This window comes from Galleria mellonella, unplaced genomic scaffold (genome assembly GCF_026898425.1).
Source record: "Galleria mellonella isolate WM207_F2 unplaced genomic scaffold, CSIRO_AGI_GalMel_v1 utg64, whole genome shotgun sequence".
NCBI classification, from domain to species: Eukaryota; Metazoa; Arthropoda; class Insecta; order Lepidoptera; family Pyralidae; genus Galleria; species Galleria mellonella.
This window is the reverse complement of record NW_026442133.1, coordinates 5335294-5623651: the sequence shown is the minus strand read 5'-3', so window position 1 is coordinate 5623651 and position 288358 is coordinate 5335294. Positions and strand designations below refer to the sequence as shown.

Genomic DNA, 288358 nt, shown 5'->3' with positions numbered 1-288358 from the left:
AATTCATTGGTTTATATAGTGGCGAACGGTTTTAAGTTTACCAATTTTACCGTTATTCTTTATTATGAATAAGTACGCGTACTTTGTTTAGCCGCGTTTATGACTGATTTGCTTGCACGAAGTTCGAGTGCGACGTAAGGAAGTTATTTGGCTCGGCACGTTTGACACTGACACTGAAATATGAGGGCAATTTTCGAGCTGCCGAATATACGAAGTGTTAGGTGAATTCACAGTCAATCCTTCTGTTTGTCGATCATACCCACCAGGGATCCGGGTGAAATTGAAAATGTTATTTTATTCAGACCCATTGGCTATTTTTAGAGCTTGAAGTTTGACAACTCATGTTAGTTTTGTAATAGTTGGATTTGACAATCTTGGCGATATAGTAGTTAACGCACTATTTCAATTCCAATGCTTTTGAGTTGAAACCCCGAGCAATACAAATACAGAATTTAACAGTATCTCTGTATGTACTCGTATATCGATTTGTATACTAGTTATCTAGTACCCATAATATGTCCAATAACATTTATTATTTATTTATAAAATTTAATGCACAAATATATAAATAATGATGGATGTGCACTGTTAGTTAGTCAGAACTAACAGAGATTTATCTCTATTGTACGGTGCATTCTTGATTTTATTAAACTTTGATAAATTTGAATAACATAAATAGTTTCTTTCAATAATTATTTAGAGCAATAATGCGTATTATTTAAGTGCAAATGGAGAGGTTATAATCTATCTATATGAATTCCGTGAGTTTCGTAATTAATTCTGAACAATAAGAGTAATGGCGCAGATTATTCTCTAATAGCGAGCTCATATTACTACAATTAAATTGTCAATATATACGGAGCCAATAACAGATATGCAACTGTTCTGTAGCTATGTGTATTCTCATAAACAGGCAATATGCTGTATGATACGAGTATTTTACTGTTCCAGAATCAATTCTGCAAAATGATAATTTTATTCATAGAGTTCGCGCTACAATCGTATCGCTTACTTTGTCCGTGATTTGGTTTTGAAATATTTCATGAAACAATCCTTGTGCACATATTGCTAATACCTACCCAACTTAGTTCCATGGTTACGTGAGTTAACAAGGTTAGTTTAGTACATAATACGACAAGTTTGCAGTTTTGATGGTGCTGTGTAATTATTATTATTGCATATTGTTAAGTGTTCAGTGTGTGTGTGTAATGTAATAAATTAATCAGGTCCATGTGTAATTATGAATACGAACACTTTTGAATGGATTAATGAATATGTATACTTTTTTTTATTTACAACATATAAGATATAGGTTTCCTGGATCCTTTTTATTATCCTATTCAGCTTCATAATATAATTTATTAATATTTGCATCCGATTGCTCTGAACATTTTGTTATTTTGAGTCCTTCTATACCTTAATCTTCTTTCTTTCTTCTTTTCCATTTCTTCTCTCTTTTTCATCAAAGAGACGTCTATTTGGTTTGATGTGTCAAGAATTGATGCTTTTAATTTACTTGCTTCGAAACGTTAGAAATGCGGGCAGTGGGGTAATGTTGCAGACTTTCATTATTCATATTAACAATACATTAATGAGAAAACAGTTGAAAATAAAAAAAAGTAGATGCACATCACAATTTTGAATGCTAAGACTACGTACATATAAACACTGACATCACTGGGTCGTCGATACAAATCCTAAATGCCAGTCAGAAACAATTTATTTTTTTTCGATGGGAGGTGCAGAGCAAGGTAGAAAAGTCATTGATATCACGCTTGGATGTTTTGTTTAACATATGGGTGACCCCAGTTGTCCATCTCATGTTCATTAGCTTCTTCTCCTATTTATATATATTACTTTTATACTTTATTGTATTATTGTTATATGGTGCATAATTTGGCAATGTTTGTTGCACTGAAGTCCATTCTCAGGTTGAAATTATTCTTACTGTTTCATTTCATCATCATTTTTATTCGTTATAAAAGGATATTTCTCCAAGTCTGTATCTACATAAAATGATAAATAGTTTTCTCAGGTTACTGAAAGATTAAAGAAAGCACTAAAGAAAATTAGCGAGAAAATATGCTGGCATAGTGAGTCAGTAGGATTTATCTTTACCCTTCAAATATTTTATGAAATGCATCAAAAAAGTAGCAAATGGAGTTCGTTATGTTTTTATATAAAATCCCTACGACTCAGACCCGACTGAGCTTACCTCAATTTTTAAAAGTTATTGTCCAATAAAATGTTGTACAAGAGGCAAATTTAATGCTAGTCATTTTCTACCAGTCGCCTTCATAATAGGGACGAAAAATAAATTCTTTTATACTATAATTATTTACCTCTACGTGCTGTAAAAATCTATATTATATGACTAGTATATTGATAATTTATAATATTATAATAATTATTTAAACTGTACAACTAACGGATTAACATTCTGCAAGAGTTAAATGTCTATTTTGTCAAATATATTTCCAATAATAATTTCTATATGAATATTTCAGAGGTATAACGTACATTTCATATAAAATTGAAAATGACGAGGGCTTCAAAATGACAATGAATCATAAGGTATTCATGGGATTATCCGGAGTTGGACTGACGCAGCTGTAGTCTTCCGATAAATTGCAATAAACATAACGTTTTTTCCAGAACGACAAACATTTTTCTGCAAAAACTTTAATACTTAATTATATAATAAATATGATATTAGTGTCTTTTTTATATAACTTACAAATTCAATGAGATAGACATAATGAGTTGAAGTATTGAATGAGGATTTTAAGTTAACCAAGGTTTCTAAGGTCTCTTCTGATTCTTGTACTTTGCATTATAATATATCTGTTGTAGAACCTAAGCAATCTGATGAAGGTGTCAAGAGACTCCGGAACCATCGTGTGACATATGAGAAGAATTATGAACATTTGTAAAACAAAAGGTGTATATAAAGATAAAGGCTTTCGATACTCGGCTCTTTATGTTTACCCCGAAAAGGATTTTCGTGAATATAAATAGACTTAGAATGGAAAACGAACTAACTGTTCTACTAGACAGAAAGTGGGAACCGTTGCTCACGGAGGGAAGGGATTGTTCGTAACCGTTCGTTGCGGTTTAACAGCTTCAATGCTAGCAATGTATACTATAAGGTCGACCTTAATGCGGTTTCTGGTTAATTTATGTGGATTTCTTTACGATGGTTTAGTTGACTTACTTTCATTCTCACTTATCATCTTTCACTGGTAACTCGCTAAAATATTATGCATAGCACAAGCGGACATATATCCTGTCAGGTTGATCTCCCTGGAAATCATCGTGGTTATTTTTTTGTTCAATTCACCAGGATGGACCAATTAACCTGCTTTCATCTTCACCTATCGTTACCCACTCGTGCCCGGCCAGTGTATGTCGAAACCGTAGGCGGGCTACCATTTCAAATTACATTTATTGAAAAAAATAATGCTGGAAATATACTTTATCGGTTTGACTTCCACGCTGTTCTTTCTGAAAGCATTCTGATTAATTCTTGAATTCGTCACGATGGATTAACTGACCTGTTTTCATGCTTATATATCATTCCTCACTGGTGCGCCTGGTAGCGAATACTCATAGCGCAGTCGGGTAACGATTCTATTATTATGACATATAAAAACTGTAGCTCATACATATGAACATGGGCGTCATAGAATACTGTAATGCCAGAGGCATTATATTGAGACTGTCTCTGGCACTATAATATATCAGTGTCAGAAGAGGAAAAATCTCTTCATTCTCATGTAGCTGGAAGTTCAAGGTAGGTTGAACTATTAAGGAAATTAATTAGTGAACATAACCCAAACCGCTAAGGACAGAAATTTTAAATTTAGACCGGGTCTTAATTTCACATTGTAGACATCGTTTACTCGAAATCCAGTCCTTAAAGGGTAGAGACGGCAAGGTTTATATAAGAAATAATATTTGTTTCGTCCATTTTACTTCTACATAGTAAATGAAACACAGTGTTCAGTGTTCAGTGTTTTTCATTGATCTGGTCCGATTCTTTAAAGCAATACAGTAAATAGATAGATAGATACTCTTTATTGTTTCCTCTAAAAGATTACAATAGTAAACTTATTAGAGATATAAACAATTACAAGAAATTTTTCTTTTAAACTTTGTTACTTTTGGCAAAATTTAGAAGTGTCTGTGTAAAATCAGAATATATGATGAACGTAAAACATTATAAGGGACTGGCACAATCTTGAAATAATAATAATTAAATATGGTCATAACTATAATCTCTTACGAATTACTTGGTAATAATACAATTATTAAAATGAAAATAAGAAATCAGTATACAATTGACGTCGATATCGTGTAATAAAAACACAAAAAGTTACGATCGTATTGGGAATATTCTTGACACTATTTAAAAAAAAAATACATTTATCATAATCTACAGTAACGCTCGAAAATTGAGTTAAATTTGATTCAAAAATAACATCCTACATATATTTATGATTAATAAGTTGAAATATGAAAAGCTTCGTTTATATTGCCTAAGTTATATCGCCTTCAATCCCAATATAATGATTCGTCCCATTTTTCCCAAGTGACCTTATTTAACGTTGTCCCATTTGACTTGCTTTTGAACAACAAGTCCCATCAGTTAGAGGCAGATCTCGTCTCGTGAATATAAAATAGATGCCTATATATAAGTAGGTAGAAGTAAAGAATGTGTTCGAGGCGCACGCCCATGACTAATGGCGGCCATTTCTCAAGTAGCTCCTTATGAACTGTAGTATATCCATGTCGAACAAAATTTCACTTGTTACTCTTGTTAATAGAAACTTGGGACGGGATCGTCCAACAATGGACTCTGTTCGCCTAATAACGAATATTATCGTAACTTGATACACAAAGTTTATAATTGTTTGAAATTGTATATTATAAATGTAATATATAGATATTATGTTTATATTGGATGATATATTTATTATTTTAATAAACTAAGTGTTATCTTGCGGTAGGAAAACTAAATAATTTATATTCACAGAATATATTTTTACAAGTAAAATTAAAAAATATATTTTACGGGTTACAAAGGATGTGATGCATGGGTACTAAATAATAGAACATAGATAACATGTCTGTATGATTTGTGTCTCAATATTTAGACAAAGGTACATGTTGACACATTGATGATATCAGTCGTTAACTGTCCACTGTTAAGCAGAAGGACTGGCAACAGCAGTTTGGCTGTCAAACTTTGGTTTTAAGAGGTACGCTAATGCACATCTCTTGACCGCTATCGTAGCCATTTCTTACGACACCTACTGGAACAGAAGGGATGGCCCATTCTATGCCGGAACTACACGGCCACATGTTGACATATTACCTATAGTAAATTAGTGATAATACAATTTTTTTAAAAATAACAAAGTAATATTTCTGTTCTAAGTCTTTATGATTTCTATTTTTACTAAACGTATTTTTGTTTTATAGTGAAATTAGTGCAATAGACGCATCTTAATTTATACGAAGGCATTGACTTGTTTCTAGTTCGGAGTCAGTAACTGACTCAAAATAGACCAGCTCTAATAAATTAATCCTGAACACTACAGCGCAATCTAGTTCTAAAGTAAGTTTACACTAAAGTTACTAAATAGATGACAAATTAATGAATGAAAACTATTGCTCTTCTCAAAGCATACACAAAATACGTACACATAACAGCATTACAAGAAGCAAGGTAAAGAGCAGTAATTAGGTTTTGCCACAACATGTCTACATTGTAATAAAAGGTAGGCGAAGTATTTTTTCAAAATTTTAATCGGTGTGTATCGTGTAGGTGTACGGTACACAGTTGATATAGAAATAAAACATTGTTAAATTATTGTCTACCTCCGTATATAGTTGGGGTATTACGCAAACACCCGTCAATAGATTTTTTATGTTTCACTAATGTATTGTGTAAGGGTCTAGAATTGAATTAGCATCATCATCATGTTTGCTAACATAGGAGTAGAGCAGACTTTCGGGCATTGTTCTTTATACTTAGTGTGTAAAAGGGGGGAAAATATTCGTAACAAGACCAACACTATCTATTGTCAAGTAGAAGTTGCGATTCAGAACAACAAAAAAAAGTTGATATAAAATTTATATTGAGAATTATTTATGTCTTTATTTACATTTATGGACTAGTTTGGAATTTAGAAGTTTTCATTTTTGAGTATGGTTCACGACTGTATTGCAAGCAGCTCAATATTATTATTATTATTTAAATTTTACTAAAATTCTCATCTCCCCTTTTAAGGAGAGGAGATGGCAACTAATCCCCGGCAGAAGCACAGTCGGCCGGGGTTCAGGGCCCCAGGGAGAGAAACCGGCGTACAATGCGGGCAGAATCTAAGAGCACCGCTTTCTGCATCTTTCCCGGAAGTGAGCCGCCTCGGAATTCCAACCGTCTGAGATGTTGTTCCAGACTGGTTGGGATAAGACCGTTCACCGACATAACGATTGGGATGATTTCGGTAGATGCCACTCCCCACATTTCGGTCACCTCGTGAGCCAGGTCGAGATATTTTCTCTTCTTCTCGGTTTCGGCTTTCATGAGGTTCTCGTCATGCGGTATGGTGACATCCACCAAAAAAACCCTCGAGAGTGCCTACCGCCTACCGCCAGTTGTATACGCGCCCCAGCGACCCCCGAGCAGCGACCCTATCCTGTTTTCCTTATTTGTGCTCGCCATCTTTATTATTAATATTATTATTATTATAAAACAAAATATTGATACTCAAAAATCACACTTCAATTAAAATCATAAGAGCCTAGACTAAAAATTAATTAAAATTTGCAAAAATTTTTACGTTTAAGTTTTTTTTTTATACAACTTAGAATGGCAAACAAGCTGACGGATCACCTGATGGAAAGTGGTAACCATCGCCTATAAGTTCTAGAGATAATTTTAATTTCTAAATAACTAACAACGTCGTCTATTGTTTTGTAGTTTTTTTACTACAGTGTTTTTTTCTCTTATTTTATTAATATCTATTATGTACACGCGAACGTAGTCGCGAGCACAGCTAGTTTTCAAATATTATCAAAATTTAATACCGACTCGTATCACAAGTAGAGTCTGTAAGTACAGATGAATTTAACATGACCACAGTAATAATTTCATAGTTTTAGAAGTTATATCGTATCGTAATTTCGCATACATGGGAAAGTTTTAACTAGGTTTTGCATTTTAATGTGTCACGGGATCCATGTGGCGATATTCCTTTAATGTAACATGGCTTATGTGCTTGCATGTACTTTCTAAACTAGGCTTTCTATACTAGGTATATTAGACTACTGAATATATAATACATTTTCAATATCAGTAAAATATATTACTGATCTAGGTGTTATTATTCGGAATTCATAATGACTGGTTATTTGATTAGCATTATTTTGTTTAATTCCGCTACCATCAGCATTTATGCGACTGCTCATACACGAAGATTGACTACCATTTTTATTACCAGAAATTCTATAACCTTCTTTATTAGCCATGAATCTCCGTGAAATATATGTCGCAAAACGTGCGTGGACGGAATGGCAGTTGGAGATTGAATAATTCCAATCAATTAATTATCGGTAAAGTATTTCAAATTCTATTAACGCATATTTTGCTTAACTGTGAAAGTTTATAACAATATTTGATTGTTTGTTAGAATGAAATTTAATACACGAATATACACGATTGTGATATCGTGTGATTATGTGAAGGTGTGGGATTATTTTATCATAATTTACGCGAGTACAGAAGCAGAATATAGCTAGAAAGTATTGGAATAGAAAGCCCAATATTTAGATTTTGTTTATTATTTATCTTAAAGAAGTGTTAATGAACAGAAGTTCTAAGAATCAATATTTTCGGTTTTCTTACTTATATATTTATTTATAATATATTAGTTTTTACTTGCCACTTCGTCTGCGTGACTGGAAAATGTCTATCTACTAACTTGGATAAAAAGTAGTTCATATTCTTCACCATCCATCCATATAGGACGTGTATACCAAATTTTATAGTGACTGATTAAGCCTTTAAGGCGCTATAAAGCAATAAACAAACATACTCACTTTCATATTTATGATATTAGTAAGGATAAGGATTTATTGACTTAGTACCTATAGTAAAACTAGGTATTTTCATCTTTTTATTCAAAACGTTCTTCTCAAAACGTCGTGGTCACTAAGTACGTAAGATGCTGATGTTATTCACTTTATGATATCTCATCATTTCTCTCTACTGGTCTACTTATTCTCTCTATTAATATATTCGTGGATTGGAGAATTTTCTACGGATTTGAGATAGTCGGTTCATCGCATGACAGTAGTCCACATAAGTATTATCCTTTTTGTAAATTGTAAAGGGTCTTTTTTTTTAATGGGTTATAATGGAATGGTAACTCCACGGTGCGTTATCGGTATATGCTGGTGGGGTTATAAGTTAATAATAGTTATGAAGAAGCTCTATGCTAATTCACAGTTCTATAAGATTGATGATGAAGTATGATACCGGAACATATGTATATAGGATACAGACAGACAGACAACCAAAAATTATAAAAATATTTTGGTTTCTATTGCTTATTAAGATCCCTTACAATTTTTCTTAAATATTTCGTTGTAGTCTAGTGGTATTATATCTAGACTATTAGATCGTAAAGGTGATGAGTTTGCATCTGATTAATATCAAACACAATGTTAAATTAATTTCCTTTTAACTATCCAGTGAAGGAAAACGCCGATAATAAATCAAAATAATCCGAGTGATAGCTGTATGCCCACCTCCAGCCATGTTGGATTCCAATACACTCGGCGTTTGTGTTATGTTTATCACAATAACATCTAATAGTCAACAAGGGATAGTTACCCCTTTAGGGATTAAAGTTATGAACAAATATTTTTTCTATTTTAATATATTAAATTAAATATTGTAAATGATTAAGTAAATAATTAGTCAAATATATCGTGAAGGTCCCTTTCATCATAGGAAACTGGAGCGTGATTAAGTGCTTACTAATTTAGTTACGTTAACAGTCTAGTTTGTACCTACTAGATTGAAGTGCTTTGAAAGCTGATGACACAAGACGTGGGCATATTATACGGAGAGCATAGGTAATGGACTGTTTACGGAGTGTTAACTCTTACCAGCGATGGCTGTTTCACGATAACTATTTACTACATGAATTGTTATGTGATTATGCGATTAGGTATTTATTGATTTGGTTGTTGTTGAATTGATTCACCAATACTTACTATAAAATAAATTAGCTATATCTGCAAATTTGTTTGCATTATTGGAACATATTAATTGAAGAGGATAAGAAATTATGTAATGAGTATATACTTTAAAATTGTGAGGATTAAGATGTTTTGAAAGACAGGAGTTTCAATAAAAAAAAATAGGAGCATATAATACCAATCTTTATATTCTGATGTTCTTTTGTTATTTTGTTATACGTATTTTACAAGGTTAACAGTTAAAGGATTTTTTTAAAAACAGGGGGCAAATGTACGTGCAGCTCACCTGATGGTAAGTGACTACCGTCGCCCATGACCATTTGCAACACCAAAGGCAAAAATGGAAAGGTAAGTAACTCCTCATAGACTATTGATTTATACTGTCTGGAAAGTGAGGGACGATAGGTGAGGATGAAATCAGATCAGTTTGGCCCAACTCGTGACTAATTTATTAACTACTATGGATCGTAAAGCAGACCGTGTGAAGATTAAGTTGCTGGCAATTAACAATGAGACCACTACAAATAATCCTCTTCCCGCCATTATGACGGTACTTTGACGGTATTACTTTTATTACTTTTGTATATAAATATTAATTATCAAGTATGCCAAGACGGATAGAAATATACGGATAGAAATCTGTATCATTTCTATTTCTATAATTTTATATAAAATATAAAATTATAGGAATAGAAATAGGCTTATAATTTGGTAATTTTTTTGTAAAAATATGCTTTTTATTGTGTGGTCTTAAGGATCAGAAATCATTAAAAAAGAAACATTCGATACCATAATTATGTGTTTGATTGCTTTTATACACATCTTTTGTAAAAATTTCTATTTCTATTTAGGTATATGTATTTTATTTTATTTAGATCGAAATACTAATTCTCATTTAGTGTATATAAATCAAAATTTTTTTTTAGTTTGTTAATGGCTGATAAATCTGTAAGTTGTATACAAGTTCGGCGAGAGACAAAATTTAATAGTTCTCGTATCTATTCAGTTCGAAAGGAAAATGGTAGGCCGCAGTCTCCCCAGAGGGTGAACATTTTGACCGTAATCAGCCTAATGGACAAACCCTGTGTCCGATCCTCACAAGAGGTCCATTCAACTGACACTTTAACATCCTTATTTCGTCTATTTACTCTTATTTAGTCGTTTAGTAGAATGACGTCACCGATTGAACATAACTACTAATCTTTTTTTCTGAGAAAATGTCCTATCTACGTAATGAAATTAAAGAAAAAGCTTTTCATTTAATATGTTCTCCTTTCAACTGATCTACTAATAGTATTAAAGTTTGTTATATAATATTCAGCGAGTCAATGGATGCAGGTGGTCTAGAACCGCCCATTACGGTAGACTGTGGGGGAGGTCTATATTCAATAGTGGACAGATATCGGCTGATGATATGAATATAAAAATATAATATTTTGTAATAAAGGGATGAAATTATATTATTATCATATTTGATTATTTTGGGAAAGCTTTGATTTAGGTTTTAGGTAGTATTCTAACTTATTGTGATAGTTGTGTTTGTTTCCTTTTCTTTTATTGCTTTCAACGATAAACTTGACAACAAGAGCTTGACCAGAAATCGGCCATTTAAAAGACCTGAAAATGTTAATAGTAATACATTAATTATTTGTACTTTAATAACAAGAAAATATAGACTAAAATACATATTTTAATAATATCTCTATAATTAGTATTTAAAATGTTTATATCAAACAAAAAAAAAGTACGAAGTTACAGTTAGTTAAAAAGTTACACTAAAAGTATTGTTATAACTATGCTTACTGACTTAAGTTCAATATTACCTTCAACAAATTATTATATTATTCACCTGGTAAGTTATACGGTGTGCCTTTCGAGTTGTAAAATTGACTGATTCCTGTTCATCCTCGTAACTCTAGAGAAGTTATTTCGGAGTTTACGACGCTTCGGCACAATCTGTAGAATTTACTGAGACAAGAGCGAGAAAGAATTTTATTATTACCTTTAATGAACTATATTGAAAGTTCAGTGTTCCAATTAGTAGAATAATAAGTAAAATATAATTTTCCTATCTTTTAAAATACAATAATACCCATTACGATTTAAACGCTGGTAATATCTATTATATACTAGCTCAAATTATATTTAAAATCTATAATATTATGTCTATCCTTTTGAACATTTTTATAACATACTTAATTGAAATAAAGTAAAAACTTTAAATACGTATATAATATATTTTTATTGAGGTCAAAGTTTTTAAAATTTTGATTTATTTCTGTATCTATCTGTAAAACTTTTGACTTTTAACACCTATTTGTAATATAGTATTATTGTATGTTAAATGATAATAAATACTGTGCCATTTACCACTAAGTCATCATTGTAATATAAAAACTCCATAAATTGAGGTTGAGGTAAACGTATTAGAGAAATAGTAAATCGTAATCAGTAGGAGTATAATAAAATTTTGTAAAGAGCTCATAAAAATTAAGTTTTTCGTAATGTTTTCATAAATAATTTATAGATCAATTAATTTATTTTGTTGACACGTTTAGTCCTAACTTAAAAACTACATAGTTAATATAATCAGGTTCTCTTGGTGTAAAAGCGAAAGTATGTAAAGATGTTTATTACACAATCACGCTTAAACAGTGCACACTTTAAATATTGATTATATAATTGTTTGCCTATATATATATATATATATATATATATATATTATATATAATATAATAGGATATATTTTAAACCAATTTACGCGGGCGATGCCGTTAGATACAGTTAGTAAATTGTAAACAGTTCTACTTCTTTGATAGATAATGATTGTTATTTACGTATTGCAAATTATAAGTGCGTTTTGCTCAGATTTTAATGTGAGATTTTTTATAACATGGGGCAAACGAGTATGCGGCTCACCTGATGGTAAGTGACTACGCCGCCCATGGTCACCCACAACACTAAAGGCATTCCAGGTATACTGCCGGCTTTTTAACAAGGAATATGTTCGGTTCGGAAATACTGCTGCTGGAAGTTGATTCCAAAGAGTGGAAAAAAATGCCTTGAAAGACGCACGGTAGAAGACCGCCACTCGTCCATATGGTTGGAATGAAACTTTAGTTTGTGGAGTGTTGTACGGTGGTGAAAATCAATCCGAACAGTTTCTTAGAGCACTCCTTGATAAATTCGGTAAAAGATGCACAGAGATGCAACATCTCTATGCAGTTTCAGTAAGTCGGATAATAGGACGTTGATCATCAATAATTCAATTATTAAATGGGTAGGTACAAAGTATTTTTTTATTATTTCATAATAAAATACATGTAGGAGATCTATGAATAATAATTTCACTACTAAAATTTTTAAGAATTTTCTCAATGTATACCTATTGTTATTGTGCCTTTATATATATTATCCTATTTCTCAGATGAATTACTATTCCTTTTTCTATGTTGACAGTTAGATACGTATCTCAGCCAGTTAATTTTGAAATAGAAACAATGTTCTTTGTTTACATAGACCGTAATATATGAGACGCAGCGAGGTTATTGGCCCGGTACGTGTTGGCTCCGTATGCAGCTTCGTTAATGTCAACCTCAGTATAATATCTCGGCTATGCAGGTGGGCTGATCTGCGCTACAAACGAGGTGGTTGACGAGATAACAGCGCTCCTGTAAGTACCGCCATTGTTGTACTGCAAAACCCAGTGGCATTATCTTCTATGAACGCTTCGCTTCAACCTATCATCCTGATGGATACCTACCCCTCCGAACAAAACTCGTAATTATTTCAATTCTCACTAAGTAGATTTTTAAGTATCTACTTATAAATTTTATACTATTATTATTGGACTTTTATTTCGTATTGTTCTATAACATGTAGGCTTTATTTTGTTTATAAGGAATCATCAAGATAACATTGCTAGGATTTTTTTTTTAAATAATACGTGTATCTTTTTTAGTATACTCGTAATGATAGCTATTTAACACTTAATCAACATTGCATTTTCTAAATATAATCACAGATAGTGTAATCAGTGTTCAATTTAAATATTATTAATATAATAAAATTATAACTAGACGGTGTCTGTACATGAAGATATTTAAAAAAAAAAGAATCTTAATAAAACTAATAAAAGCAAAAACAAATATTTTTCGATATTTTGTTTCTGTGTGTTTGTTTTGGTATCACACAAAAACTATTATACCAAATCGAATGTAATTTTCAATATTGTGTTTCTGAAGATCTAAGTTAAAAACTGGTGTACGTTTTAGCTTGATACACTATCTAGAAGTGGTCTATTTTAATAGCTTTTCTATTACTGAAATCCACGCGTTTCATACGCGAATTTCAGAAACAACGTAGTAGATAAAGAGTTAGTAATAAATAAATATTTTATAGTATTGTTTCTTCTCCCGATATAGAATGGCCTACCCCTTCCTTTCCTGTGGGTGTCGTAAAAGGCGATTAAGGGAACTTAATGGTCGAGAGATCGGCAGCAGAATCTCTCTTTAAACATCACCAAAGGCTAATTGCGGTTGTCGATCCGCCTGCCAATACGAGTTATGTGATGGCGGTGGACGGTGCTGCGACAAAAAATGGCCACGACTTCTTTCAATTGAAATTGTATTTCAATTTAATAATGCTTTTATGACCATAATGAACATTTGTCATTAGGTGAGTATAGGTATATATATATATTTATTAAATTTCAATTAATTCAAACTGGATTAGGGAACTAATTCATAGAAAGGAAGAGTTAGTTATCCTTTCCTATCCTATCGGATCAAACTTTACTTAATACTTGGTATTATTATCTACCAAATATATAGCAGTCTCTAATCTAAAATCTTTTCAAGGTGATTTATTTTTTTGATCTCTTCAATCTGTAACAATTTGTTAATAGATTGTATTTTCTGTACACATTATTTATATTTTATTACGAGTATTTGTAACGTGTTCAGTTGTTGTACGCTATTATTAATATCATCTAATACATATTATATTGATAAGCAAATACCAACATTTTTCGTATTATATCATAAAGCTTACAATTGCGTGGACATTTCTGTCGATTCGTGCCGTTGACTGTTGATCTTCGTATGCTTGACAAGTGGGTTTGCCCTTTTTACCTAATTCAATTTGCAGGGCATTACCTTTATGAAAACGGAATTGGACAGGAAAAATGGGTAGGTATCCTAACGACATTAATGTGTTTGGTATATGAGTCGTCATCACATTAATTAATTTATACTAACAAGTGTAACGACCTATTTGTAACGGTTAATTTATTAAATGGTTAAATAGAGATGGCATAGTACTGATTATTTCAATTACTAGTTATTTCCCGTGGTTTTATCTGCGTGAATATGTTTGTATATCACCTTGTGTTAAGTTAATGATTAAAAATTATATATTATATAGATTAAAAATTATAATAAATATTAAAGATAAGTAATATTTTAAATTTCATTTAAATTCATTTAGCTCTTTAAGTATGATTGAGTAATTAACATACGAACATTTAAATATTTGTATATATAATAAACTTTCACATTTATAAAATTTGTAAAATAAATATGTAGAATTTAATGAGTTCTATGCAGGATAATTGAAAATAATAAATAATAATAAATGTATATTTTGTACCTACTAACTATAATTAGCAGTTTCGTTCGTATGAATTAAAATAAAAAGCATATATTAGAAAATGTTATTAATAACATTACGCATATTATATTATAAATAATTTAAATTGTGTCTCGCCCACTTGGAATATTACCTATTTATTTTTGTCAAATACTTATTATGTGTTGTGTTCATTATCATATTTTTTCAATCCCGTCTTGTCGTATCTTATACGTGCTTCTATTCTATTTGAATCGTGTCTTTTTTGACAATGTCACTTTTCGGGCTATCGCCTTTGGTCTCGATATGTTAATATTGACATCTGAATTGACAGTGTACACAGGTCCACTTCTTTGATCATGCACAATAATTATAGCTGATATATTCGGAACTCATTGGCGTTGTCGATGTTCCCGATGTTCAAATGAACCCATTCATAGTTATAAAAATCTTATATAAATAAAGGACATTAATTTATAAATACACTTGAAAGGGGGAAATACATTCATACTATTATTTTCTTGTTAAATTACAATTAATATAATTATAACTATCATCATTACATCGTCATATCAGCAATTAACTGTTCATTGCTGAATGTTGGCTTTCCCTTTGGTAGGTTTTGCTAGTAGTTGCCACAGTTGGCAGATGTGTTGGCAACTACAGTTAGGCTTTGTTGATGTTTTAAGAGGGACATTGTTGTCGATCCTTTGACCATTAAGTTTCTCCAGTTGTCTCTTACGACATCCACTAGAGAGGAAGGAGTGGTCCATTTTATGTCGGAAACACACGACTACATAATAATTATGTAGAATGCAATTTAAATTATTACCTAATATCATTATATATATATACTAGCTGACCCCGTAAACGTTGTTTCACCACTTATTGCGCAATATAAAAATCGCGATTAAAAGACAGGGGTTGATCGTAAAATGATGAAAATTTAAAGTTGTGTGTATTTTCAATGCTAAATCATAATAAAATAAAAATGGAAAAATTTGTTAAAAAAATAAAAAAAAAAAATTTGGGGAGGGTCACTCTTATCATTGAGGGGTATGAAAAATAGATGTTGACCGATTCTCAGACCTACCCAATATGCACACAAAATTTCTTAAAAATCGGTAAAGCCGTTTCGAAGGAGTTTGGTAACAAACACCGTGATACGAGAATTTAATATATAAGATATATATATATATATATATATATATATATATATATATATATATATATATATATATATATATATATATATATATATATATATATATATATATATAATTGTTTGTATAATTCAATTTTTTTTCTAGTTGTTAGATTTTGTATGACAAATTATTAAAGTACTATATTTTTAGGATACATAATTAAAAATGAAATATACTATCTATTTTATTAACTAGAAGTAAAAATCAACTAGAAGTAAAATATTTTTAGTGTGCCCCATATTCTCGCATAAAATTTTGCTTTTACCGTTATAAATATATAACATATTAAATTATTTATATACGAATGACGTGGCATTGATTTGCAGACGAGATACGGGCATAAAGTCCTTTTCATGTGAATGTGACACAATTCATTCAGCAATTTTGCTGTCACATTTTCCTCTCTGAATTTGTGATTAATAACGTGAGTGAAACGGAGCGCTGTGCTAACTTCTGTGTTATATAATCAACTATAATATGAAGACATATGTATTATAGTACTGCATTATATTATAGCTAAACTGTTAACTAGTACGCGATAGCAGTAATAAATGGACATAATTATGATACTTAATTATTAATCTGATAATAGAATTGGATAATGTATCAAAGTATTTTAGCTGTAGTCAAAGTAGATCTGTCGAATCATTTATAAGTAATATAGTATGGTCTTTTTATGTATAATAATTAAAAGGCAACCCCGCTTGTGCTATTGGTTTGCACTGTCCAGTTAGTAATAATCAATCGAATACATCATACGAATTCAAATTTGTCAGAAATTAACCATGATGGTTTACAAGAGAAACCGCATTGAGACTGGCCTGATAGGGTATATTTGTAGAAATGGAAATATATTTTATTTCTATATATAGCAATAGCTAGTGAAAATTGAAAAAAGAAGAAAAAATAAACTGATTATTATTATTATTGATAGTAATATGCCGTTGTGTATTAGATGGTATCAGAATCAGACGATGGAGTTTGCATGGGGATTACTATCTAAATACGAGCATAGAATTTTGTTTGAGAAGATTTTTCGGTTTAAAGAAATTTTATTTCAAATATAATAAAAGCACTTCTGCTAGCAGATATGTATTATTATTTAACAAATACTTTTAATTTCCTTTTAAAACTATATATTTAATTGAACAGTTTTTTTTCTATACATAATTACAATGTTGGACTAGCTGTCTAATACGTAATCAGTTAATTAGATATATTTTGTGCGCAGAACTATGGAGCAGTGTGTCCAATATTGTGTTCATTCGACTAAAAGCACTTGATCTCATAAAACGAGTAGTACCTACCTATCTCCCTAATAGGTATTTGTTTAGGTTTATTTCGCTTAATTTATTTTGAGTAACATTGTGATCCCTTCTCTCCACTACTACGAGGTTCATCTACAAGAAACTTTTTAGACAGCAGACAGATTTCATTTCCACTTTATTGTCTTACAAATGTTTAACAAAATACTCTAAGAGGAAGTTTCAATTACGAATTTAAGAGATTGAAAACATTGGGATCATGACTTGGTGTAATGGTCAGTCGGTATTTTTTTCTTCCTCTCCCTTTCTGGTAGGGAGATAAAATGAAATACAATGTCCCGGAGCAATAGATCGCTAGGAATGGTATTGAAGGATCATACTGTTGATATTTTTATTGATATTCGTGGGTGTATATTTAGATAGGACTTTGACATAAAAAATCATAATAATCTGTTCAAATAATATTTAATTGTATTATGTAGAAATATCGCCGGTAGGTATGGTAGTAGGGATATTAAATGTTTCTGCGGCTATGCCTGGGTGAATTAGTATATAAAGTATACTATGTTTAAGTTACAATATAACCTAACCTTCAAGAAAAGAGTATATTCCTTTTCAAAAGGCCGGCAGCACACCTGCAATGCCGCTGGTGTTGTGGGTGATCATGGGCGGTGGTAGTCATTTACCATCAGGTGAGCCGCATGCTTGTTTGCCCCCTGTGTTGTAAAAAAAAACCTACTCGTGTTCGAAATTACATTCAAGTTTGTTCAGTAGTTTTTGCGTGGAAGAATAACATCCATCCATTCATCCATCCATTCATCCATTCATTCATCCATTCATGCATCTTAACAAAGTTTTGCATTTATAATGTTAATAGGACTAGAGATCCACTCTGGCTTGATACTCGCTGATAGTCCAGCTTTTTATAGATGAAAATATTTTTAAAATATTTTTTGAGTTTATTCATTACAAATGTAAAACCAAATACTTTTTCTTTATATTGATAACTTAGGTACGCTAAGTAGATGGTTATAGCTTATTAGTTGTATATTAGCTCTAATATTTATTTTATATAAAATTAAGGACTTTATCTAGACGAATTTTGTTGCCTATAATCTTGCCTTGTTAGAACAATATAATAAATTAGGTGAACATTATTTAGGTAACAAGAAAACAATGAAAAATTAACATTAACTACAATTATACCTACTGTTTATTATATATATTTATATTATGAGTAATTCTTATCTTCATCTTATATAGTCTTTTCAAGTTTAAAATGACGATGTTGAAGTTGAAGACAAATCACAAATAAACATATATGACATAGGTATCTATGTCATAATCATGTGCTATTATTTTTTTATTAATAACACATCTGAACAGTTAGTTGGAAAAACCGTTATTTTTTAATTGTAGTTTTAACTATAGCCTGGCTTTTTTAATGTGTGCAAATGGGACGGTAACCCTGTCTACGCTATCGGTGCGCTGACGGGGTATCAGTGATAAATGATTAAGGCAGGTCAATCGGTCCATCGTGAAGATCTCGTCAAGAATTAACCACGATGGTTTCCAGGGGGAACCGCATGGAGGTCGACCTGATAGGGTATATTGCCAGCAATGATGCTGTTAGACCATTATAACAATTTCTTTTCCCCCGCATATAGGTTGTTATTATAACCAACATATTTGAAAAGTTAATTGAAAAAACTGTTATCTTTAAATTATAGTTTTAATCATAGACTAGTTAGGTTCTAAGGAATAAATAATAGACCAGTTTTTAGTTTTATCAATCGATAATGTGACCCACTTAACCTCTGCTCCAAACAAAATAGACGCAGTCACACGTATTACAATTATTTAAATACTTGTAACTTGTCATATTTATTATTCGATAAAGCCCTTGGATTTTTTAATAATGCCACTGTGACAAAATACTAAAGTTGACATATTTATTGTTGTCCGTGACGTATTAATAGTTTCCACTCCAGTTTTACTGGAGTTATACCAAAATACAAACTAATAACAGAAGCTCTTACGATAAAGTACACAGTGGCTTTCCGAATATTCTATTACGATAATATTATCAAGGTATGGTTTCCAAACAATACCTACCTACCTAGAGGGAAATTAGAAACGCAAATTCTGTGTGCAAAGCCCCTAGTTTTGTGTGATTTACGATGTTTACTCAAGCGACGGCGTGTTTAATAACCTACTGAAATGTATGTACGTATGTAAATGTGCGCAAAGTACCCAATTTACATAGGTAGGTACCCGAGATGAGAGGGATAGATGTGTTGTTTGCAATTGATCGGGTGTAAGGATATAATATAAGTATATGATAAGTACAGGTAACGTATCTATATGTATTAATATCTAGGTACTTTGAAATTGCAATAAGAAAATAGTTAGGTAATCCGAATTTCATATAAAATTTCCGTAGTATCGTATTTATGTACACAAACAAAAGATGAAGTATGACTAACATATAAAGTAGAATAATCAAGCGACTTTTTTGTATAATAAAGGTGCAATTAAAATTATATAAGTATGTACGAATGAATGTGTTAATAACGTTAGCTATTCGGCTGACACCTATTATTGTTTTTTTTAAAGTCGGTTACCACTTTCCACCAGGTGAGCGGTCAGTTTATTTGTTATTCTCAATAGAATAAACTGCTAACCGAAGCAAATTGGGAAAAGCCACGATTGAAATAACGAAGACCAGTGATGATTACATAAGTATACTAACTATATAAAGTGTGTATTACCATTTAAATTGTTTCCAATAATGAAATAAACAATTTCAAGTAATATAACGTATTATTTTGTTAATTCTGAACTGATTAAAAGGTTGGTTGTATGAAAATTGTCATATGCGAGTCGATATATAATCAACTGATTTAAAAAAGAAGGAGGCTATCAATTGTTTTTTTTTTAAGTTTGTTACTTAACACATTTTTAGTTGCAAAGCGATTTGGAATTTTTTTTTTATTTGACAAAATATACTTGCAGGTTGGTCGCATAGAAATTTTATCAAAGTTGGTTTAGTAGTTTAGTATTTAAATCAAAACATATAGTTTTGCCATAATTAAGGTCGGTGTTATTGTGGAACAATATTTTAAATATTTTTTATAAGTAGTCATACCACACTTGATCACACATTTCCAAGCGAATACAGGAACAGTTAAATTGATTGAATATGCACAATCGAAGTGAGGAAGTTCTTTCCTTAATGGTTTCACACGCTATGCCGGCTCATTATTATTGTCATTTTAGGTGTAATTGTCCACTTCTAACCATAGGTCTCGCTGTGGATTGGACCATAAAAAGCAACCCAGAGTCACCTACAGCCATTGACTCCCTACAACATGTTTGAGGTCGTTGCTCTATCTATTTTCATTATTTATACTTCTACTTTTTCACTACACTAAAAGGACCCAAGTTTATAAACGCGAAAATACATATTAGATATACAGGCAAGAAATCCATTGAAATGTTAATATTTGCAGCGACCTTACAACCTCGTCTCTTGTGTGTTACTGAAAAAATATGCAAAAAACTATCCGAAATCTTATGTGGGCCCCATCCATCATATTACGGGACAAGGGCGAAAGCTTGTCGACCCTAATCGAACTATAAACATATGAAATCATATATTATACACATGTATTACCTATATGTAGGTTATATTTTACATTAGACCCTTACTTGATTTTTGTGACAATATATTATCACAGAGTAGAGTTCCTTAGACTGTAATATTTATTATTCTTTCCAAAATAATATTGTTGCGCAAGGATATGATAAATAATTTATTAAATAAAGCTAAGTAAGTGTACTGCCGTATGGTCCTGGCATAGACTAGGCTATTCCTTCTTTTCCTGTGGGTATCGTAAGAGGCGACAAAGAGAACTTAATGGCCGAGGGATGGGAGCAGCGTCCCTATCAAAACATTACCAAAGCCTGACTGCGGTTGCCGACAAGCATGTCAAGCGTGGCAACTACTGACAAAAACTCCCAATAGGGCTTGTCATAAGTTCAGCAGTGATGACTGATATGATGAGCTCTAAACTAAACTTAACAACATAAAAGTAGATAATACATTTCTAAGTATTTTATGTGCAACATATACATGATATTTTAATTTAATTAGCCTAATACCTATTAATTGGGTTATATACAACAATATTAGGTCACTATGATATTAAGTTCATAATACAAAGATTAACTATTCAGTTTGCAATCATGTTGAAATTTGTTCGCTATTATATTAATTGGAAATGTCTAACGTAATTATTGACGGTGCATAATATTACAAAAGCTGATTAATAATACTACCACAAAAGTATTTTAAAATCGTCACTATGGAACACTAAAATGTATCGAAGTGATTATGATTAACTATATAAAAGCATGCTAGTTATATATAATAATTATAATAATTACGCATAATAATTATGCATAACTTAGAAGACAGAATGTATTTGTGCTCTCTTGTTGATTAATGGATTCGAGGGAAGTTACATTAATTTGTGCCGCGGTAGTAGAGTGTTTCTTAAAAATGCATAAAAAAATTCGCTTAGTGAAGTCAAAGGTTGTTTATAATGCAATCCATTTTATGATAGACTGGATTTGTTTAGTCAGAAATACGAGGTTTGTCCGGAAAGTACGTATAAAAGTTTTTAAAAATTTTATTTTACAATTATTCAGGTAAATCAATTTTATCCCCTTCAAAGTACTCCCCCTGTGACATAATGCACTTGTGCCAACGCCGTTTCCACTGTGAGTCCTCTGGTTGTAGGTTTCTCAGCTGCCCCGTCGTAGTTTTTTTATCTCATTTATGTCCCCCAAATGCCGCCCCCGAAACCAATTTGGTTTTTGGGAAAAAAAAGTCACACGGGGCCAAATCCGGCGAATAGGGGGGTGTTCGCTTAGTGAATTTTTACTCAAAAACTCACGGACAACAAGAGAGGTGTGGGCAGGGGCATTGTTTATAATCTCGCGCAATCCATTTTATGATAGAGAATTTTCCATCAACTGGATTTCGTGTGAAGTGGAAGGACGTCCTGAACGTGGGTCATCTTGAACGCTAATCTTTTTAGATACGGTTGGTAGTCATCCCCATAAACTGTTCTGAGATCGACAAAAATTTCACGGCCATTCTTGCCGAGTTTCGAGAGAAACTTGATTACGACGCGCTGCTCTTCAACGGAAGCGGGCTCCATGCCGACGGGGTTTCGTTAATATAAATTACAACATGACCGCACGGCGGTCAGACCAGAACTGAAGCATTGTTAGGGACATAAGGAAGGGGTCCTGCGCTTACCTGGCCTCCCCAGCATTCCAGAACACTTTTATACGAACTTTCCGGACAGACCTCGTATAGATATTTAGTTTTACTTGCTTCGGTGGCAAATAAATATAAATTAAACATGACCTACTTTTCGGTGTTCGAGTTGAAATTTTGGATATCATACAAAATTTCAACCACGTATGGTAATATAATAAAGCGGAAGAGTTTGTTTGTTTGAACGTGTTAATCTCTGGAACAGTCGGATTTAAAAAAAGCTTAATGTTAATTCATTATAAATTACACTTAAGTGTTAAATTTGCATTGTAATTCTGTTGATAAATTCAATATTATAGGGTATTATTACGTATACTACGGTATCTTCAAGCTGTCTTCAATACTATAATGGTGGCAAACCATGTACCAAATTTAAATTTGGTAAAAGACCTTTGGTAAAAGTTGCTGTGCCCCCTACTGCCATCTACTATGTATATTTTCTTTATTAGGTTAAAAATTATTTTATCTGTGAAGTTGAAACAAAATACATTTTTTTTATACAACTTAGAATGGCAAACAAGCTGACGGCCCACCTGATGGAAAGTAGTAACCGTCGCCTATATATATATATATATATATATATATATATATTTATAGGATTTTTATACTAGTATTTTAAGATTACAATTCAAGAATGTTTGTAAACAAGTATTTAAATAAAGATTGTGACATTTTACTTTCTCTGTTCCACGATAATAGACATATACATATATATAAAGTATATATAATAATATAAAAATAAAGTATCTATTTAACCAATACTGCATTATAAACTTAACTTTGTGTAATACTCGTATCTTTTTAGTTATCAACTAGTTTACCACATACCGACATATTGATAAAAACGTTCTATTTTGCAACTCCTTGAAATGGAGTTATCTATAAGATTGCTATCTAAATTGGTTTGTTTGAACACAATAAGGTTTGTCAGGGGTTGGAACGTGTGTTTTATCAATCTTTCGATTACTATGCTCTCTAGAAAGCTCGACCACGCCTAATAGCACGCAAACCTTTTTACACTTAAAATAGAATGGATATTTTTACGAGCTATACTATAATTTGGTGTGGGTGTATAGATGATAATACATATAATTTCTTTTCAATTTTAATGGTTTATATTGAAAGCATAGTTTTAAACATCTAGATAAAGTATCTCTTTTGAAATACATTAACGACAATGGTTCAACATTTCTTTTTTTTATTTACGTGGTGATTTGGAATGTATAAAATTCTATTAATTTTGTAATTGGTGACTTTTAAAATACAAATCAAAAAGTATGGTAATGATATAATTATTTTATTAATATTATAATTTTAGAATTTCGTACGGAATGAAAAAATGACACGACAATCAATATTTTATCTGATCGTTTTTGGGTCATTTTTGGTTATTTAATACTCCATCTAGAGATATATGATCAATATACGAATAGTAACGTTGCGAAAGAATATATCATTTTTTAATATGACTTGAAATAATCAATAAGCTGATTTTGATGAAAAGTGACAAATATATCCTTTAGTCTTAAACTGTATATGGAGATAGGTAACTATTTATAAATAGCGTATTAAAAGCAAAAAAAAAAAAACACCAGTTTTTAAGTTAGATTTTAGGGACATGACTGTGAGAACCGGATTCAATTTGGTACAGTAGTTCTAGTGTGACATTGGAAAAAAGATATCCATAGACAGTCACACTGACAGATAGATAAAAATTATAGTATTATATTAATAATATTATATATATAAATAATAATTTCAGACTCTATTGCTCTTATTAAGATCACTCATAATATTTTTTTAAGTATCTTCCATATATAGAATTGTTCAGTTACAATTTTGTTATATTAATAAGATTAACTAGACAGTTTTATAGACTAAGGTGAGGATCGCATTAATTTCTGTTTTTTATATAACATAAACTAGACTACGCAAACGTTTAAAAGTCGATAGGTTAAATTGTTTTTTATTTGTTTTTGTTCCAATTTAGAATTATCTTGCAAATTGGTATTAAATTCATAAAAAAATACAGGCTAATCGTAGTCACGTAATTTAAATTTGTTAAGTTTTTAAAAGTTTCTTATAAACCTCCCGGACTTTATATAATACCTATTATTACCTACGCAGTTGTTTACTGCTATGCCCCATAATTCACCTTTCAATTTTTTTGGTCTAAATTGGACATTTGTGCTGGAATAAGAATACATTACGTCATAAAAGGCGAATTGAGTAATGCAAGGGAACAAAAATTTTAAATAGAGCTCTATACCAAGTCACTTGGGTCCTGTGATAATATAATTAGCCTCTTTCGATCTTTTCATGCGAGCCTAGTAGTGAGACTTTAAAAGGTTGATGATAATCAAGATGCGAGCCAACCTGATATGTCTACACTGATATTATAAAAAGGAAAAATTGTTTGTTTGTAATGGATAAATTCAAAAACTACTTAACCGATTTTAATAATTCTTTCTCCTATCAGCATATTCGCTGATTATGTATCATACAAACAGAGGCTATATATCATTAAAAAAAAAACTAGAAATCTTTATGAAAATTATAACCCAAGGTATTAAAAATTTATCAATAAATTTCATTACTTGGCGTACGCTGTAAAAATTATTGATGATTGTCTACAAAAACCTCTAAATTTAACTATTATAGTTAAGTAAAAATAACTGTTTTTTATTCAAATTAGTCACTAAAAATACGGATAGAATTGAACGTAAATGACATGTGTATCATGGCAATTTTTATTCAACTAAATAGTTTTATAATCAAGATTAAATATGTACATGCAAAATCCTGTTAAAATTATCGAAATTATATCTTTCGCTTAAAAGTTATGATGGGTATAAAAACAATAAAAGAAAGATATAAGAGAAGAATGCCTTACGCATAATATTATTACCTTCTATTGATCTAAGTTAAGTACCAATTTATTTTAAAGTCGGAGCAGATTGCTATTTTTAAATGTAAGACAAATCGGTGGTTATAAATAATATGAAAAATGCGATATCTTAAGATAAGTAATTTCAATTAGCAATAAGGTTAATTAAAATTAATAGGATCTATATTGTTTAAACTCATAATTCTGCGTTTAATCTTGCTGCCAATCTAACTCATTCACGAAGGAGAAGGAGATACGTAAGTCTGAAGCACCGGCATTTGAGATGGGTATCATTCTTAAAGTTAATTTGAAGTGTTGGGTCTCGGAAACTGTAAAGTTATTTAATATACCAACATAGTTCTGATCCTAATTAGTAATAGCCGTCCTTAGATTTATAACATATGGGTAGACAGTATCTCTCTACAAATGCTTCGAGAAAACAGACCAAAATTTTCTTATGTGTGGCTAATGTATTGTGTAGGAATCTGGAATAGACTAGGATATATATCACACTATTATTTATACGAGTAAAGCAATGAGACATTGATTTTTATATTTAAAAGCTGATTCAAAGGCGCCATTTATTCAAATTTAGCTCTAATTTTTACATTCCAGTTTGATATTACTGTAAAATCTTTATTCGAAATACCAATATTAACTATCAGAAGGAGACTTTGTACAAAAGTCGTGTGCTTGGGCATCTTTGCCAATTCGTGTTTCTACTGTGAATCAGTTGTATTTGTATGGCCGTTTTTCAGTTTGAAGGGTAGGATATGGTATTGAATTCACAGGGTACATAGAAATAACACCTGAAACCTCAGAAATGGTAACGCATGAAAGGTATCATGGGCGAAACAGTAAACTCTGTTATGTCTATGGTACTGCTCATGTCTATAGGCGACGGTTATCAGTTTCCATCAAGTGGGCCTTCAGCTTGTTTGTCATTCTAAGTTGCATAAATAAATAAAAAATATTTGTAATCGATTTAGATCAAATTTATCATAAATTTGTAACGTAAAAAAAATATTCGTACTTACGAATTGTGAAAAGTGGCTGTTGTCTACAACTTCGTAAGTATATACTAATAATAAAAAATTCAGTTCTCTTTTTACCTACTAATTTGTACACGCATAGGAAGTTGTAGATACTGTTAACTTTAGAAATAGTACCTCAGAATCGTCCCCAGTATGTACATGAATAAAGATATAAAACGTTGTAGTTACTTCTTGCAATATTGAAATAAAAATGCTTGTATTATAAAAAACGCGTCAACCAATACATTTAGGATATTTTACACTCGTATATACTTTTTACACTTTTATATTTTTTATTTTATCAGCAGTATTCTTACCAGTATGTATGTGCATTAAAGGCAATTGCCTTAATTAACAAATCAAAAAACAAAAAATCCATATGGTCTACATTCGCATATGATAATTTTTAAATTTAACAACATTATGTTCAGAGTGTAATAAATTTGTTGTGTAATATTTGTTGTAATATTGAGAATGTTGTTCACTTAATATTATTTTATATATAATATCTTCTATAAGTTGACGACAACTTGGAGCATATAACAGTTGTTTCCTCAGCTTCTTAGTAAACAATACTATTAATATCTACTTACGTGCAAGCGATCTGTTTACTCTAGAGTATAATAATATTATTTTATAAACTTACGTGTTTTTTTTCCGTTTAAGTAAAGAAAACAAGTCGTTTCGTGCTGATATTTTGGAACAACTTCTATAGTCTTTATTGTGTATTTTATATAAGTCGTGACCGCGACTTCATCCTTATGATGGCAATTAAATGTACCAGGACATAGCCTTCTTAATGCCAATTACTATGTGAACAATAGATTTCATAATGAAGAGATAACAGCATATGTTCTATTTAAATATTATAAAGAGGAACGTTTCATATTCGGATATTTATTTAAACAAAAAATAAAATTGGATAAACATACGAATCATATTCTGAAATAAGACATTTATAATTATTTTTGTACATATACACGTAAGTCGTAGAATGCAGCTAATATATAATGCAGGTAATAATATTAGCGAAAATACAGCCGGTATGTTTATTAACTGAAAGTTATTAATTATTTTAGTACTACTGGAACAATTCGATCGTCGATTGACAGTGCACCGAGCTCCATATATCTTGTCACATGTCGAAGTGACAGTTCGATTGTTAAACGGATAGTGACCATAATGTCGATATATCCGCTGGGACAGCGTTAATTCAGTTTTAGCCATGATCTGCCTTAATTGATGGATTATTCTGCCTATACGCAGAAACAACGTAGTATTGTCGATCAACTCTTGATTGACCGCAAATTTCAATCGTATCAACCTGCCTTGTACAGGCACATCCCTTTAATAGCTGTTTTCGCTCAGCAGCTGACTGATAAATGTATTATGTAATCCAATACTCACCAGTTTAACAGTCCATACTAGTTTAGTGATGCAAGCAGGGGTTATTTTGAGTTATTGCAATTTCCTACAGTCAGTATCAAAAATTTAAAACATAAATTTCATTTTTTATATGACTACCATTATATATATATATATATTTGCTTTGCCTATTCTCTACTTTGTTACATTTTCGTATCGTTATTTTTGCACATAATTATAACAAAAAATATACGTTTTTAAAAAGTTTAAATCATCATTATAATCGGCCTACTGCTGTCACGGCTAGATGTTCCATAGTGAACATTAGTTGGCTGCACTCATTGACAAACCCTGACAAAGGCTACGGAGTCTTTCTCGGGCTTAGATTATATAGATAGAGCAAAAAGTGTCAAAAACAGGTTAACATTTATTAAGCCAACCAAAACGGTCAACATGTAGAATTCCAGTTTATAAACCTTTTATTTTTTTATTTTTATTCTAATTTTTACATAGACAAATAATAATGAAATTAAAATAAAAGCTACTCGAATTAAAGCAGGGAGCCTTGCTTTGCATCGTAAAAGCGGATATCCTGCGTAGGTTCTAATATGTAGAGGGTAAATCTAATAAATACAGAAATGAAAAAGGAATTTCCTAGCATACTGTAGGAGTAGGTAATTAATATACATGTAAATACACTAAAGACGCCTGTAATGACGAAATTTGTCTAAAGTGTAGTAGTAGTAGTAGTTTTTTTAAGTAGTTAGTTTAATAATTAAATAATAAAGTTTTTTTTTATACAACTTAGAATGGCAAACAAGCGGACGGCCCACCAGATGGAAAGTGGTAACCGTTGCCTATAGACATGAGCGGTACCATGAACATAACATAGTATACTGCTTCGCCCATGATACCTCCCATGCGTTGCCATTCCTGAGGACTCAGATGTTATTCCTCTGTAGCCTGTAAATTCACGCCATATCCCACCCTTCAAATCGAAACACAGCCATGCAAACACAACTGCTTCACGATAGAAACACGAATGGGACAGAGGTACCCAAGTAACCGACTTTTGTACAAAGTTTCCCTCTAGTAATATTTCTGGATATTTATAAAGAGTTTAATAAGATTAACTAAAAAAAGATGAAAATGAACATTATTCAGAATTTACAATGTTAGATGATTTTATTTGGATTAGGAAGATTTATTTGTAGGTTGTAAGAGATTGCTTTAAGCGATAAGATCGCCTTTTGTATATACGCATTTTGTGTAAATATTCCTTGTATACATCTCTTTTGTGCGCAATAAAGACTTTATTATCATTGTTATAATTATTTTTAACTTTAACAAAATTATTATTATTATTATTTTAGGCTAAACTAATTTGAGATTGTCATTGATATCGACTAAAGAATATAACAATAAATCTTGGAATGGTAAACAAGACATTAAAAGAACTCCTGTATTGTCATTAAGATGCAAGTCAAAGCTATTATGTACGCTGTAATTTCACTGCCATATCCCATCATGGCCATCTGGTCCAGGTATAGAATGGGCCACCTCTTTTTTTCCCGTGGGTGTCATAAGAGGCGAGTAAGGGAATTTAATCGTCGAGGGATGGGCAGTAGCGTGCCTCTTAAAACATCACCAAAGCTAAAAGCTTTGGTGATGTTTTAAGAGGCTTTATTAGAGGAATAATTGCCATGTTTGGCTGCACGGGCAGGGCATGCCAAACATGGCAATTAATCGCAAAACTCTTCTTATGGGGAAGACTTATGTTCGGCAGTGGACAATTAACAGCTGATATAATAGTACGGTACCTTTCCTGCACTGGATTACCCAAATTAAATTATTTTCTCTCTAACTACACTGGGTTGGCTGGAAGAGATCTCTTTCAGAGATAAGTCCTCCCTTGCTAACAAGTTGTTAAACTAATCGTCGCATGTATTGTTTAAGCGCAATAAAGAATATATAATAAAAAATATCCCACCATTAAGATTCTTAGTAATAATTTGAGTTATAGTCCTTGTGACATTTAAAATTGCTTATTTAATAATGTGGAGTTGCATATGTCTATTAAAACGAACAAGGCGGATTCGACTAAGTGCGACTGAGTATAAGCCGCCTCGGGCTACGCCCCACATGGTTCTAATGTAAACACGCCACTGCTATTTTATATCTTTGTTTTAATCAACTTTAAAATTCCACTACACTTATCAATAGAATTTTATGTGAATATACATGAGTATATGCAGTCATTCAGACTGATGGCATTATGAGTATATTAGGCACCATAAACGTAATTGACAATGTCATCATTTTGATGATATATTAAGAGTGTTTCCTTTTCATTCTGCAAAATTTTTAACAATTGAAATAAGTTTAATTTCAATGAATGAATGAAAACTCTTTATTGTTTCCTTCAAAGAATGACTCCGATTATAAATATTCATAATTAGTACACAAACAAAATTAACTTACAAGATAAAGAGGCAATAAGTAATAATTTCTATATGTGTATAATTAAAAATTGAACATAAGTTTTAAAAACAAGTTTAATATTTTTCAAATTTGTTTTTTTTTTAATATCCAACAAAGGTAGACTTTTTACAAGCGTTATTTGCATGGGTACTTTGTTGTGAAGCTGCAGTACTTGCATGGATATGCTTAAAGGTTGGGATATGACAATGACATTACAGGGTATGGAGGCATAACGCCATAGTCCTCAGGAATGGCAACGCATGAGAAGTATCGTGACATCACAATGCATTCAATGATATTCATGGCCTTGTTTATGTCTATAGGTGGCAGTTACCATATTCTATTAAGTAGGCCGACAGCGTTTGCCTTTCTATGTTAATTATCACAAAAATATATTCACATTTATTTATACCTACGTTACGGGGCGTAGAATTAAAAAAGCAACGCTGAAAAAGAGAAAAAGATAAAGATTTCCTTAATTAGAAGCCAAGGTGAAGATAACTCGCTTACGGCCAAATCGTCAGTTCGTTGCGTGACTAGGCCGCGATTTATGACTTAATAGCAAAGTCTGCGCGTTAAGTAGGCCTTAGATAAGCTGCTTCTAAGTGATTGTCGGAGCTCACAACAATCGTAATTACTCGAAACTACTATCTGCATCAGCCGCACGCGATCTCTTTCATCGTCCTACTTGAGTTGTGTTAATTGCTTCCAAACAGTATTCCGCAGATTGCTACTCAGAATTGTCGTTATATTAAGCGAGGATTATAAATAGACGAGTGTAAAGTGGTTTGCTATTTCATATATTAAAATATACATTTATTATATTCAGGCTTTAAGGAATATAATTGATATCTACTCAGATTAGAGATCTGAGTTAACAATTAATTTTGTATTATTTAAAATTACTATAAAAACGTATTTTTCTTAAATAATATATATATACGTATATACAGTATTTCAGGGAGCGATATTTCTCGTATAATATTATTCATATTTAATTTATAACCTGCCTGTCACTTATTCATGGTTATATTTACCATTTCTACGTAGATGACTTGCAAATTTATAAGCAAGTCAGTGTTGAAAATTTAAATTACATCATAACCAACATCAATAACAATCTACGTAGTGTGAGTTTATGGTTTTTGTAACATATACCAGTTAATTTTTCAAGTCAAGCTATAAATTTGGGTGTAGTGATTGATAAATTTTAGTGTAGTCTATGTAAAATATAGGTTTCACATTGAGCTATGCTCTGCAAGTTGTTTATCTTCGTCATCATTATTGTCATATCAGCTATCAATATAGGCTATCTTCATAAATTGATGGGACTATTTTTTATAGAAATTTACCTTTGGGGGCATTTTGTCAGTAGTTACCACGCTTAACAAGCAGATTGGCAACCGCAGTTTGGCTTTTGTGATATGAGAAATGCTGCTGCGACTATCCCTCGTACATTAAGTTCCTACGGTAAAGGAAGGAGTGGCGTTGAGACTATACGGTGTATTGTTTTATCTTAGTTGCTTATTACTCGTATAAATAGTTTTAAATTTTGTTGGCACCTACGGTGAACAGTATAAGAGGAGCCGAAAAAAATTCAATTAAAAGTTAGGTCACCCTTGTAGTTTATTATTATTATCACCATTATAATGGCCTCTCTAGATACATGTCTCTGAATACATGTCTTGTTTTCAAAACTATCATTTTATAATTTCGTTTCAGTAATAGAATAACTCGTTCTATTTAGATATTTTTTGTATGATACTTAGAATGGTAAATAAGTTGATGGCTCACCTGATAGTATGGTCATCTATAAACGTTAATATCACCATGGATATTGCGGAATACACCTTATTATCATGAGGATTACCTCACGCGTTGACTGTGATTCTTGAGGATTATTGGACTATTATTATGTGACTGATAAAATACCAGCAACAGCAAAGTACTTTTCTGAAGCCTTAAACGAACTTTCTTAGTTTGAGATGTAGTAGATGTAGTTAGAAAATAAATTAAAATAAAATTTAAAAAATCCACTGATATAATATAATTAACTTAGGATTAGCATCAAACATTTGTTTCAAATATTGTTGAACACTTCAGAAATAATTGCACGTATACCTAAATTGGAACAATAAATTAATAAAAAAATCGAGGTACTTAGTGATGATGACCAAAATGTTTCAAGTTGGAACGTCTAATGAACGATTGTATGAACATACTTGTACAATCGAATACAGGTTATTTCGTAATCGCTACTAATATTATATATTTCTTGGTTCTTCAGAGGATCTATGGGGTATATCTGTTAAAATACTGGATAGTATAATGGAAATTATTGCGCCCTCTCTTGCTTTTATTTTCAATAAATGTATAGATGAAGGTAAATTTCCTAACATAATGAAAATTAGTAAAATCATACCGCTTTTTAATCTGGAGATAGGAGTGACCCAATAAATTATAGACCTATATCCATACTCCCAGCACTCAGTAAAATTTTTGAAAAAATAATCCTTATGCAACTTGTCAGTTATTTCAATTTAAATAATTTAATCCACAATAGTCAATTCGGTTTTTCCAAAGGTCGTTCAACTACAGACGCAGGTGCAGAGTTGCTTAGACACGTATTTGCTGCATGGGAAACTAAAATGGATGTGATAGGTGTTTTTTGTGACCTTTCTAAGGCTTTTGATTGCGTTGATCATAATACATTGCTAAAAAAACTTGCTTTTTATGGCGTCAAAGACAATGCTTTAAATTTAATAAAATCTTATCTATCTGATAGAATACAGAAAGTGAAGATTAGCAACGCTACGTCTGACGGGTCACTTGTGCAAATGGGTGTACCTCAAGGATCTATTCTCGGTCCATTTTTATTCCTAGTTTACATTAATGATCTCCCATATGCCATGCAGGATAGATGCGGCATAGTATTGTTTGCAGACGATACTTCATTGATTTTTAAAGTTAATAGAATGACTAATAATTATGACGATGTAAATAGTGCTTTGCGGCGTCTCCTGCACTGGTTTACAACTAACAATCTTATGTTAAACGCTAAAAAAACAAAATGTGTTAATTTCTCTCTATCTAAAAGTTTTAATACTAATTGCAATATTAAATTAAATGACGAATCTCTCGAATTTATAGAATCTACTGTCTTTCTAGGAATCACACTAGATAGTAAAACACAATGGGGTGCACAAATTCAAAGCCTTGCAGCGAAACTAAGTTCAGCAGCTTTTGCCGTGCGTAAAGTTAGACAGTACACTGATACTGATACTGCTAGATTAGTCTATTTTAGTTATTTTCATAGTTTACTCTCTTATGGAATATTACTATGGGGAAAAGCGGCAGATATTAAGAATATATTCATATTACAAAAACGTGCCGTTCGAGCGATCTACTGTATGAAGAGTCGTGACTCATTAAGAGAGAAATTCAAAGAGGCAAATATTCTCACCGTTGCTTCTCAATTTATATATTCAAATATTCTATATGTTCATAAAAATCTTGACTTATTTCCAAAAAACAGCAATATTCATAATATTAATACTAGATTTAAAGACAAACTTGCTGTCCCCAAGTATCGTTTAGAAAAAGTTAATAGGTCTTTTATGGGAATAGGTATAAAAATTTACAATAAGATACCAAAGGATATGTTGGAATTACCCTTAAATAAATTCAAAACATCTGTTAAATCATATTTACTGAGCAAAGCCTATTACTCACTAAACGATTACTTGAATGACGAGTGTGCATGGCAATAGTTGTTCATGCACTGAATTTTCATTTAATGTTAGACATAGACACCTATATAAATATACATTGTAAATAAACTGGCTTTAAAAAAAAAAGTAATTCAATTGAGTTTCTTGCCAGTTCTTCTCAATTGGATCTATATACCGAACTGGACGGTAGGGTAAATATAAAATTATAATGTACAAATTTGACGTTCATAAGCGGCTAAAATGTCCTACATGAATAAATGATTTTTGAATTTGAATTTGAATTTGTAACACTATAAGCGATAATAATATTATATTGCTCTCAACTTAAATGGTTTTATTTGTCTGTACAGATATAAGCCACACAGCCACGTTTTCTTTGGCTCGGAATATATAGAAAGCAAATTTCAATATCTCTAGGATCGCTATGATCGTCATTTAAAACTCACTCCCTTGTTCCTGACACTCCCTATATTAAAGCAGTTTCATGTATTTTTACTCTACAAGATCCATATCTGTGTATAATTTAACTTACTGTTATGCATGCATATTTTTAAGATAACAAGAGTAAGGACTATATTATTTATTCTTATACATAATAATATATTATTTTCTACGCTCAATCACTTTCGAGTGTCTCATTTGTTTGCAAATAGCGTCAATAGTATATTTTATTGGTAAAAAAAATAATAAATATTAGTTTATGAAGTTCTGAGAGCACATTGTATTTGTTATATATACGTAGGGTATATATAAGTCATTCAGTTTGCAACTATTTTTATCTCAATGTAGACAAGACTTTCCGTACACAATGACAGACTATTTTTACCTTCTTAATAGGGGACAAAAATACTCGTAATTCTAATAAGAATAGTTTTTAGTAAGGTTTTAGTTGAAGATAAATAATTGGGGTACTTATACTGATAGCTAGTAAGAGCTAACATTTTGTTATGATGATGCTTATATTATATATAATAGCTAATCATTTTTTTAATATTTGGTTTAATAAGTAAACAACCTTGGTATAACATGACATTTAGTTTTGATGGACTGGTTTTATTCAAATATGTTATATGAGATGAGCTTAAGATATGCTTGAGATGAGCATTTAAGATATTGCTACGCAAGAAACAATAAATTAGAATTGGTTATACCCAGTAAAAGTGAGTAATTTTTAAGAGATCGATACCAGAGTAATTTTATAGTTTTAGTTTTATAATCAGTACGAATTGCTTACACATTATTGGAAACTTTTTAGTTGAGATATAATAAATTCACTTGGTAAATACTTCTATTGTACACTAAATAAGTAATATTATTTTACTTATTATTTTTTTGCGTGATTAATGTTGGCTTTTTAAAGAACATTTTTTAGTTTATCAGTTTTGATTATTTGAATCTGAAAGAAGATAAATCTCACCGTTTCATATTAGAGCAGCAAAAAATTTATATATTGTAAAAAAAAAAGCAGTACACAATAGGTATGTCCTCTTGGTGTTAGTCGAATAATAAAATAATGGCGTCCATTGTTCATTTTCCGCTCGCGCATCACCCCTACGGTGGCTAGAGATTGCCAGATTGGGATTTTTTTCACATTTTTGGGTAAACATTTTCTGTTCGTGAAATTTTGGCGAAATGAAATTGTTGGAGAAATTTTCGGGAAAAAGTGAAATGGGCTTGGAGAAATTTGGGTATTTTTTTTTTCAGTATTGGTATTAAAACGTATATAAAATACATAAATGAAGGAAGCAAAATCGAAGATGGGATAACACAAAGAAGCTAAAAAAGGCTTCGATTCATGACAAAATTTAGTGGAAATCGTACCAATTTCGAGAAAAAATATTAGACATTTAGGTAATAACCAAAAATCGCATCTAGCAACCCTGGTCAGAAAAGAGCTACAATAACATTTGTAGTTGCGTTCTGTGGAATAGTCGTGGAAAATTAATTTGTGCCTTTAAAAAGATACAAATTTCTGATTAATTAAGTGAGTTTATGAGTTTATTGGGTGTATTATAAAATAATACGATATATATAGATATAATAATTTAACAATGGAAAAAATAAAGATGTGTCTATTTGTAAGATATGATCACTTATTCTCATATAATAAATGTAATTACATATATAAGTACGAATATATATATAATGAAAGGGGAGAACAATAAGTATTGGTTACGAGATTAACAAAGTCACTTGTACAGTATCTACATTTACATTTGCTATAAACTTTTAAGGAAGACCCATTGTCACAGACGACAGTCAGAATATAATTTGGTGGGTCCAATTAGTGAGTTACATAGACTACTGACTACATTTCTCTTCTTATTTCTATACTTTCAGTCGGGATGAACAATTGTGTGCAAATTAGCAGTGACAACCCGCAGCGTAGGACCGGGTCCAGACTCTACACACGATTTTGAAGTTTAGAAAACTTACTGTAGTTGTTTAATCACAGAATTATGAATAATACTCGTACTATTTATTTTTATTTCATTACAATGTATTTATTTTTTATAAGTTATAACATGTTATAAGACAATAAGAATATTAATTTTATTTACTGTAAACGGCGGTGACCTTTTATTTGAAGTAATAATAATGGGATCAATCCAGAACACTCAAACTCTAGCCAATTTAGAAAAGTTCATTTTCTAAATTACCCGGATTGGGAATTGAACCCGAGATATATGTTGAAAATATGCTTACTCTGTATTATACATAATATACTCGTGATGCAACTACATTTTAGTTCAAAATTCTTATTTAAAAATCATAATTGGACTACGACGATGTTCTTGGAATTTGTCTCTTTATATTGGTCTATATGCTTGTTAATTCTGTTTCATAATTTTTCCTTTATTTTACTAAATAGAAGTTCTCGGTATATTTAATTTTTTTGTTAGGTAGATTATTTTTCATTTTATGATATAAATAATATATTTTCAAATTTAATTTTTACCCAAACCAAAACTTTATAATTTCATCATTCAAATAATAAATATTTTTGCGAAGAACTAAGAAATTAAACGGAATCACTTTGCTTGTTATATTTGACCGTCTGTATGTAAACTGGAATATTAATAGCCTCTGCAAATAGTTGAGACCTTTATAATGAACTTCTATTAAATTCACCACAGTTTTTCAACTTTAATTCTCTATATATACTTTTTACTAAATTTATTTTGTGTTAACGGCATGTCGTTTACCGCACTTTCACATAAAAAATGCATTAATATAATATTTTGATTCATTTGTTGTATATATGTATAAACGATAAATAAAAGGTTATCGCATTAACAAGCAGTTTTATAATTCATCGCCCAGGATTGGTCCCCAAAGCCATCAGTCCTAAAATAACAAAAGTCGTAAAGCTTGGAGCTTATGTTAATTGCATGAATTTGAAATCGTTACTTAATACTTCTCATTTCTAAGTATAATTAAAATTCTAAAAGTGGTCCATATTAAAAAAAATTATGATATCCATCTAGTTTATGAAAGAAGAAATTTTCAATTTAAATTTTTGTTACTATTTAGCAGCACCAGACAGCAGCAACAGCTCATTGAGGCTAATTATTTATAACAAAGGCGTCTAGAGACTTTTGTCACCTTCACATGAGTAGTTACATTAGTATAGTGTAGTAGCATTAGAAAAAACTATTGAAAAAAGGTGACTGTAATTACATACCACATCAGCCTACTGTAGGGTACGGATTTCTCGCTATAAGAGGATAATATTGCCATTATTATCACGCAGGCCAGGCAGTTTAGTATAGGATTTCATTTCGAGTTTTCCTTCTCTTGCAAATAATACACGTAATATTATATACACACATACGTATAATATATAATCAAATAGCTATTTGTATCGTGTCGTAAAATAGAAAAAAGTAAGCGTATACAATTTTTATCATCATAATATTGTTGATCTACAAATGTTGTTACAGAGAATTAATCTAGAAATCTAGAGATTAATCGAAAAATTATTGAGAAGAATCGACTATCAAAAAATTCATTATTTTAATCAAATATGTAAACTTTGCCATAAATTATTTAGAAATGACATAAAGTTAATACATTAGGTAGCAAAATAAACAATATGTTGTAAATTAATTTGTTATAAACATTATAACCCTTATTCGCACGATTGTTGTTTTACTGCCACCTGCGAGTACACGCGATCTGAGAGGGGTAGGTATGTACGAGTGGGTAGGTGTAGGGTAATATTTGACATCTTTATTATAAACAAGTCAAGTGTGGCAGCTATTACATTTTCCTGTCTACTTTTTTATATTTGCGCGGCACTTGTGATACTCGTAATGAGTTCCAAGAACAACCAACTCTTCTAACAATATTTTTTTTTAAATTTACACGTAGAATAATCGTAGTAAATAATCATGATAGAAACTCATGTCTCCATTTTTGTTCATTCATGAAAATTATTGAATAAAGTACGTAAAGTAAGTAGTACATGATAACGCCGATAATACTTCACACGTTGTTCTTTCTGAGAACCAAGATGTTGAGTTTCCGTTCCCTGTAATTTTAATTGCCATATCTCTTTCCCATAACTCTTTAAATTCACAGCCGTACAAGCATAGTGGCTTAACAATAGAAACAAGAGTGGGACAGAGGTAGTCATGCAGGTGGGTTTATACATATAATTCATCATCATTTCAGCCTATATCTATCCACTACTGGATATAGGCCTTTCCCGACGTCTTCTAACATGTGCTATTTTTCGCTTGTCGCACTGGAGGCCACACATTATTGGACCTTTTTATTGGGGACTTTATGTTCATAAGTTACCACGCTGTGTAAGCAGATTGCTGACTGGAATTTTTGGAATGAATTTTGAGTGGTTTTTAGAGGAGTTTAGGGGAAGTGATAGAATGTCACTATGCAGGTGGACGTAGATGGACGTGGTCTCTGGAGGCACGTACCCCTATTCATCAGAAGGATAAACCCATTGAAGAATATAATTGTTATACTGTTGGTTAAATGAATAATAATCACTAACGTATAACATATCTATATATTTCATATATATATCATATTTACAACATATCTTTTTTTATACAATTTAGAATGGCAAACAAGCTGACGGCCCACCTGATGGAAAGTGGTAACTGTCGCCTATAGACATGAGTAGTACCATGGACATAACAGAGTATACTGTTTCGCCCATGATACCCCCCATGCGTTGCCATACCTGAGGACTCAGGTGTTATTCCTCTGTACCCAGTAAATTCACGCTATATCTCATCCTTCAAACCGAAACACAGCCATGCAAACACAACTGCTTCACGGTTGAAACACGAATGGGACAGAGGTACCCAAGCAATCGACATTTGTACAAAGTCTCCCTATTTAAGCATATCCTTTTGATCAGTGGATGAAATCTTTAATTATATATAGCAGTGACCGGGTTTACGCGCATTGAATATTAATGTTCTCGAAATAGAGACAGGGGAGGTCCAAGGTTCTAATTAACTCTTTGATAAGCTGTCCATTCCTTGTTTAAGCTTTTGTCATGGTAAATTTTACATTAATACGGAACATGAATAATAAATTCAAGTTAAAGACGATTCAGCTCGATATTAGCATCAAAGTCGATGCATACTGATGGTGGCCATTGCATTACAGTAATGTTTTAGATGATACCTACGATTTCACTTTGAGACAGTCAATATAGAATGTAAGTAAAGCTATGAATATGGATTTTCTAAATAGTTGTTATCAGAAATGCTAAATTCACTAGTTTATGTATACCAATCTCTGCTGTATGAAATAAAAATTAAAGGGCAACGTCTATCAACTTGTTACTTCTCATACGCGCGGTAACTAAAAGGATCTCTACATACCTTTATACTGTAGGAGGAAATGAATTGTTAGTATTGGAATTTAACAGCCCCCTTATAAAGAGTTATATTCTATCAGGTCGACCTCCACGCGGTCTCCCCTGGAAAACACTATGGTTAATTATTGATGAATTAGTTACGATGACCAATTGACCTGGTTCATCCACACCATATGATACAGTATATAGTTTCTTTTTTTTTATGAGTGAAAATGAAATAGTATTAAGGATTATCAAGGATTATCTATCATCTTTGACTGGCCATTGTATACCGATATCGAAGGCGGGGGTCACTATTTTATTTTCACTCATAAAAAAAAGGGAATTATATATGTTACTGTCATTTTTGGAACATAAGAGCGTTCATACTGAAGTCTAGGGCAATATAGAAATTACCTAACAATTTTGTAGATACCATTTTTAGAATGGAGCCTTAGAAAAGGTCACACCCTTTTTTAAAGAAAGGTAATTTAATTAAAAATAATTGATCAAGTGCTATGTAAATTTGTGAGTTTATTTTAAATTTAAATATTGGACTATTAAGAATGTAATATCATTAACCATGTTGAGACGAGCTAGTATCGCGTTCCACAGTTTTATAATCAATCATAATCCTATCATCGTCGTTTATTCAGAATATTGCCTCTCCGAATTTTAATGAGCTTGAAAATTCTCTTTGAAAGTAGTAACTTTATTTATTCACTTAGGTTACATAATTCAATTTATTTTCTAGGATGGCAATTAAGTGGATCGGTTTGACCGTTACGTTAAGATAAATAAATAATTTGCAACAAAATATTTATAGTAATTGTAGATGGCGTTGAATTTGAAGAATTAGACTCGGTTAATTTTATAACTAGTTATGTTTGTAGGTTATTACTGATTTATAGAAATAGCATTAACTTAAATAAATATAAAATAATTCTTAATCAATGTCTTTAAAATATAGTTTTAAACCGTATTATATATATTGTATATTAGTGAGCCGACCCGGTTTTGTATTGGTAGACATTTATTTTTTAAACATTTTGGAGTAAATATAGAGTAAATGTACCTTTACGCAGGATATAAATAGCTTTTTTTTGTCAAATGACCATCTACTTCTGTGCTATTCATAAATGTGCACGTCTATCACATCACACGTCTGGTACACTTCCCTTCGCCCATCCCATCTCGCCACGTTGCCCGCTGCGCTCCGTGAAGCCACAGCGGCCACGTCGCGACGGCGCGGCGATGCGGCTGCGTTTATTTTTCTATGACATAACTTTTATATTTATGAACCTATTGAAGCAAAACAGATACTAAATGTAAAATGGAGCAAACTGCAACACACTAGTGAAAACTGTATTCAAATCAGTTAAGCCATTTCTGATATTAGCGTGCACAGATGTACAGATAAACAGATTTTTTTAAAATCATTGTTATTGCGATTATAAAGCCCCCTATTATCGTTTTTCTTATATATCTTTCATGTACAGACAGCGACTAGTTACGATTTTATTACACGTATTGATCTAGCAAATAGCAGAACGATTTCACGAATGACGTAATATTTTTGACGGACTCTAAAGGGAAACTCAATTCGACTACATTTTCTGTGTGTGAATTATTCGATAACTATGCCAACTAAGAACAGTTATTAATGATTCTTTTTTAAATCAAAGAAATTAATTTTTTTAGGGTGGCTCCGTAAAATAACATTAAATTGTTAAATATTTTTATACCTATTTCACTCAGAAAAATGGGAGTTCGAAGAATTTCCTTCCATTAATAACCAGCGCATGGAAATTGGTCAAAGGGAACCACAAAATGAAATTAACCTTTATAATTTAGTGATGACAGCGCCTATAATTCTGTTCATACAATGTCCTTGGAATATAATCCATTATGGATAGCGCAAGCCGCTAGCGTGTGAACTCCAATTCCCAAGAAAGCTTTCTGAGTGCCAGCTTCAGAGATGTCTACGTCGTGTATAAGATTTTAGAACTGGCTCATATTTCGAATGAATATAGTGCACGTATGTATGTAAGTATAAATTTTTTAGAATGTTATTCTTTTTTCCATTGTTTATTATTTTTATTTATCGATAAGATTAATGAGTGCCACACAATCATACCAAACTGGTCCTCAAGTTAGGATATTATGAGGAACCAGACATAGGACAATTTGGTACTCAATTGAGAACACCCAAAACCGAGCCAATTTAGGAAAATTCGTTTTCTAAATTGGTCCGACTAGGAGTCGAATTCCAGAACTCATTTACGCAGAGTAACGTTTCTAACACTACATTATCATCATCATCAATTGTGGCAGTAGTTGCCATGCTTGGTAGGCGGATTGGCAACCGTAGTTAGGCTTTGTTGATATTTAAAGAGAGACGTAGCTGCCCATTCTTTGACCATTAAGTTTCCTTAGGCGCCTCTTACGACCTACGGAAAAGAAAGGGTGGACCTTTCTATGCCAGAACCACACATGAATATAGTCTTTAATAAGTACTTAGATAAAATAGATTTCAAAATACATATGTTTTTTTTTCCATTTTAGTGAACCAGTTTTACACAATACTGCTCCTGCTACGTATTTATTTTTAGCATCCACTTTATAGTTATAGGAAACTTTATAGTTTCCTTTACCGTAAACTTTCCTGTCATAAAACCTCGTACATCATCCCAATAAAGACGTATTTTACGGTTAGTTAAGAAACGTTCAGACAAAGTGACGGTGTATAAGAAATTACATATTACAATGGTCCAGACCCTGTTTAGAAACTGCATGGACACAAATAAACGTATCTTTTGATTAAACATTAAACTAGTGATTTTTACATTACATAATTACTCGTAACTTAAGGTGAATTTCCGTGTGGTCCCGGCATAGAATAGGCCACACATTTCTTTCTTATGGATATCGCAAAATGACGACTAAGGGAGGGCGAGGAATGGGCAGCAGCGGCCCTCTTAAAACATCTCCAAAGCCTAACTGCGGTTACCAATTTACCTGCCAAGCGTGGAAACTACAGGCAAAACACCTCAAGAGGGAGGCTTATGTACAACAGTGGACAGTTAAAAGCTGATATGATGATCATGATGATCTTGTGGTTATAAACCCTACTAATATTACAAATGTATTGTATTGTATTGTAAAATCTTTGTTGTACATAATTCATATTGAATACATTAAATGATTTAATATACAATGGCGGCCTTATCTCATAAAGAAATCTTTTACAGTCAACCTTTGAGAAGTTGAAAGAAAACTGTAGAATGTATAAGGTTAATAACCGTATAATTAAAGATAAACTATGTGAATGTGAATATTGTAAAGAAGTTTCCATGTTTCACTGGTTATTTGATTAGAATAAACAGTAATAAATAACCAGTGATACGGACTTCCGCAAGATAACACCTACTTTAGTAAACTGTATCTATGTTTGTTACTCAATCATCTACGGTTGAATGGATTTGATGATATTTCGTATACGGATGGGTTATATCCTAATTTAACTATGTTTTATTCTTAAAGATGAATACAGACTATTATTATTATTATTATATGTTATTATTAAGAGTCGAGAGTAAATAGAATAAAAAATAAATAAATAAGTATTTTGAATAACTAATTTCTTCTGCAAAAAGGAAACGTTTTACTAGTATTTATGTACACGGCACATTGCCAGTTGTAAAAACATTTACAAATAAATGAGCTTTATTTGAGGATATTTTTGTAATTGCATTGTATTTACAAATAACCTTAATAACATTCCGTAAAGGGACGGAATTTAACATTTATATTCCGTCGAAATTGTTATTTTAGGCACAACAAAAGATATTTACAATTTAACGAAGTTACACCAGCAAATCTGTAAATACAGTAAAATATTTAAGCAAACCGCTCATTTGTAATTTGGAAATTCATTCTTGCAAATGAAAATCTCTAAAGGGGCCGATGAGAAACTTTACAACTACTTTCGTAATTGCGCCAAAAGTTGGGAAATGAAAAGACCCCGGGGTTGGCGAGTTAAGACGACGGAGTCAATAACAAGCAGGAAGAGATATAAGATATATATATATCTAGATATAATTATGTACGATTTTAATAATAGACTGTAACATTCAAGAGACGAAGTCCAATACTAACAAAGCAATTGAGTATAAAATTATTCGACGCCTTTCAGTATACAAAAGACCGCAAAAAAGGAGAGAAAATGTTTGGAGGTTGGGTCGGAAACATATTGAGTTTAGCAGAGTCCGCTAATGATTGGAGGAGGAGGAGGTGATATAGAATAATTAAAGGGATTTATGTAGGATAATAGGAAATGCCATGATCAGGAATGAGCGAAGTGTATGAGTTCAAGTATTGTATTAGAATTTACATTTTTTAATTATTCCTGTCTAGCTATGCTCTCAGTATCCACGTATCTGGGATCTATATTAATTGATCACGATAAAAAGTAATCTATATATATCGTCTATGTCAAATTCTACGCATATATCTATTTTCAAAACAGTTATGATGCCAAGAGGTAACAAGGGAATTTACTTTCACTTATATAATATAATGATCCTCTGAAAATTATTTTTATAGTTAATTTAACATGAATGTATAACATCAAGTGTGGTCGTGTGGTCACGGCATAGAATAGGCTACCCCTTCCTTATCTGTGAGTGTCGTAAGAGGCGATTAAGAGAACATAATAGTTGAGGCATGCATGGGCAGCAGCGTCCCTCTTAAAACGTCATCGAAGTATAACTGCAGTTGCCAACTCGCCCGCCAAGCGTGGTAATTACTAATAAAACCCCCCTATTTGGGGAGGCCTATGTTCAGCAGTCGACAGTTACCGTTACAGTGATATAATAATAATAATAAAGTAACATAAAATAAATACATTATTATTATTGTAAATAAGTTTTGCACAACAAAATAATATATATAATTAAAAAATATATAAATATATTAATAATTATAAATATATGTTATAATTAATACCTACGCTAAACTATGCCTTCAATCATCTTTACTTCCTTGTATGAGTTCCAATTTCACCTTACCTACTGAAACAGCAGCAAATTCACAATTACTTTCTAGGCAGCGGCGCTTTATTGCAACTACCTACTCATTTACATTGAACAATATATTCTGTACTAGCTCGTCTCACCACTTGCTTCCCATTCGCAACCCTCATCAGATGTGGTACCAATTAATTTACCTTGTCTAACATAGAGATTTATCGTATTTGCCAGCTGTATTTCGCGGCTTTGCCTGTGTAAATTGGAATAAAAATAATCTATATATTAATACAGGTTATGATTGTTCTGTATACAAAATTTAATTCAAATCGGTTTACCTCATTTGTTTTCTCACGTCCCCCTGGGGTAGAACGGGGAATACTGTTTGTCTCGAACAGGATTCCCTGTTCTACCCCAGTTCTTACCCCTCTAAGCTTTTATCTTCTTTCCGCCGCACATAAATATGTACGGATAATTGTTTTTTTTTTTTATAACACAGGGGGCTGGACTAGTGTAGTCCGACGGCCCTCTAGTTGTTATGCCGTCTAACTCATTCTGCGCGGTCTTTGCCTGCCGGCTGAGACCCCATGGGGGGAGCCCCAGCACCACGCCAGCGTATGAAAGAGTCAGACTGTAACTGAATCGGCTTCACCTTGTTCTGCACGGGCGCGAGAAACGAGTTTGCGTACTGTTTAAGCATATACTAAATACTCTTCTACTGAACTAACTCTTCTGTTAAACTTATAAACTAATATAATATATTCTATATGGTAATTCATGTTTATATTACGCGATGTTTATAGAAAGGCTTTACATGTCGATCAAATGACCCGTCAAGTCGTTTATCATTTTTTTTTATACAACTTAGAATGGCAAACAAGATGACGGCCCACCTGATGGAAAGTGGTAACCGTCGCCTATAGACATGAGCAGTACCATGGACATAACAGACTATACTGTTTCGCCCACGATACCCCTCATGCATTCCTGAGGACTTAGGTGTTATTCGTCTGTACCCAGTAAATTCATGCCATATCCCACCCTTCAAACCGAAACACAGCCATGCAAACACAACTGCTTCACGGTTGAAATACGAATGGGACAGAGGTACCCAAGCAAACGACTTTTGTACAAAGTCTCCCTCTGGTAAAGAGTGGTATAGAGGAGCTAAATTATTAATATTGTTATTCATAACAATACAAACATTCAGGCAAAAATCTAACCATCTAATTAAAAAGTGTGAAAGGTCTTATTGATGTATTTTTTTTACTTTTGCTTTTAATCCTTAATTTGAAAGAAAGCGACAAAACATTCTAACGATTACTTTTCTAGTGGAGTAATATCTCAAATTAATTTAGCAAAACTAAATGAAACCACTCACAATCTATTTTTCTGATCACGTCTAAGCTTGTAGGTACATTAGCTAAGAACGTGCATTACTGAATTTTTTGAAATTTACTGAAAAAACAGTAGTATCTATGCTACTATCTATATTTTTACCTTTATTTGTTACATCTATAAAAGTATGTTAGTTTTGAATTTTAAAAAAATTAAGCATTCTTTATTCTTTTTTCATATAATTAGATTGAATATAAAGATGGCTGGATCATCCGTCAAACTCGTGAACAAGTAACTGCTTGACCAAAAGTACTTTGACTCATTCCAGTTTCTTTCATTTTTCAGTCATTGAAAGTATTCACATTTTTTTATAACTGGTATACTTAACTTTTGTTTAAAAAAAAGCAACAGCCCATTTTTTTCATCTGAAATTGCATTCCAAACTGGGTGGTAGATTCATGGAAAAAATACTGTTCAAAAGTACTTATAATTAAGTTTGCTTAAATAAAAAATATTTTATTATTTTACAAAATAAATTGGTAATATTGCGGTACTGTGAATGAAGTTATATCTCATTGATTTCGTCTAGGTTGCATATTTACCGATTTTTGATATTTGATGGAATCGAAAAGTAATAGGTTTTTTTTATACAACCTAGAATGGCAAACAAGCTGACGGCCCAGCTAATGGAAAGTGGTAACCGTCGCCTATAGACATGAGTAGTACCATGGACATAACAGAGTATACTGTTTCGCCCATGATACCCCCCATGCGTTGCCATTCCTGAGGTAGAGCTTACGTACGTGTATTGATTGATTTGATTTTATTCTAATATATACAGTCTATTGGTTATGACTATTTCTATGGCAACTTTGTTCAAATGACAATAAGATTCAGATTTCATTTATAACTAGGTTTTTGTCTGCTATTTCATGTGCGTGGATTTCAGACGCATGAAATTCAATCAAATGTATTATATTACTTCTAGATGGCGTATCAAGATGAACAAAGAACACAGAACAAAAAAGAAGCAATAGCTGGAAATTAGTAGATACATATAGGTTAAAAAATAACACAACTTTTTTTTTTTTTTTTTTTTTTACAACACAGGGGGCAAACGAGCATGCGGCTCACCTGATGGTAAGTGACTACCGCCGCCCATGATCACCCACAACACCAGCGGCATTGCAGGTGTGCTGCCGGCCTTTTAAAAAGGAATATACTCTTTTCTTGAAGGTTGTCTATGTTTTGTTTATTGTTGTATATGTTGTCGTATCGGTTCGGAAATACTGCTGCTGGAAGTTGATTCCAAAGAATGGTTGTGCGTGGAAGAAAGTGCCTTGAAAAACGCACGGTGGAAGACCGCCACTCGTCCAGATGATTGGGATGAAACTTTAGTTTGTGGCGGGTTGTACGGTGGTGAAAATCAGCAGCAGGTATCAATCCGAACAATTCCTCAGAACACTCCCCATGATAAATTCGGTAGAAGATGCACAGAGACGCAACATCTCTGCGCAGTTTCAATGGGTCAAGTCGGACAGTAAGGCGTTGACTATCGATAATTCGAGCCGCCCGACTTTGAATGCGGTCTAACGGAAGGAGTTGGTACTGTGGCGCTCCTGCCCACAGGTGAGAACAGTATTCCATATGCGGCCTGACTTGGGCTTTATATAATTTCAGGCGGTGTTCTGGCATGAAATATCGTCTCACTCTATTGAGCACTCCTAACTTTTTGGAAGCTATCTTAGCCTTCTCCTCCAGATGACCGCAAAACTGGACGTCGCAAGATATATCAACGCCCAGAATTCCTAGACTTGACTTTTTATCAAGGGAAGTGCCCTGAAAGTGAGGAGATACGACAAACGGCGTCTTTTTTGCGGTAAACATACTTACTGTTACTGTTCATAAATTGAGTAATTAAATAATGTTTTTAGAACATTTACGACTATAATTAGAGAAGTAGAAATAAAACAAAGATTTGTTCCATATTGAAATATTATATTCCCCACATACTACAATTTGTTTTATTCGTTCGTTGGTTAAGTCCATTTTCATATGAAACTCTCGTGATTCGTTTTACTTTCTTGTCATATATAATATTATATATATAATCATCAATTACAACAGATCGAATATTGTCAACTTATCGGAATTAATGGAATCGCTGGCTAGATGGTGTGGTATATGTTTTTACAAGCTGTATCCCATGGATTTATATACGTGGGTCAGACACAAAGTATCCAGTACATAAAGTATAAACTATATATATTAATTTAGGATATAACTTACCCGTGTACCAAATGTGATTCAAATCCTTTCAAAAGCTTTTACGTGAAAGAGTAACAAACATCCATCCATCCTTACAAACTTTTGCATTTATAATATTAATACAACAAGAATTCGAGATTTTCTTCTCTTGTATCATTATATTATATATTAGAAATTATATCAAGATTTAAGTAAAATTATTTTGAGGTATAAAATATTAAATATATTATTATTATATCTTACTAAATAAAATAATAAAATTATAACTAGATGATGTTTGTGTATGGGAGAAATTTAAGAAAAAATCAGATGAAGGTTCTTAATATAACTGATAGAAGTTACAACAAATTTTAGAAATTTTGTTTGTCTGTTTGTATTTTTATTCTGGCATCATACTAAAATTACTCTACAAAATTGGATGCGGTTTTCATTGTTGTATATCTGAAGCTCTAATTTAAAATCTGGTATACCATATATTTATTTTGATATGCCATTTAAAATTGGTCCATTATTTTAGATGCTTTCCTCCTGAAATCCAAGCGTGTGAAGTAGTGGACTAAGCTAACTTGTAATTTTGATATATATCAACATAATGTTTACTGTAAGTCATTATAATATAAATAAACAGAAATGTATTTATAAAGGGCTTTTGTAATATCGACCTTCGGATAATATCGCGATAACTAAAGTAAGCAATTTGCGTAAATTGTGAAATGATTAGAAGAGAATTTTAACAAATTACTGCTTAGATAAATTCTAAATAATTTAACATTGTTATTCCTTGTAAATTGTATAGTTAGGTTCTGGAATAACATGGATTCGCATAACTATTATTCTTTTTTGTAACTAAAATTTAAATGCGTAGCTATTATAGAAATCTCTCCTAAGATCTATAAGATCAAAAAGGATCATTCAAGTGTTGGCTAACTGTTTTTAATTGTTGGTCTCTTATACCGGCATTCTATATTTTACCCCAAGTTTTTATCACAATACAAGTCGTTGTTTGACGACATTTGTACGCAAAGGGTAGTCTTGACATCTAAACAAGCAAAACCAATATTGTATACATGTATCGCATTTTTCAATATGTATTTATAATACTGTGTCTTTAATTTATTTATTTTAGTTAATCTATAAAAGCTTATTAGTTAGTAAGCGTCGCTCCCCTTATGAGGAAAATACGGCCTGCTACTATCTCATTTTTTTTACGTTGATTAACAACACATAGTTTGAATTGTATTGTAAAAGCCGTTTACTATCCACTGCCGGAGATAGGTCTCTCCTATCTCCTATAAAGGGATTTTTGCCAATAGTTGTCACACTTGGCAAACGGGTTGGCAGCCGCAGGTAGGCTTTAGTGCTGTTTAAGAGACACGCTGCTGCCCATTCGTCGATCATTAAATTACCATAGTCGCCTCTTACGACACTTACGGGAAAGTTAGGGTTGGCCCATTCTATGCCAGGACCACGCGGCGCACATAGGCGCACATAGTCTGAATAGGTGGGTATAAAACAAATATTTGTAGTTATTTATAATACGAGTGTAACGTAGGTGAGTAGAATAAGAGATAATAATTTTAAATGTGTTTAAATAAGGAACAAACCATTCTGTTTTATTCGTAATATACATTCTGGAGGTATTATGTAAAATCAGAAATTTATTTTGAAAAGGAATCGACGTAAGTTAGGTACTTTTGTGACTATCTTCAAACATAAGTACAATACAATATATAAAACCTTCCTTTTTCTTTATTTTACAACGATAATTATAGAGGAGGAAAATAAAAGAAGCAATTACTGATAAGACGTAATTAGACTAAATGTAAATAGTAACAATTTGTTAGTATTCCATAAGATCGATAATAAGTCCGTGTTAATAGTGAGTTAGGCATTAACAATAGATTAGGTATATTATTATATACCTAACCTATTGTTAATGCCTAAAATGCTATCTTGGTAAAATTGTTTTCGGTTATCTAAAGGAAATTTTATAAATCAATAATGAATATCGAGTAGCTGCGAGTAACTTTGATCGAAATATAGTCTAGGTAAAGACATAAGAACTAAAATATGAACCACTTAGCTGAATATTAAATACAAAGGAATCTAAAATTTAAAGATTTATTTACATGTATAACTAAAAATCGATGCAAATGATGAATCGTAATTTTATTTACTAAAAAAAGGAATTTTGTGTGTGTTATATATACGTAAACGTTAACAATGTCAACAAAAACGACCAGGATTTTGGACCTTCAATTGGTCATTTAGCTGGTAATGTGAATCGAAGCTGAAATAATGAATTTATGAATGAACTAGTTTTTATTAGTTATAGTTGTTTGTATGTGGTATTATTATAGGAGTACAATATAATTAAACAAATAGAACAGTGTTCTACGCGCGCCGTAGTACTGAAAAAAAAATAACCGCTCAGCATTTTGATGCAACATAATTGTTTTTACGGAGTGAAAATATTTTAGTCTTTGTTGTAAGCATGTGTAAAAGAAATTTTTCTTTGGTTTTGGAAGGATGTATTATCGCTGAAGTGTAGTATAACATTTTCCTATTTATATTACAAAGGTGGCAAACAAACATACGGCCCTTTTAATGGTAAACGGTCACTGTAGTCTATGGATGCCTGCAACATTAGCGATGTCTCATGTGCGTTGCTGACCTTAAAAAAAACTTAATACACCCTTTTTGAAGAACCTCATACTGTAGCGTCAAGGAAAAACTTCGACATGGAGCTCATTCCACAGCCTCAGCGATTGTAGGAGGAAAATACTCTGAAATCACATTGTACGCCACCATTTTTTCCTTCTAAAAAGAGTATTATTCAGTCAGTTCAAATTTCTTTGAGCAATAGAAATAATAATGCTAAGGATCAAACAATCGATGTCGAACATTTACTTGATGAAGTAAGTTGTACAGTTCATATGTCAGGAGATTCCGTTTTTACACAGGGGAATAGTTGAGATCGGGAAGGGAGCTGCGCTAATTCTCACATCTTCATCATATGTCAGTAAGCTTAAAAATATTCGCTTTTTTAACTATTACGATTGTGGTGAACGTAACACTCGAAATGTCCACATTTCACCGAGCATGTTTGAATCAAACGTGCCAGCAAGAGACCATTTTCATTTTAATTATTTCGAATGTTAACAATGTTTTAGACGCTTCTCTAAATGCCTCTTTAAATAAATCAGTTTAACTTTATATCTTCTATCTAATCTATAAATGTAATAAAATCATTAAATGTATTTGTGCTTTAAAAATTAATAAAAATATGGGCATTATACTTATCGAGGCCAAAAATATTTTTTTGTCGGTTTGTCTATGTGTTTAGGCACGCTAATCTCAGAAAGAACATAACTAAAATAAATAAGGTTTTCACAGATTTATTGTCGCAAACTTACTGTAACATTTAGTGTTTGTTTCATTTTAATTAGTATACATATGTAGGTACGTGCTATTTTAGAATCGTGCTAAAATTTTAGATTAATATCGCTCTTACTGAATGTCCAAGTGGGCCGAGTCGTGGGTGCTGCTAGTTTAGATATATGGTTCTACGAACTTATCGGGCTTTTATTATGTACTCGTATTTATATTTTAATGAATAAAACAGATATTGTTACATATAGAAAGCTCGACAAAGAAACAGGTTGGTAGTATACGATTACCGACATTAATTAGGATGAATCGCGTTACGGTGTGTAAGAAATATCTATTACATTTACAAAGAGAATAAAATTTTCATGATATTTACACAGACATATAAATAAAGAAGATTATAATTTTTTCATCATATTTTATTACAATATTCCTATTATATTATTACATTTATATCTGTTGGAAACTATTTGGACATTTCTTATGTTCCTTACTTTTTATCATATCTATATACATCTATAGTTATATATATATATATATATATATATATATATATATATATATATATATATAAAATAGAATATATATATATATATATATACTCTATTTTGCTATCATTTTCTTTGGACCGCAGATAATATTCTCAATATATGTATGTAGTAAAAGTTTTGATTACATTTGCTAGTTTTAATCTCGTTATAAATCCAAACAAACATATGATATTTCTAAACTCACAATTTATTATTGATTTCCATATAATTTTGAGGTTATGCTATGAGACATACCTAAATTTAAAGACTTATTAGAGATTAGATAATCTTACTTATAATATATAATACTTATAATAAATCTGTAGAGAGGTCAATTCTGTACGTGAAATATATTTCCAAAATAACTATCAGGGGGTGATTAGTGATCGATACTGATGTCAAAAATGCAATCATTAAAATTTTTGTCTGTTTGTCTGATGTTCGTTATAGAAACAAAAACTACTCGACGGATTTTAACGAAACTTGGTACAATTATTCTTCATACTCCTGGGCAGGTTATAGTATACTTTTCATCAAGCTACGATCAATAGGAGCAGAGCAGTGAAGGGAAATGTTAAAAATGACCACCCGTGCGATACCGGGACGGGCCGCGAGTTTAAAATAAAGAAGAATTAGGTTGCGTTTAAATAGCTAATCTTTTCCATATTATCGAATACACTACCGCCACTACAAAACTTAAATTGTTCACACGAACTTGCATCTTTGAGAAATATTTTTTTTACGGTATATAGCACGAACTTGTCACCAAAGAGGCCGTGTCTCAAAGGAATTTATACGAATACAATTTGAAGTGGTTCACACGAACAAATTTGTCTCTCATATTCGAGATGCGTGCACGTACAGTCATTTCTGTGGCTTGAGTCATCGAATGTAAATAGTAGTAGTGTGAACAACTTTCTTGTATATGGTTAAATCATGAATCGTAAAAAAAGAATTAAATAGTTGGCATCTGAACGTAGACTATTAGGTATAGATGTTTTTAAAATTCTTTATAGGACGTCACTATATATATACATACATAATATGTACGTGATTATCTAACATGATGTATTAGGAGAGTAAATATATGGAGACATTATGAAATGTTCAATGACAAATGACAGGTTCCCGATATTGTCGCGGAAAAGGTAAAAGCGTCTCCATATAATTGCATATATTGTATATTATCCTATTATACCGCTGTATAATACGATAATATAGAATATATAATTTTAACGTCACTACGTTAAAATTATACGCTACGGTAAAATTGTAAAAGCTCCTTATCTAATTAAAGATTCTTCTGGTTAACGAAATATTCGTAATTTATGTTCGAACTGAAATTGGTTTATCGGTTGTAGCTGCTTATGCCCATAGGGGATACCGCGCTGTTGCAGCCAGCTTTTTGTGTCAGATTTTAATAAGCTTTGGGCTTTAGCGGCGTATTCAGGCTCGGAAAAGATAAATAACTTTAATGCTATTATCCCTATTATTGCTTATTTGATCTTTTGCGTAGGCGTCGTGATAAAGTAGTATTGATAAAGGGACAAATGTTTTTGGCAACAAGTTTGTAGGATGGAAAATTCATATGTATCTATTTATATAATATTCGTATTAAATGAAATATCATTTGTTCTGTGAATTATTACAGAATGAGATTGTGCCTCAACATACACTAGTTAGTTTGACATGAAAAAAATAAATTAATACTCGGAAGTAATTATGTATATGGAATAAATATTTCATTCTGTTCTAAGAAATATAGATGAAACAAATAGTAATTTTGTTTAAGGTAATTTTGGGATAAATGCCGGAATATATGTTCGGAGTTCTTTAGTATATCAGATAATTTAAAAAAACACATTTTGTATGTTTAATCTATTAAATTTTTTTAAAACAATAATACATACGTAATATAATATTAACAATATTAAGGTTATATAAGAATTCTTTACTTATAGATTTCAGTTTTGCGATTCACTAGATAACATTTTGTTAACAGCAAACTTTATTATATTGGTAACCAAGACAAATACACAAATAAAATAGCCTTGCCTTTTTCAATATTTGGTGGTAAAATATGATACTAGTATTTCAGTAAACTTATTTGAAAAATAATAAATTTACATAATAATATTATAACACGTAACACCCCTTGTATTGCAAGCATTTATAGACTACAGTGTCCGTTTATCATCAGACAGGCTTGTTTGCTGCCTTTGTAGTATAAACAATAAAAAAAAGTTATTCTCCCGGTACAAATAACGAAGAAGAACCCGAGTCTTCCTCGAAAATAGTTATACATCAGACACCACCAATATTTTGGTATGTACACTAGTACATTTTATTACAAATTATTTTTATTTGACTTTAATTAAACTTCCTTTTTGTATAACTAAGTTCCGTAAAAAAAGATTTATCACGTAATTCTATTTTGTAATTTTTTCAGTATTAATTACTTGAATCACGATAGCACTTTATTTTTGTATATTTTAAAATTATGAACAATTTCTGCCGAAAAAAATAATATAAAAATTCATAAAAGTAGTTATTCACAAAGGACTTTACAGACTTTTAAAATCTGTTATTTTATTAATCTATAACCCAATTTATGACCAATAAGAGTTCTACCAATCTTAGCGCTTGCCTGCATAAAGTATATTTAATACAAAGACAAACAGTACTCTATTGTTAAACCCTTGGAACATTATATTTGACAATGGATGAATATTTACGAATACAAATTATTTTGTTCAATATAATTTATTTCCCCACCGATGGACATCAAAGGGAAACTTATAAATGTTCCTTTAAATGTCACTTTCAATAGCCCTATTATTTGTTGCTTTGAATTTTTGGATGTTTCATTATCAATTTAAATTTCCATTGACCTAAATAAATATTATCTCTTAGTAATCATTATTATTCTTTTGCGAATATAGTAGATGTTAATAATATTAATTTGAAAAGTTTAACCTTTCAATAGTTCAAAATGTTAAATACGAATAAAGTTATAATATTATAAAACATATCAGTCAATAAAAAATCTGAATAGAATAGGCGTACAATAATAATTTTTATAAAGTAAAATTCCAATGAATTGTAGTTTATCGCGTAACTAAATGGACTGGTGCAACTGCCAGTTTAATTAACAAAATTCCTGCAAGCGTGGATTACGATAATCTCTTTGTGCATAATAGAAATTATAAAACCAGTAATTTACCTAATTTTGAACACGTATCTACAAACACCAGTGAATTTGTAAATACAAGGAATAAAATATTTAAAATTAATACAGAATTGCGCTACATAATTTAAAATAAACGATATATGTAAAATGAATGTTAAATTTCGTTCGAAATCATTTCAGTTTAACAAATTAAAAAATATACTTATATTCTCAAGCACTGGTGAAAAAGCACTTTTAAACATAAACAAATCATAGTGCCTACTCGCTGCAGTTCGTAAAAGTTAAATATGAACCGGTTTTTGTAAACACAACGAATTGGCGTTATGTTGTCGCAGAACAAAGTTGCAACGTTTAAATTCGAGCAATTAAAATTTGTTGAGGGGTAACTCTGAAATTATGCATGGAGCGAAAGCAGTAGCCTCCCGGTTGGTTTGGCTCGACGATTAATATTAATGAACAGTGACACGCCATTCAGCAAGTGCCTACCCGTCGACAGTGTTTCTTTTGATTGTAAATTCTGATATTCCTTTGTGAACTTGTTGCATTTTGAACAGTCAGACAGCGTTAATTTCATATAGATTATAACTTATATTTATAAAAATATATACTCGCAGCTATATCAGCAAGTCGTTTGTTGATAGTTGATATTGTCGTGAACATTATATTCGACATGTCCAAATTTCGTCCACCGTATTAAAATAAATTGGGATTTAGATACTGTCATGTCTCAAATTCGTTTTGTTTATGATTGGTATTTTTAGTTCTAGATAGATTCGATTTTTTTGACACTACCCCTATTTATAAATGACTTTGTCATTTATAAATCAGGTGGTGTCACATAAATATTAAAATTAATTTATTATAAGTAATAAATTAATTTAAATAGATTCATCAATATCATCATCGTATCAGTGGTTAACTGTCCACTGCTAAACATAGATCTTCACCTATAAGGGGCTTTGTCGGTAGTTGCTATGCTTGGTAAGCGGGTTGGCAATCATAGTTAGGTTTTAGAGACGTTTTAAGAGGGATTCTGCTGCCCATCCCTCGCCCTCCCTTAGTCGCCTCTTACAAAACCCATGGAAAAGAAAGGGGTGGCCTATTCTATGTCAGGACCACACGGACAATCAATATATTTGATGCTGATGTTTTAAGAGAGACGTTACTGTCTTCGATCATTAAGTGAAAAAGTTTATACTGTTTACATCGAAAGCGAAAAATTATATCTTTGGTTGTTCCATCTAAGTTCCTAGTTATTTTTGTTTAATGAATAATCATTAAAGTAATAATATTAGTATAAGAACATGACAGTTAAATATTATGATATTAAACGTAACCGGATGAAAATATATGGGTGTATACACAGAAAGAAGTTCTATTATTATATATCACAAAATTTGAAAGTGAGTTCATTTTAAAGTAATTTTCATTTGTTATTTAAACTTATAGTAGAGTACATAGAGGTTCGTTTCGTAGGTACTATCCTTAATTTAAGTTCATTTTTAATTCCGAATTGTTATTTTATAGAAATTTAGTAAGTTGCGACTTCAAATTTATAAGTTAATTTTTTTAATACCTATTTTACTACTACTATTTTAATACCTATTTGTATACCTATTTTTTTGTTATTATAGCCGAAAATCTTATCGCTGACTTCTGTAGGTATTAGTTTTTTTTAATTAAATTAAGTTTAAATAAAGGAGCGAAAATATAATGCAGCTGGGTTGCCTAGCAACAAATGGATGCCATTATGTTTAATTAAGTATAGCATGAATGAATGAATTTTTGTTGTGGATTACATATATAAAACTTTTACATGAACTATGAGTAATAGACAACTGACAATAAAAAGAAATAACTGTATATTTAAATACTACGAAAGTATATTTTTTATTTACGCACATCATTATCATTTATTGGTATTGGTTGCTTGCCTTTAGACATACGCCTCCTTTTACTTCTTCTCTTTATTTTGTCTACCTCTGCCTCCTTCAAAACTTGATTGCCAAACAATGATTCATTCATTCACTCCATTTATTTATATCACGTAAGGTGTTCTGCTCTATCTGCATTTAAAATTTCTGGCCTTTTCACACACATCTATAATTTCTATTATTCTTCTTAGATTTAATATTTTTTCTTCTGTTCCCTTCTGATATCAAACACGCTTCTCATTACAGCATGCTGGATTTTTTTTTATTTTGACTATTTGTAAGAGCACAAGTCTGAGAACCATATGTCAGGACTGGTAAATATGATATTTTCGTCCTGGCATTTTGTGAATCAGAATAGACATTCTGATGAAAACAAACGTTTTTATTGTGCGGGAATTCAAACTCATGACCTTCGGAAGGGAAGCAGTGTTAAATCATTAGAACACCAAAACTGACGATTAAAAAATATTACAGATAAGTATTATATATTGAGGTAGTATTCTACATAGTTTCTTGTAAGAGATATTCTAGAAATAATTTACAAGCAACTTTTGGTATTTAAATATTTATTATATTATCTGACATTTTCCTAGTCTGTAAAGAAAAATATTATTCAGTTTTTGCTAATTAAAAGAAAAAGCTGCAGGAAAGAAAAAGCTACTAAGTACACAGGAGGGTTAAGATAGCAAAGGTCTTTTACGGAGTACATTTCTATGAAAGCGGTTGTTTTAAAATAAATTACAATATTTGTAATTCAATGAGCTATTATACATTGTAAGCATTTACTACAATACAGTGGTTAGTTAATATTGAATAATATTATTTATTTTTAAGTAGCTAATATAAATGTTATTTTATCATTAGGAAAACCCATTAAGGTCGCGTTGCTAGGGCACAGATCCCCCTAATATAGGGATATTTTTTTAACGAATGGTATATGATAGAATGGTGTTTATGCTAATGGTATTATATAGTAGTGGGCCATCAGTGAAGAATGGAACAATGAGGATGAAGACAGATCAGTTAGTCCTTGTGGAATTAATTAATCATAAATCAATGATAATTCTCTCTCCCTATAAGGTTACTACTTTCATAGACTAGGTGACTAATTATAAAGTTCTATATTGAGTTTTCTTTTTCAGAATTAAAATAAAAAAAGTAATGTAAATGACTTAGCAGTATATTAGTAGTAGAGTCGTAGAGTAATATGTCTCTTCAGTTTCCGATGGTTGTGAATTATAAATACGTTCAATAAAACCACTTTCTTGAGCGAGTTTTATATATATACCTATATATGTACGAGTATAGACAGATAATAATGTATAGAACATGTAATATATAGTTGTATTTGTCGGGAAATTTTCTAAGCAATTAAAAAAAGAATTTAAGTAGTTGTACTATACTCACTGTTAAGGTCTGTTTGGTTCTAGATGGCGCTGTTTGATATGGTCAGTTATCATGTGATTTTAATTTTATAATTGTTTTTTAAGTCAGTCTATAAAATGAGTAGAAATAAAATATTTTTGATATTGATTTACATCTTAAAATTACAATTTAACAACAAATATCATATTGTAATTAGTGTGTCGTCTTACATAAATATATGAGATGTGAGCAAAAGCGAGCAGAAAGATGATGGATTAAACAAAACAACGTCAAACTACGAAAGGTACAAAACGAAAAGCCACATAAACGAAAAGAAATACAAGGGGAAGAGAAAGATAAAGCAAAATGGGGATCGCCGGGGTGAGCGCTAAGCATGGAAAATAATGCCTTCCAAGGAAATTACCGCAAAGCTAAGGCGACTGTGCCGACTCGTAGAAAAGGAGGGAGTGTGTGGGCTAAGTGCCTTTTTTCCAAGTTATTTGACGTGTCTTTTTCTCTTCAGCACATGGTCTGACGCGAGCGCCACAAAAAATACCCCGCGATACAAGCTCGTTCTATCGTTAGCAAAAAATGTAATCACTTTTCGTAACATTGGGACTTCAGAAGAATAATGATATATATATATATATATATATATATATATATATGTATTCATTTTATAATATTATTTTTCTTTGAAACAAATTGGTGTTTTTCTTCTATGAATATAAAATATTAATATTAGAATATTGAATTCAAAATTTAGGTACGTAGTGTTTAGATAACTAGATACTCGTAGTTGTAAGAATACAATGAAAAAGTTCATATATTAGATTTAATATTTTACGTCGATAGTTGTAGATGGATGGAATAGTACCTACATACTTATGAAAAGCAATATTGATGGTCTATGAAATGTTAATATACAATGATACAAGTTTTTTTTTTATTTTTATATTGTTTTGTTTTTATGTTGTTTAGTTCTATTACTTATACTGTGATATGAATAAGATTTCTAGAGTTCACTACCGAACTAAGTTGTACATGCAGTATAAGTAAAACTATATATGTACCCACATAAAACGTACATTACATATAGGAAAGTGCCTACGGATTTAATTGAATTCATGCAGTGCAGTGAGCGTTGTATGTATTAAACTTAATTTTATATATTCGTTGATAGATGTAATTCATTTAGATGAATGTGAAAAGTAAAATGTGGGTAAGCACTACTAATATTTACTACTAATACGCCGGATAGTTCCGGAATAGAATGAGCAAATCCTTCTTTTCTAGTAGGTGTCGTAAGAGGCGACTAAGGGAAATTAATAGTCAATTGGCAGTAGCATCCTTCTTAAAACATCGCCAAAGCCTATAAATAAAAATTATATATATATATATATATATATATATATATATATATATAAAAATTATATATATATATATATATAATTTTAGTACTATCAAATTGAACAGAGTTTATACTATAGATACTAGTATAAATAGTAATATACCTTAATACTTTTTTGCAAGTAATTATTATACTATATATATTGAAAATACCTAAACACATAAAAATATATTATATATACTCATGGATAATGTTATTTGATTTATACAGGAATTAAACCCACAACCACCGAAAAGTGAGGTAGTGTGTTTAACCAAGCTCATCATATTTTATGTATTTCAATATTCTGTCAGTAACGTTGCAACAGGTGAAAATTTACGTGATATATTTATATGCACATAATTCAGTAATCATACAAATAGAAATAAGATACCACATGAATAGAACTAGCATACTTAAATAATATTTGTATACAAAATGAGCGTGCTTTTTTATTGTTTAGCGGCAAACGAGCACACGGTTTACTGATGGAAAGCGGTTTACGGTTACGTTCACCCATGAGTACTTGCAACACGAGGGGAGTTGCCTGTGCGTTGCCGGCTTATTAAATGTTTGTGGGCATGCTCTTTCTAAAAACCCCATATTTTAATGTAAGGTTAAAATTTGAAAAGGGAACCCATTTCATAAAGCAAATATACAAGAAAGAAATTAACAGGATGCACGCTCAATGGTAGTACCCAAAGAAATGACACTTGTGGAGGTATTGGTCTGAGTAAGGGAATGAAATACCATGTAGTTAAGCGGGAATTACACGAAGCAAACAAATATATTTTGCTCCGCAAAAATTAATTAAAAACATAACTCCCTACCAAAATAGAACTATTTAAAAAATATTGCAAGTGGTACTAGGAATGACGTAAAGACTAACGATATCCTATACATCCAAATCTGTTCAAGCATTTAAAAGTTAATTTATTTTATACTTTATTGCACCATTTATAAAATAATAAGAAGTTATGGAGGATCTTATACACGTACTTCTATATGAAACCTGAAAATATTATACACATGTTTTAAATAGCCACATTTTATACAACTCACATGCTTGAATAAGAAAAGTAACAGCATTCGATAAATGCAATGTAACTTCCAATATGAATACATTTTTATGTAGTTTGAATTAGAGTACCTATTAGTTTTTCGAAAATTGTAGAAAAGTATATGTATATTTTAGTCAAATTAACAATTAAGAGTCTCGTTTGGTTTTAAAACCACTTCGAAAGTACTCGGCTTTAACTCGTTCTTCTAATATTACTCGCTGTTAATTGCTTTATTTCCGGTTTCAACCGTAATGTACTATTAGAACCCGTCACCACACAGACATAGGTTCGTATAATTTAATAGAATAAGGGTTGTTTAATCGAAATGATGATAATTTGTGAGGAACGTTTTTAGGGATCCTCGTCATTAAAATGTTCCTCTCTCTCTCTCTCATTTCATTCGATACTATAATTTAACTCCTTTGCTGTACATTCTTTTCTCCGTTCTTTTCATTTCATTCATTCGTTCTTTTCATATTGTATCTTATTACATAGACAGACAAGACTGACTGTCGATGGTTTTCTTACATGACAAACGTCTTTTGCGTCGCCTCTTTTATAAATCGTACCTACAAGGTACATAAACTATTTTGTGTGGGGGAGAGGGATTGTTAATTATGGGCATTAATGGTACTGCTAGTGATATTCTTTATCAGGTCGACCTCTATGTGATTCTCTCTCTGTGAGCCACCGTAGTTGATTCCAGCTAATATCATGTTCTAAACGTTAAGCTAAAGTTATTGTGTTACGTTATTAAGATTTACTAATATTCTAAATTTGAAAGTAAGGAATGTTAAAGTTAATGATTGGATCAATTAATTGTCATCAAATTTGAAATACCGTACTATGTAGGATGAAAAAGAAAGGATTTAGATCGGAAAGGATTTTAACATGCCCTGGTTTCGCGAAGTCGCAAGTAAAAGCTAGTTAGAAATAAATACAAACAGTAAAATATTGAAGCTTTTTATTTACAAAATTACCAACATATAATATCACTTTGGGAATTTGCAGGTTTATTTGCATAACGCGATAAATATACATGCTTACACGTTACTACCCAATAAAAACAATAATGATTACAATTCCTTTTCGATTTATTATAAACTGACTATTTTTAGGTAGAAAACAACTGTTATTATGCAGATATATGGAAGTACAGTAAAATGTAATATGCAGTAATTAATTAACAATAATTCTAGAAAATTAAATAACGCGTAATAAAAGTGATATGATAAACAGTACAGACATATTTTATAAAATTTTTACAAATATTCATATTTTTCTGGATACTATAACTAAAATGTTAACTATTAAGCTCCTTAGACAGGTGGCAGATTAATCTATTGATAGATACGGTTTCGTTAGCATTCGTATGATAAAGAATGAAACGGCGAACATCGCAGTCTCGTGCTATCTCATGCATGCGATAACATTTACGTACCTACCTACAGTGCTTCAAGTGGGGTAAATAAATGCCGAGACATGAATATAGAAGTACATTTATTTACAAAGTATCTACAATTAGGCACAGAGATCCCAAATTAACAATTCGTATCGCTATGGAATCTTCACGATATTTATTACGAGTAGCTTGCAGTAGTCGCAGTAAATTTATTCTTCTTCGTTTGAAAGATATTCCAATCGTTATCGGTTGTAAACAGAAACTGTCGTATAACGAGTCTTTCACCTCTTATACGCGCTGAGAAGCCAGAATCCAGAAACTTCTTGACATTTCAGGATGAGTCATCGTAAATATGATAATAAAATATTCTCCAAATTAATTTATAAATCCAGATACTACTTCTATTTGGATTATGTGTTTTTTTTTGTATTTAAGGTATTCCGTCTGCGCTATTATTTGATATGGGTGACGAGTTGCTTGTAGTAGCGGTAACATAAACGAAGTTTCCAGAACAATCCTTTTAGATGTTATGAAGGTGTACCTTAATAATAGATTAGGTTGCCACTTGTCTAGGGAGGTCAGGTATGGTACTCGTAAGCCTTTTATTTAAATAATAATTCGATGTTGTAGTAAATTACGAGTATAATATTTATTAGTTTGAAATTGATAAAATAAAGTATTTATATTATGGAAAAATATATTATAATGTAATACATTTTTAAACAATGGAATCATTATTTCATTAGATACGTAAAATCGGCGAATCGATACGATATAAATTTTGTAATATCTATTAAAAATGTTTATAGAATTTCCAGATATCATATCAAAAGGATTAAAAACTGTTTTGAGATTGAAGTAGTATTTATATAATGAAAATGTTTTTAACGTTTGCAAAAATATTCATTATCAACATATAAATGCCTCTATGACATTCTGTTATTAGATAAAATTCGGAAAAATAAATCTTTTAATAACTTTCAAAGAGTCCACAAATATTTTTTTAAATATTTTCCTCATATTGGTACAATTCGTGTATTTCTTTGTATTAATTTTGTTGTATTGGATTATTTTGTATTTTTCGTTCATATTTATATTTTGTAAGTTTTGACTTACAAAATTTTTCTATTTTTGATTTATTTATGCTTACTCTTTAATAAGCTTCAAGTAAAATAATTATGACAGTTATATTAAAATATAAAAATTACATAAATATATAATATTATGAAAGAAAGCTGGGTTCATTATTGAAACCTTTTTTAGGCGCCGAGGTTTCAGTTACTTACCCATCAAATAATAACATTTTAATTAGCATGATATTAAAGGCCTATTAATTTCATTTTCCAGTATTTACTCAGTGTTTCGCTTCATAAATACAAACAAGATAATACGAAGATATTATGTAATTCTGCAAGAAACTGAATTTTGTATTTTATTTGGCATTTAACTATTACTACAAAGCGTAATTTACATTTATTGTCACAGGTGTGAGAAGAAATCGACAAAAATAATATTTTTATTGAGTTAATTACATATTTATTACGTTTACAATATAAATATGCCACTTAAACTTTATTTACAACAATATTTTATACAAATTATAGCAATACTAAGATATTAACAATCAATGAGTTAGTACTATCTTTACAAAGATCAAATAGATATGTTTCAGACTTTACGCAAAAATAATAATTATTATAATATAAGATCACAAAGTTTGAGTACGTTGTATCAATACAGGACATGGTGATGATCTAACGGACATATCAAGAAATATAATTAGCTTAACAAGTTTCAAGAAGACCCATAAATAAAGCATAATATATAGTTCTTCTGAAAAATAAAATATATTTCCATTTAATCTTAATTAGTAAAAATAACAGTCTATAGGCGATTCGTTGAAACTAGATAATAACTATTTAGGTACTAGCAATAGAGTTAATACCGAACTCTTATATGTATAATTACATATGTTGATGTTTTGTTTTTAACTGTGAACATCACAGACTAGACAATTAATAATTTGCAAAATAACTGACTAAAAATGAATTTGCAAACATTCTAATAGAATTTTGCTTGGTCTTTTTAAAAGAAAATGTTATTGTTAATAAATACGTTTTAAATGCACCTCGTCACAAATTGAAGTGTGGATGCAAAGTGTCATCATTAAAGGTATATTAGACAAACACTAGCCTTTATTTACTTTAAATATTTTACCGTTCGTCAACAAGAATCAAAGAAACGGCGATTCAAATTGTCAATGGAAGACAAAATAAAAAATTACACGAGTAATGATCAATTCCCAATAATTTTTTAAATTATGGGAAATAACTTTTTTAAAATATAGTTTAATATTTGCACATGTATAAAATTGTCTTATTATTTATGATCTATTTACAATAAATTTCTAACTACCTACTCTTATAACGTTGTTGTAAGACCCTCCCATAGAGACTAACCATAATGCGTGATAAAATTATTTACTCATATACTTAGTCATGTAGATATATAAATAATAAAATCGTTAGAATTCACCATTGTGCTTGGAAATATATACTTAAGTGTAATTGTAATTCAACGCATTTAGTTTATGCGACTTTAAATCTTTACTATACCTAATAATGTACTTAGTCCATTTTCTGAAATTCCCTTTGATTTTGTCAGTAGTAGCATTAGAAGATAAATTGTTGTAGAACTACCCGTTATATTGTCGAAATAATTTGCTAAATAAACTTGTGGAATCTTGAATAACTAGTTGAGAAGTTCATATATAAAACAGGTACATATTAAGAATGATAGAGTAATATTATAGTAAGGTAAAGAAAAAAAATGCTGATCTAACTTTAACTTTGGCAATTGACATTCTATTTCGTTTTATTTGATGTATAGTTTCAGTGTGGTTTTAATTATTTTTTGCGTTGCTTGTTCATTAGAGATCGTACCCTCTTCAGGTTGGTCATCGTGACGTCATCATTTGGCTGGAGCTGCAAAGCTCTCCTGTAGGACGTCGCCGCCGCTGCATACTTGCCATTTAGATGAAGAATTGCACCGAGATTGGAATGGTATTCAGCAATCTGTAGACAAGGATATTGGCTGTTATATTGGCTTTTAATGGGAGGTATTTTATTATTAAGACAGTCAAGTTCATATTAAAGCGACATTCCTGAAACGAAACCTATGTCTAATACTAAAAGTATAAATTAATAGTTATGCGAAAATATTATGTTATGTTAGTATCATGGTAAAGTACTATACTTATAGCCCGCAAAGGTAGAGGTATTGAATCTGACCGATTTACTCTAAATTTTCGATTAACTCATTGGTCATAGGATTAATTAAAAGGCCGTTAAAATATAGTTTTAAAGTTAGTAAGTTGATAAATTTAGTGCTCTTTTTTAAATGACTCAATCGAGCTGATAGCCTACCTCATATAAAGTGATGACCAATTACTTAAAAACATAAACTATATTATAACCTACTAAGGTGTAAAGCGAGTGGTGTATTGTATTTTGTTCTTATAGAACACACGCCATATGCGCTTCAGCATAGAATGGACCACCCTATCATTTTCCGTGAGTGTCGCAAGAGGCGACTAAGGGAGGGCGAGGGATGGGCAGCAGTGTCCCTCTTAAAACATCTTTAAAAGCCTAACTGTGGTTACACGCCTGACAAGCGTGGCAACTACTGGCAAAACTCCCCTTATGGGAAAGACTTATGTCCAGCAGTGGACAGTTAACGACTGAAATAATAATAAAAAAGTAGACTTTTACGAAATAACGAAATAACGAGAATGACACACCATATTTTTATTTCTTCACCACACAAAAGCACTATGAATATCTCAGAATACCTTGTGACTTTCTTAATATAGTTTATGTTTATGCCTTTTTAGTTGTTTAAAAGGTACATTTTAGAAATAGGCTTTATATATTCCATTATGCAGACTCATACTATAATTCAATTATTATCGAACTAGATAGTATGTTGTTGATTACTGTAAACAGCAAAGAGCAGTCGAAAAAGTGATAAGTTTATTATTTTATTCAGAAATTGTAATGTATTAGAACAATTTGTACTCTCCTCTAGAATACCGAATGAACCTTGATAGAAATCAATTGAATAATACTCGTATTTCATTAAATTATAACTTCAGTCGCTTTATGTAATATTATCTTTGGATCGGCTTTTCTTTTCAATGAAAGACGTGATTGTGAGATTGTAGCGCTCTCGATTTAAATTATAATGCTTTAACATTTTCCTTTGTCTACCAAAATGTGTGCATGCATTTCTATTAAGAATCATTGATTCCATTGAGGTTTATGTTTAAAAATACTTGAATTTAAATATCAAAGGCTTTAATAATAAGGCTTTAAGAATAGTATTTCGTAACAGCGACAAAAAAAAATGGATACCTTGTAATGATTCTATCACAGCTTAATGTACCAAAGATATTTCTTTCTCTGTCTCTCTCTCTTTTTTTATGCGTGTTTGTGAAAAAGAGAAAATGTGGATTTAAATTTTAAATAGAATATTTTATTTATATTAGATTTAAAGACTTATTTCGATTTTGGGAAAGTTTGCAAAGATATTTATACTCGTATCTTTGTTTTACCTTTTATATAGAAACATCATAACACATTATTGTTTTATGTCAGAAATAATATGTAAAATGTGTTTGACCATTATCGCTTTCCATCAGGTGAGATTATGATCAATCACGGGACCCTTCCAATAGTAAAAATATAAAAATAGATGGAGTAAGAATCTAATGTATTATAATACTTTTCGTCCTAAAAAATACTTTTTAATTTAAACATGGTGTATGTAGCTACTTATACTTGGGATTGATTTTTATACTTAGATACTTTTGTATGCTTAATTTTATTTTTATATTTGTACGGTCGTCGATGTGAATTTTCGGAACAAAGTTCTTATACTTGCTCACTACTCATACTCAATCGCCTTTCAACGCCTGTCACGAAATATAACATCTTGACAGCATACGCAGAGTTTCGTAACATATTGCAAATTATATAGGGAACGTGTATAAAATATGACATGGATATCTAAGACACAGGAGGATAATATTGCGATAGGTGCCATACAATCTCACCAAGGCGCAAAACAAGTTCGGGTGGGATGGTGTCGCGACTGGGTAATAAAATTTCAAGAAGGGCCCTGTCAACGTATTTACGACATTGTCATAGGTGACGAAGAGAAACTGATTTTGTATCGTATCTTAAGTAATAGAAGGTCTCATTTCACAGTTTTCGTCAAATTGCCCTGTTGGTGGTTATTGAAGATTGCATTGTTTGATAGCTAAATCCATCGGTCTTCACGTCATGCTTCAAATGTATTGCTCAAGTATATCACTTCAGCGGAGCGGCAACGCTGCAAGTCTTGTAAATCTTGGACAGAAGACATAGTTTGCGCACTCTTTTTTCAATTTGTTCAGTGGATGAGTATTTAAATATCTCATGTGATCGTTTTTTTTAATCTGACTTACTATTATTAGCTGCTCAGTTGAAAAATGGATCTTAAGGTCGAATATCAATGTCTTAATTTTTTTAAATTTTCAAATTCATAATTGTTTCATTTGAAAATAATTATCACTTGTTTCGTGTTTCGGAAAGCATTTACGAGTATTGTCGTTGTCTAGTAAGTCGTTGTCAGAGGTTTTCATACATATGGTATACAGGGTGTAAGGAACAGGTTGGCAAAAACTGAAACAGGGAATTCAGATCATTATTCTGAACTGAAAACCAGTGGAAATTATTTACAGAAAACTTTAAATTTTTTCTTGTTTATTTTTTCATTTTAAATCGTGTATTTTATAATATTATAGTATAATATAAAGAATTAATATTTTATAGTGAAATACTATGAAATAAAAAAAAACAGCAATGTAATTTACGTATTAACATCCCACCGTGAAGCGTGGATACATCTGTGTAAGGTCAACGTCACAAGCGTACGTAAATTATCTACGAAGTGCCATTAACCGGTCGATACCTACGTATCATGCGTCGTGTGGATCGTAAAATTTTAAATACATTGCGCGGTATGAAAACTAAAAAAATAATTATATGACTGTGGTGCATTTACGGTGGGAAAATAATCTGCTATCTTATTCAGACCATTCATCTGGATAAGCTGTTTTCATTTTGGCTAACCTGTCTAACCTAAAGCAGTCTGTAACTTTTGATATCAGAGAGTACACAAGAGCTGTATTACATAAAATATCCTATGTGCTAAGTTAGGATCTAACCTGCTAGTGTGTCAAATTTCATTAAATTGTGTTCAGTAGTCATTAGCGTGAAAGAGTAACAGATATTTATTTGTCCATCCTTACAAAATTTTGCATTTATAATATTAATAAGATTACATAGTTTGACAGTTAAATCAATTAACTTTTACCTCAGGCTTCAACTGTACGGCTCGTGCGTACCACTTCTCAGCAGAGCGACAACGCCGAGCGTCACGTAAAGCTCGGGCTGCAGACACAGCACGAGCGCTATCCATCGGCGCTAGTTGTGCTGCGGTAACAAGTTGCTCTGCTGACTCCAGGAGACGCCGTTGTGATCTCAGAAAAAGACCTGGTGTAATACATGTAAATGTACTTCGTAAATCACATCCTAAAACTTTTATAATTACCTAAATTTTTTACTACGAGCTATTAGGAATGAAAAATAGGCTAATATGACATTTGAAAAAAAAATAGTAATCATTGCTTACACAAATAAAATATACTATGTACAACATAGAATATACTGTATTGCTTACTGGCATTTCTTGCTTTGTCTATTTTGATTATTAAATCGGTATGTCGATCAGTAACTATATTATTTAGAGATATGTTTTTATGATAGGCGTCGGTGATAATCAAAAAAGATATCACAATTACTAAAAAATTTTCACAAAATATATTTTTTTGTACAATCTACTTCAATTCATTGTTGTGTTCGTTTTTACTACTGTGACACATTATTTATTTAAGCTTAGTTATACATACATATATGTCTGTGTCCCAAATTTAGTTATATCAAAGTATATTTAAACTCATGAACAAAATTATAAGTGTTGCTGGACAAAGTTTTAAGTAAATAACAATTCGGTCAACAAATATTTTATATTTATAAAGCATCCAATATAAAAACGAAAATATATTAAGTAAACTGAAGCACAAAATAAATAGGTGATTCAAATCACCAACGTGCCTGTGTATTTTTTCTGACGAAACGTGATTAGAATGGCGTAGTAAATTTACTGATATAATTTGTCAATTTAAGTCGATGTAATATAAAGTTGATTTGAAATAGAGTTATCTATAGATAGTAATATTGTTGTAAAAAATTCGTAAGCATATGCAAAACTTGTTCATTTTACATTCCAGCTTTTTATCTAACAAGAAAATAGTAACATGTTGCCCCAATTACGCTTTAGCACTACTTATTTTGCATTGCCATTAAATGTTTTTAAAGAACTATACAAAATTATCACTAAGTATATGGTTGCTTGTAGTAGAAATATTGCACTAACCCACGACCTAGGTTAACTCTGGTGCATTTATTAGTAGCTACACCACACTAATGCATTTCTCGTGTAACGGCCTTCAGCATAATAGTGCATTCTTTGCGCTCATGCTTGTTTTTTTTTAGGTATATCAGCTTTGCAAGCTCCAAGGAAATAAATTTCATTTCATTACCTTTTTATCAGGATAACATTTTTAGGATTATCTATGTGCAAGTATACAGGAAACAAAATAGTGTTGAGAATGCATATTTTCTTTCCAGGAACATTATTATTATGTATTTAAGCAAAAAGGTTAAAATTGTATAAATTTGTTTTAGCAAAAATATTTGTAAAAAATGAATGGAAAGTTATAGTACGAGTAACGAGTAACTAACAAAATTTATCGAGGGGAAATTTGCAGGTGTAGGCATAGCTTGCCTGTGGGCTGCGTGACCGAGGGCGGGTCGCATAATCGTTTGCAATAAAACAATTGAACGCGAACTGTATTTTGACGAGAGCTCTGGCGTCCGTGTAATTTATTGATCACCAAGATACTGTTATTAATGAATGTTCTAAGAGTTAAAATGTTTGCAAAAAATAGGATTTGATGTAGTTAATCTAAATAAATTATAAATACCTGAAGTGATCTTGTTTTTAAATTATCTAATGATGAAATCTCAATAAGAATTTATCAATTATATTAATATATATAAAATAAGAGAATGCCATCGGGCATTAAGTTTGCGCTGTAGACATATTTGAATGTGTACAAAAGCATAAATAAATAAAATATAAACTATATTATATTTTAGATATTATTATAGGACTAGATCTATAAACGTATCTGTTTTGTTAATTTAAAATATAAAGTGTTATACTCATTACCACCTTTGGTTTAATAAATTAATGCAATGAACTCAGTAATTCACAGTATACAGAGTCAAAACATTTATATTCTCTATAATACACGCGTAGCAAGTTTGACGTTCTTTATAAAAAAAAATACCTATTATATAGATAAACACTTCAGACGTTCACAAGTGTTTAACGTTGCTAATTAAGAGCAGAACATTAAGGAATACGAGTATAATGTAGTTTTGTCTATAATTTGTATCTCCATGTAATAATAATATTTTGATTCAACAGACAGTGGTTATAATTCACATGCATGTATTAGACCGAATATCTGTTTAAGGCTGGCAGCTTGCTAGGCGTTCGTAACTAGTAAATGCATCAAAATGTCAAAAGCACAATATAAATGCGGGTTTAGTGTTTCATCGTCCGTGGTATTGGTAGACTGTCCAATTTATCAAGATTATAAATGATGAAGTGAAAGTGATATGCTACATGTATTAATAAATCTACGGTTCTTACCGAATTGATCTCGTACTGATGGATCATTGGGTGCTAAGGTTAAAGCTTTTTTGAACCACATTTCCGCTTCGATGATTCGGCTGGCCTGCAACAATATAAAATTTTAATCGAAGACCTTACCAGAGTAGTTTAAGAGAACGAGTTTAAATAGATATGATTTTGCACAAATCGTCTGTAAATGTTTCATTTATTCTACTACTAACTAATTTTTATCATGCGCTGAGATTTATTGGGTAATGTGTTGAAATGATTTTTTTATGTAACTTAGAATGAAAGAAAGCTGACGGACCATCTGATGAAAAGTGGTAACACACAGTATATTTACCATCCATGATACTCTTTGCGCGTTGTCATTCTAGACGATTAAGATGTTATGGTTCTGTAAATATATGTATAATAAAATCGGAAATGAAATTACGGGAGAATTTAATTATCATATGCCATTTTTCAAATCCAAACATAGCCATGCAAACATAAATGCAAGACAGAAACACGAATACGACAAAGGTACTGAAGCAGACGATTTTTATACAAAATCTCTCTCTGGTAAAATTTATTATGATTTGAAAATAGGTAAGTTACAACACTATATGAATCAGGATTTTCATCTCACAAGGGTTAACAATGCATGAATGGCACTTCTGATATGTTGTTATAGGTTTTCGTAGATAGTTATCACCAAGCTATATTTTTGATTGCTGTCTTTTTTATAGATAATAAAAAAAAAAGACAAAAATAGGACTTTTGTGTATTCGGATTTGTTCATTCAATTTTTTTTTCGATATAGGCATCACAATGCTGACACTAAGAATATTTTCTTATTACTTCACTCGGCAGAACAGTGATAAATATACCGTGTAAATGTACTTTTGCTTGAGGTTTAATCTCCAGATAAAAGACTTCGTTGCGTAACATAGGAGTACAACATATACTGAACGCCGTTAATGGCATTTTTTCCGCCATACTCCGCGATCGTATACGGCTCACATTTTTTCTGATATCGCAGGAAAACCATATGGGACGTTATATAAGAGAACAAGAAAAATAAAAATAGATATGATACGGTCGACGTGTAAGCGTCAGTGGCAAATGTACGGGGCGGAGGAATGTTTCGACGTCTTTGTTATGGTTCGCCGAAGTTATCGCAGATAAAGCACACAATACTGTTATATACATATTGGATACAAAAATCAGGAATATAATACGAAGATAACAACCAATCGTTACTTGTTTTTTAATAGTACCTACTATATCTACAGTTAATTCAGTATAAGTTTAGAGTAACTAGAGATTCTACCATTACTATATAATTAATAGGAAATTTTATGATTATTTTAGCAAGGATTCTTATTTTATTACCCAATTGTTTTATAAATTATACTCGTATTTTATTATCTTTATTAGGGTATACTTAAATAAGCAACTAAATTAATGTTAAGAATATTAATTTTCTTGGACATAGAATATTGTAGTCTAAGGCCCACTACATACACGTTAATTTAATTGAAATAAAGCTTATACTCACCAATTTTGTATATTATTACTTACATTTCTGGCGACAATTTGAGCTAAAGTAACATGTGATGCAGCGTTATGTGGCGCGACAGCTAATGCTGAGAGAATGCTGTGTTCAGCCTGTGGCCATTGCTGTAACTGGACGTAGATTTCTCCAGCCATAGATAATACGTTCTATAACAAAGCATGAATATCAAGTTATTATTTAGTAATTTTAAACTTTCGCGATGTTTACACTTATTTTTAATACATAATCGGGACTTAACGTCATGAAAAAGCTTCTACAGGTAAATAGTACATACATACCTGCTTTTTTATTGCCGTCGTTTCGACGTGGTTTGGACTACGTCAAGGTCACGACAGGACTGAAGCAGGTATGTAGGTACTACGAGTATTTACTTATAAAAGCTTTTTCATCGCGTTAAATTCAGATTGTGTATTTAAAATAACTTAATTTTTATTCTTACTAATAGAATCAGTCTGAAAGTGCGTTTATTACCTCTTAATGACTTATCGCGTCAACTAATCGTCATGAAATTTAATAGTAATCGTAGTATTTTTCATAGAGTAACAGATATGGTACTTTTTATCTCGATTAAATAATATATTATGGTCATATAGACAAAGCCCCTTGGCTTCGTATATTACGGTTAATAATTGATATTTAATTCTGATGGATGAAAAATATATTTTAACAGTGAATATGGAATGTATGTAGAAATAATTAGAGCTAGAATATTTCATACATAAACGTTGTTATTGTTTACATACAGTATATAAAATATAATACGTTATAGGAGGATTAAAATATAATATTTATATTACTTCCACACATTTTATTTAACCTAATTTTATTTGTTTAGAAAAAATTCAAGTTTTCTTAAGAACGTAAAAATATTTACTTTCACTTACATGTCGCGTCCACCCTACGATTGGTGTATTAGTGTTGGGCAGCATTTGCAAAGCTTCTTTATACGCTGACAGCGCTTTATGCCAATGCCCTCGTTGAGAGTGGAGAGCTGCGAGTTGTACCAGCGCAGAGACTCTTGCTGCTTCATGCTCTCTTCTGTCGCGTACTCGGACACCTTCGGCCCGCGAACCAGCGCGCAGTGCGCTCGCCGCCTCTGCTAGTCTTCCATCAGCCATTAGTGATGTGCCCAGATTTACGTACGCCACTAAAAGTATATTAAATAGTATTATTCTTCCTCTTTAACTCATACTTTTAATAGCTAAGTTTAGTTATATTTTTAACTGTGAAAAAGAGTGTAATTATTTATGTCGGGTTTATTTACTTTATAAATTCGAGGATGCTCGACTAGTTTCTAAAACAATAGAAGTAAAGACGACATAAATAGTTACAATATAGTATAACTCATGATAGTTTTTGTACGAAAAGAGCTTGTTTGTTATCTTGTGGCGCTTTCCAACCACTGTATTTCTATGGCTAAGCTGTTGTGCTTGCAAGGCTAGGGTGAGATATTGTAGTAAATCACAGGACACGGGGGCTTGACATCTTCTAGGCTTGAGAGGTATTACGCTCATTATAGTATAATGTCCTTGATGCTGTTCTAGTCAATAAGTGATAATTACCACTTTCCATCAGGTGGGCCATCAGCAAATTTACACCCCAATTGGCATAATATAAAATAATCCGCGGAATTAAATGTTAGTTTTAATATTTGTAATTAAACTTAGTAACAGTACTTACGGGCCATTGATGGTCTAAAATAAATAGCTCTCTCAAAACTTTTGATAGCTTCTCCGTATCGCCTTTGGTTTTGAAGTAAAATGCCTCTGAAACAAAGAAAACCACAACTTGAGTTTAGTATTATCAATTTTCTTACTCTTGAGGGATAATTTTATTATATTTCGTGAAATTATTTTTCTAACTGTGACCTGCTGCTTTGTTAGCGTAAATTTTATTATGTCTATTTAATAGACTGAGTGATCTAAAGATGTAGAATAGTGGCTCTCACAAGATGTAAATTAAAAATATTTTTTATACATCAAATAGATGAAAACTAAAGTTTATCTGAACATGAAAAAAATGCCATAGACTATCTTTTTTTTGTCATTGGTTTTTTAATAGAAAAACAATTATTGTTTGTTTACTAGGAATCTATTTTGGGCGAAACATAGACGTAGTATAACGTACTTATGTACTTTATAATGTAAGAGGTGAAACGTATAAAAGTTGGTTTAATTATGTTTAGTACTAGATAAAAATATCATTTCACTTAATATGCAAATTCGTTAAGGTAATTTAAAGAGATATAAACAGTTATAAGAAAATTTTAAAACATAGTTAGATGTGAATCGCTTTGTATACGCTTATGGTAATTTTAATATATATATATTTAGAAAATTAGGCCCTATAATCATTGAGAGTGTCTTAACTCTTAATTTCTTCATATACTATCTGTTAAACAAGAAATACGTACGTTCAGTCATTACAGTTTTATTAACGACATGGTTAGTCTAGGGCAACTAGAAAGATTTATCGACGACAATCCTCTCCGATTGTTTTAAATTCTACATGTATGTATGATGTCGATAGCAGCTGACTAAGGTATTGTATGTATGCCGTAAAAAGACCATAAGACCACCGAATATGGACCTATCAAAACACCTGCCATAATTGTCAAAAAAGGTCATCTAGTACATAATTATTTCATTCGTCGTTCCATTGCCTCTTTTTTTTTTAATAATTACGAACCTTTTTATTGTTAATAGTTTTGCATGTACACATTATATTTTAACTTTTAACTGCAAGTATGCTCAAATTGATTTACGTACAGTCTAGATAGGAATGTTCGACTAGTTTTGGTATTATCCAGCCCTTTAATCAAGTTAATCCAGACTGCAAGAATATTGCAGTTTAAGTAAAATTACGAACATTATTAAATTGAGTATTACAACTGTACAGTGCAGATAACTATAATCATCCCAAATGAATGATTTAAATATAATATTTAAATATAACCAATTACCAGAATAAAACAGCCTATGTTCTCCATTTCCATATATTACATGTATACTAGATTTTATAGTGACCAGTCAAACCGTTAAGATGCTAAGAGATAACAAACAAACTCTTAGATTTATTATATTTGTAAAGACTAGTAAGAATTAAGTCAGCGATAAATTTTTCCACATACGTTACGTTACGTAATTTAGGCAATTTAATATTGCGTCTGGAATTTGTATTGGATTTATTATCGGAAAGTACATAAATTGGCTTGATTAAATATGAAAATACAAATTAAAATAAATATGAAACAAACAGGGTCATAATAATGAACGTATAAAGATAAACACAGTTTGGTTTGTTATGTATGCTTAATAACATGCATATAATAAAACTGCCTTTATTATATTATTCGATTATATCATTATACCATACTAATGTATAGTATTATATTATATTATTTGTGTCTCTGTTTGAACGTGTTTAATCTTTGCTACGACCTCTTTGGATTTGACGGCTCATTTCTTAAGGAAGGTTATATAGGCTATTCAATATCACAATACGACCACGAGCGAAACCGCAAAGTACAGCTAGTCAATGTATATTCCTTTTTCGTAATATACCTATATAGTGATATAGTATAAATAACATGATAATATGAGGAGGTATAGTAATTTTGTTTCATTCGCAATGAAAACGATTTGCAAATGCAAAATAATGACATTATTTAGAGTAGATAATTACTGATATAATGAAGCGGAAGTGTTTGCGTTTGTTTGCTAATTTCTGAAACTACCAGTCGAATTTAAAAAGATGTTTTTGCATTTGACAGCTCATTTCTTGAGAAAAAAATAATACAATTAGTGATGAAGCCGCGAGGTATAACAAGTATAAATTAAAAATAAAATCAAGTTTTAAACAATACCCATAATCATAATTTCAAATAGACTTGTACTTACAATTGTTTAATAGAATGTGGCCCAGTTATTAATGTTATATTGACATAATCAATTCAATATGTAACCAAGTACACCTAGATTGGATAAAATGTTAAACTGAATATAGAATTTAGATTCAATATTTTCTCTTGGATAATCTAAAGTTCAAAGCTTTGTATTACTTAAGTGGGTGTAGGTATATTTGAAATAAACCTGTGTAATATCTGTAAAGGATATAAATTGTAGGTACGCTAAGAAATATAGATAGCCTCTGTCAAAGTAGGCACTCCTTATCTCAAATACAGTATTACAAGCCTTTGAGGATATTTATCATGTTTTGCTTTGAAATTGTGGCTTTTTATGTTGAATAATAAATTCAGTTGCTTTAAATATATTTGCAATATTTTCAACCGTATTACAGATGTAAATATTTGTGTGTTTTTTATTTATAAATGTGGTTGAATTCATTTTACTAAAATTTGTGGTTCATATATGGATTGTTTAAGATTAATTTTTCATATTAATTTGCACGAGTAAAGTCGCGAGTTATGTATATTGTATTTGAAATTAGATGTAATTTGTTAAAGACTAACTGAAATTATGATGTAAAAAGTAGAAAAGAGTATACAGATGTTCGCTAGCTCGGCGTGTATTACTGAAATGGTGATTTTTATATTTGAACCCACCAGTGGTTCAAGAGTTATTATTTTTTTATAGTAGCTGATCATTATTTATACAAGTATTTATACTTTGATCAGCTACTATAAAAAAATAAATAGTAAACATTATTAAAGCTTTCTTTTTATTATATTTAAAATTACAAACAAGTTGATATCCCACGTATAAGAAATTGGAAATCGCAGCCTTTAGACAGACATGGGCATCACAGAATTCATTGTGATGCCCATAGAAATCATGTGTTACTATTCCTAAGGACTATGCTGTTATGCCTTCGTGTCCTGTAATTTCACTGCCATATTCTACTCTTCAAGCCGAATTATAGCCATGTAAGCACAGTTGCTTCACGGCAGAAACATCAACAGGACGGAGGTGCGCATGCAGACGACTGTTGTACTTTCCTTAATTTCCCTTCGATATGCCGCCTTATGAAAATTGGCAAACGTATATAAAAGGAAATCTAAGCTAAATGAGCTCAGATTATATAGATAGAGTGTCTTCATAGAAATACTTTTAGAAAAGCGGGTCAACTTTTTGATACAATTTTTCGTGATAAATAGTTATGAGTGATTCCTTTATAACTCTATATTTCTTTTGTCTTATAAATTCTGCATCTTTTTAATACGTAAACACTCATTTTATTCAATAAATAATATGTCAAGATACATTTTATGCGTAACTATAATATATAGAACACTAATAAAAAAAATGAGTCAGTTAATTTGACAATTAGCTGACAAAAAGTTGACCCGTTTTTGAGGCTCGATGCTCTATCTATATAAGATTATCAAATACATCTATATATATTAAGTTGCAAATTACGTCGATGCTTGCGTGAATTAAATAATGTAAATAATTTTACCTAATATATCGTAAATATATTTGACTGAAATTTGGTAAACATATTTTATCTAAATTCATTCAGTTATTGAATTGTGATCGAGTAATGAACATCCAAACATCTTTACAAACTTTATTATAATAAATGAGAAAGATTCCTAAAAATATTACATGTAATATCTTTAGGCAACTTTCGGAAAAAAAGATTCATCATAGTTATATAAGAATAATAGAACCTTACAACGTACATTGCAGCCAGTATTACGGATATAATATAGTTAGGTACTTAATAGTAGATATACACAAACTTTGTTTATTTCCCTTGCAATCGATCAATCTTTGTATGCATGATCTTTCTATGGAAGAACGAAACTATACTTCTGACATTTCATTTTATCATTAATACTGATATAGGTTTAGGCCGGCCAACTAACAATTCCTCGTATCCAATTATTTATAAAATAGAATTATTTCATCCGTGTTAGGAGATATTCGCGGTTAACCGTCGATTAGCGAATTAGGATAGATCGATGGTTGGTTGCTTTTGAATTAATATCAGAACGACTGTTCCACTCAACATTCCACATAATAATTCTAACGTTCAATTGCTTTCAGAATATATTAGTACGCGAGCTTTGTACAAAATGTCACATCTCCTAACGTTGTATCTATGTTAACGTCATTGATCAAGTTGGTACAATCGTCTACGGTGACGAAATAATTTATGTTGCTGAATTTTGTATTAATAAAATAGATTGTAGATAATTAAGTAATAAATTATTTAGTCTTTTAGCTATAAAACATAATAGGCTCAATTAAAAGCAATCATTTTCTACTTAGATTTTGATATTAATTATTAGGAATTTGAAGTTATTTTATCTTCTTATCTTTTTAATATAGAGTAGTTAAGTAGAATAAAAAAAAAAATATGTATAGGTAAGTTTACTTTGCTGTTCGATTCCTGCATAGAATGAGCCACCCTTTTCTTTCCAGGGAGTGTCTAGAGGAACTTAATGGACAAGAGATGGGCAGTAGCGTGTCTCCTAAAACATCACAGAAGTCCAATTACGGTTACCAAGCAGACTTTTAAAACATAATTAAAGGCTAACTGCGGTTGCCAATCCGTCTGTCTAGCATGACAAATACTGCAACCCTCCCCCCCTCCCCTTAGCGGAAGGCCTATGATCAGCAGTGGATTACGCTAATGATGATTAAACTTACATAAGGTGAGTTGATATGTATTTTATGAGTTCATTTTACGGATAAACTTACTATTAAATATCGTTGTATTTGAAAATTTTTACCCAAATCTCAGCATATCAGTTTTCTGTGAGTAAAAAATATCAAAATATCATTGAGCGATATATGATATGATAATTTTTACCGCAATCTTAATCTATGCAATTCGTATCGCAAACGTCCATAGACTACGGTATAACTTATTTGCCGTCCCACTGTTTCTCTACGAAGAGGTAAACCGCAGATGGAATATTTGTCATTAATTTTGTGTTAATTTTCTTTTGTTCCCGTCTGTACCTGTAGATGCGGTGGCAGAGCAATATTGTCCGCATGAATAATGCAGGCTCTACAACGAGGCGGGCTCAACGCTGGCCCAGCGTACACTAATGAGAGCCATCCAACTCGGCAGGGCTATTATACCACCCTCTATAGCAATAATTTGTTAGTAATTCCCTTCTAATTATTGTGGTATTTTTTGTACGAGTAGAATTTTAAGTGTAGTACACAATATAGATAGGATTCTGTTTCTATATAAATATAATGCTATTATTTTATCATAAATCTGAAAATTTGTAATATTTGGTTGTTAAGTTAGTTGTTCACGCTGATAGATTTTAATAAAATTTAAACATTGTGGATTAATACGGGTACTCAGAATTCGGCATATTAGATACATAGTAAGAAATTCTGAGCTTTATGAATCCTTATTAATATTATTAATTTTAAAGTGATTTTACAAAAGCTGTTTGCTTGGGCACCTCTATTCCATTCGTGTTTCAACCGTGAATCAGTTGTGTTTGCATGGCTATGTGTTCGGTTTGAAGAGCGGGATATGGCAGTGAATTTACAGGGTATAGGGGAATAATACTCAGGTATTATTCCCCTATAGTCCTCAGGAATAGCAACGCATGGGGAGTATCATTGGCGAAACAGTAGGTATACTCATTTATGTCCATGGTACTGCTCATGTGTACGTGCGACGGTTATCACTTTCCGTCACGTGGGCTGTTAGCTTGTTTACCATTCTAAGTTGCACAAAAAAGTTTTGTTTGTTTGTTATCTTATACCGTCTAACCGGCTTAACTGATCCTTAAGAAATATGGCGTATATATACTATATAGAATCGAGATGAATACAGACTACTTTTTTCGTAGTTAGTGAACATATTTTGGTTATATATGGATATATATAGTAGATAAAGATGCAGTTAAAAGCTTGTATATTTATATAAAATGTCAGTCTAGTTAATAATAAATATGCAAAAAAAAATAAGAACTGACAAATGAATGTACTGACAAAAAATAACTAAGCATAATTTATTTTGAAAAGTACGACTTACGTCATCAAAAAAGGAAGAGCTATTAATATTTTTTCTTATCTAAATTGAAGTCTCAAGTGGAAGCTTAAGTATTTCGTTAAAATACTTTAAATAAATTGAAATAAGAATTTGTTAAATCGATGCCTAATTTAAAATAATAATAATTCTGAACAGTCACAACTCGTGTACTTTTAGATATATCAACTCTTGTTAATACTTAAGTATTTGCATGTACACAAGATACAACCAAGTAGTAGTAAATCCTTTACCAAGAATTATCTTTTAAGTAGGTACGACTTTGTGGAAGTGAGATGGTAATCACTGTATTAAAACTATGGTTGGTCTTTGAAAGCGGTAGCTTCAGATTCTACTGGGACTAATTCATCATCATCTATAGAATAGTTCTTAAGAACAAACTTTATAATGTGCTAATAGATCAGAAATTCTCAAAGATGTTTTTGGTGAATGTATGTATTATATTGAATGACGAGAAGCTTGTGAACCTAAGACGGTTGGCGTTCCAGAGTAGTTTTGTTCTGGGACAGATGTAGAAAGCTGTGCTCTTAGATACTGCTTGCATACAAGGTACTATTCACTTTCCACTTTTCACTGAAATCTAACCGAATATAGTTCTGCCAGAAGTCACTTAACCATCTTTCCTCCTGTAGGGCAGTTGTGATTGTTAGAAATAATAATAATAAATTTCAGTTAATTTACGACTTGATAGTAGGTAAACCTACAACTATGTACATAGTTACTGATATTACCTGTCGAGGTTTTTCCAAGAGATTACAGCATGGGATTCAAAGAAGAAATAAAGAGGTTTCTTCAGGGTCGGCAAAGCGTATGTAATACCCCTGGTATGTATGAAACGGCTTACCATTAAGTTGGTCGTATATTTGTTTGTCACTTCAGTGGTATAAAAAAAAATTACTAATAATGACCTAGTCTTCTGGGCAAGCATCAGAGGATTATTCAACCTATTTCTATACATATTCAGGATACCATTGCCATTTTCGTGTATTATGTATAAAAGCAAAACCGACTTTTGCGCTGAACATTGCCAAAACCTCTGTGTGGGCGTCAAAGTCTCGACGATGTTGGTCGAGGCACTATGAAAAGGCAGGAGTTGCAGCAGCATACTAAACTTATTATTAAATTTGACCTGGCGATGACTAGTTAACTAGTGTACTTAGGTAGATGCACTCTTTTTACAGGAATACTAGTGACCATTATAGATGGTATATATAATGGGCACCAACTTATACCTACCTCAAATATTTGAACTGGTTTTTCTTCACATTGTATAATAACCTGGGTAAAGTATAATAACTCCAATATAGCGATTAAGTTTCTCAGTGCATTGACAGAGAGCCAGCAATACCATGCCGAGTTTAAATAGTCGATAATTGTCAATTACAGTTAGGTCTTTGAACATGTTTTAAGAACAACGCTAATGTCCATATCTCGTCCTCCCTTAGTCGCCTCACACGACACCCACGGGAAAGGATTGGGTGACCTATTCTATGCCGATACCACCAGGCAATTCAATTTCCGTTATGAAATAATTTAAAAGTATTCTTTTAAGTTTCATTCATTTTTATTCATTCACATTACATTTTATTTTTCTGATAGAAGTTGAAAATTATTGTACATATAAAAGTAATTTTATAAGTATACGTTCAATTACACAAAGAGAGATATTTTTATCTTAAAAATCTTTTATATCTTGATGATATTTTATTACAAAACGCAGTAAGATCTTTTAACAACGAATTTAAAAATAGGTTTTCAATTCGTGTTGTAAGTACGTATTTTTATTAATAAAGAAAATTAAATTATTACCTATAAATATCTACTCAGCTAAACTTTGCGAGATTTTGATTAAATTACTGCCAGAAATAGCTCAGAGCAGTTTAGGATGATGAAAATGAAATGGCTGTCGTTATATCCATTTTACTGAAAACATTTGCTATCTAGGTACTGGCTGAAAATGGTTTTGTTGTTTAAGGAAACTTGACCTTATTTCTTAAGATGTAAAGATGTGGTTTTGTTATTTTACTGAGCAATGATCACTTAAGATTCAGTACCTTTACTAACTTTAGATAATATCAATCAGCCTCATTTTAGAAATAAGTACTATGTAGCCATACATTTTAGGGAGATTAAATTGTGTAAAAGTTCGATAAATGTTTGATAATAGCGAAGTTAGTAATAAATAAGTTTCAGATTCAAGGGCAGATATTTAATATTGAATCCCTGTTTATTACTCGCAGTTGCGAATCTCGTAATGGACCTTATGAAACAGGATAAGTCGTCTGTTTGGGTATCTCTATCCCATTAATGTTTCTGTCGCAAGGCAATTGTGATTGCATGGCTTTGTTTTGGTTTGAATGGTGCGATATGGCAGTGAATTTACTTACAGGTTTCGAAGACAATATCTTAGTTCTCTTTATGGTAACGCATAAAGAGTACCATGAGCTTCAGTAGTTACCACTTTACTTAAAGTAAGCCATCGGCTTATTTGTCATACATATATATATATATATGTGTGTGTGTGTCTGTGTGTGTGTGTATAGTTTGTTGTAAAGATAAAAAGGATATAAAAATATATTTATGATAAGTATTATTAAGAAAGAAGGATGGCACCATTGTAACTATCTTTTCTTATTTGTTACAAACACCTAAATATAATTAATGTTATACCTATATGCTTTTATACAGGGAATCAATAGATACTGGAGGTTCAAGGCCGTTTTTATGGCGGTCTGTGGGTGGAGGTCTTTGTTCAGCAGTGGATTGTGAATAGCTGAAATGAATACTGTTAGTCAGCATATTGATTTTCTAGAACCGAAAAACACGTATATTATTTTTATATAAATATCTACTATATACGTATAGTAAATTATTCGATCAGCAGACTTGTTTGCCAACGTCGTTGCATAAAAATCATACTTTTCCAGCTGCTTGATGTCTATGAATTCTAAACAATATTGTACATCAATTGATCAATGTTTCTCTAAAATAGCAACTTAGAGATAATTTCTATTACAACCATTTGTGTAGGGGAGGGGATTGTTGGTAACGAAGAATAGCAGCCCTATTGGTAGCAATATGGTACTCGTACCTCCTTATACCAATAACGTAGGCATGATTATGAATCCATTTTCATCATTTAAAATAAGTACAACTTGGGCAGAGTTCTTTAGACTATACTATAGCTGTGATTCGTAGATATATTGTAAGCTAAAGCACTAAATCGTAACTGGCTTATCAAGAACAAGGCTAGTTTAATGCTGCTCTAATTGAATCTATTGTAAGACAAAGACGGTTGTCTTCAATTTCCAACCAACGTAAAAAGGGAGAGGGTTCTAGAAATAACTATGTTATTATTAGCAACCCGCCTTAGCTCTGTGCGGGTTGATAGACAAAATATAAATTAGTACTTAGACCAATAGACGATAATAGCAATAATAAGTATAGGAATGTTAATTCAAACTACGATTTTTTTTCATTTTTACATACGTCGTAACTCCTAAATTAAAAAACCGATCAATTTTGACTATGAAGCTATTTAGTTGGATAGAGATTAATATCGCGATACGATTAACATCATCTTTCGATTCTATCCGTAATTTTCGTAGGGATTTTTATTTTTTTTAAATAATATTATAGCCTATATAACTAGTGGATAATGTATCTTTCTATGAGTGAAAGAATTATTTTATCCACTACAGACAAAGAAATAACTCTTTACTTTTTTGTAATATTAGTGTAAATGTAGATATTTCGTTTCTTTCTTTTTCTATTAATGATATAAATATAAAATAAATTACACCTAAATACACAATAATGTGTTGATTATTATAATAATCGCAATCTTATTTTTTCCTTTTTCATTTGTCCAGTTGTTAAACTGTAAGGCAATTATTATCATTAGTAAAGTCATGTTAATAATTAATATAGACAAAAACAAAGAAAAAATAATGAACCTCGATTATTTTGAAACTAAAAATAAGTTAATTTAGTTCTCTACCTATATCGATGGTACTATATGGCAGCGTAAATTTACCACTAATAAACTAATTTTCGCAGCATTACAACAATAATATTTTAATTACCACGAAGTCCAACGCTGACATTACTGACGATGTAATTTTTGTTTAATTTGTCACGTTCGAGCTGCGACGTAAATGTACCCTAGATAAATTGTAAGTAATTTATGCAGCGAGTGCTCACGAAACGGCTCGGATGCCTCTGCCGGCGTACACGAAGTCACGCGATACCGACATTCCGCGATTAAACCGAGGTGACAAATTGTGAATTGAATTAATGTACACTACCCTTCGTAAGCTATAACTTTACACGTAACACACATAATTAAATTATTAAATAGATAGGCGTAAAATGTCAAGATAGTTGGCACACGTTTTAAATGTAACCGGATCCGAGATAGCCACATTACGTGATTCGTTCAGGGAATGCATTTATCTTTTTCATGTTTCCACAACTTCGGTTGTTTTAATTTTATATTCGGTAGGTAGGTATGTAGATTTATTTGACGTTAAGTACTAGATAAGTTGTAGCAGATAAGTTAAATTAAAACGGGAAACCCTTTTCCATTTAACTTTCACATTTTCTAAACTCTTTTACAGTCAAAAAGGTAGCCATTATGTAATGAAAAGTTAGCAATGGTACTGTTAGGTATTTAATTCCGTTAATAGTGTCTTTTTGATAAATAAATGACTAATATATTTAATTTTTTGTCTTATTTTTTTTGTAATGAGAGAGGATATCTGTATATTGATATTGTTTAGCGTCCACTGTAATAAGTATTCAGTTATCAATGTTTATATCATATATTCAAGTTATAAAATTTAACAATTAATAGATCTACGATATTAAAGTACATTAAAAAATATTTGTAATAAAAGATGTTTGTGATTGAAGTAAGAGTACAGTACAGTACAGTACAGTACAGTTATGATAAATTGAAAATATTTCAATATATATTATATTATAATATATCCAGGATATTAAAAAATAGTACACCATATTGATAATTTAAACATGATTTCAATTAAAAAAATGAGGAAATATCTTAATGTGAAAATATTTATAAATATAATATACATTTGGATTATCCAAATGTATTTAAATTGAAGAGCTTTAAATCAGCATCCAGCACTTTAATCAACGGATATTGCATTTGCATGTGTACGTCCAGAGCAAAATCGTTTTACAAAACAAGTAGGTATGCAAATAGCAATAGCAAGCGTTGTCGTGGGCCAGGCGAGAATGTTAAATATGTGTGTGTGAGCAAACACAAGTTTAATCTACGCCTTATCGCTTTTCTCGGGTAGGGCTGGCATCATACCTATTTCATCATAATAATTTTAACTCGCAAACATATTTGGTTTTCTTTTGAAATGAATCTGTTATCTATTTTATGCCCTAGAAATTTTCTAGGGCATTTCGGCGCCCGGAATTCTGGTATTACATTAATCACGTTACCGCCAAACTTTACATTTATTTTTTAATTAAAGCTAAGTGTTTTATTTTATTGCAATAAAAAAGAAGTAATATCAATAAATTAATATGAAAATTAACTGAAATTGCATTTAATAAAAAAATCACAATAGGCGACGATGTTGCATTACACAATATAATTATACAGTTAATTCTAATTAGGAAACGTTTTTTTTTTACTAAATCGGTTAAAAAGTATCCAGTTGCTATATGATGGTGCTATATTTATATTATATAGCAGCCCTACAGTATTGCAGTATTACGTTGCCTCGCCAAGTTTCAAATTGTTGAGATACTAGTAGGTACATTATTTCCCCTTGTCAATACAGCTAGTGCAGATTTCATTGCACAATAATATCGTAAACAGTACTCTGAAAACAATTTCTTAGTACAAAAATAAAATATATTTTGTATGTTATGGTATGGATTTATTTCTGTAACATTGTAGTTAAATGGTATGGAATCTTAAGTGAAAACTTATAACATGTTCAATATTTTATATCTACTTTTGTAAAAAAATAATATATTTGTATATTTGCGATACTTAAACTTATAATATTATTAATCTAATTATAATAAATAAAGACTGTCTATGGTATTTTCGAAGTCTTCAATTTACTATATCTTGGTAAATGTAAGTAGGAGAGTTTAAAAGTATCAAAAATCGGCGTGTATGCTTGAGATAACGTATGACAGTACGTAAGACAAAGAGATATGTATGTGTAAGGATAATGATCTTTGACACTCGTTACTATATTTTCCACTATATCTAAACGAAACTAATGTGAAAAAAAGGAAGATATAATTATTTTAGTTATTAATTATTGTAATTGTAATTAAGCAAACAAATTGAGAGTGCGTAATAGATTGGAAGTATTTATTTTTTATTTAATCTAGAATGGCAAACAAGCTTTAATTCAACATGATAGAAAATGATAACCTTCGTTTATAGCCCTGAGTACATGGACACCATAAAATATACAAAAATATCCAAATACATGTTACTCATGCGTTGTCTTTTCTGAGAATTTCTTTATACCTTTATGTAGAAATTAATAATGGGTGTCTATCTCATTCTACTAATAAAATTCAAATATAATATAATATTATACCAAAGTATAACAATGCCACCAGACTCGTTTGATCACTGAATCGTTTGAACTGATACAAATGGGATAGTGGTACCCATGTAGAGGACTTTTAGGGTAAATAAAAAGTGGCAACCATTGTTTATGAATACTTGCAGCATGAGAAAGTTTGGTAGCGTGTTGCCGTCACGTCCTTTTATGAATCTGTACAAGCGTTATATAACAATACATTATCAAGGAATATTCAAAATTAATTAAATTATAAACACAGAGTTAATTCTATTGTGTTTAACATAAAATACACGCTCATCACGGCCGGTTGTAAGGATTCCAAGCACAGTGTATTCTCACCTCCCCTACACAAATTCTCCGGCGACATGTACGTGCTCAAGTGATTTCTTGCGCCAGAATTAGAATAATCTAATCTTTGCCTGAAATCACAGCTTGATCCTCATTATGTTTCCTTCTTGGCTCTGATTTTATGTAATAGAACATTGTCTCCGACATTACAAGAAGTAACTCAAGGATTATGATGTTTGAAGATTTAATGGACTAAGAGTGATTTGTTTTGAAACAATGTGTCAATGTAAAATAGCTAAACAATGGTTGAAAAAACTGACATGCCAACAATGTGAGTGCTGAGGAAAACCTGGGCTAACCTATTATGAGTAAATAGTCTTTATTCTACATATTAGGGATGAGTCGGGAGGCTCTGGAATCAGCGTGCATTCGTGATACGAGTTGTAAAACTGGATGAAGCAAGAGATGTATGTAAGGGCATAAGATTCTTTTTGAAACTTAACGTGAAGATGAATAAATTATAAGTAAATGTGATATTAAAATATCAAGATTGTTATGATATGAAAAAAATATTCAGATGAAAATTCTATATTACTCGTATATCTAAATAAATAGCTCTTACTACATAGCTTGTCCTTCCTATTGAATGTGAGTGTGCCATGAAAATGAAAGGTCAGATTTTTGTGACTGAATTCACTCTAACGACCTTTACATTAATCAAATTTTAATTTTATTACTAAATTTTATACTGTTTTTGTTTTCTTAGATAAATTTGGTAGAATTTTAGTTATCGTGTCGTTGCATAATTTGGATAGAAAATAAACTTGGTAGGTTTTTGGATATTATCATGTCATTTTTAATATGTGGCCTCGCTAACAAAAAAGTCTTTTCTCTGAGGATATTTTCAAAATCGGAATCCAAACAAAGTATTAGATTATGGGTTTCTTTTTTACTTTTCGATAGTCAGTAAATGGAAACTCACTTTTACATAATTATATAAAAAATTAGGCATTTACAGAATCATAATTTTACGTGCAAATAAATACGCAGAAATTTCACATTCGAGTTATAGAAATTCTAAGAAAACATTCCAGAGTAGAGTAGTCCAGAATACAAATTCCCGAAATAAGTTATTTTTTATATTACCTCGAGGTGTTGCTTATGAGATTCCATTACTGAACACAGAATGTAGCGAACTTCATATTGAACTTAATGTAAACCGATATTGTGCTCCTGCTGAATTTATGCGGAGCGTAAGCTACCTATTAAAGATTATATCGGGGCACGCGCGTAATACATGGGCCCTAATAGAATAAGGAGATGCGAACAATGTAGGCCTATTCAGTTTTCACGTGTAACGCGCGCTTGGCTATCATCACGTAGGTAGGTACAGGGTTATCCGGTAACTAAATGGCAGCTACACACAGCCATGCAATATGAAATGCCCGACAAAATCATTTCGGTAGACATTTTGTTTGTTTTAGATTAATTTATGTTGGAAAATAAGTTGATTACCGAAAAAAGCTTTAATTTATACGTCTTTTATATATACGTCATCTAGAAGTGGTCCATTTGTTTGGTTTTCCTATTTCTGAAAATCAAGCATACAAAAAGCGAGTTACTAATAAACATGAAGCATGTGAAGCTAAGTGAAGTGTGTTATTAAATTAATTTTTGATATATTTTGTATTATGACGAGAAAAACAAACATCATTAAAATGAGTTCCGTAGTTTATATCTCAAGTTACGAGGACAACGAGTGGAACCCTTCCACGATTATGCACGTTCCGTTGCCCAGAGCTTTCATTTCTATGCTGTGTCGGATTTTAATTCATTTAGTATCTATTTACATAGATTTAAAGTTGCAATATTCCTACTGGTATATATAAACAGAAATAAATTAATTAATAATAACAATATTATTAAAGAGTGTGAATAGAAGAAAATATTTATTTTCCTCTATACTATCGTTATATTATTGAATATTATGGAATACAAATAAATATGAAACGTTAGTTGATTTTAATGAGTGTTTCTAAAAGCAAAAAAAAAAAAAAAAAAAAAAAAAAGCGTCCGTAGCCCCAAAACTAATTAAGAATATGTTTTTCTTTAATTTTGTTTGTAATTAAAAAGTTTAACTACTTCACTTTAATTTGAAAATAAAGTTATTATTATCAGAGTATACGACATTTTACATTGTCATTAGGTGCCGACAATTTTAATTAAAATTTTATGACGCTGGATAAATTGTATAAAAATATGAGTAGATATTGTCCTAAAATGGACATATGGAATAGACATATGTATATATGATAATATATTAAAATTGTAACTAAGCGATATCTGCACATGGGAGATATTTTAGTAAAAAAATATATAAAGGGTTTTAATAAGAGCATTAGAGGCTAATACAATAATATTTAGAAATTTTGTCTATTTTATTTGGAATCATGCAGAAACTACTGCACCAAATTTGATACGGTTTTCGCAGTTGTATTTCAAAACATCTGACTTAAAAACTGGTAAATTATGTTGACAGGATATATAGAAATAGTTTATTTTGTTGATTTTCCTACTTTGAAAGCTACTTGTATGAATTAGCAAGAATAAAAGGTAGTTTATCATAAATAGTATACACAAATTAAATGTATGTGTGTATGTAAACATGATTATATGATGAATGAAAAAGAAAGAAAAATTTCAAATTCATTAAAAAATAATGTCTATAAATATCATCTAAATTATTAAATAGAAACCCAATGAAGCATAATAAAAAACGTTTTGGTTGCATAGAGAGACGGACAAATTGACTTATACCACATTTTAATATGAATGATATGATATACCAGAGGGAGACTTTGTACAAAAGACGATTGCTTGGGTACCTCTGTCCCATTCGTATTTCTACCGTAAAGCGACGATTACCACTTTCCAACAGGTGGGCCGTCAGCTTGTTTGCCATTCTAAGTTGTATAAAAAAAAATTGTATACTAAATTTCATGTAAAACTATGATTGAGTAATAAACATCCAAATACTTTTACAAATTTTCATACAACACTATATTAGAAACATAATAATTGTTGTAGCGAGTGAATCGCTACTCCAACGTTAGCTCATTAGGTTTAAAGTTCCGCTGGCAGCTACAAATAATACTGCAAAACGTTCAGACAATATTGAAATTCTGTGTGTTACATTTTTGTTCTCTAGCTGTACTGTATCAGGCGGCTTCATTTACGTGCATTAGTATATTAAGTATCCTATATTCTGATTTAGGATATAATATATCCTTGTACCAAATTTTATGCAAAATTTCTACAGTAGCTTTTGTGTGAAAATTTAACAAAGATCCATCTTACAATTTTTTACATTTATAATAGTAATACGATTAGAAATCTGTGTCAATAGTTTTTGGTGTATTGACTATAAATGTGATAAAACAATATTAACTAATATTTTTCCGTGGCTTTATTTATCCTTATTATCTTCTTAACGTATTCTAATAATAATGGTAAATCAACGGGACGGGTAATAAGTGACGATCCTCTATAATCAAGTGTAGTGTAGGACTAGATGGAATAATGGTCTCGTTGTATTGGTCTATGTTGTGTTGGTTTATGTTGCAAGCAATGGATGCGAGTGTCTCATATCCATTCTTTATGGAGATAATGTTCTCCTAAAAGATAGTAAATTGTTGAAATAATGCTGATAATCCTAATACTTCTTTTAAATATAAATCTACAATAAAATTTAAATAAACAAACAAACACAATTGCCCTCTTATTTCTGAACTCTTACTTTGAAGGTAGGTATACGTATTATGTATGTTATAATAAATACTAATTCGCTGCAATTTCGCCGCTGCAAACTCGTAATCTTCCACTTTTGTAGGCAATACGAGAAATTCTTTCTCGGTGGTTACCTACGTCGTAAGAGGGAACTACATTAAACATTTTATATTTACTATTCCATATTCTACTCCGTTACTTAGGATACATTGTATAATAATATAGATTTCAGAGCTATTAGTTCAATGTGATTATATCTATGTGAATAATTAATAGAAATTTTGCTGAGAGTTGCGACTATAGCATATGTAGTATTAGATTTTTCTATATACGTATTGCGGAGGATTAAAGTATAATAAAGATGAGGATGGGCGAATATATATCTCTATATATCCTTACTTCTCGAAGAAAGTATTTTATTTTATTATTCTTATTTTGTAATATTTGGTTAGTAATTGATAGTTTGAAAAACTGATTTTATATGAATACATATGATCCGTTTATTTTAACAAAAGATATAAAATGTTACATTTTAAAAATCGAACATATTGTTTATGCTGTGTCAGATGATTATAATGTAACGGTCATAATTACTAGCATCTCAACGTAAGCCCCGGGAATATAGAATTTCCTTATTGATTTTTTGGCGCCATCAAAATGGAGGAGACTTTCAATTGTATATATTTTTTTTTATCTCTGTAATTGCTTCACTAATTCTCAACTAATGTTCACAATTACTGTTGTAGTAATTACGTTTGTATAATAAGGTTTACTTTCGTGTTGATTATAATATTTCGCCATTTTTTCGCGAAGCAAATTCTTTTGTATCATTATAATATCACATAAAACAATAAGAAATTCTCGGAATCCAATCAATTCCGGTTTCGCTTTGTTTTCACAACCCAACACAACAATGTTAATTTAATTATAATAGCAAGTTATTCACTAACTTTTCCCCCAACTTTTTCACATTTGACACAACCCGTCATGGGCAATCATTGAGAGCAGTTTAGCGATTTTCCTCTCATCCATATATAAATGATGATATTATATGTCATCATAAGGAGATAACAAAGAAAACAGCAAAACTACTTATTTCAATTAAAAACTAAACTAATTTTATAAAAAATTCTATAGGACCAATCTATATTAGATATTCTTTCAGATAAATACATAATTTTTAAATCGGTTTATAAGTGACGAAGTCATGAGGTAGGTAATAAAAAAAGTACAATTGACTTAAAAACCTTTTTTAAGTCGTTTAAAAATAACACTTTATTATGTTCTACTAGCCAATACGAATTGGCTAGTTACAGATTTGAAGGGGCCTGGCTTGGAGGTTAAACCCGTATATCGACAAATCTCGGGTTCCTACGGTGCGACTGACATTGATTAGCGATCCTGCACCCCGCCACCATATTTCCGGCAAATGGCACTGGAAGACCGTCGACAGCCGGAAGTGATAATCAGATAAATTTATATAGACTTTTAATAGTGCTTTTGAAGACTAGATTGTAATTTTATAGTTTCAATAACATTTATTTGATAGATACAAAAATAACTCTGTTTTAAAAGGCCTTTGAAAAGGGAGTTTTTCTGTTTTTTCTTCTATGAATTTTACGTAATATTTAATTATAAATATATCAATTATAATTAATTAAATTGATAGTACTCATGTGTTAAATCTATTTTAATTTTAACGTAATAAAAGCTATAAAACAGAGAAAAAAAAGTTATTCTAAAAAAAAACAATACAACATTAATATAATATATAATGGGGAAGGCCTATTTTCTGCAGTGGACAGTTAACAGCTGGTATAATATTAAAAGTCCCAGCATAGATTAGGCCATCCCTCCCCTTCATGCGGGTGTAGTAAGAGACGACTAAAGGAACTTAATGGTAGAGTGATCGGTAGCAGCGTCCCTCTTAAAATATTTCTAAAACACTAACTGGGGTTGCCAACCCGCCTGCCAAGCATGGCAACTACTGTCAGAATTACCCTTATGGCGAAGGTTTATGTTCAGCAGTGGTAAGGTAATGAAATGATGATGATGATGATATATTTGTAGCGTTTCTGTTCTGTAAAACCTATCTTTACTCAAGTTACTAATCAAGATCACGAGTTCATATCTGATCGATATCAATTACTGTGTCAATTTAAATTTCCAACTCATCCTCTGACGATGGAAAACCCTGATAAGAAATTAAACTAAGCCGAATGATAATGTTAGGCTCGTTTTCTGCCATATTGGATTCTAATGTGCTCGGCGAAATGGCGAACGTGGCGAGTGTTTTGTTTATCATAACGGTGCTAGTCGACATATGATTCTGACTATCCCTTTAAGATTTATAATCGTATATTCTTTTAAACCGACTTCAAAAAGGTGGAGATTTTCAATTTGGTTGTATTTTTTATTTTATGCTTGTTACCTCATAACTCTGTCAGTTGAAAATCTATTTGGAAAATTCTTTTTTATCTGAAAGTATATATTACCTATAGTTTAGTTCCATACGAATTTTATCAAAAGCGGATTAAGTTAAATTTTTGCTTCAAAATAACTGATTTTGCCACAATTGAAATCGGAGTTTTTGTGGAATATAATTTAATCATTATTATATTTATAATTGCTTTTCAATTACTTTTATATTAGTTGTCATAGTTATTTTAAGCTTTCAAAGTTATTAGTATTAAGAGAAGCAATTAAATTACATAGTAAAAAGTGTCGTCCTAACGATCATTAAAATTGTCAGAATTAATATAAAAAAAATACGTACCTATATAAAATTTCCTAGGAATATTTTGTTTCAAATACGATACTGATAACGATGTGCCTCTCTTAAGTAAATTCGATATTCCAATACTAGTAACAAATATAAAAACTTTTTCAGTGGGCGTGTAATGAAGAAGTTTCAGCAGTTTTAATGTTGAGATTTTTGCTACAACAATTTTTATGAAGTCTTTTTGTAAAGTTTTCGATGCACTTTCAAAAGATTAAAACAGTGATATACTTTCAACACGGATTTAAACTTATTTATAGCACTTTCAGTTCTGTGAATTGTATAATATTCTTTTTTTTATGTATATTCCTAAATTATATCTCAAAATAGCATAAAACTTACTCACTGTTTGCGTTATCTGTTTCTCCTTTTACTTTTTCTAAGTTACGAAACGAATTTTGATACGAGTTGTATTGTCATTTAGATAGTTTTTACGGAAATTTTGTATGTACTTTGGTGTACGTTTTGTACAAGTAGATAATTGCAACCGTGTGAATGTGGACTCGGGATAGGTCGCTAGTTATTCAATGCTTAAAACCATATATATATATATATATATATAAAATAAGAATGTGTTACATAAAAAACATACTTCAATTACAGCAAAAACAGTCACTTTGATTTAAAAATAAATTACTAAGCTATTGATAAACTTTCTAACAAACATAAAAAATACAACCGAATTAAGAACCTCCTTTTTTGAAGTCGGTTGAAAAATATGCTCACGGGAGTAATCCTATTATCCAGCCAATTATGTGAATGCATTAGGACTGTAACTAAGACTGTGATTAAATATATATTAACTTGTAAACTTGTCGAGTTTCGCAGAATGGCAATAAATTATTTAGAAAGTGTCTAGTAATTAAATTTTATTAGGTTTTGTATATTGTGATTACTAAGCGAACGAATTGGGAAACTGTCAAGCTCCCCTAGTTGGTAATTGTAATAAATAAGTAAATATTATAAACTTATTCACAATCAATACAATATAAATGTGAAAGAATTTATTTGTTTATTATCTTTTAGCGGCTTTAGTAATAATTGTCATGTAATTTGGTATACACCTACCTGTTTGTGATAGATAAGTAAATAAGCTATTTTTTACAGTCATCAGACATCGGACGTGGTGGTGAATTTACTACATGTCTTTGTTTAAGTTGCCTATTTGGTCCTGGCATAGAATGAGCCACCCCTTCCTTTATGAGAGATGGGCAGCAGCGTCTCTCTTAAAATATAACCAAAAGCATATCTGCGATTGTCAATTCGCCTGCCAAGCGTGGTAACTACTAACAAAACACCCTTATGCAAGGAAGCCTATGTTCGACAGTGGGCAGTTAATAGATGAATAGGGAAAGGGCTTTGTTAAGTACATATTTATTTACAAAAAAATCTTTTAAAATTACAATTACTTTACAAACTTTATGATTTAGAAACAAAGAAGAACAAGACATGAAAGGCTGACAAAACAGAAATATAAAGCAAAAGTAGATGTAGGTACCGGGGAATACTAGACTAACTTACTATGATCAGATAAACCGTGTCAAGAGTCTCCGGAACTAGCGTGCATGCATGAGACGAGTTATGAAATTGCATGAACCGAAACATACATGTAAGCAAATGCCTATGGTTTTGGCACTCTGTTCCCTCTGCTTATTTTGTATGTAAACTTACGTGGAAATAAATAGATCAATATTGACATACATTCTATATATATAATATATAGAGTATACTCATATATCACACTAATACTGAATGCGTAGTGTTTACTCACTCATTAATATTGAAGTGCAAAATTATGTTCAAACAAATTTTGAATGATCAATAGACTAATTAATACTTCACAAATCTGCGTCATCTGTATTTATAAATTCCATTATTTACTAATAGTTTGAATTAGAGTTGATTTGGTATTGACAATTACTTCTTTATTGCCTAATAATATTTGTACAAATGGCCAATTTTATTGTTGTATGATATTCTGTACCAGCTAATCACTTTTTTTAAAGGATGATAATGGAATGGTAACGCCGTCTACGCTAACGGTATACGCTGGCGGGGTACCAGTGAGCAATGACAGATGAGAATGAAAAGGCAAGTCTACCTGGAATTCAGCACGATAGTTTCCAGGGTGGACCACGTGGAGATCAAGCTGCCAGTGTATTGCTAGCAATGGAACTGGTAGTCCGCATTACTAACAACCCCCCACCAGCTAATCATTAGGTAAAAAAAGTGATTAAGAGGCACTGGTGGCGAAATACTTGTAACTTATATAATTAAAAACAACGAAATAACTTTACATATCATATAGAAAATGCGCCTATTCATATAAATTAACATAATAATATATATTGTATGCAATAACATTATAAATACATACAAATATAATATGTTAACGTAATGATAGTAATTGATTATATAGCTCATAATTAATTTGTAGTTTATCTTCAATAATATTCAACAAAATTGTGTCCAACTGGTTGTTTATTACATTTTCATGATTAAATTATTATAATAATGTGAACGCTTAGCTAAAATGCAAAAATGAGACACCAAAAATAATATATAAGAATCAACATGGGCAAAGGTATAAATTTTACTTTTGAAAAGTAACATCAATGATGTCATATTCATTGTTCAAATTCGTTCACACGTTCAAAAATGGATATACGTTATACTTTTCTTCATAATTAAAATTGGCATGGTAGGAAATTTAATAGTATAAATGAAAATATATATATTTTCATTTATACTTTGTGCTTGCAAAAATTCTTTTAAAATTTGTGTAGATTTTTTTGGATATTTCAAATATGATCATTGGTAGAACTCGATTGTAGATAATACATTAATTATTGTATTAGGTTTGAGGTATAAGATTCAATGTATAAACAGTAATCAAGTAGCTTAAAGAATATCATGGATACCATAACATTCTGTGTTTGGTGTTATTCAGTTCTTTTTTGTGCATTTTCAGTACATTTTTTATGTAACTTTAAATGACAAAAAAATCTTTATTATTTTATATAAATAAATTGTAATATTTTTTTTAATGGATGATAATGGAATGATAACCCCACCCGCGCTATCGGTATACACCGGCGGGGCACCAGTGAAGGATGGTAGGTGAGAATGAAGTAGGTCAGTTAGCCCATCGTGACGAATTCAACAAGAATTGTTCACGATGGTTTCCAGGGGAACCACGTGGGAGTCGACCTAATAAGGTATATTGCTAGCAATGGGGCTGTCAAACTCCATTTCTAACAATCCTTTTCCTCCTAAATGGTAATATTAGACCAATATTATCTTTTTTATATGGAGATTTATTTATTTTTGTCCATCTAATATATTTCTTAACATAGGAAACTCTTAAACAGAGAGAATATATTGCCATCAGTGGGATGCTGTTAGGTTTTAATGGCATTGACATATTTCATATTAACTAAAATATTTTGCACCGACATTTCTAATATGTCGGTATTCGAGCCATTTAAATAGTAATGGTATGTTTTAACATGACCCATAAAGCATGTAAAGCCAAATATTCTATTGTTAGCTTCACTACTTGTATAGTTACGAACACGTGTAGAATCCGTATTATCCGATTATCATCTGAGTATTTGTAGAATTTTTTGAGCAACAAAATGCCTGTTTTTTTTTCTATCTCTTTTCCTGATTGCTGAGTCACGGCCTCGTCTCAAACTGGGTTTCATTATTTTCCTCAATACGACTTACGTGGTTTCTTGTAGATTTTATGTTGGATATTTGTGACTCAATCACGCTTAAGCGGCTAAACGTATTTGAATGAAATATGGTACATAGATAGATCCACATGCCGGATGGCATATATAGAATATCGGTGGTTTACAGCGTGTAATAAGATTATATAGCAAGTTTTTTTTTTCTTGTGTATTATAGTTTTTTCTTAGGCATCTCTTATGATATTAAGGGATGGTCTCGTGTGGATACCAAATTAATTGTGTGACAATAAGTTCAAATATCTTACTAATATATTAAAATAATAATTAGACGATATCTGTACATGGAAGATATTTATGAAAAATTTATATGAGGGGTCTTAATAAGATCAATATGCAAGAATAATTTGTAAAAATTTTGTCTGTATCTGTCTGTTTGTTTGTCTCTCTGTATGTCTGCTTCTTCCGGCGTCATGCGAAACTACTACATCACATTGAATACTGTTTTATTCTTAAAGGATTACAGTTTTAGCCCTGAACTGGTGTATGTTTTATCTTGATATGACGATTCGAGGTCTATTAATTAGTATTTCTACTTTTGACGTTCATGCATACGAAGTAGCGAGTACAGACCCAGTTTTTAATGTAATGTGTCTACGAAACATCTTATTGTCTATCGGTGTATATGTTCGCGATTGAGATTGAAGTGTTTTTTTTTACGAAACAGAACGAAGTTGTTTATATTGTACTATGGTTTTGCGCTTCGCTCTCGTTCAATCCCTGTTTGAGCGATAGAACAATAAACGGTACGGACTTACACTGCGTTCCATTAATTTCCAATACTCCAAATCTAAACTAGACAGTTTAGATTTGAAGTATTGTTAGTGTCACATACACATTTATTCTACTTAAATAATATTGGATAGCAAATTTATCATGAAATCTATGCATGTTAGTTATCAGCTATCCGCCCCTATGGGTATCCACTGACCAAAGTTTTAATCATAAAAACTTCCTTAATTCATAAAAACGTCAAATCTCTCATACACCTATTTTAGCTATTGAACTGTTCTGTCTTTTTCTTTCGTGTGAAATTCCCATTTTGAAAGAAAGCGACAAAACAGTGTAATAGTTAAAGTAGATTTGTAGAAGGTTTTAGTTTAAAAGAATAAATAGGTAATTATGTAGTTTACATAATAAGGTATTGTAAAGTTTTTTAAGACTCTTACTATCAATGGTTTACAGTTTCGTTTGGTTAAATATAGGGAATGGTGTCTTGCTTTATCAATATTTAACTAGCTTTCTACTCGTTTTCATATGCGTGTATTTCAAATGTTGGAAAAACCAATGAAATAGATTATTTCTAGATGGCGCATCAAGATAAAATATATACAAGATTTTAAGTTGGACCTTCAAGAATACGACTGTAAAAATCGCATTTAACTTAATGCAGTTATTTTTGTGTGATGCCGGAACAAATATACATACAATATTGTTTTGTCATCTATTACTCTATTCATCATATGTCTTTAACTGCCCACTGCTGAACATAAGTCTTCTCTTTACGGGGTTTTACCAGTAGGTGCCACGTTAGGCAACAAGCAGATTGGTAAATGCAGTTAGGCCTTGGATATGTTTTAAGAGGGATACTGCTTCCTGTGTATCGGCCTCCCTTAGTCGCCTCTTATGACACCTACGCGAAAGGAACGGCTCGACTATTCTTTGTTGTATTATTTATTTTTATTATTGAAACCTCTCACATTAATTTTTTTAAACATCTCCTATGTACAGATGTCGTCTAGTTACTATTTTATTATATTAGTAAGAGTAAGATTATCAGAATCTCATTTAATATTACTTAAGATCTTTGGATGTCTTTTTATTTACATATTATTCAGTCGTGTTTCCAAATTTAAATGAAATTTGGTACACGGATAGGTTATATTATAGCTTATCACATGTATATACGCGTAAAATATCTCATGGGTTATGTTACAATATAACAAGAAATAAATAAACATACCTACTATATCAATCAGTATAATCAGTACCCTGTCTTTTGTTACTTTTTAGTAACTTAACGGTTTAACCAATGCTATGAAATTTGGTATACATGTATTATATGGGATAAAAAAGATATAGGCTAAAAGTAATAACTTTATTAATGAACATATTCCGATTGCGTAGATGAAGTCAACGGTAAAAGGTAGTATAATTAGATTTAATTTTTTCTTCAAAACTGAATAATAAAATGTTTACTTAAGCATATAAAGAATAGAAGAAGTAAATAGACTTTTATATACCCTACTTTTCAGTAAAAATATTTAAAATAGGTTTAGTGGTATTGAATTATGAAAAAAAAAATCGTGAATAGAATGTATAAAGTTTCCTAATAATATACAGGTACATAATTAGATAAAGTAATAATCTTTTTCTGAACGCACAGTAGATAATATTTGTAGTAAAAGTAAAAAGTGACAGTTTAATCGTAAAAAAAGGCTATAAACCTCAAAATGTACAATAGAAAAGTATCTTTTACGTGAACAAATTTCTACCAAAATTAAAGTTTGCTTCCAAGCGCAGGCATTCATATTGAATATTGCGGTGCACAAAACGGGGCCCGTTGTCCGTGAAATCTCATCAAGTCGAGTGCCCCGTTCCATCTGCGCTCCGGTCTCTTCCAGTAATTATATTATGATCGTAGGGGGTTGACGTTAATTTGTGAAACTGCTCGGAAACCCAACGCTTAGGTGGCAGGACAGGAGTAGCGCACGCGATTAATTCAAGAAGTGGAATCCTACGTGAATTAATGGGATCGTCCGTCGCGTTGTGCCTATTGATCGGCCCGATGTCTGGGCGGGGACAATCGTATTGTTGTACGTACCAGGTAGAAAATTCTGTTTTGTATTTCTTATCTGAACTCGTAGCTATCTGTTATTTAAAAACATTGAAATTGTGTTGTGATAATTATTGTTTAACTATTGACATCACGCGGCTTTTCTCGCGTGAATTATGTTAAAAGGATATTCTATTCTTCCAGTCCTTAATTCATCTTTATTAATTTTCAGAATTATGTACGAAAGATGTTAAATGAGATACATAAAATACTTGTGGACAAGATTATTTAGTTATATAATATCTATTTATTAAGGAATTTTAATGAAAGTTCGTATATTGTGAGAGTTCTAAATTGCTGTAAATTTTAGGATAATGATAATAATACCTTTAAAACATTTTATTAGCTTACTAAATCAATATAGTTGTAATCTATGTAGGAAAAACCATGAACAAAAGAGGGAGATTTTGTACAAAACTCGTTTGCTTGGGCTCCTCTGTCCCATTCGTGTTTCTACCGTGAAGTAGTTGTGTTTGCATGGCTGTGTTTCGGTTTGAAGGGTGAGATATGGCAGTGAATTTACAGGATACAGAGAAATAACACCTGAGTCCTCAGGAATGACAACGTATGGGGGGTATCACGGGCGAAACAGTATAGCCGTTAGTTTGTTTGCTATTCTAAGTTGCATAAAAAAAAGCTACTAAAAACTTATAAATTCATTCTAATATTGTAAATGTGAAAGTTATTTTGTTTGTTACCTTATAGTGATTAACGTATTTACCACTTATTACAATATTTGGTTTACATGTATTATATGGGATGGAGAAGGATACAGGCTACTCTTATCTCGATCAGTAAACTTGATTCACACGGAACAAGTCGCAAGTAAAAGCTAGTAATATAATAAAACGCATATTTATTAATATTCAAGGGTTGAAATAAAAATTGGGCATTTTCATTATGCATATGAAAGTATCTACTATACCCATATTTTCGATAAAATTTTTCATTATGTTTGACTTTGGAATTTGTTTTATTTTTAATATACTGCCTTTATATCATAAAAATGCTATTCTCATGCTTATAATAAAATTGAAAATTTTTTGCAGCGTATATTTATGTAGAAAGGCTTGAAGGCCATTAGTTCGAAACACGCTGACAAAAACATTTGTGTTTTAAAGTAAATTTCTAACGGATTCTCAGTAAAGGAAATCATTACTAATAAACTAAATAGATCCTAGTACATCGATTCCAGTGATGGTGATAGGACCTGCCTTTGTATTGTTATAAGGTGGGCAAAGTGTAAGCATCGAGTGTTAGTGTAAGCACGTTCACCACAACGGCAACACGACTTTGATTTTTTTGTTTATGTAAGATTTAATACAGAGAGTAGAAATCCCGAGATTCTGTTTGTAAATGGACATTTGAATTTTAAAGCAAAAGGTGTTCAGAAAATTTTCAGGCAACGACGTACGAGTATGTTAGTTATAATCTATGCAATCCAGCACCGAGAGTCATACAGCGCTAGAATTTCTTTATACATAGTTTATTTATCATGCTTTATCCAGTTATTTTTCACAAAGAAGCTTAATATAAGTAATGCGGTACTGAATACCATACTTGATGCTGAAATATTATTAGTGAGAGGCGGTTGATTTTTTATTTAACTACTGACTAGCAGTAACAGAAGCGAATGATGACTAGGGCGGGTAGCGTTCTTTAGTGTCAGAGTGTTTTTAGTTTCCAGATGCCTTTCGAAACGCGAAGTGAAGGAGGACAAGGAAGAAGATTCTAATTCATCTTTATTTTTATGTGTAATTAAGTTTTTTTTTTCATTTCTTTTTACAATCGATAGGTTTATTCACATGTTGGTACCCTATTAAGTTTGATTAAAGTCATTATTTCTTTTGAACAACAAAGTTATGCTTGATGCAAAGCAAATCTACTTCAAGACAGATGATTTTACATTCTAAATCGAGATATACAAATTAAATTAAGTACCAAAATTCTAGGGTGCGTTTTATTCAATTGGAGCTTTAAGAAGAATGCTAGCTGTGTGTGAAGCATACGCGAAAAACCATGGTCTGGTATATAATTCTAGCAAAAGTGTAATTATGACATTTGTATCTGGACATAAAAAACCGAAGTATGTGCTTCCTATATCACTTAATGGAAATGTACTTGACGTGGTAACTGATTTTAAATATCTCGGTCATATTATTGCAAATACTTTAAAAGATGACCTGGATATAGAACGAGAAAGAAGAGCATTGGCAGTTAGAAGTAACATGTTGGCCCGCAGGTTTACTAGATGTACAAAACAAGTAAAAATAACCCTGTTTAAAGCTTTTTGTCAGGTGTTCTACACAAGTAGCTTGTGGGTCAACTATAGTCAAAAAACTTACAATGCTCTTCGAGTTCAATATAATAATGCCTTCAGGGCACTGTTGGGGCTACCTAGTCACTGTAGTGCGTCACACATGTTTGCACGGGAGCGTACAGATGATTTTTACGCAATACGACGCAAACGAATTGTTTCGCTGTTGGGTAGGGTGCGTGTTAGCTCAAACAGTGTCCTGAAGACAATTGCTGATAAAATGGACTGTCCTATCCTAAAATATTGGGTGGGACAGGTTATCAATGTAAGAGCGTTATGAACGCTCATTTACTAACATAGGTTAAGTCAATTTGTAATTAACAAAATGGGCCTTATGTAGTCTAATTAAATAAATATTATTATTATTATTTATTAATTAAAAAAAAGTAGGTACTGAGATTATTACTAATCAATATTTTTTTAAAGGTATTTATAGCTTAGTTGAGGTAATTTTATTACGATTAGTCTTTGTTTTATTTGCTAAGTAAAATCTATCTATTAATTAAATTAGTAATGAATTTAAAAAAATCAAAAGATTTGCCCGGATTTCAACGTTGAAGACGATTTACGATTTGCAGATTGAATTCCAGTATTCATCAGGGTGAGTTAAATATAAATATATTATTTATTATGGACTGAGCTAGATAGGACGTCAATACATACTTATTCTTGTACAATTCATGTAAATTTTCATATTTGAATTTTCTATAAAAAGTATCACTTTTCGTAGAAATGATTTTCATAGAGTGGTCTCATTTATTTCTTTAGGTATCTGACAAAATTATATTACTATTATCATACATTTTTATTTTTTACAATATTTTCTTTTTCCGTTGTCCCTAATAGGGATTGGACCTTTTGCCCTTTTAGTCCCTTGGGAGAGACACGCCGAATATTATTTCTCCCTACACTAAGGGTAAACTCGGACCTTTTGAATGTATTATTAAACTTTTGTTGTTACCAGGATTAGAATAATATGGGCTCCGGATCAAATCTTCGTCTCCTTCGCTGTTTGTATTGTGTCGTAAAAGATTTATATGTCCTTTCGATTCAATTGATGAGGAGGGAACAATTTTAAAAACATCGAATGTTGAAAGATTGGTATAAATATTTTTTAGTTTTTATACAGAACTTAATTTTTATACTTAACTTTTATTTGGGATAATTTAAATGGGAAAAGAAAGACTATTAAATAATCATTAAATAGTACAAAGTTGACAACAACAAAATCAAGCGTGTGCTTTAGGCATAAAATGGCTTTTATGTATAAAAAAAATAACAACTGCAACTGTAAATAATTTGATTGGTTGTTTTCACAGTGGCAACAACACAATTCTATATCTGGACACTGAAGACGACCGAAGTTTTACAATAAAACGTGGTTATGACACAATTACAAAGCTGCAAATGAGTCTTTTCAATTCTTAGAGGTGCTTTGGGAGAATATAATATATAACACCTATTTTTTTCTTTCTAAACTATAGTTATGCAGTAGTTAAGATATTTCATTACATGCGAAAGTTTGTAAAGATGTAAGGATGAAATGTTTTTTACTCTTTCACGCAAGAACTATTGAACAGATTTGAATAAAGTTTAATACATGGACAGATTACGAGTATATCCTAACTTAATAAAATTTGTTTAGTTTATATAAAAGGGTACATTTAGGTTTCTTTAGGGCAGGAAACGCGCACGTGACACTCCTAGCGTTACAATCGTTCATAGGCTACAGTGACCGTTTACCATCAAATAGGCTGTATGCTTGTTTGTTACCTTTGTAGTATCAAAAATATACAGTAATATATTTTTAATTAAATGAAATACATATTTTCATTTTACTATATTACAGCTTTAGCTTTTTACAATATTTAGGCAACAATGGATACAAAAGATCGACTACAAAACAGTTTCTACTTGAATAAATACTTTCTTATCCATATAATTTATTGTAGCAAATATTTCTATATCTACGAGCCAAACCAATTATTTTGATTTGACTAACTGTAAATATATAATGGAGGACAAAAGGCCGGGCCATTCACGATGCTACAAGCTGTGTTTAGAAGACTTGTACTATGCAAACTCGGCGGACGTCCGTTGTCCTACAAAATGTGCTTATAAACCGTTGTAAGACAAAGGACTGTGCAAACATTGTCTATTTGTATTGTTTCATTGTTATAGATGATCAATGACTACATGCAATGGTTAAAGATTAGCTACAGTAATTGTTTCTCGTATATGTTATCATCTATATGATATTAGCCGTCTACTGTCCACTGCTCAACATACACCTCCCTCAAAAGAGGGGTTTTGTCAGTAGTTGCTTTGCTTGGCAGGCGGATTGGTAACCGCAGTTAGGCTTTGGTGATATTTTAAGAGGCTTCCCTCTTCTCTGATATTTTAAGAGGGAAGCCGCTGCCAATCATTCCACTATAAGTTCTCTTAGTCGCTTTACACGACATTTCGTACGACACTCACGGGATAGGAAGGGGTGGCCTATTTTATGCTGGGACCAAACATATAAGCATATGTTATATGTAAAAATCTAGCAATCCGGCCCGGTTTCGCATGGGTAGATATCATTTTTGAAAATAATGTATAACCTATGTTACTCGCTGATAATATAGCTTTCTCTAAAAATTTTTAAAACTGTTGAGTAGTTATTGTGTTTATTTATTACAAACAAACAATCAAATGTTTCCAAATAATATTAGTATAGATTTGAAAGAAACATATATTGAAACAATGGCTTAAACTTTGTATAATGTAAGTAGGTAAATTGGTACACGGATCAATCACGGATTATTAAAGAAACTAATTTCTATTTATTATTCATAAAAATAGCTTTCGTGTGGTCCTAGAATAGATCCCTCCCTTTCCATTCCTGTGGGTGTCCTAAACGGCGACTAAGGGAGAGCGAGGGATGGGCAGCAGCGTTTCTCTTAAAACATCTCCAAAGCCTAATTGCGGTTACTAATCCGCCTGCGAAGCCTGGTAACTACTAGCAAAACCCCCCAAGGGGGAGGTTTATGTTCAGCAGTGGATAGTTTAAGGCTAATATGGTTGTGATGATGATTCATAAAAAATATATTCTCTTTAACCCAATTTCTTAGAAATTTATTTAATTTGCAAAACTAGTAAAACTGATTTTTAAAAAATAATATATTCTCTTTAGCCTAACTTTTTAGAAATTTATTTAATTTGCAAAACTAGAAAAAAATATTTTAAAAAGTATTGCGTAATGTTTTCAATTTCCAGGAAAATATGGAAAATTATTACATTATGATTATATTTACATTGTTCACGAAAATTTTAATATAGACGAAACTATTTGTAGGTATCGTCATAAAACGACAGTTTATTCTGGAATGGTGTCAGCAATATATTACTAAATGAGAGGAACTGATGCGAGGTCAACCTTTGTCATCATAAAGCACTTAATGATCACAATACACATTAGGTTGGTCGTAAACTCTGGATGAGGTATACTTACAAGTTATAATGAACATCGGCCATGTTGGGTCTATGTTTGAGCGCTTTCTCGAAGGCAACTTCCGCTTCCGCTGTCCGCCCTTGAGCGGTCAGTACACTGCCCAGGTTTCCATATGCTGTGAAATAAAAAAGTAAATTAAATCTTGTTTTCTAGCTCAAAGATATATCTGATATCTTTAAATCAGTATGGAATTAAATACATGGTGGGTATACGGGGAGAACAAAAAGATAGGTGGCTATTCAAGTAGCAACCTCATACAGACAAACACAGTGTCGGAAGATACCCCACAAGAGGATGTAGGTGGCTCATATGTGACTTTTTCTTATAGGATCCTACGGGGCAAAACTAAGGGTTGAAATTATGATACTTAGTTTTAGTTGTAAATTGATTGTACTTATTATTTTAAGAAGTTTTTATTATTATAATATTAGGATTATTTTATTGAATTTTTATATTTTTATATATTGCATAAAACAAATTGGCCAAGAGCGTATAGGACATAAAAAAAAAATTGGAGTTTGTATGTTTGTTAAGTCTTGCGTTATGAGGAACATTTGGATCGCGGAAAATAAAATTTCAGTAAATTACATTGAAAAAGAAAAAATAAAAAAGCAAGGAAAATGCCTATTTATATGGACCATGGATAACATAGTAAAATCTGAGATATGGACATGTGAGTATCATGTTACGTATTCTATGTGTTTTAATAAGAAGAGTAGGGGGAAATAATTGTTAGTGACGGGTACTAGTGGCCCCTTTGCTAGTACATCCTTTCAGGTCAATTTCTAGATGGTTCACTTTGGAAATCAACGTTGGTAATTCTTGAAGAATTCGACACGGTGGGCCAATTGACCCGCTTTCATTCTCATTTATCACTCCTCACTGATGTCCTGCCAGCATTTACCGATAGCGTAGACGAGGAAAATAAATGAAGTAAATTTCATCATCGCTCAATAAAAAAAATATATACACCGATTTTTGTGGATTTGCTGAAAGCATCCAAGTACTTATTAAGTTTCTGAAGGCACGAACAGTATGCTCTACTTCAGAAATAATTATAAAAAGTATCTCTTAGATATACAGAAACAACTATGTCAGCTTACTTGTACCGCACTTCACCGATATATTATAGATTTATATTTTCTTTTTACCATATCACTTATGTATTTATCTATATAATCACGTGTCTCATATATCTTTTATATTATATACTAACATAACACTAATATATGTGTTATTGTTGCTTGTTATTTAATTTCATTGTTGCGCACAGCACTCTTTGTATAGACTTTTACTGAAGACCAGCGTCCGTGAACCGTAAAAACTCCCGACACATGCTGAGAGCTTTTTTAGTAACTAGAATTTGTGTTTTATTGTCAGCTATTGTAATGTCTACGTAGGTCACTAAAACAAAATATTTTTTTTCTTTCTTTAAATTCTGACAGACATAATGATAGATGAGTAATGCCATATTTTATGAATATTATAAAAAAAATAAGGTAATTTTGTTACTTTTTGGCATCCGACAGTTTAATATTAGGTATACCAGACAAAGTTCAAACAAAGCTATGACCAATATAACGCACTACGTCGTCTAATTCTATTTTTTGAACTCGCTAGCTATAACGACTCTATCAATAAAATCGTTTATATTATGTCTAAGGGGCCAGGTACTATATGATCCTTAATAAGATACCCACTATTTTTTATCCCGGTCAATGAATATATCTCAGTAACGCTGACGAAGTCGCGGATTAAAGCTAGTGTAATAATATAGCTTCGACATTTTGTCAAGCAAAGTTGATTACTGTTTACATGTTAACGTAATCCTCGAGCTTTGATAAGATAATGTTGACTAGCATACGTCAAATAAATTGAATATTTATGTGGTGGGTGGGGTAAGCTGAAAATCAGAGCCTTAGATGTTCTGAGTTTTCGGTCACATCGATCTTTTATCGTATTATAATACATTATTAGGTAGATATATTAACAGATTTTGTAAGTACATGCTCGTATTTAGCTAATTACAATATGCGGCGTATATCACTTGGAATTTACTAGTATACGTACACTACTAAGTATAGTACTTTATAGCTTAATTGATATATAATGTACATTGAATTTGACTTCTATTGTTAATATTTATTGTTATAAAGAAATATCCTAGACATACAATCAGAAGCTAACAAAAAAATAAAATACTCGCAACAAAATTATTCACTAAGGAATACTACAATATTTATCCAATAAGTAAAATATGCCGAGATAATATAAATTCAATAAAAAATAACATTTACTCTCATAATTTAATATTTTCGATATGTATTTGACTATTTTTTCGTGTTGTTTTACGATTGTTTTTTAATTTTTAATAGTTTTGTATGGAGAAAGTAAGAGTTTGTATATTGATATCGGTATCTCAAGGACAAGATTAAAATTTCTAATTTAAGGTACTGTCTATAAAAAAGCGACCTTATTAATTTATGATTACCCAGCTTTATAAATGATGAGATTTTTCTAATTATTCATATAATAATATGTTACCTACTTATAAAACCTTGTTACTGCTATAAGTTTTTATCATGAGGTGCTATGACTGTATTCCCAGGTTAGTTTGAATCTTCTACAGTATTACTAGTTTCAAAAGACTGTTTTATAAATTTCACATCGTAATGCTGCAGGTATGTACTCATATAAGAATTTTCACATTATTTTAGATATTTATAGATCCATAAATACTGAGTTTAGAATTTTAAAATATTTCACAGAGCTTCCAGTTAATTATGTGTATTTCACATATTATATTTCAATAACAAAACTAAACTCGTCCACATAATTTTTGTGTATTAAGCAATAGCAGATATTCATTGAAGTATTAAGGTGCTGCTATAAATATGTAAATAATGTACGTGTGAACAAAACCACCTGGAATACAGTTCTATAATACAGAACGGCCTTTGTTTTAGTTTTATATCCTTTAAGTAGCCAAGAAATTGGGGCAGATTTAGATATAAAGTATAATTTAAAATATTAATATATAAAATATTTTAGATAAAAAGCCACAGATACATATTAGAAATGTTAAAGAAAGTTTGTTTTTTTGTTACTCCTTGGCGCCTGTTCGACCAATCGTCATGAAATTGCATGTAACAAATTCTTCTTATTTAGTTTCTTCAATACCGGTCAATCAAAATGTCCCGATCGCGCGGATTAAGACGAGGGTAAAAATACTTGATAGTAGATGGATAAATATATGTTTTTTACTCTTTCATACAAAACCAATTGAACGGATTTGAATGAAATTTGGTACATGAGGTTATATCCTAATTTTTGGGCTATATACATTATAAACTGATTCACGCGGGTAAAGCCAAGGGATAGAGCAAAATATAATTACAATTAGTTACACTAATCAATTTGTAATAAGTAGATATTTTAAAATAATTCCGATATTAGTATTTTACTTTCAGTATTTTTTTAGTCGAGGAAAAACTTTTTTATACAAAATTACTTTTTAATATTATTTGTATTCTGCTATCAAAATATTTACCAACGAATTTTCTAAAGTGAAATATTTTTTCGCTCCTGCGAGATCTATTTTTACCTAATACTTTGAATACGACTTTCTTTAAATCAAGTATTCATATGTAGCCTGAATTTCAAGTCAGTCTTAAATATCTTTAAAAGTGAAAAGCTTCTGACGTGACCTTAGAGCATTGAACTTTGCGAGGGCGTATCATTGTACAGACCAGTCACAAGCAAATAAAAAATCGATTAATTTTTATTAATTTCAGCTTAGATTAGATTATCAAATACAACAAAGAATCCTGACTAGATCAATCTGTTAGTGTATGGCGCTACTAATGCGCAGTTTCATGTAGCGTGGAAAAACACTTAGTAAGCCGGCATAGTGTGATCAATCGTTAAGAGTAAATATTTCTCTTTTCGATTGATCATATTCATCGACCATATTGTCTCTGTGTTCGCATTGAATAGTATGGTCACAAGTCGTGCTATAATAGAAAAAGTAAAATCTTTTATAATGTTACAACGAATGAGATTATTTTTGTTTCTATTGAGATTATATTTCATATCTATATGAAAGTGAAATAAGCTCTACATTAAAGCTCTAAATTAACTTACCGTCGAAAAATATAATAAATACAAATTTAATGAAAAAATATAATAATATTTTAAACAATTTGTAAAAGTAATTAAAGATTGACAGTTCTAATATTGTTAATTTTTATTTAGTCATAACCAAAAATAATAAATATGGTATTTTATGTATTTGCTACGTGATGTAATATATATGAGTACAGCAGTAGATAGGGCATACTGTTGATGATAAGAAGTTTATTTTTTAATAAATTACTTATAAGATATAAGTAAATCTGTCAAGTCGATTTTTTTTCAATCATACATTAAAATATTATCTTCATATTTCTATTTCAAATGTTTTTAAAATCAAAATTAGATAATTTTGTCTTGAAATGACTTTAAAGACACAGTAGACCTCTCATATATTGTCTTAGGTTAATAAAACATTAACAAATTATAAACGTTTATTTTTCGAACACATTTTAATAATTGTTGATTTTTGAAAAATAGTTTATTATTTGCGGCTATATTTTTTTTCTATCGACTAGGTCATTTTAATTTTCCATAAAAAAACAGTGTTATTTTTCATTGATATACAAATCAGTGAAAACCTTTAAGTTACCTATCTAAAAGTTTTTAGTACCTGTATACAATATAAAATTTGCTCATTACCTTAACATGTTATAATAAATAAATAAATAAATAAAGAATTTGAATAGAAGGTCAAATATATTTAAATACTTAATAATTATTCCTCGTATCGATATATAATTTTTAAAAACGTTTTAATATAGTATATTTTATCAATAGCTGTTAGATATGGTATGGTATGTGGAATAATAAAGTAATAAGTTAAAGAAGTAGTAGGTATATATTAACAATTAAAGGTATAAATAATATATATCACAGTTATGCACTTTGTTCGCATTTTAAAAAGATATTAAAATACATTCTTACTATGGCTTATTTATGAAATTAATTTCGTGATGCAGATAGTTATGTTCATTACTCAGATCTTAGTGATTAATTTGCTCAGAAGAAATTAAAAATAAAAGAAGTTATTTACCGTTATATTTTTTTATACTATGAAGGTAGCAAACAAGCAGACTGATAGTTAACAGTCATTGTAGTTAATGGACGCTTACAATACCAAGAATTTCATGTGTGATGCCAAACCTTGACAAATTTTTAATAAACCCTTTTGGAAGAACTCTTAGTTATTTCTAATGTTCCTAATTATTTCTTAGTTCATACCACAGCCTGAACATCGCAGGAGGAAACTAATCTAATACCACATTGTACACGACCATTTAGGTTTATAGAAATGCATGAGAATGAACTTCTGTCAGTTTCACATTTCTGTTTTTTTTTTATATGTTTGGAATTATTATTATAAACTAGTTGAAGTCAGAGGCTTATGATAAGTCGATAATAATTAGCGTGCTATAGAAAGACCTGTGATCAGTTTTACTGCATGATAGGATTTGCAATATATGTAGATAGCTATAGAAAAACTAGTGATAATAAAATCCGCGTAATCTGCAAGCTGAAGTGGCAATTGGTCGGTCATTCAGTTCGAGCAACCGATAACCAGTGAGATGAAATGTTTTCGAGCAACGACCCCGTACAGGCAGGTATTGGAGCGACCCCTCGCGTGATTAAAAGTATTTCAGAGAATCGTTGGGTACATGTGCCTAAAGCAGGGTCGTACTTTGTGGCGAAATAACATTATAAAGGCTTATGTTCAACATTGGACGAAGAGTAGGTTTTAAATGATGACGATGATGAGCAGTAAAAAACATTCAAATATCATGTAAGGGTGTACTTTTACGTTTAAAGTATTAGTAAAATGTATGTCGTAGGTGGGAAATTCTATTTTTCATTCGTCACGCTCGATGTATAAAGCGAGTATAAAGCTTTTATTATAACAACCGGGCGCCCCGCCGCGCGACATAACGAACGCGAACACCGCCCGACACTTCGCATTGTTGTCCTCAGATGAAAATTAACTCTTTCATCGTATTTGTTTCATTAATATTTTAAACAGCTTTTCCTATGGCTAAATATATATAGCAGGAATATATTATTAGTATATAGGCCCCTACTAAATTATGAAGCTGAAGAAAGACTAAAATAATTATATTTTTGAGATTACGCCCTTTTCAATTTTCAATTTTAAACAGATTTTTATTTTTATTTTTTGCAATCGATAGAGTGTGCTTTCATGTTGTTACCCGTTTAAGTTAATAATGTTAATAAACTTGTAAGCTACCTTTTTTTTTCACGGAACTAAAAACTGCATGTTGCGTGTGAAGAACGACCTTGTTAAAATGAAATTTCCTACCGCGAGAGAGTAAAAGTTCACTCTTGTGTCATAAGTTCACGACACGTATCAAGGCTTATATCCTGCAATAAAGAAAAAAAGATCTAAAATTATATAGTAAGTGAGAAATAAAACGAGGGCAAATTATTTATTTGACTTGCTTCACACGAATGAGGAAATACGAAATTCGCGTATGCGTTCTTACTTTTACAAATATAAATTGAACACATTTTATAATTTTATTACAATATTTCAACGCGGGAGTAGTTGTTATAATTCTGTATATAGAAATGGTAGATTAATTAAAACATTTAGAGTTTTTAGTTGTAGCTTATAAGTTGTTTATACAGTTTTTGTTTAATTATAAATAAATAATGCCGTGTGGGCCTGGCACAGAATAGGGTACCCATTCTTTTTTCGTGGCTGTCATAAAAGGCGATTAAGGAAACTTGATGGTCGAGGGATGTGCAGCAGCGTCCTTCTTAAAACATCACCAAAGTCTAACTGTGATTGCCAACCCATCTGCCAAGCATGGCAACTACTGGTAAAATCCCTCTTATAGAGAAGATCTATGTTTAACAATGAACAGTTAACGGTATATGATGAAGAAGAAAAATGGATGGGGAAGAAAGGTTCCTGGATGGCGACCCCGTACAGGCAAACGCAGTGTAGGACGACCCCCACTAGATGGAGTGACGACCTGAAATGCATTGCAGGGAGTCAGGGGATGCAAGTGGATCGTCCTTTATGGCAGTTTATGGGGGAGGCTTATGTCCAGCAGTGGACGAATAATGGCTGATAATAAATGGATGATAATGAATAAATAAATAGATAAAATATTCACAAAAAGTATAAATTTATATACAGAGTGTCATATCATAGTTTGAAGCGACTGCAGTTTATACTCACATCATCTATGTCATACGCTACATGCTTCATTTTTTTCAAATTACTCATTCAGCAACTATTATAATATTTTTATAAAAAAAATTCAATTAATAATACAAGTTATTGACAATTAATCTCCAATTTAACAAATCGGAGAGTAATTAAAAACAAATTAATTATGTTTTTAAATCTAAGTGATATTAAAATTAATTAAAAGTAAATTACTTTGTAATAAATTTTACTAGAGTAAATATTCATATTTGTTTTTTTAGCAATAGTCGCTTCTACAGAAAAGAAGTTAATAACTAAATGGGGAAAAAATAGAAAATGACCTGGAAGTACAACTTTTGTAATATATTTCAATGAAATGAAAATATAATTTTTATTTTAAATAAAATAATAATTTTATATTTTAAATAATAATTTCGTGTTTAAGTTTTAGTTTCTTGTTTTTTATTAGATGAAGTTAATTACATAAATTTAAGCTATATTTAATAGTTACAAAGTTTATAAATAAATAAAACTTTAAATAAATAAACAAATTTATTTAATTCAAAGCAGCATATTTATAAAATCCACATAATAATATGTAAAGGAAGAATAAAACAATGTTTCCTTAGAAGCTCCACTTTTAACACTAGAATATAAAATTTAAAGTGTCACACATGACGTGACAGATATGAATAAAATAACAGTAATTATTATTTTACTGTTAGATATTGATATGGTAGGTACTGTTCACTTAGTTACTATCGTATCAAACTCGCAACGCCGAAGATCGCTTCAACTACAATATATAGCTTTCCTAACAGTCCGTTAAGAGTGGTTTTCGGAATTGGATGCGAATAGCTTAGTCGATTAAATTCGATTCGAGAGACCCTCGTTCGAGGCTGAACATCATAAGCGTTAATGCGGCCGTAAAATGTAGGAGGGAATATCAGAATATCGCGGACAATATATTTTTGATCAAATGAATTAAATTCCATTCGATATAATATGATTGAGATTTTGATATGTTCATGCATGTGAAATATTCATGAATTGGAAAATTGAATCTTCTTAACCTTATTATTTATTTTATGGGATGGATATTTCTTTTCATTCGATTGTCTAAGAAATGTTTTTAATTTTTCACCTGTGAATATGTTTCTTTACTGTTTACATCACTGTTTTCCGAACATAATATGTACAATTTGCGGTTTATTATTTACAAAATTTTAAAACTTTTTTTTATTGACAAGTGCATCACTTGAGAACGGCTAGAGAGAGAGAGAAATAGATTTGTGATATTACATTGAATAGTGGCCTTTTTGCGTCGCTGAGGTACATACATAATGTTTTTATGGAAACTATGATTTCTTTGGTTCTTTTTCTAATATTGTATGTATGTGTGACTGAAAATTATTTAAGAAAGGTTTATTATTATTATTATTCGGCTATTTTTAAAAAGACCGATTAAGATTTTCAAGGAAAAAATAGGTAATTTATTTTCGACAGGATAATATCTATCGAGTCAGTTTGTTTCTAATAAACTTTACTTGTATATTGTTTCTGCCTACAATGTAAAGGAGGTGGTGTGAAAAAAGGTACAATTCCACATGTATGAAACTTTCATAGGAAAAGGGAATATTTCGACAGCATTATCATTTTTATATCGGTACTAAGAAGTAGTTTGAAGTTAAAGTAAATATTTGCGATAAGGGAATTGAAAAGTTTTTCCTAAAAGTTTGTAGGTTAACAAGCTACAAGAAACGATCCACGAACGTGGAAATTTTGTTTGTCCATTGAAAAGTAGGGTAAGGGAAAGCAAATTCCCAGCGGCACACGAGGGCTTATGCTAACAAAGGATATTATCAAATAAAAGCAATGAAGTCAACCTGAAAGTATTTTCACAGTACTGTAAAAAACTTTGGTCTCAGAGCAACAAGGGCACATAGTTTATCATTTAAATTAATACTAATTAAATAATATTTTCTGTATGATTTCAATTTATAATATTTACCCAAAAATAAGAAGTTAAAATCCATATGAATCTTTTTATAAAAAGATTTTCGCGTTTATCTTTATATTAAACTAGTTAGATTTGCAAAACATTAAAAACTCCGCTATTTTTTAAGATAGATAGATAGACACTCTTGATTGTTTCCTCCAAAAGATTACAATAGTAAACTTATTATAAATATAAACAATTACAAGAAATAATCACAATGAGAAAACAATGGGCGACCTTATCACTAAATCGATCTCTTTCAGGCAACCTTTGGATGGAGAGGAGTAATTATAAACAGTTTGATTGGAAGCATGATGAAATTCTATTAAGATATCTCTACTTCTTCTGTTACAACAAAAAACTGTTAAAACAATTCCATATAAGTAATTATATGGAATTGTTTTATCAAAATTTTTTCCGTACGATTTTTATTTATTTTTTTAATATTTTTTTGTGCAAACTTTGTATTACACAATAAAATTACACAATAAAAAATGATTTAGCCAAATAGGTGCAGTCATTCAGATGTGATGCGCTTACATAATTTAAGCAACAGATTTTTTATTTATACAGATTTGTATTTGCATATCAGTGTATAAGTAACCGAGTAAGAATGTGAGTAAATATATTAATGTTCTATTTTTCTATAGAATGTTGTAAAAGCCGATTAAGAGAACACAACATAACACACCGGTGTAGGAGAAGAAAATTTGAAATAAAACTTTATACAAAGTTGCCTGAGTAGTACAGTAAAAGTCGGCTATATCCTTCTTTTATGGACAGACACCTATGCCAGAAGTGAGATACTAATATTAAGATGTTAAGAATTCTTACACTTAATTATTGGCATTCTCTGAAGGACATTTTGTCTCTTGGAAACTCCACGGCTATAAAATTACAGTTGTGTCAGCTTATATACTAATAGGACGGATAAAGAGATTTATTTTATTACATATCGGTGAACATGTTAAAACTGTCAAGAACAGACAAACGCAAATTTCTGCACAATATATACTGGAGTCGGGACTAACTCACTGGATTGAATTCCATAAACTACGGCTTTTGACGATGGAACGCTACTACATTCCGCGGTTGTCAAGGAATTCATTGAGATTACCAATTGGGTTAACTACTAGAACTTATATTGTGTTTCAATCAAGAAGACGGGCTCAAATTGTCAAGTATTTGGAATTGGAAAATATGAAATCAACCGATCAAAGTAAAATACCTAATTACATCATTAATTTGTTTTGTCGTGGTGGCTTTCGAGTGAGTTCCGGTAGTGTTGTCCCTGACGAAAATAAACGACGAAGGAAGAGGGTAAACAAATATGTTTGCCCTTAAGTTATACTCGTATTTCATAAGTTATGTCGTGACCATGACTCTTACAACGGGATCAAAATATCGGTGTTTTTAAAAAAATAAATAATTGAAATAACAATCCGTCAGTTATTCATAAAATAACGAAAGAGAGTTTATTTCTTTGTTTGCTTGTTACTTTATAACGCCTTGATAGCTTAACCAATCATTATGAAATTTAGTATATACGGGATGGAGAATATAGGTTACTTTTTATTCCGGTCAGTAAACATATATGCACTGATACACATCAGTGTATTTAAGTACTATCGTCAAACTGCCTATATATGTATATAATATAATAAGTTGAAACATGGAACCAAAAATATGTTCCAAAAAAACAGTCAGCCCATTATTAACTGATATGTGATTTTTTAAAACAAAACAAACCGTGTAATTTATTGGTGTTGTAAGTAACGGCCATAATATTTTGTTATTCTTATTCATCACAATCGTATCGTATCGTATGTTCTATGTGTAATTTATAATGCAAATTTACTCAGACAAGAAAAAAATAGGACTTTTTGCCGGAGCATTTGTAAAAAGACACTCCCTCTAGAAGTTATTAATTTATAGAAAAGTATTAAAAGCCTTTTTTTATTTTACAAAAAAATATGGTTTTTTTCTAAATCATAATAACTATTTTTGGAATACAAATTGTAATAAAGCAAAACGTTCAACATATTATATATATATTATTCGAATAGGTGATAAGTATGCAATCGCCAGAAGAGCCCAGTAATAACCTTCCTTTTAACATTTCCACGTGTGTTTATTGCAAGTGCTCGCCTGTAAAAAGACGTTTACATAAAACAGTAACAGGGTACTTTCCTTAAATAGCGCACATCAAAAAAGAAAATAAAAATCTTATCCCATTTACGATCGGCACCATTAGCTGTAAGGAAAACATAGAAAGAAAAAATATATAAGAGACATGACGTTACTTAGGCGTTCCGGTGATTGGAATATCGGACTGAAAGCTTTTTTGTGTACACTTACACAGGTAATAAGCAAAATATTGCCTTTAGCTGCGTGTACGTCTACGTGTATAATATTATCCAGCCATGTTTACATAGTATTTAATCAAAGAGATTCGTATATATTTTAAATTGTGACACGTATGACATGTGATATAATTATATTTAGATAATTTATTTTACTTTTCCGTTTATATTCATAACTATTTATTTTCGTAACTTTGTTTTCATAGTCGGGATTTATTTATTGACTGGGATAAAAAGTAGTCTATGTCCTTTTCCAAAACACATATAGTGTTACTAATATGTGTGTCAAGTTTAATAACGATAGAATGAATCGTCAAAGCATGAAGATGTAAAAAACAAATGAATAAACGTTCATATTTATAATACAAATTAATAAGGATAATAAGTTCTTTTAATTTTACTACTGTTTACTTTTATACTTCCTTTTATTTTGTTATTTATATATTATGTTTTTTATATATAAAAATATTGAAAGGAAAACGCTATGAGTATATGAACATTATGAAATAGCAGTCAGGTTAGTCAGTAAGTTAGGTTTCATGTACATCACTTGGATTGAATATATATATATATATATATATATATATATATATATATATATATATATATATATATATATATATATATATATATATATATATATATATATATATATATATATATATATATATATATATATATATATATATATATATATATATATATATATATATATATATATATATATATATATATATATATATATATATATATATATATATTTTTAATGAACATATAAATTAATTTTATTCAAATAATCATTCGCGCATAATAACTATCATTTTACTTTCGATAGGCTAACAAGCATTTGAAGAAAAAAACGTATGTAGAATAAGACAAAAAATATTTCCTGTCTTGCTCATGCTTCCATGTTTTGCTTATAATGGAGTCTCGTTCCAACTATTATAATCGCATGTAATATCTATTATGGCAGGTATCTTTATTCTATTACAAGAATTATTATATATACGAGTAATCCTCTAATTTCCTACTGGGAAAAGTGAATATATTCCAACAGTAAAAAAGTTCACCGTCGTATTTTTAATTTAACCTAGATATTTGATATTTGAATTTTTTATGAAAGGGTAGAAACTAGCCTAGGCTTAAGCGGCGTGCTACAATGACATAATGAACAATGAACTTTGTGTAGTTCTGAGAGAAAGCTATGGTTGTCATATAAATCTCGGAACCAATTTAATCAAAAAGAAAAGTAGGAGGAGTAGGAAGAAAAATAAATAAAATAATTTCTCTCCAAATCAATGTGAGCAGATTAAATGTTGGTGAATGTGACAAAAAAAAAAACTTTATCATGAGAAACTTGACTGCTTGGCTTCAGTTGCTAGTATTAATATAATTATTTATAATAGACTATATTTACGAAGAATAGTAATTTAATGCTTATGTCGTGAGTGACAAGTTCACTTTATATTATAGAGAAGCGTATGTGTGCGTGTATCAAAAATGGTATTATTATTTAAAATATTTAATATATAATATTATATTATAAATAATAAATTGCCTTTTTAAGACGCGTGCGCGGGACGCGCGTTTGTGTGTTTGTGTGTGTGTAAAATAGAAAAAATCCAATAAAAATTATATTTTAATAAATGTTAATCTTTGTTAATTAAGTTAATGTTAATGTTGTTGGCGTAAATTTACTGGGTACAGAGGAATAATACCTGAGTTCTCAGGAATGGCAACGCATGGGGGGTATTATGGGTGAAACAGTATACTCTGTTATGTCCATGGTAATGTATGGTACTGTCATGTCTATAGGCGGTTACCTATAGACGGTTACCACTTTTTATCAGGTGGGCCGTCAGCTTGTTTGCCATTCTAAGTTGTATAAAAAAAGGATATGCAAATAATTTTTTCTGATTGTTTTGTGAAGAAAATTTAATTAAAATCATTTCAACTATTTGATCATGATTGAGTAAACAAATATCTTTACAAACTTTCAAATACTTAAATAATTTTTGTACTGTGCTATTGTAATAAAAGAAAGTTTATTGGTACATTACCTCTTGACACTTTAATGACTAAACCAAAAGTTATGTTTAGTGTACACATAGTATTTGGGATGGAAAAGGACATAGGCTATTTTTAACTTGATGAATGACCATATCCAAGTCACGCAGATAAAGTTGTGTGAAAACTAATTTATTACGTAGTAACTATTATCTGCAACTTTGCACACGTATTTCTTTTTTAAGGTGAAATTTTTAAAAATACTTTCTTAGTGGATACAAAATAACTACGTTACAAAATAAATCTACGTTCTAAACTTTAGTTTTCCAGAGTAAGTAGTTTTGGCTGTGCGTTATATATTATTAGGATAGTAAGAGAATTATCACTCGTTATCTACCCATTGCTAAATATAAGCTTTCATAGATTGCCATAAAGAACGGAAACATTCCTTAATGGCAGTTTACCATTGGGGAGATTTCGTCAGTAGTTACCACGCTTGGCAGGCGAATAGGCAAGCGCAGTTTAGCTTTTGGTGATGTTTTAAGAGGGACGCTGTTGCCTATCCTTTGACCATTAAGTTTCCTTAGTCGCCTCTTACGACATCCACGAGAAAGGAAGTGGTGGCCATTTCTGTGCTAGGATAGATAATGTTAGAATATAATAACGGAACTTTTCTAGATTACAGCAAGATGTATTAGTTTAATATTACTTGCAAATAATGGGGTATTTACCTGCCTAGACAACATGCCCTTACGGCGGGAAGGGATTGTAAGTAATGGGCAGGTTAGTCTCCATTACTATCAATATATCCTATCAGGTCGACCTCCACGCGGTTCCCCCTGGTTAATTTCGTTATTATTGTAATTAATTATCATGTCACATAGGCTAACTGACTTACCTTTTCATCCTTACCTATTACCTCTCATTGGTACCCCGCCAGTGTATACCGATAGCGCAGGTGAGGTTACCTTGCCATTTTCACCCATTAATATAGAACACGTCCTTACGTAATAGTTTGTTTTTATATATTATTAGGGAATATGATTTAAATATAACCCAAACAAATGATAAAATATTAACCTTGGCATAATATATCCGGTAAGACACTAAGCAATGCGAAGATTAGTCTATGCCTTTGTTGTTTGCTTTGAATGGAAAGAAAAAAATGATACATGACGTATTTCTTATGAGATGTATAATATCTTTGCCACAAGGCTTAATTATTATTAATAGTAAACTTAAAAAAAAATTATGCTATATAAAATATATAGAAAAAAATAAGATTAATTAATATATAATTATTATATAAATTAATAAGTTTTACATATGTATATAATATTTAAGTCCATTTAAGGTACATTTACACTATTTTTTATATAATTATATGTAGGTTTATTCGGGAATATAAAATATATCCAGTTGAAATCTCTGGGGTAAGACACTTCACAAATGCCATTATGCACGAGTAATAATTGGATTGTTTTGGATACCTACGTCCCTAAAATGAATTAAAAGACCTTTTCGTAATTTCGAATATAACTGGAACAATAACTGGATAAATCATACCTTTTCTCGTTACAAGATATTGTATTAGATATAAAACATATATTTTAGAATATACTTATTTGTGAATAAAAATAATTCAGTTAGTTTAATAAAAGTATAGACATTTATCTATAAATCAGACTAAACGAAGAGTAGTGTTAAACGATGATATTGTAATAAAAAAAGAAGTCATTGGTGTTAAAGTCCTTACTAATATTACAAATAAAATGAAGGATGAAGTCTCAGGTAAAAAAATTGTGAAAATGAGGAAAAAGTATTATACTTTATCTTCACTTATTATAAAAAAGAGGAAAAATTAAATGGCCTGGTTTTGTATGATGTTATTGACTGATTGAAGGTTACGATTCACTAATTCAATCGTAGCTTATAGTATTTGTTACATCGTGTAGATTACTAAAAACCAATCTTGAAACAGTCTTTTTCTGAAGCTCGAGGAATTAATTCGTTTTAGAAGATAATCCCGTGGCATTGGGTATACTGTTTTGATTTTATCTATGTAAGCCATGGCTTTAGTTGTGTTATTACTTGAGTTTTTATTTTAAATTATAAAGAGAGTATTATAAAATACCACAACATCTAATATACAATAATATAAGGTGTATTATTATGAACAATTACATTTAGATATTACAAATCATCATCCCAGTCCCACCAACATAACCATCAGGTGGGCTGTCAGCTTGTTTGCCATTCTAAGTTGTATAAAAAATCAATTATTTTCAGAGAAGATAAGTATAATTATATCTTATATAAGTATACTATTACATTTAGAGGTTTACAATTTAGAACACTTTGTTTTAGTTGACTTCTTTTTAGCTATGTACATAATAGACAAAATTTATAAAACAAGAATACATCCTATCGAAGACAAAAATAATCATCAATATCAATACAAAATCAGCAAAAATAATGTGTAACAAAAATAGGGGAAAAAAAATAATATTGCTTAAAATAAAGAATTTCCTTATATCGTAATAGGGTGAAAGCAGAATAACCCCAGAAGTGTATTTATTTTGTAATAAAGTGACTTTAGCATTAGTAATATTATTTTTATTTGTAAAGCTGACCCGCTGACTATTGGCGACTCTTCCGAGTGTCTAACTAAGTTTCGACACCTAAGTAACCGTGCGACAAGTTTTGCAACTAAGATAATGGTGTTAATCTCTCAAGAGTCGCCGTTCGAAGACTTTGGTATCGAACTCAAAGATGGAGTTGATAAAACCTCTGGGCTTAACCAACTACAATAAAGTAACTGAGTTACTGGAAGTAGATATCCTGCTCTCTTGATTAGTATTCTTTGTGTTAAGACAAAAGCATTAAAGTTCACCTTTCAAGACTGAAACTGTTTTATTCAAGGTTTTATTTTGTAGAAATTGCATTATTTTACAAGTAGACCTGTACTTAAGCTCTCAACTACTTAGGAGCAATTTGCTTTTGTCTAAATAAAATTGAAAAAATATATAAAAAATCTTAATAATCCTATTAAGTACCTATAGATACCATTAATGAAAAGTTGTTGCTATCTATCTATATAACATTTTGTAACTAATTTGGTAAAACATAAAAAGTTCTATATTAATACCTATTGAAATAATAATAAAATAAAAAGATGATTAGTAGACCTAAATATAGTTAATTATCACACATTAATACTACCATCTTCTCTCAAACAATAGAGCTTATAGTATTGATACAGACAACACCAGTATAATTTTTTTTTTATATTTTATTCTTTTTAGTGTGTGACACGTAAAAAACAAAATATAAAAAATGGAAACTGAATGCAATGTAATTTTTGGGCGTAGTGTAATTTTTTGTGTATGTACCCAATGTACAAAGAAAAATGTTTAATTTAATACAATGTTACATTTTAATACAGATATTGTTATACTAGTTTTTAATCGCGACATCGTCTTCGTGACAAGGATAATCTTGATTGACTGAGATAAAGTGTAACCTATGTCCTTCTCCATCTTAATAACTATGTTTTTTTTTATTACTATTATTTCAGCTGTTAACTGTCTACTGCTGGACATAAGCCTTCCCCATAAGAGGAGGTTTGCCAGTAGTTGCTACGCTTGGCAGACGGTTTGGCAACCACAGTTAGGCTTTTAGAGATGTTTTAAGAGGGACGCTGCTACCCATCCTTCGCCCTATGTATAATAACTATTGAGTTCGATAAATCATCAACTGTTTCCTCTTAAATCCCCTAGGAAACAAACTCACTTTTACATTTACGAGTATAAGTAAGTGAGAATTTGGATTAGATAATTTACATATAAATACAAATCTATAGATACATAACACCTTTTATCTTATGTTGAGAGGAGTCGAAATAAAATGGTCGTAATAAAATTTATTCTCTTTTTATTTTTATAGTTTCTAATTAATGTTTGATGATTGGTGTTATACCGTTTACCGCCAAGATCATGTATGTGATTGGACTGAACTTTAATGCACCTTTAACTTATTGATTATTGATAAGACGTCTTTAAAATCTATTTCATTACCCATTAAGTAGGTAGATAAAGTGTTAATCCCTGAAGTCCCGCGATAGATCAACTATCGTCGCAAAAGGTGTATTCGATAAAGCCGAGGCTTTAGCCGATTAGGTCGCCGCACCGTTCCTGTCCCAGCGAAATCGTGTAATGGGGAGCTTCGTGATTGGCTTGTTTCGTATACGCGGAGACAAATTGGATCGAGTTAGCCTCTAGGTCGTGTTAGTCGAAGGTAAAATGAAATGAACACAAATCCTAGCGGCGTCAGTTGTATTGTTTTATCTTCTATTGGTACTTTTGAGCGTGTACATGTTTTAAAGCTTTTACTAGGCTATATCAATAAATATTTATCGGCTAGTACAGTAAATATTTCGACGAAAGCGGATTAATTTGTTTTTAAAACAAGCGTTTTGCTGATCCTATAAAATTATATTAACTGTTAACTTTTTTCACACAAAATGTCGTTCTTTTCAATTTTATTATATATCCTACCTACGAGTATTAATAATCTTATGTTTAGTACCTATAAAAAACAGTTTTTTTAATGAAAATATGGAATTGTAGACCTGCTTATGCTAATAATATACAATGGCAGGGTACTATTTATAAAAAAAATAGGATTGTTAGAAATGAAGATTAACATCTCCATTTGTCATTGGAGAAACACACACACACACACATATATATATATATATATATATATATATATATATATGTGTGTGTGTGTGTGTGTGTGTGTGTGTGTGTGTGTGTGTGTGTGCGTGCGTGCGTGCGTGCGTGCGTGCGTGCGTGCGTGCGTGCGCGCGCGCGCGTGCGTGCGCGCGCGCGTGCGTGCGTGCGCGTGCGTGCGTGCGTGCGTGCGCGTGCGCGCGCGCGCGCGCGCGCGCGCGCGCGCGCGCGCGCGCGCGCGCGCGCGCGCGCGCGCGCGCGCGCGCGCGCGCGCGCGCGCGCGCGCGCGCGCGCGCGCGCGCGCGCGCGCGCGCGCGCGCGCGCGCGCGCGCGCGCGCGCGCGCGCGCGCGCGCGCGCGCGCGCGCGCGCGCGCGCGCGCGCGCGCGCGCGCGCGCGCGCGCGCGCGCGCGCGCGCGCGCGCGCGCGCGCGCGCGCGCGCGCGCGCGCGCGCGCGCGCGCGCGCGCGCGCGCGCGCGCGCGCGCGCGCGCGCGCGCGCGCGCGCGCGCGCGCGCGCGCGCGCGCGCGCGCGCGGCGCGCGCGCGCGCGCGCGCGCGCGCGCGCGCGCGCGCGCGCGCGCGCGCGCGCGCGCGCGCGCGCGCGCGCGCGTGCGCGCGCGCGCGCGCGCGCGTGCGTGCGCGCGCGCGTGCGTGCGTGCGTGCGTGCGTGCGTGCGTGCGTGCGTGCGCGTGCGCGCGTGCGTGCGTGCGTGCGTGCGTGCGTGCGTGCGTGCGTGCGTGCGTGCGTGCGTGCGTGCGTGCGTGCGTGCGCGCGCGTGCGTGCGTGCGTGCGTGCGTGTGTGTGTGTTTCTTATCAATAGGTTTATCGAAGATTCACTAAAATTGGTTCACAGTTGTCGAACACTTCCCGTATTTTCAATATAGAGAATTCATTCGAATTATGAACGCTTTTGTTATTTGAATAAATGAAATGAATTAATTGAATGAAATATCAAAATGAGTCGTTGATCATAACATTAATATTTGATTGAGAAAGTTTCAAAGTCAAAAACGGTGTTAGTGACGGGATGCTAGTTAGCCATTTCATAAACACGCAACCCTTGTCTGTATTAATCCTCCTGTCATTATAAACTATGAATACCTAGTCCAAAATTTTGCTAGTTTATTGCTATGATGACCACTTCGGGATTTGTGCTAAGATAGCTATCTACGTACATTATTTAATTTATTATAATAAACAGTGTAATAATTTCATCATTATTTTACCACCACCATATTTATTACCTTATGTAATTTTCATCATCTCAGCATTATCATTTATATTCAGCGGATAAAGTAATTTATATTAAGTATACATTGAAATACAATAATAAATTATACTTAATTACGTATTACATTGGATAAATTAGGTAGAATATGGGATCTGTCTAATTACGTACGTAATTAACGTCAATTGTAGTAAGCTTTGAACTTACTATTAAAATGTCTTAATTATATAATACAACAAAAATATAAAATATTATACAAAGTAATGATTTTTTCTTTAATTAATATTTTTCTTTTATTTAAGTAGTTTTTTTTATATAATAAACTATTGTTTATTTTATCATATTCGTGAGGTTACGTTATAAAGTATTCGATACTAGGATTAAAATATGACGACCCGAGTACTAATATAAGTAATTTCGAAATTCGGGACCCAAATTTCATGCGTAAAACCTAATATTCGTACATTTGTATTGTAAATGTTTTTGTAAATTTGCAATATTTATTACTATATTTTATATATTATTTATAACATAATAAACAATATACATATAAATCAAATTCTTATATATATCATAGCATTTCGTGGTTCGTAACGTCGTAAGTCTTTTGTGATTTACTTGATGTTGTAATTTAGTTTGAAATACGGAAAAACCTTTTAGTATGAACTCTATTCCTTTTGACAGAGAATTCAAGACAGAATAACGGTAGAATCTATGATATTTATGTTGATATTGTTATAAGGACTTTTAATTATTATATAAGTAAGTGTACATATGGTGGATTTATCATTTAGCGGCCTTCTTTACAACTCATTTTTGTCATTTTTGAATAGATAACATAACAAGATGTTAGACTATTTGTTTTGAAATTAGTAGAAATTATAAATAAAAAAAAAACGCGATTAAAATATCCAGTATTAGTTTAGAGAAAATATGATGGCATGAGGAAATATGTTCAAGTTTCGAAATCGGGCCTGTAAATACATAAAAATTTATATAACTTTTATATTTATTATATTTAGGTAATACTATTATTATTTTTATATATTAAGAAAATAAACTATATAAAAAAGATAAAAATCATGTAGAACTCTCATTTAAAATGTTTCCTATTATAGCAAGTTTTTATAACTTTTAATTTGTCAAATGTTATATTAGTATGATAAATATGAAATTATTTATTTATAAACTTCATAACCTCTCGAATTACCAACTAGATATTGAACAAAAGTACCAAAATGCTTAGAATGTGTTCCTATTTTTAATAGTTTCAAACTGTGATTTATCATTTGTATAAAACATTCAAGTTGTACCTCGAATTCATTAAACTTTTGGACCCTTCTGTATTTAATATTCACTTTTATCATGTATATAAATAATACCTATTTCAATTTTGTTTTAGTTCGTGGAATTTTATTAAATTGTTGTTACGAATTCAATTATAAGAACATAACATTAATTTTATGAACAAAAAAAAAACATTTATTTGACACTTTTCTGCCACTCACTAAATAACTGTGACATTGTTGTCGATTCTGAGGTATCATTACCCTAAACCTATGTTTAAAATTATTATTTTAATTTCTTGGCTTAAACTACTCGTACTGTATATTGGTATTTATCAATTCAAATTTATTTAATAATATGAAGAAGTTTATATTGATCCTTAGGTCAATAATTTTTTTGTAATATCAAATTGAAATTTTTATTTAGTGAATGGTGTTTCAAAGCCGACTCCATTGTTACTTATTGGATGCTTTTGTAATTTACAGTAGTACGATACAATATAGTAAGATTTACCATCACGATGTTATCGTGGACGTGTACGGAAATTTAAAAGCGTCTTCATACAATTGTGTATACACTTTGCTGTGTTGTATCTATATAGTGACGATAAAATTTTACGATATCGTGCCGTGCTACGGTAAATTATAAAAACACCCATTGAGTACTGATGTATGTATGTAATTAGGTAACATTAGGGTAAAGAAAATACATTAGGGAAAATAGGTAATTAACGTGTTAAATTTATCGGCCTCTATTTTGCAAAGGTAATCACAGGGTAAGCTCATTTGGCACAGTTGAAGTCAATTGACTGAATAATTTAATACAGAATCCGTTGTTTTTAGGTCACATGACATTCTCGGCCCATACCACTGTTTAAATAAATTATGGAGAAGTATTTATTCCGTAATGTTATTTTTTTTTCACGAAAAATAGGATGCCAAAGTATAATAAGTGTACAATCTAAACGTAATGTTGCTCTAGTAAACTAATAAACACGTTATTTAGTCAGTTGATGTTAAATACTGATCTTATTTATATAAGAGTTGTAACTATATGACGTCTGAACGTGGGAGTAATTTATGAAAAATTAATATGAGGGGCTTTAATAAGACTATTACGAATAGATGCCAGAACAATAAGTTTTAGTCCATCCGTATGTTCGTTCCGGCATCATGCAAAAACTACTGTACCAAATTGTATGTGGTTTTCACAGCTGTTTCTGAACGTTTAAAAACTGTTGTACACTTTATCTTGATTATTTTACTTTTATTTCTATAATTGTGATAATTATTTTACAATAATGTTTATGATTAATTATTAAATCTATTTATGTAGATAAAATTTATATGAATTTATATGACATATGTTTGAGAAATACCCATCACTGATTAATTACAAAATTCCTAGAGCGGTATAGTATCATCATTTCCCTTATCTTTCTTTATAGTTATATACTTGGGATTAGTGTAATTATTATAATAAAAGGGGATTGATGTAAAGAAAGAGGATGAATGAAGAAAAGGTGGATGTACTGTGTGAAAGGTGATATGCATAAAAGAGGAATAAGCCCGAAAATTACAGCTGACAAACGACAACTTAGGGATTTGTAGATGAAGAAGAAATAATGAGCCGACCCTAAATAATTGTGAAAAGGCAAGACAATGATGACGATATATTTGGAGTCAGTGTAATTATTATGCTTTTTTTGGTGTAATTATCTCAGTATTCACTCCCTTTTTAATTACATATTTCATACAGTTTATCCATTTTTGTTTAAGTCACTATCTCTACGATCCTCATATTGAATATGTTCAATTCCGATACATTTTTTACAACATTCACTTATTTCTGTACATTATACGTTAATACTAAGACAAAAGATTATTTTTCAAATTCTCTATTACCGGTATTTATTTTTTTTTCGAATATAAAAGTTCTTAATCTTATCCATTCTTATCACATAAACTTATTTATCTAACCAAATGCTACAACTGCAACTTTTTTTAATACAATTTAGAATGGCGAACAAGGTGACGGTTCACTTGATGGGAAGTGGTAATCATCGCCTACAGACATGAGCAGTGCCATGGACATAACAGAATATACTGTTTCGCTCATGATACCTCCCATGCGTTGCAATTCCTGAGAACTAAGGTGTTATGCCTCTGTACCCTGTAAATTTACTGCCATATGTCATCCTTCAAACCGAAATAGCCATGCAAACACAACTGCTTCACGGTAGAAATACGAATGGGACATAGGTGCCCAAGCAAACAACTTTTGTACAAAGTCTCCCTCTGGTTAATAATAAATATACCTCGCGAGCTAAGCTAGATTGCTTTTTCTAGAGTGTTTTAATATAAATATACATGTTTTTTATAGTGGTACTGTTTTAGTTAATTACCAGTCTCATTTATAACATAAATCAAATTTAAGCATGTTTATTATAATATACAACAGTTTATTATACTGCTTTTGAAAGAAAAATAACCAAATAACAATGCGTTATTCTGTAGTGTATTAAAGTGTCCACACAGCAACACCAATTTTCAAATATATTGAAATATGGCGAGGGGAAGAATAGTGGGATGCCAAAAGCTGTTGCCAAGATATGTACAATAGTGTAATAGGACGTAGTTCACTACGAACACTTGATTTGTGATTTATAACCATGCCGGAAATTGGCTGCCATTTTCATATATTTTGTGGTGCGTTTGAGTTTTGATCAGTATACTGAACTCACATAAAGTACGAGTAATGGGCTATAATCTGCGTAGAATTGGCGACTGAACAGATCATATTATATATTACGTACCTAGTTAATAATTTAGTAGGGTCGAGTGGGAATTGGCGGGTTATTGACGTAAGTTCATAAAATTTGCCGTTCTCATCTCGGCGAATTCGTTTCGTTGGTGTGTATCATATTTTACTGAACAGAATTATAAGACGTGCTTTGATTATTTTCATACTGATGGATTACGGGAATGAATCATTATTTTTATCTGTTGGTTTTTTACATCGTATGATATATATATTTATATTTTTTTATTTATTTTTTCTCTATGAATTTGTAAATATATATAATCATTTGTAAATTATGTAAATGTTTGTTTTCTTTTTGGCGCTACTACTGCTCACTTATTACTACCTACACTACTGTGTTAGGTTGACTGGAAAAAAAATCTTTTAGAGATAAGTTCGTCTTTGCTTACTATATATATATATATATATATATATATATATATATATATATATATATATATATATCATTATAATAGTACGTTACTTGTGTAAAATTAGCTTAAGCTTTTATAATTTAATGCGGCTTGTTGTATTAGCCGTTAACTGTCCACTGCTGAACATAGCTTTTTCCAAGGGGGTTTTACCACGTAGTTGCTACGCTTGGCAAGCAAGTTGGTAACCTTTTTTTGTCTTTTGGTGATGTTTAAAGAGGGACGCTGCTGTCATCCCTTCACCATATGCTCCCTTAGTGAAAGGAAAGGGTGGCTTATTCTATTTAATTTAATACGCCTTTATACAGCATATTATGGAAACTTCTATAATATACTATTATAGAAATTTCTATGTCTCATACTATAACATTTACGATTATTACGTAACGTCGATATTATTATTAATACTCAATGAAAAATTTAAATTTAAAGAAGCATATTATGTATATCATCAGTTAGACTACAGACTTGGTATAACGTACTACGTACTAAGTTGAATAGTACAGTTTCAATAACATATAATATATAATAACATAACCTCTGTCCTATTCGTGTTTCAACCGTGAAGCAGTTGTGTTTGCATAGCTGTGTTTCTGGGTTGAATTTACTGGGTACAGAGGAATAACACCTGAATCCTCAAGAATGGCAACACATGGGGGTGTCATGGGAGAAACAGTATACTCTGTTATGTCCATGGCACTGCTCATGTCTATAGGCAACGGTTACCACTTTCCATCAGGTGGGCCGTCACCTTGTTTGCCATTCTAAGTTGTATAAAAAAAAAAATATATCGATCAGTATATCTAGTATTACTTTATGACTATAGTATTTAATCCTCGTGAGAAAATAACTTACGACGCAGCTGTCGACTTGGCCGGCCTCAATATTTTACAAGTGATTTCGGATATCGTAAAAATACAAGAAGTTCTAAAAGAAACTTTTAAAAAGCGACTCGGGCCTCTTATTTTTTCCTTACAAACCCATCGCCAAAAAGTTGGATAGTTTTACATCGGGGACCCTTCGATAAAGTGTCATAATTTACGTGAAATATTGTTTTTTCTGGTAAGGGAAGCATATTTTGTTATCTTATTTGTGGTATCTGAATAAGTCATAAGTTTCTCTTCAGATAGTATATTTTTACCAAATCCAAGTAGGGACCTGTTGATAGTGTATAAGTATATTTATATTTACTCTAATATTTTAATTTATAAATAGTTTACAATTCTAACGATTTCTTGTACTTTTTAAACTATGTAGTTTGTAGTTTGGTTCAAGCATAGTTTTTATGTCAGTTATTTAATTAATCAGCTAATGAACTTATATTAATATAAAAACTTTTATTTATAAACACGAGGACTTGTGTGGAAGAAGCGAATTTATAATAATTATATTTATTACTTTTAAATAAGATGTAAGTACTTGTATAATATGAAATACCTAAGAAGTAATAATTAAATATATACATGGTATAAGAAATACAAAATAAAATATTTAATATAAAGTTGGTTCTTGAAATTTCTATGAAGTTACATCATATTATGTATAAAGTCAATTAGTTATTTACCACGGCCTCGCCTACGCTGAACTCCATAGTTCTCGTTTCCATGGTAATTTCAATAAATAATTTCTAAGTGGATTTATTGATTATAAATTATTTGAAAATTCTAATAATCTTCATAATTTTATAACATTTACGTACGTTACAATTGATATATTGACATATATAAACATATTTATTATAGTGATTATTTAATCCATCATGGCAATACAAGGGAAGAATTTTCTAAAATATTTATACACAAATAGTCCCAAAAAATAGAAGTAATATAATATTCGGGATTGAGTCCAACATTCGCCGTATGAAGAGAGGCAAAATGAGAACCATCAGACGAAACTTTTCTCTTTGCGCGAAAGTTTGTGATGTGAACAGAAACCCGAGGCGGGCTCCCTCGGGACGTCGTACATGCATGTTTAATGGCATCCTAGAAAGGTCAAGAGTCTGACTGTAGAGGTAGTGAATACATTACAAGATCCCCTGTGGATACATTCTCCGAGGTAGGCAGTCGTGCCGTGACAACCTCTTTTCCAACTTTGAGGAACTAACACGCCGCGGACAGGTAGTTTGTAGCTGTCTCTCAAACAAATTAATTGTGTCTTAGTTTTGAGCAGTAACGAGGGAGTAACTCAAACAAACTTTTGTGCAAGGTACGGAATGAGAGTGCCAAGGCAACAGCTTCAAATGTTGTGGCGTGAATTCGCAAAATTTTAATGCCCCGTTGACTGACGATAACACGAAGCTTTGTGCGAAATTGAAAACTTTTCTTGGTCCTTCTAGAGAGTTGTAATTTTATTTTGTAATGTTTCAAATATAATGTCCTTTAGTCACGTAAATATTTAAAGTAATGCTTTACTACGTATTTCGAGTGCCGTAGCTAAATCACAAACATATAATACGAAACCTTACAATTTCATCACGTTTGTCTGTTTACGAGGCACAGCATTTCTTTCAACTTTTTTAAGGTTTTTTTATTTAAATCTTATATAAGTAGATGTAAACCAAATACAGTCATAAGTTAATATTTTTTTCTTTATTAATTTAAAATTTAAACACGAATAGATTAAATAAATCAAAGATTATTCAAAATGTAATGTTATTGAACATTTTTTTATTCCTGATGTATCAAAATTGTAAAGAAATACGTTTAAACAAAACTTTAAAACTATTAACAAAGTATTTAATAATTTAAATAAAATAATATAAGTAGCTTTCAGTATAAAGTACAATGCAAAATATATCAGATTCTACATTAATAACTTAAAAAGATAGCAACCCAGTTAAATCACGGCTGCGGAACTATGGGGACATGCTCTTGGCCTTTTTTTGTTACCAGTAACCGGCTTAGCTTGTCTGGATAAAATTGGAGTTTTTATTGTACTTTCATTGTATTCATTTTTCCAATTTAATTTGCTGTAATTGTAATAGCTCAACCCTTCTAAAGGTTTTTTTTTTATAATTAATTTTTGTTTACCTCAACGAATGTACTTAAATGTATTAATAAAAAATTGTTTATTTACAAAACAATAATTACTTTTTTTACGGAATTCTGTAGAATTTAGATATATACGGATTTTTTTTTATATTCAGCATGTGTGTGTACATATGTCAAGTGTCAAGTTCAGTGAAATTATATAATATTTTTTACTATGATAACTAAACAATTTTTTTTAAAAGAACCTATGTGGAACGTTGAAAATATTAATTTTATTTCTTTATATTTTCCAAACAAACTCTGCGGTCAGTAAAGTTACTCAGTTTCCTGAATACTATCGCTAAATTTTGGCTTGCTATATCACCTTATTATAACTGGTATATAATATAATAACCTATAAAAAATATAAAATTGTCTTACCTTTTGGTGGATTGATATAAAGAGCACTGCGGAACAAACTCTCTTCATCACGCCAATCGAGATTTCTCCGCATGGTATTCCCACACATCGCAGATAAAACAATTAGTAAGGCCAACATAAACATACGACTCCGTGTTTCATTTCGATTCCAATGGCGCGTCAAGGCACCAGATCCCAGTCCGAGCAGCAAACAAAAACCAACACTGGGAATGTAAAGAACACGCTCCGCAACCACAAAGCCAACGTAAAACAGAACATTAGTAGCAGGCACGAATGGCAGAACCATAAATGCCATGAACATTAACATCGCAACTTGGGGACTGCGATAAATGTGTCTTTGTGCGATATTAGGCGTCTTATATTTTATATTCGCGATTGGGCAAACGCAACTAGAATTGTGCATCATTGTATTATTGTTGTTAACAGCACGACATGCGCTCGTGTGCTCATCAGTCAGCGAATGTTTACAGCCCGTACATGGACACAATAGCTTTTTAGATGACACATTCTCTTTGTGTGGCGTATAGTAGCTTTTTCTTTCAACGCAGTCCTGTCCTTTGTTATATTGTTTGCTATTATAATTCCACTTGTGCCTTATCTTACAATTCTGTTTTTTATAATATTTCACTTCCTTTAGGGGTTTGTCTTGGCATTTTTTAAATTCATTCACTATAGCCTTCCATGTAACTTTTGACATAACAAGATAGAAAATGATGGTCGATACGTTTCGTGTATCAAAAATGGATGAAATTCTTGGTATAGATTCCATAGACCAATCAAAACTTAGATGAAAAGGGTATAAAAGGAGGAAGAAGTTAAAAACTGGGAGATAAGAAAATGTATAAATTCTTGTTAGCATAGAGGGATCGCGAGACGCAGGATTGTCGGCTGCAGCAAAAGGCGACGGTGCTCCAGCAATCCGCAATCGCCAATATAATAAAGCTATTCCCCCGGTTCCCAACAAGCAGATGCTGCGCCAGCGATTCTGAAACAAACAAAACAACATTATTTATGACATGCTAAAGTATTAGACACTTTTATATTCTTCTTATTAGAGAAAAAATCAGTATTATGATGTATAATAATTCATTATATTTATACATTTGGAAAACTAGAACGTACTACTAGCATACTAGCATACTATATGGAACTATTTATATGGGTGAGGTGTATACCTCCTACTCGTATGTGTGGATTAGATTTTTATTATGACTATAGCTTTATACAATATTTTTTAATTATTAACGAAAATAAGTTTATGAATAATGGCATGAAGAAAATGGATTAATAGTTATGACGAAATACTTTTGAGAGTTTTTCTATGATTAAAAAAATATAAAACAAACAAGACAAGATGATGACAAGACAAAAATATGTTACAAAGTGTTCGCTACAAATTAGTTTTTTTCCTCATTCCTTTCCTTATGTATATATGTATATGTATATACTAAGTAAACAATTTACAAAATCATCACCGGAAACATAAAATCTGGAAACTGTAAATTTTACTCAGATGTTCTTCATGCAATGTAGCACGAAATAAGATTTTTTTTTGTAAATTCCTACGGAAACAGGAAATAAAGGGTTCCGCGAGGGCGATGTTGCCGACTTTCAATGTTTCCGTGGTCATACAACAAAATTTGATGGTGAACCTACCATGTCGAGAGTCGCAATTTTGTTTCATTTTTTTGTAATAATTATTTTTAAGAATTTTTATTTGTGGCTCTTGCTATTTTGGGTGGCCATATAATATTTTTTATTTATCTTGCAATAATTTAACCAGAGGAAGACTTTGTACAAAAGTCGATTGCTTGGGTACCTCTGTCCCATTCGTGTTTCTACCGTGAAGCAGTTGTGTTTACATGGCTGTGTTTCGGTTTGAAGGGTGGGATATGGCGTGAATTTACTGGGTACAGAGGAATAACACCTGAGTTCTCAGCAATGGCAACGCATGGGGGGTATCATGGGCGAAACAGTATACTTTTTTATGTCCATAGTACTGCTCATGTCTATAGGCGACGGTTACCACTTTCCATCAGGTGGGCCGTCAGCTTGTTTGCCATTCTAAGTTGTATAAAAAAAAACACTTTTAATAAAAATAAAAAAAATATATATATAATCGGTTTATAATTAGCAAAATTATAGCTGTGAAACTGAAGATAAAGAAAAATACAGAAATTTTAAAAGTGTATTTTTAATGAATTGCATTATATAGTTAATAATTTTACATGATAAAAATTATAAATAAACTATGCTTACGACTAAAATATGCTTACGACTGTAATTACTAATGGAATAGTCAGAGTATTCGTGACTAATGTCGTTTAAGTAAAAATCAACACATCCACTTTTCCATGTGCATATTAGAAAAAATGTTAAAATATAAAAACTCTAAACAATAATATTTCACAAACAGTAAAACAGAAAAAGTCTGGGCACTAAGCATTTTGTTTATTTTATTCAAATTCTTTTAACTTCTTATTGATTGATTACCCTGAAGAAATATTTCATTAATATCTGTCAAAAAATTTGTTGCAATATTTCAGAACCGTGATACTTTTGTGGCGTTTCGATATTCATTATACCTTATTCGTATATGTTTTATTTGTGTTTTCAATCACTTGTTAAGTAGGTAGTTGTAAAATGGATTTTGTATTTAAACCGATTACATATTCTGGGAATACACACATCGTTTTTATTATTGTTGTTGATAGCTTGACTGGTTCATCGACCTTTTTATAATTTTTGTATTTTAAACGTCATTGTTGTTATGATACTGAGGATTTATAAGTACACTATGTTACACTATGTTAGTAGTGTATATGTATTGTATATATAACAAAGCAATCACACCAAACGTCTGGTTTTTAAGCTAGGATACCCTGTGTCAATTTAGAAAACGTTGTTGGCTCAACCGGGAATCAAACCCGGGAACTTATTAAGCAAAACTATGTATGCTACATAAATGGAAGAAAAACTCATGAACAAAATACAGTATTGTAAAGACTACTCATGCAAATAACATCCTGCTTTGCGCATAAGTAATCGTTTCCTTTCTATTCATAATACAAATGAATAAAACTATGAGACCGTAAATAAATGAGGGTCTTGTATCTAAAGCTGTAATAATTTTAATTCATAGTGAAGGCGGCTCGATAAAATTGATTTAAAAGGGGTGAGCGGTGGTAAGACGTCCCTTTAGATTATTAAATTACTGATGCCACCTATAAGCGGGAACCCTCTTTCACTACATGATTAATATGAAAATACGATCAGTTAGGTATTCTAATCTACTTAAAGTGGTGTTATTATGAAAGTTTTCACGGTTATTTACTGGTTTACGGGTTCGATGTATGCGAGTGCGGTCTGCGCCGTGGCGGCTTGTTAGTTGCGGGGAGCTCGAGGAAAAGATTTATGAAGGTTGCCTCGTCCCCTGTTCGACCTGCCTGACCCAGGGGAAACCCCTGCGCAAAACTAACGATGCCGTTTCCGATTTCCAGCACAATTTACACGAGACCGCGTGAAGCAAAACGGAAATCTCGGAGAAACTTAGATGAACATCAAATTAATCAATTGGAATGAGGAAAGAGTGTTGAATAATACAACGGATCTTTTTCGCACCTACCTGAGTTAGTGTGTGCACTATATGCCTATCGTTCAGACAATAAATTTGGTTTGTACCTAAATGATTACTGTATTGTGTAATGTGTAATGAATAATAATAATTAAATATGACGTAAAGATGAAAATGGACTGAATAGAAAATGGATATGCTAATAATACATTGTATATCATATTATTCCATGAAATATGATATCATGTCAATTTATTTGCGTTTATAAAGGTATAATGTATATTGAAACTTTTTTCTATATGTGTATGTAAAATATAGGTATGTATAACATACCTATATACATAAGTATAGGTATGTTACATATGAAATAATTTATATTTGGTTTGCTATAAACTTTTTATATTTGTATTATGTATACAAATATAAAAAGTTTATAGCAAACCAATTAAGCACAGCAATTAAGGTAATTACTATGATAATTTTTAAATTATAAACAGAGACATTTTAATATTTACTTTTTAAATTACCGTAAGCCTATGTACACGTATTCATTTTCAATCTGAAAACCTCGATCTTATGATATAATTTTGGTAACTTTAATCTCTGCGAAAAATAAGCATATTCACTTACAGAGTTATTTTACAATCGTATTCTGTAATAGTTTAGGGTATAAAGACAAAAAATTGATAATTTGTTCATTTTTATTTCCCTCACTCACTTGTTTATTTCGTTATTTATCTTCATAAATTAAGAATTTTCAATCACTGCTGTGGACACCACTTGTACTCTACCTCAACTAAACACATCTTGTATCTACCTCAAAGGAGTGCACGGTATATGAGAAACATAAACGTTAAAACTTTTTAAATAAATTTTCTCAAAAACTATTAGTTTTAAGGAAAAACGTAATGATATGTTTTTTGTAGGCAATTTTATTAGCTACAAATTTGATAACCACATTTTTTTTTCAATAACTGTGACCCTTAACGAGATATTCGCGAAAAACTGTTTTTTGTGACCTTTGACCCCGAGTAACATTTTTAGCGGCACACGAATCAATGAGGACTTTTAGGATTTTGTTTAGAACCACAAAAGGAAGGTTCATGCAAAAATCCAGCTTTCCCTTAATTGTTCCATAGTACAACGTCTTTACTCTCTGTACTATGAGGTAAATATAGTTTTGGCAGTCTAATTTTGGAAGACATTTCACTATGATTTTAATTTTCCAGCGTAAAATGTGTATAAATCTGATATAAATTAATACAAAAATGTGTACGTAAATTTTTATTTATTTAAACTTTATTGACCACAATGATTATTGAATACAATGGAGTACAAAAAGCGGACTTAATGCTATAAGCATTTTCTACCACTCAATCTTTAGGATGCTTAAAACAATAAATATATACAATATTATAGTTTCTATTGGAAGACTTTCGTATTAGAAAGTCGAGTGTCAATGCTGCATTGTTACCCAGGCATCTGACGACTCCTGACAAACTCAGAATTTATCCATATTAATCTTTCTGTCATTTCACAAACCAAATTCATAAAAAACTTCCGCTATTGTTGTATAAGAAAGTCGATCCAATCTGTTTATTCATTTTACTGGCTGTGCTTGTGACGTTCCCGCGGCGATTTTTATTATTTTTCCATGGGAATAATGTTACCATATATAGATAGTTAGATAGTATAACAATAGACATTTTTTTTTATTTAACTTAGAATGGCAAATAAGCAGACGGCCAACTTGATGGAAAGTCACAAAGACATTTTATCGTAATAAAATTAGTTATTTAGGGTACTAAATTATCATAAATTTTCATTCAAATTCGTTTAATATTTTCTAATGTACATAAAAATAGTCTAGTTACATTTTTGTTATATTTTATACGTAGATAGATACTTTTTATTGTTTCCTCCAAAAGATTATAATAGTAAACTAAACAATTACAAGAATTAATCACAATGAGAAAACAATGGACGACCTTATCGCTAAAAGCGATCTCTTCCAGGCTACCTTTGATTTCAAACCTGAAAATTTACAGTAAAATTATTATATTTTATAAGTATAGATTATACGCAAACAATAGTTTTCTTATTAAATCTGGATACAAACACCTTCAATACTTCATTACGTCTGAGTCAACTATTTAATATCTATAATATAAGAAAATAAAATTATAGCTCTAGATACTAAATATATAGAAATACGAATCTAAATATAAAAACCTTTTCTTCGTTTTAATTAAAAATAAGATCCTCAATTTGTTACATTTGGATGGTTCACAATGTGAATATACGTGCGGAGAGATTACCCTCATTTGTTTGCCGCGGAGGGATAAACACGTTTATCTCACCTACTCGTACCTAGCCTTGTATCTCTATTTTATAGTAGTATCTACTAATCTTAAGCGTACATGCAGTATATTTCAGTAAATGATTTTTTTTAGTTGAGTTACTGAAATTACTGAAGTTATTGAAATTATATATATATATATATATATATATATATATATATATATATATATATATATATATATATATATATATATATATATATATATATATATAATATAAAGTTATTGTTACCTGATAAATATATTAGATACAGTTAACTAATATGATGTCTTTTGCCTGTAATACAGCCCGCGAAAAATATATATAATAAACCTAACTCTTTATAATTAATTGAAATACAAAATGTAGCTTCAATTCTACTTTCAAACAGTCCAGTAGAATTTAGTAGTGAGAAATGTAACGAGACGTGCTCCTTAAACATTCATCTATGCAATTTTAATTCATCCATTTCGTCAGTGTTCAAGTCAAAGCAAATATCTTAATTAAATAAGCGAGCTAGACGTCAGAGGGTTTTTATCTGGAAAATTTACTGGCTGACTGACATTACCAACCTCGCCTCGCAAATACCGGGCCTCAGTCTGCTTGAAAAACCCACAGCCTTAAGCAGCTACAATTTTGCATTTCAGTCTAATAATGCGGAGAAACTTTATATGAGAATGACATGAGTTATACTTCTCATGTATTGTTCTTTGATATTAGCGTAGGCGTCTTAATTAATTAGTATCTAACTGTATTATTGTATTTAACAATAACTCCAAGGTTATCTACCTTTAAGTTATTGTTAAATACAATAATTAATTATTTTCACCTGTAGGTTATTCATTATTTCCGTCTTTAACTGTTCACTACTGTACTTAAGCCTCTCCCTTAAGGAGTTTCGCCAGTAGTTGCCACGCTTGACAGGCGGGTTGGCAACCGCAGTTAGGATTTAAAGATATTTTAAGAGGGTCACTGCTGTCCACCCCTCGCCCTCCCTTCTTCGATTCTTACGACACCGATGGGTAAGGAAGGGGTGGCCTATTATATGCCGGGACCACACGGCAAAATAAGTAATGTAGGTTATTTATTTAATAGTTTAAATATCAATTGAAGATCTTTTATTTTCTCAGATGCATTTGTGAGTCAAGTAAAATGATATACCAGAGGGAGACTTTATACAAATGTCGATTGCTTGGGTACCTCTGTCCCATTCGTGTTTCAACTGTGAAGCAGTTGTGTTTACATGGCTGTGTTTCGGTTTGAAAGATGGGATATGGCGTGAATTTACAGGGTACAGAGGAATAACACCTGAGTCCTCAGGAATGGCAACGCATGGGGGGTATCATGGGCGAAACAGTATACTCTGTTATGTCCATGGTACTGCTCATGTCTATAGGCGACGGTTACCACTTTCTATCAGGTGGGCCGTCAGCTTGTTTGCCATTCTAAGCTGTATAAAAAAAAATACAAATTTCATAATTTTGATAAAGGAAGACAGGAAATATGTAAGAACGAAGGTTTTCGGCCTTTCTGTTTAATTTTCTGACATAGATAAACATTATTATTGAACTCAAATTATAGTATTTAAATATACTTACTCATAATGGTCATTATGAGACACTAAAACAGTTTTATTCTCCCACCAATTCAGAACGCGGTTTTTACTAAGAAGAATAAACAGATATTCGGCTTTTATTGTTTTCAAATAACTTTAGAATTTAGGGACTTTACAGATAAATTCTATATAGGGTGAAAGAGAACATAAGTTGAAAAATGCCACGATAGAAAACAAAAACAAAAAAACAATCTGTTATACTAACACGCCATGTCCAGTCAGTATGGGAGACTAACTTTACATCGCTTTCCGATCCATACTTTCCATTTTCTTAAAAGGATGCTCATGATTTTTATTTCAGATAGTATATATACTTATACAAAATTAAATAGAAATAGATAATTTGTACTATTAGACAGTAAATCCATTTAAAATCCGACAAATTAAAATAAACACAAGCATTTCTTAATGTCGATTTTACTGATGTTATGGTTACATACATTTAAATGTAAGAAATGGAAAATATTAAAACTCGGAGAAAGAGTTTCATAGCATTGTTAAGAAAAGTTACTAGTATTGAGTTTAAGATAATAATAAATTGCGTTTGAGTTTAACATGGTAGAAAGTCCGATTGCAAAGTGGCAATATGTCTTTCGATTGAGAATGTTTATGTGAACTGATGTTTATTTAAGCTTAAATTGCATTTTTCTATTCCTTATACCATAATTAATACAATATTATAAAGTAAATTGGAAATTTATTATTTTCTACAATGTACTGATTTGATTTATATATTCCATTATAGCGATACAAACGAGAGAAAAACCGCCGGGCTGATATTTTTAATAAAAACTTAATATTTACTCGTATAGTATAAATATTGTATCGTATAAGTCTGTAATTAATAAAATCTGTTTAAAACTAGTGAAATAAAAGCATAATATATCTACAAATAAAAAATCCGATATATTAGAAACCTCTTTCTTTTGGAAATTTATAAATGTCAGAAATTCCAAAGTATTTGCTGCCTACATATACTATAATAATATTCACTTCCTGTATATACGCATCTAGTATTACTTAATTCACGGATCTCACTGAATTTTAATCTACGTTCATTAAATAATCTTACATAATAAACCAAGAAAAAGGTTTCAAAGACGGAATATTTTACAAACATGTTTCCACTGGGATACCTTGCCTATAAACCCATAAACTCACCGACGTAGGCGACGGTGCCGAGGGGTCCATTAACTTTAATGCCCTCATAACTACATGACGAAATCTCTACAACAGGAAAAAGCTTTCTTAATTCCGACCACTGTTAGGTGTTTGAAACAAAAATGTCATAATATTTTTACGCCGCACTAATAAAAAGGTTATCAAGCAGTTCTTTGGGGTCCTAAAAGCGTTATTAATGTCGTATTTGTATTTCATACGCTATAGTTCTATCTTTTTTGAGCTTATATATATGTGCCTGTGTGTCTATAAAGACGAGTAATGACTATTGAGCTTGGGTGCGTTTAACTTATGTACTAAAATGGTATAATTTTGGAAATGAACATTGCAAACATAATATAATCTTGTACAGTTGTATGACAATACATATATTATGGATGTTTAGCGTAGTAACAGAGTTACCCACTCATTTATAAAAAAAACGTCTAATCTCTTATAAACCTATTTTATCTATTGAACTGTTTTTTCTCTTTCTTTTACACAAAATTATAAATTGGTAACAAAGTGATAAAACAGTGTAACAGTTAAAATAGGTTTGTAGAAGGTTTTAGATTTCATGAATAAGGGAGCAAAAATATACAGTATAGGTGACAGGTAATAGGTAACCCTGTTCGATACCACATACTTGCAGATTAACAGACGTTATATACATATTTATAAAATAGTGATAGCTATACATAACGGAGTTATTTTATGAAGTTTAACAAAGTATGTCATCACATTTTTTTTATCCCCAGGATGTTACAGTGGGCGATTAAAAAAACAAAACACCATACATTTTTATTTTATTTATTTATTTTAATACTTTATTGTACACATTAGTTAGATAAATATGACAGAGGTAAACAAAAGTACAAAGGCGAGCTTAACTCTGATAGAGTTTTCTTCCAGCAAACCCAAAGTGGAAAGGAGCATCAATGTCAGCGGATACAGCAGTGTACAATTTTTAAACAGGCTACATTAAATGAATTACATTATATTTTATCGTACAAATACACATATACATATACATAAATATATACCTACATCCATGCATATACATACACATACATACACATACATACACATACATACACATATACATACAATATACCTACATATATAGATAAATAAATATATGTTCATAGAGATAGAAGATGCTCTTTAAGTCTACTCTTAAAAATATTAAGGGATTGACTCTCACGGATAGACATGGGAAGAGAATTCCATAATCTAGCAGAATGGACGGTAAAAGATCCACTATAGCGCGTAGATGAGTGTGAAGGGAGTTTGAGGATAAGAGATTTCGTCGACCGGGAGGACACGTCATGAGGAACTAGAAAATCGAAACGTTCACGAAGATAAGTGGGAAAAGAAGGGTTATAAAGAACGGAATACAAAAACGACATTATATGAAAGTCTCGACGCCTTCGAATTGGCAGCCAATTCAATTTTGTTCTATAGGCGGAGACATGATCATATTTACGCAGACCATATATCTGTGCCTCTAGTGAGAAAAGGTTCAATTCAAAATGGCCACTTTTCAGGAGAGCCAAAAAACTATTTTAAATAAAGAAAAAAAATTCTGCTGCTTTTATTATTTGCTAATTGAACAAGTCAATGATTGCATTTATAGTAATTTTTTCTCCTCTTTCTTATGCAATTGTCGGTTTTTGTGTAAAACCTATAGTTTTAAAAATAATTCTATTATACCTAATCACACTTAACAAAAATATTAAAATTATCATGTGAAAATAGTTTTAAGTTGAATTAAAACTATTTTATTGAAGTATTGAAGAAAAACAATATTTTACGCTATAAAAAAATAATCGCTATTAAATGGTGTAAAAGGGTTCAAATCGAACTGATTCATTTTACACAAAAATAAATTCATATTTAAAGGGTGGTTCTAAGTATCTTGTCATTTTTGGCACTATTTTTGTAAAATATTGTAGTTTTATTTCTAATTATGACTTTTTTACCACAAATATTTTGTTAATTGTAGCCTTTTACATGTTTACTATCTCTATTGTTTTTAAAGATATCGTTACGATTCTTATACCATTCGAAAGAGAAAAATTTGTTTATTTAAAGTAGCCTAAAAAAGAAAAAGGCTATAACTTGAGTTATACCCTTTCTCACTAGAGGCACAGATATAAAGCGTATGCACAAATTCTGCAATCTCTCTAATTTGTTCAAAAGCTCTCAGTTGCATCAAGGTAGGATATGTCGGCATAATCAAGGAGAGGTAACAGTAGAGCTTGAGCCAAAGTAAGCCTTGTCTTAAATGGTAGGAATTTTTGCAGTCGTTTAAAAGAATGAAATGAAAAACACAACTTTCTGCTCACCCCATTAATATGTTCATTCCAGGATAAATTGCAATCAATTATAACACCTAGGTTTTTTGCTTTCTTGGCATATGCAGTTAACTCATTTTCATAGTAAATAGGAGGCAAAGCATCATGATCAAGCATTTTATAATTACGATGACCACCTATAATGAGAGCTTGGGATTTTCGCGGGTTAACTAGAAGCCCAAAGGATCTAGCCCTTTCTGATACTTTAAGGAGCTGAAAATTCATATCGTCAATTGCTTCAGATATGTCGCAAAGATTAAAATGAAAATATAATTGCAAATCGTCTGCGTAGAGATGGTAGGAAGAAAAAATTACATGAGTTATAGCATTGATAAATGTAGAGAAAAGAAGAGGAGATAATACGCCGCCTTGAGGGACTCCTGCAGTAACCGCACACCAATCCGAGGTATCCTCACCATGGCGAACACACTGCAGTCGACCCCGAAGATAAGAGTTAAACCAATTGATTACAGGTGGAGATATGTTAAGAGATGAAAGGATATTTAAAAGAATATCATAATCTACAGAGTTAAAGGCACTGCTAAAGTCAAGGGGAACAAGGAGTGTGAGGGAGTGGTTGTCCATAGCCCGGCGTATGTCGTCAGTGACTTTAACAAGAGCACGGACTGTACTGTGACCAGGGCGGAAACCAGATTGCAAAGGACTTAGCAGATTATTACTAGACAGATAAACGGACAATTGTTTATGAACTATTTGCTCTAATAACTTTGATAAAGTGGGTAGAATCGAGATAGGTCTATAATCAGAGAGAGTAGATGGATTAGATGTTTTAGGGTCAGGAATGATGTAGGCTTTCTTCCAAAGTTCTGGAAAAGAACATGTATCAAGAGAAAAATTTATTATATGTGTAATAATTGATACAAGTTCATCCATAATAGGGTGCAACATTTGTGTGCCTACTCCGTCAGCACCTGACGCTTTGGAAGAAATGGTAAGGAGGTGCCTCTTAACATCACACTCTGTAATCAAGCTGAAAGAGAAGGAATCGCACTCAGGTCTGGGCATTTTTGATAATTGTTCTAAAGTATTAGGTTTGACATTATCGTCAAGATGTGTGGGTAATTTACAGAAATGGTTATTAATATCATTAAGATTAAACGAAATGGAGGATTCATCATTAGCCTTACCAATCCCGAGTGACTTTAAGAATTTCCACATTTGATCAGGACTGCGACCATTCAAGGAGTTATATATGTTTAGCATCCCTACACATTCTACTACAGCGATTGCGTAAATTTTTGTAAGTAATTAAATTACATTCCGTCGGAGACCTTCTATACTTTCTCTTGGCTCTATCACGTTTAGCCATAAAAGTTTTTATTGTTTCATCTAACCAAGGAGCTGGAAGATGTTTAACTCTAATACGTCGCAGAGGAGCATGAACATCGTAGAGGTGAATTAAGATACTGTTTAAGGCTGCAACTTTACCATTAATATCAGGACAATCTAAGACAGGGGACCAATCGATTTTCCTTGCATCGGAACTAAGTAGGTTTAAATCAATACTCTTGAAATTACGCAGAAAAAGAAATTTAGAATGACGTTTGGGCATACGTAGTTTATAGGAAACGAAAATCAGATCATGGTAGGAAAATGGGGAAGGTGTTTGTCCAAAGGTGTCCACATTATCGGGATTAGTAACAATAATAAGGTCAAGCAAGGATGGGGAGCTATGTGGGGCATGGTGAGTAGCTGATAACGGAAGTAAATGCAGATTCACAGATGAGATAATAGAGCGAAGTTTATGGGATCGATGATCATCCTTAATTAAACAAGTATTAAAGTCACCAAGAATGATGGTATGGTCATACAGAGTTGATAGGTTTTCAAAGTTGCTTTCAAAAGACGAAAAATAGTCAATGTGACAGGAAGGACTATAATACACGCCGAGAAGTAATTTTGAGTAATGACAGTTAATTTCGATAAAGAGGTATTCGGCAGATTGTGAATAAATACTAGGAGACTGTTCAATAATTTTATATGAGATATCCATCCGTAGATAAATAGCCACTCCACCACCACCAGCTCCCACCCTATCATTTCGAATAAGTCTGAAGCCAGGCAAGGAAAACTGAGTGGATAGCAAGGGAGGCTTCAGAAAAGATTCAGAAATAAGTACTGCATCAACGATCTTAGAGTCAAAAGCGGACAAAAGATCGTCATAGTGAGCAGGGACACTCTGGGCATTAATATGCACTATATTCAGGTTATTTTTACAGTTAGAAGACATTAAGTTGGTTAGCTGATCATGGAGAGAAGTTGAAACATCGTGAGCAAAAGCACTGGCATAACTTATATCAGAAGAGGACTTAGATGAGCAGGAAAAAAAGTCATCATCAATGAAAGATGTTGACATATTATCAAATAAGTAAATATATAAATATGTATAATATATAATAAAATATTATATTTATAATTAAAATATTATAAAATAAGACAAAATGTAACCAAAATAGCATAACTACATCATATATCTACTCGTAATTCAGAAATAAGATTATCCATCTTAAAGAAATATCAGTTTTTGGAAAACAAATGGACAATCCAAATAATTTTTAAATAATTTTAGAAGTTATATACAGCCTGCTGCTCTTTTAAGCTGACCTCACACTGACAGTAATACCGTATTTGATATAACGTTACGCAAATCGTATTAATTTGAATATATAGATAATAAGAGTAAATCTTGTATTTGATAATTTTTTTATAAAGGCTAGTCAAAGTGACCACGCTCCACCTGATACTAAGCAGATAATGTGTTTCAAAAGGGGAAGATAATTACAGCAAGTTACACTATGTTAATGGTTGTCATCAACTCAATATTTCCATAAATTCACGAAGAAAAAAAAAGAAATAAAAAATTTACTAAAGATGAAATTTAAAAAAGTTGCATAGAAATCTCGGGAAAACGATGCATAGAAATTCACGCGACAAATTACCTCCCTGTGCATAATTGGTTAAGAGTGCAGTCTCCATAGTACGTCTTGAGCAACGTTGAAAGTAAATAAGTTACCTTCCACGAATAAATTCCATATCGTTCATAACCAGGTACCTGGTAAAATTCGAGTCACGTCCGTACGGCTGCAAATAATATTATGAGAGAAATCGTGTCTGGTGGGAGCACAACTTTATCGGTCTTCCGTCTTCGATGTAGATAGCTGTTATATTTCTATTAGTTATGATCACAAAAGTTTAATACCATATTGGCTTCGGGTTTTAATGCGTTAGTTAACTGCTACTACCTATATAAAAATAGTGTTATGAGTTACCTTACGAGTGTAGTGGGTACATTCTAACATTGTTGAGTAGGTATCTTATATATATATTCGTATAGGTGGGTAAATGTAATAAAGTTGTAGGAAAGATGAGTTCGAATATTTAATTATTAGTTGTATCCCACGGCATCGCCTGCGTGATTTAGTACATGAGTTAAGTTAGGATAGAAATTACCCGTGTACCAAATTTCATTCAAATACCATCAGCAGTTTTTGAGTGAAAGAGTAACCAACATCCGTCTGTATATTAATCTATACATCCATTCATTCATCTTTACAAACTTTTACATTTATTATATTAGTAGAATTTATTAGAAGTCCTATTACATAATAAAAGCAAATTCAGAAATTAAAACTTTTTTCATGAAGCAACTGTGTTTCTGTGCCTGTGTTTTCATTTTAAATAATGTATTTTGTATTCTGTAACAGTCATGGTGCTGTTTATTTATTTCTATAGGCAACGATAACAACTTCTATCAGGTGGGTTCGATGTTTCACAAAAAAATGTAGCTATCAAGATTGATAACTTTATGTCCTTAAGTTAGGTATAATCATCAGATTCTTTATAATTTTTAATTACTTAATCTACTATAAAATGTTCTTGTGTAAATGGGAAATCATTTAGGATCAGCAAAACGGGTGTATCTCCTTTAATACTGTAGGCGTTTATAAGCTACGCTAATAGGATACCATCATGCGGATCATAATTCTGATTAAAAATTGGACTCCGTATTAAGTATTTGTTTTACATGTTTACGGATATTTTTTTAAAAAACTAATAATACTTAATAGATTTGTTAAAAAAATAACATGTGATTTTTTAACAAATCAATTTTATAGGAAATTAATATTTGAAATCGATAACCAATGATAAAGAAACTGCGCTAACACATAACACGTTACTAGTCCGGAAATATGACAGTGACGTTTGTATGATGTTGGTCTTATAAGTTGTGACTACATTTTTTTGTAGTATTTTTGTTTTTATTCAACCTTTGAGGCATTAAAATTATTAATCTTTATGTGACACTCTTGTGTGAGTTTAACATTATGTCAAGTATGCACTGGTATGATACATAGTTTCATATTTGGTTGAAGTTTTAACAATAATAATAATTTATTTGCCAGAAACGTAGTTACATAATAAGATATTACAATTTGTTTTTTATTGTTCAGTTATTTAATTTTTTTGTGTTATTTCAGGTTCGAATATTATAAAGCCAAATTAGACGCCGTTCCGTTGATGGTAAAGCGTAACGTTACCGAGTAGATGGTAAATATATTCTTACTTTTTGTATATAACTTTGAGTGTTTGGCAATTTTAGATATTAAATATGTATTATTGTTAAGTTGTGTAAAGGGATCTAGGCGAATATACATGCCTGAACGTCTCTTTTTTTTTTTTGGTAATTGTAGTTATTCCTTTGTACAAGTAACTAGTCATAAATTCAATCATAACTTTTAAACTGGTAGGAATCTGGTAATAAACTAGAATACAATATTTATCACCTAGCTAATACCATGAGACAAGGTACTTTTTTTTACCAGAATTTCTAGTATTTTTATTGAAAAACTAGTGTTTTATTGAATTCTGAATCTCGACGTCTTAGAAAGGCACTGGGACTGAAATATACGTGGTTAAAATGCGAGCACTGCTGCGAAGAATCTATGGAATGCTACTAGCAGACTGCGAAATATGGTAGACATGAAAATGTGTTAATTCCAAGAAATAAAGAATGAAAAAAAAAAATTGTATACATAAGAAATTTGGAAAGATAGAAATTAAGAAATACTGATACTATAGAAAATTTCAGAGGAATTTGGTTGCACGCAAGTTACAAATTTAAAGAAGAAATATTGGTAGTTGCTATATTCTTTCTATTTACCCAGAAAGGACTCGGTAAGGATAGGTACAATGTATAAATAGATACAAATTTTAAATTTATGAAACAGAAAGTATTTAAAATTATTATAATGTTATGATATCTTCATAAATAATTGGTTTAGGGTGGAAACAATGGTCTGTTTCAGGATTCTGTAATTAATTGTAAAGTTTTTATCAGTGTTATGTTTATGATAGTTATTGAATCCATTCTCATTTTTTTATAATCTGTAAACTCAATTTTTTAAAAAAGTTACAGTTAAATTGTTTAAAAAAGTTACAGTTAAGTTTCTTACCCGTTTTTATTTGAAGTAATTGCATTTTAAATGTAGGAGGGGCTAGATTTATAATAATTAATTTTTCAAAAAAAAAAATACTAAATTGTGGCAAAACCAGTTATAAAAAAAATTTAATTAATTTAGAACTGACGGAGTTATAAGACAACCGAATTGATAACTTCCTATTTCGAAGTTGGTTTAAAATTACAAAAATCATTTGTATAAAAATTGCTTTTTATGTTTATTATTACTGACGAATAGGTATTATAACAGAAAACATAATCATAAAAACTCTCGAATAAATTGAAACAAAAACTCTCTTGTATTACAAGTAAATATTACGAAAAGGATTAGGATGTCTAGACATTAGAATCTAATGGAAAACAGTTTCGAAATAATAGTTATCTGTATTTCTAGATTTGCAAAATATTAAAATTATCCTAGTATATTTCAAAAGAATGAATTTGTATGGTATAAAATTTAAGTTTAATTTGGCACATTTAATAAATAATTGTTTTGTCAGAGGAAAATTTCGTACAAAATTTGTTTGTTTGGATACTCCCACTCATCTTCCTGTCGTGATGCAACAGTGGTTGTATAGCTGATGTTTGCTTTTAAGAGTGGGAAATGACATTTACAGAGTTCTTAGAAATGGCATGAGAGGTACAATGCGCATCATTGTCTATTCTATGTCTACGGTGCTGTTCATATGTAGATATGAACGAGGCGAGAGTTACCACTTTCTATCAGGTGGACTGTTAGCTGTATAGACTCTACATTTTCGAGTAATATACTTTTTAAAGTATTTTTTTATATAAAAATGATTAAGTTGAAGAAATATATGGTCGACTTTAATAAATCACATACTGAATTTTCGCAAGATGATATGCCAAATAGGTTTATTATTGAACTTTGTTTACAAACTAATTTATGAAGTAACTATTGATTTTTTTTCAGTTCTGTATTATATTATTATCGTACAAATAGTTATCAATTAAATAGGTCTAAGTTTACAAATTTAAGATAATAATAGCATAAATAATAGATTTTGAAATCATCTTGCAAGGAAAAGGTAGTCGTTACTTCATATACATTCAAATATCTCTTCTATAATCGGTATTGGGCGCTCTTAACTCGCCCTCTCTTCAGAATATCGCCATTTTGGTCGATGTACTTTTGTTGAGGACGCTCTTGACTGACTAGCCCGGCTACATTTTCCTTATGAATCTGTCTACGTAATCGATCTTATATCAATCCTCTGGACATGACTGAACCGCCATAATATTAGTTTTTTGTTTCAATGGCAACGTCCCATTTCTTCATTAAAATAAGTTATGAGAATTAAGATAAAAATATTGATGAAAACTGCATTCGTTTCGGAACTTTTATTTACCATGAATTTTCTTCCAAAATATGGAAGCTAAACAACATAAAAATTTGTTGTTAAAATAATTAATGATATTTTGTCAAAATATATAAATTTAGTTATGACAAATAAAGTTTTTTTAATCTACTTAACATAATTTTTATATATGAGCATGTTCGTTGTATGCACGAAATTTTGATACGAAATTTCGGAATTAGGTGTCATGGTAGACTCACAGTTTACATGATTATTGTATTATTTATATAGTGTTATATATATAATCTGTAATTATTTGCAATTAAATATTGATAACAATCAACCAAAATGAGCTATCTCATTCACATAATCAACAAATACGGTTTACTAAAAACTGCAGATACCAAATCCCCCGTACATATGTCATCGATTCCTGTGTAACAAATACTGTTTTTATATTAGCAAGAATGGATAAAAAGTAGAATAAAATGTTTTATATACTAACCAGAAATGTCTGTTTAAAAATCTTTCATTAAATCTATTAAAGTATTAATTTCCAATATTTGCAATACACTTTCAATACAACGAAAAACATGATATTCTATAGGTACCTACTAGTTTTAGCTGTAACCAGCAACAAGCTAACCGAGCTTACGTGTATTTTGATAAAATAAATCCTATATATTATTTAGGATGTCGTCAATCTGTGTATTACATTTTATTCAAATCCGTTTACTAATTTTAAAATGATTGAGCAACATTTTTATTTTCAATATTGGTAGGATTACTAATACAATATTTTAAGATTTTATTTTATATATATTTATTTATAGCATATTTTACAAAAAAACAGCAATTTTCATTGAAATAAAATAAATACAACATCCAACATCGGAGTTTGCCTTATTATGACAAAAGTTACTAAAATAGAAAACAGAAAAAACAATACGGTCCAATTGAAAACATGTTTTAATTATTTTAGAACAGGCTAAAAACAGATAATTTAAATGATTCTGATTACTTAATTCTATAAGTTATAAATATACCTATTTATAGGATGTAAACACATTAAGGAATAACCACAGTGGAGTGATGTGCATTCGCGCAGTAAGTTTGCGGTAAGTCTACGAATGATAATGTAAGATATATACTCGTATAGGTACAGCAACGCTAATTTCCCTTCGAATTACAAGATTTAATATCCCTAATTTAATTTCCTGTTTAAATCATGACTATTTTACGAATGTGTTATATGTATCCAATATCTCATGTTTCAACTAAACCACATTTTCAGACCTTTGTTTGCAATTATAATTTACATTTTACATGCGCCGATTATTAACATTATATATATTCTAAATAGGTTTAGGTTGTGACGGGTGAGGTTTTTTCGAGAGGTAAGAAGATCTAAATGTTTGTACTTACGTAGCTATCTATTACTTTTGTAATTATTCAAAACTGATTATATTATTTGTGACAACAAGATTTTGTCGAGTTCTGAGAAAATATTAGTACCATAAATTATAACATACTAGATAAAGCTTATTGCTTGTTGGATGGAGACTACAATAAACAATTGCGTATATTCACAGAAATTTATTTATTATTGCTGCTACTTATTAGCGCCTCAAAGTACGTGTTTATTGTATAAAATATCCTTAGTAGTTAGAAAAAAACTAAGTTCAATTTTATACGCGTCCTAATTTTTCCTTTTAAAATAATTATAATTTGGTTATCAGAAAACATAATTTTACTATGTATATTGCCAAAAAAACGAATGTATCTCTTTACCTTAGCGGGTCACGAATATCTACATTCTTTCGTGGTTCTATTTACTCAGTAGTATGGTTCAGCGTATTACGTCCGCTCGGTAAATAACGGTAAACCGAGTATTTACTGTGACAGTCAATGTCAATAGAATGTTCGCTTTGTACCGACTCGGAGAGCAAACAAAGGTAATCCCCACCGCGCATCCACGAGACGTCACATATACTTTTGCAAGACACTTCACAAGAAGATGTCTCACAAGCCAAAAATGGAGCATTGATTGTAGATTATTTTTCAATCTCCTATGTTGAATGTTGTTTGCGACAATGGAATTTATGTAGCAATAAAAAAGTAGACACGGACGCGTTCGGCGTGCACAGCCAATTTTCAAATCCCAGAAGATTTATATTGACAGATTCTTTGTTACAACCAAAATCAATGTGGTTCTTGATCACAGAACACTAAAGTTGGATTGATCAGATCGAGATTGAATTAGATTTCTATATCTGTTTTGATAAAGCGGTGATCCTGTAGTAATTGAACAATAAAGTAGTGGAACTATATAGCAAATGTGTAACGATGATTTTAGAAATGACATTAAAATTTTCTTTGTACAAATTGGAATTGCAAACAACCTGATGATTTATCTCATGAAAAGTTGCAATTAACATCTATAACGGGAAAGGGATTGTTAATAATGGAGACTAAGGACCCCATTGCTAGCAATATATCCGACCAGGTCGACTTTCACATGGTCCCCACTGAAAACCATCGTGCTGAAAAGCAGGCCCTCTAGACGGGTAGCGGGCGAGTTCGTCGATGGAGTCAATGTCACTGGCGGGTCCGTGGGATGGAATGAGATAGCAACGTCAGATATTTCATTCCATTTTACGGACTTATTGATGGTGCCAATTCCATCGACGAATTCGTTTGCCACATATTATATCTACCATTCCATCATCATCTATTAAAAAAAAGCGTCGTCTACAAACATGAACAGCAGCGCCGTGGACGTTATAGATAGCATTGTTATGTTTATGGTATCCCTCATATGTTGCCATACCTCAGGTTATCGCAAATATTAGGTACAGTTGTCTTTAATTTATTTCAACTGACTTCGAGCTATTTCGATTATTCTTATTGTACCTAATTAATTGTTTTTATATTCATGTTTGTCTCCAACTAAATTTATCACAATGTTTTGTGAAATCCGAGTACAATAAAATATTTATAAGTATATTCTAGATGCTATAAAGTTACAAGCTTTTAATTATAATAAGAGTAATAAAACAGATACAATTCTATTAATTTATATTTACGCCTTCATAATAGTCTTATTTTAAATAAAAATTCAATTGATTATTAAATATATCTATAGTTATTTCTCAAATATTTAAGGTTCATTGTTGAGAGTTCACATTTCAATTTCTACTATGAAGTTTATTTAATTAAGATTTTTAAATGATAATTTGATCTATTTAATATTTTTGAAGAAAATGTATGAAAATTTAAAAATAATAAAATGTCTTCCAAGCGATATGAAATGGATATCAATGAGGCGTGAGTGTGAATTTGTTCCATAAAAACTTAACAAAATGTAGGTCAAACGATTTAACAGAAATGAGTTCACGTTCAGTTTATAAAGAAAGAATGTGATGTCTATAATATATCCAAGTAAAATATAGTTACTACGCGCAATATAACCACTTGAACTTTCGTGTGTAGAACTCATAAAATTATCACAAAGTTACGGGGAAACTTGAAAACAAGCTGTTAGTAAATTGATCCCTAAACAGCTGGCGAGTTTATAGAAGTGTGGAGGGCCATATTAAAATTTAATTTAGAGACTTTTTGTGAGCCTTAGTCGTTAAAGTTTGATATGACAGTCTATTGTCAGTGTTTAAATAAAATAAAATCTTTTTTTATATCAATGGGTATTTCCATTATTTGGTACTTGTTTTTTGCCCGCTACTTCGTATGCGTGGACTTCAAAAGTCGTAAAACCAGTAAAATAGAAGGCTTCTAGATGGCGTCTCAAAATAAATCATACCAGATTTTTAGATTAACTTTTAGAAAAAACTGTGAAAATTGCATCCAAATTGATCCAGTAATTTTTGCGAGATATTAGAACATATAGACTAGATTGACTAAATTTCTAAAAAATATTGTTTTGGCATCTATTGATCTTATAAGATCCCTCATATATTTATTTCTAAAATATCACCCGTATATAGATGTCATCTAGTTACAATTGTATCGTATTAGTAAGATAAGATGAGCTTCTTCATGGCTCTACCAATTGCTTTGATCCTTCGCCATGCGCATTCAGGTCTTATCCTGTTTTTGTTATCTTGGTCTCCATTCCGCGATTTTGTGTAACCAACAATCATCATCTTGTCTGTTCATATACCTATTCTAACGATTTTTATTTCAGCTTGGACATCGAATATTAGGGAAATATTTTTGAGCCGTTTATGGATTGCTAGGTTTAGGATGTGTTCAATGTGTAAATTTAAATAAATAGAATTATATAATCGGGTTGGCAAATATGAAAGTTCAAATAGTTTTGCTACATCTTGATAAAATAAATTGTACGCTATCATTGCATACTTGTTTTTGGGACAATAAACGTAACACGGGAAAAAATGTTGCATTTTAGTTCTCAACAAAACACTGATCGTATTCAAACATGCACCTAAGCTGTACACGATTTATGCTACATTTATGTATAATTTTCCGTTATAGATTGTAAGCTGAGCTAAACTTTCATAGCCAGTGGCTATACATCAATTAGGATATACAAAATCTACTAAGATTGAATGTGTGCGAATTGGAATATGCACCAATAATTTCTAACTCGAAGGATAACAGAATATACTACATAGAGATAACACGTTGACGAAACAGTCATGAGGTCGAATAATCTTCCATATAACAGAATGCTTAACATATAATAATATATTTTTAAATACAATTTAGTATAAATTTTTATAAAATTATTCCTTTATTTTGGATAGTAATATAGTATTTCTCGTATTATAGAAAATATTTTTAAACGGATAAGTAATAATAATAACAAGTAAACTAGGGGTAATCAATGTAATAATAGAGATCTATTTGGACAATAAAAATCAGAAATGATGAGGATAATTATGTTACCATTACTGGCGACTTACTTGAAAAGTACCTACGAGTAGTACCCATCGCCAATAAATATCAAAAACATCATGACTTTCAATTTTAAATTATATTAACAATGACTTTTGAATATAGTTGCGATAGACGTTCTATCTAGAGAAGGATTATTATATAATCTTAGGCACAAGTTAGTTGATTTGAATTATTTAGTTTAATTCTAATTTTTAAGTTCTAATAAATATATATGGGTGACTACCAACACTCGAAGATTGACCGCCACTATTACTATCAGAAGTTTCACAATCTTCCATATTATCCATCAATCACCGACTGCCATTTTGCTCGTGCACGTTTTGCATATTTCCAGTTTTTATAAATTTGTCTTGCAAAAAGTATTAGAAATATAGTAAAATGGACTAAACGAAGTATCAGCAAACAGGCTACCGTTGCTCGCAGTTGTCTTATAAATTTACGTTAAGCTTGTAGAAAAGTGGAGGAAAAAGTCTTCTTTGCATTTCCGACCAAACCAAGTGCTTTTTATTTACTATGCAAGCAAAGACAACAACACAAGTTGCCTTAATCCTGACACATTTTGTGTTTTCTTTAGCTTAGTGGGTAGCATGGTAATTTGTATTGTACTAGGTGAAGTTAGTTTTAGCAAAGTTAACATTATATTATTTGTTAGTAAAACGTAAAAGACAGATTTGATTAACTCATTTATTTGTATTCTGTAATGTTATAGTAGATGTTTGCTGACATAATATTATACATTTTTTATAAAACAAGTATTGTTGCTTTTATTGTTCAAGTTTGATTCATGGATTATTTAATACAATGTCAGTTATACATTTTAATGCAATTTATATTTATATAAAATTATATAGTATAACTGCCTTTATATGTAAAAAATAGTGTACTGATATTCTTCCTCTTGGCCTTAGATTTAAAGCTGGCTACAGCCAGAATCAATATTTTTGCTGTTCTTATTGCACTTTGTCTGATTTTTTGCATCATCATACAAAACATTGGTACGATGTTCTCGTTCACATAGTATACTCGTAGTATTTTTAGTAGTAATTTATATTATCTAGTCATTTCAAAGTAAACATATAACGCTTATAGAACGGAGAATATTATATTGTTTTATTTAAATACTGAGTTAGTAGAAAAAAATATACTTAATTAACTCATATTTTATTTAAAGTTAGAAAATGTTTTATATTTGATTTATCTTGTGAAATTTTTTAAAAAGCTGAAAAAGCTTAATAAGCTGTATTAAGAACATTGTTACAAAGATCGTCCGAATTAATTTATTTTAGGATACGGGTAGGGTATGAATATATCTTAATTTAACATATACTTAAGATATTTTATATACTGATTGATGTGACAAACTTACGGAAAGTAGCTAGTTTAGAAATGTCATTGTTTCTTTTATTTTCTACCAACTGAATCCTACAGCTTTGCGTGCTTGAATCATTATGTAAAATAACTTATGTATTAAAGTTAAGATATACTATATCAGTAGGTATACCAAATATTATTCAAATCTGCTCAGTATTCCAAACATCACTACAAAGTTTAACATTTATAATATTAATAAGATAATGCAACACAATTATTTCAATTAAACTTAAATTTCTGTGAAAAAACATGTGTGCTGACTCCCAAAGAATGATTGCCAGTAGTACTATTTGGTGTAGTTAAAACAGTTGCTCGTATTGAGAATGGAACATTTAATTGGCTATTAGGTATTGTTAATAGCAAGTTTCTGCTTCACAAAATGTGTCATCATGTTATCTATTGTTGGATTTCATTTAATTACTCCTACAAATTTTGGTATAGTTACAACAAACTTCTGTCTGAATGTTATATATGTTGTAGTCATGTTTACGTTGTTACATTTTAGTTAAACTTATATAACATAAACGTTTCTATAAAATATTGTACCTATATTTGTATTCTTTATCAATTAAAAAAATATTAACTTACTCAATTTGATTTAATTCATTGCGATCGTAGAGACATTTGGTAATTTTTTAAAACCCCAATAACGTAAAACAATTATAAGCAATAAGAAATTACTTTTTGTTGGACAAAATTAACAAATTTGAAAAAAATGCTTTAATGTTACAAAAGCTATCGCTAGCTCTAAATTATTTTGAAAACAACACTTATTGAGACTAATATAGGGCTAAAATTTATACCATTTATTTGAGACATTTATTTCGGAAAATCAATAATCGTATATTTATTTATAACAATACAAATATAAAGAGAACACCGCTATACCAGTTTTTTATCTAGTTATTCCGGGCATAAAATTATATTAATATTAAACAAAGTCTATAGTAATTTAACATCGTTGGATGAACTGAACTCATTATTATGCCTAATTATAATACCCGGGGCGAGATCTCGTTAACGTTGGCACGTAATAAAAATAAACTGCGGACCAGCAATAACCTGTCTGGAAGTGTCACATAAACAAGAGTAATGGACACACTACGGTCCACGATCCACGAACCATAGACCGCAAGCGACAGCTACGCATCGCACAAAGTATTAAAATTGCTATGGTACTGTATTCAATTCAAGGTATATATGAGTATTATGGATAAAGTAATTTATAGAAAATGTTGATTGACATGTATGGTAATGTAGGAAGGGGGGGGGGCCCTTCCCACATTACTGAAGTTTGCAATAACAAAAAAATTTAAATAATTACAATTTATAAAGATATACATGTGAATTAAAAAAAAAATGAAATCGTTCTGCTTCTAACTACCTTTTTGAGAATTTATACAAAACCTCCAAAAACAAACTTAGTTATGCGGTCAGGATTTTAGTCACAGGTGTGCCTTATGTAATATGCCTTAATAAGAATAACAGTAGTAATAATTATTAGGTATCTATTTCATATAAACTATAAGATAATTTTATCTCATATATTACTTACACATTCAAATAACAATCTAATATACACATGATAGGTGAGGATAAAGCAGGTTAGTTAGCCCACCGTGACGAATCTAACAATAAATCAATCACGATGGTTTCCAGGGGGAACCACGAGGAGGTCGACCTGACAGGGTATATTGCTAGCAATGAGACTAGTAGTCCGAATTACTAACAATCGCTTCTCCCCCCAGTAAAGCCAGTTGTAAATTGACAAAATATTACTAACGTGTAATAAATGTAGTCGATTTGAGCATTTCTTTTTTGAAGTCAATTTATAAGTGTAGTTTGTTCAGATGATTTGGAGGTAGGGGAGGATAGGGGGTTTAAAGAAAAACTAAGTAACTACACTAACTATTAATTTATTTATGTTGACAGTAAGTTGTTTACTCTATAATTAAGTTGGCTACTTAATTAAATAGAATATGACATATACCTATGTACATATATGACGATTTCGATGATATAGCGATTTAACATATTCGCTCAAATTCAGATTGTCGCGCGTTTGACTCCCGCGCAATATCAATATTAGTATTTATAACTATGTATGGTTGTATTGGCCTAGATGTTTTCTGTCTATACTAATGTTATTAAAAGGAAAGATTTGATTTTTTGTTTGTTTGTAAAGCATAATCTTAAAAGCTATTCAACCAAATTTATTTTCTTAACTTATAGAAAGTTACATTATTAGCGAGTAACATAGGCTATATATTAATAATTTTTTGTTAAATAATGTATAACCTATGTCAATCGCATATTTACAAACAAATTAACGATCCCTATAAACAATAAAATAAAGTATCTCAAAGTATCAAAAATTTGCCTATTAGAGCTAATATAAAATATCAATCAATCAATCATTTTATTTTTTTATCAATAGGTACACAATATATGTACATATGATGTAACTGTAAAATACAATTTGACCCTTTATTATCGACCTTATAGGCATATAAAATATAATTCAGTTCAAACTAACTAGTGAAAATTATGTAATTAATAGTTATTCTCTATTTTGTTTATTGTTAGTCAAGGGTGTTCTTCTCTAGAAATCTGTCTGATTCTAGAATAAGAGCATACCTACAGGTATGTGTCCCCGGCCTCCCGAGCCGCTGCAGTGTCCCAGTCCTTTCCGCAACTGCAGTGTTCGCTTCTTTCCTTTCCCACATAAGTCCCTTATTCTTCTCATTTACCAATTTCCTTTACACATTCCCAAGGTTCCCTTCCTTTTTTCCTTAATCCTTTCCTCCATACAGCAGGTGACAGAAACTACCAACAAATACATTCCCAAAGAGGGTTGACGTCAGGCAGGTGGCCGGTCGTAAAACTAAAAACCAAATCTTTTTGTATTATGGATAAAACCATATTATGCCGACCCCAAATAATAATTGGGATAAGAATAGGAAGATGAAGAATAACTAATTCTTAATGCATGAAAGGTAACTACCAAATTGGGCACTCACATATGTTACTTTCATTTAAATTTAAATACAAATTTATTTTTCTATCGATTTACCCATACGAAGCCAATATGTATGGTATGTATTAAAAAAAGTATCGTTAGTTGATTAAGCATGTTGTTTGTTAGTCATAATAGCATAGACCTGTATCACATGACCCACATATGTGTGCAAGCCTGCAAGTAACAATAGTTTTTTTACTACCAATTTATTTTAAGCACTATCACGCCATAATAATGAACTTTGATGTTTTTTACTTAATTAAATTTTTAATTAATTTGAAATTTGAAATCTCGCGAAATACATTTCAGAGGTCAACTTATTTAAAAAATGTTATGTTGTCACATATTAATATTGTCATAATTAAAGTAGTTTTAGTAGTTAGAGCAGGCATTCGAATTGTGACGCTATCACAATTGTCTGCGCTATCCCTATAAGCTGGCGGGGTATCAGTGATAGATGATGATGATGAAGGCAGGCTAGTCGATCTATCGTGAAGAATTCTACAAGAATTAATCACGATGGCTTCTAGGGGGAGTCGCGTGGAGGTTGACCTAATAGCGTATATTGCTAGCAATGAGGTTGTTAGAACCTATTACTAACAGTCCCTTTCCCCTCGCTCTAAATTACTTGGATTACAAAGTCAGCGATGAAAGTTTTCAGCGAAAAAGTTGACTTTTAAGAAGACTTGAAAGAGTAGGTACATAGATAATTCATTATAGATATTTTTATTGAGTGACCTGCCCCCGCTTTGCACGATTACGAATTTCATATACGAACCTTCTGTAATAAATTATCTACATGTTAGTGAAACTCATATCAAAACTGTATAAAAAAACTGTATTTTGCATAGTAGAAAGACAATTTCTTTAAACAAAAATTGATATGACGTAAATAGCATATTTTATTTATTTAATGACTATAAGATTTTTTTTTTTATACAACTTAGAATGGCAAACAAGTTGACGGCCCACCTGATGGAAAGTGGTAACCGTCGCCTATAGACATGAGCTGTACCATGGACATAACAGAGTATACTGTTTCGCCCATGATACCCCCATGCGTTGCCATTCCTGAGGACTCAGGTGTTATTCCTCTGTACCCAGTAAATTTACGCCATATCCCACCCTTCAAACCGAAATACAGCCATGCAAACACAACTGCTTCACGGTTGAAACACGAATGGGACAGAGGTACCCAAGCAATCGACTTTTGTACAAAGTCTCCCTCTGATAGTAGGTATTATAAGAGAAAAAGTATAAAATTAGGTGACTAAACAAATAAAACTACAACATGATATTTATAGCAAGTATTATTAACTTTGACAAATTCACCAAATGTGCCTTCCGTAATTGTTAAACACGACACTATTCCAAGTTTTCGCTATTCCGTGTTTGAGCAATTCCGTCTAAAATACGAGGTCATTGTTGGTAGCACCGACGGCGTCGGAGACTGAAGGGCGGTGGCATGGGAGGGGCGGCACCAGATGTGGTGCGGGGAGGGAGACAATACCAAACCCATTGCTATAGTAGGCGAGAAAGAAATAGGTTGCTTGTGTCGAGTTCTATTTAAGTAAATTGTTTCATTCATTCTTTCCCATTTCAATGTGAAAGAGCAATATTGATGAAATTTGTACTCATACAGAATAAATACAGATCGTATTACGTTCTGTTGTAAACCTTTTGTTGTACTGAAAGTCTTAAAGACTAATGTTACCTTTGTGCGGTGTTCTCTGTTATTTGATCCCATGGTTTTCATTAGAGTCGACGATCGCTCGTCTTAGTAATTGAATTTACTTATATACATATATTTACGATTTAATCATTAAATTAAAAAATGGTTTGGACGAGAATTTTTTTCATTGAATGTTTAAAAAGTACTCTTTACCTATTAAAAAATAAAATATAGCCTAAAGAATAATAAGCAATTCTTTTTCTAAATTTCTTAAAGAGTATATATTATAAAGAATGTGAAAATAAAACTATTTATTTATTTACTTGGTCACGTGTCAATTCTTTACAAAATCAATAGTAAAATTAAAGATAAATAGATAGTAAAATTAATTATAAATTGTCGATAACGCTTTGCGTTGTACAACGCTCTATGAAATACGTATTTTATAATAATCGGCGTTTACACCCACATCGGATTCGAAAGCGACCCGAACATATTTTAGAATCTATATTTTTAAATGTACTACAATTTTCAAACATCACATCATTATATATTAGGATAGGTAGAAACAATGGAATATTATTTATCTTATGAACGTTTGACAAATTTATCTTTTAAGAACCATTATTAGGATTTTCTAGGCAAAGGGTATACGTATCTTATTAAAATAATAAAATTGTAACTAGAAAATTGTTTGTACATGAAAGATATTTAAGAAAAAATAATATGAGGGGTCTTAATAACACCAATAGTGGTGAAAATAATAATTAAAAAAATTGGATGCGGTAGAAGATATCTATTTAATTGATTTACTTGTGTCGTCCATGGACATATAAGAAATAGCAGTCAAAAAGTATTTTAAAACATTTCCAAACTAATTAACGTTACTTGAAAAAATAAATACAAGTAATGTGAAAAATAAAATAAATTATACATATATACATACATATACTACAGATAGATTATTTAGAGAAATGCACTTATGTTGTCAAGTAATAAACCTATGATAGATAACCAATAAAGAATCTTTGGATGTACTCATTTGTAAAACTTTGTTGTTGATAAGATCTTAGAATTTAGAGGTTTTATTGAAAAGAAATATGATATTTATGGGCATATGACGTAAATGATACAATTCGAGGTTTTCTCGGTATTGAAATTGAAAGAGAACACGTTTGTGGATGACTTAGTGTATTCAACTGCTGTAGAGCATGCGACCGTTGCACCACATTTCGAATGCCTGCTCCTACTCCTATTTATACCTCTTACATTAGTTAAATCCATTCATAATTTGAATTTAGATAGTAGAGCCATAATAGTAAGATGTACCTTTGCAGCTATTATTGTTCCGAGCGTCCGTCGCGAGTCACAGTTCGCTCGGAGCTCGAATTAAATTACAAGTCTAGCAGTCTACTCGTACAGAACAAAAGAGCGACTGTAAGAGGAAATAACGCATCTATTCCAGCAGTTAGACGCTGTTCTGACGTGAATATCTCTTGCATATTAATCGCTTTATTCGTTCGAATATAGAATATGCATATTACTTAGTTGATTAGCTTTTTATGCCATATATATTATCAATGTAATTACAGAAATTATGTTTATATGAGATTTGAAACTTTAATCATATCAGCTGTTAATTGTCCATTCTTGAACATAGGACTACCCCATAAGCGGGGTTTTCATAGTAGTCCACGCTTGGCAGTCGGGTTGGTGATCGTTTGATTTTTTGTTTTTTTTTTCATTTTTCATTTAAGAGTTGGAACGATTGGATTATGAAAGGAAATTCCTATCACCAGGGTTATTATTATTATTACTTATGAGAGGGTGGCGTCTCCTGATATTGAGAGGTTCTAGACCGTCTTAATGATTCACGAAAGCTTGTAATGTAGCTTACAAGAAGATAACTTTAGGTACCATTTGAAGTATAAAGTGATTGACAGTCACGTTTAATTAAACAAAAATTTGAAAAAAAAAATATTTGCCTAGGATTCGGATTCTGAAATCTTAGGATCCCCGTTCCGTAATCGAGTGTTATCTACCGGAGCTGTCATCGCTTTTATTGAAAACTAGCTCTACACGCACTATTATACTATTACTTATTCACTATTTAATAATTTTTTTTTTATAATTAAGAAGGTTTTCAATATAATAAGATAATGAATTCACCAATTGTGAACTGAATTTCATTATTACAATTAAAAACTTAATTAAATACCCTACTAATTTGCTAAAATTAAAGACGTCTTTTTATAAAGAAAATATAAGACAAAGAATAAAGTGTATTATTAAAACCTTGTTATGTTATATATAATATAGTATTATTAAAAATATTATGTTACTAAATATTTTGGTTATGTTATTAAAAAAATTTTAACTGTTACTTAGAACTTTTAATGATATTACTATATATCATTATAGTTTTAGCTAGTTGAAAAAAAATATTTTACAAATTATTAAAAAAAAAAGACTTGTAGATAAGTTAAAACCTGCTGTCAAATGAAATATATGTAGGATGTTAATAAATCCAATTTATTTACATCCTACATATATTTCATATTTGGTGAAATAGAGGCATGTGAACTCGCATATTAGTAATTTCCCTATAAATGTATCTGATCACCCCATCATAAATGAGGAGTCGTAAGTATATCGCATTGTAATTTTAAAATGTACTTACCTTATACGATGTTTTGACTACGTTGCACTAGGCGTGATTACAAGTTCATCTCAATCAGGATTATGGCTTAGAGTTATTAACAGAGTAAAACCCAGTAATGAATAAATTCAAATGGTTTCAGGTAACATACTCGTATATACGATTAGTGAGTGTTGTGTGTCACAAACTTGAGATATCTGGGGACGGTAGTAGAAGAAACTACTGACACCGACTGACAGTGACGCCTCTGACTCTCTAGTGTAAGTTTAACACAGATTTGCGGTAATATTGATTTGCGTTTCTATCGACAAAAATGTATTCAAACTTACGGTTTCATAAATTTTAATTTCTATACAAATTTGACGACGTAAATGAGAACGTAGTGGTAATGCACACTAGCTACTTTTTACTCTAGCGGATAGTGGAACCTAATAGACACATCGAATGAGATAAATACTTTATTTACCATTAAATAGTTTGTGATCAGACAAAAGATATTACATTTATATACCTAGTTATATGTTACGTAATCTGTACTTACAATGTATACAAAAATATTTTTCTCTTGACTGGAGGTTGTCGACTTTGTATAAAGGTTTTGCTTTATCTCGCTTACGTTACGTACCTAGAGAACTAGCTTTATCAACGGAGCGTATCTTCACGCAGGTGTCGAACGAAAGGTCCGACTTTCTTCGATTCCCAACTTGGGTACTATTCACAACTTTGTTCGGCGTCGTTTCTATCGATTTTAGATTAAGGAACTTGGAACGTCTGTAAAAACATTCTATAATAAATTTTCCTACTTTCACTCGGTACAGTTTTTATATTATATTGGACACAAGTTGTGACATTATTGAATTAGTTGTAGACTGTAATATTATTTACGTCAGAAATCTGAAATAAACTCATAAAATGTTGATTTTTACGATCCCAAAAGAAAGATGAGATGTCTTGCGTGAGAGTCTTGAATATTAAAGTAAATATAAGTGGTATCTTATTTAGTAATATTCCAGTTAGTAAAATTGAATAAAAATTATTAGATAGACACTTCAGATTATATAGAATGAGATAATAAAAGTCATATTATGTTACTAAAATTTGGGATATTTAAAATTTTTAATATTCACATCGACAAGGAGTTCAATAATACAACCAATCAAATAACCCGTATTTTTTTTAATTTACCATTTTACTAATGTTTTATTTTCACCAAAAAGTAACATGGAACAAATATTTTAACATCCGCAAAATAAAATTTCATTTCACACGTAAGGTGAGATCGTAAAACGAGGAAAATGTACCTACATAATACATTCTGTATTATGTCTCGCTTCGCGTAAAAGAGGCGAACGTAAAACATGTTACAAATAAAATTTTGAGTAAAAAGTAGGATCGGACCGACTTCGATGTAAAATGTGAGATCTGTAAGGAACTCAAAAGAGGCGAATTTGTAAAATTAAATGTTATATTTATATGTTTATTAGGTGTCCTACAAAAGTTCATCTTTAACATTTATATTCTTAAACATCGTTCGTTAAGGTGACACATTTCGTATGTCATATTTAAAATATTTGAATTGAGATCGCGGAATCATGTACCTGCAAGTAGACTGCATCAGAATAAGTAGGTTTTTGCTTTGTAAAGAAATACATTAACTTCGAACCTCACAATATTAATATAGTACTCATCAGGAGTAAACCGTTTCGATTAAAAATTGGGAAAATCAATTCAAAATTGACGATGTAATCACGTAACGTATTTATTATTGCTCGTACTTTAACTACGCTGAGTTGAGTAAGAAAAGGCTAATATTAATTTTTATTAAAAAAGATAATGATCTTTAAAACTTATCTCTAGAACTACGTACTATTTGTTATAGAAAAACATATAGCATATAATTGCCACACACATATTTGTCCTAGAACGGCAGTTTTCATCAGTAGTTATACAAGTATTATGTAACGTATAATCATATAAATTATTTTGAAATTAACAAAAGTACACAAAGTTCGGTAAAATTACGAACTCCGTTATCTTTCGTATGTACGTAACGAAACAACTCAAAGGAAACTTTGAATGCATATTCGCAAAACGAAGCACTCGTTAACAATTTGAAGTATACAAGTATAACGCTTATTAACGAAACTGTTTCGTTTCGTTGCCCGAATTCCTTTGGTTCGTGTTCCCCCTTTTGAATAGAAGCGTAGGTACGTGATGGAAACAATTGTCCAGAGCATTACATTTTGAGTCTCTAACATTATTATGTGCACACGTGTGTTAAAATGAATACAGATTAAATTCACTGGTGGTAGAGTTTTGTGTGTACTTGAGTAAGTAGATGTTAGCATCTTATGTATTTAAGTTGTAAAGTGGCAACATATTATTACAATACTACATATTTCTTCGAATTTGTTTGGACTCTTAGTAGGGTAAGGTAGTAACTGGTGCCTAAACAATGCTATTTCTTATAAGACATAGGCGCGGTCGTGTGCTCTCATCTCAGACTAAATTCCATCCAGTTTCTTCTTTGTAGTATGAATAGACGGTAAATATGTGTTATCTGGATTACTAGGGATCATTGCTATTTCACTTAAGTCTAAGTGCATTTTACCGTTTTCACCACGGAAAACTGTTTTGTAGAGCTTTAATATAGTCCCTCTACATTTATTTAATTTCAGAATAATACGTAATATCTTCATACACGTGATATGCTAACTATATGTACTAAAAGTTTTGCAGGCTCATATTGTTGATGAATTATTAAAAACGATTTATTTTTCTATTGCTGATCGTGTTGATGATAGGTGATTGGCAAATCACACTGGATGTTGTGATGGCATCAAGTAGTGTGGTCACTTTCATTGGTTAATATAAAAAAAAAACACTTCAGTGTACGAAACAGTCAGTGTTATAAATATAACACAAAAAAGCCTCATGATATTTTTAGAAGTATATTTATAACTTCTAAGTAATATGAAATTGTCTTGATTGTACGATTATGAATTGGTGCTATTTCTTTCGATCAACAGGTCAACGCTCCTGGTTGTTCGTTTTAAATATAAATATTATCATTCAACAAAGACACGAATATCTGTATTTACATGTCAAGGGTTTAAATATGTTTAGATTATCCCAAAGTGATCCTTGTCATAGAACTATTTGTGTAACGATAAATAAATAAATGATTGTTTTTTTTTTCTACTTCGGTGTCGAAGTCTTTTATAATATTGTCATATTCGTTTTATCTATCTATCCATCAATTTGTTACAGTGTCATAACTTTAGCAATTTGAGTTCGGTCTCCAGAAACATTATGTTTAGATGTGGAATAGAAATCGTCATAAAAATGTGTAAACAAAGGAATGCTTTTTTTCGCCGATCAAACTTTTGATCTTTGAAGTGTTAAAATGGTTAAAATCTTAATAATCATTATAATAAAAAAAATGTAGAGATCTTTCTGGATGTTTGTTATTATTCACATAAAAATCGTCAAATGTATTTGAGTAAAATTTCATTAAATAAATGGTATATTTTTTATATAATGTTCACAGGTACTTTTTTAACTTTTCATCGAGTTTTGTATAATTCTAGAGTTTTTTTGAGCCAACTATATCTCGGTACTCAGTTTCTTGTTTAAATAAACAAGAAAATTAAAAGTAAATAGTTGTTTAAATATACGTAAAAATGTTGACATCTTTTTTTAATATATATCAATGGTTTGTTAAAAAAAAGAAATAGATATTCACTACATATTACTAAGCAATATAAAATATATATTTGAATTGATGTGATTTGATTTATAGGGTTCTGTATTACACAGATACAAAAGAACCCTTATGATGCGACTTTGTATGTCCTTCCGTTAGTATATCACAGCGCTATATCTCACCAACTACTATTGATTTGAGAAATAGTTTTATATATTGTTGACTCACATATATCACATATTTTTTTTTCTTTTTGGGTTTGGAGTCAATAGCAAATCTGTAGGAAAGAAAATAAAAATATTTTTGACTCGGTATATTCAAAGTTATTATTTATTCTTATGTTTATGTTGTTCAATTACGGGACAAAATAAGTAATTACGAATTGTAGTATCAAAAAAACTATCGGGTGTTTATTTCGTATGACAAACGCGACAAAGGTGATTATAACATATCTTATAGTTATATATTTTGGCACGGAACCCTCGGCGTGGGAGTTCAATTCGCACCTGACCAGTTATTTTCGATAAAAGTTACCCTTAGTTAACAAGATTTTTCACGAAAACTAGTTTATCGCGACGCTGGGCTTCGAACGATAATATTTTTAGTGTACACGTATCTATGATGAATTTTGAGATTTTGTTTAAAAATCATGCAATCCTGCATGAACATGCAGGAATCCAGCTTACCTGTAATTTTTGTTTCACTATTATTACGTCTTTATTTCAGTAATAATTGAAAAATCATGATAATAGAAGATAAGGTCTTTATATACTTACAAGTAATTTTTAATACGTGATATTTAGGTCCAACTGTTAATTTCGGTTAGATATTTTTTCTGATTGGAATTAGCAATTTTTTTTTTTTTATATATTATCTTTAGCAGTAAAAAGTTAAGGTTTAGAAGAACAATAAATATGTGTATTTAATTAAAAGTGCTATTAACATTTTATTAATATAAAATACTAATAGTTGAAAAAGTTTGTTTATTATGATGTTTTCGAGAGAAAATAGTTGAAATTAATTTAAATTTAAAAACAGGTACGTTTTAAATTGAAAACAGATTTTAATATCGTCGATATCGATTGAACAAATAATGACCTCTTCATAATATTAAGTTGCATAAACCGTAAAGGTCTTTGTTAATTGGATGGCCATTTTTAAGATGATGTAGGGATATTGACATACAATTTTATTTTATATATATGTTTTACGTGAATAAGAAAAAAATAATTAGGAAAAGTTTTCCTTCTTTTCAATGTTTTTGTCAACTGACTTCAAAAAAGGAGGAGGATCTCAATTTATTTGTATATTTCTTTATGTTTGTTAACGCATAACTCCGTTATTTATAAACTGATTTGGAACATGCTTTTTTGGTTCACAGAAATTGTATTAAAATTAATTTAGTACTTTTGTTTTATATGACTATAAAACAAATCAATTAATTATGCCACAATTAAAGACTATTTTGTATGGAACAAAATCTATGTATATTGTTACATATTAGTAATAAAAGAACCAAGTGTTCATTGTTATCGCATCTGTATGAAATATAACCGAGCAGAGAAGAACAATTTCCGCCATCAATAAAATATAGTTATGCAAAAGACTAAGATCTGAATAATTTATTTTAGCGAAGCTTTTTCTATCACATGTGATTCCAATTCCGACGCCACATAAAGATGAAAATATGACACGAAAGTCGATAAATTTGGTCAATAGCCATTATACGACGTTGTCGGGGTGCGAAAATATGGAAGTGTGGGGGGAACTTCACGGCTCTTTGATTTAGGATCGGCTGTGCACTAGATATAGAGAAAGAATTGAAGTAGCAATTACTCGAGACGCTGGAGATATTTATGGGGAGGTCGAAAATGGTAGTTGCAAGCTGCTATTAATATTATGTACTGATGAAAATGTTGCTTTTGTATTATTTATTTAAGTTGTTAGTTACTTTCCGTTTGACAACTAAACTATGTATTTTCACATGAAATAAAATGTAAATACATTAACTTTTAACTTGCACCTTCATCCGCATGACCGAGATAAAATATAGCCCATATCTTTTTATATTACCATATAGAATAGAGAAAGATATGGATTTACTAAATGTCATAACGATTGTTTAGTATTTAATACACCTAGATGCAACAAATAAATCTGCAGCTATTCTAGGCATTTCCAATAATATGTCAATATGCTATGAAGATTTTAAGAGACATGATGGAACAAATGAATATACACATAAATAGGGTAGTAAAATTATAACAATTGTTTTGGTATTGTTGTATTTAAATAAAAGTTATGCTAATGACATGAAAATTATCAAACGTGACATATACAATTAGAATGAGTATTCAATTGAGTACTTACCTAATGAGAGGTTTTTAAACGGAAAATAGAATTTATAAGCGTTGCTAGCCCGTTTTCTCGTATAATTTTCATACGTATATTTTTTCTGGCATATCCTGCCTCATTAGTAAACAGAATATTATAATGAAAATATACGAAAAAGTAACAATTTCTTTACATTTTTTTCTCTCGTTATCAATGTAATGTTATAAATTTTTGAGAACGTGGGCCTTTATTCTATCATCGTACAAAATAATTATCTATAATTGTCATGTTATATACAGTTATTAGCAGAAGCTGTCAATATAGTATAGTCAAGAATCTTTTTTTTTGTCGGTTATTGACGTTGTTATATAATTTTAGTTTTCTGGTAGATTTACTCAGTTACTAATACGGTTTCTAAAATCCATTAAACTATATAGTATTATATTATCTGCGATTAAACCAAGTCTTTTTTCTATTGTTATGCGAAATAATTCTCATCCACCTACACATCCATCGTTTCTCTATAACCTTCGTATAGTTTATACCTATTTGTAGTACCTATTAGAATCGTGCGTCCCACACCTGTCTTTATTAAATTGTTAGTCAAAAAGCTTTCTTCCCTATCGGTTATTGATTATTTAAGCTCTATAGTCATTTTGGATCGCTAATTTTTTAAATGACTGATTAATTTGTAATTGTCTGTTATGCACTGAGGTGAACGCATAATAGACTATTATAATTGAGTAATGATCCAATAAAGGTAAATTCATTACTTAAGAACTATTGTTCTTCATCGGTTATCAAGTCTTCGAGTTTAATGGCATTGTTATTTTGAATTACTGATTTTTATATGAAATGTGCTAGTACAATTAAAGTACCAAAAATCCATTAAACCTACGCTTTGGTGTCAAACATAGGCAAGTGACATGAAATAAATTAATGTAGTATGCAATACAAATGAAATATTAATATTTGGTCAGCGATACGTATTCTATTAGTGTAAGCGGCATTTAATTAAATGCCAGTTCTAGCAAAATTACATCTGCGAGCGGGAGGGACAGTAGGACTGCGCGGCGTGTGGCCCAGCTGGCAGCCGTCCGAGCGCACACAACTATACGTAGAATAACCTAACGAAATAGAAAATACCATTATTCTTTCTACAAGACAAGGAGGCGTTCAACCAATGTTATTTACAACCATTCTTGTTTATCTCTTTTCGATTATATTGAAACATAAAATACGATCATTTGAAACGCTTACTGAAAATGTGAAACTGGTTTTGATATTTACGAGTACCATCGATAACGTGTAAGAGCAGGGACGGATACAAATAACTGTGATTTTCAAAGCTAAGAATTATATAGCTGTGCTTGAATACGCTAGTTACAGCAACCATTATTTACTCATTAATGTTAGCAGCGTGAACTCGACACGAATACGTAATAACCAACGAATCAACATTGAATAACAATAGGCGTAATAACATAGGCTTATACGTACAGGTAATATTTTGAAATACATTAGAGAATTAATGATTGTAATAAGTAATCAAATATACATATATCTAGAGATATGTATATTAATCGAAAAAGATGTATGCGAATATACTTGTATATAACACCATGAAATTGTAATTCAATTTATAAATACTCAATTATTATTGATAGAGTATACCCTCAATATTATCGAAAAACACGCAATATTTTCTCTCATATACTTACAAATACACTCATCCTGTCAAACATTTATTTTCTTCATAGTTAAATCGGATTTGTTCTTCGCGCGCTGCGCTATTTTACGAATGATATTTTTTCTGATTTGATTTCCACGAGATAGATAATCTTAGTTTAGACACTTGAGTGTCATGTAGAAGCAATCTTTGATCTCAACATAGAACAATAACAAAAAAAAAAAAAATTCTTGCTACGTATAAGGTAGCAAGTCAACTTATGTAAGTAAACCCATGCTCATTCTGGTTAAATACGTATATTCTGTTTTATTCAATTTAGAAATGTTTAATAGAAAATAATTATTCAATTTTCCAAATACAAGCAATTTACGTCGCAATCAATTTACAGATAATCAATTCACTGTAATACTATATAAGTTGTAATAATAATAAAATCAGCCATCGATCGGGAATCCAATTTGTCGGGCTCACAAAATGAATAAGAATTTGTAAGTAAGATATTTCATGTCCAGATGCTCGTTCCAGGGCTGGTCCGCAGCAATCTTGGGGCATTCAAATTGATGGTAAGGGTACGTTTCACCATTAGAGGGGACTTATTAATTCCCCTTTCGACAGGCCGACCGAGGAGGCCATAAATTCACCTCAACCAAAGGGATGACCAATTTCAGAACATTTACGAGCCACAAATTACGCGACCGCTGAAATATACTGGGCTAGGGACGGCAAAGAACGAAGGGTAAGCGGGAGAAGAAAAAGCCCAAATGTTAATTTAATGTTGAGAGCTACACAAAATTGCTTCAGTCCTCAAGATGGGAGAAATATTGGACGCTATCCGCGAAAAGGTCCAGATACTAATTTTATGCGAAGTAAATGAGCCGGCGGCGCGGAAATGTTGAATCGATATTCATTTGGCTAAGCGTATCGCTAATTTCGGTTAGAGTAGGTAGATATTTGTGTTTTAATCTGAATAAGTATTATTTTACACCAAATAACAAGTATTTTTAGATACAATTTTAAATATTTTAAAATTTTAATTGAGAACACGTTATCGTCTAACTACAAATAGATTTTGCTTCACAAAAAGCAGTTTGCTTTTCTCCATAAGGAAAAACACCATTTTTAATTATCACTCAATTAATATTAAAACCAAACACTTTGTCAATGAATAATAACAATTATCTAAATCGATCTAGAACTGGTGACATAATCGCGCGCACTTACACACGCAGATAGAAAAAAATACAGAGTAATTGAAAATCTCCTCCTTTCAGAAGTCGCTTAGAGAGCGGACGATAAATGTACGAAATTCTTTCAGTTAATCCAAATTTACGCGAGCTAAGCCAGGGGAACAGTTAGCTCATTCATAAAAATGTTTTCAAAGGGGTGTAAGGTACCGTGAGAAAGGTTAAGTTACATTTTGTAAGATCGACCTTCGATTTTGTCCAATGTGTACATTTAGTGTACAGCAAAATATACGATTTAATTGTATTATAAACATTAATGTTTATTAAATTAACAGTATTAAATATGTGTGTGCGTGTGTGTGTATGTGTGCGTGTGCATGCGTATGTGCGTGCGTGCGTGCGTATGTGCGTGCGTGCGTGCGTGCGTGTTTATATTTCTGTGTTTGTGTATGTGTTACTTTGTATTTTGCACTTTTATATGCAACTTAGTATGGCAAACAAGCTGAAGACCTATCTGATGGAAAGTGGTAACGGTCGCCTATAGACATGAGCAATACGATGGACATAACAGAGTATACCGTTACGCCCATGATACTTCCGATGCGTTGCGTTCCATTCCTGAGGACTCACGTGCTATTTCTTTGTACCCTGTAAACTCACTGCTATATCCTACCCTTCAAACCGAAACACAGTCATACAAGCATAAATGCTTCACGATAGAGACACGAATAAGACAGAGGTGGAAGCAAACGACTTTTGTACAGTCTCCCTGTGGTAAGGTCTCCCTCCTTACTAATATTATAAATGTAATATTGTAAAAGTGTGTTTAGCATAGAAAAGTACATAAACTAAATTTTATTCTGGTCTATTATATATGTCTGGTCTGGTATATTTTAGTTACACAGAAAAAGTCATGGGTATAGCCAGTACTTTTATTAAAGTAGTAAAAATAGTCACTAGGAAGTTTATTACGGAATAAAATATTATTAAAAATAGAGGAAGCCTTCGTCTACACATTATTTAAAAGTACTTTATATCAGAAATTAGCTGGTTAGAATTTTATTTAAATTCTTTGGTTCATTGATGGTAGTTAGTACTTATTTTTAGATTTTTCCTCGAGGCTGATATTTTTTACGTTATTTTTCATATATTTAACTCAAATCTTGAGTTAAATATATGAAAAACAACAAACCCTGCATTATGTCATGAAAAGTTAAATGATTTGTTTTTCCCGAAGCAATCTGTGCCAAAATAGTATTAAATTTTCTTATATGTTGTATCTTACGCGTCATTACCCTTTTATATATTTGGAAAAAATACACAGATAAATGTAATGAAATCAAAGTAACTGGCAGGATTTATTGATAAAAGGATTAAAAATTTCGAAATAAATCGTATAAAATATCCACTGTATTAACATAGAAATAACCGTATTACCTACGACAACATAAAATACATTCTCATCCAAATATTCACTAATTACTTTTTAATGAATGATTTATTTGCTATTCTAATGTGACCTCTCTTTCAATAACAATAAGAAGCTTATTATTCCTTCCATTATAAGTGCGTAGACTGTAAAATCTAATTTAAATGCTAATTTGCATAAACGATAAGGGTATAATCGTGGTAAAACAATACAGTAAGCGACAAATTATACTGGACAAATTGGGAATTAATTTTTATTTCAGTAATTTTGTATTGATGGAGATATTTTAAACATTAGCCTTGGATTTGTAAAACATTTTACCATATCCATAACGCCAGGGCTTGTGTGTGAGTTATGGTATTATGAAAAAGAGAAAACAAAACATTCGGCAAGTTTACGCTTTTAATGGCAGTTTTATTGTTCGCGTCGATATATCTGTGGCAGTTTCGTAACGTTGTGCGAGCTAACTGTTTTATCACTTTATTGCATGAGATCACATAAACTTGCGAAGGCGATGGTAATAAAATGTTACTGTAGGGAAAATACTATGGGATTGCTCATTGTGTGAGATGAAATCCACAACTATGTCACGATAAGCTAGATTTTTCCAGTTATTATTTATGTGTTTTATCCTGGATGTTACTCATCGTAGTGTAAGTATAAAATGTTTGTATGCGTGTATAGGTCTTAAAAGATAAAAGCAACTTCACTTAGCTTTTTTATTTATAATGCTTATTCGTTCAGGACGATTTTATATTTTATATATATATATATATATATATATATATATATATATATATATATATATATATATACACATATATACATACATACTAAAGATTATAGATAGGAGTTTTCGATTTTATATAATCAACACATAAATAAAATATTTTCAGAAAGTTTTTAGTTTTTACTTCATAATACTATCTAAAATTTCTAGTAACTTCATCGGAAACTTCACTTAGACGTAACTTCCTCCCCAGCCTATCCTGCCGTAGCTTTGTAAAGCGTCAAACGTTAATCACTTTGGTTGCCACACCGTTTTCATCATGAGACTCTATAATTGCTCTGTCTTGAACTCACTAATTTGCTTTCTGCTGACGGACGGTTCATTTGCAGTTTAACGAATAGGCCCAGAACATCTATTTATTAGAAGTATAAATGGAACTTCGACAAAGGTATCACGTAATTGTATCCCATTTCTTTTCAATTTGTATTCCTTTAAGCGTGATTGAGTAATGAACTTCATCATTTAATTACCGGAGCTTGTTAATTCAAATAGCCCATGTTACAATTTTACAATTACATAAAGATATTAGATTATGACATTTATTAATTAGTAATATTTTCTTTTGTATTCATTTAGAATTAATACCTAAATACCAAGATGAATATATACGTATGGGATTATAACAAACTATTCATTATTCATTCGCCTCATATTAGCCTTTAACTGTCCACTGTCGAACATAAGTCTGCCCTTTGGGGGGCTTTGTCCAGTAGTTGCTACGCTTGACAGGTGCAGGTGCTTGGCAGAGACGCTGTTGCCCATCTCTCGCCTTCTCTCAGTCGCCTCTTACGACACTCACGGGAAAGGAAGGGGTAGCCTATCTATGCTGGGACCACACGGCCACAAAGGACTAGGAACTTCGACTATAGAGGATTAAATATCTATTTTACCATCGGAATTTCAAAAAATCCTTTTAGTTTTTAACTAACTTACGTGATATAAGGAATTGAATCATAATTTGTAGCCTCTAGTTTAGGTCGTGTTTTAAAAGCTTAATCAGAACAAGTCAATATGTATGCACAAATACCACAAAATTTAATATGAAAAACTTAAGTATTCACCGGACTAATTACGTGTAAACTAACACTAGCTCTTTCTATTTTGCAATATAAAATCAAATAAACGTTAAGTGGAAACCGAGTCCATAATATGTCTACACAGTCTGTCCGCATACGAGAATTCGATTTAATTAGCTCGCTATAAACGACCACTTTAGGCGTGTGGTAACGAAATTTTATGTGAGAGTGCTCTCCTCATTTTATTTTATGTTTTATTAACGTTACTATTTAACATACTATTCAAAATATTTTGATTCTGTGCAAAGAGTATGGATTAAGAATCGAACGATTTCAATTTTTTTTAATTTAGCATTACCATTGTGAGGGGTTATGCTAGATTGTGAGTTACTAGAACAAGTAGATGAATTTGTACACCTTGAACTAATAAAAATATTTCATATTAAACTCACCGATGAGAATACAGAGAATGCCTTTATGTTAAAAAAAATATATATTTTGTGAGAATTCTGTAGTTAGCTTTGCGCTATTATATGGTAATAAAATTAGTCTATGTGTGTATAGAAAAAAATACAATGAAACTTGGTTAAGTGGGACCTGAACAAGTAAGAAACCTCCATGGCTGGAATTAATGCTCAGATCCCAACACTTTGGCAAATCAATTGTCCAACTCTGTTAGTGGGATGAAGCAAACCTCTATATTTGGGATTAGTTTTTTCGGTTTTATAGTCATAGTTCCCTCTAAAACTGAGATAGTGAGTGAATTTTATATGCATTTACCTCTGTAACTGAGACAACATCAACTTATTATCTCTCCGCACTTGGGCTACTTTGCATTTAAATTTGTTACTTACTTATTTTTATTCTACTTGCAAATTCCGCACTTAACTAATTTTGAATGTAAATGACCTTCAGTTTTAGTTTTGCTTTACTATCATACAGATTTTTGTTTGAAAAATGCCGAAACGAATGTTTAAATCGTTATCAGTACGTAAAAAACTAAAATTAATATCCGTTTATGAAAGTGGGAAGACATGCGATAAAGTCTGTGTCGAATTTAATATGCCAAAATAATCATAACTGAAATAATTTGTACTCTAACCTCTATTAATATAAATATAACTTTCTGTTAATGAGACAGATATTTCTTTATACCTGGATATCTTAAACACTGGGAAAGTGGAATAACTCTATAAGTGAAGCAAATTTACAGGTTCCTTAATGATATATGTAGGTGTAAGCCGATGCCAGATAAATATTTTTTTTTCTATGGATATATTTTTTTCTAGACATAAATTATATTTATGTAATAAATTAATTACATATTTATTCTTTCTATAATATATAAGGTTAATAAAACATTTAGTGGTCTACCGTTTACCAATTACTAATTACAGTTTCTGTAAAGTTTCCCTACAAGTCATCTGATCAAACTTTCTGGCCACGACTTCGAAACAATCAAGACGTTCAAGGGATAACAATTGGATTAGTACTGACTTTAGTTTTAGAAGACAGATTGCAGCATGTTCTTTTCTTAGAGTCAGGGATTGTTTATACTTTTATTCTATCGAATGCTTTCATGGACGAAATAAAACTTTGCAAAGGCTATTCATGGCATTTAGTCACAAAGTATATACAATAAGAAAGGAACATTATAATAATATTAGATATCATAAAGTTATAAATCATTCTTCAGCAGTTCGCCTTCAAAGTTAAAGGCAAAAACCCTTCGGTCTCGAAATCTCTCGTAAGTTTATGATACTTGACTTTATACAATAAAAATACTAGACTCTTTTATAAAACGAAAAGAGCAAGTAAAAATAGTGTATCTTACCTTGGAATAAGATTCTTCTTGTCGAGGGCCTTTAAGAAAGTCATAGAATATGCAAAGGGGCAGAACCATTATAGCAGGTTCTTTACAAAGAGTGCCTGCAGTGGCGAACAACAATGTTCCTGCTAATGTGAGCCACTGAAAAATTTCACAGGTATCTTCACTGACACTATCACTATTTTGACACTTTAGTCTCACTGTTTCAGTTTTAATATCGCAAGCATTTAACACCTTCAATGGTCCAGCTTTTCCAGCTTTCAGCAATCTACGAAAGTTCATCATAATGTGCTGTACCAAGCCATGACAGCTTAGCCTAAATTGATCACTTGTCGATATCTGTTGGTGATTGACATTATTATTAGAAATATGTCGGCATTGTCCCCGGTATCGATCTTCTCGGAGACGAATATGTTCGCTATATAGCAGAAAGCTTAGGAGAAATAAGTTGCAGGCAGCTAGATCTGCCCGGCCCACAATACCAGCTACGGCTTCCGTGTGTATAGGGTGGGCAGCGAACGTTAATCCAGCAACGGCTGTACCCACTCGTATGCAGTAAGAAGGCAGTAAGCGCCGTGCTACTGTTACGACTAGTGCAGTTGCAATGCAATGTAGTATTATATTGAAAAAATGGTAACTCCATGGCTTAAATCCAGTAAAAGCATAATTAAGTCGATATGTGGCAACGCATAGTGGTCGGTAAGAGCCGTGAGAACCAGGATCTGCGAGCGGTGTTCCCCAGAAATCGTTTTCAAATAACGCTTCTATAGGAGTGTGCCCGATGACATCCGGATTGGAGAGGATCGCCCGTCTGTAAATGAAATCGTCTTTTGAAATATATTGCTCAATATTTGATACGTTGCATTGGGAAGTTAGATTTATAGCTAAATTTATGCATTTATGGTCAGACTGGTAAAAACTTATATAAAACATACATATACTGAGAAATAATTTTATTGTTCAAAATCTGATTATCATTAATTTTAGAAAATTGTATATTAAAAAAAAAACTTTTACATTCGTTATTAAAAATTATACACAGTTTTTAATTTCAAAGCAATTAAATCATATGAACCATTGAGTTTTTTTGCAGAAAGTTTTTCTGATGTTAATTAAAGTTTGTATTTTGAATTCCGTATTTACCTATAAATAAATAATTATGAAGTTATTTCGGTATTTGCATATTTGACTTTTTGCATGATCTTACTAATGAATAATTTAAAGTATTAAAATACACTTGGCCGTGTGGTCCCGGCATATAATAGCCTATTCACCCTATTCATTCCCGTAGGTGACAAGTCAAGAAGCGACTAAGGAGGGGCAGCAGCGTCACTCTTAAAACGTCTGTAAAGCCTAACTGCTGTTGCCAACCCGCCTGCTAAATGTGGCAGCTACTAGCAAAACCCCCTAAGGAGGAGGCTTATGTTCAGCAATGGACAGTTAAGGACTTATATGACGATATATTAAATCTTTTGATGTATTCCATATGAATTATGTACAACAAAGATTTTACAATACAATAAAATACGATGACTAAAATACATTATTGTGATTAGTGAATAATAAATATCAATGTTCGTCACGTAAAACAACCCTGTTTTATAAAACGTACAGTGCGAAAGTGTAAAAAACATATCAAAAAGTGTATAATATCGGCTTGTCCAGTTGCCAGCAACAATTATTATTTTAATTCCTAAAAAAAAAAAGACAAATACGAAGAGACAATAGAAAAGAAAAAAATATACTATTATTTACTAAAATTGTAACTTTTTAATAATGATAGTCCCGACATGAATCTTACCTTGCACTTACTCAACATACGAACATGTTTGTGAGCCGGCAGAGTCTACTTTTGTTATACCTTATCTCGTCGTGTAATCGCAAAACCATCAATCAATTTAGATTTCATCCATTCATTATGGTTTGATCAATCGACTGTCATATGAAAAATAAATGGTTAACGACGGTGGTCTATTGGAAGCAATAAATTCAAGGTTTTCCTTGATATAATAATAATAATAAGACGGCAAGAAGTAGGTATGAAAATTGCTCTTTTTCATTTACACCGGTAAATGTATTTTATCATATTGAATTTATAAATTTATTCTTATGTAATAGATGCAGTGTAAAAAATTCCGTTTAATTAGGGGAACTTAGTTGAGGGATGAGCAGCCACATCTCTGTCCAAAACCCCCCAAGAGGGAGGGCTGTATTCAGCAGTGGACAGTAAATGGCTGATATGATGAGGATGAAGGCAATGATAATGATGATGATGATATACATATTTACTAATATATAATAATGTGAAAGTGAGTTTATTAGTTACCTCTTAGCGCCTTAACGGCTTAATCAGTTATCCAATATGCGATGAATAATAATATAATTAATGAAGATAATCTGTTCATGTGGATAAAGTCGTGGGTAAAAGCTAGCTTAACATATTTTTATTAAACTTTTTGTTATATATTAAATGCACTAGTCTGTACTAATATATATACTATAAATGCGGAAAAATAATTGTTTTCTTTTTTTTATTTGTGTGTTTATTACCTCTTGGTACCTTAATATCTCAATAAAAACTTAATAAAAAAATCATTATTAAGTATAGTATACATATTCTATATAGAATGAAGAATACTTTTTATTGCAGACAAAGTCAGGAATAAAACCTAGTAATAAATAAACGTAAAAAAAATATACGCAATTTTTTTGTATTCTATTTATGTTACTTACAAACGGTTCGGCGGTAACTGTTTGTATACCCACTCATAATTCGTTAAATTATGTGTTATAAACACATTAATCATAATTGTTTTGGATTTAGAATCGTAAGAAGAAGATTAAACATAATTTTTATTAAACTTAATTCAACTCATTTTTCAACTGTCATTTTTTTATGATTTTACCGCTCTACATATGAAGCAATTAGATTTAATTATACGATAAACTTTGATTATAAATGTCAAGTAAAAATTATTCATCAAATTTTATTCATCGAATTCTAGCAGCCAAATGGAAACATATTCATACAGAAACTTAAATACAAAATACAACTGAACTGAACTAATAACATTCCCGTTTTGTCCGAGATTAAAAATATAGCGGTGTTAGGCACATTCATCAGCTTTGATTAAAAAAGTTTTTCAGTATAACTTTTACGGAGTTTGGTTTTACCTTTTTAATGAAACATTAAGGTCAATACTACAAATAACTTGTACCTATGACCGTTGACACACAGTATCAATCTCTGTCAGTTTTCTATTCCTATTAAGGAGCCCCTTGGGATATTATATATTAAAAAAACTTCTGTTTTACTATCAGGTAACTAAAAATAAATATAAAATTATTTTTATAATTACTATCATTGATATCAACTAATATTTTAAAGAAGGATGATTGAATTTCTTGTTTGTAATGAATAAATATAAAAAATATTTAACTGACTTTAAAAATTCTTTTACCTGTAAATTACATTATCACTGAGTAACATGACCTGTATTTTATTTAAAAAATAAACATACGAAGCTGGGCTGAGTTGCTCCTAATATTATATACCTCTATTCAAAGTTACAACGTAAGAGTTGTTCATATTAAACTGACCAAGAAAGAAAGGGATCCGTACCCTTTATTTGCATTACGCATCAAAATATAGTGGCATATAAAGAACAAATCCAAACATCCCTCCCTAACTGTTTAATTTAAATAAAATATTTACTATTTTACCTGCGCGGATATTCGTTCAACGCAGTTTGAACTTACGATGTTTTCTTCGAATCTTTGGCCCGGTACCTTGCAATACGAACCTTTCGGTACGTAGGGCCCATTGCTGTCTAAATAATGGACATGTTTAAATGTACCAATCGCCTGTCCGGAATTGATTTTCTGAACCGTATTTTGACGCTTTCCGGCTGATGTGTGAACTCACACACCTTTGTAGTCAGTCGGACGAGCGTCTGTGTAAGCTTAGTGACCTGTGACACTACATTTTCTTGGACTCAATTTTCGTTAGTTCGACTTTATCTTCATCAAACGATCGTTGTTGCCAGTTTTGTTCTAATGTTGTACTTTAGCAATTACTTATATATATATTTATAAATATGTTAATACTATTATATCGTATTCTGTATTTAAGTGTCTATAAAAATAATATCCACAATAAAACGATGTAAATTTCAATTCAAATCATCCCACGATTGCCAATTTTTCCCGGCCATTGACTCACGCTAAACAACAACCCGCGTTACTAATGCGAGCTTCATCCTTTTATATATATACTGATCCCTCATACATTTTATCCCTTCATTTTAGATTTCGAGTGGAAATCCAGTGAAATAGGCGATTGAATAATATATTTTTATGGGGCCAAAATCGTGCTTACTATGCGAAGAAGGAAAAATCATCTCTAATATCCAGCCATTGTATTGCAAATTGTGAGAAAGACGCCTTTCCCTTCACTTATTTACATAAAAAGTTTTTGGAGTATTTTGTTCGTAAATGACTTTCGTTTCGAACTTTCTTGCTTCAAATCTTACGAAAAGATACTTATTAAATGGTAAAATTTTATTTTACAAGTTTATTGACTGTATATATTCATCCATGCATACTCGCATGGATGAACACTCAAGACTTTGTATCAACGAAAAATTTATTTTAATCACGAGTAAAGTAGTGTGGGAGCGAGACGAGAGTACTTATAAATATAATGAAATCAATAAGAACACTTTAGAATTAAATCAATAAATCCATATGTACTTATTAAATAAGTATTTATACTCGAATTATCAAAATAGGTTCTGATTTGGCGATGTGATCGCGAAACAATCATAAAAAAATATAGACAAATTGAGTATCTTCATTTTATAAATTACTTAAAGTAACAAATTGTTATAAGTTTGATCTGATCACGCTTTACTCTCTTTCCAATATGGCGACTTAATTAGCAGTATTTTTAATACTCCTTGTCATATTCGTGGAAATACGTGGGAGGTTTTATTTAATTTTAACATTAATTTCATTATTATAGCTACACAGTAATAATTACCTGTCTATAATTTGAGAATTTATTTATGTTAAAATCAATATATAGAAAGTTTTGTATTTAAATAATGAATTGTAGAGGTTATACCTATATTAAGATACTATGAAGAACAATGTTAATTAATTTTGTATTTATTATTTATTTTTGTAATAATCAATGATAATTAAAGCAAAGAAAATTTTTAACATAATTATTAATTGAAATATCATCACACCATTGATATAACTTTATGAACTGACTATAACTATGCATCTTAGCTAATATTATAAATGTTAGATTTTGTTTGTTTGTTACCTCTTGGCGTTAAATTTTGTAACAACCAATTGTTATAAAATTTAGTATACATATATTATTTGGGATAGGGTAGAACATACAAGAGGCTACTTTTTATCCTGTTTAATCAGTATAATTATACTAATCACGCGGAAAAAAAGAACAAATAAAGATGTAATTGTGTTCGTCAAGTGCGATTTATTTAATATAATTAAAAAATTACATTTTAATATATAATTTTATTATATTTTTGTTTCTGCTCGTGCATAAACATGTTTTTATTTTAAATTGCATATGAATGTAATTGTGTACACCAGTGTGTTATAAGTGTGGCTTATATATTTTAAGTATAATAATAATTAATTCGTAAGTAATAAATTATACACGGAATTGTTGACATCTTTGAATCTTGAAATTAGAATTCAAAATTAGGTAGATTGTATACTTGTTATTTGCCTAATATAAGAAAATTTTTTTCAGTCTGTTATTTTTTACAAATGAAATTATAACTAGACAATATCTGTACATAAGTTATTTAAGAATATATATAAGGGGTTTTAATAAGACTAACAGATGTCAAAACAATATTTTTTTTTAATTTTATTTATTTGTCTGTTTTTATTGTTTCGGTGTAATGTATCAAACTATTATTCCGAATTGGATGCGGTATTCCATTTGTATTCCTGAAAGTCTAATTTAAAATTTGTTTTATTTTGATACGCCATATAAAAGTGGTCTTTTAAATACTACGCATGCAAAATAAGTTTCTCTGCGTGACAGAATCCGAAATGAGGATATCCGCAAAAGAACCAAAGTGACCGACATAGCTCGAAGGATAAGGAAACCGGTTATGGGCTGGTCACATAGTTCGAAAAACCGACAACTGAAGGGGAAGAAAGATTCTTGAGTTGTAACCCCTTACGGGCAAATGCAGTGTAGGACGACCACTCACTAGATGGAGTGATGACCGCAAATGCATTGCAGGGAGTAAGTGGATGTAAGTGATTCAGGATTGTTCTTTATGGCAATCTATGGGAGATTATAGAGGTCATATTTGGCAGTGGACAGATAATGGCTGATATGATGATGATGAAAATGATGATGTAAAGTAGCGGGGAAAAGCTAGTTAATAATAGGCGTACAGTAGATGGATAGAAATAATTATTTACTACTAAACCCTTTAAACTTTAATAGTATATGCCTAATTCTACTCGTACATGTTCAAATATCCGCATGACTTGAATAGAATGTAGTCTTTTCTATGTTAAATATTATATATATTCTTATTTCATGATTATTTGTTGAAAGATACAAAGGATAACAAACATAGATCCTAAGAATAAATTATTCCATTGACTATTATATATTTAATTTCATAAAAATAGCCATTTATGCTAATATATCTCTTTTTTCCACATCGATAAGTAGATATGTTCCGTCCTGTATAATAAAATGAAACTGGAAATACGAATACTTTGCTAGGTTTTAGTTATTGGCATTTTCACTTTATGGCGAAGAGTTATGTTCCCCGAATTGTGATGTTGTTATCAATAATATGAAAATATATTAAATTCCAATACATGGCTGAACTTTCGGTCATCAGGATAAAATCACCAAACATTGTATTCGCATATTGGCAAAACTATTCGCATCACTAGTGGAATCGAAGATTGAGATAAAGTTAGGGATAGTGCGGAAGTTTTTGCAGGAAAAGTTCGGGCAGCTGCGGCATCGAGTCGTCACGTAAGCCCTCAATTACGAAACACTGAAGTGGTTTTCGGCGAGCTCTGATCCAGATAAGTTCATCGATTCTATCACCATTATCGGTCTGTAATGTTCTATGAATGAATAAGAAATATACGTGAATGCAATTACGCGAGTTCGTTCGCTTAATACAGCTTGTTCAGCGCAAAGCTGATCGTGATCGATAGAGAATGTAGCTAATTATAACCTATTGGGACGTTCGAATAAAATAAAATTATTGGATAAAAAACTTTCATACTTAGATTGCAGTGACTAGAGTTAACAGATTAATATCCTAGTAACTATAGATATATTTTGTGTATAGATAGATTGTGCGATCACAAATGCTGCTGCAGTTATCCTATTTTTCCGATGTCTGTGTTCGAGAGTTTATTTAATTTCCTAAATCTTTTTATTCTCCAAGTATTTTAGTAAATGAATCGAAGACACGATAAATACCTACTTTACTAACTACCTTAACTTAACCTTTTTTTAATTTTATTTCATTAGCAATAACCTACGGGTTTACTCAATAAAATTTCTATGCACCAACCATTAATCTATTTTGCTGTTTAAAATAATTCATTAATAAGCATCTAAACGTCTTTACAAATTTTCTATTCCACTTTGATCCGCATATTTGTGGATTCAAATATAATAATATTTGTTCTACGCCACTTCAATTCACACATCTTATGATACGATTTTCCTCAAAGGTAGAAGAGAATGTTAACTAAGAAAGAGTTCTAAAATTATGCCACATTGAAACGAATAAAATACTAAGAAATCAGAATCGTACAGAAGATGTTGATAATGTTAATACTAGAAGATTATCTTTTAACCACATGCTTATCTATGTTTTCATCAACAGGGAATACTTTAACAGGTATTCAAACCTCCTATAAGAATTACCTTATCAATGAGTCACAAAATTTTCAAGTATATTCTCTAAGATGCTAAATAAATCTGTTTTAAAAGAACAGTACAGAATACCAAGTAAGACCTTTTTTATATTAAATTTTCAAAGAAAAAATAAGTATTTTTTTATGATAGAATGGCAAACAAGCTCACGGCCTATCTGATGGAAAGTGGTAACCGTAACTATAGACATGAATGGTGCCATGTACTTAACAGATACCGTGTCATCATCATATTTCTATTATATATCTCATGCATTGCTATTTCTGAGGACTAAAGAGTTATGCCTCTGTATCCTGCAATTTCATTGCTATTTCCTACCTATTAAACCGGAACACGGCCATGCAAACACTGCTTTACGGCAGAAACACGATTGTGTCAGAGGTACTCATGTTAACGACTTTTATGTATAGTCTCCCTCTGATTTTGAGAGAACTAAAATACCCTGGATATGAGGCAAAAACCATATTTGTAACAATATGACTGCTAAGATAGATAAAAAATAACTATTAAAAATGCATAATTTAAGTGTACTCGAGTAAAAATATTTCTTCTTCTTTCTTTCAATAATAATTGTGCTAATTCTTGTAATAACCGTGTTTCCATAAGGAGACAAAAATATCCATTAGCAAATTGAAAGAGAAGAACAATTACACTTAAGTAATGAAATAAGTCTTTTTTAGAAATGGCTGTTATATTCTAAAATAATTCTAAAAATGTATTGGATCTTTAGGTAATAAAAATATAAAAGTTTTATTAAGAAACATTTATTCAATAAAGCCTGTTGGTCGCTACACGATTACTTCGGAGATAAACGTATGACCTGGCTTTTGTTGAATTTGCACAGGGCCCCTTTTTCTCAAATAAAATTTCTATACATACCTTACTAATATTATAATAAGCATCTAAACGTGTCGGACGTTCTGAACCAAAGGTAAGTGAGTTTGCTTATGTTTGTTTCAAAATAAAATTTTATATTATTCTAACTATGAAATTCCTTTTAAAACTTATACATTTAACTTTCTTGTACTCATATCTCTAATGTGTAATCCAACAATATATAACCAATTTTATAAATGATAAAATACTAACATAAAAATAATCACATGCTTTTGTAAAAAATATATCATTATTATAAGTAAATTCGTAAGAGTCTGATTGTCAATAATTTATGAAATAAAGCGAGAATGGTACTCCGGTCCGGTTAAGCCCTAAAACAACATCGCATTGACCCGTTCATATAAAATAAGATATCCGAATTTGCTTTGACCTTCCCCTCTGTAATTTCTCGAAATTCTTCTTTAAGCTTGAATTATGCTAGAAATGTGTACGAAATGTTATGAAATTATAAACGAAATACTTTTTTTTATTATTAACAATATCAATCTTATTATATAACTGTATAAGAAATTATCAGTGGCCTAACGTATTTGGCTTGTACTGAACAAAAACGTGTCCGTTGGAAGTTTGGTAGGAAAGAGTTCTTCAGGCTGTGCTAATTTAATAAAGTGAATATTTGATCGTTTGTTATAAATAGATACTAGTTAAAAAAATTATACATCATATTTACAACAAAGAATTTGTTATAATGTCATATTAAACATTGATAGACAATTTCCATTTTGTTTGTAAAAGAAAAAAAAGAAACCTAAACCTAAAATAAATAGAAATTTATTTTAGGTTCTGTATAAATAAAACAATAAAAAATTTACAGTTTTTAGATTTTTTTTTACTTGTGTTATAGGATTGCTTTTTGCCCAATTTCATTTCTAAGTCAACGGGAATTATCAGGTTCATAGATTTAATTCCCTTGAATGTGTCAAAATATACGCTATAAATGGCCGACCTTTTCATTATGTCGACTTAGAAATTTGATTTTCTTACGTTTATTTATTTCGTGATTGTAATCTTAAGTATATAATATTAATTTTAAATGGATACCTCTACACGTTCCTGAGAAAAAGGGTCTTGACAGATAGACCGATCGTCTATCAGTCTATGTGACATCGAAGTGATTGTATAAGGTTTTCTTTTAAGGTATCAAACCCCAAAAATAAACGTTAAGAAGACTTCATACGAGTATGCATCGAGTTATTAAGCTTCGGCTAAGCTCCATACCTATAGATATTTATTACCTATCGTAGCGTATCGTATCATCTGTTAATTGTCCACTGCTGAACATAGGCCTCTTGTGGGAGGAGGGGCGGGGGGAGGGGTTTGGCAACCACAGTTAGGCTTTAATGATGTTTTAAGAGGACTTTTACTGCTCATGTCTATATACCACTTTCCATCAGGTGGGCCGTCAGCTTGGTTGCCATTTTAAGTTGTATAAAAAAAACCTTGCTGCTCATCACTAGACAATGGTTTATGGTGTCGTAAGGTAACTAAGGAAACTTCATTAAGTTCCCTTAGTCACATCTTACGACACCCATGGGAAAAAACGGGGCGGCCATTTCTATGCCGGGATCTATTACCTATAATATTGGGTATTAAAACTAATTTTGAAAATGTTTTCTAATTACACATTACACTGGTTATTTCACCGTGATGAAAAAACGCTGGAAGCAATAGATAAGGTTTGTTGAGAAAAACACATGACTGCAATTAGTATCAAACTTTTCCCACAAATCAACCAATATAATAAAAATTGCCATCTGTTAAATATCATACTAATATTAATAAGGTTTCCACAAAATCACGATTTCTGCACTTTTATGTAGTTACAGATGTTTACTTTCTGAGAGATTGAGATTTGGAGATTACACTCAACAAAGTTGTAGGTATGCCCTCATTAGTTATTCAATAAGGCAAGCGTAGTAAGCTCTCTAGTGCGGAAGTTGAGCAATTAATAACAACGAACCACTTTTATCTTACAGTTCCCTTGGGAATGTTATTTATTAATTACTCTAACAATCCCTTGGCCTTGTCGTGACGTTGCCAGTATTGTTGAATTCCCCAATGGGGTAACGCCTTTTGGATAGAGTAACGAAGTGTTTCCGTTGTATTAAGCCAAGTAAGTATTAGTTACATTTGTTCCCCCTTAATACCTGAACTACTCGGCGTATTTTGATAAATGACATGCTATTAGATTTATCTCGGTGTTCTACATGATAGATTGTAATTTATAATTGTCATTTCATTGTTTGTTATTAACGTTAACTTGAAGTAGATATAGAATTAATTACAATAGAATATTTGTATATATTATATATAAAAGAATATATATATGTATGTATATATATGTACATATGTATGTAGATGTTTGGATTATTGTATTTTTGTTTAATTACGATTAAACGGCTGAGTGGATTTGGTTTACGGTTAGTTTATATCCTAACTGAACACACAGAGGATACGTTATATACTGAGTCACGAGGGCAAAGCTGCGGGAAACAGTTAATATATTATAAAGAGCTTTATTCTTTATTTATCGTTGGTAAATAAAGAATATAGCTCTTAATAATTAATATTTAATTATAAATTAGAGTGACTTTTAAAGGCACCATATTTATTTATTTATTTATTACCTAAATATCATAAAGATTACATAAATAAAAAACATGATATAAACATTATTAAAAGAAGAAAATGACATTTTAATAACTATTGTATAATTCTTTTATTTAAACGATAAATTATTAAAATATGATGCTCAATCTTAAATAATATATTTAAAACAATTTGCAGTTAAACAATTCGCTATTTGCAAGAAATTATATTGTAATTGATGTTTGAATGTTTTTATGTTTAGAATTTTGGATGTTTCTTACTTAACGACGCTTATATATAATGGATTTTTCTTTTTATATCATATTTCATAATATAGTAAACATACAAATATAATAGTATAAAATATATGGTTTTATAACTATATATAATTTTATTATATATTATATTTTACATGGACTCGCCTCATAGGATGGTGCGCACGTGCGTTGCATTTTTTGCGTGTGGACTGTGCGAACGACCCACCCGTAAAGGTCAAGTTTAGCAGTTAAGGTACGGCTGAATGGATTTGAATGAAATTTGGAACATGGATAAGTTATATTCTAATTTAACACGTAGTATATATTATCGTGGCACAGTTGTGGGATATCCTATATAGATAGATAAATAGATAAACATGTGTATCAATCACTTGAATATGATTTGTACAACATTTCTACAATTACAAAGTATTTTTACATTACACAACAATTACTGGGGTTTGATTTTCATGTCTTATAATATTTCCACTAATAATTTTATTTCATCGAAAAAATTAATACTTTTTCTTATATATACGTATATAGAAAACATAATCAGTCTAACGCTCGTATCCGGGAAAAAGAGACGCGCCGGAAGCATGTTGTCGTGAGCACAGACAGTAGATTGATTCTATTTGTAGGAAATAAAAGCGTTAACGGTTTAACATTATCGTTATAAATAATATTTATTTTTAAATACCTGGAAGATACAGTCAATTTACTTTCCATTTTACGATCGAATGTGTCCGGAGTCGAAGATTGCTGAAATCTGTTTTGTTAGAGATAAAAATAGAATGGCAACCCCTAGAATAATCGTCATAATATATAAACTTATATCCATCCATATATATAAGGGACAGGTTGGTAAAAACTGAAACAGTGAATTCAGATCATTATTCTGGACTGATAACCAGTGAAAATTCTTTCCGGAAAATTTCAACTTTTCCTGTTTTTTTTTCATTTAAAATCATGTAAGCTATGACGTTACGTTATAATATAAAAAAAATAATAATATTGCATACTACAGCTATATAATATACCGCTATATATACAGCTATATATATTAAAATCCTACCGTAGCGCGCAGAATCAACTGTGTAAGGTCAACGCCACAATCGTACGAAAACTACTTCGGACGAAGCGCTATTAATCGTGCGATGTAGCATCATGATGATGTAGATCACATCTTACAATTAAATTACGTCGTAAAATTTTAAATACATTGCATGGCGTGAAAACTAAAAATAATTAATTATATACCTGTGGTACATTTCCAGTGGGAAAATAATCTATCATCTGGTTCAGACCATTTGCCTGAATCAACTGTCTTCATTTTAACCAACCTATCCCTCCCACCCTGTTTACAATTCGTTATAAATGATGTATACAGATATAATTCACAGTCTCAATAAGTGAATCAATAAGCCATATTCATCTTAGTACTAAACTGTCATAATCATCACCTGATGATTATGACAGTTTAGTACTGATAAATACCTTCTGATAAATAGCGTAAATCGATAGCGCACAACTTTTATAACAAATACCATAGATGACATTTAAAAACTCTGCTTACACTACCGACATATGCCAGTGGGGTAATGAATTCACTAGAAATTAAAACGTTTTCAGAGGGACCACGTGGTACAATGTCGCTGTGTGTTACTTACGTTAACGGATTTTATTATGCAATTCTATATATTCTATTGTCATAGTCAAAAGAGCGCGTATGCCCTAGGTTTCGCAACGCTGTAGCAGATTAATTTAGGATCAAGTCTCGTATTGACTTATTACTTAAAGTCGTGTCAGACCCATACAAACATACTCACGTGTGACGGTAACCGAATACAGGATTGGGAGGATAGATAGGTGGCTCAGAACCATTACTAGTGACAGTACATAGGATTGTTAAATATAGTATATAGTTAATATACTAAATTTAGCGATGGATAATAAATGACTCAACTTATAGTGATGACTGAAAATAAAGTTTGTTAATGCATTAATATGTTTTCCAAAGCACTCAAATACTAAAAATAACTTATACTGTATGATCGATAGCTATCAAAAATAAAAAAGCAGGAAATGTTGTTTATGTTTCACATTAGTACACCATAATACTACACAATACGTGTGTATACATCTTATGTGATGTTATTTAGTTTTGAGTACTGCCCTTTAGTTTCAATAATTTATCGTAAAATGTAAATTATAGATATGCGATTAATAGAACCTTAAACATGTAGACCAAGTGCCTATTTAAAAATGTATGTTAATTCTTAAAGTTAATCCCATAACAATGAAATTGTTAATAAGTTATATATACTCGTAGATCTTGAGTTGAGATAGTAGTCTGGCAAGAGTCTGCCTTAACTTGTAAATTTAAACAATATAATAAATTTCTCTGTAAATGTCAAAAAATAAACGCATGGCTATAAAAAATATAACTTATATAATTATATATGTGGTGACATGTTTCATTTCGAACTAACAATCAATAACCGTAGATATTTTTGGATTTTGAATTATTGGAATGTTTAACATGTAGAATAGATACCGGCATAGTAAAAACATTTGTTATTATATGCATGACTGTTATCATATGTTTGTATTGATCGTAATGCTTTCTTAGTATAAATATGTGTGTATTTACAAACAAAGTATTTAAGTTTGTCTATTAGTTATTAAGCACAAGTTCTGTTTAGTATTGGACCAGATGGCGCTGTGTAGTGCAGTAGTATTTATGTATTTACATAAATTGTAACAAAATGAAAGATCCATTTTTTACCATGAGAAATACAAAAATATATTGATTAAATTGCTCTCTACTCATGACGTAATATTTCATATGGTAGTGTAAATAACATCCATATTTAGTTCTACAATTACAAATAAGTCACGCGATGTTGGATGTGCGTGTTAGAATGTTACACTTTGAACATTTTATATAATGTATCGAAATTGACCCTATCTATCTCTATCATTAGATCATGTCATCTATTCGTGTGACTACTATCTCTATTGTAAATTCAGTTATGCATATAGACTTAGTATAACTTACGTACTGACAGACTGGAAATATAATTATAAAAAGTAGTCCAGAATATAGTCATATTAGTGTACTTATAATGTAAATGTGTGCATGTGCCAGTTCTGAAATTATATAAAATTAATGTTCCAAACAATGCATTATATTTAATTATATTTCTTATAATTTTAATTTAATAAATACGAACTCAAATATGAATGGATTCCTGGAAGATCTTGGCCCTCTAGACAAGTGGCAAGCTAATTTGTCGATGGAATCGACATCGCTAGCAAGTCCGAGAGACAGAATGAGATAGTAACACCGGATGACTCATTCCAACTCACAGACTCGCTAGCGATGTCGATTCCATCGACGAAATTGCTTGCCAAATGTCTAGAAGCCCTGAGCTTTATTTGGAAATAAACATTATTAAATATTTTTTTCTACCAATTATGGTACAAAATATTTTATATTATTCTATAATATTGTATTTAAATACATAAACGTTTAAAGTGTATTTACGTAAAAAAACGGAAAATAAAATATTTTTTACATTCTAATTTATGATATATCTAGGTAAATCACGCTTGATTCTAACTGCATTCACTCAAAACTAATTATAGTTCAAATGTTAAAAATATCAGAATTTATTTTATTCATATTCTCGTCAATTCTTTTTCGAGCTTATATTGTGTAGTTGACTATCAGTTTTTTTTTATACAACTTAGAATGGCAAACAAGCTGACGGTCCACCTGATGAAAAGTGGTAACTGTCGCCTATAGACATGAGCAGTACCATGGACATAACAGAGTATACTGTTTCGTCCATGATACTCCCAATGCGTTGCCATTCCTGAGGACTCAGGTGTTATTCCTCTGTACCCTGTAAATTCACTGCCATATCCCACCCTTCAAACTGAAACACAGCCATGCAAATACAACTGCTTCACGATAGAAACACGAATGGGACAGAGGTACCCAAGCAATCGACTTTTGTACAAAGTCTCCCCCTTCTAACGTACATTATATTTTATCATAATTTTTCTGTTTAACATTGCTAATCTACATATTTTTAATTTAAGGTCATAGATGTTCGACTCGTTAATGGAGTAGCGGCTTATCACAATATTGCAAATGTAGATTCAACTTAAATGATGGACTAAATTAAAGTTGTCAAATAAAGTTGCTATAATGTCAGCAATTACAAAATATGTAATGAAACTGTGTATCTGTTATTGTCGATGCTACTAGTAATTGCATAAATAATAATATTTTATTAATGAATTTGGGCCTAAACTAATTTACTGCTAATATGTATAATAATTGTCACTTAACCGTCTCCATACCGCAACTGGTTTACCACAATGAATTCTGTAATTAAGACTCCGAATTCAAATTTTTGTCGATGATATTTAGAAATTAATTTAGCGATTTTTATTATTATTAGTTGGTTTTGAGTATTGTAAGTCATGCAGTGAATGTTACTATTGTGTCAAATTAGTAAAATAGTTCTTAACAGCGTTTATAATTTTGATTGACAAAGTAAATTGCTATTATTGGTAAATTTAAAAAAAAATTAATAATTTTCAATATTTCTAAGCTAAATAAGCTAAAAAATTTTAATTTCAAGACTTTTTAGCTTATTTAAGATTTTTTAGAAGAGGTTTTCTCATTTCTTTCGTAGTTTTCTTTCTCTGCTTGTTATTATAATAATCGGTAGAGAAAAAAACAATTCTACTATAATAATAAAGATATATATAATACAGACTTAAAAACTTATAATTTAATTTAGAATTAATATAATTTTATACTTATATTGCCTTACCTGTCGTCATAAACGAATCCCGCGTCCAAGGTGTTATAATATAGAAGAAAAGCCAGCAAAGCGCTGGCTATTGTCACCCAATCCATGGTGACTGTTACGACGCCTACATCAGTGCTAGTTCTTATCACGCCTGCAACAATGGTAAACATAATTTAAGATTGTGTTGAAAAATCAGTTATTCTAATTTTAATAATAAATACTAAATCGATTTTAATAAAAGTTCTGTAGTACCAATTTATAAGTATATCCTTTTAGATAAAAAAAGAATTATTCAATTCGGTTTATAACTGGCGGAATTGAGGTTACAAAAAAAATATACAATTGAACTGAGAACCTCCACCTTTTTTAAATTTGGTTGAAAATGTCTTTCTTATTTAATTACATTTAAACGGCAAACATCCAAACATTTTTATAAACCACATCTTAACTAATATTGTAGAGACAAAAATTTTTGTTTCTTTATCCAATACAAAATAAAAATACACTTAATTGATTTTAAATATTCTCCATATTGGCCGTAGTTTATTTACAAAAAAATGTGCGAAACCGGACCAGATAGTTCATTAGAGTGCAGCGGTATCCTAGCAATCAATTCAAAAATGCAGCTTGCAGAACAAACTTGGGTCGCGAATCACCTATCATCCGCATAACGCGTCTTTATAACGATATTGTAAAAACCAAGCCTGAACTTGATATTCACAGCGATAGTCACTGTGTATTCATGGCTAAATTAAAATGTTGATGTATCTCCCCATTACGTTATATTTATTTATAATAATTTAAATACAATTTCCATTATTGATATTATATTATTATTTATATTGTAAATATCTTTACTCATATAATACCAATTAATAATTTAATTCTATTTTAATGTTTATCAAACACAAGGCATGCTGTAAGAACTAATGCTGTAAGAAGCCTATAAATGTAAGAACAGTTAGATCTAATCTACCAATGTATTATATTGAAATGTTTAGCTGTATCTTATGTTGGTAATCCTATAAATAAATATTAATAGGATAGAAATATCATCCACATTTTTTAAATGAATAAAAAAGATTTTAATGGAATGGTAGCCCCTCCCTGAGTTATTGATTTACGTGAGGGTCGATAGGTGTGAATGAAGTTGATTCTCATTTCTCACCTATCATCCCTCACGTACAGTTCACCAGAATTAATTACGATGATTTCCAAGAAGGATTGCGACGTTTTCAAAATTAACAGTAATATACTGTTAGCAATGGGGATGGTAATCATCATTACCTTCGTTACTAACAATCCTAATACCCATATAGCAAAGTAACTCGAATTTAATATGTTTTTTTTTATGTAATTTTTTCTTATTAGTCTTTATTTTTTTTTACGCATATAATGTTCCTCTCTATTCATCTTTTATTTTTTATCCTTTTTTAATACATATTAATGTAAACCAGTATTGACACTTGCACGTATACTAATGGTAGTGGATTTAAACTTAATAATTCTAATCAACTAACAAGTAATATAAACCAGATCAAGAATGTTATAATAATAATATTTTATTAATGTTTTTATATGATTGAGTAAAAGTAAGTAAAAAAATATAAATAATATGATGGCGGATGTGAGTTTTAATATAGTAAATAATTAAATTAAAAAGAGATTGAGAAATAAATTTATCAATTCAACTCACTTGACATGGAATTTTATTAAATTTATTAAGAAAATGTAGGGGTATTAAGCATATTTGATACGAGTTTATTCCGACGATATAATAATAAACAATATTTCAAAATATATTTCGTTGTTGCTATAAGTAAAATAAAAAAAATGTTACTACTTTAGCATTAATTAATATTGTAATTTGTAAAAATATAATATGTAAATTTATTTGGATTTTGTTTTCAATTATTCTTCAACGACCGAGTGGTTTTGAATTAAATTTGCAGTTTGTCTTGAAACTTATAAAACGGCTAATTAATTCTAAACCGTAAATAAAGAATAGCACAATAGAAAAGAAGATTAGTAGATAATAATAAAATCTTCATTTAAATTATATACTATATTTAAATATTCAAAAGTTCTTTAGAATTATCAAAGTATTATAGTACCGCATTCGAGTATTCTGACACTTTCCTATGCTTCACTGGGAGTGAATGCTTTTAGCATTAAGTCTGCCATGTACACATATTTGTACTAATGAATAAATAAATAAATAAAGTTGACAATTCTATTGCTAAGGAGAACCAACAAAAAACTCGATAGTTAATCTTTACAAATATATAATGTTCTAAGAAAATTAGAAATATGTACAAAATTATTATTACAAATAAAATATATATAGCTGTATCTATGCATAGGTATGCATATAAGATTTATTATTATACAAATTACTTAAATTTTAATCTATAATCTGTTATTTATATTTTTAAAAGATGAAACAATACAAAAAATTACAGCAATCATAATGATCATAAATATATCAATTCCTACAAGTAGTATCTGCTCACGTATATGACAGATGAGCTAGCCATCTATGTATTGATATCTAAGTGTGATGTCAGCCATATATTAAGGAATCCTACATACTAACCCACCATTACACAGTAATTCATATTATATGTAACTTCAATGCTCATTGTCGGATTATATTCAAGTAACAAATTGAAGGAGAATTCACAACTCATGTAAGCTGGTGGGCTACAAATTGTTCTCCAAGATGGAGCGCAATGGATAGCAAAGAAAATCCAAAGATTTTTGCAAAGTAGGTTCAATAGGCAAAACCGTTGTCAAAAACACATTTTTATGTATACTCGTACATTGTTCTGTTGACTGTATAGAATGAGATATGGGCATATGTTACGTAAAGTCTAGCTGGGTGGTTTATTCCTAGCATAACTTGCAACGTATCATTTTTCATGTTGCTAGTAAAATTTATAGAGTCAAAATACTGCTGGTTGAAGCTAGACTCGGTTTGTTTCCAACGAGTTTGTATTGTCATGTGAAGTATGCAATTATGTTATGAATCCTTTTATGATATTCATCGTGATTGTTGGTATTTGGTGGAATTTCATTTCAATCACTGTAAAAATGTTTGTACTGTTATTGTATAATATCAATACCTGACCGGTAATTGACCGTCATAAATAATTGCATGTTATTAATGGAATAGTTCGAATGTAAGTTTTATAAATATTATAATTTCTTTGATGCAAACTGTGCAATACGACATTGTTGTATATGGCCGTGCGGTTCCAGAATGGCCCACCCCTTCTTTTCCAGTGGGTGTCTTAGGACGCGACTATAAGAGCGATATATACTATAAGAGCGAAGAGGGAGCTATAAGATTATAAAGGTATATACGCCGACCATGACACACTCCTGTGTTGAGGTGGAGGCAATGTATAAAGACATTTTAAGAGCCATACATTCCTATAATACTTAATACATAGTATTGATGGGGGATTTGAACGTTAAACTGGGCAAAAGTAAAGACGATGTGACGAGAATGGGTAAATTTGGAATCGGGCAACAAAACCCTAGGGGACAGCAATTGGATCACATAATGGAGAAGGAGGAAGTCTTTATGATGAACTCCTTCTAAAAGCTACACAGCACTCCTTCTACAGCTACAAAAAGCCTGGTACAGCTAAAAAAAATTGAAATTGACTTTATTATGATGACTAATCGCCATTTGTTCAGTGATGTTTCAGTAATCAACAGGTTAAAAACCAAAGTAACAGGCATATTAAACCTGAATATTAGGCTGGAAGCGTATTCGTCGGGGCTAGCCATATATCCAAACTGCGAATGAACGAACAAACACCGAACGGTTAACATTAGGATCTGAGCAACAATCCAATAATTTGCCTGAAGATGCTCATTTAGAAATTAATCCTCATGTGTCACAAAACGTGCGTGAACAAAAATGACTGTCGGAAATTGATGTTTAATATGGAAGATCGTGGAACTTCTAGCAGTAATAGTGGTGATCAATCTTCGAGTATTGGCAGTCATATATATATCGGTAGCAGAATTAAAATAAAAAAAAAATTAATCAAATAACCAGTGGCATGGACTTTCACAATATAACACTTAGTTTATTAAAATATTCAGAATTTATAAAATACAAAAAAAAAATTAAGACAATGCTTACCAGGGACATTAGACAGGGCTTATTATTATTATTTTTTAAATTGCTCATTTTCATAAATATAATAAATTATGAAAATGAGCAATTTAAAAAAGTCTTTTGTAAGCATACATTATATTTTAATGTAATAATTACCGGTTTAAATCACGTGTAATTTGTTGTTATACGTACACGTGAGTTATACCCGTAGTTATTACGTTAAAATATTATAAAATGGATTCCGATTAATACAAGTATACACATTAAAGGATTAGACCTATAGGTATACTACAAAATGAAAGGAAATTTTATATTTCGTGCGGGAATTGAAACAACGTGTTTTCCGCGAATAATGTCGTTAGAAACAACTGCTTTGAAAACAAAATTGGAATCAGATTTTAATTGATCTCTTAGAATTTTCGTGGAATTATTCAGTGTTCAAAACTAAAACAACCAAACAATAATAAACCTAATTATAACCCAAGTTCAAATTAGGATTAGTATAAATATTAATTGTATTAGTGTGTTTTGCATAAATTAAGTTCCGGGTTCGATTCTCGATCGGACCAATTTAGGAAACAAACTTTCCTAATTGGCTCAAGTCTGAATCTACTGAGCTGTGTTCCCAAATGTTTGTTGCCCTAGTTGAACATAACACAGGATATCCTAACACGAGGATCAGGCGATTAGAATGACTGTGTGGCACTTATCGTCTATACTAACATTAAAAAGAGGAAATATTTTATTGTTTATTTGCAATGGATACACTCAAAAACTACTCGAATGATTTTAAAAATGCTTTCATCTATAGAAATCTACATTATTAGTAAGTAACATAGGCTATATATTATTTTAGAATATTCTATCTACTAATATAAAGTCGGACCGAATAATATTAGTATAGTATTATTAGAAGTGAATAAGCATATATCCAAGCTTACCTATACATTTATGCACGTCACCTTTCATTTATTTTGACCAAACTAACATATAGTTTGTTTAAAATAAATAAATAATTCCTTTTTTTCTGAAAAATTAATAACCAGTAATACTTGAACTATATGCATGAGATAAAAATTGTAACCATAGTAGATGTTTTGTTGGTTGCTTTAATACGAGTAAATAAATAAATAAAGCGGCCAGAGGTACCCAAAGAGTTATGATTTTTGTACAAATTCTCCCTTTGGCATTATATTTAATATGAGCTAAAGTGGTGCTTAATACATTTTGCCTTTCCAGCATCCATATTATAATCATACTTTTTAGATGCATCATTATTCGTGACCTTGGGTCGACTCACAGTCGGTCGGTCTATAATCACGCCATAATAGAGGTCCCGCAAATAGCTAAATGATTGTCTAAAATTCCGTAGCTTACTTCAAATAGTTTAGTTTCAGTTAGTTTATATGAGAAATCTTTTTTAACAACATGATTTACATAAAGACATAAGTATAAAAGGGTTCTAGATTTAGAGTGTTCCAAATTAAAAGACGTAAATAGTTCTTGTAGAATAGAAAATAAGTAGAGTTAAACCATTATATTAATTATTAGTATTTTAAGAAGATACCATCGTGATTGTATTCCATTTATATGCTGCTTTAATATATAGACTACTAATTTATAGACCAAAACAAAAACCTTTGCTTGTCAATTTAAAAATTTCCAATGAATCCTTCAATAGTAGAAAACACTAATAACAAAAATACTCCAAGCAATGGCGGCAGGCTTATCCCTTATCACATTGAATTCTAATGCGGTCGGTAAAAATGTGAGCATGCCACTTGTTACGTTTACCACAAAGACAACAGAGGACGGATATTTCTGATTACCCTTTTAAGGGTTATAGTTGTAATATTTTTATAAGAACAATTCGATGCGTTTAACTACAAAATATTACATTATTAATGCTAAAAATATTATGGATTTTCTGGTAAAATTACTGTCAACTGTATTGTTTTTCTAATCTCGACTGCACAGCGAAAAAAATCTCTTAAAAGTCAGGGAACACCCTCATAAGTCGTTCGTTTGGAACATTTTTCACATCGTGTCATCACATTAACCAGGGTTGCGTTCAGTCCCGTTTTCATCACGTTAAGCGCTTTTAATTTTCAAATGGTTTCAGTAAAAGAATATGAATATATTTTATAGTTAAAATAGAGTGCAGTGACTTCTAGGTTGGACCATTTTTCACTTGGCAAACTCTGTCTGCGTCTCCGGTTGTCAGATGTAACAAAAGTTTGCACGTTCGGTGGATTTATGTCCTAAATAAAGACTAATCGGCCATAGTATTGATCACTTTCATTTCGGTAGGGATTGCGGTATTTATTTGCTGTGTTTGCAGTCTATTGTAGTTTTATAAAAGAGAAATCATTAAAGGTTTGTTATAGTTTTTTTAAATTTATACCTGAGAAATTTATACAAATAGATACTGAAATTTATTACAGATCATGATATACAAGCTATATCTTGTTAGTCGCAAGAACTAGGATAAAAATAATCTATGTATTAGACAATCTAGAATATGTAATAATCAATAAAATTGCTAAATGGATTTTTATATTTTTATTCAACGGTTTTTGTTATTTTTTATTACATTTTATTTTTTATCACGTTCATTTGTTTGTAAATACTTACGAGAAAAGAATATTTTTAGTTCACCATAAACGAAATCTCAGAAAATATTATTTAAATATTAAAATGGGACATAATATAGTTAATATGGAATTCTAAATTATAATAATTACTAGCAACATTAATATATAAAAAAGATTATGCATCTTTGTTTTTTTTTTCAAAAGCATAGTGTATTCTAAACTATGCCCTCAGTTCTAACCATCAACTGATATTTGTAATCAAATGTGTCTAAATATTTCATTTTTGTAAAATATGATATCTAGACACATAGACTATCACATTTAGTGTAAATATTTAACTCTATTGATATAGCAATCATTATTTAATTTAGACTCGAATCCGAATTACTTTTGGGCATAATTTTTGCGTTTTTACCTAGGATTTTCTTTTACTTGTACAACTATCAACCGACATATACTAAAATAATATAGATATTAAACAATTTTAAAGTAATTAAAATTAAGATGCACATACATATTTGTTTTGTGGATCAGTGAGTAGCAGTACAATACTCATTTTGTAGAAACAAATCCAACTCGAAAAATGAAATAATATATAACTTAGCATTTTTTCCTGTTCACCTGAAAATGGCATTATCAAAAGCAGATAGTCTTGAACAAATTGTACGCCATGCCATTTCGATAGCTCTATCTCTACATTGATAAATGAGCATTTCGTCAGACTTCCCGCATCTCACTAGTAGTGTAAGTAGGTCACGTACGGTGCATTAGGAAGATGCTTCAATTAACGGGAATTCACAAAGTGAAGTGTACCTAAACATGGTGAATATAATCCAATTATGACTCTACAAATTGCAAAGACGGTTCTTAACTATAACATACAATGTAAAACAAAGTGAGATATTGACACAATGTAAGACATTAATTTACACACATTCGTTAGGCGTATGCCTCTTCTGTTGATGTGGATGCCTGTGACGTTATCCAATTTACGATACAGTCTTATTTATTTAAGCGCAATGCTTTTTTGCGTTTTAGAATAAAAAATATGAGACAGAGATTATTCTCTGACGTAGTCTAAGATATACTCATTTCACATAGTAGCCATTACAAAGTGATGCGTCTGATTTTTGGTCACTATAATACTAATGGTAGGGAATTCATATAAAATAAAATATTCCAGTAAATGGAAAGCCACAAATATTTTTTGGTAGGCTTAAACTTCGAATTTGCAGCCTGTATCATATCATTGGGCGAAGCAACTGATTAGTACTTTATAGAGTATATGTAATTATATCAGTAACATAGCTGATCATTGCAGTCTTTACTACTGAATAAATAATTCTGTTGGTGACCCAATTCATGTTGTTTGAATATTATTCTACATTAAGAACTCGTGACGTCTAGGCTTTGTTTCCGGTTCGGGCAATTTGAGCATGGATTTTCCGGAATGTAATCTGAATTTGTGATCATTAATCTGCATTTAGTGGGCGTGGTAATTACACAAAATGGATATCACTAATTGTAATGCTAGTTTGATTTAAATGATTCAGGCTCCAGCTAAATAAAGTGACAATATAATGCTTTTATTTTAATTAATGGCGGATTACCTTAGATGTTTGTAAATAGAATTGTATCTAAATGTTTTCCTCGTCGTTTAAAAATGTATTGCACAAAATTAGAATTCTCCAATTAGAAGAGTAGATAAAATACAGTGTATTTTATTTACTATATTGTTAATATACTTTTTTATTTTATTTACGAGTTTCAGGACGAATAACAAAGGGCATAAATATATTTACCTAAACTAATATTATAAAGAGGAAAGATTTCTTTTTTGTTTGTTTATTATGATTTAACTCAAAAATTACTCGACTGATTTTAAAAATTTTTTGTTTGTTAGAAAGCTACATCTTCGCCGAGTAACATATGCTATATAATATTTCTTAAAAAAAGAGACCCCTACCTAAATTGGAACACGTTACATATATAAGTCATTATTTTGTGTGCGCTGCAGAAACTATTGGCGATATATAAAATAGTGTAATATATAGAATATTAATAGTACTCATGATTATTTACAAAAAGGTCCGCGATGGCATATGCCTAACTTTTATAGTTAAGCCACAATAATAATCTTTGTTTAAATTATTAAATTTAAGTACGGGCGGAATTGAATAGTGGTGATATTGGTATCATGATATTAATCCTTATCCATTTGGGAGGAAAAGGGATTGTTAGTAATAGAGAGTAAGAATCTCATTGCTAGCAATATACCCAACCAGATCGACCTCTTCGCGGTACCTATCATGATTAATTCCTGATGAATTCATCATGATAGGCTAACTGGCCTGTTTTCATTCTCATCTATCACCCTTCACTGGTGCTCCGCCAGCGTATTCCGTTAGCGCAGGCGGGGTATAACATTTCATTTTCACCAATAAAAAAAATCCTTATCCATTTAAGTAATTTAATAATTAAGGCTGATTATGTACGTGTCAATTCCACTTAAAGTATTCAAATTGGACTTTTCGATAATCATTTACAAAAATACATGACACTCCAAATTGCTTCTTGATAGTCCAGAGTAGTCAAATTTGTTATTGAACTGTACTAGATAACAATGATAATGAAATTCCTTCTCCGAGTAATCAATCAGAAATAAAAGAAACATTCAATCTGTAAAAAAGCTTAAATGTTCACTTTAAGGCAATTGTTTTCCCTAAGCAAAAATAAATCAGTTACTAATATTGTTTCATCAGTAGAATAGTTTTATACAAAACAAACAACCGTTTGTAATATAATTAAACGAGTTGACCAAAATCCTGCAACGTTATTGTTTCATGAAGAAGTTAATCCGGTCAAACGAATAATAACTCTGTTTCATTTGTTATGGCGAAGTGAACCAATCGCGTAAAACAAATAAAGCGGAGTTTGTGAAGCGAGAATAGACAAAGGATCAGATACAGGTAAATAATCCGCATGAGTTGGGAAGGGGAAGTATTTCTGCTATTATCTAAGGTTGGCTCGAGCAAAAATAGAGTTGTTTACTTAACAGAACGCAACGATAAGCGTTAATAATTCAACGCGAATACTCGTTTCAACGCTATCGATAGAATCTGTTCACGTTTTGGTCTCTATTCAGAGTTAAATTATTCCGAATGTCGGCAATGTAGCTCCTTATAAAAATGCTATTAATTTGAAACTTATTTCGTGACTGTGCTTTAGCTATGTTTTTTTATAAATATTGTTAATGTTTTCTTTTTATTTTTTACATCACAGTAATGGCAAAAAAGTATATTAGAATAAAATCAGTTACCTAATCAACTCCTATTGACCCTGTTCTTTTAAAAATCTATATCTCTTCAGAGAATTTCTTTAGCAATATTAATTCAACTGTTTCTCAAAACATTGTATAAACTCTCGTGAAGGAATTCTTTCCATAGTCATATATATGCGATACCATTTAAGTTCAAAGATACAAAGTGGTCATGGATATTCATAAAAATAAAGGCAGTGTAGAATATGTAGCTTTTGATATAAACTTTCTAGTATTTGTAATCTTACAATCAAGAAAAGAGTTTGTCTAAGTAGCTTCAATGGCCAATAACTATAGTGTAGTCGCCGTGTGGTCCCGGCATAGAATAAGCCACCCCTTCTTTTCTCGTAGGTGTCGTAAGATATAACATCTCCAAAGCCTAACTGCGGTTACCAATCCGCCTGCTAAGCGTGGCAACTACTGGCAAATCTCCTCAGGGAGGCTTATGATCAGCAGTGGACAGTTAAAGAATGATATGATGATGATGAACTATGATGTTTTCCTTATTTTTGCTACACAACTTAATACATGAAATTGAACATGTAACATTTGAGAAGATAGAATTAAAGCTATTTTCAGAAGCAACATTACTAGTTTATTCGTATATAAACTCGGATCTACGTAAGCCACTTACAACCCACAATTGAGTGGTAAATCCTTAATTTTAGACCCTTGTATGTAGTTTTAACATTAGATATTTGTATGAAATTAACTCATTATGTTCTAAAAAATATTAAAACTTACTTTAAGTACGATCAGGCTACGGAACTGGAATTTTCTTTGCCTCGTATAATTTGCCTATTGTTGGACTATTTGTCCTTCTGTCATCGGCATCGTAAGCCACGATCAATAATCGGCTTGGTAATGGTTAGGGCTGAAGATTCTTGGGCTATTAAAAAAACTTTGTTTTGGTTGATAATTGTCAGCAAATATTTGCATCTGTTGTTCATTACAATCCAAGGAGTAAAAGTATATTTTACGTATTCTAATGAGGTTGTTGGAGATTGTTGGAAGTTGAAGGAAAGGAAACTGGGAAAGTACCCCACGCGAGTTAGAGGAACAGGTTCACGGGCCAACACTGCGATAAATATGTCTAGTTTTACGTTAGATCCGTATATTAATAGTCGCGCGGAATTATTTATAGTAAAAGATCTCATTGTAATGTGGATATTTTACGGAAATTGTGCTGGTTCAAACATGTACTATAGAGATAATCATAAGTCGAACCGACTAAGATCTAAAGTAAAAAAACCAGTTGGAAAAGAGATTAGTTGAGAAGGATTGTCACAAATCAATGTTTCTTCTAGGATGCTTATGATTCTTATTAGTGACAACTGGAATAAGTCGTCACTATTAACATTACAATGGTAATGATGAATTATTTAAGCAAGTTTTATATTATATATATTATTTATGATTCTAAATAAATTGAAGCAAAAACTTATCCTTTGAATTTATTTAAAATTATAGTTGAATCGTTTTTTTGTAACGTAAATTAATTTATTACATGAGATAAGGTTTTATTTTGTTTTATAAACAATAAAACATACCATTAATTTCTATCAATTTTAAACTTATACATGAATAATAACCAGTTTATTGATATTCAGTGTATAAATTTAGTTAGTATACAAAAACCAGAGTCGTTCACATCACTACGTCTTTCATAAGATTAACACTCAATTCAAAAGGTAAGTGCCGTTTCAAAAGCCATAAATTTCTCCCCATAGATCGTTTTACTCGCGAGAACGCACAAATTTATCGGAAATTAGTGCGAGAACTTCACCACGATGAATATACGTTAGTGGTTAGAAAAGCTCGGCTGAATTTATTTTCTATAGTTCGTACTACTGAGAAAAAGGAACAAGAAATATCTTCAGCTATATATTACTATTATTAATTCTTACAACTAAATAAATTAATTATATTATTTACTTACGTAATCTATAATATATATATAAAATTATTAATTTCATATTTTTTCCCATTATTAAATAAAATATTAGATTTGACTACGAAAAGATAGGATTTTCATATATATATATATAAAACCTATCTTTTCGTAGTATTTGGAGTTATACAAACAATTTTTTCTTACTTAGAAGTTTCCTTTTGTCAGTGCAACTAATTCATGCTTTTTTCTTCCAGCCAGCTCTATTCCAGGCCATAACTTTGACCTTCTTATACAACACGACACCTAGTGTTTCCTTTGTCTGTTCTATGTAGTTATTTCTCAATCTTCTCCTTTCTCTTTTGCCCTCTGCTTTTCCCTCTACTGTGCTTTTTAAAAAATCGTCATGTTGTATAAGGTGACCTAGAATTTTGCTTTTTCTATTCTTTATTGCTTTTATTAATGTTCTTTTCTCATTCACCCTTTTCAAGACTTCCTCATTCGTTACTTTTACTATCTAGCTTATCCTTTCTATTCTCTTCCATGCCCCTATTTCTAATACAAGCATCTTTCTTTCCTTTTGCGTCATTGTCCATGTTTCACACATAATATCAGTATACATTCACATGGATAGGCATGTTATTTATCTTTATTTGACCTTTTTTTTTGATTAAAATGCAAACCTTGGTTTTGCATTTTAATCAAAATATGTTACAAGCAAAAACAGAACAATTGCAGTTGGGAATACTGCTCGTGGTTGTCATAGATACATACTGTATCCTATATTATACTTGTAGATTTAAGTATAAGTTCCTGTAGATTTGTTAAACTAATTCTAACTTCGATTGAGAGATCACTATATGTATATAACATGACTGGGTAGTGTTTGATAAACAATGACATATTGACATATACGAGTATGATATAGTATGCAAGCTGCATAGTAAATGCACAACCTGATAAATGTGATAAGGTGGCAACTACAAAAATCTTTTTGAAGTAGATACATGTAGGTACATTATAAATTCAAGATACCTAGAAGTTAATGATTTTGGTTAATTTTTTTTTATGCAACTTGGAATGGCAAAAAAGCTGACAGCCCACCTGATAGAAAATGGTAACCGTCGCCTATCAAAATGAGCAGTACCATGGACATTATAGTATACTGTTTCGCTCATGATACTTCCACATGCGTTGCCATTCCTGAGGAGTCAGGTGTTATTCCTCTGTACCCTGTAAATTCACTGCCATATCCCACCCTTCAAACCGAAACACAGCCATTCAAACACAGCTGCTTCACGGTAGAAACACGAATAGGACAAAGGTGCCCAAGCAAACCATTTTTGTACAAAGTCTCTCTCTGGTAATAAGCAATACATTCTTAAAATAGATTTAAATAGGAAGAAAGAAAAGTTAGAAAAGAAAATTATTTTTGTTACAATAATGTAGGTGGCTAAATATACTCATATTTACTTGTATTACTTGAAATTATATTCGCAATATTACACATGTATTTTCACAATCTAAAAAATCTTAGATCGTGAAATGATATTTACAATATTACAAACATATTTATAAAAAATCAATAAGTAGTAAATTCGTGTTTCCTTGAATTCTTTATATAGCGCTACATTATTTTTCTTGTAGTATATATTTTGAATTGGATTTATTGAAAGATGCTATAAAAATATAGAATAATGTACCTATATAAACAAAAATGTTATATTTAAGTAAATTCATTTGAAGGATTCTTAATAGGAAAAGAATTATTAACATATTGTAGGTAATTTTTTTTTTCATTTCCTTCTACGCATAATCAAAGTATAGAACAAATTCCCAGCATCAATATTTCCGAACAGATACGATATTGAATGCTTCAAGAGCATATTCCTTCCTAAAAGGTAGGGAGCACCTGTAATTTCATTGATGTTGCCGGGTGGCTGTGGACGGCGGTAATCATTTACCATCAGGTGAGTCGCATGTTCATTTGCCCCCTACGTTATAAAAAGAAATTTAATACTGGCAAAGAGGAGAAATACATTTTTTTATATTTCTTTAATAATATATTGTATTTAATTTATGTAACTGATTTTCTTTGAAAAGGCTGTCCATATAAGGGTTGTATATATTTGGGACGGTCAGATTGAACTCCATATGTCTTCAGCAATTCTACTAGCGGACGCAGAGCTATCGCTTATAGATGTCTTTTTTATGCCAATACGATCCCAATTTAATCTACATTATAGATAAAATATCTACAACAAAAATATGCAGGCATCTTGATCTGTACTCTTATCTATACTCTATCTACAATCTTTTTCGGATCAATGGTTTAGGGGTCGGATAATTGTTGAATATTAACTATCGTGAGTCATATTATGCTACAATTATTTACACTGGCTTTTACGCGAGTAACTTATGGCTCAGCCAGGAAACGTACAAATGAATAAGGATTCCCATCGTATCTAAATCTAGTTGAGCAATTCCGACGATTATATATGATAATTAATAAAGCCTTTCTATCGAATTTAACTTCAAAATTTGCTCGACTGGTAAGTATTGAAATTATATTTCAATTATCAAATGATTATTATTTTTAATTAAAATTATTTTCATATTTTCATTATTACAACTAGAAATTCCTTTTGGGTTACAACTTTATTTAAAAACTAAATTATATGATTAAGTAACTTATTAAAAAAATATATTAGTAAAAAGAGCTAATAATTATTATAGCTTTAATATCCACTGTGTTTGACCACCGTGCTAGTCTAATTATTATTACATTTTGTTGATTTATGACGTATTCGTATAGTTAATTTTGGACAGCATTATTTTACGTCCTACATTAATATCACACCAGTAGATATTATTTATGTGTGTAATTACAATATTTCAACATCTATTTATAGCGATGTAGTATATTATCGTAACGATACATTATTTATAGAGCTATAAATATTATAATTTTCCTTATTAGACCACATTTATGATATGGTCTAAAAAGTTTAAATTTGGGCATATAAAATTGAGGAATGGATAGCAGCGTCTATTTTAAAATATGTTGCCAATCCGCACACCAAGCGTGGCAATTACTGACAAAATCTCCCAAAAGGGAGGCTTATGTTCAGCAGTGGACAGTTTAAGGCTGATATGATGATAATGATTATTTAAATTGTTGCTGGTTGTTTGTATTTTAAACTGTAATACCGTTAAAAGTATAGTTTAATGCTATTATCAAATTATCTAAAAATTTTCTTACTAAAAAGGAGCGACTCAGTCATGTCACAATTTATATGGAAATGACAAGGACGTAAATCTTATCGAAAGAAAAAGGGATGACAATAATTAGGGACGGTATCTCGTAGTATACAAATTGAGAGCCTCTTCGATTTTAAAAAATATTCTGTTCTCTTAATATATATTGTAAAATAAATCTGCAATAAAGTATTATTGACATTAATAATTATATATCACTTCACTATAGATAATAGGACTTTGTCGTGTCAATTTTCATTTCATTTGTGATGATATAATTATATATATGTATTTATTAAAAGTAATATTATATTGAGATTCGTGTAACAATGAGCAATATAATTATATTTACTGCACACCAATTTGTACAAAATTTAAAAGATTTCTAAGTGCATGAATTGGAAGCAACTATTTAATGGAATTTATAATTCCATTAACTAGTTGCTTCTAATTCTGTGTGTGTCGTCTCATTTGGCAGTTCAAGTTCCAGGTCTAATTAAGCTCTTTATAGTTAGCCTTTTAATATCCGCGTTGAAAAGGCACAAAGAATTCCTTTTCAAGTTGTTTTGTCATTAGCTATATTATTAATAGATATATAACACTACGCTAACCTGACTGTTTTTTCCTATCAATAATGGTACTTTTGACTATTTCTTCAAATAGGTACGTATGCTAATAATGTTATCGTCTTACACATCTACTTACGAACTCACGTGCGAATCGTTAAATAAAACGTTCAATATCATGAAAACGGTAAAGAGGTTATGAGATAGCATATAAGGTGACAACTGTCGTTCGAAACCTCCGAAAGGTGCCAATAAGACTACGGCTATATTATTACGTAGGTAACCAAGGAGCGAGTTTCAGTCGAAAGGAAACGAGGCCTCAAGAAGTCGTGTGCCAAAGAAACTTTGTGTATAAAGAGAAAATCGCTATTTTTCTTGTTAAGCTAATTCAATTCTTTTGCCAAATGTTCAAATGCGCATGAAGTTAGCATTAATAACCGTTTTGGCGACGAATCTACTTGAAATGATAAATCGTATATACTTGCTCAATTTTAAAGACGTTTATCGTTCCTGTATCATAAACTATATAAATCTTTTTTATGTAAATAAAAAAATGTTGAAGTATGAATATATATAAGTTGATAATTTTATTTTCTTAAGTGATCATGAAATTTGATAACCTGATATAATTTTCATTAATAATTTTCTTATGTGAAATCGCTCGTATGCTTTCACTTGGTCCTTATTCGGTTATTGCCTGCTTTCGTAATCGAAGCTAGAATCAGTAATGGCATAATATCTCGAATACTTATCACATTATCCGAACACATACATTACATGTGTGTTTTACGGAAATCCTGCGCGTTTACTGTAGGAAATTTAGTTGCTTATTTCTTTTACATAAAATAATAAGGTAATTTATAATAAAGATATTAATAAACAATATACACTTGTGTGGTATGATAAAGATATCATATATAATTTGTTTGAGTGCGTGTAAAATAAAAAAAAACTGTATATTTTTTTATGTTACAATTGTTTGATGACTTTTATTTGATGACTAGCTGACCTGGCAAATGTTTGTTTTGTCCTCTACAGCCACCTGCCGGGTCCATTTTTTAAATCGAGATAAAAAATATCCCAATTGGTTCGTATTGATTAAATTGATTAGCCGGTTTCGGAATTTAGCGTGAATGAATATTATGACATGAGATTTTTATATATTAAGTATAAGTCAATAAATATAATTCTTGTGAATAAGTTTTCACGATTCCTCAGAAATTTAGTTAGTTAACTTGGAAATTAAGCACCAACTGAAATGTTCCTCTTGTAAAAGGAATCTTCAAAATTGTAAAATAAAAGTAAACACATATATCGTCTGATACAAATTTATTCTCATTAGGGTGCAAGAGAGATCGGGAATCTCTTTCTACAATCAGTGAGATGCTTAATTAATTCACTACTAAGGTAATTATTTAGCTAATATCGGGGAATCTAATTAAATTCCATCGAGTCGTTTCATTCAGTGAAATCAAACAGTAAAGGTATTTTCTTTATATGTGTAGATGAAAATGTTTATCCAAATACGTCAGAAGATGAAGAAAAAACAAAATGATGTTAGTTGTTTATACAATTACCTACAATTACTATGGCTGACAAACATTGCTAGTATGTCAAATTATTAACAAAAGGGCACACTCATAGATAAATAATAATATTTAACTTTATTTATTGTTTTCATATTTTGCTTTATAAAAGTACCTATTATGTTGTTTAAGTAATTTGAGATTAAATATATTTGTCCGCAATTCCAAACAATTGTTAAAAGACAAAAAGGCAATTAAAATTCCCCTTTTTACATTCTCTCGGAATTGTCGAATGAAAGTAAACAGAATATAAAAATTGATTGTTAAATGTAAATAGTCGATTCGGGCCAACTGTTATTAAATATTCAAGCTCAGTGAATATTTAGTAACAGTTTCTTGTATTTAGATGCATAAATAAAACTTTCATCTCGCCATTTTCGCTACTGAATAGGTATAATCATTAATTTACCTTTCTGGGATACAATCCTTTCTTTGTTCACTTCATAATTTAATTTCCGCACTTATCAAGTGTCCGCGGCGTGATTAAAGACTGAACGGATCGGGTCGTAATCAGGAAATAGCAATCTACGAGAGTTTATAAGGTTGTGTTCATAGTGATGGGATTTTGGTTTCACTGCGCCTGAATATGCGAGAGCACGGCAAACCGCCAGGCGTCTAGACTTGGCTGAACGGTACAATCACTACAAAGGACAGCGTGTGCGTAAAACTGTGTCTCTGCAGCCATGGCTGAGTGCTCCGGGCGTCCGCCGCTTACCGACTGACGTTGGTGTACACGACACATCTGCATTTAAGAAGCCGCTATCGTTATGCGACTAATCGATTGGTCGGAGCGAGTGAAACTGTCTGCTATCCTGTTCCTTAAGTTCTCTCACTCCTCATTCGCGCATGCTCAATACACGTTTATTCTGTTTTAAAAGTAGCGGAAAGTAAATAAACTCATACGAACTGTTTGTCAAGAGGAGAGGATGCAGTGGAAACAGGAATTACACACAAAATTGCCATGAAACAAACATCGGTATATAATGCTGCTTTGTTTCAGTGTTCACATAAAGGAACTGATGTTCTTTGAATATATTCATCTGTAAGAAAAAGCATATACCTTACGAAGGAATGACGAAATGTCACTTGTTGCGCGGCGACTTTGTTCTGCCGATGAAAAGCCACGCACGCCATGGCACGCCACTTATTTCCTTTTTGTTATTTTGTGGTAATTAATTTGAACATATTATGCTTACTTAAATAGCACAATCATCATCTCGTGATATGTTGACTTCATAGATTATTAGTTACGACAGCTGGTGACAAGTAGAAATTAACATTTTCATGTTATTAGCATTATATACCTGATTATTTTTTTGTTAAACGATATTCAACTTTGTGTACATAATTGAAAGTATATCTTCAGTAGTATGATGTGTAAGTTAAAATTGAATTACTAGATAAGTGAATTATTATATTGCTTTATATATTATTATTTATTACATTTATATATTATTATACGCTCTCGTTCAATTAAATTTAAATGATTCATTGTATGTAGTATATAAATCTTTGTCTTTATTTTTTTATCAATACATTAAGCATAATATTTGCCTTATCTCCGAGCGCTCCAATCCGCGATGATATCCGAGTTTCTTTCTTCACAGTTCAGCTTCGTGATATCAAAAGAAGCTCAATCTTTACGCGTTATTTATTTTTACAAAACGAGAAATTCTTTCTTCCGTATTGAAGTTTTTTTTTATAATAATTCATTCTATTATTATACTGCTAAATAGACCTGAATGGTTTCTAAGGGTGCATATGTAAGAGTGATGTTATGTATTTCTGTTTTCATAATAGGTACTAAAGGAATTTAGTTAAATATTAAAAAAATATATAGTAATTATAGATAGCAAATGTGATTTAAGACTTTATAATAATGTTATGCTGTATATTATTTAATATAAGATCCCAACGACTAGGATTTTGTTTTAAGTTTCTACGTACTTACGAATATCATTTCTATTTTGAGATGGGATTATTTTTACAAATATACATCCGTTTTATATCATTGAATGTTAAAATGTGTAATAATAATTATATTATTATAATTAATAGGCTCTGAATTGAAGAATTTTTAAGCTATAAAAAAATTCTATTTTATAATTACTTAAAATTCAATATATTTAAAGACCGGATTTAAAATTATCGACTAAAAAATAATTTGCTTCACAAAAAAAAAAGCGATATTATCTATGGTACAACATCTCACAGAATAGTTAAATTAAGTATATTTTAATTGAATACGTGAAATCTTTTGTTTTGGATAAATACGTAAGTATTTATTTAAGTAATTTTATGAACCAAATGCGAATATGGTACAAGAGACGGGCTTAACGTTAATGTCACTCTTTGACTGTCAACTTTTAGATTGAATAGTGAACCACGAAAATTGCTTAATTATTAAGATAGTAGAAATAATAATAGTAAATATTTATATTAAAACAATGTGTAATTGTAAATTAATTATTAATACTTATAATTATTTTCCTTAATGTTTTATTCTGTTAATTTTCTTAATTATACAATACCTACTTGTACAACAATTAGTCCATTACCCTAAGGTTGTCTTGAAAAGATTGCTCTCAGCAATAAGGCCGCCTTACTGTACTTATACAATTGTATCGTTATACTTATTAATTGTGTTGTTTTTTCCCGTATATTGTATAATGCAAATAAAGTATATTCATTCATTCATTCATTCATAAATACAATGTGTATTTATGTTAAATTATAAACTGCTAAAGTAATATTTACTACCTATATTTCGAGGCTTTGCCGACGTAAAATAGTATATAAAGTGTCCTATGTTTTAAGTTAAGAGAATCTATCCGAGTACTAGATTTCATTCGCATTCGTGCAGTAGTTTTTTGGAAGACTACGATTAAGATACATCCACATATACATATATCTTCAGAAACTTGCGAATATACATTATCATTATGATAAACGATTTGCTTTCATTATACGTATATATTCTAAATACGAATACTAATAATAGTACTGAAGAGAATTCTCAATACAAAGTTACTTTTTCGAACCCAATAGACCACTTAAACTTTGACCCTTTCTCGTTAGCAATAAAATTGGGTGGTCCTTTTGTAAATACGCAAACGCCCTTTCATTCGAACGATCCTTTGATGTGCTTCTCTTATCTGCACTACTAATTGATACATTTACGAAATAAAAAATCAATGAAAATGGAAATTAACAACATGTTTCTTGTTTTTCTGTAGATGATAATTTATATATTAGTTAATGATGCTTATTAATATTATATAGTTGTATTATAATCGATTATTAGGTTTATGCCCCTAAACTGTCGGAGGAAAAGGGATTTTTAGTAATGAGATTTAACAGGCCCATTGTTAGCAATACACCCTATCAGGTCGACCTCCAAGCGGTTCTCTCTGGAAACCATAGTGGTTAATTCTTGTTCACTACGGGTTTTGGTCACTACGGGCCAACTTAAAGTAATTAATATACTTGCAATAAAGAACATGTTAAGTAATTTTCCGTCCCTTTTAATTCTTAAAATGCAGTTATACCGAACGAGTGACTACTTATCCACACTTCTACGAGTTTTGTTTACTGTAAACGTACTAAAAGCATTCGTTGCTCAAATGCATTTGCGAAGAATTTTGTAGAATGCTCTAAGAATGCATTACTTTGCTCTTTAATTCTTCAGATATAGGTACAGACAGGTATGTAATATGCTCTAGCTTTTACTCTTCGTTCGTTAAATGCACCTTTATGCAAACAATCTATGTACCAGTAAGTAATGTCCTAGTTTCTATACTTAATTATTTTATTATTATTAATGAAAATTTCACTTAATATTTTACACTAACTATTTTATATTTAAATGATTTTTCTACTATTTACAAAGGATTATAAAAGAATTTTTTAATTATATTTGAATGGATCGAAAATCTAATCATAATCTTAAACAGTACTGTAGTATTATCTCTCAGAGGTAAAAAGTATAAAACCGCCAAGAATACGTTGGATATTATTGTACATTGATATAACTTTGTAGATAGAGAGACATAGAGCTACGTAGCTACAGAACTACGCAGCTTCAAGAGGTTCGTACTGCAGGAGCTTACAGAGCTAATCCATGTATAGATATTTAAATATTTCACTTATAAATAATGAATTATAATTTCAATTATAAACAACAATATTGGTCGGCAGAGGTTATAAATAGATTTTACTCCGCGAATTTAATCGTGACAAAATACTGGCCAGTAATTACAATATACTTATTTTAAAACGAATGAAAAACTCTGATAAATAACGAAATGTTTCATAAACTATTTAGATAAAAAAATATTTCAATTTATAACGTGGAATCGTACAGTAAATGAAAATAAACTTTATATATCAGTAATATCAAATACTTTATAATTTTTTTTAAATATGAAGTAAAATAGCGGCATCAATCATGGCGAAATTAGCATGGGACCAATATGAAAGTAAACATTGTCGGATGTAAAAATAAATTATTAAAATTGTTTTAGAATTAGCAGAAAGAATACGTAATATTAACACGAAATAAATACAAATTTATTTTTTGACAAAATTTATTTCCCCTTTACTTTTATCCTTAAAGCTATTGCTTTTTTATTGTTACTTATTGAAAAGTATAAAGTATCCAAGTGTGTATTAAACATAATGATTGATAGAGTTTCATAGCTATAAAGCTAGGTGGCAATAAATCCAAGTGATAATGGCTTTTATTATATTTTTGAAAGTAATTTTATTTATAGACATTTATTATTTACTAGTTATTGCCTGCGGATTCGTGCGCGTGAGTTACGGATGTAATTATCTATTTTTTTATACATAACTACATAAAATATAGGTGATATCATGTCTAATCAATTTATACAATAGATAGGTATATAAAGGTAAGTATTTTTTTTTATTGACAAAAAATGCACAGAATGCACATTTCCTATAACTATAAATTTTGTGTAAGTACTTCACAAATATGCTAATTGTCACAAAATAAGGTGATTACATCGTAATAGCTGGATACATTGAATGTACTTTCTTCGAAAAATAGCGCAATTTGCGATCTAGTGGCAAAATATCGAACTAATTCATATTAGTAAATTAGTTCGGAAGTGACTTTATACTAAGAGCACATGTACGAGAATGATACCGATATTACGTAATACTATTCATCATCTTCATCATATCAGCCATTAACTCCTTACTGTTGAACAAAAGCCTCCACTTTGGGAGGTTTTGCCAGTAGTTGCTACACTTGGCAGGCGAATTGGCAATCGCAGGTAGGCTTTGGAGATGTCTTAAGAGCGACGTTCCTGCCCATCCCTCGCCTTCTCTTAGTCGCCTCTTACAAGACCAATGAGAAAAGAAGGGGTGACCTATTCCATGCCAGGACAACACGGAAACAAAATATGATTACTTCCTAATATTTTTAATGAAAGAAAACTATCCATTGATATAAGACAAGGGTCTAACAAATTTACATTTAGAAAAAATCTATAATCTCTTATGAAAAAGCTGTGAAAGCCGTTCATCATAATCCTCATCTAAATCACCTTTGATCTCTGTCGTTGCTTTATTGGTATTAAGATATATTATTATATATGTTTGTTTAATTATATTTGTACATATGTTTTTATGATATATATTTGTATATGTAAGTAATATTTGTTTAATATATCTAGGTAAGTATAGGTATATGATCATATGATGCAGTAGATCTTTATTGTATGTGCTATATAATTTATAAGTCGACATGGATATGTCTGTAACTGTTTATCTGTAACATTTTTAATATTTCACCACATAATTACATTTCTGTTTCGCTAAAAATTGACTGGGACAAAATGCTATATAGCATATTATATAGCATTAAGTCCGCATTTTGTACCTAATATTTTTTAGAAATAAATAAATACAATAATAATATATTTATTTATGTCTCCTCACAAACAACTTAAATTTACACATAGGTATTTAGGATATAATATGGAAAATAAATAAATAGAAGTAAGATTATATATTTTCTAAATGCATTTGATGTTTAAAATGACAAGTTGAATGATACTTATATTCGTAAAATGAAGATAGTGATTTTTAAATATAAGATTTTATATATCGCCCATGTGTCAGTTCTATTCTTGGCTGTGGCAATAAAATATGATATTAGATAGATATAAACAACTTTTATACAGTCATATATACGAGTACAGTCCACATGTTAAAGAGGAATATTTACCTCGTGTATTAGCTTTGAAGGATGGGATATGGCAGTGAAATTACATTATATAGAGGCATAACATCATAGTTTTCAGGGACGACAACGTATGAGGAGTACCACGGATATCAATGTATATTCTATAATGCTGTTCATGTCTGTAGGCAACGGTTACCACTTTCCATCAGATGGGCCGTCTTGTTTGCCATTTTAAGTATCATAAAAAAGGTAGTTACACAAAAAGAGTATTCCTTATTTATTATATAAGTGTTTATTTATATACATTGTATATTCCAGAAGCTTAAAAACCGAGAGGGAAATAAATTTATATAAAAATTATACATGCATTCTAGCTGCCCGTATGTTACAGGCCTGGAGTTCGATAAAATTTACATTATGATGTTTTCGTAGGCATGTGAATTGTACAATAGTTCTTTATGAATGAATATATGAAATTAATAAGTAATGGAAACTTTTAATGCTATTAGGAAATTATTACTTTTGTAAGCTAGTGTAAATTTTGTAATTATTGTAAATAGAATATTTAAATTCTTTTAATCTATGCAATAATTAGGTACGCGTTTTTTTTTCTGTATTAATATTTCGTAATCATTTGTACTATATTTCTAAATCACGAAATATAAAAATTAATAAACAGGTAATGTAAAAAATCGATGCTCTTAGTTTACAATATTATTCATATTATATTAATATTTTTTTACTCATCATAATTTTTTTTAATGGATGATAATGAGGGATGATAGGTGGATAATGAATAAGCAGGTCAATTAGATCATTATGATGAATACTACTGGAATTCAACACGACGATTTCCAGGGGAAACCGCGTGGAGGTCGACCTGACAGAGTATATTGCTAGCAATGGGACTGTTAGTCCGCATTTCTAACAATCCCCTTCCCGCCACATTACATTACTATGTCATCATCATCATCATTATTATCATATAATGATGACGACAGCCGTTAACTGTATACTGCTGAACATAGGCCTCCCTCTATTGGGGGGGTTTGTCAGTAGTTGTTCAGGTGGGCCGTCAGCTTGTTTGCCATTCTAAGTACACCTTACTAGGCGTAAATGCTTAGTAAGGCGTTATTAAAGAGTTACACAGGCACATATGTGTGTATGGTGTGTTTGGTTATTTATAAAGATCTATAAAGATCTGTACAGCTCTATTGCATATAATACACGTATGCATGCACATACGCACACTTGCATTATTGTACCATTTTGCTACTTTTTATATTCTACCGGTAAAATTGAATAATTTCCCTAAAGGAACAACAAGAACTTTTTATTTTTTAATTAATGTTTTACGAAATTTCTCACGTAACATATTTTATAGCATGGGTAAATTCTTAGATTATATTACACTATTTATTCTAAAATTTTCCCTGTATAATAATTTGGAAATAAAATACTAGTGATCCGATGCAGCAGTATGTCTCCATCAGAGAGGTACTAGTAGGTCGTCAGCAAACGCGCTCTTAACATTTAGCCGGGAGCCGTATCAAACGACGCGGAAATACCCACTTACTGTCTGATTGCCACACTAGGGTGGTTAATGTCATTGTTGATTCCGAATGTGTTTGATGATATAACGTTCTTTTAAAAAGTTGAAGAAACAAAGGCGATTTCTTTGTGGGTATTATTTTTTATAAAATATTGAATATTTATTAACATTTATTAATTTTCCAATATAGAAATAGATCATGAGACCAATTTCAATTAATAATTTACATAAATGCCTCTCCATTTTTAACTTAATGATCCTTTTACTTTTTAACGCTCTTGAATTTAATATTATGTAAATTTATATTATTATATCATTCAGTAGTATCTATTCTAAATTCCAATTGCAATGTTTTAGATACAATCAAATTCGTTCGGTTAATACCAAAAACAATACATTTAGCTTATAAGTGCTACGTATCAAATTGAAGAGAAAAAGTTTTCTTTTAAAAGTAGACATGTGTTTAGATATTAATAAAACAGATACAAACATTCCAAACATTGACATTATAATATTTAAATCGCAGGAAAAAATACATACTGAATAAAAAAAAAATTCAGACTGTCAATAACCTTTCTGTAATATAATTGGATACGTACTCGACATATATGTCGAGTGCGTAGAATCGAGTCCTATTGGAAGGTAACAGTTTTTTTTATTACATCGCAATGTAGAGTTGATTTTAAAGTCAAATGCAAAATGTAACCTTCGACGAAGAGACGAAACACTATAGGAATTTACTTATTTGTAAAGATCTGATCTCTAAAGTATTTTTCACATCCTGTTCCTTATGTTTATAAGTGACAATTGCCATTTCTTTCATTTCCATTACTTTATTTGCTATATCAAGCTGTACAAAAAATATCTCTAATTTTATTGAATGCTGTTATTACTTAATTTATAAAATACTGTCATTTTCTTAATTTATAAAATAAATAATTATTATGCTAACAGATATATATATATATATATATATATATATATATATATATATATATATATATATATATATATATATTGTAGTGACCAAAATCGAAAAAGGAATGTTGCGTTGGTTTGGTCATTTGGAGAGGATGGATGAAAGAAGAATTACGAAAGAGATTTATCGAGCAAGAATGAATGGAGATGTCGGTAGGGGCCGCCCTAGACGGACGTATGTCGACCAAATAGGCGACGTGCTGAAGAAGGGCCAAATTAAAAGTACCCGTAACCGACGAGCGTGTATGACAAGATTGATGAATGTGGAAGAAGCGAAAGAGGTTTGTTTGAATCGAAGCATTTGGCGTTCCATTGTTTCTGCCTACCCTAATGGGAGACAGGCGTGACAGATATGTATGTATGTATGTAGAATAGAAGAATAAAATGAAAATAATTGAAATTAGATGAAAAATTTATCCACTGTTTCATAACTATCTAAATAGCAATAGAAAATATACTATTGTAACTATCAGTAGAATAGCTATAAATAAGATACAATTTCCGTAATTTAATCATTTCTATTCACCTCACTATTAAAACACGGTACCTATTACGTATCTACTGTAATAATTTTAAGTCCATCGCGCAACGTAACCAAAACAATCAAACCTCAAATATTTCCACGCTCATCATAATCGTGTAAACAGTAAACAATAAAGGCATCCAGGCAAGACAAGCACCGCAAACGATTGTTTACAATACGTAGCAAACTAAACACTACTTAAGCTGACAGTTCGTTGTCAGCTAGATGCTTAAACTTGATTAATAGATGATTTAGGAGCGGCTGATTAGCACGAGTAACGATATAGTTTAAAGCCTCAAACATCTTAATAGTGTATAAACAAAACCTTTCAAAGCGATATTATTGATTTTCATAACAGTTATTGTTGTAAGCTTTGACTAATTTAATTCGGATTAATGATCCCACAATTCTATATCTCCGGTTAAAGTGTGGAATACATTACTCAAATTGTAAAGCGCTAACTAGTGTTGAGAAAGGAATGCTCGCATAGCTAGATTAAACTAGCTAACACGTTAGCTAGTGCAACTTCTTCACCGTATTGCGAAATTCTCTTGATTCATTAGATTTCCAGATTTTGAAGATACTTAAATACTGTTTTTTTTTTTATAATTTAATGTAATGATTTTAAAATTGCTTTTAAATTTTTTGATTGAAGCTGACAGCAATTGTTTTTACATTACAGCATTGTTTTATATATATATTGTTATGTAATTACTGTATAAATAATGTGTGACAACTACTGGCAAATCGCTTTTTGAGGGAGGCCTATGTATGGGAGGCCTTGGCTGATATGATGATGATGATATTGTTATGGAAAATATAAAAAAGGTAAAACTTATTAATTGGCTTATAGAATATTTCTGAAAACGTATTTTTATTAATTATTAAAAACAAATATGTGTAATCGATTTTTACAATGCTGCACTGAGGTAACAAATGGAAAAAAATAAGTGTACGTCGTAAATACTGAGTAAATGTTAGCATTCTAGATGCGATTACATTATCCAAATTTGGTCACTAGCTAATGTGTTATCTAGATTTTATAAATTCATACTAGATTGTAGTGTTAAATTTTAATTTTACTATCCAACATAAGCATTTTTTAGGTTTATTTTAATTTAGAATACTTAAATAAAAAAAGACATGACTTTATTTTAAATACATAAGACAAATATTAACTAAGTATACAGTATAATTAGTTAATATTATTTATTAACTGTGAAAAACTTTTGGTATACAAAAAATTTGTAAATCAATTTAAGATTTAAAAATTGGACTCAAATATTAAGAATCGAGTGTGTACTTCCATTCTTTTTAGTTAAAATATGTAAACAATTATTTTCAGAATAAGATTCAGTCATGTCAAAATTAATGAACAGCGAAATCTTTATAAGTCAAAACATACTTGTACTGCTTCCATAGTACAAGTGTAACTAACTTATAAAGATGTATTCCAAACTACACTAAGTACCAATCTCCAGCATCAACAGAGCTACGTGATATTTATTAATCGTAATTATGATGGATATCAAAAATATGATGTATATACCAAACCTTACAATTATGTATATAAATATATATCTGATGCAAGGTATGAGCGTTCTATATCCGAACTTTGGAGTATGTATTTTTCTCTCCAATTAAAATCCTTACAAATTTGAATTTAGACTTTTTATTCCGCAAGAAAACAGCATTTTGAATAATAGAATAAATTTAAATTGGGAATAAAACCGCATAATAGCTATAAAAAAATAAAGAGAAAGATAAGTATCCTCTTTTTGAAAGTCACTTAAAACAAGTTCTAAAAGTGATAAATAAATCGATATTACACTGTGAAAACTATTAAGCAAAGTGGAGGTCAATAGAAAAAATTAATTAAAGTATAAATAACGAACGCAGTAGAAAAATATCAAAGAGGGAAGAGCACTAATGAAATGTACGGAGCGAGCTTCTCGGCTTAAATGTAGCGAAATGAACGCACAGTTTCACGTACCCTCACCCAGCTCCAACGCGATATCGATACGAAATGAAGTTTTTTTTTCTCTATATTTACATTGTAGAAAATATTTACACATGGTTAGGTGGAGACGTTAATTAGTAATGGTGTTAGGTTTTCAATTGGGTACGAATTCTTGGAAAAATATAGTAGTAGATACTCTACATGAATACCAATATATTAATTATATTAATTGGTTTTTTGTTCATAAAATTATGTGGTTATTAAATACTGTTTAAATATTTGAGGCATACTAAAAGTTGTACATATCCAGCTTATCACAACTGTTTAATTTTCAAATGATATTTTTTAAAACATAAAACTTGATTACTTCTATAGAAAAAATGATGGATTTTTTTTATAATATACATTTACGGTAAGTTCTTCGAGTTAAGTGAAAATGTAGCTAACAGGAAAAAATTTCGAAGCAGAGGGAGACTTTGTACAAAAGTCGATTGCTTGGGTACCTCTGTCCCATTCGTGTTTCCACCGTGAAGCAGCTGTGTTTGCATGGCTGTGTTTCGGTTTGAAGGGTGGGATATGGCGTGAATTTACGAAAAAAAAGATATTTTACACCATTTTAAAAGTGAGCTTTCTCCTTAAGATTATGTCGCTTGGCTTCAAAACTCATTTTGGTAGGAAGCACCACATTTCGGTAAGGTGATAGTATTCCGAATTCCAGGATGAAGGGGTTTCTTTGAATGATGACATTTATCAAGGCCGTTCTTTAGCAGCAACTAACAAGAAAAAGGTCACTACAGATATACTCTTAACCTATGAGACAATTCGGTGACATCACGGGAACGGTATAAGTGAGATTATTTAAAAGCTGGTAAAATACGGTCTACCTATATGTTTCGATTGGTAGAACTGAAATGGGTAGATTAGAGATCTAAAAGAGTTTTAGTTAATGGTAGTAAATCTGATTTTAAACTAGTTAATGTTGGTGTACCACATGGCTCTGTCTTAAAGCCTACCCTCTTTCTTTTGCATTATCTATGACATGCTATTGCTTGATAGCATTTATTGTTATGCAGATGACAGTACAGTCACGGGTGATATACAATGCAATGGAGAGCCGGTCTAAATCATATCCAAGAATGTCCCAAACACTTCATGAGGTTGGCGAGACCCTTAAAATCCTTCTTCTTTTTAAGGTATAAAACTAACACAAGACAGGTTTTTCTCAATCTAATGTCTCTACAAAACATCTAACTTTTAGTTTATCAGCGTTTTACATTTACGAAAGAATATCATTTTATGTGGAGCAAAATGTATTTGTTATTTGAATATTTAAGATATTCAGTATTTTTATGACCAAGATCGTAAATTTATTTTATTTGTCTTAAAAAAACAAAAAAGTTTACACAGAAATTTCTACGTAATTAAATCACTTTCTTTTATATCTACCTACATCTATAAAAGTTTAATGGTTTTATTTTTATTAAAATATGGTAACTAATTATAAATTAATTCAAGAAAATATATTTCATTTTTAATTTGTAAGTAAAATTGAATATATAAGGTAGATGCCCATGTATTTTCTTCTCTTAGCTTTTCACCCGAGGATTTATTTTAAAAAAGTATAAAGAATTTATCGCGGAACGATAAGTCACTGTCAGCGGAAAAGATACTGATAGGTCCAAACCCTTTTTTGCACATGAAATGTGTTTTTAGGCTTGTATACATAATATACTAGTACAACGCGTGAAATGTCCAATTAAATGAGGCAATAACATTCAAGAGACTAAATATATTAGGTAAAGGTTTTCGGTGTATTGAACGAGTAATATTGGAATCCAGGATACGACGCGAATTCGAGACGCGAATACGATATCGTTTGGGAGCTATGATGTCGCAAACAGACACACAGATATACAGATACACAAATGGGTATGTTAAACTTATAATACTCCTCTTTGCATCAGGGGTTAAAAACAGTCATTTTTCGGTTTTTTGTAAAGTTTATTATAAAGTTGCATAGTCACTAATATCAATCAACCAACTAAACAATCAAATAATAAAGAACTATCAACTAAAGAAAAATTTGCGGTATTATTAACGAAACGAAACAGCTTTGACCTAGCAAGGAACATGGTTTGAAATATGAAAATATTTTTGTATCTTTCGCGTTGATAGGTATACAAAAATTCCAATATGTGCAATAATAACGACACTGAAAATTGAGCGCATTCAGTCAGCCATTAACAAGCTCGTGACGTTTGTAGCCAAACGTTGCGAGGTGTTCTTACAATTTTGTAAATATATGACGACTGTGCACGGACTTTTATATTTAAGTATTCGAGTTTTATGATAAAAAAATATTTCTTGGAATTTTAATTCGGGTCAGCTTATAGTTTAATAGTATATACGAAAAGTGTAAGAAAAGTGGCCGTATGGTCCCGCCATAGAATAGGCCACCATTTTCTTTCCCGGGTATTGTAAGAGGCGAAGTGAGGACGAATGGGCAGCAGCGCCCCTCTTAAAACATCTCTAAAGCCTAACTGCGGTTGCCAATCCGTCTGTCAAGCATGACAACTATTGTTAAAATTTCCCAAGAGGGAGGGTTATGTTCAGCAGTGGATACTTAAAGGCTAATATAACGATGATATATGAAAATCTATAGTATTAGTTAATTAGTTTATTATATATTTATGTACTATTTTTCGTATTAAATTTAATATCTTGCTAAAGCAAAATAGGATTGAATTCTTTCACTTTCTCGAAAGTAAGAATTCAATCCTATCCTAGAAATATATTGTATTTATTTTCTATTGATGCAAATGGTTGTGGCGAAAAAAAGCAAAAATTATATTATTATTTCCTAAAGTATCATCAGGATATTTATAAAACTTAGTATATACTCTACATACCTATATGAGAGCTGTGTTATACCCGATGTTGGTTTGATGGAAATGCGATGTACTGTGTACCAGTATGTACCACATACATGTATATATATCTGTAAGTGAAATTGAAATCATTAGCATCCTTTTAAGGGAGTGTTCTATTATTGAATCTAAATATTGTTAGTAAAGAAACATGGGTCGATAAGTAATTAAATTTTTGAGTTTTCTATACTAATACGGGGCGTTCAGATTTTGAGTTAGTATGCAAAATGTAAAATTATTTTCATTTTTAAATATTTCATTCATGAACCTTTTGTTCTAATATGTTCTATAGCATGAAAATGTGAATGATGATGATCCTACATAGTACTATACAGCCATAAAAATTTTAAGGGTGTGTTATAGGTGTTATTGAAACGACGATCGGGCCCTCCTCCTTTGTTATAATATTTAGCTTCACCATGTTATCCAGTTCCTACTTTAACCTAGGTCGCAACTTAATGGAAATTTTATTGGTGGCGCTCACCACTGGCGGTACAGACTCATCGATAACTATTTTACAAACAGACGGTAGACATCCTATACTCTGAAAGATTGAATCGTCTATGTACATATTATTTACATACAATTCATTTGGTCGCATTATTAATTGTAGATTTAAACAAACTTTTAAACTTAATAAATTACTACAGTTCACTTTTAACACATAATTTCTTACTTTGCAATTTGAATTTTAAATAAACATCATTAATCCTAACATTCTCGTACCATGACTCATTTTGTTGACCTAACGTATCTACATAAATATTATACAAAAGAAGCTCATTATTTTCTTGGTACTCAAGGGTGTCCGACACTCAATCATTTCATGTGTAATATAGACTTTACAACACTTGGCGAAGTGACCCACTTTATCACAGCGATAACATCTTATTGAAAAAGCTGGACAACGATCACTAACCTTATGTTGCAAGTTATACTTGGTGCATACCGGCGGCTCAGTATACCGGCCGCGTGCAGACGCGCCGTTGTCTCCGCTACACCACTGGTGTCTGAGCGCGCGCCGCCCCGCCGGAGCTGGCCGCCAGGCGCCGTCCCCGCCGCGAGCCCTAGCACCTGGGCCTGAGTTGTACCACTGCCGCTGCGCTGAACTGATCTCCTTTGCCACGTCACCTATTCTACGCTGCCGCTAGTTGTCGGTTGCAGCACGCTGCTGCCTGTTCGGTAGCCGACTCAGCTGCCCGGCACCATTGTATTGCTTCCTCTAAGGTCATCGATGATTACGCCAATATTTTTTCTCTCATTTGGGCATCCTTAATTCCACGTATCAACTGAGTTAATATCAAACTGTTTTTTAACGATCCGAATTCACAATTAATACTTTTTACCTTCAATGTGCCAATAAACTTGTCAAAACTGCCTTTGGTCTGATATGTCTCGAAATATACGTACCTCTCATAGTTCACATTTTTTTTGGATCGCGTCCTCGCGTCTTGTTCCCATCTTTTCACTCGTCATTGTGTATGTACGAGTATTACACTATTAATAATAATATAAATATCTTAGCCACTCTCCACTAATTTTAAAAACATACCTGACACCATGTTATAGGTGTTATTGACACGACGATCGTATGACAAGTAATTTATTAAACTACCATTACCTAACATATATACAATTTTATATTAATATACCCACAACAGCGTGATTCAGTCAAAGGGTGATCCTGCACACATGCTACGTATTCAAAGTTTTCATTGTAGCATCTAACTTATGCCGTATAGGGTGTGCTCCTTAATACTTTCCAGGACGCTCGATTACGTTTAACGACGCAATCCGGACGAATTTTCTTATTTACTGTAAGCCAGCAGAAAATCGGATCCAGCCATTTTTAGACGAAGCGATTTCACACTAGAAGTGCTTGATAGGCAAAGTTTCGGGTTTATACTGTTTTGTATTATTTTAAGCAAACGTTTCGAAAGATTTGTGAAAGTTAAATGAGAAACACAAATTTTTATGATTTGTTAGAGTTGTTATACGTAATTGGTAATATAAATTAAGGATTAATTTAAATAAGTCGAATGTTTTTGATATTACAATGATGCATGTTTTGTATTTTGATTTGTGGGCAAAAATTAAAAGTATTATTTTAATTGTAAATTAGTTTTATAAAATAATACAAAGATTTGATGAGATATGATATATATAAAGGTACACAAACTTATTAAGTCTTTTAATTAGGATAAAAAATAATCTGGGGTACTAATTAGACAGATTATCAGCTGTTATGTATACACTGGACTATTTTATGGCTTATCTTGAATATCGATATAGATAGTCAAGATTATTGATGTATCATGATGTATTATTATGTATGAATCGCTTCAAATTTGTTTTTAATAGGTGAAAATTAAATAGTAATGACAGGTCAATAGTCACAGCAAGTCAATGATCCTATAATGATTAGCTTAAATTCATTAAACATAAACTATTCAACTAATGTAAGTTGATCGATTGTAAATAAAATAACTTTATCAATTCCATTATGGTGTTTTATCCCTACAATTTAAACTGTGATTTATTCATAATTTTGTAGTAGTTCTACGCTATCAGTATATATTAACGGAAGACCAGTGAAGGATGATAGACGAGTACGAAGCAGGTTAGGTGGGCCGTTAACCACAATGGTTTCCAGGAGCAACTGAGTGTAGGTAGACCTGATAGGGTGCATTGCAAGCAATAGGGTAATTAAACCCCATTACTAACAATACTTTTCCCCTTTTTATAGGGATGACTAAGGGAAATTTATAAACAGACATACTAATGTAACAATTGATTCCGCAGGCCTGTACGCTCTAGTAAAACATAAAGAGAAATATTTTTCTTGGTCTAGATAGGCCATATAAATCACAAATACTATTTCTTATCTAATAAACTGTTAGGTTTCTTTATTTGCCCGATAATATGAAAATATTATAATGATATATATTCCAAATACAATCATGTAGACAATTACGTAGAACGTGTTGAAATATCGATTAATACTCTATTTTTGGAGTAAATGATAGGCAACAACTATTATTCTGTACTTTGTTCTTCTATCCACTAATAAAAAAACCTAAGTTTTTCATATATATGGAACTTTTATGTAATAAAATTGTGATATTGTGTATCGTTACAGTTTTATTACATACATATGACAAAAGCTAGCTAAATTGTAATATTTTATAAAAAAACTAGATTTATGCCCGCTACTTCACACGTGTTGATTTTAAAAATTAAGCCTCTTTTTGATGGCTTATCAAGATAAAATATACATAAGTTATAAATATACGTAAGTTCTTATCTTAGGCATTCTGAAATGTGATAACCGCATCTAATTTCGTACAGTCGTTTTGCTGGAACAAATATAGAGAAAGACAAAAATTCTAAAAAGTATTGCTTTCGGAATTATTGCCCTTATTAAGGCCCTTCTTATCATTTTTCATTCATTTTACAGATATCGTCCAGTAAGTAAGATTGTAAATCTGAGATTTTTATACCACGAAGGTAAATAAGTAAAAAAAATAATAATAAATGTTAAATGTGATTATTCGATTTGCCAAGCCAAGGTAGTAGGTATATATAGACTTGTTTATTGGGGGAAAGATTTCATATCAACATTTCATATCCACGAATAAATATAAAAATTCCTGAATGACGTTGCCGGCACAGCTAGCGACTTACTGATGTCTCATCTCATGTCATCGTACTGATGTGTGCATCTCAGTTGGATCCATTAGACATATTATATATTCACTCAAAGGTATTTATTACTTGCCTGCCCGTATTCGCATGGTTCGTGTACTTCAATATTGCTACGCAAAGCAACATTTCTCCTCCTTTATGACATGTCTATGAATTCTTTATTTATCCTGGAAAATGTGCGCAGTTTAGCAGTAAAAGTTTCACGTGAATCCGATATCGTCTTATGTATACATCTAATATAAATACGAGTACATATTATTTTACTATGAAATATAACGAACATAGAATTATTGGCTTTTCTACGCCTCAGCGTATTAGCTTCCTAATTACTCGATTATGTCAATATTGATTTACCAGTTACACATATGTTCATATATCGTTACCAATATTAGAAATATGAAATTGACATTATTAGATTCTGATGTCTAAACAGCTGAATTGATTTCGATTATATACTTTCAATATTTTTTTTTTATGCCATTTAGAATGGCAAACAAGCTGACGGCCCACTTGATGGAATGTGGTAACCGTCGCCTATAGACACGAACAGTACTATGGACATAACAGAGTATACTGTTTCAACCATAATAACCTCCCCCCCCATGTGCTACCATTTCTAAGGACTCAGATATTCCTCTGTACCCTGTAAATTCACTGCCATATCCCACCCTTCAAACCAAAACACAGCTATGCAAACACAACTGCTTCACGGTAGAAACACAAATGGTGCTCAAGCAAACGACTTTTGTACAAGGTCTACCTCTGGTAAATAAAAAAATAAAATAAAATATGGACATATCACAAGTAATCACACCATGCATTTTGTCCGTAGAAGAAAAAAATACGATCGGTGTTCAATATTAATAAGCGAGCTAGATGTGATGCAGAGCGACAAGTTCGCAGACAAATCTTCATGTTTTCTTTTATACGACTTAGAATGGCAAACAAGCCAACGGCCCACCCGATAGAAAGTGGTTACCGTCGCCTATAGACATGAGTAGTACTATGGATATAACAGAGTATACTGTTTCGCTCATGATACCCCCCATGCGTTGCCATTCCTGAGGACTCGGGTGTTATTCCTCTATACCCTGTAAATTCACGCCATATCCCATCCTTCAAACCGAAACACAGCCATGCGAAACACAACTGCTTCACGGTAGAAACACGAATGGGACAGAGGTACCCGCAATCGACTTTTATACAAAGTCTCCCTCATGTGAATGTAGAATGCCGTGTTTGGTATATAATATGAAGCAGGAGTCGCAGAGTCAAACCTTGTGTATGGACATCGGCTACTCGGAGATTAGACGTTAAGGCTTGTCAAAGCACAACAACTTTTGAGAGCTCTAAAAGTCATCTGTATAGTGTGTGAGTAATGGAGGTTTATAGTAATAGATTTATATGTCGCAAGGTGCAACTCGAGTTTCGTGTAGTGAATAATAGGCATTAGATTTGTAGCATGCAATTTATATTACGATAATCTTAAATGTACACATTTCAAATACGGTTATGCCTGACTAAATTCGAACTCCATAGGAGCCCTTACTCATGAGCGCAGTTCCCGGCTGTATCGTAAGTAGCCCCGCGCGATAAACTCGCGGTGATATTTAAAACGTAGGTAAAGCGAGCACAATTACAATACAGGATGATTTACGATGCCATAATGCTATATGAAGCGACTAAGGGAACTTAATCGTCGAGGGATGGGCAGCAGTGTCATCTTCGAGGACTATCTGCCGTTGCTAACTTCCTTGCCAGTCATGGTCCCTACTGGTAAAACCCTTCTAGTAGAGGGAGACCTATGTTCAACAGAGAACAATTAACTATTGATGTGGTATATAACTCACGATAGTTATTATTCAACAATAATTGTAAACCGTAATATAAATTTTGTCTATGATCTCTGCAGGCTTTAACACAGATTACCCAGCTTTTATATTCATTAGAAGTGAGCCCTAAAATCGGCTATGGTAGTTATTAAACATAACAATGCTGCCATATATTGTAGCGACAGTCTTTGTACTGCACCTCATTTTCTCGATTGATGCCAAGGTATCGATGTTTCTATATCGATTCAGTAATATCAATAACCCATCGACAAAAAGCCTCTTCGTTGTCATGCTGTAATTTAATTTCAGCCTAAACGGTTTTAGGGTGTGGTCATTATAGACTAGGAGGTTCTATATTCGGTAATGTAATGTCTATTGCTATTAGAGAAAACTTTATTACTTCAATTCGATATACATTGGATAGATTTTTTTTAAAACTAGCGATGGGCACTAGTAACGTACGGTTATGAAAAATAAAATACAGCTTCTTATAATATAATTTTCTAAATGTACAAGAATTTTTAAAATTAGTTAAGCATTTTTTGAGTTTATCCATTACAAACAAAAAATCAGATCTTTTTTCTATAAAATATTAGTTTATATAACTGACGTCAAGGATTATTTCTTTCCTTGTGATTTTGTGCGATGATGAAGTAATAATGCCATGCTTCATCACTCCATTTCATTTACAGGATATTGAAAGATATAGCTACGGGAATGAGTCACAATTCATTGTAAGAGAATGAAAAGTCGTAGTAAATTCTGTCAGTCAGTCTGGCATACACGTGCCTCTAGTAAGAAATAGTAGAATACAAAATCGCTATTTTTTAGGAGAGAAAAAAGACTTTTTTTTTAAATATCTTGTTGATAATTGAACATGTAAATAATTGCTTTTATGATATTTTTTGCCCTTATTTATAAGGAATTGACAGTTTTTGTGTATTTCGTATAGTTTTAACATATAACTGAATTATGTCTGATTAGACAGTTAAATTAACTAACTGCAGTTGCCCACCTATCTGCTAAGCGGGGCAACTACTAGCAAACTCCAATAGAGGGAAGCCTATGTTCAGTAATTGTTAGTTAACGTGGCTTGATAGTTAAGATTAAGTCAGTGATATGATGATGATGATGAGAAAGGATATAAGCTAAGTTGTACCCTTTTTCTTTTTTAGACTATTTCACATAAGCATATTATATATTCCTACTCACAAGAGACCAATTTATTCCTCTGTATAAAAATTCATAAAAATTATAATAAACTCTCTTTTGCGGACAAAAAAGATGTATACCTAGAGTATTTATACAGAATGAGCATATACAAAAGGCGGCCCTATCGCTAAAAGCATTCTCTTACAGAGAACCTGGCATAAATAGTATCTACGTACAGAGAGAAAGTTAGATAGCGTAAGTCAGACACAGTAAATATAAAAAAAAAGAACAAATAAAATGCATATTATTCTAAATATCATTTCTATAAACATAGGACTAAATTACATACATATACATATATAATTTAATTAATAGTACTGAAACATTAATATATTAAATAGATCAAGGTAAATAATACGTAATAAACATCAAGGTAATGAGAATTTTACCTGGCTCTTGAACGAGGCAAGAGATGGCGCTGGCCATAAAATAAATGAATGTGATATTATAAAACAGACTTTTTAATTGTGTTGATGTTGTTAATTAATTGAAATGTGGTCTTTATTCGTTAATAATTTTCGAATTTTTATAGATGATATAAGTACAAACTTTAATATGGAATTCAGTATAAGTTACATGGTGATTGCACCCATAAAATTTTACTTTTATTGGATGATATAGTATTTAGTAATTAGTTAATTAATAAAAGTTAAGATACACACGTCATGATAAAATATAATGACAAAAATATATCGATTTTACATAACAGGGTTTTTTAGTTCTGTTATAAAATACTGAAAAATACATGAATAGGTAAAATACGACAATATGGAATGAAGATTGAATACAAACGTACTTTTTGAAAAGGAGAATTAATTAAAAATTAAATGAGTGAGCAGACCATTATTATTGTTACTGCCTTTATTGCATGTATTCTTACTCCATTCTATTATTTTTAATGTAAGCTTTAACCCAACAATTTAGATTTGTTTCATTATTTTTATAATTAATATTATATTTATGTACTCGTATAACTAATAAACATAGTCATGTTTATTGAATTTTCATATAATAATAAAGATCAGGTCAAGTATGAGTAGAAGTTCTCGCTTTCAATTTTCATACCGTCGCAAAAATATTATATTTCGTTTTTTTAAATATCTTAAGGTATGTAGTAAAAAAACACAGTTATAATAGTCCACTGTTGGAGGTAATAGTCTGAAAAGTTATGCGTTCGATATAAGTAGGTATTCGGTAAAAAAGCGTTCTTAGTTACTCTCACAGGAAGGAAAACAAACTGGTTTATTTGAAAATCATGTTGTATTCGTGATATCCCTACCTCAATCAGATTGTGATCACAACTGGTGTAACTTAGTTGAAATATCCAGACACAGCGGTATAATATAATAATAATAATCATCGAGTAAAATAATTGTATTTTATCTGCGTTTTATGCAATTTCTACCTCTTGAAAACTAGTAACTAATCTTGCAACGCAAAGATTTTTTTAAAACACAAGGGGCAAAAGTGCATACAGCTCACCTGATGGTAAGTGACTAGTGTCGCCAATGACGCCCCCACAACACCAGGTATGCTGCTAGTCTTTTAAAAAGGAATATGCTCTTTTCTTGAAGGTTATAATGTCGTATCGGTTCGGAAATACTGCTGCTGGAAGTTGATTCCAAAGCGTGGTTGTGCGTGGAAGAAAGTGCTTTGAAAAACGCACGGTCAAAGACTACCACTCCTCCGGATGGTTGGGATGAAACTTTAGTTTTACTCAAATGTACTTTTAAACAACTACTCATATGTACAGGTAGGTACAAAAAGATTTCATTTTTCCACATTTTTCCGGTTATTGTTAATAGTACATATTTAATAAATTAAAAATTCAAGTTAAATTTTAGTTAACATTTGCAGAATCTATCAGAAAAATAAGAAATACTGTTAGAAATACACTAGCTTTTCTAGTTACGGAATTGAAGCCCATATTCACTAAATAGGGCGAACCACTTTCACGAAATGGTATACTAATTATAATTAATGACACGTTAACTTATACCAAGTAGATTGTGACGAAAACCTCACACCCCTCACTGAGCTCTATTTATGTTTTGCGTCCATCAATATAAATTACTTGAAAGTAAATGCCGGACTCTTTTAAGATCAGTTTAATATTTCAGCTATTTTGGAATCCATCACAATGTCGTTTTTTATAGACTGTAACTTCATAATTTTGTCCATATATTTTAGAATAAAATATTGCGTTAATATTCTGAATATTTTTCATCTATATTTTTTTTTGTTTTTTTTTTACGCGAAATTCCAGTTTCATTAAAATATATATAGATTTCATAACTACAATTAATTCCATTTCTCTATAAAATCGTTTTTAATACGATGCGAAATATTTAAAATATATTCATTTGTTTATTTTGGCGTATTCAAGATTATTTTCCAATATTTTGTACTTTGCGTCCGATAGTAAGTTACTTCAAATTGTACAGAAAGAACCTGTAGAATTTGAAGTAACTTACTTTGATGAAACAGAGATGAAATCAAATTTATAAATATTAATTATTAAAAAGTGTTTAATATGTAACTACATGTGCCAATGACTTCGTTCCCGCATACATAGTTTTTAACAAGTAAAGAAAGGACTGTAAAACCGACTCTGTGTAATTGATTGACTGTAATGTTGTTACTGATTAGTTTGTACTATTATACTGTTTCGTATAGATTATGGCAATAGATGGCGTTGTACTTATTATAAAATATATCCTTTGGAAATTTATTTTACTTAATTTTACCAATAGAAAATTCAAATATAGTAATTAATACCGATCAAATTATCTATGTACTATTCTTAGTTTCGGTGTAATAATGTTTTGTCATCTACTTTTTATCATCATCATCATCATTGGTCATCTCTTGACCCGCCAGATAGAGTGGGCGGACGAGGATTCTTGTTTTGAAATGCAATTTCTACTTGTCGAAAAATGACATTTATCTTATTACTAATAAAATGATTTTATCTTTTAAGAGCGATACTGCCGCCCATCCCTCGGCCATTAAGTTACATTGCTAGTCTTAATTATTGATAAAAAAGCTACTATTACTGAAAAGAAAAATACAGTGCTCTACTTGCCTTTTGGCACAATCTTATACACACCGAACTCGAGGGTTCCACCGAATTTTGAACGAAGGTGAGTGGATGGGCACTTCAAATCTAACAGAGATTTGCAGAGCAATGTCGCCATTCATGATTGAAGTGGACATTGTACACCTTAGATGGTTGGGAGTTCGATACGCTTTCACGGTCAAAGGGACAGTGGAGGGCTATTTTATTTATATGGTAGCGATAAAGTATCGTTTGGTTTTAAATGAACAAAGGACAATAACGATCATATTGTTCAGTATGCGTTTTAAATAAAAGAAAAAAATTTAAGATGAATGTGGAAGAAGCGAAAGAGGTTTGTTTGAATCGAAGCATTTAGCGTTCCATTGTTTCTGCCTGCCCTAATGGGAGACAGGCGTGACAGATATGTATGTATGTATGTATGTAAAAAAAAATTAATTAGCTTGTACTTTTTTATTTCATATAATGTAATTTATTTATTTATTTTATTTGGAGACAATTATTTTATTCACTAGTGGATAAGGTAAACATTAAGAATCTAATTATATCGCAGTAATCTTAACTATAAACTGAGATGGACGACGCTAGTACTTTAATTTATATGAAAACTAAGCGCGCTAATTACTAACCGTGATAATATAAAAGCAATTTATAAATGAAAACCCCTCTTTGTGTACAAAAGCCTTTAGAAACTAAGTACCACATGCAATACTGTGTTCGTTCACCCTGTAATATGTGTTTGACATAAATTTCATATAATATATAATTTCAATATAACGTATATTGAAATTTAGCCAGTTTGCATAGTTTACTTAGAGTCATCAGGTCCATATAGGATATAAAAGTATATATTATTGCGACACATAATAATATTATAATAACTTTATGATGAGAATACGATGTTCTAGCTTATATAACATAGGAAAAATTTGATGGAGTAGTTGAAGAGTAAAAAACAAAAGGTATAAAAATTGACTCCGAACTAAGAAAAATTTACTGGAATCACTGTGTACGAACAAATACACTCCATAAGGGACATACTTATAAATAATAACTTTTTAGGACCATCAAAGGAGTAAACTATTGATTACAGAAAAATTGTGAAATTTTGTTTTGCCGCATAATATAGTTGCGAAAAATCAGACGAATTAAAAATGTAATTCTTTAGGAAGTTACTTAAAAACATGTTACTAATAACTTTTTATGCATTGACTCTAAATCTTCTGCAGATAGAAACATACACAACATATGTACCTACGCGATACTGCTTCACAGCAAAAATAGTATATTAAAGCATACAGAATATTTGTCATTAAAACATGGCTCAAAGGCAATTATTGTGGCCTGTGATTTTATTGACTGAAGTTAATTAACCCCAGAATTCGGTTTTTACAAGGGCAATTTTTCGGTAAACTCGTAATCATTTTGTAGTAATATAAATATGTATTAAGTAATCTAAATCTAATCAATTCTGTGTAACTATTAATTCTAATTTACTTAAATTTACTCTCAGATGATATCAAATTACTTTTAAAGAAATCTTCAGTATTGTTATTATATATATATATATAAATTAAGCCAATTTTAATGGGATATTTAGGGTACGTGCAGTATCTGAGGCTAATCACTTCTCTCTAATCACACTGTTTCTTACTCTAACTTTTAAAGTAATACCTCTATGCAAATTGATTTTTAATCAGTGCAACATTGTTGCATCTTAAGTTGTCGCGTCACATTTTCACAGGTCAGTGCGGATCAACAACTGATCCAATATAACCTGCAAGTAAATATAAAAAGGCTGTGCAATTTTTATTATGCTAGAAGAAAACTTTCTTTGCAGGAAACCTATTATATACCGTTCTCTTGGAAATTTCCAATTACTCTTTTTATATTACTAGAGACTTTATACGATTTTATGTTCTTAGGTACAGCGAATGAGATTGTAGGTTGATTTGTAAGTCAGTCTGTATAGTTGTACCAATTATAATAACTGTGATTTTAATAATAAAGATCAGTCAAGTGCGAGTTGAACTCACACACCGAGATTTCCATACGTAGATATATATGACTATTGCATTTATGATACGAAATAGACACCTTATAGTTAGTTGTTGTTACCAGAGGGGAACTTTGTATAAAAGTCGTTTGCTTGGGCACCTCTGTCTCATTCATGTTTCTACCGTGAAGGGTTCCACCCTTTCTTCTTATGGCAGTGAATTTACAGAGTATAGAGGGATAAGACCTGAGTTCTCAGGAATGTCAAAGTATAGGAGGTATCATAGGCGATACAGAACACTGTTATGTCCATGGTGCTGCTCATGTCTATAGGTGACGGTTATCACTTTCCATCAGGTGGACCGTCAGCTTGTATGCCATTATAAGTCGCATAAAAAAATGTAAAAACTTTACTGTATATAATTACCGTGGGACACATGTACAATGGTAGACTTATTCCACAGAGGGATCTATTACAGTCAACCTTCGAGAAGTTGAAAAAAAAATATAGAATGTTCGAGGGTAAAAAGTGTACAGCTAAAGATAATACTTAATAATATCTAGTTAAAATTAAATATGTACTATAATAATAAGTAATTGTATACACATAAATAAAAATAATATACCTACAGATATACATTATTCACAATTGGCTCGACAAAACAGGAGTTAAAGAACAAAATTTTATCGTAATTTCTTTAAAGGTTTTAATGATAGTTAGTATTACTGACACAACCATTTGTAATTTATGACTTAATTTGTATCATAATTTAATTTTTGGTTAAAAATTGGAATGCATATATTATATATTATATTATATGTGAGCCAATTATATGTAAAACTATTCCAAATTTCAAATTGATAGCATTACTATTTACTGAGATATAACGCTATGACAGACGGATGTACGGGCAGGCAAACTCGCATTAAAGCGCTTCCTTTGGTATGAAATGCCAAAAAATAATAAAAAATTAAAAACAACTTCACTCAAAGTCATACTGAAAAATGCATGACATTGTAAATAAAAATGATTAATGAACAACGATTTAACATTAAAATCACTTTCAAAAGAGGCCTCTAAGGATGACATTTGAAAGCAAAATGTTAATTTGTTCTTTAAGATAAATCGCTTCGTGCTAAAGTGTTAACAATTCAAGTGAAAAACTTTCTTCAACTTGAGCGATGTTCATTAAGTTCATTAGTACTTTTAAATTTCACAAAACGAAAATTCGACGCGATAACAAATAAACCGGTAGAATTTATAATAAATTTTAATTAATTGCCATTTTTTTAATTTTAAAACCAGAATGATAATAGTAGATTACAAGATTAATAATATTAGCTATTACCTTGTATCATTATCATTATATCAGCCGTTAATTGTCCATCGCTGAACATAGGCATCTCATGTGAACGGAAGGTTTTGCCAGTAGTAGCTATACTTGGCAGGCGGAGCAGTTAGACTTTAGTAATGTTTTAAGAGGGACGCTGCTGCCTATGTCTATCGTGCATAACAGCCTATGTTTAATTGATGGTATGTTTACCTTGTATGCGCAAAAAAAAAGGGGTTCGCAGGGCAAGATCAAAACATTTCCAATCTTGCTCACACTTCCGTATTTTTTTATAGGGGTCACTCGTTCTATCTTTCACTGTCATTGCATTGTACAACTATTATGACTGCAAGCAGATACTATTCTTAATGTAAATCTAAATTTATTTTCTTTGTCCCTTAGTTTAAAAGAGGTACCTACTAAAAATAATCCTTCCCGTCAAAGTAATATAGCATATGAAAGGGATTTATTGACATTATGTACATTTTAATTCAGTTTTTTCAATTATATTCATTATGCGTTAATTTGTGAAATTTGCTGTAGAATCTAACAATTATAGATGAATAAAACGATATTTTTATCTATAAATTTTTGAGATTTGTCAACAAATATCCAAAAACAATTTTTGTTTTGCGATTCAGTTTTTAACTTCAGTTATTCTAAAATAAGAAAGATCCAAAATAAGAAATTACGTATAGCAATATCAGTAACAATATTTTTATATAAATAATAATAATAAATTATTGGGCATCTACATTATATAATTAACACATTTGTAGATAAGAATCATTTAATATCACGTACATATAGAAAAATGTCGGCGTGCCAGTTCAACTCGCATCTGACTAATTTTACTTTAATCATCATTGCCTTGTTTTAACCCATTTATTTGCAGTCGACGCAGCATGTCGTCTTAAAATATTAATAAGCTTTTATTATTACATATTCCATATATAAAAGAAAATAAACATCAATTACATTATAGTCATTAATAACAATTAATTAATAATAATAATAGGTAAAAAATAAACATAAATTAAGTAAGAAATTGTATTATTATAATAGATAAGTTTTATCTTGGTTTGTTCAAGCTATATGTTTACTTGACAACAATTAAAGCGACAACATGACGCTCAACATTTGGGAAATGTTGCACAATAACGTTGTATAACCCGACGTTGTATAACGCAAATAAGATTTAAGAAGATGCGCGTCTTCCATTAAAGTAGTCATTTTAGAGAATTAAAAATTTTGCATAATATTTTTTTATTCCATATAATTTGTAATCATCATTACCATCTCCTCAATCATTATCCGTCCATTGCTGAACATAGGCCTCCCTATAGATTGCCTTAAATAACGGTCCTGAGCCACCTGCATCCACCGACTTTCTGCAATGCATTTGAGGACGTCACTCCATCTAGTGGAGATCGTCCTACACTGCGTTTGCCCATTAGGGATCACTACTCAAGAATCATTCTTTTTCGTCGGTTGTCGATTGTTTGAGCTATATGACCAGGTTATTGCTATTTCAACTTTCTTATCCATCGAGCTATGTAGTCGACTTAGGTTTTTTCACGTATATCCTCATTCCGGATTTTGTCGCGCAAAGAAACTCCGAGCAGCCCTCTCCATAGCTAGCTTTAGTAATTTGAAGCTTTTGCATACGGGTAATCGAGTAGCTCATGTTTTAGTAACATAAGTCATCACTGGCAACACGCCCTTTTTAAACAACATCGTCTTCAAACTTTGAGGTATTCTGAATGTAATGTGTAATGTACGAGTATCTGTATATCATAATGTAAAACATCGCTTAAAGTTCGACTTGCTTTCAAGATAATCCTTTTAAATTAATATATAATAATAATATATCTTAACTCAAAAGATATAAATACAAAAATGGGTTTGTGTGCTTATTTATTTGTCTGTTTGCTTGTTACATTTTGGTTAATTGCTGAACTAACTGTCAAGAAATTTAGTACACATATACTGTATTGATAGAACATTGGCTTCAATTTATCCCGGTCTTACGGACCAAGTTACGGGTATAAACTAATACCTCTGTAAGTACTTCCTTAAATATAGTAGTAGAGGATAAGCTATATTTTTCAACCTAGTATATTTTTTTATAACGCAGGGGGCGAACGAGCATGCGGCTTATACATACTTGATGGTAAGTGAATACCGCCGTTTATAAGCACCTGCAACACGGGAGAGATTGCAGGTATGCTGCAGGCTAATATATTAATATATATCATACACATACATCTTGGAAAGAAATAGTACCAGTATTTCTTTAATAAGTGCTCTAATATTTCATGACTTTTTTAAGTATTATTCTAATATACTGTTATACATTTTAAACCACTAAAATCAGTCATAATTTTTCATACTGTTAACTTAGTGCAATTACAAAGATTTGCTTGTGTATAGCAATTAATGTCATCAGAATTATTAAATTAACTTACAGGTTAATTACATGGACCGCTCTCGGCAATAACTTTATGAAACTTTAAATTAGATCATGTAACTTTACTTTTGAGTCGGTCGACCAAATCAATAAGTCCTTTGTTTCCAAGTTTTATTCTTCAAATTCAAATTTGATATAAAATTATTACAAAGGAGAGGTCCCATGAACTCGACTAGTAACATAACATAAATTCTAGGTATTATTTTGTGCTCACTCACTTTTTAGAATTCTGTTTCATATTGGTATAAAGGGATCTTTATGGTGCGACTTTGTATGTCGATCTATCACAATGTCAGTACAGTAACTATTAATGCTATCGTATTAATGTTTTAAATAGTTTTACATATTGTTGGCCCTCCCGTATTTCAACGAAAGTAATTGAAATAATATTAAATATTGTTTTTTTTTTTTTTGATATTTTTATAAATCAAATAATTAGAAGAAATATTATTCACATATGTTAATTATAGTAATGAGAACTAGAATCAGTTTTGGTTAATATGAATACGAGTACATAATTTCATTTTGTGGTAATTATAATGTAGTAAATAAAGAACCTTTTTTATGCTAGCAGTAGCTAAGGTACCTAAAAAGCAGTAGTTCAAATAACTGAACAAGTATAAAATATTATTATTTTTGACATATTCTCATGCAAATTTACATTATCTAATTATGTTTTAGGCTCGATTTCTTGTTAGAATAATTTAGGGGATATTTCTTAAAATCTATGCTGTATAGTCTTGATGTCTTAAAGGATTTTTTCTTAATATTATGTTTTCTGTACTTTTTTCCTCATGAAAAAATTAAATAAAGAAGTAGTAGATTAGATTTTTTTTATAATCTGTCGCCCGTGTATGTGATGCGTATCAAAAAATAATTCCTACCACCAAGTTTATTTTCAACTAGCTTAATTGCTTCGTAATAATGTATATGTTTTATTGAAATATCTGTTATTTTGCGGAAATCCATATCACTGGTTATTTGTTTTGAATTATTTTATTTAATAATGTCGCTAACATTATTATGTGTGTGACTACAAACATTTGAAGATTGACCACCATCATTACTACCAGAATTTCTACAACTTTACATATTAATCCTCAATTTCGGACTACCATTTCGTTCACGCACGTTTTGCGATATGTGTTTCACTTCTAAATGAGGTCTAAACGAGAAATTATTAGATCGCTGCTACTAGTGTTAACCATAATGTTAATGTATATGTCTTATTAACTGTATCTCGATATTTCACCAGTGTGAATTAATGCATAAAATATCATATATAGTAAGTTAGGATGTAATTTACCCATGCACCACATTTATTCGAATTTCGTTTTTGCGTGAAAGAATAAGAAACTTCTATCCATCAATCACTCAAAACTTTCATATTATATATATTATTAGGATAAATACAATTTATAAATCTGAAATTTAGGGAAGATATGGCTACGACTTTAGTAGTACAGAGATTTAATACTTTGCCTCACCATCCAATATTCGGGTTCGAGCCCATATAATACAAAGGAGAAAGAGAATAGAAATCCTATGAATCTTGCACACATAAATTTCACGAAGCTTTTTAGTATCTCCACATAAACGCCTCTATAATCGCAGTAAGCCGACTGCAGCAAAACTTTCGCGGTTGGTACAACAGACACAGGGAATGTGAAAACTTTACAGCGCAGCCTGCGACTCGACTAAACAAAGTTGGTTCAACTTTACTATGAACTCTTTTAAACTATGTCAAATGTATATCGAGCGATAATAAAAATTAAGAATTTTTTTAATGATTTTAAAAGTATTAATCTAAATATTTTATATATACAATCGGAACTTAAAGCGATGTAAAGGGTCTTTACAGGTAAAAAGTACCTATATACCTGCTTCTTGTTTGCCGACTTTTCAACGTCGACTGCACTAGATGATGCGACTGGATGATGGAGGATTGAAGTGAGCGGCGTCTTCGTCTGGCAGCTTGCGCAGTACTATTACTATTATATTATACTCGGTACTATTTACCTGTAAAGGCTTTTACATCGCCTTAAGTCCCGATTATGCATTTAAAATACGTGTAAATAACGCGAAAGTTTAAAACTAACTATATAGATATATCGAAGCAGGTAGTGTTTTCTCCTAATTTTTTGACATAGTGATGTTAGTATTACCAAAATTACTTAGGTTTGTCTTGGTTCATCCTTTATTCATTTGTAACTATAACAAATTATAATTTTCTTCTTTGAACCATTTTATTTCTTTACTTTCCAATTACACCTATATTTATAGCTCTCAGGCATCAGTACTGTACAGTGTCGCGGTCCTTATTGAACTGAATATTCTGTTTTTATACTCTTATAACTATGTTCGAGTGCACGAATGCTTTTTCCGTTAAATCAAATGCGCTCTCGTGGACTCGCTCCCAGTTTTACAACTTTATTTATTTATTCTATTTATTTTATTACAATTTTCTAATAATAACTAAGTATTATAAATGAACTTAATTATAATCATGTTGAACCTTAACATTGTGCAATAGTTAATTTCATAATGTGTTCTAGTAACAATATTGAACAGTAATTTGAATACCTTATTTTTCTGTTACATAAGTGAATACAATTACATACAATTATTTAGTGTATTGTAAAACATTGATATTGATTAATTTATTAGTATGATACATTCAATTACTAAATATTTCTGTTTGTAGCAAAAGGAAATACAATAACTTATTTAATTCATTTAAATAAAAATAATAGTCAAATGAGAATCCCAATTTTCATTTGTAGCAAAAGGAAATACATTCACTTTTTTAATTCATTTAAATAAAACTAATGGTCGAATGAGCATCTTAATTTCTGTTTGTAGCAAAAGGAAATACAATCATTTAATTTATGTTTATCGCGAATGAACTTTATGATTTAATATTATATATAACATTTGTGTTTATGAAAATATTTTATGAAGGTAATACCAAGTTAATGTTTCCTCGTTCATAGCTACATATAATAACGCTTGCGCCGATATATATATATATATTAAATTTTAATTCGATTTACAAATCTTGAAAATTGAAGTACCTATGATTAAAAAGAACAACTATAATAGACATTTGATTGCGGTTATAAAAAATGCACCTTGTATTTTTCTAGTTTGAAATGTAAATAGTAAAAGATTGAGGTACAATTTGATGAGAAGACCAATTTTGTGAGATTTTTTATTTTAAATTGTCGACAAGCAATATATTACTACTGAAAAATATTGAGTTTTCACAAAGAGGTACGTACATATCTCAATTCTACTCTCAAAACTAAAACTTTTATGTCAATGTAATCTAAAGATTCGGCCATTTATAGCCTAGCCTATATTTTGACATTTGTAAGGAAATCAAAATCTAAGATACTTCCCATTCACCTAGAATAATACAATTTGGCAAGAAACAATATTGTGCAGTAAAGGTAAAGAGTATAATTCTAAAACTGTGAATTTGTTATTATAATTTTTTTTAATTATAATTTGTACGGAGTTTTCGTTGCGCGAGTCCGACTCGCACTTGACCGACTTTTTTAGGTCAATATTTCACTAGGCCGTTTTCTCAATTTTTAATTACATCTATGTTAAGCATGTCAGAAAACCTAATCTTTTAATCTGGTACTCTGGTAATTCATGATAAATGTCAATGTCTCAATTTTTCGAAAACAAACATAGGCCTTTTAAGTAGGAATTGATGATATGATTATTTATGAACGCCAGCTTAAACGTATGTAAGATCATTAATACTAGGGACACGAAATCTGTTACTTAGCTCTATCGATTTATTGAAATGCCGTCATACAAATATAACTCTTAATACTAAAGTCATAAAATATAAAATAAATCCTTGACCACTCCTAATCGTGTGTGTTATTTTTATGTGGACCGTAGGTATTAGATACATGTACGCACTTATTACTTCTTGATTATATTGTTTACAAATAACAAACGATTGTCGACTTTTAGTAGAGGAAGTAAAGTATAAATTTGTAACTTTAGAACTATGTAGGTAACGAGATGACACTGCCGACGAAGCTTATTAACCACAGTTGATTGCTGTGGTAAATTGGATGGGGACCTATGTACACACAACAGTACTAATCACGCTACCTGTCAAAATATGTTTACTGTAACTCGTATCTTAGGTGTATTCACAAGTACTTATATAAAATTTATTTTATAAAAGTCTAAGTTGCATTATAAAATTAGTGTTTTGGGTCATAAGTAACTAATACGCATTCATTACTTTGATGAAAGCAAAACAGTTTCGGGCTTCTTCTGGTTGTGTGTAAATGTCGCTTTGATATTATTTTCAGTAATATCGTAAACGTCATCGTTCTAATTTTATACATGTTACTCTATTGAAATGTATTCTGCGATACCTGAATCTGATTTAAGATCTAAAACAATTTATTAATCTAGATTAAGAAATAGACTGAGAAATATGAAAAATTCCATCTAGATGGAATTTTTCATATTTCTCAGTCATTAACTCTTTTTACCATAAATGGTAACATATACATCATACCATATTTATATATACAGTCATTAGATACCTTTAAAAACCTAATTAAATCCCACTAACTGTCATTATAAAGTGCTTTTTATTTTTTCTTTTTCTTTCTATCCCTTGCCTTGTTTATGTCCTCTATACCTACTTGTCTCTGTATTGTATGTAAAATAATTATATATATATAATTATATATATATATATATATATATATATATATATATATATATATATATATATATAAGTTAAGAGTACAACTATTCTCTTTTCGGTTGATCGCATTTAAGGACCAAATTACTCCTGGATTCTCGTAGAATGGTATTGTATCATATATTATGCTATTAAAAAATAATAATAATTAAATACGTCAATAAAAATCAAATTAAAATGTAATATTGCGCTATAAGAACGACTAAGAGCTGTTAAAATATTCTTTACTCGTATATATACATCCTACATAGACTATGCTCTAAAATATAAAATGAGAGAAGCGAAAACGTAAAATATATCGTAAAACATGATTCATGTACATCATGTTCTATTTTACGAGGCGTAAAATGAACTGTTATATTAGAGGGATGGGATCTGACTTCAGTTTCAACGTTTCAAATGTCTGGATGACTAAAATTCTATTTATTTACAAACATAATAGTCACCGTTGTAAATGGATACTCTTGTTAATTACATTTAAAATAACATTTCTCTGACATTTATTGCTAAATTAAATTAAATGTTCAGACATTTGATAGACAAAATAGCTTACAGAATTTTAATAAAAGATAATGGAAATTATAAATAGGGGAATTTACAATAAATTTGTATTAATTAAGTACTTTACAAACAAGTAAAATGTATATATCTAAATAATTATATTTACCTACATTATAAAGAAAAACTGTCTTACAGTGGTAGAATTACTTCTTGTCATGTTAGATTCTTTTATGTTCGGTGTAATATAGGCATATCCAGTGCTACATCGAGTACTCAATGTTCATCATATCACGAAAATAGTCGAATATTATATTCATTACGTTGATAGTTATTTGAATATATTTTTTAATACATAGTTTAAAGTGCTGAGTAGGTAAAATATTTATAGTGTGTTAAGTACAAAGTCATAAAATTTTACAAAGTATAAAAAAAGAATTTCACGTTTATACCTATGTGAAAATTAAGAAATTACTATGGGAATAGAAAATAAATAATTCGTAGGACAAGTAACAGATAAAATTTTGTCCTTAATAAGGAAAATAAATTATATTCTCATCAGTTCAATATAAGTTCTATAATATATATGTTAGTTTCTAATGTCCGTATATCGAGTCCTAAGTAAATAAATACATAAAAAAATTGTCTACTCCAATCCTTGTTTATATGAAGATTTATCATTTACCGCCACTTATGACCCACATAATGTGGCGTGTGTTGATGAGTAATTGAACATCCCCGGGATTTCTTGCGTGGTATCTTTTGTGACATGTCACGTTAACTGGCCTATTTCAGACGTCATTGCTAACAAAGGGTTAGTCGAGTCAATTAGCCATCGAAAACAGCGTTCGTGACATTTAGAAGCGGCAGGGTGTGACACTATTTGTCATTAATTTGGGGAATGAGGTGACAGAAACATGGGCGCGGTTTGCGAGCAAATTAATACCACTATTAACGTAGCACTATGGAACTAGTTAAATGTGTTTTAAGTGAGACATACTTTAATGGATGTTACAAATAGAACTTGTATAGCTATAATAAAGTTTTTAATTATTAATTCTGATCATTGTTAAGAAAGTAGATTTGATAATCATATGAAACTTTATTTTTAAATATATCTAGTTTTGAACATATGTTTATGAAAGATCTTATTGTACATCAGTCTGTTTTATACGTTTTAAAATAAAATATTATTATTATGTTGTTATGATTAATCAGATTCGATGATAAATCTACTTGCGTACAGTACTACTTGACTACGATGTAGTTAAATTCGTCTAAGTTGTGGAAGCATTATAGGCATTATAATGGTATAATATATATATATATATATATATATATATATATATATATATATATATATATATATATATATATATATATATATATATATAACAATAAACTGTCAAAATTCAATTTAACTTACGGATTTTTTGTGGCTTTGTTACATTTACTTGTTTATTTTATCATACCGAACAGAACGTAAATTTAACTTTCTGTGCGGTATGATAAAATAAATTATAAAGTGTATAAGTTGTATTACAAAAAGATTTTTACGTTTTTAAGTTCTCTACACTTTACTGAGAGGAAAACCTTTACTTGTCAAACTACAAAGTTTTTTTTTTTTATTTTTACTAAAATTTAAACTTATAAATACTTTACACTGCATTTTCATGTATGTGTGTAATATATATATGTGCATGCACGTAAAGATTAATAACTAAATCGGCAAGTAGGTATATCCATTATACTCTTACAATGAAATAATCAAGTGAGTTGTCGGAATATATTGTGTTGTCATATTGTATTGCTTTTTTCTATTGACAACTTTCTTTACCTGCACTTTATTCGCGTGATTTTTTTTGTATTATATATATATATATATATATATATATATATATATATATATATATATATATATATATATATATATATATATATATATATATATATATTTAGCATTCGCGTTATTGACACATATTTTAAATTCATTATTGTGATTTAACGCAACATGACTATAATATTATGTACGTCGTAACGTCAGCAATAATAATTAGGTGTATATGTACTATTTACCTGTAATCGCATCACGTTAAATCCCGACAGCGAAATTAAAGTAATATTGATTGTAATTAAAAATTATTACTTTGTACTTAACACAAACCAGAAAACACAATTCGTATAAATCGATCTAGAATGAACAAATTGACCAGTCTATAGTTCGCAATGCATCGTGTAAATTCCGTGCCATAATTGCATTTGCATACGGAGAGCAAAAGCCTACTACAATTTCCAGTATAAAAAACTGCATACAAGGATGTATTTTAGCAGAAATGTTTCATGATCAACTTTCAGATGTTGGCTGCAAAGTAATCTTTATATTTGTCTGTAAATCTTCTGTGATATTTTAACTTATTTCTTTGTTTTACTTACCTTATATACATGACTGAGTTGTAATTTCAAATAGATTATTAGATCAAAGAAACTAAAGTTAATAGAGTTATTTACATTTTATTGCAACTACTACATAGACTTGTTATCTGATTCGCAGAGTAATTTTAGAGTAGATAATTAAATTAGAGATTAATTCAAATGAAAGTTCCTGTTGCTTACCCTCATTCAATATTAAATGAGGAAAATGCAGCGTGCATCAAATTCTGTTTACCTACTCGTTTGTTTCAACTGCAGGATTGGGTAATTATTAAATAGGTACTTACTCAACTGACACTATGCAAACAATGTTATGTACGTTGTTCTGCATACATGAGATCACTAGTTTGATTCCCGGTTGGGTCAATGTAGGAACTATTCTAAATTAGCTCGAGTTTGTGTATTTTAGGTTATACCCCCTGTTTAGTTCATTAGTATTCAGTATTTAATCATAGCGACAAGCACTATTTGACAGCTGTGTCACTGTGATTGTCTATATCTGTCATTTTGCCTTTTTTTTTTGTTGGTTAAGTCTGACAGATTGTCGATGGCGCATGCGTGGTATTGTTGCCGCCAAAAAGGGGGTTTTATGTGTTTTGTTAATATTTTATATTTGTAAAAAAGGTGGTGAAATTCGATAAATCGTACGTACTTTGTTAAAAAAGGCGTGAAATTCGATGAATAGTGTGTGCTCTGTTGAAAAACTACAGCCGGCGTCATTGGGCTGTCCAATTGCTGTTGGGCGTGAAGTCCAGCCACACAAGCAAGAGAAGTACTACATTTTATTACATATCACATTTTACAGTGTACATCACCCACACGCGGTACTTGCTTGTTACTCATTAAAGGATTCGATGAAACCCAAGATATTGTGCACCATAATTTTTTTTTTTTTGTAGTGCTGTATTATCGCAGCACGTGCAGTAAGAATTTTGTATATCTTGGCAGGGTCCTTATTGCACACCTCCAGATATTCATTGTCTGGAACTATTTAAGATTCTAGTTTGGGTTCCAGACGATTAGTGTGCCTCGGTAGCACTTTTTTTTTAACACGTATATTATTATAGACACAGTTCCTGAACTATTATGTGCCAGTAAAAATATAATATATTGTGTATGTTGTACGTTTTAATCTTGTTACACACACAGTGATATTTTATACCAGTGATCCAGTCTGGCTTCGCACGGGTACATAGGATTTTCGAAATCAACATGTAGCCTAGGTTACTTGCTGATATTGTAATTTTCTATAACTTAAAAAATTTTTAAAAGCGATTGAATAGTTTTTTGAATTTATCTTTTATTTTTTGAATCAGTGAAACTCTAAAGATAATGGAATCTTATTTCCATGACAGAATGCAATTATTTGATAATAAATGGTGTAAAGTCTAAGAGGGCTTAAGTCAAAATGGGTGTTCTCCAGGGATCAATTTTAGGCCCCTTTTAGTTTTTACATAAATGACTTCTCTTATTTGTTAGAGAAGATAGCAGATATAGTTTTATTTGCTGATGATATTTCGTTAATATTCAAAGTAAGACATCACACTAAAAATCAAAACGATGGAGTTTATTACCCTAAAGATGTTTTACTGCTAATAATTTGTTATTAAATGCTTCCAAAACTAAGTTTATTAAATTTACATTTTCTAATGTAAGGTAAGTAGATTGTACTGTGTATGTAATTTTGGATAATAAACCGTTAATTTCTTTAATGATATCATATTTTTAGGTATCATAATAAACTCTTAAATTGCAATAGAGTGTCCATATTTCTAAATTACCTAGTAAACTTAGTTCGGCTGCATATATTAATGCTTGTAGAAAAAATTGTTTATTTTAGCTATTTTTATAGAATTATGCCATGAAATATTGTTGAGTAACTGATATAAGTAACTGATCCCCATAAGTGGGAGTTTACTGGTAGTTGCCATGATTAGCAGGCAGATTGGCCACCACAGTTAGGCTTTGGTGATGTTTTAAGAGGTAAACTTCTGCTCATCCCTCGACCATTAAGTTCTCTTAGTCGGTTTTTACGAGAGTCACGGGGAAGGAAGGAGTGACCCATTCTACACCGGGATCACATGGCTGTGGTAATAATATATATTTAAAATTTTATAATCTTGTATTGGTTAGAAGCTTGCATTCATACAAATTCATGATTATATAATTAAACTTTTTGAAAAAAGGCCCGTTCTTCTTGGCAGCATTCCAAATGGGTGATAGAAAAATGGAAAAATGACTATACAATAATAAATCTAAGTTTACTTTAATATAACTATTTCTTAATTTGTTTCTTTAAAAATCATTCCTCTTTAATCGAAAATCGATATGAATTTCATAATTTTTACCCAATCACAGAGATCACCAAGTTTTGCGGTTTGATCAAATATTTTTTTTTTTCATTATAAAGAAACATTAATTAAGTTATTTGCATTTGTGTTATTACTTACCTTACTTAAAATTAATATATTAATTTATTCCAATTATTGAAATTAAGGGTTAAGTTACGTTTTGAAATATAAGTGCATACTAGGGCAACAGACTCAACAAGGAGGTGAGAATATATGTATATCATAGTGCATGTTTGTGGACATTAGAAATTTGTATGAATATCATTTATATTAATAATAACTTATACTATATATTATAGTTATGTGTGCGATGGACTTTATAACTAGTTGTGCTCACGACATAAACCGAGCGACCGGGATACCATGATTGACGAGGATAAAAAGTGACTTATGGGGGCTCGTATAATTAGTCGCGCATGTTCACGATACTTTTATTCTGTACACGTTTTCATTTATACAATTCATAAAACTGCATATATTTTCCTTTCCTGTTGTAGAAATTACACAACGTTCAGTTTCATTTTTTGAATATTGTTTTACGTGTCATATAATTTTAGGAAAAAAAATATAGATAAAGATGTTTGGTATCGGCGACACCACTGACGTTATCATGCCATAATTATGTTATATGAAAATTATAAAGTACCCTACCTTCATCCTTAACACCTACAATATATATACCAAATTTCTTAACATAAAATTTAACTAAATGATAAAAAAGGCTAAAATTGTATGTACGAACTAGTATTAATGTTATATTATTAGTTACGATAAATTCATTTCTTGAGGAGAATGAGATAAATATTGAAAATTTGTGGAGCAATATATGCATTATAGATTGCAATTGTGATGATATTGTATATTTTTTTTATTTTTATTTAATTTTATTGGCACATAAAACAGATCACAACCATAAAAAACTTACATAATAGTTACATTTGTGATTCGGTATTATACATTTTATTTTTTATTTTTACGAACACATAATGTTAATACTTTAAACATTGCTTTCACTGCTTCAAGTTCAAAACCCAAATAAATATGTATGATACTAACACGAGACAACATCCACAAATTTGAAGTTAAGAACAAAATCCCTTGAACTGCGTGAGCGAAGTAGAGTATTTATTATGTAAATGTAATGAAACTTCGTAATAATTTAAACCGCAGCATCTAAAAATGAGAAATTAGATTCACCTAAGTCTTAATCCTAGCTAACCAAAGGCAATTTATTAAAACTTCTTTATTTAATCTTACAAGTTATAATTTTTGCGGAAAACTTCAAGAGAACTTGAGATAAAAAGAAACAAAACAGCGGAAAGCTTTTTCAGGTTGTTATCAAAGGCCATTATCTCTTGACCTGAAAAGTGGAATTATATTTTGTTTCTTCTTATAAGGAGTAAATAAGTTAGGGAGAGCGGAGACGTAATTTAAAAGTTACCTTCAAGTGGTACTCCCGTCCCGGAGCTTACTTAAAAATACCTAAACATGATTTAACGTCAAGGAAAATAATATACCAAAATTATACCCGACTGATGACAATATAATCATTCAATTTTCTATATTAATAAATTATTTATATGAAATTTTTATTTTTAAATGGAAGTGAGTAATTTTTATCTATTATACGTAAATACGCTCAAATTAAAACATACGAATAACAAATAATATAATAACAAATGCCGCCTTAATAAATACAACTTTAAAACAATCGTGTATTTAACTTTTATTATATAATTTTATATATTTTAGTATATCATGAATCCAAAATTAATAAAGAATATCCATTTTAAGTAGAGTAACAACCTGAAATGCATTGCAGGTAGTCAGTGGATGCAGGTGGCTCAGGACCGTTCTTTATGGCAGTCTATGGAGGAGGCTTGTGAACAAATAATGGCTGAAATGATGATGATGATGATCCGTTTTAGGAAATAATAATATATCTTTATTGAAATATATTCATTACCGTTTTTGATATGAATTAGAATAAAATACATTTTATGTATTATTTATGTAACAAAAGTTATTTAGATTCAGTCATTTTACATTATCTCACCAAAGTAAGATGTAAGAAAAATATCAATATTGTGATAAGAAAAGCTTAATTAAGAATTAAAAAGTTTGTTATCCGTGTTGAAATTAAGTACACAGATGGATCATAAATATGATAATTAATTTGTTATGCTCATTCACGCCTGAAAAGCTGTGGGGTATATCTAGTATTTGAATAATTTATAGACTGATCATCAAGTTAATCTTTAGCTGAAAATAATCTTTCTTTTAATTATACGAAATCGTTAATTAAAAATGTAACAAGGGACAGATTATAAACGTTATTTATATGACAACGAAATTAAAAACGAGCTCTCATTTCCGTTCTATCCATTTGCTTAATGGACTTATACGGCACAGGGGACTTGCACACCAACTTTCATCACACTAAAAGCAACGTACGGAAAATGCCCTCAGATTAATAAACTTCATATTTTCCCTTGGATGTATTTACCGTACAGACATACAAGACTCATATAATTTACTGTACATGTACATACTTGTGTCATCAATTTCTCAATTTCAATATTATTTAGCTGGTATCTCTTGAAAATATGTATTTCTCTTTAAAATAAATCAATCAAATATTTTATTTACTAAATGTAAATGTTACATTAATACTACTCGTATGTAGTTTTAAATTTTCGTTCCCTTTATATTTTGTCGTAAAAATCATTGAAACAATCATGTATTAATGAAATTTAATATTTATTCTGACTTCCGAGCTAAATTCTTAATTCGGAAAACAAACAAAACTTACAATTGAAATGCAAAGATCAAATGCTACTTGCAATATTTAAGGTTATTGGGATATGGCAGTTAAATTAGTCCTTGGGAATGGCAACATGTAAGGATACCCTAGTATATTTTATGATGTCAGGATTCAGTTTATAACTAGGTTTTATCAGACCGCTTGTTTGTTGTTTTATTTTACTTTTATTATTAATTTGTAATTAGGCAACATCTGTGTATAAAAGACATTTAAGAAAATAAAATATGCAGGGTCGTAATAAGCCAATAAATAATTTGTAGAATTTTCTGGTGTTCAGATATCCTGTAAAATTATACATACGAATTTGCAAATAAAAACTAGTATAATATACACACAAACTTTATATAAAACATTTTATGGCAGAAATACGCTAGAAGTTTTAGCCCTCCAGCTTTTTGCTATTAGACTTGGAAGTCTATAAAATTTAATTGGTTTTTGTGGTATACGGCTTCCCCGAATGCAACAGAATTTAAGGCATTTTAAGTTGTTTATCTCTCACTTTATCAATAAAATCTATAGAAAAGAAATTGTAAAGTTTTATTCGCATATTTTTTCTAGTTAGATATTTTAAGAATTAATCCTTCTGTAAATCAATGTCAAAATGAGTTTGTTTATTGCTTTTCTGAGCCTTTAAGGTTTATTTATATTGTCATAATATTCTCGTATATGCAAAATTTAGGATAAAGAAGGATATAAGATACTATCCCGTTCAAGTAATATATCCCGATAATACACAAACAACACAGTTTAAAGTGTTTTAAAATTTTCCCTCTGAAATTTTACATACCTATACTTAAGGATATTTTGCTTTTCATATTGTACCTAAGATTACAAATGATTGATAGCGATGTCATCTTATCTACCTTTCCAGGATTTTTTCAAATAGAAGAATATTGAATGATACACTCGCTTATGATAATTGTATGCGAGCGGGGCCCTAGTGGGTGATGAAATTATAAGGATGGTCTACTAGTAAGACGGACAAGCGTTCTCATTATTAACAATCCTTTCTCTCCTTTCCTTCTTATTTTCTTAGATTACCTACTTAGCAATCGATTCCATATAAGGATACTGAAGTTTCTGTAATTGGTTATAGTTGGATAAAGTGCTAGTAGTAAGATAGTAGAAATATTAGTAATTTATAAACAAAATAATATTGTATCAATCAATCATCTTTATTCATATACATCTGTTACAGATACTTATGATACGTCAATCTATAATTATAATAATTACTATAGAAAATAATATTGATTTAAGAAAAAATGCAATAATTACATTTACAATACAATTCACATTAATACAAAATTCAAATCCATGCAGTTTTGTCATTTAAATAGTCATTTAATTTATAATATGCTTTTGTACAGAGAGTCCTTTTTATATATGTCTTAAATTTTCTTTCATTTAATTGTAAAACGTCATCTGGAAGTTTATTATAAAAACGTATACAGTTCCCCATGAAAGATGTACTGACTTTTCTAAGGCGATAACAAGGAACATTCAATTTGTTTTTATTTCTTGTATTGAAATTATGTATGTCACTGTTATTTTTAAAAAGATTTATATTTTTACGTACATACATAATGTTTTCGTATATATATTGCGAGGGAACAGTAAGTATACCTGTTTGCTTAAAATATTCTCTAAGAGATTCCCGAGAAGGCAAATTAAATATTGACCGAACTGCTCTTTTTTGCAGTACAAAGATTGTATCGATGTCAGCAGCCCTCCCCCATAATATAATGCCATATGACATGATACTGTGAAAGTAACTAAAATATACAAGCTTAGCTGTTATTGTATCAGTTAATTGTCGGATTTTTCTAACAGCATAAGCAGCTGAACTCAGCCTGTTGGCCAATTCAAATATATGGGAGCCCCATTGCAACTTATAATCAACTACTATGCCAAGAAAAGTGGTTTTATCTACAAAGTCTAAATCCTGGTGGTCTAATCTAATAGCGGTATTCACTTGCTTAGTATTGGATATGGAAAATCTGATACATTTAGTTTTTTTTGAATTAATTACTAGATTATTTGACGTAAACCATATCAAAACCTTAGACAAAGCAACATTTACATGGTCAAGGTTATGTGTATTTCTATTCACTTTAAACATTAGTGAAGTGTCATCAGCAAATAATACAATATCAGACAAATCTTGAACATGATACGGTAAGTCATTCATGTATACAAGAAAAAGAAAAGGACCCAAAATAGATCCCTGAGGCACACCCATTTCAATATAAGATCCACTAGAATTGACACCGTTTACTTCTACTATTTGAATTCTTGAATTTAAGTAAGATTTTAAGAGATCTAAAGACTTATTTCTAACTCCATAATGTTCAAGCTTCATTAATAAAGTTTTATGATCGACGCAATCGAATGCCTTAGAAAGATCACAAAATACACCAATTACATCTTGTGAATTCTCCCATGCACTGAAAATGCATTGCATTAAATTAATGCCGGCATCAACAGTGCATCGTCCTTTTGTAAATCCATATTGTTGCTTGTGGAGTAAGTCACGTAAATTGAAATGGTCTAACATTTGTAGAAGAATTAATTTTTCGAAAATCTTACTAAATACTGGTAGAATTGAGATTGGCCTAAAGTTAGTAAGGTTTTCCTTATCACCAGACTTAAATAACGGCATTATTTTACTAACTTTCATTAGATCTGGAAACACTCCTTGATCAATACTCTTGTTAAATATTATAGCCAGATGAGGAGCAATTTCATTTATTACAGATTTCATTACCTTTACTGACATACCCCAAATATCTTCCGTATTTTTCAAATTGAGAGAGTTAAAGGCTTTTATTATACAAGAAGAATTTATGTAATGAAACCTAAAATCATAGATACAGGAACTCACAGTGTTTTTTAATAATTGTTTAGCTAAATCAGGTGACGAATTTAATGATTTTGTTGCTTTTAAAGGTATTGTTGAGAAAAAATTTTCGAAAACTTGAGCAACTTGATCATTTTTATCAACGATACCATTTTCAGTTTTCAGCCTATATTTTAACTGACGAGACTTTTTGTTACCTATTTCCGTGTTTATTATGTTCCACGTAGTCTTTATTTTGTCTTTAGATGTTGTAATTTTACGTTTTAAGTGAAGGATCTTAGCAGCGTTACACACTCTTTTAAATATTTTTGAGTAATTTTTCACATATTCAACAAAAATAGGTTCTTGCAAATAGCTCTTGATATCATACAGTTGATACATATTGTCTCTACTTTTTCTAATACCAAACGTAGACCATTCACTAAATTTTGAATTCTTAATCTTTGACTTCTTAATTGGAAAATTATTATCAAAATGCGATTTTACTATATTGAAAAATCGGTCATATAATGTACTAGGATTTATATTATTATCATCATACTTTAAAAAAGGTAGGCTTTCCTTTAATCTATCCCTGAATTTCTGCAATTTATATGCTGTTGTTGGTCTATAGAGTTTATAGGTATCTTCCGTAATTTCATTACATGTAAATGTCACACTTTGTCCGCAATGGTCCGAAGGTAAAGTATTTATAATAGATTTATTTAAAATATTAAAATTACAATATATATTGTCAATACATGTTGCTGTATTACATGTAATTCGCGTCGGTTCTAAGAAGACATGAACTAGACCAAAACTTTTAAACAAACTATTGATTTTTGTCTTCATAGGACTATCAATCAGAAGGTCTACGTTAAAGTCCCCGCATACTAATATAGATTTATTACTTTTAAATGCCAATTTCAGTACATCCTCCATGATGGACTCAAATTTGACGTAGTCTGAGTTTGGGGGTCTATATACACATATAATTATATATTTATCCAACTCTGTACATGAGATTTCAACAACACATTCCTTAGAAAGTGCTACTATATCTTTACGCTCTTTAACTTTAATATTTCTATTTACAAAAATAATAGACCCTCCTCTTATAGAGTTTTGTCTGTTGAATACACTCTGGATTTTATAATTCGGTATGTGAATTGACATGTTTGTCATTTTTAGCCAATGTTCAGTGAGGCATAGAATGTCAATATTAAATTCATTTAAAAATAATTCTATTAGTAATTCTTTGCCAAGAAAGCCTTGAATATTTTGATGAACTAGTTTAAGATGTTTTGGCTTTCTCTTTGTCAGTAAACTAAGTTTAAATAATCATTAGTATAATTACTAAATCCTATACAATTTTTATGTTTAACTGTTATACTATTTATAACAGGACTATGTAATATATTATAAGCTAACAATGTAGCTAACTGTCGTTTGTAAAATTGTGAGAGGTACAATGTACCTTCAGTCAATTTAAAATTATTTACAAATTTATTTGTATCAAAACAATGAATATTTTCAACAAAACAGCTCATGTTATACATTAAAGTATTAAGTCTATAAATTTGTTGGTTCTGATTTCGAGCCAATGAAACCGAATAAGGAAAAGTACATATAATAAATTTTTTTATAGTCATATTTGAGACAGATTTAAGAAGATATCTCAAGTCCTTCTGAGAAACACCTATACTATTTCCTATCAAAAATACAATAGTAGTGTGTTTATTGTAATTGTTTTGATTACATAACATTTGTTTTACAATATAATTAAATGGGGCATCGGGTATACAATTATTTACGATTTGTTCTGACATACAATTATTCATAATTAATCCTAAGTTAATTCCTATTCTATCTGAGTACAATACAGTATTACTATTATGTATCTGTCGTCGGGTAAAGTCGTCAGATGATAAATTTGACTGTGTGTGAGTAGCAATTGGTACCATAGGTAAAGAAAGACTATTGGGTTTTGTGGTGCTGCTTGGTTCTTCTTCCACCACTTGTTCCAATATACCACTTGGTTCTCTTGAATTGATTTCAATCAATTCCTTGACCACCACATTATGTTTGTATATTTGAATTTGGGCACTTGTGTATTTGTCACTAATAGACTGCAATGAAGATTCCAACTCCTTTATATGCAGCAATAATTTAGTAGTGTTTGTATCAAACTGTAATTTGTTACTCCAGAATTGATTTTCATAATATTTCAAGTAGTTATCGAATTTTTCCTCAGTTTCTATATCTGTTTTTAAAACACAGTTTTTATATTTTGTCAAATATTTATTACATTTCTTAATTTGTTTACTTATTTTCATATATTTTCTACTTTTTTTTTTCTCTGTTAATAAGATATTTCGGTTTTTTCTTCGAAAATATAGATTTTCTAGTCTTGGAAGTATTTTTGCTACTGTAAAGTGGGTTATCGCATAAGCTGTGGTCCATTAATTCGGCATATAACGTCATAGTTTTTCAGTTTCTTGGTCACACATTCTACTATTTAATGTATTTATTTCATTATAAGCTTCGGCAAGTTGGCATTCCAACTCATGGATACGGTTTAACGCACTATCGTGAGCATGTCGACACTGGTCAAATGAATCGATAATAGCCTGCAGTTCGTCGCATTTACTTATCGTACTTTGATGTTGGTTGTCCAATTCCACCAATTTTTGTTTTAATATAGTATTTTTCTTTAAAATATTTGTGATTTCCACTTCCCCTTCATCTCGCTCCTGTATTAGCTTTTCACATAGCTCTTTCTTTTCTTTTAACTCAAGTACGGCCTTTTTTAATTTGAGTTCCAAGTCCTTACTGCGAGTTACCATTTTATTCGAAATAAAAAAAAACAACCAAATATAAAAATAAAAATGTTAAAAATATAGGTTTATACATACATATACACATACATATACATACATATATATATAAACATACACACACACACACATACACATACATATACATACACACATAAATCTATTATAGGTACTGGTGAGTTTTTCTTGTCTGCTAAATTCTAATTTTAGTATCTCTAGGCTTTAATTGTGATATAGGTTTCACGTTATTAAATAAGCTTTAACTTAATTTACGAATAAAATAACAGCGCGTGTATTGTTTACACGGCGATTCATTCATGAGAAATAATTGAACAATCACATCAAAAAAAAGTAATTATTATCATACAAAGGTTATATATATGAGTTAAATAATAATATTAATTTTCTTTTTAATGAAATATGTATAGAAAAAAAAAAAAAAAGTTAGTTGATAGTCAAAACTTATGATTTGAGTCAGATTTGAAGCATCGACCATCGGTATAAAGAAAGTTCAATGACGCCACGACACCAATTCAGTTGTGAAGTTGTCGGTGAAATATTCAATTACAATCTTCGCTATTTGACAGTTTATTTTCTTGAAATTTTCAGTTACTGAAGGTGATTGAAACAATTAATTATACACTTTAACCATCAACCGTCACTTGCACTTTTTATTAATACTCGTATATACAAAATATTTATTCACAATTCTCTACAATAACACTTGTATTGTTGATTGTAAGTATATATTCATTACATTGTAACTTACTTATTATTATTTATTTATACTTATGTGGTTTAGAATTGTTACGTTATCTTTAAAACGACCAGAATGAACTCAATTTTAACTTTAAGTTTTATATTGTATATATATTTATTACATGACTGCCCAAAAAAGGAGTGTGATGTTTACAAACTTTATGTGAGTTTTTTATTCTCCATAATTACTAAATGTATCAACAGAATATAGTATCATAGAATCCTAACATAATCCCTAGTGATTCAGACTCTTAATTTTTTCGAATGTAATTCGTTTTTGGTAGGGTTTTTTATTTTAATTTTGTATTTTAATTTGCGGGGCGAAATGTTATTGCATGCTTAATTATAATTCAGTCAACACTGCACATTTTCATGCAATAGGTTAATTATAACTTCATGATATGACATTATTATTACACATAATTTTTACTTTTATAACCCGTTCATACTGTTTACTCATTTATATGGAAATATAATTTGTGAAAACTGACTCTTAGCGTTCACTTTGTCATTCAATTCGTATTGCTTAAATTTTTATTTAATGTAATGACTAGTACAAACAGAAAAAGAAAATTTTCTCTTTATATTTACCTCCCCTTCCCAGCCTTTTAAGTTAGACAAAAGGTAATTATTGGTAAAAAATTTACTCCGGTCATGATATGGCCCTCGTATTACAGGTGTTGTGCAAATATGCAGTTTCTTTTTCTTTTCATTTAAGAGTTTCCTCTTGTCGGTGCAACTAATTCATGTATCTTCTTCCAGGCAGTTCTATCCCAGGGTATATCCTTGACCTTCCTTTACGACATGAAACCTAGTGTTTCTTTTATCTGTCGCATATAGTTATTCCTCGATCTTCCTCTTCCTCTTTTATATTTTTCATTCTACTATGCTCTTAAAAAAATCGTCATATCGTATAAGGCGGCCCAGCATTTTGCCTCTTCTATTCTCTATTGTTTTAAATAATGTTCTTTTCTCGTTTACTCTTTTCAGGACTTCCTCATTCGTTAGTTTTTTTGTCCAGCTTATTCTTTTCATTCTCCTCCATGTCCACTTTTCGAATGCCTCAAGCATCTTTTGCGTCATTGTCTATGTTTCACACCTATATAATGCTATGCTCCAAATATAAGTTTTCATAAATTTCTTAAGGATTATTTTTGACATTTTTGATGTAAATATACGTTTTTTGTTGTTCTGTTTATAGGCTTGTTTTGCGACCGTTATTCTAGTTCTAATACCTAAAGTGCACCTAGCGGCCTCTGTGATTATACTTCATTATAGTACTTAAATTTCTTAATATTTTGAAAAGGCATGTTATTTATCTTTGACTTTCGGTTTGCATTTCAATTGGTTTTTTAGAAGTACTACTGAGTATTTTGGTTTTATTTGTGTTAATTTTGAGTGACATTTCCTTAAAAATTGTATCAATTAAATTTAATAATATTTCTAAATCTTTACGTGTTATTGCTGTTATATCATCAGCGAATCTAATGAATTTAATTCCTTTCCCATTGAACTAGACACCTTTATCTGTATGTTGTGAAATTTTTCTTATAGCTGTCTCTATAAATATGTTAATTATGAGTGGTGACAATGGACACCCCTGTTTTACTTCTTGAAGAATTTTTGCTTTTCCTTTTTCCTCTCCTATCTCTATTATAGTTTCTTGATATTTATACATTTCGTAGATTATTCTTCTATACCTGAAATCTAGCCGTGAATCAAATCAAATATGCAGTTTGTACTAATTAAATTTTTCTTCGAACCAACTATCCATCGTCTTATACGCAAGTCTTATACGTGCTAAGGGTATTTTACGAGCATTCTTAAAAGCGTTCTTTTATTACTCGATTGTATTCGTGAAAGTTGTTATTGGATAATAGACCAGTACTATATTATACTTGATTCTGTGTTAGTACACAGTTTGTTCTTTTGGTCTAACACCATTGTAAAAGATGGAGTACTATTATTACTCGTGGGAAGATATCCTCTGTTGTTAAAAGTTTCTGGGCTGCCTTTCTTGTACACAAAGGCCTCCTATATGGCTTACCAGATAACAGTTTTACTGTATACTTATACGAGTACAAGATAATCTAATTTATATATTGACTATGTTATAATTGCTTCTTAACTAGTATTTACAAGATAGATTGATTTTTTTTAAATAGATACATGTATATAAAACAGATTTATTAAATACTAGCAATCTAGCTCGGCTTCGCATGGATAGAATGAATTTTTGAAAATAATATTAGGTCGTTAAAAATCTCAAGTCTTAATTCTCGATACGAATAATCACAACAGGCGTGGCGTTTCTACTCTTTTACTATTATTGATAACAACATCAAAAGAACCACATTAAATTATCTTTCTACTATATCAATCCCTGACCGTTCTTCATTTATTTTTTGTTTGGTTATTAATTATGATGTTGAGAAGAGCCTTCTATCGATTACCTATGACACTATGGGTTACTCGTACCATAGTCCTCTCTATTCTTGACATTATATTTAAGATTCTTGCTGTCACTGACTCACTAAAAAGTCTGAGTAACTTTCAACCGACAGTTACTAAAATTACGCTTGGTCATATCCTATTACTTCCCGTACTTGATTGTGCTGACGACTGCTATCTAAATCTCACCGAAGAGCAACGAAATAAACTTAAGCGACTTCAAAATACCTGCTTTATTTGGATTACGCGAATATGACCATTAACACTTCTGTTAATATTTCAAGTTCCTTCTAATTCAAGTTCGCCGTAACTGGCATATTCTTTCTCCTCTTTATTCTATCCTTATTAACCCTGTTACTCCTAATTACCTTAAAGGATGATTTATATATCTCGATGATGTGCAGAATCATATTTTTCGCAGTGCTGTAAACCTCCGCTTTAAAACTCTTTCTCACAGCTCTTCGTTTTGCTCAAAATCTTACCTTGTGCACTCCATACAACTATGGAACTCAGTACTGTCCTAAGTATAGCTCAGTGTCTAATCATTAACCACATTCAAAAACCTAATTAAAAAAATCCGGGGGAAAGGGATTGTTAGCAATGGAGATTGAGAATCACATTGCTAGAAATTGCCCAACCAGGTCGACCTCCTCGCGATTTCCCCTGGAGACTATCATGATTAATTCCAGATGAATTCATCATGGTGGGCTAACTGGCCTGTTTTCATCCTCATCGATCACCTTTCACTGGTGCCCCGCCAGCATATCCCATTAACGTAGCCGGAGTTACCATTCGATTTTCATCCAATAAAAAATAATTTTAAAAATCCTTTATTTATCATGTTATTAAATTTTTTTGTGCTTCCATATACTTTTGTCTCATTATTATGTGTATATATATGTAATTTAAGGTTGCATATGATTATTTTCATATGGTTTATTAACATGAGCGTTTATTATTAGATACACTTCTTACGTCAAATAGCTTAAGTCTTTTTCTTTTCACTTCTATCCAAAGTTGTCTGGAAGAAATTACTTTAGCGATAAGATCGCCTTTTGTACTTCATAAATGTAATATATATTGCATTTTTCTTTAAGTGTTACAATAAAAGATAAATAAATAATTACAAATACTCTGTAATATGTAATATTATAAATACTCTGTAATGATTGACAGTTGATGGATATCCATCATATATCATAAATTTTAATATCCGAATTGAGTACTTCAAATACAATTGACCGTTTCCGTTTAGGAAGGTATTTTAATTAAGATATATGCTTGACATAATATTAATATAATGATAAATGACAAGTATTGGATTATTTATTATCTATTCTTTTTCATTGCAAGGTTCAAAGTTAAAAAAATCACAATTAATATTTTCTATACACAAGGAAATTTATTTAATTAATGAGAACATGTAGATATCTATTAATCCTACATATATACCTAGATACCTATTAACTGTGTAGCGAAATACATGCAGTAAATTACTATATTAATTACCTGAGATAAAGGTACTAGTTGGTAGTGGTGTTTAACAATTGTGTAAACAATTTACGTAGCATTTTGATTACACAACATCTATTAAACTTATTAAACTCTTCATTTGGTATCGCTATACGTCTATGTATTCATACAAGTAATCCATATAACACATACCTACAAGTTGTTATTACGAGTATTATAGTCAACATTAGACTTCAGTTTAAACACTATTAAATAGTATTTAGATATATTACGGTAATAATTACGCTATCAGTCTAGATAGACTTATTTATATTATTTATATACAAACAGCAATAAACACAGACGGACATGCACAAAAAGTGAGAAAGTTTTCTGTATTGGCAAAAAGTCAGCCGTGATTCCCTGGTAAAAACACAAAAAGTAAATGTGTCCATTGTAATTAGGATAATGTCATATTTTAAACTAAATTAATAAATGACAGAATAAATAATTTATGCAATTGAGTACAGCTAAAAGAGGGATAGTTAGAGACTACTTTCGATCAAACTAAAGCATTCAACGATAATAAAAGTAAGTAATTATTGTGCTAATATTTTGTCTATTAATTGAAAGTTAATTTACCCTTATTTTACAGTTAGTAAATTACGGAACATTAATATTACTAGCTTATCACAATAAATAAATATATATTGATAGATAGATATATATAGAGGCCAGTCAAAGTGACCACATCCCACCAGGTAATATTGGCCAAACGTACGAGTAATGGTCGCCATCACAGCAATTTATATTATGTTGACGACCGTCATCTTGACAGCTTATAAATATATCTCTTCATGCTCCACTTCAATGCCACAGGATTATAAGATTATTATAAATTTCAAAGTTTTTTGACGTATAATTTAATAATTACATCTATTAAATTCAATTACATGAGTGGTACTACGTAAAGTTATTATGACCACATAAGAAAATTATTTATTATGTGCGTATACATACATTTTGTCCCACACGAATCATAAACATTCCTGGGTACATTAATTTACTAAATTATGAATCGTGACAGAACAAAGAACTATTGTACTGCAGCTTTAAATACAATAACTTTTGTTCCATTATTCAGTGGCCTTAAAAAAACTTTTCATTAGCGTAATTGACTGTTTTTATTAAATTAGCTTCAGGTAATAACTATATTAGTCTATATTTATTACATCTCTTTGAGCTTATATTTAACATGTTCATAGTAAATGAGTTGTTTGAGTTTTATTAGAAAACTAGCTAATGCAAACAAGTTTGCTTGTGCAAAATCCATAGTTTATGTTCTTGTGAGGATTAAAAGAAACTTCTAGTGTAAAACTTCATGTTTCAAGATCAATTAAAGATACATATAAAAAGAATACGAGTAATAATATTCATTTGCATTTATAGGTATATAGGTGTACGTATTTATACCTGCCTCATTATAATTTACATTTTTCCATAATCCAATCCAATAACTCTAACCATATTGCCGGAAATGTTGTTCCCGGGACTCTTGAGTCGTAAATAACAAATGGGAAAGAAAGTTTACCACAACATCATCCTGTTTATGTGTACTTCAAATTTTTGGAACTTTTTCAATTTCCATACAAAAGTTTGGCACTCTTTTACAATTTTTAGCTGAAATGGTTATAACGGTTTGTTTCCGTAAACGTACCTGCGTATTCCCAAAAGAGAAAAATCATCAGTAGTGATATTGTATTTACATTTATAGGTATTTGCAAATATAGGTAGATTGGTGTCATTTATACGAGGAAAAACAATATTTTATATATATCATAACATGAATAAAAATAAATGTATATCTATTACTACTAAACGTTTATATATCCTAACTATCGATAATTTATCTAAAACAAAACTTTTTTATCTTTATTTTGATTATAGGACCTGGTTACCTCTTGTTGACTTGGTATCCGTTCTTTTAAATCTATCAATCATGTACCTTCAAAGTAAAAACAAAGTAGTTCCGCTACTATTATATGTGTATGACTGCTAAACTGCGAATAGATTCGCAGTTTGGATTAAAGTAATTAACACTAGGCTCTGAGAAGCGATCTAATAGTTAACCTGAAAATGCCATGTTTAGAGTTAAAACACGTATCGTAAAACATGTGCGAACAAAATAGCAGTCGGAGATTGATGGCGAGTATGGAAGGTTGTGAAACTTCTGGTAGTAATAGTGGTGGTCAATCTTCGAGTGTAGTTACTAATGATAGCAGAACTAAAATAATTCTAATCAAATAACCAATAATATGGACTTTCGCAAGAAAAATAAATAAATAAAATTTGAAACAAATACTTATTGTTAAGTTATCCTCAATCACAGATAATGATCCTCTCAAAAATATAAGTGAGATACTTGGGATGCATTCCGACCGAGATTTCCACTAACGAAAGCTTGCATCGTCTCGTTTTCCAGCAGTCCTTGAGTTTTACTACTGGCTGGCTTTTTAAAAATAAACGTACTAAAAATTTTATTTATGTCCTTTTTATTATTATAAATGTAAAAAAGTAAGTTTGTTTTATTATTATCTATTAACTTTATTGACTTTATAACAGCTCAAACATCTTCACAAAATGTATTGTAAATTTACACACAAACACACACAATCTCTACAATCTCACAACAGATTATACAGTGAATTTTATGCAACTACTCGAAGTAACTTTTTGTTGTTACTTGTATTATCTCTTTTATCACATAGATTTAATTATATTATGAAAACCTATTTGGCCAATGCTGAATATATCCCAAATTTCTTCAATAAATACTTCTAATTAATATACAAGTTGTATTTAAATTAGTTTAAAAAAAAACACTAAAAAGGCAGTAAGTACGAAACTATTCTCGATTGAAATTACTGGCGAAATTCATAACTTTGAAGTATTGCAAATGTCTGGATGGAAAATCTAACTTAGTTCAGAAACTTCCTGCAATGTACAAATTTAAATAAAGAATTCTCTCTACAGTCATCAACTAGGTGTTGGAGAATGTTTTACAAGTAATCGCTAAGCAGCAAGCGCCACGCAACTTTGCAAGAATATAATCCAGTTACTTTTACTAGTTCATATTTCGTACGCAATAACTTTTAAGTACCTAGTTTACTAATAAGATGCATTCATGAATCAAATTGTATATTTTATCTATGCAATAAAAACGAATCAGTACACTTATACCATACTATTCTACGTTAGCTAATAATACACCTATTATTCCATTTTATTACAAAGTTGCCTTAGTACAGCTACAATGTACAGTGAGTGAAATACTTTTTAGTTAACAACTTGTGTACGTAAAAATTTTATTGTACGTAAAATGATTCTCACGAATTTGTTCACCCCATAATCCATTTTAAAGTATCATAATAACTTATTTTTATCTAAATCGATTTAGTAGATTAGCTATTAAAACAAAACCGAATTATATTAAATGGTGAATATCGTAAAGATACGAAATTCTATTTAAAAGTACATTTCTTTTAACCCAGATTTGAATATTGATATACAAAAAACTCAACATATTAATAGGTACTACCTGATGCTGAAAAACGACTGAAAATAAAACGCATTCTACTAAAATATGCACTCAATTTTAACCGACCAGTGACGTTTGTATTCAAACGTATAAAAATGTTCACACAAATACTAGCTTTTGCCTGCGACTTTTTACACGAGGTTGGATTTTCAAACTTCCTATAAAGAACCTATCAGCAAAATTTCAAGATTTTAGATTTAGCTATTTTAGTCAGTCAGTCGTCGTCGTCGCGATATGTGCCATGGCGTATATTATCTGTGCCCTGGCATAGAATGGGCCACCTTTCCCGTGGGTGTCATAAGAGGCGACTAAGAGAGTGCGACAGATAGGCAACAGCGTCCCTCTTAAAATATCCTCAAAGACCTAACTGAAGTGCCGCCTACCAAGCGTGATAATTACTGGCAAAAGTCCCCTTACGGGTGAGGCTTATGTCCAGCAGTAGACAGTTAACGGCTGAAATAATAGTAATAAAAAAAAGTTAATCACTCTTTTACATATATAGATAACTATAGATTTTCAATTTTATGGTAAATATTTGAAAACTAATCCCACTATAAGCGACTGTAAAAAGAAGTAGATTCCATAATGTTTTTTCTTGTATATCTTATGCTATATCTTCGCTATACATATGAAGCTGATAAGAGAGAAGATGATGCTCATTACAATATATACACTGTAATAAGTATTACCCTATAGGCTATACTCACATCCCGGCCATATTAATTTTGTAACGACTAACGTGACTGTTTTTCAGCATCAAAAAAATGATCATTTAAATTTTAAATAAGGACTACATCAGATGTAACTTATATCAAATATATATCTCGAGACTTTTTTATATGTCAAGATTTTAAAAACGTAATTTAAAATGTAACCATTTATTAAGGAAATTGAAAGTCTATTCAATTAACTAAACACAATAAAGTATTTTATGTCTATTATTTTATTAATTTAATATCGCTCGTGTATCCTATGGCTTCTTCAATATATTAAAGGATTTTCTTCCCTAGTATCTCAGATTTTAACTCTAAAATAAGCAATATAACTTGAAACCCGTTTTACTCCTCTCAAGGGTGAAACTAGCTTGAAGATTATGTTGTGAATTTAGGGAAGAAACATGTGTAAAAATCTTTGTTTTATGGCGCTTGTATGTATGTATATTACATTACCATCCAAAATTTAAGTATCATCTAAACCTGGTTTTTCATATCCACAATATGGGTATTTATAAATCGATATAATGTTTATATATTGTAAAATTATAGCATAACAATGATTATATCATATTCTTTTTATTTGTTTTTCTACTAATACCTATTATAAAGTAAATGTATTCAAAGATGTTTGGGTGTTATGTACAGTCATGCTTATTTGAATAAAATTTGCTAGACATATTAACTATATTGTAAACTAACATCTTAGATAACAAGATACTTTTAATTTAATTTACGTGAGCAAACCCACACGATGCAGCTAGCATAATATACAATATTACATTAAAGCAAGTAGGTATATACGAATACTATGGTAATTGAATAAAATGTTCTTCATAAAACACAAAATGTTTTATGCGAATGTTCAATTTGACCAATAAATGTGTTTGCATTGCAAATGGATCCAATGAATAAAAAAAATGTTTTATTTAAATTTCAATATTCTACATAAATCTAATCTACTTTAGATTGTTCCTTGTCCTTGTCATTTTTGTGTACTTTTCAAATATCTAACTTATTCTGTGTTGGCTTCTAATTAAAAACTTTTGATAAGTCTAGTCTATATATATATATATATATATATATATATATATATATATATATATATATATATATATATATATATATATATATATATATATATATATATATATATATATATATATATATATATATATATATATATCATAAGATTTCAATCAAAATCGATTCAATAGTCTAGTTTCAAAACAAAATAATTAGTTTTGCCGCAATTAAAATCGTTTTTTTTTTTTTGTAAAACATAAACTTAAATTATTTTAAAACTAATGGAAGGCATAGATAAATGACATAAGAACGAGGAGCGAGAACGCAAAATTGTTCCACAACAAATATTAGTTTGCTCTGTAAAACAAGTAGCATCAATCGTGACAAAATTAACATGACATTCACATGTGTATAAATTTTATTGACAAGAAAGATTAATATTGGTCCAAGTTCTGCAAGGACATTGCGTAATTTATATATAAAATAATTATAAGATGATGGATGGATGGATTGAGAAGTTCCTTTTGGGAATCGCTTAATCTTTACTTATATGGTAAATGTGAAAGTGAGTTCTTTTAATGTTGTTTGTTACCTTATCAGCTTAACCAATTACTGTAAAATTTGATATATACACTCTATATGGGATGGAAAAGGATATAAGCTATTTTTTATCTTAGTCAGAGAACATACTCGTATACCATTCACGCAGAGGAAGTCGCGAGTGAAAGCTAGTAATTATTATCGACAGTGAGGTTGTCGATGACGTAGGTCATCGCCATATCGGTTTCTGGCTTAAATATTTCTTTAATATACAGTTAAATATTTCTTTAATATACATTTAAATATTTAAATTTGTCTTATCCCAAACGATATCGACGATTGTTCTTAAAATAGACAACCTTTTTTTTCTATGTCTATAGTTATAATTCAAGGTTTAAATTTATTTATTTATTTATTAATATTTTCCCCCGCCAAAATAGTCTTTTCGAACGTTACAAAATTTTCGTGAATTCCTACTTCTAACAGTTGCAAAAATAATTACCAACATTTGTTCAGTAAAAATAAATGTGAGAACCTTCTCCCTCTGGAAATTGATCAAAATAAAAGGTTTTTTTGGTAATAGCTTCATGTATATTAAATATATATTATAAGTAAATGCTTAATGTAAAAATAACCAAATGAAATCATTACTAATATTATATAAATTTAAAATTAATTTTATTAGTTATTTGTTTGTTCTCTCTTGGCATTATAATAGCCTAATCGTCAAAAACCATAAGGGATATATTCTTATGATATAAATAAGTTTATTTAATAAATAGAAAGAAAAAACATACATACAAACAAAAAACAACAACAAACAACAACAAAACAAACAACAGCCAATTAAAATTAAACGTAGAAACATCCTGAGATGAACATTTTAGATGAGAACTGTTGTTGTACAATAAAAAATATATGAATGAAGCAAAATGGGTAGGTAGGTTTTACTCATTTTAAGTAATAAAATGATTAGCGAGTAAAAGCGTCGAGAAAAGTTTCCTCTACGGTCGAGTAGTTCTATGAATATAAAATCTGACTATTCTTTGTTTCTTATTACAGCGCACAGTTCTGTTGAGAAGAAATAAACAGGATTGTTTTAAAGTAATATCATAAGATATAAAAGTGTGTTATTACAAGGTGATGCTCTAAAGTTAAGTTAACAATGGATTTTAAACATAATACTAAAAAAGAAAATAACTTTTTTTATAGAATTTGGAATGTGCAAACAAGCTGTCGCCCCAGCAAATCGAAAGTAGTAAACGTCGCTTGTAAACATGAATCGCATCCTAACTATCAATGAAAATATTGTGATACTCATAATACCCGACATATCGTGTTGCCAATCTTAAGAACTAAGAAGTTCTGCCATCATAGTTTTGTACTTTGCAATTTCATCCCCTCCAAACTGAAATGCATCCATGCAAGCATAACTGCTTAAGGGCATAAATGCAAATGGAATTAAAATTAAAATATTTTTAAAACTTTTTTCCTCAAAGAGACGTGCACCCAAAAATAGTTAAATATTTTAAGATGAGAGGTTTTATATAATATTTACCATAGTATAAGAGTTTTTAGACTGCTTACACGACAATTCCAGTTGTTTTATAGGGAAATATCTAATTTTGTAAGTGAATAAATCATTGGTTCATTTATTATTATATATTTCAACATAAACGACAATATAGAAAAAATTAATAAAAAAATTCATTATATATAATTTGTGCTTTAATAAACACAGTTTCGAAAGTTCGACGACCTTGTTTTCTCTCTGGGTACCTATGGAAAATTAATTTACGGAATATCAAACTAAGCAAACTCATTATTACGCAGAATTAATCAAACCTTCTTTCGTCCTTGTGACTTTGACGTAATATTAATCTAAGATTTCAAGCAGTCCCAACTGACGCTATAATAGCCTCGTGACCACATCTAACAGTAATCCTTTGAAGTATTAAACTCCCACTTTAATATAACTTGAACAATGCGACCCATGGCTCAGCGGCAACAATGGCAAAGTTTTCGTTCTAAGACTCCGTTTTATATCTGCTTGGACCCTTTTGTTGTTTCCTAGTACGTGTTGGGTTACTTTAGCAACCCTTGTTATTACCGCCTCGTAACTAATTTTATTGAAGCTGAACGCCTGCCTACACAATTGGTACAATTATATCGAATCAGGGACAGATTGTGAATAAATGGTTATTCTATTGTGTTGCTGTTTTGGTGGTTTAGCCATCGCTGATCCCAGTTTCATATCATAGCGCATTATTGGTATTAAGATTAGATGAGTATAGTTGTTTCAAAAATGTATTAGATATTTGATATACAAAAACTTAAATGGTTATCTTATTACACAAAATGAAAAGCAATTAAGAGAATACTAATATGTTTTTTATTAAAATAATTAATAGTTTATTTAAATTCTAACTTATACCCACCACTACCTATGCATGACGGAGATATGGTTATTAATCAAGATAAAAAGTAGCTTATATCGTTCTCCATTTTTTAATAGTATATCTATACAAAATATTACAAACATTGCTTAAGGTTCTAACAAGTAACAAACAAACAAATTATCATACTTATAATATTAAAAGTAATTTTTAATGTAGTGTTTTTTAGTTTCATGGAAATATATGAAAAACTATTCAATACGCGCAGTAGTATCGCTTACAAGTTAATTTTAATTGATTTTCTTTGGCGTTTCCTACTTTACACTAGTACCTTCTAGACACTACCTATAGATATTGTTTGCCATGTGACAACAGTGTACATAAAAAGTAACCTAGCCTTGAAATACCTTTTTTTTTATTTATTTATTAAATACAAGAAATTTACAACGCGAGTACATTGGACCCCGCACTAGGCGAACCTGTATCGCGGGAGTCCATAAGAGATTACCAAGACACGGTGATTTACAAATATAAATTAAATTAGTGAGCCAGTTTTACGGAAACAACAAGTTAGAATAATAGAGTTCTCTATTATAATAATAACTATACATATTATAACAATTAAGATGTAAATTGTTGGATAATACATTATTTTTTAAACCAATATACATACTTAATTTTGTATACAAAGTATTTATTTAATTATATATATTCACATTCGATATATATACCAACAATACGCGGCAATGAAAAAAAAAGGAAAACAGTATATTTTGTAAACTAACAAACACCTTTAATATATTTACTTACGTATTCCTTTTCCTATGAGTAGTGATGACAGATGTAATATTTATTTTGTCTGCACAGAAAATTGTCAAGGGATCCTCTGGTCCCTATACAAAGAAAGTAGCGGATTTACAGAATACTTACTCGTGTATTACATAAAATCTAAATATGAAAATAAATTTATGTATGTATATATGTATATATTTGATGTGATATAAAATTGAGTATGTGCTGCTGAGAATATTTGATAAAACAGAAATTACTGCATACAGAAACACAATATTTTAGTTTTTAACCAACTTCAAAAAAGATAAATCAATTATATTATTAATCAGTTATAAACCGATTTTTATTTGAAAGGATATGCTTTTGTATTGGTCCTACAGAAATTTTATCAAAACAGTTTTTACCACGATTGAAGTCGATATTTTTTTTGTAAAGAAAAAATCTTATTTTATTAGGAATAGCCTTCACCTCATGTGTTCATTGTTTTATCATATGACATTATTCATATCCATAAGCAATTGTTAGGTGAATTATTCATTAGATTGTTTGCGATTTAAAGTTGAATAAAAAAATCTACCTACAGTGCTTATTATCAAGCTGTGTAGCCAGGATTTTAAGAGACCAGAAATGAAAGAAGGACATGATACACGGTTTAATCTTAGGCTCACACACACATATAAAAAAAAAAATACGTACCTACACTCTTATGCCACGAAGGTAAATTATTAAATCTATAGATATATTATGTATTTGTATATTTTATATATAAAGATGAATGTAATATAAAAAATATATCCCTTCTTTATTTAATTAGCTTTCTATTTATATCTCTTCATTGTATTACGTAATTGGTTGTTATTTTCTCTAAAAATAAGTATGTCTCGCAAATATAACGACATTGAATACCTAATATTTTTTTCATAAAAAAGTATGCCTGAGGCTTACTTAGGTTTTGATATATTTTAGAATTATAAGATATATTTTTTGTTATAATGGAAACAAGATTTAATCAATTTAAATGACTATATATTTAAGTAAATGTTGTTAACTTTAACACACGTCACATATACTGTACTCGTAATATAACATCATATTGCCTGGAGAAGAAAGCAGCGACAGCAAAAATTCAACAAAAATAATAATAATAACAAATTTAGCTATTGCTTATCATATAAACTTAAAATAAAGATGGAAAGCTCAAATAAGAACTATATTTTCAACTTTTATTTATGAAATTTATGAACATTACAATATTTAAATAAAATTTTATTTAAGTTAGAGAAGTTAACGATAAAGGATAAAGAGGTTTCTTCAGGGTCGGCAACGCACGCGTAATGCCTCTGGTATTGCAGGTGTTCATAGGCTACGGTAACCACTTACCATCAGGTGGTCCGTATGCTTGTTTGCCACCTCAGTGGTATAAAAAAAAAGTTACAATATTCTATGGTAATAATTTTATTCTCTAGAATCAACAATATATCATCGTTCATAAAAAGACCAAGAGCTTAGATATGTTAGATATGATTTTTTACAGGTGATTACGATGGGCGAAGTTCTTTTAAAAGGTGTGTTGGCCACTGAAAAAGTCTTATTAAAGTGCATCTTAATTATTTCATTTTCGAAGAAATTAAGATTCCGTGAGCTGATAGCCAACTTGAACTAGTTATAGAAGGACTATAAAAAGAGGAAAATTCTTTAAATAACAAATGTAGACATATGAGGATTCCATGTAATATATACATGACAGTATATTTGGTGACTTCCATGATACTGTTCATGTCTATAGGCGATGATTATCATTTTAGTTGTCAGCGTATTTGCTGTTCTAAATTGTATTTAATAAAAGCAACGTAAAATTATTTTTTATTTTCTTTCTTCTTTCTTCCACAAACAAACCAATTGCCTGATTATCGTGCTTTAGGATATCTTGGGTTATAGAAGCTCGATAACAAACGTTGGATATCTAAATCCGAAAAAATTTGAAAAAGTTATTTTTTTAAATTTGCATGACAAAGTTTTGAATCCAGAAAAACATTTATATAAAGCAACGTGCTTGATGACAAGTAATACGTTCGTACTTTGTGATTTCACTACCATATCTCAAACCAAAACACAGCCAATAGCCGTACAAGCACAACAACTTTATGGCAGAAATATGATTGGGATAGAAATGCTTAAGTACTTTTGTACATTCTCCTTCTGGTACCCTTTTGTACGTAGAAGTACTTCCTGAACCCTTTTAGTATATATGGTAAGGAACTAAGAATTCTTTTCTTTCGCAGGATGTTTTAAGACCCGACTGAAGCAACAAAATAAATGCTTGTACCACTGTTTAACCAGCGCGATAATACGAGTATAATCAATCAATAATCTTTGTTTATGAGGAGGGAGCCTTTCCCAGTGATGGGACGTCATTTCATTGGCTCGATTAAGATAACAAGTTTTGATTTTAATATTTTCTTTCATTAAACCATAAGTTGAGTTAGAATTAATTGTTTCAAACGTTTACACAAATCTGTTAGTCTTCTCCTACAACGTCCAACTGACCGAAACAATGGGATTGTGGGTACTAAAACGTAAACGTGGAAAAGGCACGTAAGCCCGCGCTTGGAGCTAAGCTCTGATTAGCTGGACTAGATCCCGTTGTCGGCTGCATGGTTGAGATAATATTCGCACTTTCCGTCCTTTGTAGGCAAGATAACTTTACTGTAATTGGTTTTATTTCCACATATGCCAGAACTGAAGGGAACTTGTACTGAGTTAAATACGCAAATTAATATTTTGTTTCAAAAGAATAATAGAACAACAGTTAAGTTTATTTTTTTATACCACCAATGTGTGGGCTCTGTAGCTTATAGGTGTATAAATTAGGAAAAATACTTCTGAATTGGTTGTTATATTATATAAAGAGTACCATAAGAGTCTATAAAGCTATAAATAAGTATTATTCTTATCGTACACATTTTCATTTAAAACTATGTTTAAAATATACCATATTGTATGTACTGTGATGAAGTATAAACAAAAGTAATATTTTATACATAAAAGTATAAAACTTAAAAGTTCTAAACGTATTAATATAATAAGTATGTTTAGTGAAAACGCGATGATATATATAATATATGAATATAGCAGTTTCTAAAGAAAAACTAAGTCGACAATTAACGAGAGAAATGTCAAAAACAATCGATGTTATATCAATTCATTTATGGGTCTTAATTGAAGACATTGATATAAAATACATGTAGAATCCTTCATCACTCAGTTTCGTTTATTTGTGCATATCTATCATAGAAACCAAGCGAAGTTGACTGTAGTTATTACTTGATTAAGTAACCGTAAAGTAATGTACGAATTTTCCTGTATTATAGAGCACGCCAAGTCGTAGGTTTTAGTTATCGCCGCTAAACAATTTATCGTATGAAATCAGTTAGAGTCACTTTGTTTCATATTTTTATAAACTTACACATTTACTCATACAATAGTGGTAGAGTTCAACAATAGATCTTTAGTAATATAGGTAAATATACAAACAGTTATCTCTATGTACAACATCATTAATTACCGGATCCGAATCGGTTGAGGTAATTCATACTGTAGTCCCGGTTAGAGTAATTAAGTTTACTTTAGCTATGTATACAGTAATTACAAACATACGAGAATTGCTATAAAATAATTTCTATGTAAAATTGAAACTCGTAGGTACAATTTAGCAAACAATTCTAGTTAACGTTAGCTTTATTTGAAATGTTGACTCTGATAAAACAAAAGCTATTATATGAAATATAAATATGTATAATGAAAAACTGATTATATAGATATACTATAATAATCTATTAACATCCCGTTGCCATGCATGAATTTTCCCCCAAAAGAGAGCAGTATTGCCTTACTATTACCATGTTAATTTCATGTAGGATTTTATATCGAATTTTTCTTGGTAATGGTATATCTTACTTGTTTTCATTCGCATCCTACAATTTCCAGCGGGTAAAAAAGAATGAAAGTAAATATATTCTCAATTCTTCATTATTATTTCTTTATATTGATGTGAATAGTAAATAATTGACTGTCAACCTGTACTTGTCCTACTACCTGTAGTGTGATAGAACGGACTAGTATACGGATATAATTTTTTATACATCTTAGAATGTCAAACAAGCTGCCGGCCTACCTGATGGGAAGTGGTAACCGTCACCTATAGACATGAGCCATACTCATACCATCATACACATACCAATGGAAATTATATATATATATATATATATATATATATATATATATATATATATAACAGAGTATACTGTTTCGCCTATGATACTCCCCATGCGTTGCCATTCCTGAGGACTCAGGTGTTATTCCTCTGTACCCTGTAAATTCACTATCATATCCCACCCTTCAAACCGAAACATAGCTATGCAAACGCAACTGCTTCACGGTAGAAACACGAACGGAACAGAGATGCCCAAACAAACAATAGAATAGAATAGAAATCATTTATTCAAATAAACTTACATTGAAGCACTTTTGAAAAGTCATTACATTTTTTTTTAATTTACCGCTCGTTCGGAAAGCTGTCTCATCACAAGAAGAACGAGCAAGAAACTTGCGTGATGCTCTTTTAAATAATTTTATTATTATTTTACATTTTTAAGTTTAATTGTGTGAATACAAACCACCAATTAGCACTAATTCAATTAAATACTCAAAAAGAAAAAAAAAAATTGAATACATAACCAACTGGTTAAACAATTAATAAGAGGAAATCAGTCATAGTGATTAGAGCAGACCAGTCCCTACAAGCAGCACCCGTTCACGAGTATGACGGATGAGCCAGCCATCACTGCGCTCGACCATATTTTAGGGAGCCCAATGACCCGGCCCACCACGCCGCCACAAGTCTGGACATTTTAGTGAGCATGACTACTCAAAACACTAGACCACGTCAAAGCTACTCACAATTGCCATCTGATAGTTATAGTATTCACATTTTACATAAGAATGCATGCGGCAATTAATACAAAAAACCGCTACGCTTTCATATTTCTAAAATTAATCAATTAAATCAAGAAAGCAATGAGAAAATAAAATTATAACGTTGTATGCTAATAAACTAATTATTTACTTGATATGTTGTCATCTATGAATTCGTCTATCCTGTAATAGGCTTTCTTACATAAAAATTGTTTAATATAAGATTTGAATTGCCTCTCTGTCAGATTTAATGCAGATTCCGGCAGTTTATTATAAAATCTTATGCAATTACCATAGAATGAATTACTGATTTTGTGCAGACGGCATTTAGGTAAAATAAGCTTATTTATATTGCGTAAGTTTCTACTTGTACAGTCTTTGAGTTTTTTAAAACTCGCTAAGTTCTTCCGTGTATACATAATATTTTCATAAATGTATTGTGAAGTAACTGTGAGGATATTTGAGTCTTTAAAGCACTGACGTAATGACTCTCTCGAACCCATACCATAAATAGAACGTATGGCTCTCTTTTGTAAAACAAATATAGTATTTATATCGGCTGCTTTACCCCACAGCAGTATGCCATAAGACATTATGCTATGGAAATAACTAAAATATACAAGTTTAGCCGTCGCCACGTCTGTTAATTGCCTAATTCTTCTAATTGCATATGCAGCAGAACTGAGTCTACTGGCCAATTTTGAAATATGGGGCCCCCATTGTAATTTCGAGTCCACTGTTATACCTAAAAAAACTGTATCATTAACAAAATTTACTATTTCGTCATTAAGCAATAACTGTGTATTTATTAGTCTTACATTAGGAAGTGTAAATTTTATACACTTTGTTTTGCTGGAATTTAATAATAGGTTATTACATGTAAACCAATTTAATATTGCAGACATAGCACAATTTACATCGTCTAATTGATTACTTTGACGTCCAATTTTAAACACTAACGAAGTATCATCCGCAAACAGCACTATATCTGCAATTTTCTCTACCATAAAGGGAAGGTCATTTATGTAGATTAAAAAGAGAAAGGGGCCTAAGATTGACCCTTGTGGAACGCCCATCTTAATATTAGCTCCCTTAGATTTTACACCGTCAATATCTACAGTTTGAACCCTATCCTCTAAATAAGTTCTCATTAATTTTAGATCATTATCTCTTATACCATAATGTTCGAGCTTGTACAAAAGCGTTTTATGATCCACACAATCAAATGCCTTTGATAGGTCACAAAAAACTCCGAGTGCATCCTGTGACCTCTCCCAATGAATTGATAATCATGTCTCTATCTTTTTTCACCTGAATAAAAACATCAATATACTTTTTTTTATTATTGTTATACTTGGATTGTTAGAAAGTAAATAAAAATTAATTACATAACTTTCTAAAAATACAAATTATAGAAGAAACTTGTTAACTGCTTATGGTTGACAGCAACAAATCGAGCCTGTGAAGAAAAACATCAACAAATTAATTACAATTTCCGGTAACCATTGAGGTGTATTATTTTAAAATTATTCATAGAATAGAGCAAAGAAAACAATAACGGCCAACTTGTTAAACGAGGAAGTTTGTAGAGAATTTTCTTTTAATATAAAGTTGTATCAATCCAATTTCACTGAAAGCTCCTATAATTATTCTTGTTATTTTATGTTACGGACTGTACTGGAGTTGCAAAGGCCAAGATACAGTTATAATTACATTACGCGAAGTTTCCTCATACTTTTGAAAAGAAAAGTGGATATGCTAAAAAATATGAATATTGCTTGAAACGGTGATAATTCTAGGCATTTAGACGATAATTACGATTATTTGATTCTGAGTATTGCACAAATTAGATCGAAATAATACGACAGGAAATATAGTAAATTTAAACTGTATTTGATAGTGAAAAGGAATATTAGTATTTCCATTTCATACAAACAAATCGATGTAAACGTGACCGCAGTAGTAATGTAAATATTTTATATAAATATCACTGCTAGATTTCATGCGGTACGGAGACGAACGATGCCAAAGAAATATTTTATTATTATAGTTCCACATGGTATTAAGCGTTAACTATATTAAATGCTAAATATGATATATCTAAGAGAAAGATAATAATATTTTTTCCAAAATAAAAGATATAGTATAATAGGATAAATGGTAATTTGTTTCCACAGTCTCCGTATTAAGCTTTGAAGCTTAAAGAGTATTTTAATTTCGTTATTGTTTATTTCAATAAAACTTTATTATAATTAGTTAAAAATTCATGTAAATGAATAATTGAGCCGACTACAAATAAGTTCAATATAATGTCCAATAGTAATATTAGTCACAAATAATTTTATTTAAATACATTGTTCCTGTGTTATGTAGGGCATACTGAGTCAGAGAATACTATATTTGGACTATATGCAAAATGGATCATGACAATATGTCTTTGTTTTAATAACTGTGTGTGAAAAAACATTCTCGTGATACAAGAAAACGCGGTTCTTGGTCATCTCTCTCTAACACTTTCTAGATTAGTAAGTAAATAAATAGTGGTATACCAGTTAGCATCCACTCTTGTTTAGTTCTCAAGTTGAATTGTGCAAATACAATCCGTACGAGAGAAGAAAACGTGACTGGCACCTTTGGGGTTGCAAGCGTCCATGGTGGAAGTTAATCTCTTAACATCAAAGAAACTGTAAGTCTACGTTATTTAAAAATACCCTAAATTGTATGAAAATTTTCATATAATATTGTTTGAGATGTTGATAATGTAGCACATTTAAACCTAAATAACATGGATTACAGTTTGAAGGCAGTATTATATTATTAAGTAAAAATAATAATAATGGGTAGGTATCTGGGCAAGTAACATAGCATTCGGCTTCATACAGAAAAATAATTTAATAGATTTTAACAAAACTACACCATTCATTAGCCTTTTAGTTCATCACCTTACCACCCAAAAGTCCTCTGGATACTCCTGTGTTGCATTACAAAAAATATCATTTCAATGTTTAATTTGTTCTTTTGAAAATTTAACTCGTTCTTCAAAACCTACTGCAAGCACCAGTCTCTCACACAAATGGTCATACATATCTAATTGTACCTCAAGAGGTCACCTTATACAACCTTTTGTAAAGAGAAAATAAACCATTCATTCATTCATTCATTTATGCCCTATATTCATTTGTGTCCATCTTACCTGCAACATTTCATCGCATTAAATTCCGATAGTGTATGTAAAATATGTGTTAATAGTTTGAAAGTTTAAAATTAAGTATTTAAAGTATGTAGAAATAATAATAATTAATGCAATTTCTATGGTAATATTTTTTATACAATGTAACAAACAAATTTAAGTTTATCATACTAATACAACATAACTAGCTGTCAACTTAAAAGTCATAAGGGAGGCTCAAAATATTCCTTTATTGACCCACATGTCTTTAGAAAAAATATTCAGTCGTCACTAGTGGAATACTGCCTTAAAATTATGCCAATGATTTTGTTTTCAACCTATATAATAAACACATTAATAACCGTAAACTTCTTTGTATTGTATTCACCAATTCACTCAATGCAGCCGCTACTAAAGCCAAAAACTTTGGACAGTGTGATGTCTTAAAGGTTCTATTAGTTCCAAGAGAAATGTGAACCTCACCCGACCGAGAGACGGCAAGCGCCCAACTTCCCCAACTTCGTCTAATTAGTCGCAAAACAAACAGGAACAAGGGAACAAAAGACAGCAGGAAGAGTCGTAAATACTTTATCGGAGCAGACGTTATCAAACGAAACAATCAGACCATACATTACTTGTAGTTTCGTTAGATCACAGCAAATACTATTGTCAGTTTTATATAATCTCTCGTTATAGTGATCGTCTATTTTTCCTTATAAAGGAATCTGCGCATTAAGAGGAACTATGGTAGATGTATACTTGAAAAGTTAATAGCAATATTGTCTATGTCTATAATAATATTTAATCAATTGAGAAACATTGTTCAGAGTTTAAATGTAATAACAACATAAACTTCTAGAAACTTACAAGAATCGTCTCGTCCTTAAGCTAAAAACCAAGGACGTCCGAAGGCCACCCAGTAAATGCAGACACGAACCATTTTTAAGAAAAGCTCGTTTCAATAAAAAAATATATCAAGTATATATGCTAACATACGTTTGTATGTACCTAAGTATATGGTCATTTAGTTTTTACATATTTCATTTAACTTAAAATTCATTATAAATATCATTAAAAAAAATTTTAAGGTTAAGTGATTACCGCTGCTCATAGATATCTGCAACATCAGAAATTGCAAATATGTTACTGTCTTTATAGAAACAAATATGCTGTCTTCTTGAAGGTTACAATGTCATGTATTTTTTTTAAATATATTTTACTGCTCACCCAATCCCGCTTAAATTTTTCAATAGATTTGAATCAGATTTGATATACGATACTACATTAGTTTGAATACCAAATCTATATACCTAGTAGTGGACAATAACAGACAGGTTGTAATGATGATGATGATGTATAAATGATAATCATTTAATTTGATCGCTTTATTTTAATATCTTTATTGGAAAATCACTATTTCAAACAACAACAAGGACGGCATATTACGTTGTAGATTAATTACGTCATTCATTAGTACCTACCTAACGTTTGGTTTAATCCAATTGTAACAATAGTGATAGACTACATTTACATATTGCGTATAGTGGTAAAGTAACGTAATTGCCATTTCTCGCTTTATTGGTAGGCGAATGAAGCTACAGTCTAATCTAAACAAACGATTAATCGATCCGACTATAAGATAGTCTGCTATGTTATCTGCTACGAACAGCAAATCAAAAATATATTAATTGATTGAATGTGTTTTTTACTACTATTATATTATATTTAGAGAATGTTTCGCGATAATTTTGATAAAACTTAGCCATTTCATTAATTTCTATTAAAATATATTAAAAATAAACGCAAGTTTAAAAGTACCTGACTTTTTTATGTTATTCTTATAAAATATTTTTATTTCGAAGAGAAAATAATATTTGAACAAGATACGAATAGTTATGTAACTTTTCTTATTAAAATATTTCTATCGTACGCTTTGAACCAGTAGCTCTTTAGATCTGTGAAGAGAACATTCACGTTGCTTCGCGAACTCGAAACCAATATCGCGCTGGGATTGGGAAACTTCCATATGAATGCTGTTTATTAAATTTATAGCACGAACTAACAATCGGAATCCATATGCATGATTCCGGTCTTTTGTTTTCCTACTATCGATGAAAGTTAAATTGTGTAGAATTTCTATTGGAAATATCTATTATTATATATACTACAACTCAATTTAATATTCAATATAATATTAATACAATTGTATTAAATGTTCACACTGAGTATAAAAAAAGACTTGTCCTAATGAAAATGGAGTGGTAACCCCATCCATGTTTTATATCTGTTAACTAGGGTTGTACCGGTGAGGGATAATAGATGAAGATTATGTAGGAAAGAGATTGTTAGTAATGGGGTTTAATAGCCCCACTGTTAACGATATATCCTATCAGGTCGACATCTACGCGATTTTTCCTGGAAATCATTAGTTAATTCTTACAAAATTCGTCACGGTTAGCTAACAGATTTTACTTTCATCCTCACCTATCAGCCGTCATTGGTGTATCTTTTTTTTTAATTAGTAAAGATGAAATGGTAATCTCGCTTGCGCTATCGAAACGCTGGTGAGGCACCAGTGAAAGATGACAGATGAGCATGGAAATAGGTCAGTTAGCCCCTCGTGATAAATTCTACGAGAATTAACCACGTTAATATTGGTTTTCAGGGGAAACCGCGTGGAGATCGCCGTGACGGATATATTGCTAGCAATGGAACTGTTACATCCCTATTACTATTTCTTTCTCCCCTCACTGGTGTATTGCCAACGTATACCAATAGCGCAGGCGGAATTGCCACTGTATTTTCACTTATAAAAAGAAAATAAGTGAGAATTAGGGGGAAAGAGACTGTTAGTAATGGGGTTTGATAGACTCATTGATAGCGATATACCCTACCAGGTCGACTACCATGCGGTTCTGCCTGGAAATCATCGTAGTAAATTCTATTTGAAGTGGTGACAAAAAACCAACAAATTTGTCACTCATTGGTGCCCCGCTAGCATATACCTATACCGCAGAGGGAAATATCATTACATTTTTACATATTAAAAAAATAGATAAAGAGTAAATCAGGTCAGTCCCTCCCCCCTTCCTCTTGATAAAAAGGAATTTAGGAAAGGGTGACGATGAAGTAATGGCTTTTAGATTATTGTTTATAATTCAATAATATTACACGTACAATATTACAAAAAGCTGAATGATTATAGAAAATGCTGAATTATGAATAGAATATTATATAAGTTATGATAAGATTCATCAAAGTACATTTCGATGTTAGTGTAAAACTAGTTACGTGCAGTTTCTCTTCATTTCTGAATAGTAAGATAACTTACTAAGATTTAACTTTTAATGAACGATAGTTTATGGGTAATCCAGGACTCAAAACAATTATCTTATTTACTTTGAAAATATGAACGCATTAAGTTCTGTTGTCTCTAAAAGTTATTTCTTTAAGTAGTACGAAAGTATCTAGATGAGAATAAATAGAGTTATACTAAGATAATGGGAACTTTTATGTACACACTTTAGAACTGAAAGGCATTTTATAAAGTTAAATTAATGGTAGAAATAAATAGTGTAATTATGTTTTACTAACCTTATTAAAAATTCTTCTTTTACACTAAATATTACCTTTTGAGTGCTTTATTCCATTTAAATATTAAAAAATAAATACTTAACACCACAAAAACTAACTCTTATTCCTCTCATTGTAGGTAGACATTGTTTCGAGTCTAATATTATTATATTTATTTCTCTGGTTCACTTATATTCAACAAAATAATAGCTGATCCTTATCAGTATCGCATCCAGCTATGATCTAGGACCATATTTGGGAATGATCACAATATATTTTTGAAAATAATCAAATTAAAGGCAAAGACAAATTCATAATATGACTTTTACAATGGATAACCTGATTGCCTGACAAACGAAATCAGGTGTTTAAACAATAGATATTATGCTTATTAATTTATAGTCAGAGTAATAGAAAATGATTATTTAAAAATGCTTTTGTGTAGGTTAACTTAAAGTATTTTA

The 288358-nt window shown here is 30.8% G+C and overlaps 1 protein-coding gene across 1 annotated transcript; it reads right to left on the bottom strand.

Moving 5' to 3' along the window:
* Positions 1 to 62495: 62495 nt before the first annotated feature.
* LOC113512494 (protein O-mannosyl-transferase TMTC2) lies at positions 62496 to 214885 on the bottom strand. Its single transcript, XM_026896393.3, has 11 exons — positions 214560 to 214885; positions 196823 to 196952; positions 180258 to 181062; positions 134774 to 135758; positions 107213 to 107327; positions 75060 to 75145; positions 74264 to 74526; positions 73385 to 73525; positions 71837 to 71921; positions 69368 to 69546; positions 62496 to 66024 (listed from the first exon to the last, which is right to left on the bottom strand). Exons 2-11 carry the CDS (start codon positions 196906 to 196908, stop codon positions 65857 to 65859), a joined length of 2913 nt encoding a protein of 970 aa, XP_026752194.2. The 5' UTR covers positions 196909 to 196952; positions 214560 to 214885; the 3' UTR covers positions 62496 to 65856.
* Positions 214886 to 288358: the final 73473 nt, after the last annotated feature.

Bases quoted from the DNA above. Each gene is read 5' to 3' on its own strand.
- LOC113512494 (XM_026896393.3), bottom strand. From the start codon at position 196,908: ATGGATTGGGTGACAATAGCCAGCGCTTTGCTGGCTTTTCTTCTATAT. The intron at 75,146-107,212 runs GTAAGTATACCT...TCTTTGTTTCAG, and splicing joins GCCGATGTTCATTATAACTT to AGGCATTTTACTTCAAAACC. The intron at 73,526-74,263 runs GTAAGTGAAAGT...GCTTTGTTATAG, and splicing joins TCGTAGGGTGGACGCGACAT to AACGTATTATCTATGGCTGG.